General features: G+C 42.9%; 11 protein-coding genes and 3 long non-coding RNA genes across 28 annotated transcripts in view; 3 read left to right on the top strand and 11 right to left on the bottom strand.

The window, feature by feature from the left end:
- LOC118383188 (FERM and PDZ domain-containing protein 1-like) overlaps positions 1–22,909 on the bottom strand; it is a 39,248-nt gene extending 16,339 nt beyond the window's left edge. For 2 of the 4 annotated variants that reach the window (XM_052508836.1, XM_052508833.1), the window contains exons 1-4: positions 22,735–22,909; positions 10,686–10,797; positions 3,062–3,178; positions 1,331–1,500 (exon numbers count right to left, since the gene is read on the bottom strand). In XM_052508836.1, the coding sequence (XP_052364796.1) occupies positions 1,331–1,500; positions 3,062–3,174 (283 nt within the window). In that variant the 5' untranslated portion in view covers positions 3,175–3,178; positions 10,686–10,797; positions 22,735–22,909. Of the gene's footprint in view, positions 1–1,330; positions 1,501–3,061; positions 3,179–10,685; positions 10,840–12,286; positions 12,344–22,734 lie in introns of all 4 variants that reach the window. The other 2 variants (XM_052508835.1, XM_052508834.1) reach the window with 2 other exon arrangements.
- A 469-nt stretch (positions 22,910–23,378) lies between these two features.
- LOC118383708 (mitochondrial import receptor subunit TOM5 homolog) lies at positions 23,379–24,679 on the top strand. The gene is made up of 2 exons (XM_035770157.2): positions 23,379–23,652; positions 24,259–24,679. The coding sequence occupies exons 1-2, from the start codon at positions 23,532–23,534 to the stop codon at positions 24,291–24,293; spliced, it is 156 nt and encodes a 51-aa protein (XP_035626050.1). The 5' UTR covers positions 23,379–23,531; the 3' UTR covers positions 24,294–24,679.
- Positions 24,680–32,669: 7,990 nt separating this feature from the next.
- LOC118376510 (glyoxylate reductase/hydroxypyruvate reductase-like) lies at positions 32,670–38,005 on the bottom strand. Of its 2 annotated transcripts, none has more exons than XM_035763235.2 (9): positions 37,736–38,005; positions 36,511–36,641; positions 36,273–36,345; positions 36,074–36,232; positions 35,801–35,889; positions 35,540–35,641; positions 35,290–35,425; positions 35,046–35,176; positions 32,670–34,817 (listed from the first exon to the last, which is right to left on the bottom strand). In XM_035763235.2, exons 1-9 carry the CDS (start codon positions 37,819–37,821, stop codon positions 34,696–34,698), a joined length of 1,029 nt encoding a protein of 342 aa, XP_035619128.1. In that variant the 5' UTR covers positions 37,822–38,005; the 3' UTR covers positions 32,670–34,695. The 2 variants fall into 2 exon arrangements, with proteins under 2 accessions (XP_035619128.1, XP_035619121.1); XM_035763228.2 differs by having other exon boundaries at positions 36,074–36,190; positions 37,736–38,003.
- An 11,215-nt stretch (positions 38,006–49,220) lies between these two features.
- On the top strand, positions 49,221–73,869 carry LOC118376527 (protein phosphatase Slingshot homolog). 3 transcript variants are annotated; one of them, XM_035763245.2, is made up of 17 exons: positions 49,221–49,399; positions 49,894–50,054; positions 52,840–52,877; positions 54,318–54,507; positions 56,057–56,172; positions 57,551–57,619; positions 65,704–65,769; positions 65,984–66,166; positions 66,252–66,345; positions 66,712–66,840; positions 69,296–69,342; positions 69,511–69,657; positions 69,834–70,034; positions 70,103–70,292; positions 70,416–70,526; positions 70,647–70,745; positions 70,825–73,869. In XM_035763245.2, exons 2-17 carry the CDS (start codon positions 50,007–50,009, stop codon positions 71,017–71,019), a joined length of 1,923 nt encoding a protein of 640 aa, XP_035619138.2. In that variant the 5' UTR covers positions 49,221–49,399; positions 49,894–50,006; the 3' UTR covers positions 71,020–73,869. The 3 variants fall into 3 exon arrangements, with proteins under 3 accessions (XP_035619138.2, XP_035619143.2, XP_035619149.2); XM_035763250.2 differs by having other exon boundaries at positions 49,221–49,395; XM_035763256.2 differs by lacking the exons at positions 49,221–49,399; positions 52,840–52,877 and having other exon boundaries at positions 49,908–50,054.
- On the bottom strand, positions 73,870–77,233 carry mrpl18 (mitochondrial ribosomal protein L18). Of its 2 annotated transcripts, none has more exons than XM_035763272.2 (4): positions 76,958–77,233; positions 76,644–76,812; positions 76,038–76,324; positions 73,870–74,071 (listed from the first exon to the last, which is right to left on the bottom strand). In XM_035763272.2, exons 1-3 carry the CDS (start codon positions 77,058–77,060, stop codon positions 76,066–76,068), a joined length of 531 nt encoding a protein of 176 aa, XP_035619165.1. In that variant the 5' UTR covers positions 77,061–77,233; the 3' UTR covers positions 73,870–74,071; positions 76,038–76,065. The 2 variants fall into 2 exon arrangements, with proteins under 2 accessions (XP_035619165.1, XP_035619162.1); XM_035763269.2 differs by having other exon boundaries at positions 76,090–76,324; positions 76,958–77,231.
- A 3,426-nt stretch (positions 77,234–80,659) lies between these two features.
- LOC118376572 (V-type proton ATPase 116 kDa subunit a 3-like) lies at positions 80,660–94,758 on the bottom strand. 2 transcript variants are annotated; one of them, XM_052508911.1, is made up of 20 exons: positions 94,569–94,758; positions 93,500–93,634; positions 93,206–93,284; positions 92,770–93,008; positions 88,391–88,455; positions 88,103–88,229; positions 87,679–87,761; positions 87,469–87,562; positions 87,064–87,276; positions 86,688–86,838; positions 86,305–86,444; positions 86,027–86,184; positions 85,793–85,883; positions 85,550–85,668; positions 84,945–85,158; positions 84,562–84,672; positions 82,890–82,976; positions 82,604–82,724; positions 82,301–82,472; positions 80,660–82,103 (listed from the first exon to the last, which is right to left on the bottom strand). In XM_052508911.1, exons 2-20 carry the CDS (start codon positions 93,614–93,616, stop codon positions 81,998–82,000), a joined length of 2,487 nt encoding a protein of 828 aa, XP_052364871.1. In that variant the 5' UTR covers positions 93,617–93,634; positions 94,569–94,758; the 3' UTR covers positions 80,660–81,997. The 2 variants fall into 2 exon arrangements, with proteins under 2 accessions (XP_052364871.1, XP_035619178.1); XM_035763285.2 differs by having other exon boundaries at positions 94,478–94,758.
- Positions 94,759–98,031: 3,273 nt separating this feature from the next.
- LOC127924305 (uncharacterized) lies at positions 98,032–101,784 on the bottom strand. The gene is made up of 2 exons (XR_008117609.1): positions 98,564–101,784; positions 98,032–98,526 (listed from the first exon to the last, which is right to left on the bottom strand). It is a non-coding gene; the product is annotated as an uncharacterized LOC127924305 (long non-coding RNA).
- Positions 101,785–103,177: 1,393 nt separating this feature from the next.
- LOC118376575 (pre-mRNA-processing factor 19-like) lies at positions 103,178–107,964 on the bottom strand. Its single transcript, XM_035763297.2, has 16 exons — positions 107,741–107,964; positions 107,381–107,530; positions 107,127–107,203; positions 106,874–107,015; positions 106,709–106,782; positions 106,523–106,588; positions 106,337–106,378; positions 106,127–106,201; positions 105,921–105,996; positions 105,698–105,807; positions 105,283–105,438; positions 105,040–105,109; positions 104,771–104,944; positions 104,599–104,681; positions 104,359–104,464; positions 103,178–104,170 (listed from the first exon to the last, which is right to left on the bottom strand). The coding sequence occupies exons 1-16, from the start codon at positions 107,757–107,759 to the stop codon at positions 104,073–104,075; spliced, it is 1,518 nt and encodes a 505-aa protein (XP_035619190.1). The 5' UTR covers positions 107,760–107,964; the 3' UTR covers positions 103,178–104,072.
- Positions 107,965–108,036: 72 nt separating this feature from the next.
- LOC118383718 (uncharacterized) lies at positions 108,037–110,916 on the bottom strand. Of its 2 annotated transcripts, none has more exons than XR_004825690.1 (4): positions 110,521–110,916; positions 109,281–109,376; positions 109,080–109,203; positions 108,037–108,982 (listed from the first exon to the last, which is right to left on the bottom strand). It is a non-coding gene; the product is annotated as an uncharacterized LOC118383718 (long non-coding RNA). The 2 variants fall into 2 exon arrangements; XR_004825691.2 differs by lacking the exon at positions 110,521–110,916 and adding an exon at positions 109,952–110,189.
- A 7,486-nt stretch (positions 110,917–118,402) lies between these two features.
- On the top strand, positions 118,403–138,759 carry LOC118376581 (ubiquitin-conjugating enzyme E2 D2-like). Of its 2 annotated transcripts, XM_035763309.2 has the most exons (8): positions 118,403–118,749; positions 130,196–130,259; positions 130,348–130,379; positions 130,468–130,545; positions 130,685–130,790; positions 130,903–130,996; positions 131,175–131,224; positions 137,960–138,108. In XM_035763309.2, the coding sequence occupies exons 1-7, from the start codon at positions 118,726–118,728 to the stop codon at positions 131,221–131,223; spliced, it is 447 nt and encodes a 148-aa protein (XP_035619202.1). In that variant the 5' UTR covers positions 118,403–118,725; the 3' UTR covers position 131,224; positions 137,960–138,108. The 2 variants fall into 2 exon arrangements, with proteins under 2 accessions (XP_035619202.1, XP_035619206.1); XM_035763313.2 differs by lacking the exon at positions 131,175–131,224 and having other exon boundaries at positions 118,404–118,749; positions 137,960–138,759.
- A 2,739-nt stretch (positions 138,760–141,498) lies between these two features.
- LOC118376596 (diacylglycerol kinase theta-like) lies at positions 141,499–212,170 on the bottom strand. 5 transcript variants are annotated; one of them, XR_004824064.2, is made up of 28 exons: positions 211,019–212,164; positions 210,524–210,751; positions 208,923–209,002; positions 208,579–208,678; positions 208,187–208,272; positions 207,264–207,389; positions 206,997–207,150; positions 203,766–203,828; positions 203,371–203,477; positions 202,701–202,912; positions 200,698–200,782; positions 200,283–200,337; positions 200,077–200,138; positions 199,832–199,982; positions 199,588–199,626; positions 198,968–199,083; positions 198,683–198,834; positions 196,665–196,813; positions 196,372–196,550; positions 196,039–196,139; positions 195,804–195,950; positions 195,483–195,594; positions 193,319–193,471; positions 184,748–184,788; positions 177,506–177,578; positions 167,827–167,867; positions 167,588–167,686; positions 166,515–166,798 (listed from the first exon to the last, which is right to left on the bottom strand). XR_004824064.2 is itself a non-coding variant. In XM_035763332.2 (24 exons), exons 2-24 carry the CDS (start codon positions 184,781–184,783, stop codon positions 142,867–142,869), a joined length of 2,742 nt encoding a protein of 913 aa, XP_035619225.1. In that variant the 5' UTR covers positions 184,784–184,788; positions 193,319–193,433; the 3' UTR covers positions 141,499–142,866. The 5 variants fall into 5 exon arrangements, 4 of the variants coding, with proteins under 4 accessions (XP_035619225.1, XP_035619219.1, XP_035619231.1 ...); XM_035763332.2 differs by lacking the exons at positions 166,515–166,798; positions 195,483–195,594; positions 195,804–195,950; ... (18 more) ...; positions 210,524–210,751; positions 211,019–212,164 and adding exons at positions 141,499–142,946; positions 143,063–143,201; positions 143,519–143,685; ... (14 more) ...; positions 156,120–156,283; positions 158,611–158,759 and having other exon boundaries at positions 193,319–193,433; XM_035763326.2 differs by lacking the exons at positions 166,515–166,798; positions 193,319–193,471; positions 195,483–195,594; ... (19 more) ...; positions 210,524–210,751; positions 211,019–212,164 and adding exons at positions 141,499–142,946; positions 143,063–143,201; positions 143,519–143,685; ... (15 more) ...; positions 158,611–158,759; positions 185,307–185,624.
- A 1,205-nt stretch (positions 212,171–213,375) lies between these two features.
- Positions 213,376–219,408, bottom strand: LOC118383729 (uncharacterized). The gene is made up of 6 exons (XR_004825693.2): positions 219,166–219,408; positions 215,275–215,329; positions 214,791–214,831; positions 214,651–214,712; positions 214,477–214,533; positions 213,376–214,348 (listed from the first exon to the last, which is right to left on the bottom strand). It is a non-coding gene; the product is annotated as an uncharacterized LOC118383729 (long non-coding RNA).
- A 2,469-nt stretch (positions 219,409–221,877) lies between these two features.
- Positions 221,878–224,621, bottom strand: LOC118376625 (tubulin beta-4B chain-like). The gene is made up of 4 exons (XM_035763360.2): positions 224,443–224,621; positions 223,607–223,715; positions 223,332–223,442; positions 221,878–223,092 (listed from the first exon to the last, which is right to left on the bottom strand). The coding sequence occupies exons 1-4, from the start codon at positions 224,497–224,499 to the stop codon at positions 222,032–222,034; spliced, it is 1,338 nt and encodes a 445-aa protein (XP_035619253.1). The 5' UTR covers positions 224,500–224,621; the 3' UTR covers positions 221,878–222,031.
- A 1,630-nt stretch (positions 224,622–226,251) lies between these two features.
- LOC118376633 (lipid droplet-regulating VLDL assembly factor AUP1-like) lies at positions 226,252–234,753 on the bottom strand. The gene is made up of 12 exons (XM_035763372.2): positions 234,520–234,753; positions 234,038–234,175; positions 232,704–232,854; positions 231,939–232,126; positions 231,462–231,534; positions 231,091–231,164; positions 228,038–228,104; positions 227,697–227,802; positions 227,434–227,577; positions 227,086–227,234; positions 226,851–226,939; positions 226,252–226,734 (listed from the first exon to the last, which is right to left on the bottom strand). Exons 1-12 carry the CDS (start codon positions 234,558–234,560, stop codon positions 226,644–226,646), a joined length of 1,311 nt encoding a protein of 436 aa, XP_035619265.1. The 5' UTR covers positions 234,561–234,753; the 3' UTR covers positions 226,252–226,643.
- Between the last annotated feature and the right edge of the window lie 9,040 nt (positions 234,754–243,793).

Genomic DNA, 243,793 nt, shown 5'->3' on the forward strand with positions numbered 1-243,793 from the left:
CTCACTCACTCACTCTCTCTCAATTCAATTCAATTCAAGGGCTTTATTGGCATGGGAAAAATGTGTTAACATTGCCAAAGCAAGTGAGGTAGACAACATACAAAGTGAATATATAAAGTGAAAAACAACTAAAATTAACAGTAAACATTACACATACAGAAGTTTCAAAACAGTAAAGACATTACAAATGTCATATTATATATATATGTACAAATAGTTAAAGGACACAAGATAAAATGAATAAGCATAAATATGGGTTCTCTCTCTCTCTCTCTCTCTCTCTCTCTCTCTCTCTCTCTCTCTCTCTCTCTCTCTCTCTCTCTCTCTCTCTCTCTCTCTCTCTCTCTCTCTCTCTCTCTCTCTCTCTCTCTCTCTCTCTCTCTCTCTCTCTCTCTCTCTCTCTCTCTCTCATTTGATTTATTTCCTTTCTACTCAGCCTTTATTTATCCAGGTTAGTCTCATTGAGATCAAATCTATTTTTCAAATCAAATATTTTTTCCTTGGACCTGGTCCAACCAAGACAGGAGCAGCAGGGGGGTGGACACTGTTTCAGACAAACAGACATAACAACTTACAGACATAGACACGCCGTAAAAAAAACTCATTGGGACGTAGAGACACGTTTAATTTACAGAAACAACGTCATAGATAAAATAAATCACTGATATGTACCACCGCATCATGTCCTAGTACAAACAAACACACACTGTCATGGAATAGGTTTAGACAACACATTACAGTTCACGATAACTACCACACCCACACTCAGCCTCTCTGCCAGTCTCTCTACTAGCCTCTCTGCCAGCCTCTCTACTAGCCTCTCTGCCAGCCTCTCTACTAGTCTCTCTGCCAGCCTCTCTACTAGTCTCTCTGCCAGCCTCTCTCCTAGCCTATCTGCCTGTGTTGTGCTGCCAAGCCTTGATATGGGCAGGTGCTGCCAATTAAGGGGTTGGTCAGTCAGTGTCCCAGCTTGCAAAGCCGTGAAGCTGCTTGTTTGTTTGGTGGCCACGAGGCCTTTCGTTTGTTGTCGAGTCTTTAATTTGGGCATGCCTTTGGTATTTCTCCTTTTTGTACATATTGGTTTTCGTCACCATCTGAACAAATGATAATCCTCTTGCGCTGGCCAACCAAGAGGAGTCAAGGCCCTTGACCTAGGTAAGGCAGGTGTCTCCTGGGTACATGCACTCAACCCCTGGTCACATACGCTTCCTTCTCACATTAATGGACACGATCATTCCAGTTACAGAACCATTAGGCAAACCTAGAACCCCTAGACTTAGTGAGTACAGAGTAGGCTATCTAGTCAACAACAACAACACACACAGCGTACCTGTAGCCACGTCCCTGACCAGCAGGGGGTGCTGTTTGGAGAGGGTGAACCCATGACCTCTGGAGTCCAACACCGGGTCTCTGACGATCTGAACCGTTAGCCTCACCGGGAAGTTCTGACTGGACACGCTGGCTGACCGGTTGGACCTCCCATCGCCAAGGATCCGCTCTCTGAGAGGTCAAACAGGGTTTAAACAGGGGTTAGAGGTCAGGGGTTATTGAGAGTGGCAGAGCAGCTGGTGTGAGACTATGTGAGTTAAGTCTTTGTGTTAAACATGAAATTAGACTCGCTACAAAGTGGCTAGTCATCCCTCTCCTTCTCGCTTCTACATATTTCATGTAAATATATATAGATGCACTGAACAAAAAATATAAATGCAACCTGTAAAGTGTTGGTCCCATGTTTCATGAGCTGAAATTTAAACATCTCAGAAATGTTCCATATGCACAGAAAACATATTTCTCTCAAGTTTTCGTTCACAAATTTGTTTACATTCCTGTTAGCGAGCATTTCTCCTTTGCCGAGATAATCCATCCACCTGACAGGTATGGCATATCACAAAGCTGATTAAACAGCATGATCATTACACTGGTGCACTTTGTGCTGGGGGCAATAGAAGGTCACTCTAAAATGTGCAGTTTTGTCACTAAGCACAATGTCACAGATATCTCAAGTCTTGAGGGAGTGTACAATTGGCATGCTGACTGCAGGATTGTCCACCAGAGCTGTTTTAGAGAATTTGGCAGTACGTCCAACCGGCCTCACAACCATAGACCACGTGTAACCAAGCCAGCCCAGGACCTCCACATTCGGCTTCTTCACCTGCGGGATCATCTGAGACCAGCCAACCGGACAGCTGATGAAACTGTGGGTTTGCAAAACCGAAGAAATTCTGCACAAACTGTCAGAAACGGTCTCAGGGAAGCAAGTCGGCGAGCTTGTCGTCCTCACCAGGGTCTTAACCAGACTGCAGTTCGGCGTCGTAACCGGCTTCAGTGGGTAAATGCTCACCTTTGATGGCCACTGGCACGCTGGAGAAATGTGCTCTTCACGGATGAATCCCAGTTTCAATTGTACCAGGCTGATGGCAGACAAATGTGTACGGCATCGAGTGGGCGAGCGGTTAGCTGAAGTCAGCGTTATGAACAGAGTGACTCATGGTGACGGTGGGGTTATGGTATGGGCAGGCATAAGCTACGGACAACGAGCACAATTGCATTTTATCGATGGCAATTTGAATGCACAGAGATACCGTGACAAGATTCTGAGGCCCTTTGTCATCCCATTCCTCTGCTGCCATCACCTCATGTTTCAGCATGATAATGCACAACCCCATGTCGTAAGGATCTGAAAATGTCCCAGTTCTTCCGTGGCCTGCATGCTCACCAGAGATGTCACCCATTAAGCATGTTTGGGATGCTCTGGATCGACGTGTAGGACAGCGTGTTCCAGTTCCCGCCAATGTCCAGCAAGTTTGCACAGCCAGTGAAGAGGAGTGGGACAACATTCCACTGACCACAATCAACAGCCTGATCAACTCTGATCCACACCCCTACCCTTTTTTAAGGTATCTGTGACCAACAGATGCAAATCTGGTGAAATCCATAGATTAGGGCCTAATGAATGTATTTCAATTGACCGATTTCCTTATATGAACTGTAACTCAGTCAAATCTTTGACATTGTTTGGTCAGTGTATATGTGTGTGTGCATGTGTTTGTTGATACTGTACCTGCTGAGTGATTCTCGGGTGCGTCTGATCAACGTGCCCACCACCTGCTGCACCCGGCTGGCCCTACGGCTACGAGACGGAGACCGGCTCCTACTCCTCTCCTTCTCCTCCATTTAACTACACACAGAGATGAGAGATGAGAGAGAGAGAGAGAGAGAGAGACTGATAAGGGAAACAGAAGGCATCAAATGCAAGGAGAAAAAGAAAGAGAGAGCTTTTTAGTGTGATGCTGTGTTGGACATTCCACTTGGTACCACAATTATGTGCCAGATCTGCATATTGATTTCATCATGTTTATATTGCAGAGGTTGTCACTTGCCCTGGATACCACGAATAATCAGATATATGAACAAGGTAGAGGGAGGAGGGCGTCAGAAGGGTATTCAACTCTGCATGAACAAGACGAAACACGTCACACTCAACAAGATGTGACACACGGGACCACCAGGCTTATAGGATTATATAGGACATGCTAAAATGCTGGCAGTGCCACTTTAAGAAGGAACACACACACACACAGAAACGCTGCTTGCCTCTGTATGTATCACTATTGACAACTTTGCAGTAGTGCACTTTCTGTTCAGCCTGCCCTTTATGCGGGGACGTGAGAGGGCTGGGAACAAGGGATGAAGGTATAGAAAGGAGGAGGAGGAGGAGGAGGGAGAGAGGTCCTTGTGTTTTAATCAAATCCCAGATGAATGTGGTCAGCATTCGTTCAGTCCGACCACAACTCATTGCCAACAACACCGCTCGACACTGTTTCCTCCCCAACAGCCAATCAATAGCCCTCCTCACCTTGCGCGTATTCCTCCTCTGATAATTCACTGACATGTTTTATTTGATGTCTCTGATGTTAAAGGTCCAATGCAGCTGTTTTTATCTCAATATCAAATCATTTTCTTGGGTAACAATTAAATCACTGTGATCGTCTTCAATTAAAATGGTCAAAACGACACAAAAATAGCTTCTTAGCAAAGAGCAATTTCTCAAGCAAGAGCTTTGCTAGGACTGTCTGGGAGTGGTCTGAGTAAGCAGGGGGAAACTGAAAGCTAGCCGTTATTGGCAGAGCGGTTTGTAACTTTCTCTCTTGTTGGTCTATTAACCAATTTATTGCCTGGTGATGTCACCAAGTAGGCCAAAACTCCATCCCACCAAAATAACAGGCCGAAATGTCAGGCAGTATTTCACAGTGTAACTCCAACCTCATAGTGTGGAAATATATATACAATACAAGAAAATCACATCTTTGACTGCACTGGGTAATTACAACTTAATAGAGGATCCAAACTTGTGTTAGTCGTGTAGATACAGTCGGGACAGTCTGGGTTCGGTATGATGCTAAAACTGGACATAGACCGGCAAAGTCTGGGTAAAGTGAATTTCAATTGCATAATCTGTTCAATAAAATCAATCTATTGTTAATTTGTTGACATCCGTGTTGTATTGTCTGTCTCTAATGTTCGCATTCAATAAAGATCTAGCTTGACCATCACCACTGTAATTAATAGATCATACTGTGAGGTGAATGAACTATGAACCCTCATAGGCTGAGTTAGAGAGTGAATGAACTTCCTGTATGTAACCCTGCTGCTGCAGGCTGAGTTAGAGAGAGAGAGAGAGAGAGAGAGAGAGAGAGAGAGAGAGAGAGAGAGAGAGAGAGAGAGAGAGAGAGAGAGAGAGAGAGAGAGAGAGAGAGAGAGAGAGAGAGAGAGAGAGAGAGAGAGAGAGAGAGAGCTGAAGCTAATCACTTCCACAAAAACACGGTAGACTTTCCTCAAGCTCAGAGTGAAACCGTTGTTTAACGCGGTCTGACTGTCTGTTTCAAAAACCTCCGTCCGGTCTGCTCGTTCTGCTTCAGTAACTCAAGCACCTGAGTGCTATTAGTCCGGTTCAGTCTGAGTGTCTGTGCTTCAGCCAACCTCCTTGTCTTGTCACGCGTGCCCTGCCATGCAATGGCCATGGAGCTGACTGAAGAGGAAGAAAGTAACTGCCAACTTCAGGCTCATGTTCTGTCATGACGTTGCCCTCTTTGGGTACAGCGAGCACTATTCTCCCTCCCTCTGCACCATCACCCTCTCTCTCTGTCTCTCCTACAGGCTGGTGCACCTCAGGTCGTGAATTCCTGGAGGAGAATCCTGCCTCATGGCCAGACAGTATATAGAGAGTGAGTTTTCGTAGAGAGAAACAAAGGAATTTCTTCCACCTCACAGAACTGGAGGTCCGAACAATATTTATGTTCTGGAGAATGTATAAAAGATCGGTGAAGAATCCAGCTACAAACTGGTCCGTTTGGTACAATTTTGTGAAACTCATGAGAGACAATACGGCCACATTAACATAACTCTGTTTATACAATAGTCTCAGTTATGAGGCTTACATCTAATTGTTGTATAAAATTAATGAGTAAAGATGATACTATTTGTGAAATGACGCGATGCTATTAGATGATAATGTGAGAGAATTGTATTTCTGTTTAAAGCTTCACTAAGTCATTGGCACGCCCCCAGGGGCACAGACAGGACCTGGCGTCATGAGACAGCCCTTTTCAATGTTCCGAATAAAACCCCCACCTGGGTTTTCTATCACTAGACCAGCTTACCTCGATAACAAGAGGGCCAAGGTTTGAGACCAGACCAGTACCTCTATCAAAGAGGGAAATAAGGGTTTGAGTAGATTGCTGAATCTTTTAACCATCCCACGTGGTTAAACTTTTAGACTATCGATACCGACAGAATAAGAACAAGTCTTTGATATTAATTACTAGTCTGCAGCTAGGAATTCGGTATCATTGAATGAGAAGACCGACAACCACCGAAACTATTCTATAACGACATGAATGAATGTCACTCTGAACTATCCATTCTAACCACCTCAGAGAGAGAGGGTGGACAAACTCTCCAACAGAAACAAACTTTTCAACAGAGATCCCGACGACACACTGAGGGTAAATATATATATTGATTGCAATTATTCCCGAATGAGCAAATTAGCATTTCAATTGTTATAATTATCAACTTTGTAGTGTCTCATCTCAGTTGACCCCCACTTCCCTTCTTGTCCCCCAAGCCGCGATACCAGTTTATCCCACTAGGGAAACTCTGTTATCATTTCCTTGTAACTATCTACCATTTGTTTATGCATTTCTGTGAATGACTGAGTTAGTAAATAAATTATTTAAGACAATTGATGTAATGATGACTCATAGTGAAGACTGGGTTCGTGCAGATAACCAACAATTTACGACGTTTGGAATGAGACTAACGTGAGGTAAAGAATAATTAATTAATTCGAAGACTAATTGATCAGATATTAAAATATCTGAAAGTTATATTAGGAAAATTATAACTTTGTAATCTGAATATTTTCCTTGGTGCCCCGGCTTCCTAGTTAATTACAATTACATGATTAATCAGTTTAATCGCGTAACAATAATTACAGAGTTATTTGATAAATAAGTCTTCCATTTTAATGATGCCAAAGACAAGACAGTTCTATCAATCAGAGGGATTAGCTGGTGAAATCAGACTTAATGTTCACTGGCTCAGGTTCTGAATGATGCGCAGCAGACCGTTTGCATTTCTCTCGCTGATCAATCGGGGGAAGGAGGACTAATTCAACAAAGATATTTTCTACAGAAACTGTAGAGTGAGACGACTTGTTCAGTCCTTCGCTACAGTACACTGAAAGTGCTGACAGCTAGACTAGACCCGTGAAAAATGTAAGGTGAATGCTCTCACACGCTATGCCAGGCCGCTAACATCCTACCAATCGGAATGAATGGGCGTAGGCGCTAAGCGAAGGCTAGTCCTGTCTGCTAACGTCATCCCCATTGAAGTGAAGGCTCTTAGGTGCTACAGCTAAGGCTAGCCCTCTGGCTTTGCCCTCATTGAAGCCAATGCTGTGGGTCTATAAGAGGATCCTGTCCTCTTTCGGGAGAGGACCTGGACAGGGTGTAACTTTGGCACCCCGTTGACTCGGATTGATCCAGACTGATGTGGATGAGGGGTGACTCGCTTTTGACAGCTGGGCCTGAAAGACCGGCTACTTCTGAGACACACATTATCGAAACCTGTTCGATCAATCTGAGATGGACACTGTGCTGATCAGGTGTGTGTGCGGACGTGTTTAACTATTCTTGTGGGGACCAGAAGTCCCCACAATAATAGTAAACAAAAAATGTTTGACCAACTGGGGACATTTTGTTAGTCCCCACAAGGGCAAATGCTATATCTAGGGGGCTTAGGGTTAAGGTTAGAATTAGTGTTAGGATTAGAGTTAAAGTTAGGGAAAATTGTGTCTCATGAGAGACGTCCTTCTCTCTCATGTTTCTGAGCAGAGTGGGAGAGATGAAGCTGTCCAGACCAAACTCTTTCTTGTAGCAAATATACACAGGAGACAATATCAATGTGTGTGTGCACTTACAGATGGATCTGTTAGTATGTGTGTGTATCCATGCTGCAGTGTTGACTCAGGTGAAACCTGTCCCTCTCCCCTTTTTTCTCTCTCTCTCTCTCTCTCTCTCTCTCTCTCTCTCTCTCTCTCTCTCTCTCTCTCTCTCTCTCTCTCTCTCTCTCTCTCTCTCTCTCTCTCTCTCTCTCTCTCTCTCTCTCTCTCTCTCTCTCCCTCTCCCTCTCCCTCTCCCTCTCCCTCTCCTCCCTCCCTCCCCTCCCTCCCTCCCTCCCTCGTCAGGAAGTCATCCCGTCAGTTGAGGATGCCTGGTCATTCTTTAAAAGTAACTTCCTCACCATTTTAGATAAGCATGCTCCGTTCAAAAAATGCAGAACCAAGAACAGATACAGCCCTTGGTTCACTCCAGACCTGACTGCCCTCGACCAGCACAAAAACATCCTGTGGCGGACTGCAATAGCATCGAATAGCCCCCGTGATATGCAACTGTTCAGGGAAGTCAGGAACCAATACACGCAGTCAGTCAGGAAAGCTAAGGCCAGCTTCTTCAGGCAGAAGTTTGCATCCTGTAGCTCCAACTCCAAAAAGTTCTGGGACACTGTGAAGTCTATGGAGAACAAGAGCACCTCCTCCCAGCTGCCCACTGCACTGAGGCTAGGAAACACGGTCTCCACCGATAAATCCATGATTATCGAAAACTTCAATAAGCACTTCTCAACGGCTGGCCATGCCTTCCGCCTGGCTACTCCAACCTCGGCCAACAGCTCCGCCCCCCCGTAGTTCCTCACCCAAGCCTCTCCAGGTTCTCCTTTACCCAGATCCAGATAGCAGATGTTCTGAAAGAGCTGCAAAACCTGGACCCGTACAAATCAGCTGGGCTTGACAATCTGGACCCGCTATTTCTGAAACTATCTGCCGCCATTGTCGCAACCCCTATTACCAGCCTGTTCAACCTCTCTTTCATATCGTCTGAGATCCCCAAGGATTGGAAAGCTGCCGCAGTCATCCCCCTCTTCAAAGGGGGAGACACCCTGGACCCAAACTGCTATAGACCTATATCCATCCTGCCCTGCCTATCTAAGGTCTTCGAAAGCCAAGTCAACAAACAGGTCACTGACCATCTCGAATCCCACCGTACCTTCTCCGCTGTGCAATCTGGTTTCCGAGCCGGTCACGGGTGCACCTCAGCCACACTCAAGGTACTAAATGATATCATAACCGCCATCGATAAAAGACAGTACTGTGCAGCCGTCTTCATCGACCTCGCCAAGGCTTTCGACTCTGTCAATCACCAAATTCTTATCGGCAGACTCAACAGCCTCGGTTTTTCGGATGACTGCCTTGCCTGGTTCACCAATTACTTTGCAGACAGAGTTCAGTGTGTCAAATCAGAGGGCATGCTGTCCGGTCCTCTGGCAGTCTCTATGGGGGTGCCACAGGGTTCAATTCTCGGGCCGACTCTTTTCTCTGTATATATCAATGATGTTGCTCTTGCTGCGGGCGATTCCCTGATCCACCTCTATGCAGACGACACCATTCTATATACTTTCGGCCCGTCATTGGACACTGTGCTATCCAACCTCCAAACGAGCTTCAATGCCATACAGCACTCCTTCCGTGGCCTCCAACTGCTCTTAAACGCGAGTAAAACCAAATGCATGCTTTTCAACCGATCGCTGCCTGCACCCGCATGCCCGACTAGCATCACCACCCTGGATGGTTCCAACCTTGAATATGTGGACATCTATAAGTACCTAGGTGTCTGGCTAGACTGCAAACTCTCCTTCCAGACTCACATCAAACATCTCCAATCAAAAATCAAATCCAGAGTCGGCTTTCTATTCCGCAACAAAGCCTCCTTCACTCACGCTGCCAAGCTTACCCTAGTAAAACTGACTATCCTACCGATCCTCGACTTCGGCGATGTCATCTACAAAATGGCTTCCAACACTCTACTCAGCAAACTGGATGCAGTCTACCACAGTGCCATCCGTTTTGTCACTAAAGCACCTTATACCACCCACCACTGCGACTTGTATGCTCTAGTCGGCTGGCCCTCACTACATATTCGTCGCCAGACCCACTGGCTCCAGGTCATCTACAAGTCCATGCTAGGTAAAGCTCCGCCTTATCTCAGTTCACTGGTCACGATGGCAACACCCATCCGTAGCACGCGCTCCAGCAGGTGTATCTCACTGATCATCCCTAAAGCCAACACCTCATTTGGCCGCCTTTCGTTCCAGTACTCTGCTGCCTGTGACTGGAACGAATTGCAAAAATCGCTGAAGTTGGAGACTTTTATCTCCCTCTCCAACTTCAAACATCAGCTATCCGAGCAGCTAACCGATCGCTGCAGCTGTACATAGTCTATAGGTAAATAGCTCACCCTTTTTCACCTACCTCATTCCCATACTGTTTTTATACTGTTTTTATTTATTTACTTTTCTGCTCTTTTGCACACCAATATCTCTACCTGTACATGCCCATCTGATCATTTATCACTCCAGTGTTAATCTGCAAAATTGTATTATTCGCCTACCTCCTCATGCCTTTTGCACACATTGTATATAGACTGCCCATTTTTTTCTACTGTGTTATTGACTTGCTAATTGTTTACTCCATGTGTAACTCTGTGTTGTCTGTTCACACTGCTATGCTTTATCTTGGCCAGGTCGCAGTTGCAAATGAGAACTTGTTCTCAACTAGCCTACCTGGTTAAATAAAGGTGAAATAAAAATAAAAAAAAAAAAATCTTGGGTGATAGTTTCTCTTTGCTGCTGCAGACACCATCCATAAATACATGATCACCCGGATCACTGGAGGAGTGTGTTCACTGCTGACCCAACTCTCTTAGCAGACTGCCTTTTTTTAACCTATGTTGGCTATACAATACAGCATGAATTTTCAGACTTTTTGGCAAAATAACACAATGAACTTTTGTATCTCATTACTCACTCCTTAAACTCTCTCAAATAATCCAACAGCGATCGGCAAATAGGAGCATATAGATTGTTATGCTAATGTTAATATATTAAAATATACTGAAGTCGTTAAGGAGAGAGATGAAGAAGCCACCTCAAAGTATTGAAACATTTATTGAAGGTGCTATGAACAGATACCTACCTACCTACCTACCTACCTACCTACCTACCTACCTACCTACCGTCCGTCCGTCCGTCCGTCCGTCCGTCCGTCCGTCCGTCTGTCTGTCACTCACCGTGGTATGGATTGTCTCTTCTGGATTCCCAAACAGGAAAACCCTCTTGCCTTCTGTGACATCAGCTCCGGAGTCCCATCAGGATTAGCCGAGAAGAGGTGGAGGAGGGCCCCTGTGATCAGAACCAATCAGATTTTTTAATACCCGTAGTCACCTGTGCAGAATGGAACAACAAATCAATCAGTTACACTGTCATTGCCTTTCGATTCCTTTCGCAAAACAATGACCTTTTCTGGGTGAAGTGATATAATTCAAAAGTGCTATGTCATCATAACGTGTTTGTCATAATAAAATGACTGAACAAGCAGACATTTAGTCTTTATCCTCCTGTTAGAACCAGTACAAGCAGAATTGTGTTTTTTTATTAAAGAGGCCACTACTGTTTTCCCCACCCCCAGGCCTCCGTGCTGCAATCTAAGCAGTGTAGCCTGAAAAGCACATCATGGTGTGATGGAGAAGAGGCACTCTAACTGTGTCTGGTTGTCTGAATTAAAATTGCATATCAACCCAGTTCAGAGACGGACCAACTAGCCCCTTTTAGAAACTGCTAGAGGAAAGACTGTGAATTCCACTGCGGTTGAAAGAAGCTAATCCCCGAGGATCCCAGACAAACAAGGCTACAGCAATAATACAAGGAGGACAACTCTTTTATACAAACGTCAACTGTGAATAGCTGAAGTGAGCAAAATATGCTCAGACCATATGCTCTGTGCACTTCTACAAAGGCAAATCTAATATAGTGGCGCGCTGAGTCTGAATAAATCTTTGCCTTATCGAATAAAGACACATGATTAAACACTCCTTTAGTGCCTCTCTATTCTCTCATTTCAGGGGCTCCTGTTCCCTGAATGGCCCTGACACGCAGCTCCATCACCAGGCCCTGTGTCCCAAACACAGTGCTCTTTCACCAGGCCTGGTCCCCAGTGCGCAGCTCGGAAAAAGACCCAGACCCACATAAAATGCAGGGCAGATTAATAATGCATAGAGCTAATGCAGCTAAGCTAGGCCTCCTACCTACTCCAGCCTCCTCTGACAACACATGCACCAAAAGAGGAGCGACGGAAGGAGGAGAGGAAATGGAGAGAGAGGGGTGCAGGGGGTGAAGAGGTGAAGAAGGGGGGACTGTGGAGAGTGAAAGGAGAGCAGAGGGAGCAGGGGCCCAAGAGAAGGGGAAGGCGGCAGAGAAAGAGTGAACGCGAATTGGCCAAGGGGGAGAAAGAGAAAAGGACAGGATATTGGAGGGGGTTGTAGTGAGGGAGGAATTTTAAAGCGGGTTTTATTGGAGGGCGCAGCAGCACAGGAGACGAGATGTCGAAGAGGAAATAACAGCTGGCTGTTTTATTGAGGAGGAAAGGCTGATCATTATAGCATTTCTCCACAATACAGTACAAACATAGGCCAGCAGCGGACATTGATGTAGTCAATCGTTAAATCATTTTTTAAATAAAAAATGACATTCAGCATTGTTAACATTTTCCAGCAGTGTGATAGATAAAGGATGTTTGTTTTTAAAAAGTTGTTTATGAGGTTTTATAGTGTAAAAAAAAGTGTACATTCAAAACAGGATACTAAAAATGTATATGCAATGTTTTTCTTCTTACCTTTCTTTAACCAGCTAGGCAGTTGAGAACAAGTTCTCATTTACAACTGCCTGCGACCTGGCCAAGATAAAGCAAAGCAGTACGACAAAAACAACACCGAGTTACACATGGGATAAACAAACGTACGGTCAATAACAAAATAGAAACATCTATACACAGTGTGTGCAAATGTGGTAAGACTAGGGAGGTAAGGCAATAAATAGGCCATAGTGGCGAAATAATTTCATTTTAGTATTAACACTGGAGCGATAGATGTGCAGATGATGATGTGCAAGTAGAGATACTGGGGTGCAAAAGAGCAAAAATAAATAACAGTATGGGGATGAGGTCGTTGGGTGGACTATTTACAGATGGGCTGTGTACAGGTGATTGGTAAGCTGAAGCTTAAAGTTAGTGTCGGGAGATATAAGCCTCCAGCCTCAGTGATTCAAATGCACACTAACCTTTAAGAAATGAACAAAGACATCATGTGGATATCCAGAGGTTGCTTTTTAAGTGAAGCAAATGCATCGTAATAACGTGAGATCAGTACTTAAAATCATGGTTGGGATATCCCTGTCTGTCTTTCTGTCTATCTGTCTGTGGATCGTGATAAGACGGCTCCTAATCTGGCTCTGAATCGATAGTAATCATGACTGTCCACAGACTTCATCAGTACCGCTTGTATCCTGTCTTGGCTTTCTTTCTCTCTTTCTCTGTGACGTTCTCCATCTCAACCGTCATTAGTATAGCTTGCAGCCTGTCTTAGCTTTCTTTCCTTCTCTCTCCCTTCCACTTTCTCTCGTTCTCTCTCTCTGGCACTTTCACCATCTTGGACTCTCTCTCTCTTTCTCTCACTCAATATCACTCTCCTCTCACTCTCAACCAGGGAACAATCACTTTTGATAAGGTTTTCTGTTTGGAAACCCACAAAGCATCTCTTGTGACCGACTCCGGTTCCACCCGTTAAACTTTTAACGAACAAACACGCATACATAGAGACACTAAGTCTCTGTTCATCTTCCCTGAATTCCCTCTCTCTTTCTCTTTCTCTCTCCCTCTCCCTCTCTCTCTCTCTCTCTCTTTCTTTCTTTCTCTGAGAGGTATTATTGAATGGGAGGTGCTGCCAGCTGGACAGGAAACACCATCGAGTTGAAATCCAATTAGGCATGCTAAGACAAGACAGGCCAAGACCGGACCGGGGCGGGGCCACACTGGGTCAAACCCACAACAGACAGTACAGGAGAAATCTATCTACAGAAAGGGCTGACATGGAGCTCATCCACAGGCCCTGCCACCTTCCTCTGGGCGTGCCACTCGTGGAGCTCTCCTACCTGGCCCTGTCACCGTCCTCTGAGGGTCCCACACAAGCCCTGACCCATTGACTGATATGGTGGAAACGGACAGGAGGGCCTAAACACCTGCTTGATGTTTTTTATTTATTTTTATTTTACCTTTATTTAACTAGGCAAGTCAGTTGTTCTCAGCAGTAAAGGATTTAGCAATGAATTTGACACAGACCCCTGTCATTCATCTTCTACACATGAAGAGGTAAAGCCCAGAGACAACCCTTTTGTGTTTTGTGGACTGCAATTATTATGTATTTGTAATATTGCAACAATCCAGGCTTTGTTTACACAGGCAGCCCAATTCTGATATTTTTGGTCTTTTGACCAATCACATCAGATCTTTTCAATTTTTTTTAGAGCTGATCTGATTGGTCAAAAAAACTATTAGTGAATAATTATTTTAAATCAGAATTGGGCAGCCTACGTGTTCTCTTTTTTTACATTTATTTAACTAGGCAAGTCAGTTAAGATCAAATTCTTATTTTACAATGGCGGCCTACCACGGCCAAACCCTCCCCTAACCCGGACGACCTCTTTGAGGAGGTCACAAAACTTCAGTCAAAGGCGATACACACATGCACCCACACACCCACCCTAAATACAGTATTTAATCACTAAAAGTGGAGAAGTCCCAATCCTTAAAAACCTTGATTAGTATATCTATCCTTGTCTCTATCCTTAACCTTTAATGAGCTTTTATACGTGGGAGAGTAGTGGTATATGTTCCAATACAAACCCTTTCACTGTGTGGCTGCATGTGGCCTAGGCCTATGACTAAAAACACAGGTCTTTTTTGGGATCAACCAGTTGTCTGCTATTAACGTCTGAGGCCTAATTCTGCCTGAGTGGACGACCCCTCCCTCCGCCCATGAGGAGGAGCACAGTGGGAGACAGATCTGTTCAGGACCTCAGTCTGACACTGAGTCGCACCAGACCAAACCAGACCAAACTAGCCCAGAACAGGCGACAGAGACGGAACAGGATTGGAGAGGGGCTGTGCAGAGTACAAACTAATACATCAAAGAAAGCCATACACTGTATAGTTGTGTTATATAATATAATATAAACGGTGGTTTGAGCCCTGAATGCTGATTGGCTGACAGCCGTGGTATATCAGGCCGTATACCACGGGTATGACAAAACATTTGTTTTTACTACTCTAATTACATTGGTAACCAGTTTATAATAGCAGTAAGGCACCTCAGGGTTTGTGGTATATGACCAATATACCACGGCTAAAGACTGTGTCCAGGCACGACGCAAAACCAGACACGATATGGTTGTGTTACATAATATGCCTTTAAAAAGACAGAACGGTGCAAACAACCAAATGAATCAAATGAATGCATATAAAAATATAAATAAAGAGACTATTAATAATTAGGAAGCTTCATTAAGGACCAACCACTCCTGTTGTTTATTCACCAGGAGCTCTCCATTAGATTGTTACTGCTTGTTCGGTTGGCGATGTTCCGTTTTCTCTGTTCCCTTCCAGACCTAATCAAATCTACCGCCCCGTTCTGCGTTCCACCTGTCTGCTCATTCCATTTGCATCATTAAGATGGAAACTGCCGTGCACCACTCATTTCATCTCCACTTGCAATGGTGACCGGGGGGGAAGCTTGAGTTCCCCAATGCACTATTTAATACTAGGCCATTGGAAGATTAATAGTCTGCTGTGTTCCAGTTATTTGTCTGGGGGTTTTTCATTGGGTCAGAGAGAGGACTCCCTGGATAGGTCACTATCTGTCTGGGAAGAAGAGCTTGGGAAGTAAGCGGGTGAATAGAAATCATACTCCAAATCAACCCCTTCTCCCTAGCCCGGCCTATAGGCGTTTCATGTATACAGGTCTGATCTCAAAGAATGGTTGTACACCATATGATACCAGCTCCACCTTGCCCTCTGACTGGCAAGATGGAATTTGCTCTATATTGCTACCACCTATGGAGCGGTAGGTAGCCTAGCGGTTAGAGAGGTGGCAGGTAATTCAGCGGGTTAGAGAGGTGGCAGGTAATTCAGCGGGTTAGAGAGGTGGCAGGTATTCAGCGGGTTAGAGAGGTGGCAGGTATTCAGCGAGTTAGAGAGGTGGCAGGTATTCAGCGGGTTAGAGAGGTGGCAGGTAATTCAGCGGGTTAGAGAGGTGGCAGGTAATTCAGCGGGTTAGAGAGGTGGCAGGTATTCAGCGGGTTAGAGAGGTGGCAGGTATTCAGCGGGTTAGAGAGGTGGCAGGTAATTCAGCGGGTTAGAGAGGTGGCAGGTATTCAGCGGGTTAGAGAGGTGGCAGGTATTCAGCGGGTTAGAGAGGTGGCATGTATTCAGCGGGTTAGAGAGGTGGCAGGTATTCAGCGGGTTAGAGAGGTGGCAGGTAATTCAGCGGGTTAGAGAGGTGGCAGGTAATTCAGCGGGTTAGAGAGGTGGCAGGTAATTCAGCGGGTTAGAGAGGTGGCAGGTAATTCAGCGGGTTAGAGAGGTGGCAGGTATTCAGCGGGTTAGAGAGGTGGCAGGTATTTAGCGGGTTAGAGAGGTGGCAGGTAATTCAGCGGGTTAGAGAGGTGGCAGGTATTTAGCGGGTTAGAGAGGTGGCAGGTAATTCAGCGGGTTAGAGAGGTGGCAGGTAATTCAGCTGGTTAGAGAGGGGGCAGGGATTCAGCGGGTTAGAGAGGTGGCAGGGATTCAGCGGGTTAGAGAGGTGGCAGGTAATTCAACGGGTTAGAGAGGTGGCAGGTAATTCAGCTGGTTAGAGAGGTGGCAGGGATTCAGCGGGTTAGAGAGGTGGCAGGTAATTCAGCGGGTTAGAGAGGTGGCAGGTAATTCACCTGGTTAGAGAGTTGGCAGGGATTCAGCGGGTTAGAGAGGTGGCAGGGATTCAGCGGGTTAGAGAGGTGGCAGGTAATTCAGCGGGTTAGAGAGGTGGCAGGTAATTCAGCGGGTTAGAGAGGTGGCAGGTAATTCAGCGGGTTAGAGAGGTGGCAGGTATTCAGCGGGTTAGAGAGGTGGCAGGTAATTCAGCGGGTTAGAGAGGTGGCAGGTATTCAGCGGGTTAGAGAGGTGGCAGGTAATTCAGCGGGTTAGAGAGGTGGCAGGTATTCAGCGGGTTAGAGAGGTGGCAGGTATTCAGCGGGTTAGAGAGGTGGCAGGTATTCAGCGGGTTAGAGAGGTGGCAGGTATTCAGCGGGTTAGAGAGGTGGCAGGTAATTCAGCGGGTTAGAGAGGTGGCAGGTAATTCAGCGGGTTAGAGAGGTGGCAGGTAATTCAGCGGGTTAGAGAGGTGGCAGGTATTCAGCGGGTTAGAGAGGTGAGCCAGAAACTGGAAGGTTGCCAGTTCACATCATGTGTCTGATAGGAAAGATCCAGCAGTGAGCTGGCAACCGGAGGGTTGCTGGTATCAAATTCAAATCAAAATCAAATGTATTTGTCACATACACATGGTTAGCAAATGTTAATGCGAGTGTAGCGAAATGCTTGTGCTTCTAGTTCTGACAATGCAGTAATAACCAACGAGTAATCTAACCTAACAATTCCAAAACTATTACTTTATACACACAAGTGTAAAGGGATAAAGAATATGTACATAAAGATATATGAATGAGTGATGGTACAGAACGGCATAGGCAAGATGCAGTAGATGGTATCGAGTACAGTATACATATGAGATGAGTAATGTAGGGTATGTAAACATTATATTAAGTAGCATTGTTTAAAGTGGCTAGTGATATATTTTACATCAATTTCCATCAATTCCCATTATTAAAGTGGCTGGAGTTGAGTCAGTGTGTTGGCAGCAGCCCCTCAATGTTAGTGGTGGCTGTTTAACAGTCTGATGGCCTTGAGATAGAAGCTGTTTTTCAGTCTCTCTGTCCCTGCTCTGATGCACCTGTACTGACCTCGCCTTCTGGATGATAGCGGGGTGAACAGGCAGTGGCTCGTATGGTTGTTGTCCTTGATGATCTTTATGGCCTTCCTGTGACATCGGGTGGTGTAGGTGTCCTGGAAGGCAGGTAGTTTGCCCCCGATGATGCGTTGTGCAGACCTCACTACCCTCTGGAGAGCCTTGCGGTTGTGGACGGAGCAGTTGCCGTACCAGGCGGTGATACAGCCCGACAGGATGCTCTCGATTGTGCATCTGTAGAAGTTTGTGAGTGCTTTTGGTGACAAGCCAAATTTCATCAGCCTCCTGAGGTTGAAGAGGCGCTGCTGCGCCTTCTTCACGATGCTGTCTGTGTGGGTGGACCAATTCAGTTTGTCCGTGATGTGTACGCCGAGGAACTTAAAACTTACTACCCTCTCCACTACTGTCCCATCGATGTGGATAGGGGGGTGCTTCCTCTGCTGTTTCCTGAAGTCCTGAAATCACCTCCTTTGTTTTGTTGGCGTTGAGTGTGAGGTTATTTTCCTGACACCACACTCCGGGGGCCCTCACCTTCTCCGTGTAGGCCGTCTCGTCATTGTTGGTAATCAAGCCTACCACTGTAGTGTCGTCCACAAACTTGATGATTGAGTTGGAGGCGTGCATGGCCAAGTAGTCATGGGTGAACAGGGAGTACAGAAGAGGGCTCTTGTGGGGACCCAGTGTTGAGGATCAGCGGGGTGGAAATGTTGTTACCTACCCTCACCACCTGGGGGCGGCCCGTCAGGAAGTCCAGTACCCAGTTGCACAGGGCGGGGTTGAGACCCAGGGTCTCGAGCTTGATGACGAGTTTGGAGGGTACTATGGTGTTAAATGCTGAGCTGTAGTCGATGAACAGCATTCTCACATAGGTATTCCTTTTGTCCAGATGGGTTAGGGCAGTGTGCAGTATGGTTGAGATTGCATCGTCTGTGGACCTATTTGGGCGGTAAGCAAATTGGAGTGGGTCTGGGGTGTGAGGCAGGGTGGAGGTGATATGGTCCTTGACTAGTCTCTCAAAGCACTTAATGATGACGGAAGTGAGTGCTACGGGGCGGTAGTCGTTTAGCTCAGTTACCTTAGCTTTCTTGGGAACAGGGACAATGGTGGCCCTCTTGAAGCATGTGGGAACAGCAGACTGGGATAAGGATTGATTGAATATGTCTGTAAACACACCAGCCAGCTGGTCTGCGCATGCTCTGAGGACGCGGCTGGGGATGCCATCTGGGCCTGCAGCCTTGCGAGGGTTAACACGTTTAAATGTTTTCCTCACGACGGCTGCAGTGAAGGACAGTCCGCAGGTTTTGGTAGCAGGCCGTGTCAGTGGCAATGTATTGTCCTCAAAGCGGGCAAAAAAGTTATTTAGTCTGCCTGGGAGCAAGACATCCTGGTCCGTGACGGGGTTGGTTTTCTTTTTGTAATCCGTGATTGACTGTAGACCCTGCCACATAACTCTTGTGTCTGAGCCGTTGAATTGTGACTCTACTTTGTCTCTATACTGACGCTTAGCTTCTTTGATTGCCTTGCGGAGGGAATAGCTACACTGTTTGTATTCGGTCATGTTTCCCTGGTTAAAAGCAGTGGTTCGCGCTTTCAGTTTCACGCGAATGCTGCCATCAATCCACAGTTTCTGGTTTGGGAATGTTTTAATCATTGCTATGGGAACGACATCATCAATGCACTTTCTAATGAACTCGCTCACCGAATCAGCGTATTCGTCAATGTTGTTGTTGGACGCAATGCGGAACATATCCCAATCCACGTGATCGAAGCAGTCTTGAAGCGTGGAATCAGATTGGTCAGACCAGCGTTGAACAGACCTGAGTGCGGGAGCTTCTTGTTTTAGTTTCTGTCTGTAGGCAGGAAGCAACAAAATGGAGTCGTGGTCAGCTTTTCCAAAAGGAGGGCGGGGGAGAGCCTTATTTGCGTCGCGGAAGTTAGAATAGCAACGATCCAAGGTTTTACCAGCCCTGGTTGCGCAATCGATATGCTGATACAATTTAGGGAGTCTTGTTTTCAGATTAGCCTTGTTAAAATCCCCAGCTACAATGAATGCAGCCTCAGGATATGTGGTTTCCAGTTTGCAAAGAGTCAAATAAAGTTTGTTCAGGGCCATCTATGTGTCTGCTTGGGGGGAAATATATACGGCTGTGATTATAATCGAAGAGAATTCCCTTGGTAGATAATGCGGACGACATTTGATTGTGAGGAATTCTAAGTCAGGTGAACAGAAGGACTTGAGTTCCGGTATGTTGTTGTGGTCACACCACGTCTCGTTAATCTTAAGGCATACGCCCCCGCCCCTCTTCTTACCAGAAAGATGTTTGTTTCTGTCGGCGCGATGCGTGAAGAAACCAGCTGGCTGCACCGATTCCGTTAGCGTCTCTCAAGTGAGCCATGTTTCCGTGAAGCAAAGGACGTTACAGTCTCTGATGTCCCTCTGGAATGCTACCCTTGCTCGGATTTCATCAACCTTGTTGTCAAGAGACTGGACATTGGCGAGTAGTATGCTAGGGAGTGGTGTGTGATGTGCCCGTCTCCGGAGCCTGACCAGAAGACCACTACGTTTCCCTCTTTTACGATGTCTTTGTTTTGGGTCGCATCCATTCCGTTGTCCTGGGTGGAAGGCAGGACACAGGATCCGCTTCGAGAAAGTCATATTCCTGGTCGTACTGATGGTGAGTTGACGTTGCTCTTATATTCAGTAGTTCTTCCCGACTGTATGTAATGAAACCTAAGATTACCTAGAGTACCAATGTAAGAAATAACCCGTAAAAAAACTAAAAACTGCATAGTTTCCTAGGAACGCGAAGCGAGGCGGCCATCTCTGTCGGCGCCGGACATTCTTCATGTGATTGCCTGCCGTTGTGCCACTGAGCAAGGTAATTACCCCCCCACAACAAATGCTCCAGCGTAGAAGCTCCCTGCTCAACCTGTATATATGTTTAGGAGGGGTTGGAATAAAGTGGAAGTCAAATTTTGGTTGAACCTTGTGTACAATTGACAAATAAAGTAATCTTAATCTTAAACTATCCAATCATGTAAAAGGAGCTTGGGGATGATTTGGGATTGGACATAAGTCTGGGATGAGTGACCTCTGCTTCTCTTATGTCTAGGCCAAACCTTTTTACATGTTCATAGATCATGGTGCTGTTATGTCTGGAAGGGACCCTAGAGTATACAGTGGATTTATGGTGCACAGTATGTCTCAGTGCTGGTCCATTGGCCAATCCAACCCATTATAACACTTTGAGAAGACAAACAGAAAGACAGCCCAACCATTAAATGGATTTGTGTTCAGATAAAAAAAAATGATTGACAACCCGACAGTCTCTGGCTGCCAAAATGTGTCTGGGGCAATAACATGCATCGAATTACTTAATGACCGCCATTATTAGTTGGTCTGGTGATCGATTGGCTGACTGATCAGTAGGAACAGACACCAGCACACAACTCAAACTGCCCTAGAGACAAGAAGGGCTAAATATTAAATGACGCCACTGTGGCTTGAGTCAAAAGTAGTGCACTATGTAGGGAATAGGCTGCCATTTGAGATGTGGAGGCTCCAGGGTAAGAGGGAGCCAGCCGTAAGTAGGGCAGAAGAGCACTCAGTGGGGTAGATCCCAGCACAGGCAGGCAGACAGTTAGGTAGACAGACAAGCAGACAGACAGGCAGACAGACAGGGAGAGAGGCAGATAGGCAGGCAGTGAGCCTTTCCTGATGTGAGTGTCATCCCATTCGCATTTCTCCACTGGCTGAGTGACCTCAGAGCAACAGTTCCATCACATGTTATAACATGCATCACTGAGTCATCATGCATCCCGGAGTCAGCATGCATCCCTGAGTCATCATGCATCCCTGAGTCATCATGCACAATGCCTGCAGCACTGGCATAGCAGCACTGGCAACACACAGACACACACACACACACTTGCACATATACACACGTGTTCACACACTCACAATCACAGACACACACTCAAACACCCTCACTGAGCAGTCACGCCCATAGGGCAGCACAAGACCAGGACAACAACCACCCATGTGTGAGATGATGCAGGCTATGTGTGTCAGCATGTGTGAGTGTGTAGGAATGTCGGTACATATATGAACATTAGCTAGTCAGTGATATCCTAATATTCTGTGACATTAAATACATCATCTCCTGGGCCCCATGTACATTTTGTGTACAGTAGAGCACATGTCTGGACTATATATAATCAGAATCAGTGGTCATATTCAATCATGTCATGCATTAAATAAAGGACACAGAACGGCAAACGCATTGTTCCGGTCTAGTTGTGTTGCGCTCTTCTTGCTTCGCATGGAATGGAAACGTGCACTGAATGAACGTCGCATTTTCACAAACCTATGGATACGCGCATGAGGAAAAAGGCTAATTCTGTCTCTCTCCACACCTCGCCAACGGCCCGATGCCCATTGATAACAAGACATATTGGCCATTTAATATAAAGGCGTTTTACTACACCACCAGAGACGCCGGTCACCATCTCTGGATCTACTCTGATTCCATTTGTACTCTCTGACCATTTGCATTAAGTGACACCAATTTCATGCTGCACAGAATTCCACTGGTTGCGTATTGGCCTTGCAGAATGCATGTGTGAGTATCCTGGATGGATAAGAGGAGGATGGTTATGAATCAACGACAAAATAACCACGTCAATACGAAATGCATGGGAGTGCGCTGCTCAGCATGCAATAATAAAACAAAATAGAATAGAATATCAATCGTCCACCGCACAATAGTTTCACCCCCAATTCATTAGACATTTTGGATAGGTCGAAATCAAATATTGAAAGATTTTTTTAACACAAATATAAGCGTGTATTATGTTGTGTTCGTATTGTTCACCCGCAAGGACCAAACTGACCCGAGATATAATCGCTGACAGCAGTCATGCCAGATTAGCCCCGAAACAAAGAGAAAAAAAAGTCAAATTTTAATTGTTTCCTAAAATTATCTTAATCCGATTTAGATCTCTCTATTCCTGTTTTTAGAAACAGGGGCCCTGGAAACCGGGACCAGCACGAAATCCAAATAATTCAGATAGGATTTGATGTATTTTTTCTATGTGAAAAATATCGCAAGAGATTCTTCCAATCAATGCAAGGTGCACGCAGAAGCATTACACCCGGGTGTCTTCACCATTCGTCCACAGTCAGTTTGACAATAAAGATGATAATAAAATAACGAAAAAACGAACTCACCTCGTGTTCTACAGAAAGAGACAGACCAGGGTTGTGAACCGGGAGGGCCCAATGAAGTGACTAAAGAGAGAGAGCAGACAGAATAGCTTGTCGGAATCGGTAGAATACGTGTCCCGGACGGTGTGGTGCGTACTGTCATCGTATTGGAACTGTTCTCGACCGTTTAATCCCCGGCCCTGAGCTCAGAAATATCCCACTCCCTCCCTCCCTCCCTTCGTTTTCTCCTGCTCTCTCTCGCTCTATCAATTTTTCCTCCCTCTCCTCCACACTCATTATTGTTCGCTCCCTCCCCGTCGGCCTTGAGGACCTCCCTCACAAGGTCAGTTTGATTGAAGGCAAGAAAGATCATGCTTGACAGTAACATATTCAATAAAGATGATTATACTATGAGAAAAAACTGTTTCCGCAAACAAGTAAGAATGACAGTATATTGTAATAAACAATAATAAAAAACAATCACAAAATATGTTTTTTATTTAGTCACCTCCAAAAAATATATATTTTAGACAAACGTTTAATTTGATAAATAGGCAAGACTTGGGTTAGTACAAATTCATCATAAATACACATTTATTGCTTTGCCTTCCCCCCATTGTAGAGTTTGTACCTCTACGGACATTGTACTGAAAGTAATCCTTAAACGCAATTTCCGGTTTAAACAGTCACGCGTCCGTCAACAAGCACGAGTAGGGCTCCGTGAATCAAGGCAAAGGGCCAGCATAATACTAAGGAAACCTCAGCCATAAAATCACAATCAGGTGAGGATAGAGTATAAAACCTTTACAGACCACGCCGAGATGTTTAAACTCGAGGGGTTAGAGCCGAAAATGGAACCAGAGGAGATGAAGAAAAAGATGCGACAGGATGTAATCTCGTCCGTGCGCAATTTTCTAATCTATATTGCCCTTCTCAGAGCCAGTAAGTATTGGTTTTCACATTGCTCTCGGGTTGCACACGTTCTGCTTGTTCTGCATTGCAGCCGACCGTGTCAGCGACTGCCGACTTACAAAGAACCTTGCATCAAAAATAACTACTCATTGTTATTTATAGATCAGTCAGTCACAATTTACCCATGATACATTACGGTTATTAAGCTCTCGAACACTGCCATTATCTCACAATATATTGTGTAATATATGGATCAGTGCTATCCCTAAACCCAACTTCAATGGAGTAGGGAGGTCCCAAGGATCCAAGATAGCACAGACTGTAATGCATGTCGCACTCACCTGCTCAGTGTTCAGACAGGAGAATGTACAGTGAATCAATGACATAACTAAACGTGATCCTTTACAAATCATCCATCAGGTTGTGACCCCTAAACATGGTTCCCCTCTTTTGACCTGGGAGCCAGCTTTCTGGTTTTTGCATGAGAATGAATGGTCATTAATCTAGATAAATATCCCCAAGGGTTTTGGTAGATCTTTTGACCATAAACAGCACCTCAATCAAAAAGGAACATTTTCTGGATAATTTACTAAGTTAAGTTTGGTTTGACTATTTCTTTCCTTTGCCCCCACACAGCTCCGTATATCTTGAAGAAGTTGGACAGCATTTGAGACCATCTGCCTCCAGTATTCCCACTCGGGCAGTTTAATGCAACAAGGTCGATGGACATCACCATAACAGGGGAACAATTAACAAAGCGGCGAGTTAAACACCATCATACGGATCCTATATGGAAGACTTCTTTATAGGCTACAGTGGAGACATTACGTTGTGTCCCCCCATTGTACTTGAACATTAAGATGTCATTTGTAGTCATCGATGTGTCATCTGTTATTTTTCATGGTTACCTTTTATGTTAGTGCTCAATAAGAGAACATCTGATTTTGTTTTGAGTGTTTTGGCAATATTTTCCATGGTCCCTCAATGAGAGTGTTGTGTAATTGGACATGTGAATTTTGTTGGTCATCACATGCAATAAAGAGAAGACATGTTTAAATATTGATTGCATGGTTTTTGTTAATTATCATCAGGTATAAAATTATTGAAAAAGCAATGCCCAAAAGCAAGACCCCTTGAACTGTTCATTTGAAGATATTCTGTAGATTCTCAGGTATACAACAAATAGGGTGGTAGAGGGTATTATACCAAATTTGCTTCCCTCATAGATAACTGCTTGCCCCTTGGACTCCACAGCATCATGAAGGCAAGGGAGAAGAACTCTCAAGCAGTGCAGTACAGCAACCATCATTACCTGAATATGCCAAATGGGGGGCGCTCTTGTCTTATTTTTGAGGACATCAGAATTCTGACCATGAAGCTGGCGATTTCATAACTGAATCAGTGTAAACATTAGACAATGCAATTATTTCAAATGCAGAGTTTTTCTTCAGATAAGATCGCAAAATATTCTCATATATTATTACTTAAGAAGGGATGGGATGCATGCACGAATGAAGTGCGAGCCAGAAGGCAAGCAAGAAGACGCAGCCATGGGTGGGCCTGGGAGGTCATAGGTTCACCCACTTGGGAGCCAGACCCAGCCAATCAGAATGAGTTTTTCCCCACGAAAGTTATTACAGACATAAATACTCCTGAGTCTCAGACGATCCCACATGTGAAAAAGCTGGATGTGGAGGTCCTGGGCTGGTGTGGTTAAACATGGTATGCGGTTGTCAAGCTGGTTGGATGTACTGCCAAATTCTCTAAAATGACATTGGAGGTGGTTTATGATAGAGAAAGTAACATTCAATTATCTGGCAACAGCTCTGGTGGACATTCCTGCAGTCAGCATGCCAATTGCATGCTCCCTCAAGATTTGAGATATCTGTGACATTGTGTTGTGTGACAAAACCGCATTTTAGAGTGGCTTTTCATTGCCCTCAGCACAAAGCTTTTTTATCAGCTTTGTGATATGCCACAACTGTCCTGCGGATGGATTATCTTGGCAAATGATAAATGCTCACTAAGAGGGACGTAAACAAATGTGCATAAAATTCGAGAGAAATAAACTGGCATTTTTAAAAAATATTTTATTTTAGCTCATGAAAAATGGAACCAACACCTTATATGTTGCGTTTATATTTTTTGTTCAGTATACATTTCAGTAATTAGCAATCCTACATGTGGTGGACAGTGGATAAATTGAAGTTTAAAATATTTATCTGAAAACGAACTTATAGCCATTTATTGTTGCCCGTGTTGTAATCACCTCTAACCAGTTGGCTAAGGTAGCCTGTGTGCCCATGAGCTCCCAAATCTAGTCGAGATAGATGTTTATTTTGTGTATTCGATTAGCTAGCTAGTTGGCTAGTGAATGGCCAGTGTGAGCCAGCTTGCTAGCTACATTTTAGTCAGTAGCTGTACTTATAAATTAAGTGAAGTGGTTTCAGATATGAAACGATAGAAATTATACACCTCGTTTCGGTAAGGCTCAGTCACGCGCTCAAGAAGACTCAACCAATCACCCGACGGGATCTATGTAGATAGAGACTCATAAATATCCATAAAATCCCTCCCTTTAAATTCTGTCGATCAATATCACCCAACATACCAGTTACAGCCAATCAGCTGCTTACTGTCTCTTTCACCGCAGATGAAATCACTACACTGCCTGATACACCCGTGTGCTTTGCCTTTAACTCAGCGATGAGTAAAAAAAAACATGGACTTAGTTATGACTATCATAAACTTTATCCGATCAACATATAGCCTAACATTGCTTGTTTCGTAGTTTGCTGAGCTCCATGATCTTCTATTACATCATGACTTTCAGTGGCTAAGCAAGGGTAATGCTCTCAAGCAGTGGCGATTTTAGCATGTAAATATTGGTGGGGCAAAAAGAAAAGTGGGATGCATGCCAGAAAACATCTTACCACTGCTACACCTGGCTATCAGCGGAGCCTAGTCTGGCAGCCTAATTTACTGCCTTTGAAAAAAACATAGCTGATATGGCTGACTTGCTTAAACAAATGTGGTTTCTAATGAAAATTGAGATGTACAAACTATGGCATAAGTGGACAGCAATAGGACGAGGCAATCAGTAATTTCGATTAAGACATTTGAGCGAGCTAGCTTGGATGTAGTCAATATAACTATTTGTTTAGCACTTTTGAAATGTACAGCGACTGGTCGACACTACTCTCAAGAGAGCAGCCTATGTGAGTTTAGGGAGTGACATCTTAATTTGCGACTACATGTGAGGGATAAAACAGTTATTGACATGATTGAGAAACGTACACATTTTATGATTAAATGTGTTCTTTTCTCCTCTGATTTGAGCCCAAACAAAACACTCCATTTACCTACAACTATTTGTTTAGCACTTTTGAAATGTACAGCGACAGAATTCAGAACATGGGCTGTTCTTACAGTGTTCTCCCTGCACACCAAGTCAGAACCATAGGATAAATAAAGGGGGCATATAAACAGACAATGAAAGCTTTTACAATATTCAATGATTACATTTCTCTAAAACAGGTTATTGGCTACATTTGCACCACCAAGTCAAAACCGTAGGTGAAATTAAGAGGGGTAAATAGACCAAATTATTAGGCTGAGGTATATGGGCTACTAACACGACATACACATTGTATTACTTTCTTAGCTACAGTATACATATCTCCCTGGCATATTACATAATTTATGCAGTATCATACAACACCTTTTTTTCGACTCACCTTGTTGTGCTTTGCCCACTTGAACAGGAAGGTGGCTCGGAGGTCCTTCGTGGGCAAATTTTGTCATCAAAGTTTGGCATTCTCTGGATTTATGGTGCATTCAAAATAACTGGGAACTTGCAAAAAACAAGGTCGAATCATGATGATGTCATTGATCTTTAGGTCTTAGCTCTAGAAAGAGGCTGGATTTACAATTCCGAGTTGGATGACCGTTCAGGACGTACTTTCCCAGTCGGAGCTCGTTTATACCCGATTTCCCAGTTGTCTTAAGTCAAGTTTTCACAGTTCCGATTTATCAGCGCGGCACAAATAATGCTTCATTGTCAACATAGCCAATGTTGAATGCTTATCATTTTAAACATGAAAAAGAACCCCTTAATCCCAGATTTGGGACCACATAGCCACTCCACTGAATAGCAGGCTAGTAATAATAATAATAATAATATATGCCATTTAGCAGACGCTTTTATCCAAAGCGACTTACAGTCAGTCATGTGTGCATACATTCTACGTATGGGTGGTCCCGGGAATCGAACCCACTACCCTGGCGTTACAAGCGCCATGCTCTACCAACTGAGCTACAGAACCACTAGTGATTTCTTTGTCATGCTTGCAGTTAGCCACTGTCACTGATTCCTTCCAAACCACTCATTGTTGAATTTTCGATTTCCAACTTGTGTAATGTTTATGTCCAATGGCCGATGAGCGCCGATACGTTTTATCTATAATTTCTCTTCATTGTTCTCTTCATGTGACAAGGATTAAAAATGATTTGCCAGTAGATTGTCGACTTGATTCATGATGATGACTGCTAGCTAAGATTTTGAAAGTCCAATCAAATCTACTATACATATAACGTGATCTGATGTCATTTTATCTGTGGCCAATGACCTTGAGCCTTCTTGGAGGGGCACTTCTAATGTAACTCTATGGCAGCACCCAGGGGGCTAGAATTTTCTAGCTCTACCCTTAGACTTGGCAGTGACGTAGTGTCCCCATGAGTGACAGATCACTGAGCCAATCGTCGCACAATGGTCCGTATTTTCTGCTGGCAAGTCCTACCACCACAGAAAGCACTGAGCTAGGCTGAAACACCTGCATTTTGGAGCTGCCTTACTCAAGAAAACAAAAAAGAGACCATGTTTGTATGCTGCTTTATTGACTCAATTATATATCTTTTTTTTTTTTACATTGTTTGCAAACTGCTATGTGACACGTATTAATGCCAAAATAACATGCAAAACAAGCAAGACCCCCCAACAAAAATATAAATTTTATTTTTAGCAAAAAATGTGGCGCTCAAACCAGATGAGGGTCGCTATGTGAGTTTAGGGTGTGACATCTTCAATCAGTTGAATGGACTTAATTTGCGACTACATGGGAGGGATAAAACAGTTGACATGATTGAAAAACATATTTTAAAAATAAATCTGTTCTTTTCACCTCTGATTTGAGCCCAAACAAAACGCTCCATTTCTCTACACTGCTCAACTCTATTAAGTCATCAGTACAGATCACTCCCTTGATGTAGGAGTTTTTAGATGAACTGAAAGCTTTGCAACGAGATTTGAGGAGTTTAATTTCCCCACAGAGGTGGTGCAGTTTGTTATAGGGGCCCGTTCTTTGCTGGTGAGGGGGGAGAGACTTCTCAGAAAAAGCTAGTCAACTGAGATAAGCCATGCATAAAAGGTTTCCAATGTGTAAATAAAAACAAAAGTTCACACTACGTATGTAAAACGGACAGGAAAGTAGAAATTCATTAATGTAACGCAGGTCAACTGCGTTATAAATACAAATGTGTTCCATTATTTCAACTATTTGAATTTAGCAGCATTTAATTGAATACACATGCTTTATAAGATTATAATTGTCTTTGTGCATTGGTTTTTATACTGGTTTTAGGAAGAGTAATCCCATGTAGAAAATGTCTGGCCTCCCTGTTAATACCTTTTTGAAATCTGCCCCCCCCAAGAATATACAGTAGTTGAACAGCCCTTGTATACGCTATGAATGTCCCGCCCACTTCCTGGTGCAAGTCTAGTACTGATTTTGAATGTATGTCAAGCTCATGTCATCAAATTAATGAAAATGGGGTTATTTAAGATATATGTAAAATTATATTTGTTTTTGTGGATCCAATGCCTTTTATGAAGGTTTTCAAAACAAAACGCAGTTGAAAACCATCATGTAAAATTAATCCATGAAATACTATAATTTTACATAAATCTTAAATGACCACGTCTTCATGAATTTGATGATTTAACCTAGAAGCCTATTCAAAAACAGGATGGGACTGGCACCAGAGAGTAGGTGGTACTTTCATAGGTTATTCCAGGCATGAGCATAGGGACATTACACGATAAATGAGTTGTTGTATTGTTCTGTTTTTCATATCATTTGTAACTGATATTTGTAAGGACAGAAGTGGTCTACAGTGTCAGACCTTTAGACCAATCAAATGAGTCCATAGACATTTGCATCATAGTTTTTGTTATTACTAGCATTGCATCTATTGTGACAGAGCTGCCCATTGCTCGTTACCCGTAACCCAAACTTGTCTGGATTTAGTGTTTATGAGATCTATCTGGAGTTACATCAGGTCACTGACACTGAGTCTTGTCTCTGCCTGACCATTCAGTTGGACCATTCCTCATGTTCATCCTCAGGCTGAGATGGACATCCCTGGTCACTTCGAGCACATCTTACAGCAGGTAAAAACACCAGTGTGTCAGTGTGTGTGGGGGGCCAACACTTCAGGTCCCACCGCTCTTTCCTGGCAGCCTGCAGTACACACTTCAGGGCCCTTCTTAATGCAGTGGAGGGGGATGAAGGAGGCGGCGCTGAAGGAGCCCGTGTGATGGAGCTGGACCCAGAGGTGGTGACTCCTGAGGCTTTCTCTGTCCTGCTGGACATGATCTACACCTCCGCTCTCACTCTGGGGGCATCTAATATAGCGGACGTGCTCCTGGCTGCCTCCCACCTGCACCTCAACACTGTGGTCAAGGCCTACAATCGCCATCTCACCTCCACCTCACACAATTTCCTCACATCACCTCCGTGTGGTTGGAGGTTACAAGTACAGCAGCAGCAGCAGTTCAGCCATGCAGTGAACCAGCAGCACCTGAGGCAGTCTCCATCCCAGGCAGCAGCCATGGCTGGGGTCAATTCCAGGCAGCAAAGATTTGTCCTGCTCCGGCAGCTGAGACTCAGACTAGTCACATCAGCTCTGGAAGGGAGCCTCGACAACAGGGAAACCGGGGAAGAGGCTAGCCCGACTGGAGGCAGGGATGGAGGGGTTGGAGCAGGTGGAGGCATTGAGCAACAAGCTGCTTTCCCCAGACGCGGTCTTCACAAACGCAATAACTCTTCTCCCCAAGTGTTTCAGGAGGTGAGGCTGGACAGCAAGCAGAACGGGGGCAGGCTCTCTGAGGAGAATTACGAGGAGGGCTCGCCAAGGGTGACAAGGAATAATTAAGTATGAGACTGGGAGTAGTAATACAACAAGGTATACCAATCAGATAGTAGTGTGGGAGGGACGCGGGAGGATGGGGGAGAGGATCACATAGAGGGTTTTCTGGTGAATGGATGAGAGAGGTTTAAAGTGAAAGTCGGAGAGGAGGGATAAGGATCAGAAGATGGATGTAGTGGTGAAATGTGTGCAGGTGAACTCCTCCTATCCAGACACAGCAGGTGTGTTCAATGATCCTCCATTCCCATCTGAGGACAAAGGATGAGCCAGCAAATGAAGAGAAAGATATACTCAGCCCGAAGGGAGATGATGCAAGCTCATCCAACCACCAATCTAGCTCTGATCCTCAGACAGAGACTCCAAGACAACATTGATGGAGGAGATGGGTTGTCTGACAACGAGGGCCTAGATAGCAAACCAAGACCTGGGCCTTTCCTGCATTCTCAACCCCATAAGTCAGCTTGGCAGTGGGCCATTAGGAGAAGACAGCCTCCTAAACACCACCATCAGTGAGGCTCAGACAGAAGGCAATGAGGCTGTTAGGTCACTTCAAAGCTTAGAGGCAACAAACGCCTCCTCTTTCTGCTCTGCGTCCTCTTACTCCCTTATGTTCCCAGTAACCTCTGTCCCCTTCCAGCAGGGCCACAGTTTCAGCAACAGCTTCATCCCCATGTCCCCATATGTAGTTGCAAACCGTAGTCTGGCTTTTTATGGCGGTTTTGGAGCAGTGGCTTCTTCCTTGCTGAGCGGCCTTTCAGGTTACGTCGATATAGGACTAATTTTACTGTGGATATAGATACTTTTGTACCTGATTCCTCCAGCATCTTCAAAAGGTCCTTTGCTGTTGTTCTGGGATTGATTTGCACTTTTCGCACTGAACTACATTCATCTCTAGGAGTCAGAACGTTCCTGAGCGGTATGACGGCTGTGTGGTACCATGGTGTTTATACTTGTGTACTATTGTTTGTACAGATGAATGTGGTACCTTCAGGCATTTGGAAATTGCTCCCAAATGATGAACCAGACTTGTGGAGGTCTACAATTTATTTTCTTAGGTCTGATTTTTCCCATGATGTTAAGCAAAGAGGCACTGAGTTTGAAGGTTGGCCTTGAAATACATCCACAGGTACACCTCCAATTGACTCAAATTATGTCAATTAGCCTATCAGAAGCTTCTAAAGCCATGACATAATTTTCTGGAATTTTCCAAGCTGTTTAAAGGCACAGTCAACTTAGTCTATGTAAACCTCTGACCCACTGGAATTGAGATACAGTGAATTATAAGTGAAATAATCTGTCTGTAAACAATTTTTGGAAAAATTACTTGTGTCATGCACAAAGCAGATGTCCTAACCGACTTGCCAAAACTATAGTTTGTTAACAAGAAATGTGTGGAGTGGTTGAAAAACTAGTTTTTTTACACTAGATAAGTGTATGTAAACTTCCGACTTCAACTGTAGTCTCGCTATTGTTATTTTACTCTGCTCTTTAAATACTTGTTACTTTTATTTCTTATTCATATTTTTAAACTGCATTGTTGGTTATGGGCTTGTAAGTAAGCATTTCACTGTAAGCTGTTGTATTCGGCACATGTTTGATTTGATTTGACTATTGCACTGTTTTACATTGATGAAAAAAATAATAGTAATGTTGACCCTAACAGGTTCCCATACACAATTGATGATTTTGGAATGCCCATACAGTGGGGCAAAAAAGTATTTAGTCATCCACCAATTGTGCAATGTCTCCCACTTAAAAAGATGAGAGAGGCCTGTAGTTTTCATCATAGGTACACTTCAACTATGACAGACAAAATTAGAAAAAAAATCCAGAAAACCACATTGTAGGATTTTTAATGAATTTATTTGCAGATTATCGTGGAAAATAAGTATTTGGTCAATAACAAAAGTTTATCTTAATACTTTGTTATATACCCTTTGTTGGCAATGACAAAGGTCAAACGTTTTCTGTAAGTCTTCACAAGGTTTTCACACACTGTTGCTGGTATTTTTTCCCATTCCTCCTTGCAAAACAGCTCGAGCTCAGTGAGGTTGGATGGAGAGCATTTGTGAACAGCAGTTTTCAGTTCTTTCCACAGATTCTTGATTGGATTCAGGTCTGGACTTTGACTTGGCCATTCTAACACCTGGATATGTTTATTTTTTAACCATTCCATTGTAGATTTTGCTTTATGTTTTGGATGATTGTCTTGTTGGAAGACAAATCTCCGTCCCAGTCTCAGGTCTTTTGCAGACTCCATCAGGTTTTCTTCCAGAATGGTCCTGTATTTGGCTCCATCCATCTTCCCATCAATTTTAACCATCTTCCCTGTCCCTGCTGAAGAAAAGCAGGCCCAAACCATGATGCTGCCACCACCATGTTTGACAGTGGGGATGGTGTATTCAGGGTGATGAGCTGTGTTGCTTTTACGCCAAACATAAGGTTTTGCATCGTTGCCAAAAAGTTCAATTTTGGTTTCATCTGACCAGAGCACCTTCTTCCACATGTTTGGTGTGTCTCCCAGGTGGCTTGTGGCAAACTTTAAACAACACTTTTTATGGATATCTTTAAGAAATGGCTTTCTTCTTGCCACTCTTCCATAAAGGCCAGATTTGTGAAATATACGACTGATTGTTGTCCTATGGACAGAGTCTCCCACCTCAGCTGTAGATCTCTGCAGTTCATCCAGAGTGATCATGGGCCTCTTGGCTGCATCTCTGATCAGTCTTCTCCTTGTATGAGCTGAAAGTTTAGAGGGACGGCCAGGTCTTGGTAGATTTGCAGTGGTCTGATACTCCTTCCATTGCAATATTATCGCTTGCACAGTGCTCCTTGGGATGTTTAAAGCTTGGGAAATCTTTTTGTATCCAAATCCGGCTTTAAACTTCTTCACAACAGTATCTCGGACCTGCCTGGTGTGGTCCTTGTTCTTCATGATGCTCTCTGCGCTTTTAACGGACCTCTGAGACTATCACAGTGCAGGTGCATTTATACGGAGACTTGATTACACACACGTGGATTGTATTTATCATCATTAGTCATTTAGGTCAACATTGGATCATTCAGAGATCCTCACTGAACTTCTGGAGAGAGTTTGCTGCACTGAAAGTAAAGGGGCTGAATAATTTTGCACACCCAATTTTTCAGTTTTTGATTTGTTAAAAAAGTTTGAAATATCCAATAAATGTCGTTCCACTTCATGATTGTGTCCCACTTGTTGTTGATTCTTCACAAAAAAAAATACAGTTTTATATCTTTATGTTTGAAGCCTGAAACGTGGCAAAAGGTCGCAAAGTTCAAGGGGGCTGAATACTTTCGCAAGGCACTGTATCTTATCCACAACTAGACAACTGAGATCCATCTCAATATGTTAAACACACATCTCAACTGGAATGAGAACAACAGAACATTACCATCACAACTACTAATTTACTATTTTAGTTAAGTATGTTGTACATTAAAGTGTTTCATAAGAACAAGAATGCCACTGTAATTAATTAGTAGTGTGTGCACTCATTGTGGTGCTTATCTACGTCTTTCAAAGGAAGCCATAGCTGACCCTTAGGAGTGCTGTCAGAGAGTGCCAAGGCATGTTCTCAAAACGTCAATACTATACACTTCCTCCTTTAAAATTCAAGTCAAATACCACAAATGTGTTATTTCTTTAAACATTGTAAGATCTAAGAGCGAGAGGCAAAGGTTGACCTTCATGTTTGGAGAGCATGTTAATACAACTGCAATACTCCATCACAGATGTATTTCCTGGTCACTTACGGCTCTAACCTTCCTGGTAATGATTACTGATTGGGTGACCAAAATTATTCTAAGGAGGGGACAGAGGCAGAGTTGTATAGTCGTAGAGCAGCACTAGAATTTGAGTTCGCTGGGCATGTCTGTGCCCTGTAGGCCTGCCAGCAGGTTGTTGGCGGACAGCTCTGCCATGATGCCACGTGTGGAGTAGATGGCACTGCCAATGTGGGGTAAGACCACTGCAGGTGGAGAGAGGAGGGGAAATGTATTAGCAGGGACATGATCGCACTGCAGAGATTTGGTCGCAAAATAACTGGTTGATTTTAATGAGAAGATTTAAGAAAAAAAATTATTGATTAATCTGGAAACATCACAACAGCGATCAGAGAGAAACCAATAGACGACACAGAGATGCCTCAGTAAACTGCCTTCCTCCCTCCGTTTCTCTCATGACCCTATTAACTCACCACAGTTTTTGAGGGTGAGGAGGGGGTGGTCGGTGGGGAGTGGTTCTGGGGTTGTGACATCCAGCCCAGCGCAAGCTATCTGACCACTGGACAGAGCCTGATACAGATCCTCCTGATTCACTACTGCACCCCTATCACACACACAGTGGAAGTTAGCTCTATATTTATAGCTTTGAACTGTGTTCATTTCAAAACCCAGTCCGTGTGGTTGGTTTGGCACTGCGCTACGTGTTCCATGGAGTACCTGCTGGTGTTGATGAAGACAGCCGTGTTCTTCATCTTGCAGAAGAAATCCTTGTTACACAGCCCCTGGGTATCTGGTGTGAGGGCGCAGGACACCACAACAAAATCACTCTCAGACACCAGCGTGTCCAAGGGCACTGCAACAGAGAGGAGGGCAGAAGAGAGAGGAAGAAACAATCAAATAAACATCTCCTCTGATTCTCACCCTCTCGGACTTTGCTGTTTCCCCAAGCCCTTCCAACCCTGCTCACCGTATTCTCCTTCCACTTCAGCAGCATATGATTTGTCTGTTCTTCCAGAGTACAGGAGCTTCTTCACTCCAAACGGTTTCAGCCTCCTGGCTATGGCCATACCTGAGGGAAAACAGCATTGACTCCAGACAATCAATCAATCAATCAATGAATAAGCCCCTTTGTCCTGCCCTTTCAGCTACCATATGGATTGTATAGACCTCACTAAGGGCAGGAGTCACAGAATCCAGTAAGTCAATCCAGCAATCACCGTCACTCTACCTATGCGTCCCAGTCCAATAACCCCAACAGTGCTGCCTGACAGACCATAACCACACAACCACAGAGGTTTCCAGGTGCTCCAGCCTCCACTGAGAGAGAGAGAGATTTTTAAAAAGTGAATTGGGGACACATTCTGTTGTACTCATATTCATTTTAGATAGAAGTGTGGTTAGGCAACACATGGATAAAGTATCACTGTACAACATGTCCGAGTGATCCTCTGGAGCTGGAGTCTAATTGAGGGAAATGTATCTGTGTTTATTGGGTACTGACTTTATAACCTCCACCATTCCCTCTGGTAGCCGCCGAGCTGTAGCCAGGAGCAGGGCGACGGTCAGCTCCGCCGTGGCATCAGTCGGGACGCCTGGAGTATAGCCCACACGCACCCCTCTGCACAGAACATGGAGAGGACGGCACAATAAGAGTTGCTGACTTCGATGTGAGGCTAAAGGCATTTGATAGTTGGCCTTACCGTTTCTTGATCTCATCCATGGCCATGTGGTCAAATCCAACAGATAAGGTACTTATCACCTTCAGGTTTGGACCTGGACACAAATCCATGGTTACGTGTTAGGAAAAGACAGAATGGAAACTATCATACAACACATATACTGTTTAACACATGTCTAGCAGCCTCGTGAATTCCATATATTGAAAAATACTGAGAGGTGCTGTTTGAGTTAATCTGATCCAGAATATGTCCAGTGTACCTGCTGCGTCCAGAACTTCAGTGTCGATCTTGTCCGACAGGAGACACAGCAGCCCATGGGCCCCCGCCACGCCCTTCAGAAGCTCCGCCCTTGAAACAGGCTCATCCGAGTCCCACATTAAAACCTTACATCTGTTTCAATGGAAACGAGGGAGACGGGGAGGTGAAAGTGGAGAGACTAGATTAAGATGAGACAAAGACAATTCAGAACATTTCCTTCATAGTACAATATTCTCTGTGTATTCTGGATGGTCTGTCTGTTTTTTCCACGGTGTCCAGTCTCTTTCTCTTCCCCTTACAGACAACCTTACCCATCGCTTTAATCTTTATTATACCTCTTTACTTTTGTTAAATGTTGCATGGATGTTTGTAAGTGTTTATAACGCCATAGGAAACATATTACAATTTCAGAGTACCCCGCTATAACGTGTGACCTGGAATAAAGGTCATCAACAACTCCAGTAAACGTTCGTCTTTTGAACACATGATGTGACAATTACCCTTCACTTCATATGTGTGTGAAAATGTGTGCAATGCATTTATACAGCCGTAAGTAGACTAGCACTAGAATTAAGTAGCACTACTATGACACAAATCCTTAGATGTCACACAGTCACAGGCGTGCACAATAGATGAAAAGTGACAGCGCATGAAAAACTCGTTTGGCTAGTTAGCCAAGTATATCTCAACTCCGTGGAGTTGATATGTACTTGGCTATATTAGTTGTACTTGGCTATAGGTTACCACATTCTCGCCAGCAGATCTGACCTGCTTGCTTACAGCTGCACTTGGGTCGGACAACATTCCCGAATTGTCCCATTATCCCAACTGTTACAACAAGAATCGTTAATTAAGTAAACTGCCGTTTTCATCCTCTTGTCAACTAGCAGTTGCAACAGCAGCCATTGTGGAATGTCAGGTCGCGTTGAACAACAGATAAGCAGATTGGCTGACACTGCCATTCCAAAATGGCTTCTGCGGCTTCTGCTATGTAGCATGAGGATGAAAAGGACAGTTTCCCAAAAATGTGCAGTCATTCAATCTTCTTGGTGTAACAGTTGGGAGAATGGGGCAATTTGGAGTTCAACGCATTTCTCCTGCCTGGATTGAGATTTGTTTTCCGAGTCATATCTTGTGCCATCTCTGCAGTGTCATAATATACACCGGAATGCTGTCCGACCCTAAAGCAGCCAAAAACAAGCAAATCGGATCTGCTGGCTACATACACTCCAGCCTGTGACAAAATCTTCAATCCCTCCTGTGGGATGCGTCTTGTTATGAAAACCTTCATGATCTTCTGTTCAGTGTACATCCTCCGAAGGACGGGAAACGTCAGAATAACTGCTTGAAATAACGTCCCGAATCTCCCTACAGTTATAGCTAAGTTTGCTGATTGTTTAGTGTTCACAATGACATTTAAACGTGTGCACTAAAGGCACAGGTTCGCTATGTGGCACCACACCTACAGTGTAGGGAAATCAACATTGCACATGTGCAGTACTGCATTCGATTCCTGAGAGAGACTCATTGGGAGAATCTCCTTGCGTCTCGTCTCCTCTCCTCCTTCTCAAAATCCATTGGATGAGAAAGCCAGAGGTCCCGCCCCTCTGACCTTCTCCTCCAATAGTGGCTATTGTAACTATTGGAAACCTTTTCCCACTCCCGCGTCATTGGGCGGATTTTTTGTTTTTTTTTGTTTTGTTTTTTCACCTTTATTTAACCAGGTAGGATAGTTTAGAACAAGTTCTCATTTGCAACTGCGACCTGGCCAAGATAAAGCATAGCAGTGTGAGCAGACAACACAGAGTTACACATGGAGTAAACAATTAACAAGTCAATAACACAATAGGAAGGGAAAAAAAGGGGAGTCTATATACATTGTGTGCAAAAGGCATGAGGTAGGCGAATAATTACAATTTTGCAGATTAACACTGGAGTGATAAATGATCAGATGGTCATGTACAGGTAGAGATATTGGTGTGCAAAAGAGCAGAAAAGTAAATAAATAAAAACAGTATGGGGATGAGGTAGGTAAAAATGGGTGGGCTATTTGCCGATAACTATGTACATCTGCAGCGATCGGTTAGCTGCTCAGATAGCAGATGTTTGAAGTTGGTGAGGGAGATAAAAGTCTCCAACTTCAGCGATTTTTGCAATTCGTTCCAGTCACAGGCAGCAGAGAACTGGAACGAAAGGCGGCCAAATGAGGTGTTGGCTTTAGGGATGATCAGTGAGATACACCTGCTGGAGCGCGTGCTACGGATGGGTGTTGCCATCGTGACCAGTGAACTGAGATAAGGCGGAGCTTTACCTAGCATGGACTTGTAGATGACCTGGAGCTAGTGGGTCTGGCGACGAATATGTAGCGAGGGCCAGCCGACTAGAGCATACAGGTCGCAGTGGTGGGTGGTATAAGGTGCTTTAGTGACAAAACGGATGGCACTGTGATAAACTGCATCCAGTTTGCTGAGTAGAGTGTTGGAAGCAATTTCGTAGATGACATCGCCGAAGTCGAGGATCGGTAGGATAGTCAGTTTTACTAGGGTAAGTTTGGCGGCGTGAGTGAAGGAGGCTTTGTTGCGGAATAGAAAGCCGACTCTTGATTTGATTTTCGATTGGAGATGTTTGATATGAGTCTGGAAGGAGAGTTTACAGTCTAGCCAGACACCTAGGTACTTATAGATGTCCACATATTCAAGGTTGGAACCATCCAGGGTGGTGATGCTGGTTAGGCGTGCGGGTGCAGGCAGCGAACGGTTGAAAAGCATGCATTTGGTTTTACTAGCGTTTAAGAGCAGTTGGAGGCCACGGAAGGAGTGTTGTATTGCATTGAAGCTCGTTTGGAGGTTAGATAGCACAGTGTCCAAGGACGGGCCGGAAGTATATAGAATGGTGTCGTCTGCGTAGAGGTGGATCAGGGAATCGCCCACAGCAAGAGCAACATCATTGATATATACAGAAAAAAGAGTCGGCCCGAGGATTGAACCCTGTGGCACCCCCATAGAGACTTCCAGAGGACCGGACAGCATGCCCTCCGATTTGACACACTGAACTCTGTCTGCAAAGTAATTGGTGAACCAGGCAAGGCAGTCATCTGAAAAACCGAGGCTACTGAGTCTGCCGATAAGAATATGGTGATTGACCGAGTCGAAAGCCTTGGCAAGGTCGATGAAGACGGCTGCACAGTACTGTCTTTTATCGATGGTGGTTATGATATCGTTTAGTACCTTGAGCGTGGCTGAGGTGCACCCGTGACCGGCTCGGAAACCAGATTGCACCGCGGAGAAGGTACGGTGGGATTCGAGATGGTCAGTGACCTGTTTGTTGACTTGGCTTTCGAAGACCTTAGATAGGCAGGGCAGGATGGATATAGGTCTATAACAGTTTGGGTCCAGGGTGTCTCCCCCTTTGAAGAGGGGGATGACTGCGGGAGCTTTCCAGTCCTTGGGGTTTACAGAAATCCCTAAATAAATGTGAATGAATCATCATGTCAATAAATCATTCAGTTGGAGTAACAAAACAGGTTCCAGACAATCCAGAATAGATTTTTGGCTTATATCCAAATGTATTGATAGTGAGTGTGTTACTACAAATATTTGTACTACTCCCCTCACAGACCATAGGGCTATTTACATTGATATCAAAATATTTACCCCTGATTCGAACCTTGGTAGAGCATCCTACTGGAAGCTAAATAGCTCATTATTAAATAATGAAATAGTTACATTTGAGGTTAAAGATCTGCTCTCACACTTTTGGGAAAGGGCTTGTGAAGAAAAATCTTATTGCAAGAACTGGGAGCTCTTTAAATTTGAGGTGTCCAAATATCTTAGAAAATATGGTCGTAATCTTGCTAAGACCAGAAGAGCTGAGGAGGAAAAGGTGATCATTAAGATAACTTCCCTTTCTCAGAGGTCCCCAGCCGACCTCTTGGGGGAGGAGAAGATGGAACTAATTGAGTTACAAAATAAACTGGATAATATATATAAATTAAAATCAGAAGGAGCCTTTATTAGATCTAGGAAAAAATTGATTGAGGAGGGAGAACAGAATTCATCCTATTTCATTAGACTTGAGAAATTTCACTCTAAAAATAACACTATCCATAAGTTAAACATTGATGGTGTTATTACAGATGACCAAAAATTAATCGCTAAATACTGCAGCAATTTTTACAGAAAATTGTATAGCTCTACGTACTGTCAGGAATCCACAGATATGTTTTTTAACTCACTGAATAATGTTCACTCTATCAGTGATATAGAATCTAAACAGTGTGATGAACCCATCAAAGTTGAAGAGATTATAGAGTCTATCAAACATCTAAAGAACAATAAATCACCAGGTGTTGATGGAATTATATCAGAATTTTACAAATAATGTTCTGAACAAGTAGCTCCCTTCATATTTGAAGTCTTTTTAGAGAGTATTAAAAACAATGTTCTCCCTCCTACAATGAGTCAGGGGTTAATAACACTGATACCTAAACCTAAAAAAGAAGTGCTGCTCATCGATAACTGGTGTCCAATTTGTCTTCTTAATAATGACTATAAGATATTTGTCACGACTTCTACCGAAGTCGTTGCCTCTCCTTGTTCGGGAGGTGCTCGGTGTTCGACGTCACCGGTCTTCTAGCCATCATTGATCCATTTTTCATTTTCCATTGGTTTTGTCTTGTCTTCCCACACACCTGTTTTCAATCCCATTCATTACCTGTTGTGTATTTAACCCTCTGTTTCCCCTCATGTCTTTGTCAGAGATTGTTTATTGTCAGTGTAGTGTTTATTTGTATAGGTGCGCGACGGGTCTTCGTTCCCATATTTGTTTATATTCATTTTTCTGTTTAGTGTTATGGAGCATGTTACTTGGACATTTATTAAAATACTCCATTTTACACTCCGTTTGACTCTCCTGCACCTGACTTCCCTGCCACCTATACACATATATCTGACAATATTAGCGTCACTACTTGCAAAAAGAATTAAAGAAGTCCTGGACGCAATCATTGATGAAACACAGTCTGACTTCATGAGGAACAGACATATTTCTAACAATGTCAGACTAGTATTAGACGTACTTTACTACTCAGACCTAATAACTGAGGATAGCTTCATATTATTTTTATAAAGCATTTGACACAGTAGAGCATCAAGTTCTCTTCCACTCCCTTGAGAGACTTGGCTTTGGGGATTTTTTTCTGTAAGGCTATTAAGACTCTCTATGCAAATGGTAACAGCTCTATCAAATTGAAATATGGCACCTCACCTAGATTTGAGTTAAAGAGAGGAATTAGGCAAGGTTGTCCTATCTCTCCGCACCTGTTTTTATTAATCACCTAAATTCTTGCAAATTCTTTAAATAATAGTCCTGTACAAGGTATTTCCATAGCTGGTAAAGAAATTATTATAAGCCAGCTGGCTGACGATACTACACTTTTTCTGAAAGACGCTAACCAAATTCCCATATCGATCAATGTGATTACAATCCTTTTCCAAAGCGTCTGGTCTATATCTTAACATTAAGAAATGTGAACTCATGGCTGTCAAAGATTGTGTGACACCTTCATATTATGGTATTCCAGTAAAAGAAGAACTTACATATTTAGGCATAACCATTACAAAGGATCAGAAGTCTAGAGGCTTACTAAATTTTAATCCTCTTATTAAAAAAAACCCAGAAGAAACGAAATCAATGGCTACAGAGGGACTTATCTTTAAAAGGCAGAGTCCTAATAACCAAGGCTGAAGGTATCTCTAGACTAACATATGGTGCTCTGTCTTTATATCTTGAACCGTAAAATAAGCAAGGAGATAGACCAGATGCTTTTCAACTTTCTTTGGAGACACCGTACCCATTACATTAGGAAAACTGTTGTAATGAACACTAATGAGAATGGTTGACTGAATTTTCTGGACTTTACTACTTTAAATAATACTTTTAAGATCAATTGGATAAAACAATTCCTAAGACCCACTTCTATCTGGAATTTTATTCCTCATCATGTCTTCTCTACTTTTGGTGGCCTTAACTTCATGTTGTTTTGCAATTATAATATTGACAAAGTTCCAGTGAAACTTCCTGCTTTTAATCGGCAGGTTTTCTTGTCATGGTCCTTAATTTATAAACACAATTTTTCTCCACACAGATATTATATATGGAATAATCGGGATATATTGTATAAAAATACCTCTATGTTTTTAGAATATTGGTTCGGAAATAATATCCTATTGGTGAGCCAACTGGTAAATGCAGAGGGTCTTTTACTCAGTTATAAAGAATTCTTATCACTTTACAAGGTCCCTGTAACACCTAAATATTTTGCAATTGTTTTAGATGCCATTCCCTCAGGTGTTGCTATGTTATTCAGGAACATGTCAAGACCTGACCCTCAGAGCCTATCTTCTATTGACCCTGTTGACTCATCAGTAGGAAAGATTTGTTTCTCTTTTGGTCCATTCAACAACAGAGCGATACGATCCTTGTTTCAGCAGGATGTTGTATCTATACCTTATGTCATGCCTTATTGGAATGGATTTATTGATATTATCTGTTGGAAAAAAGTTTGGATGTTGCCACACACATACCTACTTGTTAACAAAATTAAGGAAGTTTCCTTTAAAAGTATTCATAAATATTATCCTGCCAACCTCTATATGAAGAAGTTTAAGGAAAACATCAACTCAAATTGCTCCTTTTGTAATGACCACCCAGAAACAGTTTTGCATCTTTTTTGGCATTGTATGCATGTAAGAAAACTGTGGCAAGACATCAGTAGGTTTATAATTGAACACATTCATGAAGATTTTACACTATTGTGGAGAGATGTACTGTTTGGATTCTTTACATACAATAGAAATAAGCGGAATCATTTTTATGTAATTAATTTCATTATTCTTTTGGCCAAATTTCATATACACAAATGTAAATTTACAAACAGAAAACCACATTTTCATACCCTACAAAAAGAAATTGAACTGTATTTTAAGACGGTTAAATGCTCTACTAACAAAAAAGCTGTTAGAATTGTAAGTATATGCATGTCCCTTAAGGTCCTTGTGTAATTGGAATGTGATATTGTACCCCCTAGCTCGATTGTCTATTGTTTGTAATCTATGTATGCTTGTGTTCCCTCATGTGCTTTATGTATTGATTTGTTATTATTAAAAAATATAAATAAATAAAAAATATATATAAAAAATAAAAAAAATCCCCAAATAAATGTGTAAAGTGATCAAAAAAATGAAGTGAGTTGTGCAAGACATTTTTATGAATAAAACAATAAGTAGAATATTGTTTTTAAACTTGTGCATGTTTTTCTCCTCTTGACGAAACAAAAGCAGATTTAAAAATGATTATGCGTTAAAAATAGGATTTACATGAGTATCCTCGATGAAAGGTGGCTATTAACGAGAGGACACTTCTGTTTGCCTACTAAAGGGTGTCCACTAGATAGCACAGCCACAAAGTCAAATGGTCTATCGTACAAATTCATGAAAAAATATGAACATTTTTGGTCTTAATTTAAGGTTAGGGTAAGTCTATCAGTGTGGTTAAGGTTAGGGTTAGGTTTAAAATAACATTTTAAGAAGATCAATTGTAGAAATAGGCGGGGTTTATGAGTTTGTGGCTGTAGTAACTAGTGACAACCCTACTAACGAAATATCATGCTCCTCGAACACGGGTCACGGAGGAGAGAGGATTAATGGAGGACGGTCTTTTTTTCCGAACGAGAATCTCTCTTGGATGCGTTTTGCTTGCGTTCATATGCCACATTTACTTGCAAATCGGAACTAGGAATCTCAGAAATGCCCGACATGCTAACTGGTTGTAGTTATACACGTGCCGCGTTCAATCAGTTAGCAAGAATGTCAGAGTTTCCAAGTTCCTGACTAGCACGTACATCATAACGTGTGTACACTAGCACATAAAACATAACGTGTGTACAATGAATTGGTTAGAGAGAGGTCTCAAATACCACTTTAATTTGTATCCCCTGTAGCTGCATGCTGCGTTCCACTTGAACAGCCCTCCAACTGGCAATTACTAGTGGGAAACTCATCTATCATTCTATTGGTGCTTTCAAGACAAATGGGAAATCTGGTTCAACAGATCAATTCATGACCTCAGTGATCATTAGGTCAGAAAGTTGGAGCTCTAGAGAGATGCTTGAGTTTCTGACTTGGAATTCCAAGTTGGTTCCTGAGTGGTGTAGCGGTCTAAGGCACTGCATCTCAGTGCTAGAGGTGTCACTACAGACCCTGATTTGATTCCAGGCTGTATTACAACCAGCTGTGGGAGTCTCATAGGGAAAAGGTATATTTTAAGCTTAGGCGTTAAGTTTAGGGTTATGGTTAGAATTAATGTAAGGGTTTGGGGGTTAGGTTCAGGGAAAATATCATTTTGAATGGAAATTAATTTTTAGATCCCCACGAGGATAGAAGAACATAACGTGTGTTTAAATGTGTGTGTGTTCTTCTATGCTAAACACTATTGTGTGTTTGCAGTTGAAGGACCTGCGGTTTGAGTGGACGAAAGATAGGACGTTGCTGCTGAATGACGTCACACACCGTGACCAGGGGCTCTACTCTATCAAACCGTCCTCTGGATTCACCTATGAGACCGTTCGCCTCACTGTCTCAGGTACAGGGGCTCAGGGGCTCCCAAGTGGCGCAGTGGTTGAAGGCACTGCATCTCAGTGATAGAGGCATCACTACATGCCCTGGTTCAATTCCAGGCTGTATCACAACCGGCCTTGATTGGGAGTCCCATAGGGCGGCTCACAATTGGCCCAGCGTGGTTAGGTTTTGGCCGGGGTAGGCCATCATTGTAAAAATAATTTGTTCTTAACTGACTTGCCTAGTTAAATAAATAAAAGATGACTGTTAAAAAAAAAATCCTAGTCGGAGCTAGTTTTTTTCAGAGTTCCCAGTTATCTTGAATGCACTGAAGTCGGATGTTGGAGATTTCTGAGCTCTGAGTTCCCAGTTCCCAGCAGTTTTGAACATGACATTAGCTCCCACTTCTCCCACATGTTGATCTCTGACGTCACCTAATAAGAAAATAACCTTGACGACAGCATTTCCGGCAGTTAAATGCAAACAACAAAACTTTATTTTTTTAAATAAATCTATTAATACATTTTTTTTAAACCATAAATCGTTAACAAGCATGATAGCTGTACTTATAGTTTATGGTTTATGTAGCTTGTTTGCCATTAGCCAGTCAGCGTTTCTCAACGCTCAGTTGAGTTCAAAGCATGTGAATGCTTCCAACTGGTATTTACGACTTCACAACTGGTCAATTCCCTCCTCCCACTTGGTTACGAAAGCAGCATTAGTCCCTACACACTGAGTATACAAAACATTATGAATACCTGCTCTTTCCATGATTTAGACTGACCAGGTGAATCCAGGTGAAAGCTATGATCCCTTATTGATGTCACTTGTTCAATCCACTTCAATTGGTGTAGATGAAGGGGAGGAGACAGATTAAAGAATGATTTTTATGTCTTGAGGCATTGTGTATATGTACCATTCAGAGGGTGAATGGGCAAGACAAAAGATTTAAAACCTCTACAGGATCGGTGTCCCTATACCGGGGCGGTTGATGCTAACGTGCACTAACGTTTGCTAATGTGACTAGAAGGACGTTGTAAGTAACAGAACACTTTCGGGAACATAGACACATGTCTTAGATTAACGAGAGTTTTAACTTCCTGCCCATATAACTGCACTGTCCAATTTACAGTAGCTATTACAGTGAAAAAAGACCATGCTATTGTTTGAGGAGAGTGCACAACAACAAAACATGTATCACGGAAACTGGCTTGATACATTCACCTCTGAAGGTGATTTGTCATCCTGAGGGTCCCAGAGATAAAATGTAGCATAGTATTTTTTTATAAAATACATTTGTATATTCAAATGCAGGTAGCCTAGTGGTTAGAGCATTGAACTAGTAACCGAAAGGTTGCTAAAATGAAGGTAAAAATCTGTCATTCTGCCCCTGAACAAAGCAATTAACCCACTGTTCCTAGGCCATCATTGTAAATAAGAATTTGTTCCTACCTACCTCATTTGCACACACTGTATATAGACTTTTTCTATTGTATTATTGACTGCATGTTTGTGACGCACTGCTTTGCTTTATCTTGGCCAGGTCGCAGTTGTAAATGAGAACTTGTTCTCAACTAGCTTACCTGGTTAAATAAAGGTGAAATAAAAAAAAATGTAAAAACTGACTTGCGCAGTTAAATAAAGGTTAAATAAAAAAAAATTAAATAACTGGGTTCTACAGTTTGAACCCCTGCTGCCTCTGGCTCCACACCCACCCCGCCCGGCCATCTAGATGTGTGAAAGTTAGTGTGCTGTATAAGCTAATGATCCATCATGTATGACATTCCTGGGAGTGTGTACACTTACATTTTGTATTACCATATCATGTTTGTATGTTCTCTATAGTTATGTACTTGAAAATGGATCAATTGACCAATTTGGCACATTTTGACAGACTTGATACAAAATACTGTGCAGTACTGCAATGCTTCACTGGGTCAATCTCCAACTTTGGACACCCTGCTGCTATCTAGTGGCCAGAATCTAAATTGCACCCAAACTGCAATATTAAATCATGGCCTTTTTCTTGCATTTCAAAGATGACGGAACAAGCAAAAGAAATTGAAAACGCATGTTTTTGGTTTGTATTATCTTTTACCAGATCTAATGTGTTATGTTCTCCTGCATTAATTTCACATTTCCACAAACTTCAAAGTGTTTCCTTTCAAATGGTATCAAGAATATGCATATCCTTGCTTCAGGTCCTGAGCTACAGGACTTGGGTAAGTCATTTTAGGCGAAAATTGAAAAAAAAAGGTTTGATCCTTATAACAAGTATATGGTTTGTGGAAAGTAGCCTGCACTATACATAACTAAAATAACCAGATTCGTGCAGTGCCTTTTTAAAATGTATTTTTATTTAACTGGTCAAGTCAGGTAAGAACAAATTCGTATTTACAAAGGCGGCCTACAAAAGGCAAAAGGCCTCCTGCCTTTTATAATATAGTACAATATACAGATCACGACAAGAGAGACAACACCACACTACATAAAGAGAGACCTAAGACAACAACATAGCAAGGCAGCAACACACAATAACACAGCATGGTAGCAACACAACATGGTAGTAGCACAAAACATGGTACAAACATTATTGGGCACAGGCAAAAGCACAAAGGGCAAGAAGGTAGAGACAATAATACATCACACAAAGCAGCCACAACTGTCAGTAAGAGTGTCCATGATTGAGTCTTTGAATGAAGAGTTTGAGATAAAACTGGGTATGGTAGAAGGTGCCAGGCGCAACAGTTTGTCTCAGGAGCTGCTGGGTCTTTCCCGCTCTACAGTTTCCCATGTGTATCAAGAATGGTCAAAGGAAATCTAGCCAACTTGGCAAAACTGTGGGAAGCATTGGAGTCAACATTGGCCAGAATTCTGAAGGCATTTACAGAGTCATATTTGACAACAAAATCTTTCTTTGGCTGTACATCCCATATGTGATCTCTCATTTCAGTTAAAGCTATTTCTGTCTGTTGATTTGTTTTTGTTTGTTTTTCTGCTTTCCATAATGCCAGGACAATTCCTTGTTGTTTATCTAAAAAAAAATATAATAATTGGGTGGGTACTTAAATTTGTTCTATTTCACATGTACAAGTGTGTATTACATGCATATGTGAACAGTGGTGTAAAGTACTTAAGTCGTCATTTTTGGTATCTGTATTTTACTATTTTTATTTTTGACAACTTTTACTATTACTTCACTATATTCCTAAAGAAAATAGGGTACTTTTACTCCATACATATTCCCTGACTCACAAAAGTACTTGTTACATTTTGAATTCTTAGCAGAACAGCAAAATGGTCCAATTCACGCACTTATCAAGAGAACATCCCTGGTCATCTCTCCTGTCTCTGATCTGGTGGACTCACTAAACACATGCTTCGTTTGTAAATTATGTCTGCGTGTTGGAGTGTGCCCCTGGCTATCCATACATTTAAAAAACAAGACTGGTTTGCTTAATATAAGGAATTTGAAATTATTTAGACTTTTACTTTTGATACTTAAGTACATTTTATAAATCACATTTACTTTTGATACTCTTCTATCTTTTACTTAAGTATGAGAATTGGGTACTTTTTCCACCACTGTGTGTGAATTAGAAATATGTTTTTTTTGCATATCTCAACTCCACTTGAGACACCCTCGAAGAGTGGAATCACGGCCGGGTCTGCCATTAGCAATTGGGGTTAAGTACCTTGTTCAAAGGCACATCACCAGATTTCATCCTTTCCCTGCCTTTACTGATTTCTGGGCATCCAACGTCCAATGAATGAATAAATAGATACTCATAATAAGATGATCCATATGAAATTAATAAAAGCATCATCGGTGTTCTTGTTTGTTTATGCAGTAGCACATGTAACAGTTAAAGAGTTGGAAATATGTCAATACCGTTTGTTATAGGCCTACAGCAGTTACGTAGTTAAATAACAAGTATATGGCTTGTGGAAAGTAGCCTGCACTATACATAACTAAAATAACCGGATTCGTGCAGATAACTCACAAAAGCAAAACAACCTAAATCAATAGCATATTCATCATTATAGAAATCTTGCCATTTCCCCTTTAAGAAAACCCATCCTACATGCCCCTCCTTGTAGATTGCTTTTCTTTGCCGATGTCTTCCTTGTTCTATGAAATAGTAAACTCTCCATTAATTTGGATATCAGAGTGCCGCATAACTTTTGCCAACGCGAAGGATTAAAAAATACATATATCCAAGATCACTGCATGTGAGGGAGAAGCATCGGAAGGAGGCATTTGGTCGGAGGCAGGTAAAAATAGGAACTTTTGCTCTTTCTTTAACGTTTTCTCTTTCACACTTGTTTTTAGTTAGCTAGCATGGATCAGTTGCCTATCCACTGTACGCGCTAACAGCTTGTTGATTTGCAGACGATCAACAGCAGATTATCCACTCAAACTGAGTTGATGCTTTACATGTTTTCCATATGACATCTAGCATATGAATGAACTTCATGCTCTAGATTCTCAAATGCTGCTATTTTTCAGAAACGTCTAGGCAGTTAGCCACATTGTTTCATTGTAGCAACATTCTATTTATGTTGTAGATGTACGCTCGGCCGCAGTGCAGCGCGCATTCATTTCATCACCATACGTGGTCGTTGTGAAGGAATGCTTTGCATATCTTCCATCAATCAATGCCTATAACGTTACATGTCATTTTGTGTCTCCTCCACTATCCATTGTGTCTGCGGATAATGTGACTTTATAAACTGGTATTTAATCATCAGCTCCAACTTCGTTCCAGATTTGTGTGAATACATCCATCCTATAGCCTCCACGCCCACACATTTGAGGGGAAACCGCTGCTTCTCACTCGCCTCTTGTTTTGATCCGTGAAAAACCGAGCGGTGCCTTGCCATGGCTCTTCTGACCCTGCATCGTTCGCCGTCCATCTCCACCGCTCCGGTGAGTTTCCCGCGAGCCCCACACATATCTCAACGCAGCTTTTACTGGCCTCTTATTTTCCATGGCAGCGCCTTCACCTCACGTCATATAACGCTCTGTTTTACAGTGTGCGATTCGATACACTGGCCAAGCCTGCTATTGCCTATGATCCAGAATCCATTTGCTTTGGTTAATGAACAACAGTCTTTGCCTGAGGCTGTCCAATAACCTGCTTGGTGTATTCATTTGCGATGTCATCATCACAGCATTGTAGATTGTTGGTAATGTAAAGGGTATTTGATGCTATCTGGTAGCCAAGGCAGTGATTTGTATTGACAAGCAGCGATGACATAACTAAGTAGAGGGCAAACATGTCATAAGCTGTGTGATATATCACAGAGTATCCCTCACCACCACACTGACAGGGTTTCAAATGATAACCCTCCATTCTTGTCGTGCTTTCACTTCTCTTTAAACAGTTAGAGCAACTTTAACAGGCTAATTTAAACTGTGTTGCTTCCAAGGCCTCGCTGGTATGTTACGAGTGTGTCGCCTGATGTTTTGGCAATCTCGCTTTTGTTTTCCCAGCTTCCCCGGACAGGCAGACATAACGTTGCCTTCCTCCGTCCCCCTGCATACTACTACTCTGTCATCTCTACTACTGTTAACTCATCTCTTCCTTTCAAACCCTTAACGCTCCTCTCCAGCCTACCCTCTGTGTCTGTCTTGACATGTCAGTTGAATAACAGGTATTGTGTGATGGATTTTCATGAAGTTTTATCCATAGAATGGTCTTTTGGAAGAAAGATGTTTGACATTTTGGCAATTCCACTATAACTGAATGATGCTGACAATGACTTTTCACTTTAAAAGTATGACAAACAAAAACCATTGATTCCAAAGTTAAACAAACCATACAACTATGCAGAATGACTAGTTTTCACAATCAACATATTTACTCAAAGAACCGGTGTAAAATTTGGTAACAGAATGACACTAAAATCTCCCTCAGTTTTATGTGACCACCTACCAGTTGAAGTTTGGACATCACAGCAGAGTACAGCACAGTAAAGTATAGCTCAATACATAACAGTATAGTAAATTATACTGTGCTCTAGTAATGTACTGAACTCTACTGTACTGGCATAACTTGTGAAACAGACATCTATGATTGGTTCAGATTTGGACTGACAAATTTCAACCACTTTTCAATATCCGGTGTGGGCATTTCCATGTAAAAAGCCCCATAAGCAATGTAATCCATAGAATGTTCCCTTTTCCATACTTGACACAAATTTGACATTTATATCTAAAAGCATAGTTGAGAAATAATTAATGGAAGTTAGAATATTTTATATTTTGGCCTTACCCACACCTCCTTTAAGACTCCTTAATTTTTCATCTGAATCTGTCACAAAGGAAAAAATTGGTGTTGTATGAAGCTTTACCGCTTGCTCTGTAATATGAGGAATATTTAAAGTTATGTAACAATTTTTATTCAATTAAATAAAAATGTATTTGTCACATACACATGGTTAGCAGATGTTAATGCGAGTGTAGCGAAATGCTTGTTCTTCTAGTTCTGACAGTGCAGTAATATCTAACAATTCCCCAACAACTCCTAATACACACAAGTCTAAAGGGGTGAATGAGAATATGTAAGTATATGGATGAGCGATGGCCGAGCAGTATAGGCAGGGTGCAATAGATGGTATAAAACACAGAATATACATGTGATATGAGTTAAGTAAGATATGTAAACATTATTAAAGTGGCATGTAGGCAGCAGCCTCTGAGTTGGTGATTGCTGATTAGCAGTCTGATGGCCTTGAGATTGAAAAACAGCTTCTGTCTCTCAGTTCTCTCCCTGTCTCCCTATCGTCTCCCTATCGTTGTAAATGCAAATTTTACTCTTGATCCTGCTCATGATTTCAGTACATGGACACTGAAATACCCACTTCTCAATGCCACATGACTGGTTTTAGAGATGAAATAAATCCCTTATTAAATCTGAAGAGGGTTGTCACTCTGTAATCAGCAGACTTCAATATGTGACACAAGATGGTCTATTTAATAGATTATAGATTAAAAAGTCAATTGTTTATAGCCTGGGCCCAGATCTGTTTGTGCTCTTGCGTTATACATTGCTGTCATTGTCAAGTGAAGTTTGGCAAGACAAACAGACAGGGAGTTGGCATGATGGCACAAAATAACTGGCGCTAAGGCAGTGGCGGATGTCAAGCTCTCAATATCAAGTTTTGCATGGACCCCCTAGTCATTTCATGTTGGGGCCCTATAATTTGTACACCGGACATCATTAGTCAATCGCGTTGTTTAACATGAAAAAAATGCAAAATAACTCATGCCATTAGACACCTACAAGTGATTTGCATACGAAACATCCCAGTTATGGTTCTTTGTATTTTTTATATATATATATTTAATACAAAATTTATCCCCAAACATTTGATGACATGTATTTGGTTCACATACCTCACTGAATTGTTACAATGTATTTTTTTGTGGGGGGGTGCAAAGATTGTAAGCAAATACTGTCCAATGGTTAGAGCAAGGATTTGGAGGCGTGGCTTATTGGGGTGCATGTCTTTCAGTCAGTTATTTTTGGTCACCTGTACGTGTGAATGTCTTTCCAGTTCATCTGGTCTGTTGACTTTGTTGCTCTTCTGATTTACGTTGGGGGTCCACTGATAAATCTAGTACGGGCGGGCCTGTGACGATGTAGTTACGCCACTGGGCTAAGGAGTTTGTTAGTAAATTAATCATCATTCATATCATTTTTTTAAAGGATGAAAGCATCCCAAGAAGAGGGAGACTTCAGAAAAGGTAGATTAGTGGGGGTTTTTGGGTTGTGAATTTAATTTGTATGTACAGTGCATTCAGAAAGTATTCAGACCTTCCCCTTTTCCACATTTTTTTTACATTACAGCCTTATTCTAAAATGGATTTAATTTTTTTAAAATCCTCATCGATCTATACACAATAACCCATAATGACAAAGCGAAAACAGGTTTTTAGACATTTTTGCACATTTATTAAAATAAAAAGCAGATAACTTATGTAAATAATGTTTCAGACCCTTTGCTATGAGACTTGAAATTGAGCTCAGGTGCATCCTGTTTCCATTGATCATCCTTGAAATGTTTCTATTAACAGTCGACAGTGCATGTCAGAGCAGGAACCAAGCCATGAGGTCGAAGGAATTGTCCGTAGAGCTCCGAGACATGATTGTGCCGAGGCACAGATCTGGGGAATGGTACCAAAACATTTCCGCAGCATTAGAGGTCCCCAAGAACACCTTGGCCTCCATCATTCTTAAATGGAAGACGTTTGGAACCAGCAAGACACTTCTTAAGAGCTGGCCACCCAGCCAAACTGAGCAATTGGGGGAGAAGGATCTTGGCCAGGGAGGTGACCAAGAACCCTATTGTCACTCTGACAGAGCTCCCAGAGTTCCTCTGTGGAGATGGGAGAACCTTCCAGAAGGACAACCTTCTTTGCAGCACTCCACCAATCGGGCCTTTGTTAGAGTGGCGAGACGGAAGCCACTCATCACTAAGAGGCATTGACAGCCCGCTTGGAGTCGCTAAAGGTCTCTCAGACTATGAGAAACAAGATTCTCTGGTCTGATAAAACCAAGATTGAACTCTTTGGGCTGAATGCCAAGCATCACGTCTGGAGGAAACCAGGCACCATCCCTATGGTGAAGCATGGAGGTGGCAGCATCATGCCGTGGCAACGTTTTCAGGGACTGGGAGACTAGTTAGTATCGGGGGAAAGATGAACGGCGCAAAGTAAAGACGGATCCTTGATGAAAACCTGCTCCAGAGCGCTCCGGACCTCCGACTGGGGCGAAGGTTCACCTTCCAACAGGATAATGACCCTAAGCACACAGCCAAGACAACGCAAGACTGGCTTCGGGACAAGTCTCAATGTCCTTGAGTGGCCCGGCCAGAGTAAAGTGTCTGAAAACATAGGTACATTTGATAATTCAGTTTTTTTAATATACATTTGTTTAAAAAAAAATAGTTTAAAAAGAGAATTCTAAAAACCTGTTTTTCTGTGTCATGGGGTATTGTGTGTAGATTTCTGAGGAAAAATAACCGTTTTGATCCATTTTAGAATAAGACTGTAACGTAACAAAGTGGAAAAAGTCAAGGGGTCTGAATACTTTCCGAATGCACTGTATTTTGGATGTGGTCATATGGAAGTTTGATTGCAAACATCTTTCAAAGTAATAATTCAGTCTTCCATCCTCCAAAACAGAGAGAGCTTTGCTCTGGTTAAAGGGGCCGTCCTTCTCCTGGAAGAGGGGGAGGGGGAGGGGCCACATGAAGAGACGTCGCCCAATCACTCCCCTTCACCCCTGAAGCTGGGGGGCGGAGCTTCAGACACACAGCACAGACAGCTGCACGCCATGGTGTCACTACTAAGACCAGAGGACACTATCAAACTGGTGAGACCTGTCAGCAGTCACATGCCCAGAGGTAGAATGTATAGAATAAGCATACAATGGAAAGGACAGGCAGTGTGTGAAGAACTGGGTTTAAACTTGGGTCATCTGTAGTCTGCACACCACAAAGCTGTGTTAGTGCTTAGATAATGCCTGGGCATCAGCAAGTCTTCAGGTCTCAGGCAAGGTTACTTATCACTGTTGTGTGGTTCACCAAACCACCTTTGTTACAATAGCATGACTAGACCCGGCGTGATGCCTGGAGCACTCCGCAATGTCATGTTAAAAGCTTCTACTAATGGGTCACATTCATGTAATGCGTTTCACTAGGTCTCAAAGTTCCTTTTACATTATATAAAGTATGGTAACTCACCCGTGTACACCTCCAACATGTAACATCCTAGCCTGGTGGTCCCAGATCTGTTTGTGCTCTTGCCAACTCCATTACTTATTATCAAACCAAACCTGTTTGGCATGACAAGGTGTTGGCGTAATAGCACACCAGACTGGCACTCGGGCTAGTAACATCCACCTACACGTATATAGTGAACAAAAAGGACTAACGCATGTTGCGTTTTATACATCTTTCTTTCAATGAGCTGAAATAAAAGATTCCAGAAATGTTCCATACGCACAAAAACCTTATTTTTCTAATTTTGTGCAAAAACTTGTTTTACATCCCTGTTAGTGAGCATTTCTACTTTGCTGAGATAATCCATCCACCTGACAGGTGTGGCATATCAAGAAGTGGATTAAACGGCATGAGCATTACACAGGTGCACCTTGTGCTGGGGACAACAAAAGGCCATTAAATGTGCAGTTGTCACACAACCCAATGCCATAGATGCCTCAAGTTTTGAGGGTGCGTGCAATTGGCATGTTGACTGCAGCAATGTCCATCAGAGCTGTTGCCACAGAATTGAATGTTCATTTCTCTACCGGAAGCTGCCTCCAGCATCGTGTCGTAACTGACTTCAATGGGCAATTGCTCACCTTTGATGCCACTAACACACTGGAGAAGTGTGCTCTTAACGGATGAATCCCAGTTTCAATTGTACCGGGCAGATGGCAGACATGTGGGCGAGCAGTTTGCTGATGTCAACGTTGTGAACAGAGTGCCCCATTGTGTGCCTCAGATGTGTCACACACTGAGCATGTTTGGGATGATCAATGTGTACGACAGCATATTCCAGTTCCCGCCAATATTCAGCAAGTTCGCACAGACAATCAACAGCCTGATCAACTGTATGTGAAGGAGATGTGTTGTGCTGCATGAGGCAAATGGTGGTCACACCAGATACTGACTGGTTTTCTGATCCAGGCCCCCTACTTTTTTTTAAGGTACCTGTGATGAACAGATGCATATCTGTATTCCCAGCTATGTGAAATCCATAGATTAGGGCCTGTAACTCAGTAACATCTTTGAAATAGTTGTTTATTTGTGTTCAGTGTATAAATGCCCTTTACCCCTCTCTCAACCCTACCTGTACATGTCATCCCTTATCCCTCCTTTCTCTCCTCCCCTCTCTCTCACCTCCCTATCTCCATGCAGGCGGTGAGGTTGGAGTCAGTGAGTCCAGTCAGGGTACGGTATCTGATCATAGTCTCCACCTTCAGTAACAAACAGGAGAGCATTCTACTGGGGATGGACTTCCCCGACACAGACAGGTGTGTGTGCTGTTATCGTTGTTTCAGTAGAGAGGTGTACTACGGTTGTTGTTTTTTACCTTAGACCTTTTGCTGGGCGGTATTCCGTATTTACGATATACCGGTACTGATGCACGTACCGGTTTAGGTTTTTGCTTTACCTTCTATAACGGTATTTGAATGTTTGGTTTGTTAAATGTGATACGCCGTGTGTAACGTCCATTTTTATAGTTCGCTACTTGAGTCAACGCTCTCCTCTCTCTCTCTCTCTCTCTCTCTCTCTCTCTCTCTCTCTCTCTCTCTCTCCATGCCGATTTCCACACAGACCTAGCCATGCCTCCTGTCACTAAAGGAGCGCATTTGTTGGTCCTCGACCACGAGACATTTGTATTCAGTCTGCATGGTCACAATGCAGCAATGTTGATGACAACGATACTGTTTTCACTTTCCTTCATATAAATCCATTAGCGTTCTATAATTACACTTAGTTTGCGCTTCTTACATCTACAAACAGCATGTTTGTCTTAGCAAGTTGGGCCTGAATCTTGTTTGCCGCTAATCGCTAGTTCGTTAGCTGGCTAGCTAACTAATAAATGTACTAAGTCAGAGCAAATGTAATTAGCTATATAGCCTGATAATACCAGTGATGGTGTAGACCTAAATCAGCATGTTGTTTGTACAACCGTTATCGTCTAAATCTAGGAGGAATATGCAAAGCATGAAAATGTTAGCTACATGAAGTAGCTAAGAGAAAACATTAAATGTAGACAAAGATTATAGGGTCCCCTAGTGAACACTTATCAACACTTTGGTTCATAACCTGTCACAATAACTCCCCCCTGGCATTTTCATTCGTTGTCATATCAAACAACACTGTATTCAAAGTACCCACTATACTACTCTAACTAGATAATTAGAATAATCATTCAATTTCCATAATTCAAAACTTAACCCAAGTGTTTTTGCTCTAAATCGTAAGTGCAATATTTGGTTAAAAATAATGGCTAGATTGTTTGCCCATATCTTGCAGCCCTACATGGCAGTGTGGAAATGATCTCAAATGGATGCAGAAATTGTTGAAAATAATTGTTGTTTAATTGAACAGTATAAAACAATCAGTATGGAGAAAGACCCATTGAAATAACTTAGAATGTATGTGTTGCTGCAACCCTAGGATTACGGCACTACTCAAAGCAAATGTAGAACTTTTATTATTCAAAAACATAAAATACCATCATACAGTCCAATTATAAAATACTGTGATATATTTTGGCATTATCGCCCCGCCCTACCTTAGACCAGTCTAGAGAATGACTTGCGTTGACAGAAAATACATCTAGTAAATGTTGCCAAATGTTAAGAAAAATGTATTAAAATGGTCTGTCTCTGTTTCTTTCAGATGTCAGTGTACTATCGGTCTGGTTGTGCCGGTATGGAGCGACACACAAGTGTATCTGGACGGAGATGGGTAAGAGTTTAAAAACGTGTTGTGAGTGAAAGAGAAAGATGGAGGGGTGAACTGAAAGAGTCAAATGAGGAAGCTAGGAAGTAGTTAGCTGAGCCTGTGCCACAGCACGGTTGGCCTGGCATCTTGCTGGCTGGCCAGTCATGGTAATACCAATGAGTAATCCCTTTCTGTTTATGTACTTTGATGATTCTCATTCTGTTTCTGTCACTATGTCACCCCTTAGGGCAACACTTAAAACGTCTGCATTCACTGCATAAGGACTTCCTAATCAAATCCAATAACATTTTTATTTGTCACATCGCTGAATACAACAATGCAGACTTTACCATGAAATGCTTACTTACAAGCCATTTCCCAAAAATGCAGTTAAAAAGTAAGACGATTAACAAATAGATAAATAAAATAACAATTACGATGCTATATACAAGGAGTACCGGTACAGAGTTAGTGTACTGGGGTATGAGGTAGTTAGGGTGATTAAGGTAATATGTACCTGTATGTTTGGTTAGGTGATAGATTGAAGTACATGTAGGTAGGAGGTGAGAAATAGAAAGTCCGGGTAGCCATTTAATGAACTGTTCAGTCTTATGACTTTGGGGCAGATGTTCAGGAACCTTTAGGTCCCAGACTTGGCGCTCCGGTACCGCTTGCCGTGCGTTAGCAGAGTGAACGGACTGTGACTTGGGTGGTGGGAGTCTTTGACCCTTTTTAGGGCCTAACTTTGACACTGCCTGGTATAGAGGTCTTGGATGGCAGGGTGCTCGGCCCCAGTGATGTACTGGGCCGTACGCAAGCAGTTGCCATACCAAGCGGTGATGCAGCCAGTCAAGATGCTCTCAGTGGCGCAGCTGTAGAACTTTTGAGGATCTGAGGGCCCATACCAAATCTTTTCAGCCTCCTGAGGGGATGAGGTGTTGTTGTGTACTCTTCATGACTGTATTGGTGTGTTTGGACCATGATAGGTCCTTAGTGATGTGGACACCGAGATCCCTGTCTCGAACTGCGAGGAGTAACTGCGTAACCTACTTTGCCAGCTACCATGACAAAGACCAAAGCCGGCGGGATTACCATTGAGGACAGTGATGTGTCTATCACAGGTGAAGGATCTTTTAAACTAATAAAAAAATAGTTATACAAGCAGTTGTTACATCAAGAAAATAGCTTCAAGTGTTTTTGTCCAAATACTAATAAAATAATGGACAACCTGACCAGAGAGGTCCAGGACCTGAAGAACAGTTTGCAGTTCTCCCAGGGTCAGCTCGGTGAGTTCAAACAGGAGAATGGCAAGAGCACAGCAATCTGTATCATTGAGAGAGGACATCTCTTCTGTGTGAGAATCCATGATAACAATGACAGATAAATCTCGAGGGACAATCGATGTGGAACAACATGGTTGTGGACGGAATTGCAGAAGATTGAGGTGGAGCGCTCCCACGGGACTGGAAAACCCACCGAGTTTGTGAGGTTCAAGGACAAGGTAGCTGTTCCGGAAAGAGCCAAGAACTTGAGAGGAACGTATATCTTCCTCAACGAGGACTATCCTGAAGCTGTGCGCCAGAAGAGGAAAGAACTGATCCCACCCCATGAAAGCTGCCAGGGTACATGGGGACATTTGCTTACTTTCGCCATGACAGGCTCATTGTCCACTCTCACCTCCAGAAGCCTGGAAGGGATGAAAGCCAAGCCTATGGGTTCGTAGCTTCAACCCCACCGCACACACACACCAATTGATAAATGGACTACTAAATTTGTAGTATTCTTGCTTTGTCTGCTCTTTTCAGTATTATGTCTATCTCTGATAAGCTACCCAGGAAAGGGCTGAAAATAGCCCCTATTAATATATGTTGCCTTGGAAATAAAGTTCATGAAATCAATAATTTGCTAACATCAGATAACATTAATATATGAGCCATTTCTAAGACTCCCTTAGATAATGAATGTGATGATAAGGCTGTAACATCTATAGAGACCGAAATGCTTATGGGGGACGTGTTGCTGTATATATTCAGAGCCATATCCCTGTAATGCTTAGAGAAGCTCTTATGTCAAGTGTTATTGAAGTGTTGTGGTTGCAGGTTCACTTGGCATCTAAATCCTTTTATTTTCGGGTGTTGCTATAGGCCACCAAGTGCGAACAGTCAGTATGTAAACAATATGTGTGAAATGCCTGATAGTTTATGTGATGTAAACAGAGAGGTCTACTTTCTTGGGGACCTGAAATATTGACTGGTTTTCATCAAGCTGTCTGCTCAAGAGGAAGCTTCTCACTGTAACCAGTGCCTGTAATCTGGTTCAGGTTATTAATCAACCTACCAGGGCGTTTAAAAACACTACAGGAACAAGATCATCCACATGTATCGATCACATTTCTACTATTACTGTAGAACTTTGTTCTAAAGCTGTACCTGTACCCATTGGATGCAGTGATCACAGTATAGTGGCTATATCCGGGAAAGCCACAGTTCCAACAGCTGGGCCTAAAATAGTGTATAAGAGATCATACAAAAGATTTTGCTGTGACTCTTATGTGGATGATGTAAAAAAATATTTGTTGGTGTGATTAATGAGGAGCATCCAGACGCTGCACTTGATGAATTTGTGAAATTGCTTCTTCCAATTATTGATAAACATGCACCGGTTAAGAAACTGGCTGTTAGAACTGTTAAGGCTCCATGGATTGAGGAATTGAAAAACGGTATGGTTGAAGAGATGGGGCAAAGGGAGTGACTAATAAGTCTGACTGCACATCTGACTGACTGATTTACTGAAAATTAAGAAATTGTGTGACTAAACCCAACAAAAATAATAAACTGTATTATGAAGCTAAGATCAATTATATCAAGAATGATGTAAAAAAAAAAAAAAAATTATAATTGGAGTACTTTAAATGAAATGATGGGTAGAGAGACATCCAACTCCATCTTTCATCGAATCAGGATGTCTTATTCATCACAAAACCATTTGATGTTGCCAATTATTTTAATGACTACTTTATTGTCAGTGGGCAAATTTAGGCAGGAAATGCCAAACAACGAACAGTGAACCATCCTATTCATGCATTAAAAAAACTAATGATGAAAGAAAAGCATTGCAAGTTTGAATTTTGCAAAGTTAGTGTGACAAACCTCCTGGCATTGACAACTTAGATGGAAAGCTACTGAGGATGGTAGGAGTGACTATAGAGTCAGCTATCTGTCATATCTTTAATCTGAGCCTAGAGGAGTCTTTGTCCTCAGGCCTGGAGGGAAGCCAAAGTAATTCCGCTACCCAAGAGTGGTAAAGCGGCCTTTACTGGTTCTAACAGCAGACCTATAAGCTTGCTGCCAGCTCTTAGTGAACTGTTGGGAAAAAATAGTGTTTGACCAAATACAATGCTATTTCTCTGTTAACAAATTAAGACTTTCAGCATGCTTTTATAGAAGGGCACTCACAAATGACTGATGATTGGTTGAAATAAATAGATAATAAGAAGATTGTGGGAGCTGTACTGTTAGATTTCAGTGCAGCCTTTGACATTATTGACCATAACCTGTTGGTTAAAAAACTTGTGTTATGGCTTTTCAACCTCTGCCATAATGTGGATTCAGAGCAATCTATCTAATATAACTCAAAGGATTTTCTTTAATGGAAGCTTCTCTAATGTCAAACATTTAAAGTATGGTGTACTGCAGGGCAGCTCTCTAGGCCCTCTACTCTTTTCTATTTTTACCAATGACCTGCCACTGGCATTAAACAAAGTATGTGTGTCCATGTATGCTGATGATTCAACCATATATGCATCGGCAACCACAGCTAATGAAGTCACTGAAACCTTTAACAAAGATTTGCAGTCTGTTTTGTAATAGGTGGCCAGTAATAAACTGGTCCTAAACATTTCTAAAGCTAGGAGCATTGCATTTGGTACAAATCAAGTTCTAGACCCCGGTTGAATCTGGTAATGAATGGTGTGGCTGTTGAACAAGTTTGGGAGACTAAATTACTTGGCGTTATCTTAGATTGTAAACTGTCATGGTCAAAATGTATAGATTCAATTGTTGTAAAGATGAGGAGAGGTCTGTCCGTAATAAAGAGATGCTCTGCTTTTTTGACACCACACTCCAAAAAGCACGTTCTGCTGGCTCTAGTTTTGTCAAATTTTTGTTATTGTCCAATGCTGCAAGGAAAGAACTAGTTAAGCTGCCGCTGGCCCATAACAGAGTGGCACATCTTGCTCTTCATTGTAATAAGAGGGCTGATATAAATACTATGCATGCCAGTCTCTCTTTGCTAATAGTTGAGGAGAGACTGACTGCATCACTTATTTTTATAAGAAACAAATGGTTTGCATAGTCAACTTACACACAACTCTGACACACACACTTACCACATCAACATGCCACCAGTGGTCTTTTAAGTCTCCAAATCCAGAACAAATTCAAGAAAGGGTACAGTATTATAGAGCCATTATTGCATGGAACTCCGTTCCAATCTCATATTGCTCAAATAAACAGCAAACCTGATTTCAAAAAGCAGATAAAGCAACACCTCACGGCACAACGCCTCTCCCCTATTTGACCTAGAAAGTTTGATATGTAGGCTGTGAGTGCCTTAAAAAACATGAATGTAGTTCTGTCCTTGAGCTGCTGTTGTCTAATGTTCTGTATTATTTCATGTTTTGTGTGGACCCCAGGAAGAGTAGCTGCTGCTTTTGCAACAGCTAATGGGGATCCTAATAAAATACCAAACTTAACGCTCTCGACCATCTTCACTACAGACCCGTCGATGTGAATGGGGGCGTGGCTCGGCCCTCCGTTTTCTGTAGTCCACGATCAGCTCCTTTGTCTTGCTGACGTTGAGGGGGGAGTTCTTGTCCTGGCACCACATTGCCAGGTCTCTGACATCCTCCCTGTAGGCTGTCTCATCGTAGTCGGTGATCTGGCCTACCACCGTCGTATCGTCGGCAAACTTAATGATGGTGTTTGAGTCATGTGGGGGTAGGCAACAACACATCCGCCACGCTGGCCCTCAACACGCACCCCTGAGGGGGCCCTGGGTTGAGGGTCAGCGTGGCGGATGTGTTTGTTACCTACCCCCACCATCTGGGGGCGGCTTGTCAAAGTACAGTATCCAATTGCAGAGGGAGGTGTTTAATCCCAGTGTCCTTATCTTAGTGATGAGCTTGGATGGCACTATGGTGTTGAATGCTGAGTTGTAGTCAATGAACAGCATTCTCACGTAGCTGTTCCTTTTGTCCAGGTGGGAAAGGGCAGGGTGGAGTGCAATAGAGATTGCATCATCTGTGGATCTGTTGGGGCGGTATGAGAATTGGAGTGGGTCTGGGATGATGGTGTTGATGTGAGCCATGACCAGCCTTTCAAAGCATTTTCATGGCTACAGATGTGAGTACTACGTGGCGATAGTCATTTAGACAACTTACCTTAGTGTTCTTGGCCACAGAGACTATGGTGTTCTGCTTGAAATGTGGGTATTACAGACGGGGTCAGGGAGAAGTTGAAAATGTCAGTGAAGACACTTCCTAGCTGGTCAGCGCATGCTCTGAGTAGGCGCCTGTTTTATGGTTTGTCAGAGGGCGTAGCAGGATTTTGTTTATATATATATAAACTTCTGGATATGTTCCGCTCCTTAAGTGGCAGCTCTAGCCTTTAAGCTCAGTGCGGATGTTGCCTGTAATCCATGGCTTCTGGTTGGGATATGTATGTACGGTCACTGTGGGGACTACGTCATCGACACATTTATTAATGAAGCTGGTGACTGATGTGTGTAACTCCTCAATGCCATCGGATGAAACCTGGAAAATATTCCAGTCTGTGCTAGCAAAACAGTCCTGCTTCATCTGACCATTTCCGTATTGAGCGCGTCACTGGTACTTCCTGTTCTGAGTTTTTGCTTGTAAACAGGAATTAAGAGGATGGAGTTATGGTCAGATTTGCCAAATGGAGGGCGAGGGAGAGCTTTGTATGAGTCTCTGTGTGTAGAGTAGAGGTGATCTAGAGCCTCTCGTTGCACACGAGACATGCTGGTAGAAATTACACTACCGTTCAAAAGTTTGGGGTCACTTAGGCATGTCCTTGTAGTTTGAAACGACAGATACATTTTTAAAAATTGAATGGAATATCTACATAGGTGTACAGAGACCCATTATCAGGAACTATCACTCCTGTGTTCCAATGGCACGTTGTGTTAGCTAATCCAAGTTTACCATTTTAAAAGGCTAATTGATCATTAGAAAACCATTTTGCATTTATGTTAGGACAGCTGAAAACTGTTGTGCTGATTTTAAATAAGCAATAAAACTGGCCTCCTTTAGACTAGTTGAGTATCTGGAGCATCAGCATTTGTGGGTTCAATTACAGGCTCAAAATGGCCAGAAACAAAGTACTTTCTTCTGAAACTCGTCAGTCTATTCTTGTTCTGAGAAATTAAGGCTATACCATGCGAGAGATTGCCGAGAAACTGAAGATCTGGTACAACACTGCACTACTCCCTTCACAGAACAGCACAAACTGTCTCTAACCAGAATAAAAAGAGGAGTTTGGAGGCCCCGGTGCACAACTGAGCAAGAGGACAAGTACATTAGTGTCTAGTTTGAGAAACAGACGCCTCACAAGTCCTCAACTGGCAGCTTCATTAAATAGTACCCGCAAAACACCGGTCTCAACGTCAATAGGGAAGAGGTGACTATGGGATGCTGGCCTTCTAGGCAGAGTTCCTCTGTCCAGTGTCTGTGTTCTTTTACCCATCTTAATCTTTTCTTTTTATTGGCCAGTCTTGGATATGGCTTTTTCTTTGCAACTCTGCCTAGAAGGCCAGCATCCCGGAGTCGGAACACAGGAGCGATGGTTGCTGACAATGGCCTCTTTACACCTATGTAGATATTCCAGAAAAAAATGTGCCGTTTCCAGCTACAATAGTCATTTACAACATTAACATCTACTCTGTATTTCTGATCAATTTGATGTTATTTTAATGGACAAAAAATATGCTTTTCTTTCAAAAACAAGGACATTTCTAAGTGACCCCAAACTTTTGAACGGTAGTGTAGGTAAAAATGTATTTGCAGTAAAATCCCTGGCCACTAGGAGCGCTGCATCTGGTTGAGCATTTTCTTCTTTGCATATGGCCAAATGTTGCTCGTTGAGTGAGGTCTTCGTGCCAGCATCAGTTTTTGATGGTAAATGGACAGCTACGAAAAATATTGATGACAACTCTTTTGGTAAATATTGTGGTCTACAGCGTATCATGAGGTAATCTAACTCCGGCAAGCAAAACCTTCCTTAATATTAGAAATCACCTACCCATCAACAGCTGTTGACCAAGAGACAAACTCCCACTCCCCTCAGATTACTAGACACAGCTGTTCTGTCCTACTGATGTATAGAAAACCAACTAGATTTATATTTTCCATGTCCTTGTTCAGTGGCGACTCAGTGAAACACCGGCTATTACAGTTCTAGAGATCACGTTGATGTTCGCCAATAGAACACAGGCTAATGGTGACTTATCCAGAGTCGCCGTCACAGTTTCGTTTAGATATCCTGCACAGCGACTTCTGTAGCTCCGCTTCCTCGCAGTGACCGGGGCTAGTCTGGGATGAGCATTATGTCCTTCGCCTCCGATTCGTTGAAATAGAACTCCTCATCCAAGTTGAGGTTAGTAATCGTTGTATTCATGTCCAGAAGCTCTTTTTGGTCATATGAAAATAACAGCTTTTGTCTCTTCTGGTGTGTGGTGGGAATGTGTTACTTTGTTGACCTGGGTGTGCAGCAGTGTCAGCTCAAGGGAGAAGATTCTGTTTACCACAGATCTAGGATCAGATTACTCCAATCTTACCCAGGAATAAGAAACCACGTTAAGTTGATGTTGTAGCCCTGTCTTGTTCTGCTGTAGAGGTAATAGGGCTCACATGCTGTCTCTGTGATGTCTCTGTCACACCATGACTCTCTCACACCCACTGACTGGGTGTCTGCCATTTGCAGGATCATACCTTCACACTGCGATGATCCTCTCTCACACACACACACCATCTGTCTTGCACTCCTTCTCTCTCAATCTCCCCCCCTTTTTTTCTTCTTTCACCTTCTCAGTGGTTTCAGTGTCACATCGGCAGAAAAGACGAGAATCTTCAAGCCTGTTTCCATACAGACTATGTGGTAGGTTTTATTCCATCCTGTTTCCATACAGACTGTGGTCGGTTGAATATTGTCTGACAAATACAGTAAACACACACACACAATACTCCCTTTCAGTACTGTAGTAGGATGACCTAAAACCTCTACGCTTTCATCCATAATGGCCTTTTCTGAATTTGCGTCTTTTGCCTCCTTCCACTGTGTAGACCCTGATGTGTGTCTCCGCTGTCCCCAGGTCAGTGCTGCAGGCGCTGCATGGCTGCTGCGAGCGGGCAGTGAAGGGGTCAGTGATCCCAGGCTGTGGGCTGGACTGGGCCCAGTACTACTACGGTCATGTGGAGTCTGACCGCCTCTGTCTCAACGAGTGGGGAGCCATGACGGGCCTGGAGTCAGTCAGGAGGGATAGCGCCGGGCAGAGGTGTGTGTGTGTGTGTGTGTCAGCTCAATGTGGAAGAGGATGCAGGTAGTCATACTCTGTCTCTCTCGGTCTTGTCTGTATGCAGCTCGACAGAGAGGGTGTCTGTGGAGCGGCAGATTAAAGAGGAGCTCCGAGACATCATGAGAACAGAAGACCTAGAGAATATCACCTCCAAACAGGTACCACGGAGGGAGACCGATGGAGATGGAATATAATACACTTCAAGAAATAAGCCCGATACTTGTCAAGGTCACAGGCGAATGGAATAGTTGCCACAAGTGGCTGAAATGCAACCCGAAGTAGATCACTTGATAGAATTGATCACAATCCATCTGGTAATATACAGGGAGTCTATGGCCTAAATGACTTGTAGAGTCTGTGTCCGTATCTATGACACCTTATCTCTAACACAAGCCATTTATACCGGTCAAGTCAGAACCAGAGCTCAATAGTTTAGTTTAACCTCATGGTTGGATTGAATGCTCATTGGGAGCAAACATGGCGTCGTGCTGTTGTTCGGTTGGCCATCCTCCTCCTTTCTCCAGGTCCGCAGTGCCCTGGAGACCAGGATAGGCATGGACATGAAGAACTACAAGGAATACATCGACAACGAGATGATGGTCACCATGGCGCAGATGGACAAGCCCTCCAAAATATTTGACTACTTGTTCCTGGTGAGTCCCATCTGACCCTTGCCCCTAACCACAGATCTGATCAGCTTACCCAATCCCAAATCCCTAACCTTGATCACGAGGAGCGGTAAAAAGTACTGTACCTCCATTCATTTCGATGGGTTGCTTTAGACGAGTCTCGTGACACTTGTGGGGGTCGTAGAGCGGTCATATTGTAGGCCAAACCATTCGAAATGCTGGAGACGTTTTTGTGAGAAGACCGATAAGATGGATAAACAGCGTTGTAGCTCTGCCACTTTCCACCACAGACACGGAAGGGCGACAAGGGGCGGATGCAGGGGATTGAGACGCGGAAGGGCGACAAGGGGCGGATGCAGGGGATTGAGACGCGGAAGGGCGACAAGGGGCGGATGCAGGGGATTGAGACGCGGAAGGGCGACAAGGGGCGGATGCAGGGGATTGAGACGCGGAAGGGCGACAAGGGGCGGATGCAGTGGATTGAGACGCGGAAGGGCGACAAGGGGCGGATGCAGGGGATTGAGACGCGGAAGGGCGACATGGGGCGGATGCAGGGGATTGAGACGCGGAAGGGCGACATGGGGCGGATGCAGGGGATTGAGACGCGGAAGGGCGACATGGGGCGGATGCAGGGGATTGAGACGCGGAAGGGCGACATGGGGCGGATGCAGGGGATTGAGACGCGGAAGGGCGACATGGGGCGGATGCAGGGGATTGAGACGCGGAAGGGCGACATGGGGCGGATGCAGGGGATTGAGACGCGGAAGGGCGACATGGGGGCGGATGCAGGGGATTGAGACGCGGAAGGGCGACATGGGGCGGATGCAGGGGATTGAGACGCGGAAGGGCGACATGGGGCGGATGCAGGGGATTGAGACGCGGAAGGGCGTCATGGGGCGGATGCAGGGGATTGAGACGCGGAAGGGCGACATGGGGCGGATGCAGGGGATTGAGACGGGGGAAGGGCGACATGGGGCGGATGCAGGGGATTGAGACGCGGAAGGGCGACATGGGGCGGATGCAGGGGATTGAGACGCGGAAGGGCGACATGGGGCGGATGCAGGGGATTGAGACGCGGAAGGGCGACATGGGGCGGATGCAGGGGATTGAGACGCGGAAGGGCGACATGGGGCGGATGCAGGGGATTGAGACGCGGAAGGGCGACATGGGGCGGATGCAGGGGATTGAGACGCGGAAGGGCGACATGGGGCGGATGCAGGGGATTGAGACGCGGAAGGGCGACATGGGGCGGATGCAGGGGATTGAGACGCGGAAGGGCGACATGGGGCGGATGCAGGGGATTGAGACGCGGAAGGGCGACATGGGGCGGATGCAGGGGATTGAGACGCGGAAGGGCGACATGGGGCGGATGCAGGGGATTGAGACGCGGAAGGGCGACATGGGGCGGATGCAGGGGATTGAGACGCGGAAGGGCGACATGGGGCGGATGCAGGGGATTGAGACGCGGAAGGGCGACATGGGGCGGATGCAGGGGATTGAGACGCGGAAGGGCGACATGGGGGCGGATGCAGGGGATTGAGACGCGGAAGGGCGACATGGGGGCGGATGCAGGGGATTGAGACGCGGAAGGGCGACATGGGGCGGATGCAGGGGATTGAGACGCGGAAGGGCGACATGGGGCGGATGCAGGGGATTGAGACGCGGAAGGGCGACATGGGGCGGATGCAGGGGGTTGAGACGCGGAAGGGCGACATGGGGCGGATGCAGGGGGTTGAGACGCGGAAGGGCGACATGGGGCGGATGCAGGGGGTTGAGACGCGGAAGGGCGACATGGGGCGGATGCAGGGGGTTGAGACGCGGAAGGGCGACAAGGGGCGGATGCAGGGGGTTGAGACGCGGAAGGGCGACAAGGGGCGGATGCAGGGGTTGAGACGCGGAAGGGCGACAAGGGGCGGATGCAGGGGATTGAGACGCGGAAGGGCGACAAGGGGCGGATGCAGGGGATTGAGACGCGGAAGGGCGACATGGGGCGGATGCAGGGGATTGAGACGCGGAAGGGCGACATGGGGCGGATGCAGGGGATTGAGACGCGGAAGGGCGACATGGGGCGGATGCAGGGGATTGAGACGCGGAAGGGCGACATGGGGCGGATGCAGGGGATTGAGACGCGGAAGGGCGACATGGGGCGGATGCAGGGGATTGAGACGCGTAGGGCGACATGGGGCGGATGCAGGGGATTGAGACGCAGCCCATGTAAAAATAAAACAACAGAGATCTTTAGTTTAAACTGACATTTTGTTTGGGATTTTTAAAATGATGTTACTTAGATTGACGCACCAGTGCGTCAATGGACTCTAGGGGATTTAAGTTGCGAAATCTCCTCAGGGATGATCATCACAGGAAGTGTGCTATAAGAGTTGGTCACATGACTCGAGCCTAGTGTTTACAGCTGGTAAATAGAAAGCTCTGACCTTCCTCTCCAGGCTGGTGAATTAGGCTCTGTGTGTCTGTCTTTTAGGGCTCTGAGTGGAATGCTGCCAACTTTGAGGAGCTACAGAAAAACAAGTAAACCTTTAATGTACTGTGTGTGTGTGTGTGTGTGTGTGTGTGTGTGTGTGTGTGTGTGTGTGTGTGTGTGTACTTGCTATTGACTTGTATAAGGTGCGTAAGCAAACGAGCAAGCCAATGTGTTGTTGTTGCTGGGTAACTAAGTGTCTGCCAATGACATTGCAGTGTGGGCTACATCCTGAACGTGACGCGGGAGATTGACAACTTCTTCCCAGAATCCTTCAGCTACATGAATATCAGAGTGTACGACGTGGAGGCTACAGACCTGCTGTCACACTGGAAAGACACATACTCCTTCATCAACACAGCCAGGTAGTCTCACCATGCTCTCACTCTTAGACCTTCTCCCTGCATTGCACTGTAATTATATGGACTTTAAGTCGTACAGTCTAATCTAGAACATTGTGCCTCCCTGAATAAGCAAGTGAAAGTCTCAACTATGGCACTGTTCATTTTAGTCATACAATGATGACCCATCCCCCCTATAGGCAGAGTGGCCAGGCGGTGCTAGTGCACTGTAAGATGGGCGTGTCTCGCTCTGGTTCCACGGTGGTCGCCTACGCCATGAAGCAGCAGCGCTGGCCCTTGGAGGTGGCTCTGTCCTATGTCAGGGAGCGCAGGCCCATCGTCCAGCCCAACGACGGCTTCATGAAGCAGCTCCACACCTACAGCGGCATCCTCAACGCCAGGTTAATTAACGTGTGTGTGTGGGTGTAACCTATCACAGCCTGTATGTTTACTGTACCCTCCATTCCAGTCAGCAGCGCCACAGCGCTCTCTGGAGGTGGAAGTCACGGGCAGAGAAGGAGCAGCGAAAGATTGAGAGAGCGCAGTCTGCTGCTTCACACAACAATGAGGAGGAAGAGGAGGAGGAGAGCGAGGAGGAGGAAGAAGAAGAAGAGTTAGAGAGTCCAGATGAAGTTGATGAGGCAGATATAGAGATGAAGGTTAGGAAATATTTATGGTTAGGATGATATTGTCAAGATCCAGATACATTTTATTTTGTGGCAATTTTATTATATTTTTAATTATTTGAAGCAATCATAAATCTCTGTCCCTCGCTTGACCAGGTACTTGAAGAGCCTGCCCACAAGTCTGAGACTAACCCAGAAGCTCCACCCACAGAACCGGCTGCTCCATCCACAGAACCGTCTGTACCCAATCCCTTCATCACTGTACAGGTGGGCGACCTCTCTCACAAGTGTAGTGACATGACAATACCTTCTCTAACATTTATATTACACTGAATCAATGTCAATGTCAATATCCATCTCTAATACCCTCCCTGCCATCCTCTCTAGGTGGCTTCTCACAGCCCCAGTCGCAGTGGCAGGATGAACCTCTTCTCTCTCATGCAGTCCATCAACGAACTGGAAGACGAGGACCTAAGGAATGAACAGGTAAAAGACGGGGCAGGAGTGAAAGGGTAGAGTTGAAAGAGCAACAGTTTTTCTTACCCTTTGTCATTCGCTGGTGTAGATTGCCAACAGTCACCGGAGGTCTCCAGGGCAACGGAGGCGGAGTTATAGACGGAAAGGCCTCATGCATCAGAGGGCCCATGTGGACGTTTCACCTGAGCCAAGCCGCCTATCGGGACTCAGAAAACTGGAAGGGGCGGGGCCAAGCAAACCTGAGACCGGGGAAGGAGATGCCAAGACAACGGAGGTGCGGTAAAGAGGAACAGAAGACGAGGCGGCGGGGGAAGGGATGGAGAATGAGAAGCCTAGAGGAGACACTAATAGGAAGAGATGAAATGTTCTGCCCACTTTCAAGCTATAAACATGAAAGAATTACCCTAATATAGTTCTATACATCAGACCTTAAGACTCCAACTATCATCGTTATATTATAGATTTTTTAACAGTCATGCCTTTTGCACAGTATTTCCTGTTTTGGTTCTTTCAATGTAGTGGTCACCAACCGATCGATCACGATTGACTGGCTGATCTCCAAGCCATTCTAGTCGATCACCAAACACTGTAAAAAAAAAACACACACAAAAAAAACAACGATAAGGCCTTGGATTCCCCTTTTCTTTTCATTGTTCTTTGTTTTCTCTCCCTCTAGCACTTTTGACAGTAGGTGCACTTGGAAGGTAAAGTGTTCATATTTTTAACCATTTCGGGAAGGTAAAGTGTTCACATTTTTAATCATTTCATGTGTCTGAAGGTAGAACTCCACTTACTCTGCCGGCCCAGAGAGCAAATCAAGTGCAGCTATAGGCCTACCGCTGGCCAATCGTATAGCTCAGATCACCGTGTCTGCAGTGTCCTCGCGCCACAGACTGTAAGAAGAAGCCTCGAACCCACAGCAAAGTTGATCATGTTGAGATTTAAAAACGTTTAAAACCATGACTAAAGGGACTCAACGAATACAGCAAAGAGCTGCTGTTAGAATGTGTATGGGCTCATTGTAATGGAATAAATGGAATGGTATCAAACACATGGAAAACAAATGTTTGACTCTGTTCCATTCCAGCCGTTACAATGAGCCCATACTCCCATAGCTCCTTCCACCAGCCTCCACTGCTGTCAACACTTTGTTCAACCGTTTTATAAGTCATAAAAATGCGTGTTTCGATAAGCTTGCGTTATTTTCTGCTCGTCCTTTTTAATATATAGGAATATTTCACTTTCTCTGGTCAACATGAATTGGTGCTTGAGGCTGAAATAATGCAGTGCGACTAAAATTTCCCATCAGATGGATTAAGACTGTCCCTCTTTCTCAGCGACGAGAGGGTACACTGCTCCCGTCCTCCCCTCAGACTAACCATCAGTCCAGTAAAAAAAAAAATATATATATATAATGCTCACTCAGCTGTGCCTCAAGTAATACAACAAATGATATATTACCAGTGTGATCATATACCTACAATGTTGAAATATAATTTTAAAAATGGTCTGAGAAGAATAACATTGGCTGGGCAATTCAAGGGTCGGCAATATGCAGTGATAATGTTTTGGGCCTATAGCCTACTGCACAAACTTCATTGCTATAGAACTGTGTTTAATTGGTTGTTGCATAGGCTTATTTTTGTTTTGTTTTCATCTGAGCGGTAGATCTTGGCTTGCATTTTGACTCCAAAGGTTGGTGACCTGTGTTTGTGTATCACTGTTCACCAAACCATTTCCACGCAATTGGTAGTGATGGCTCATTGTTTTAATGTCACTGCAGTATTACGACACCAATATGTGTCTGACAAAAATGTTGTATTTCTGGTTAAGACTTACCTACGGTCCATAGAAGTTGTAATGTGTGTACATTTTTCTTCTGCATTTCAGTACGTATCATACCACATGCATATGTGGTGTTTGCCCGCCCTCTCTCTCCTCACGGCACATCAGTGGTTTAATGATATCTATGCAATGATTCCTTAAATTCACAGAGAAGACAGATGGTAGAGGCTGTATGCTGCCAGTTGGGATTGTTATTGTATGCATTAAGTGCCATTCTCTATTCCTTTATTGGATTTTTAATTACGCACATACCTGATCTTTTTATCGTTTCTGGTAATGCATACGGGCCCAATGAAAAGTGTTCTCGGATGTTTCAAAATAGCGGGACATTCAAAAGTATTAACTAGGAGATATAATATTGAGTGACTGTTGTAAACTGTTATTCTGGACTAATCCAAGGGCACCAAACTGTATGCCAGTGTGTTCCTCTGTGCCAATCAACTTTGTCCTTGAGTTCATCTCAAGACGACATATTTACTTAGGATCTTTCGAAAACTTCTACCGTTTAAAAAAAAAAATCTCGGGTGTTCAATTTATTTGGTGTGTTTATTTCTTTGTCACACTGTCATTCCACAAATAGCCTTGCTGTATGAGTGCCTTGGACGTGGGACCAAAATAACAGTTCTTTCCCGAAAGACCCTAAATGAAAGTATTTATATCTACTGTATATTGCTATTTGAGGTGGTGGCATTATTTCATATTGATTAAATGTATTTAGTTTTGTTCTTTGACTGGGATGATGTTATTGTGCAGTATGTAGCTACTTGCATTGAATGTGTTCTTGTGTGTATGCTCTGGCTTTGCTGATTATGACCAGGTTCATGCCATCCATGTTTTGAACTTTGGGGGGTGTCTAGGGTAGTTTCTTTTTTTTGTATGAATATTTATCTATTTGGGACTTTTTGAGAGGATCAAGGTAGATTCAGCATTATGTTGTTTCTGAACTTTCCGCAGTTCACTGGATGGACCTTCTGTTCTTTATCCTGGCTTCTGTATAGATCCAATTTTTTTTTTGTATGTATTCAGCTGGCCTTGATTTGTATATTCACAGCTGGCCTTGATTTGTATATTCACCAATGATGTTTACACATTTTTAGGTTGAGCACACTTTCTATACTCACAATTAAACCATCATAACAGGTTTCCACCACCACATCATGCCATTGACACTGCCTGAGCCAATCTCTGCTGTTCTAAGATCAAATAGATAAATGACCTGTATCTCATCTATGGCTGCGTTTACAGCTATACTGTTTGAGTGAATTAATAAATGATTACTGAAACCATGTCACGTTAATTTGTCTGCCTTTTTTTTATTGAATAACACAATGTAAATCAAATTGAAAATGGGCCATTTGTGTCAAGACAAACAGGGAGAATATTTCTTTATAGGCTATTAGGAACCTTTGCAGTTAGTTCCCGATGAATTTCTGCCGCGGTTCACTGAGGGTGACTCCTCCCTCTTTCATTGCTGTCCGGAAGGACTGAACCTGAAAAAGAGAAACGCACACAAACACTATTTTACAAAGCAAGTCAGTTAACACGTTCTTATGATGGACAATGCTGGGCCAATTGCGTGCCAACCTATGGGATGCCCAATCACAGCCGGTTGTGATACAGCCTGGATTTGAACTGTAGTTACGCCTCTAGCACTGAGATGCAGTGCCTTAGGCCACTCGAGAGCCCTGAGGGGTATACTACACATCAAGCTAGATGGATTCAGGCTTTTCTGAAATTAGCTAGGTTCAGTTAGTGCCACATTCCAGCTCAGGCTTCATCCATGTTACAAATGTAGATATTTATAGTGCACCCGCCGGCTTACTCAAGCTGGACTTGTAATTGCGCGTTCATGTCGCACATGGCTACTTGAACGCTTCATTGTGACTGCTGAAACATCCATCCACGGTCCAGTTAGTGCCACATTTTCGTTTGCCGAAATCAAAATGAAAAAGGTTCACCTGCAAATTCAGCATGCTATGGTATGAAAGTGTCTTGTGTGCTTATCAATGCACAAGTCCCCTTTCCCCCACTCCAATCGATTAAAGAATTTTATTAAGTCAAAAGAAAAAGTTTAAGTCAGAGGTGTCACTACAGACCCTGGTTCAATTCCTGGCTGTATCACAACCGGCCGTTATTGGGTGTTCCATAGAGCGGCGCACAATTGGCCCAGTGTTGTCCGGGTTACGCTTCGATCACACCAAAGTTGCATTTTGGTACACCAGAATTACATTCTAAGCGTTAGGGTTTGGCCCGGGGTAGGCCGTCATTATAAATAAGAATTTGTTCTTAACTGACTTGCATAGTTAAATAAAAGTTCAAATAAAATGACAGTGTAATATGTATTTGAATATTACTCTTAAACATTTTATCAATAAAATATTTAAAGCTGCCATATGTAACCCCACCAAATTCACAGATCTGTCCTTCTCATTGAAAGCAAGTCTAAGAAGTGGTAGATCCACAGAACAGACATTTCACTGGAAGTATAGATGTGAAGCATCCGCTTGGTGTTTCCACTCACTACCAAATATGGTAGAATTGCAATATTGCACTTCACAGAGTAGACGTGATAGCAGCACAAAACATGATACAAACATTATTGGGCACAGACAACGGGAAAGAAGATAGAAACAACAATACATCACACAAAGCAGCCACAACTGTCAGTAAGAGTGTCCATGACTGAGACTTTGAATGAAGAGATTGAGATAAAACTCCAGTTTGAGTGTTTGTTGCAGCTCCCATGGCGCAGGACCTGTACACAATTCCTGTAAGCTAAAAATGTCCCAGTTCTTCCATGGCCTGCATATTCACCAGACATGTCACCCATTGAGCATGTTTGGGATGCTCTAGATCGATGTGTATGACGGCGTGTTCCAGTACCCGCCAATATCCAGAAACTTCACACAGCTATTGTTGAGTGGGACAATATTCCACAGGCCACAATCAACAGCCTGATCAACTCTATACGAAGGAGATGTGTCACAGTGCATGAGGCAAATGGTACTCACCGGATACTGACTGGTTTTCTGATCCACTCCCCAACGTTTTTTAGGGTATCTGTAACCAACCATCTTTATTCCCAGTCATGTGAAATCCATAGATTAGGGCCTAATGCATTTATTTCAATTGATTGATTTCCTTATATGAACTGTAACTCAATCTTTGAAATTGTTGCATTCATATTTTTGTTCAGTATTCTTTGATTGGTCCTCAACTCACGGCTCAAACGCTTCATTCAGGATAAGTTAAGTGGAGTTAGCAGGTTAGCTACGAATAATTAATTGCCGTAGAAATTGACCGGGCTAAAAGGTGGACCTAAGTTACCTCGGCTAACTCCTCAAACCAGATTTATAGTATAGGGCTCTGGATCTTCCTAAACTTGGCCGTATCCAACTACTCAACAACATGAAGCCCGTTTCTCACACACACACACACACACACCTCTGTACTCACAGCATTCTACTTGTACTGTCAAGGGATGTCACAACCCCCCACTCGTACTTACAGCATCAGAGCGATACTGCCAGGGGATGTGTCTGTACACCATCCTAGTGATGCCAGCTTGATGACACCTCTGTGCTAGTACCTCACCCACAGCCTGGCTGGCTGCCACACAACGGGTAGAACCAAGCTCACGCTTCAGGGCCCACTCTTTGGTGGAACACGACAGCACAGGGACTGCATCACCGTTGGCAAACACCTCAGCTGTTACATAGTGCTGGGAGCGAGAGAAAACCAACCTGAAGGAGGAGAGAAGAGTGGGGGAATCGGTGGAAAAGCAAGGGGTAAGGGCATGAAGACAGATGGCAGAGAAGAGTAGGGGAAAGACAAAAGGGGTTATAAAATGAGTGTCAATCTGTATGTCTGCCTATTTAGTGTCAATCTCTTCATCCAAAGTATGAACACACAGATCCTTACTTAGATGTGTGTATTGTTGTGAAATTGTTAGATATTACTGCACTGTTGGAACTAGAAACACAAGCATTTCGCTACACCCACAATAACATCTGCTAAACACATGTATGTGACCAATAAAATTAGATTAGATTTGAGACACACCTGTGGTAGAACTTTTGGGAGGGCCAGGTTGTTCTCCAGCCCCTGTCCTTCACCGCTAGAGCCATCTGCTCCAGGTTCCGCGGGTTTCTGTTCACAAATGTCGGGCTCACGGCTTCATTATCATCTACAGTCGGCTGAAGCTTGGGCGCCGCCAGGCTCATACAACGGACTGGAGAGAGAGAGAAGTGGGACCAAGAGAAGAGCATGGTAGTGTATAAAGCAGCATTAGGAACATGCTAACCCAATAGACATTTTCAGAAACATGATGACTTACACAACACATTTGGCATCAACGAGGAGCAGTGTTTTCTTACCCGATTTCTGATATTGGTTGATTGCAGACCCACTCTGCCCGCACCTTTGAATTTGACCTAGTAATAACCGCACGGTTCGATTTAAATCACCCAAAACTGGCATCCTCTCGTTCCTTATGTGGTCATATATGAGTAATAACGTGCAGTCTATACTTGATTATCCACTTTAATGACTCATATCATAGAGAAAACAGTATAATTGTGTATATTATTTAAGCAGCATTCGCCTTGACATGTGTGCCGCCATCTTTGACACTTTGCATGGACCACTTCCTTCTTCGTCATCTTTGACAACTTCCGGTTCTACCTCGTAAAAGAGAGACGTTGTTGCGCTCTACAAATAACACTATCCATAATTTAAACATTGATGGTGTTATTACAGATTACCAAAAATCGCTAACTACTGTAGCAAATTTTTTTAAATAGGAAATTGTATAGCTCTACGTGCTCTCAGGAATCCATATATATGTTTTTTGACTTACTGAATAATGTTCACTCTATCAGTGACATAGAATCTAAACAGTGTGATGACCACATCATAGTTGAAGATATTATCGACTCTATCAAACATCTAAAAAACACTAAATCCCCAGGCATTGATACGGCAGAATTTTATAACGGCAGAAGTTATTTTCTGAACAAGTACCTCCCTTCCTACTTAGTCTTGTTAGAGAGTATTAAAACAATGTTCTCCCTCCTACAATGACTCAGGGGTTAATAACACTGATATCTAAGCCTAAAAAGTGCTGCTCATCAATAACTGGCATCCAATTTGTCTTCATAATAATGACTACAAGATATTAGCCTTACTAATTGCAAAAATAATTAAAGAAGTCCTGGATGCAATAATTGATGAAACACAGACTGGCTTTATGAGGGACAGATATTTCTAACAATATCAGTCTAGTATTAGACATACTTGACTACTCAGACCTAATAATCGAGGATAGCTTAATATTATTTTGGATTTTTATAAAGCATTTGACACAGTGGAGCATCAGTTCTTCTTCCACTCACTTTGAGAAATGTGGCTTTGGGGATTTTTCTGTAACCGAGGAAAGACCGATTCAGGCTGGATATTCGACGGATATTCGCCTGTAGCTTTCCTTACGTCCACCAATATCAGTTAGGAACCGTCAACATAGTGACAAATCAAATTTTTCACATTTCAATAGCCCTTTAACCATTACTCCTAAAACTTTCAAAATTGGTTATAGCTAACCCGATGGGATAGACACACATTGAACACACTTTTTTGTTGTCGGTTTACATCTCACACTATTTCAAATTAAAATAGAAAATCAATAGCGTCTCGGTCATGTGACCCACACACCTGAAACAAGGTTCATAATGTACACTCAGTGAACTTATACATTGCACACCCTTTTGTTTGTCCATTTCAATCTCATGAGACTTTACAATAATGTTTAAACTGTTCAAATTTCAATAGCTCCTCTGTGACCTACAACCCTCAAACTACTTTCAGAATAACCACTGAGTAGCCGTATATATAGAGCACAACCTTTTGCTAATCCATTTTCATCTCACATGATTTTACATTCATTTGCAATGTTTTTTGAATTTCAATAGCTCTCTGGTCATGTGACCTACAACCCTCAAACTGCTGTCATAATATCCACTGACAAGCCTTATACTGTACATTGCACACCCTTCAGTTTGTCCATTTTCATCTCACACAATTTTACATACATTTTTCTAAATGTTAAATTTGCCCGAAGAGAGGGGCCCAAGCCCTGGAAAGTGTTCCGGTAGACACTAGTCAGATTCCCATATCGATCAATGTGATATAATCCTTTTCCGAAGCATCTGGCCTGTATCTTAATATTAATAAATGTGAACTCATGTCAAAGATTGTGTGGCACCCTCATATTACGGCATTCCAGTGAAAGAAGAACTTACATATTTAGGCATGAACATTACTAAGGATCAGAAGTCTAGATGCTTACTAAATTTTAATCCTCACATTAAAAAAAAACCCCAGAAGAAGCTAAATCAATGGCGACAGAGGGACTTCTCTTTAAAAGGTAGAGTCATAATTACCAAGGCTGAAGGTATCTCTAGACTAACATATGACACTCTATCTTTATATCTTGACGGTAAAATAAGTAAGGAGATAGACCAGATGCTTTTCAACTTTCTGTGGAGAAACCCTACCCATTACATTAGGAAAACTGTTGTAATGAACACATGATTTACGGTGGGCAGAATTTTCTGGATTTTACTACTTTAAATAATACTTTTAAGATCAATTGGATAAAACAATTCCTATATGGAATTTTATTCCTCATCATGTCTTCTCTACTTTTGGTGGCCTTAACTTCATGTTGATTTGCAATTATAATATTGACAAAGTTCCAGTGAAACTCTGCTTTTCATCGGCAGGTTCTTGTCATGGTCCTTAATTTATAAGCAGAATTGTATATTGTATAAAAATACTTCTTGGAGTGTCTAGTTTGAGAAACAGACGCCTCACTAGTCCTCAATTGCAGCTTCATTAAATAGTACCCGCAAAACACCAGTCTCAACGTCAACAGGGAAGAGGCGACTCCGGGATGTTGGCCTTCTAGGCAGAGTTCCTCTGTCCAGTGTCTGTTCTTTAGCCCATCTAAATTTTTTATTTTTATTGGCCAGTCTGAAATATGACTATTTATTTGCAACTCTGCCTAGAAGGCCAGCATCCCGGAGTCATCTCTTCACTGTTGACATTGAGACTGGTGTTTTGCTGGTACTATTTAATGAATCTGCCAGTTAAGGACTTGTGAGGCATCTGTTTTTCAAACTAGACACTAATGTACTTGTCCTCTTGTTCAGTTGTGGACCGGGGCCTCCAATTCCTCTTTCTATTCTGGTTAGAGACAGTTTGCGCTGTTCTGTGAAGGGAGTAGTACACAGGATTGTACGAGATCTTCAGTATCTTGACAATTTCTCGCATGGAATAGCCTTCATATCTCAGAACAAGAATAGACTGTCAGTTGGAAAAAAGTTTGGATGTTGCCACACACATACATACTTATTAACAAAATTAAGGACGTTTCTTAAATTATTCATAAATATTATCCTACCAACCATTGAATGAAGAAGTAAACAAAAACATACATTCAAATTGTACCTTTTGTAATGACCACCAAAAAACAGTGTTGCATATTTTTGGGAATTGTATTCATGTAAGGAGTCTGTGGCAAGACATCAGTAGATTTATAATTTAACACATTTATGAAGATTTTACACTATTATGGAGAGATGTACTGCTTGGATTCTTTACTTATGATATAAATAAGTTGAAACAATTTTAAGTATTTACATTTCATTATTCTTTTGGCCAAATGTCATATTCACCAATGTAAATTTACAAACAAAACACCACATTTTATTACCTTGCAAAAATAAATTAAAGTATATTTTAAGGCAATTAAATACTCAGCCAACAAAAAAGCTAATAGAATTATCAATGTGTGTATGCCCCTTAAGGTCCTTGTGTAATGTGATATTGTACCCCCTAGCCCAAATGTCCTTGTATATTCTTTATATATACTTGTGTTCCAATGTAATTTTTGTATCGATTTGTTAATAAAAAATAAATAAATACAATTCTATATTTAAAAATAAAAAAAATTAAAGATGTCTGACTTCCCTAATTTCTACAATAGGAACAAGTCAAATCGCACACCCACACAAGAACCGTCAGGAAAGAAAACTGTCTTTAATTTCATTACAGCCCTAGAGTTAAACACCGTGATAGTGCAAAGAGACAGACAGTACGATGTGAACCGTCATACAGAGAATGCGGAAGAACAATGGCAAAACATTGATCTTCATTCAGATGGTTCTCTGCTCAGATGAAACAGAATGTGAATGACACATGAGTTTACAAGTTTCCCTTTCCATAATTATTAACCGTGTTCAAATATGACACAAGAAAGAGGTGTTGAGTACCATGAAAGGTTGTTCGTGTTACCATCTGTAGTAGGATGTCCCTTGGGGATACCCGTAACGAGGTATGACATGCGAGGGCTAGGTTAGTAAACATGCTGGAGCTAGAACCTCGTTGTCGTGAGTCCTTATTTTAGATAATACTACACCATCATAGCAAAATCATGTCTATGTGGACTCTCTTCAAGACCACAACAGATGAGTTAAGACAATTGGTGTGTGACTTATCTTTACTGAACTTTGAAATCACGGTCATGTGTGAAAGTCAATAGCACCCATTTCCTGAGTTATTCAACCATTTTCAAATAATGCTTTGAACGATAAACAGGGAGGCTGTGAATGCATTACTGTTAATATATTATTTAAACAACATTATCTAAAGGTACATTACTGGAAGTTGAGACACATGGGGTGTGTTCGTAAATTCACTCTGGAGTGCTCTCTGGGCTTTCATAAATTCAGAGCGTTGTTAGATTGTCCTTTTGTGAATTCTGAGCGTTTTGCTCTCGGGGTGTTCAGAGCGCACACTGGGAGCTCTGGCTGAGGAGTAGGGTTGATCCGAGCGTTCTGACCTCACAACAGCAGTCAAGCACCCGAGCTAACTGGCTAAAGGTGGCTAGCTTGCTAGCTACATCCAAACACAAATGAGAGAACACCTAACTCTGACCATTTTATTCACCCTAGCAGAGCTGGTTAGACTATTTTCGTGTTATCTAGGGCATTGGTGACTAACTGTACTGCTGGCAACAATTGAATTCAAAATAATTGCAGACACCATTCATTCAACGGGTGTTGCGTGTTCGTAAATTCCTGAAATCAGAGTAGACAGCCAGAGTGAATTTACAGACCCACCACATGATCAGTGCAAAGAAGGAACAAGAAAGAAATTCTGATTTTGATGACACAGCATGCATGCTGAAATAGGCACATAAACACCCCATAGCATAGTGCAAAGGCCTAAATGTATTCTTGTACATTGAACACATTTTACAAAACACAGAGTGTACAAAAAAAGACAGCAATCATTCTGAAATGTGTGCAGTGTGATAGGTGCAGAGCAAGTTAATATAACCATTTGGCAATCATAATTCATTGATCGTTGAAATGATCAGACGAGGCGTGGATTATGGAAGAGAAGGAGAAAGGGTTCAGCTTGTAACCTGTTCCACTGTAGAATTTATTCTGGAACTCCACCCTAGGAGAGAGACAACATTTTCAAAAATCAACAGACAATATTGCATTACATTTTTTTTTAATGAATAATATATTTGATCTTATTCTCCATTCACACACTCTTCACACACTCTTCACACACTCCTCTCCCCTTCGACTAATTCCTTCCCACCATCTCTCTCTCATTCTCACCCCCCCCCCCGGTCCCCCTTCTCTCACCAGTGCAGACGCAGGGCATGCAGGAAGGCAGACAGGCCCTCCATGACCAGCAGGACGGAGACTGTCAGCACCGCGAAGACGATGAAGAACAGAAACAGGATCACAGATCCCATTTTGCCTTGCCAGGTCAGGGCGTTATGCAGCACCATCGTCCAGAGCACCTCCGACAGCTCTGGAGGGTGAAAGGGGACACACTGAGTAGGCGCTAGAATGAGTTAGCACTCTTAAAGAAATGAGTCAGTGTGCGATCAGTAAGTCACTGTAAATCAGTGGGGAAAGTGTGTGTGTGCGTGTGTGACTCACGTGCGTGTGCAAGGCTGAGGGCCCACAGTCGTAGGTAGGAGGCTGTGTTGGAGATGCAGCCTAGACAGTACTCTATGGTGTGGATGGCCTGGTGCATGAACGCATCAGCAGCGTCAAAATCCTACAGAGATGCACAGAGATTTAGATTCTTTTTTTTTAAGACAGGGAAAAAGGGTAGAGAAGTTGGACGGAGTAATATGTTATTCCTTGTGACACTAGCTCGGGCTATGAGTATATTGAAACGGAGCTAGCACGGGTAACACAATGATGACTCGCTCCCTCTCACCACCTCCTCCTCTCTGTGACTCCCCACCTCTCCCTGATGAGCATTGATGGAACTGCTCTCAGCCAACAGGGGTCGTCTGTCTCCTGCCTGGAAGACACAATCACATCAGACCCACTCACAGAGATTATAATACATACTGTATATAAACACACATAATAAACTCAGCAAAAAAAAAAGAAACGCCCTCTCACTGTCATCTGCGTTTATTTTCAGCAAACTTAACAAGATTCAACAACTTGAGACATAAACTGTGACTACAGATATGGAATAATGTGTCCCTGAACAAAGGGAGGGTCAAAATCAAAAGTAACAGTCAGTATCTTGTGTGGCCACCAGCTGTATTAAGTACTGCAGTGCATCTCCTCCTCATGGACTGCACCAGATTTGCCAGTTCTTTCTGTGAGATGTTACCCCACTCTTCCACCAAGGTTCCCGGACATTTCTGGGGGGAATGGCCCTAGCCCTCACCCTCCGATCCAACAGGTCCCAGACGTACTCAATGGGATTGCGATCCGGCTCTTCGCTGGCCATGGCAGAACACTGACATTCCTGTCTTGCAGGAAATCACGCACAGAACGAGCAGTATGGTTGGTGGCATTGTCATGCTGGAGGGTCATGTCAGGATGAGCCTGCAGGAAGGGTACCACATGAGGGAGGAGGATGTCTTCCCTGTAACACACAGCGTTGAGATTGCCTGCAATGACAACAAGCTCAGTCCGATGATGCTGTGACATACTGCCCCAGACCATGACGGACCCTCCACCTCCAAATCGATCCCGCTCCAGAGTACAGGCCTCAATGTAACGCTCATTCCTTTGATGATAAATGCTAATCCGACCATCACCCCTGGTGAGACAAAACCACGACCGGTCAGTGAAGAGCACTTTTTGCTAGTCCTGTCTGGTCCAGCGACGGTGGGTTTGAGCCCATAGGTGACGTTGTTGCCGGTCTGGTGAGGACCTGCCTTACAACAGGCTTACAAGCCCACAGTCCAGCCTCTCTCAGCCTTTTGCAGACAGTCTGAGCACTGATGGAGGGATTGTGCGTTCCTGGTGTAACTCAGGCAGTTGTTGTTGCCATCCTGTACCTGTCCCACAGGTGAGATGTTCAGATGTACCAATCCTGTGCAGGTGTTCTTACACGTGGTCTGCCACTGCGAGGACAATCAGCTGTCCGTCCGGTCTCCCTGTATTGCTGTCTTGGGCGTCTCACAGTACGGACATTGCAATTTATTTCCCTGGCCACCTCTGCAGTCTTCATGCCTCGTTGCAGCATGTCTAAAGCACCCTGGGCATCTTTCTTTTGGTGTTTTTCAAAGTCTGTAGAAAGGCCTCTTTCGTGTTCTAAGTTTTCATAACTGACCTTAATTGCTGTTAGTGTCTTCATGACCGTTCTACAGGTGCATGTTCATGAATTGTTTATGGTTCATTGAACACACATGGGAAACAGTGTTTAAACCCTTTACAATGAAGATCTGTGAAGTTATTTGGATTTTTACTAATTATCTTTGAAACACAGGGTCCTGAAAAAGGGACGTTTCTTTTCTTGCTGAGTTTACGTATATTACACATACAGATGTTATACACATAAGACTAAACAAAGTCATCCTAGATACTTACGCTCAAATCAATAGGCATAGCACACGCCCAGACAAGACAACACAGTTGCTCACCATGTGCCGGTGCTTCCTCTTGTGTGTGATGTATTGATGGATGGGTTTCCCCAGCAGCAGGACTGGAACAGAACACAGCGCCAGTACCACCAGGACCTTCTGCACCACCAACTACAGTACAGAGAGAGAGGGAGTTAGGACGTCACACACACACACACACACTAGAGTGCAGGTTGTATTTTGGAGAGAGCATGCTGCCATACCATTGTTTACCTATAGCTTATATTTTCAAGGACTCAGGTAACATTAAGCATACTTTAGACAAATAAGTACATTGGAGTGAGCACGTTGTGTGCCCTTCCACAAACATACCAGTCCTGTACAGTGGCATCATGTTTCCCCACAAAACACACACATTCAGACAGATACATTCAGACAGACACCTGTCCTCTGTAGAGGGGCGGGTTGTCCTTGTTCTCGGCGAATAGGAACATGTCTATGAAGTGGATGAGGATGCTGGGGGCGGAGTTAGAGTGGGTCGTGTCGAAGGCCAGCCACTTGAAGATGACCATGAAGACCAGGTAACCAAACAGACACAGCATGAAGAACAGCTCTGGGATCAGTACCAGGAACACACTGCTCAACTGGTTAAAGTGTCTGGAGGGATAGGGGAGAGAGGGATGGGTAGAGTGGGAGAAGGATGAATAGAGAGAGACAAAGAGAGAAGTGGGTGGGTAGAGGGAGAGGGATTAGTAGAGAGAGATGGGTAGAGAGAAGGAATGCATAGACAGAAGGATGGGTTTGAGTAGAGAGAGGGGTAGGGATAGCAAGAGGGATGGTGAGAAAATTATTAGATTACAGTGATACTCCCTTGCAGTTCCATTCACACCAGGATTGGGGTCAATACAGGAAGTACACTCAAATTCTAATTCTCTACAATGCTTTTCAATGAAAAAAATGTGAAATTGGAATACTTTCTGAATTTAAATGGAATTGACCCCAACCCGTACAGGCACACACACACACACACACACACACGTTCCCTCACATGTAGTTGAAGAAGGCCAGACAGACTCCGAAGGTCATGTGGATGACCCCGATAATGACAGACATCTTCATCTTGTAGGAGTTGAGGAACGTCAGGTGGTTGTTGGACATACCCCAGATCTGAGAGGGACAGACAGACAGTCATGGAAACAATCATTACAGAGAGATGAGGAAGAGATAGACTGAGAGCGAGAGACGGAGGAGTGAGAGAAAGATGGAGGCAGTGTGAGGTGCATTTCCATACCGGGTCGATACCAAAAGGATAGGGTCCTGTAAAAACCCCAGTGATGTTAGGGTCCAGGGACAGGAAGTTGTTCTCTTTAACAGTTGTTGGACTAAGAGAAGAAGAGAGAGAGAGAGACACAAAACTCATATTGTAAACATAACATACAGGACAATCAGAAAAGTGATTGTGTCGCTGTTATGCATGTGTGAGTGACCGACATGGGCACACGTGTATGTGTGTGTGTGTCCTTACTTCCACTCTCCGTTCTCAAACATGGGTCCTACATGCCAGCCCGAGCTGAAGGGGCTGAGTCCTCTGCTAAAACACTCATTGTAGATGGCCCCAGTGTAGACAGAGAACAGTCCCATCAACAGGATCAGATAACGTCCTCCAAACATCATCCGCCAGATCTAAACCACACACAGAGAGACAGTATATTAGGACTGTTCCTGTGAATCAGATTTGTCAGTCTCCCAATTTAAAGGGTGTGTATGAAAAGGTGCGACTGTGTGTGAGTGTGTCTGTGTGACCTCATTAGTGTTGTTCCTGAGTTTGGGGTCCTTCTCCTCCAGAACCATCCAGAGGGCAGCCAGGGACATCAGCAGACCGTGACCCACGTCCCCAAACATCACAGCAAACAGGAAGGGGAACGTGATGATGGTGTACACCGCTACAGAGACAGAGGGGAGGAGGGAATGAGAGAGAGGTGGAGGGAGATATGGGGATGGAGAGAGGTTAGCCAGAGAAAGTAGGAGAGGAGAAAACAGAGAGAGGGGCGAATGAGAGAACGGGGGGGGCATAATAGTTCTGATCGCTGACATATACCAGAGGAGCTGGTTCTTCCCTGGGTTGTTGGCTGGTTAGAGGTTGGAAGTGACCGCTAAACGAATTGATGTATTGATTGGACTGATACCTGGGTTGACCTCGCGGTAACTGGCCACTCCGTAGGCGTCTACAATGTTCTGGAAGCCTGCAGTGAAGGAGTTGGTGGGAAACAGTGTAGGAGGAGGCGTGGAGCAGGGGAGGCGGTTGTAGAACGAGTCCACCCCGCTGCCACTCTTCCTCTGATAGGGGGAGAGACAGAGAGCAGATGAAGGGGCTTAAGGTCATACACATTTAGGGTACTGTGTAAAATGACATCCATTCCTACATTTAAACAGAGTGACGACAACATACAACTAACTCGCTCTTGTTGCGTTACTCAACCGCACACAATCTCTGTCCCTCCTCTATTCTCCCTTCTTCTGTGTCTCCCATCTCCAGGTCCCTGTTTCCTTCCCCTCGCTCACCCCTCCTTCCCTCAGGGCGCTCTGCAGCTCGGGCAGCTTGCGGACGGGACACCAGGCTTCAGCGATCAGACACTTGTCGGTGACGGAGGGGCTGCAGAGGTTCAGTACGGCCTGGACTGCCTTAGACTTCTGGACCCGCACCTTCCACTGGGGCAACACCGCTACTGTACGCACCAACATCTGCTGGAGGAACTGCTCTGTCTGAAAGAGGACCTGAGGAGGGGAGGGCAGAGGGGTGAAGGACGAAAGGGGGAAGGTGTGGATTAGAGATGGAGTTCGGAGGAGCTTTACAGACAGTAAACGTTCGCTCTGTTTGCTGTACCCAATGATTTCTAGTGAAGTTTAGTGATAGAGCATCAAAGTTGAAGGTGAATGCATTTTATACAGCGCTCGTGTCTGACTTACTGATTTGATGTCTTCAATTCTGCCCTGCAGTCCCTGGAGAATCTCCTCTCTCTCCGTGGGACTGTCAGGATACTCAAACACCTGCGCGTGGAAGCTGGAAATGCAAGTTATCCAGGAGGTGCAAGAAAGACAAGGGTCATTAAACAAGCATGTACATGGACCACCGCAATGTGGTAAATGACACCACAAGAAGTGGACAGGTTTACTTACCAATCACAGATCTTCTTGACCTTTTGTCCAATCTGATCTCCCCAGTAGGATACGAGGAACACTGTCCACTGCACCATCTCCCCCTGCAATCCCATCACATATTAGAAATGTTGATGCATTGACCATCTTGTTTGCCACTCTTACTTATATGAAAATTCCACCCCAAAAACTTTTGTTTTCTGTTTTTGATTTGTTTCAAGATATATAACTTCCAACCCACAGAAATACAGCCAGTATTATGCATTTAGCATATGATGCAACTTGATTGCCGATATGCAAAACATTTTGGGACTATATCAATTATGGACTAATGAAACAAATACCGAAAGATAAATTAAACAAATACCAAAATATAGGGTGGAGTTTTACTGTAAGTATAACTTTTCTCTTCATTCCTTTCCTCCTCCTCTCCCTCTCTCCTCACCGTGACAGGATGCTCCAGCTGCTCCTCCATCTCTCTGAAGTCCACGACGACGTACCCGCGGCATGCTCGCCATAGCAACCGCTCAAATGATGGGACTTTCCAGGGGTGGACCACACCGGCCACAAAACTGCAGAAGAGAGAAGGATGAGAGACGAGCAAAGAAATAGGTAAGTTGGCAAAAGAGGATGTTGACCAACTTGAAAATCAATCATTGTCCAGAGCCAATGTAAAAAATAAAAATAATAAGGTGGAAGGACACTGGCAATCACTTTGACCAATGATGCTTACTGGAGGTGAACATCCTGTCGGTTAGGCTCCAATATGCCTACTGTTTCACGTAGAGAAGGTGGAGCCTGTAAGAGGAAACAATAAAAAGGGTTCGGGAGACTTTAACACATCCAAACAGTCGTTTAGGTTCTCTGAAGGAGTGTGTCTGGTTGTGTGAGAGAGAGCGAGAGAGACAGAGAAGAGAGAGAGAGAAATAAAACAATAAAATATACAGACAACAAATTCCAATTGGCTGTACTTAAACTCTTTAACATCATCCTTAGCTCTTGCCATCTTCCTGGGACGGCAGGTAGCCTAGTGGTTAGAGCATTGGACTAGTAACCGGAAGGATCTGTCGTTCCACCTCTGAACAAGGCAGTTAACTCACTGTTCCTAGGCCGTCATTGAAAATAAGAATTTGTTCTTAACTGACTTGCCTATTTAAATAAAGGTAAATAAATAAAATTCCCCCAATATTTGGATCGCCCCAATCCTCAAAAGTGGAGACAAATTTCACCCCAATAGCGTGGGATATGTGTCAACAGCAACCTTGGAAAAATCCTCCACATTATCATTAACAGCAGACACATACATTTCCTCAGTGAAAACAATGTACTGAGCAAATGTCAAATTGGCTTTCTACCAAATTCCTGTACGATAGACAACGTATTCACCGTGCACACTCTAATTGACAAACAAACAAAACAAAACAAAGCCAAAGTCTTCTCATGCTTTATTAATTTAAAAAAAGCCTTTGACTGAATTTGGCATGAGAGTCTGCTATGCAAATGAATGGATAGTGGTGTTGGGGGAGAAACATACTACAGTCGTGGCCAAAAGTTTTGAGAATGACACAAATATTAATTTTCACAAAGTCTGCTGTCTCAGTTTGTATGATGGCAATTTGCATATACTCCAGAATGTTATGAAGAGTGATCAGATGAATTGCAATTAATTGCAAAGTCCCTCTTTGCCATCCAAATAAACTGAATCCCCCAAAAACATTTCCACTGCATTTCAGCCCTGCCACAAAAGGACCAGCTGACATTTCAGTGATTCTCTCGTTAACACAGGTGTGAGTGTTGATAAGGACAAGGCTGGAGATCACTCTGTCATGCTGATTGAGTTCGAATAACAGACTGCAAGCTTCAAAAGGAGGGTGGTGCTTGGAATCATTGTTCTTCCTCTGTCAAACATGGTTACCTGCAAGGAAACACGTGCGGTCATCATTGCTTTGCACAAAAAGGGCTTCACAGGCAAGGATATTGCTGCCAGTAAGACTGCACCTAAATCAGCCATTTATCGGTTCATCAAGAACTTCAAGGACAGCGGTTCAATTGTTGTGAAGGCTTCAGTGCGCCTAAAAAAGTCCAGCAAGCGCCAGGACTGTCTCCTAAAGTTGATTCAGCTGCGGGATTGGGCACCACCAGTACAGAGCTTGCTCAGGAATGGCAGCAGGCAGGTGTGAGTGTATCTGCACGCACAGTGAGGCAAAGACTTTTGGAGGATGGCCTGGTGTCAAGAAGGGCAGCAAAGAAGCCACTTCTCTCCAGGAAAAACATCAGGGACAGACTGATATTCTGCAAAAGGTACAGGGATTGGACTGCTGAAGACTGGGGTAAAGTCATTTCTCTGAATCCCCTTTCCGATTGTTTGGGGCATCCGGAAAAAAAGCTTGTGCGGAGAAGACAACGTGAGCGCTACCATCAGTCCTATGTCATGCCAACAGTAAAGCATCCTGAGACCATTCATGTGTGGGGTTGCTTCTCAGCCAAGGGAGTTGGCTCACTCACAATTTTGCCTAAGAACACAGCCATGAATAAAGAATGGTACCAACACATCCTCCGAGAGCAACTTCTCCCAACCATCCAGGAACAGTTTGGTGACGAAAAATGCCTTTTCCAGCATGATGGAGCATCTTGCCATTAGGCAAAAGTGATAACTAAGTGGCTCGGGGAACAAAACATTGATATTTGGGGTCTATGGCCAGGAAACTCCCCAGACCTTAATCCCATTGAGAACTTGTGGTCAATCCTCAAGAGGTGGGTGGAAAATCAAAAATCCACAAATTCTGACAAAACACAAGCATTGATTATGCAAGAATGGGCTGCCATCAGTCAGGATGTGGCCCAGAAGTTAATTGACAGCATGCCAGGGAGGATTGCAGAGGTCTTGAAAAAGAAGGGTTGACACTGCAAATATTGACTCTTTGCATCAACTTCATGTAATTGTCAATAAAAGCCTTTGACACTTATGATATGCTTGATTATACTTCAGTATTTCATACTAACATCTGACAAAAATATCTAAAGACACTGAGGCAGCAGACTTTGTGAAAATGAATATTTGTGTCATTCTCAACTTTTGGCCACGACAGTACATTATAAAATCCACGTACACAAACAAGTACGCGGTTAAAATTGCCAAAAAAACACACATTTCTTTCCAAAGGGCCATGGGGTGAGACAGGGATGCAGCTTAAGCCCCACCCTCTTCAACATATATATCAACTAATTGGCGCGAGCACTAGAGCAGTCTGCAGCACCCGGCCTCGCCCTAATATAATCTGAAGTCAAATGTCTACTGTTTGCTGATGATCTGGTGCTTCTGTCCCCAACCAAGGAGGGCCTACAGCAGCACAGATTCTGTCAGACCTGGGCCCTGCCAGTAAATCTCAGCATAACAAAAGTAATGGTTCTAAAAATGGTCTAGTTGGACGGACCACAAATGCTAATTCCATCTTGACACCGTTGCACTCGGCCTAAACATCATCGCCACAGGTAACCTCCAAAAAGCTGTGAACAAGCTGAGGCAAGGCAAGAAGGGCCTTCTATGCCATCAAAAGGAACATAACATTCTACATAATTAGGATCTGGCTAAAATTACTTGAATCAGTTATAGAACTCATTGACATTTGTGGTTGTGAGGTCTGGGGTCCGCTCACCAACCAATAATTCACAAAATGGGCCAAAAACCAAATTGAGACTGCATGCAGAATTCCGCAAAAATATATTCTGTGTATAACGTAAAACACCAAATAAAGCATGCAGAGCAGAATTAGGCTGATACCCACTAATTATCAAAATCCAGAAAAGAGACGTTAAATTCTACAACCACCTAAAAGGAAGCGATTCCCAAACCTTCCATAACAAAGCCATCACCTACAGAGAGATGAACCTGGAGAAGAGTCCCCTAAGCAAGCTGGTCCTGGGGCTCTGTTCACCAACACAAACAGACCCTACAGAGCCCCAGGACAGCAACACAATTAGAGCCAACCAAATCATGAGAAAACAAAAATATATTTACTTGACACATTAGAAAGGATTAACAAAAAAACGAGCAAACTAGAATGCTATTTGGCCCTAAACAGAGAGTACACAGTGGCAGAATACCTGACCACTATGACTGACCCAAACTTAAGGAAAACTTTGACTATGTATAGACTCAGTGAGCATAGCCTTGCTATTGAGAAAGGCCGTCGTGGGCAGAACTGGCTCTCAAGAGAAGACAGGCTAAGTGCACACTTCCCACAAAATGAGGTGGAAACTGAGCTGCACTTCCTAATCTCCTGCCAAATGTATGACATTATATGTATGATATTAGAGACACATATTTCCCTCAGATTACACAGATCCACAAAGAATTCAAACACAAACCCAATTTTGATAAACTCCCATATCTACTGGGTGAAATATCAGTGAGCCATCACAGCAGTACATTTTGTGACCTGTTGCCACAAGAAAAGGACAAACAGTGAAGAACAAACACCATTGTAAATACAACCCATATACAGTGGGGCAAAAAAGTATTTAGTCAGCCACCAATTGTGCATGTTCTCCCACTTAAAAAGATGAGAGAGCCCTATAATTTTCATCATAGGTACACTTCAACTATGACAGACAAAATGAGAAATAAAATCCAGAAAATCACATTGTAGGATTTTTAATGAATTTATTTGCAAATTATGGTGGAAAATAAGTATTTGGTCACCTACAAACAAGCAAGATTTCTGGCTCTCACAGACCAGTAACTTATTCTTTAAGAGGCTCCTCTGTCCTCCTCTCTCATCTTTTTAAATGGGAGAACTTGCACAATTGGTGGCTGACTAAATACTTTTTTGCCCCACTGTATATGTTTATTTATTTTCCCTTTTGTACTTTAACTGTTTGCACATCGTTACAATACTGTATTTGTATATAATATGACATTTGAAATGTTTTTATTATTTTGGAACTTCTGTGAGTGTAATGTTTACTGTTCATTTGCATTGTTAATTTCACTTTTGTTTATTTATCTGCTTCACTTGCTTTGCCAATGTAAACATATGTTTCCCATGCCAATAAAGCCCTTAAATTGAAATTGAATTGAGAGAGGGTGGTGATGGGAGGTGTAGTTTTGACCTGTGAGGCGGTGAGGGAGTGGGTCTGGGTGAGAACTCCTTTGTACTGGCTGAGCTGGATCTGCTGGGCTCTGAGACTGTCTCTGTTCCTGGACACCTCTTTGAGCTCCCTGGCCAGCCTCTCACTCTCCTCCTCAATGGTGAGCAACTCTCTGGGCTGGGGGGCCGAGGGGTTCGGGCAGGGGGTCGGGCCATGGAGGGGGGGCAAAAGGGACCTATTGATCTCCTGCTCCAGGAACGCTGAGTGGAGAGAAGGATGAAAAGACAGAGAGATGGAGGGAGAGACAGGGAGAAAGATATGGAAGGATAGAAAGACCGGAGAGAGAGAGAAAGAGAAATGCATAGGAGAAAACTGTCAAACATAATTTTCCTGTATTAGTATAGGGGTTTTAATGAGCGGTTTAGGAGACGATAGTGTGAGAGATCTAGATACTCACTGAAGGTTTTCTCCAGTTCCTGACATCGTCTTACCTCCCCCACAAACTTCCTCTGGAAGGAGTTGACATTGGGGTTCAACTGATTCACCACGGAGGGAATTAGCAAAAGAGACAGTTAGTTACTCACAAGTTATTCACACGAGGCTTGATTTAGTTGACACGTCGTTAATGTCAAACTTAGTTATTCATAGCAAGACGGTTGAGATGTTAGTTGCAGCTATTAGTTCTAAGCCAGTGAATCTTTAGTCACGCGAAGATATGAGACAAACGAGATCGGGGGAGAACAGAACTCACGTCTCTGAACTCGACCAGGCCCAGTTCTCCCAGTTCACTGACACAGTTATAGGCTGAACCAGACTGGAGGAAGAGCTGCACCAGGCACACCTCCTCACTACGGAACATAGAACCCATCACCACCTAGAGACAGGCCTAGAGGGAGAGGGGCAGGTGGAGAGAAGAGAGCAAGAGAGAGAGGGAAGGTGGGTAAGGTCGAGAAAGAGACAGTTGGAAAGCAGATTGGATAGGAGGAGTAAATAGAAAAGAGTAAGGAGAGATAAGGAGAAGAGATAGATTGTGGTAATTGTATTAAGGTGCATAACACCACCAGAGCAATAGGCCTACACCCCTGGCTTCAAAAGCAGCTGACAGAGGACAGTTGCAGAAAAGGGAAGGATGTATTCAGGCCCCCTCTGCCTAACTGAAAAAGTCACATGAATTGCAAAACAGTGGAATTTCCACTCAAGCTGCGCTTCCCAACTAATGACATGCTGACAGCAAGTCAATACATCTAGCCGTAGGTCTCAATACACGACCACCTTTCTTGTGGGTAACGAAAATAGGTCCATAGTGAGGTATTTCAAGGACTTATCGGAGAAACTGGAGAGAGACTGAACGAATAGACTACACAATGAGTGATAGGTTCGGTTTCGCTTTACCAGAAAAAGGTGCACCACCCACAAATGCCGCGAATTCGTCCAGCATCAATCATTCCAAACTAAATTAATGTAACAATTTTGCGGGGAGAGTTGCTGTCATCATGAGACATTGTTGGCAACATTGTATGCAGAAGTTGGCAAATGTTCCCCCCTCTCTTGTCAGTCAAAACCCCAAAAAACGGATCCTGTTTGGCGACTATGTTTCCATATAGTGCCTTATTAGGCTATAAATAAGTTATTATTATTATTACATCAGTTATTATTAGGCAACATATATTTTTTTCCAATGTCAGCATCTCAAATAGCCTACAACAGAAGGTTCAGGTTATCCACATACCTGTAACTGAAATCAGACAACTTGTTGACCGACCACCATATACGAATCTATCCTTTGAGAACAAAGCACGTTGCAAATGTACAAACTTGACCTGTTTTCTTCAATCTGTTCCGCTCGATCGAATGTGACGGCTGCTTGTGAGAGTTAGCTCCAGATGACAGAAAAGAACACCAAACAGTGGCAAACAAATCTCTTTTGACCGTAAAGTCAGTTTCTTAACATTCTTACTGTACTGTCACCGGCACGCCACCAGTATTCTGCCAGCAGCAAAAATGATGACGTCACGTTCGTTGCCTTAAAAAAAAAACCTGCATTTCAAAACATGTAATAGACTCTACGCGGGATACATATTGGAGAGAGAAAGCCCCCATACAAAGAAAACCTTATTTGGTTAGTAGTGACCCTACTGAGTATTTCCCACCCCCTTTAGCTGAGACAGGTAGAAAGGTTCTCTCTACAAGCCAATAATTATCCCATGTACAGTCTATTACAGAATACGGCATTGGGCGCTATAAATGGGGTGGAGAACGAAGTGCTGCTGGGTATATATGACACAGTCCCCCTCCAAATCTACACAGTTTGGTTAGTAGAGACCCTACTGAGAATTTCCCCCTAGCTGAAACAAGAAGAAAGGTTCTCTTTACAAAACAATAAGTAGAACTGTGCATTGGGTTGCAGGAGTGGGTGGAGTATGGATTTTTTAAATTTATTTAACCAGGTAGGTCAGTGGAGAACAAGTTCTCATTTCCAACTTCGACCTGGCCAAGATAAAGCAAAGCAGTGCGACACAAACAACAACACAAGAGTTACACATGGGATAAACAAATATACAGTCAATAACACAATAGAAAAATCAATATACAGTGTGTGCAAATGTAGTAAGATTAAGGAGGTAGGGCAATAAATAGGCCATAGTGGTGAAATAATTACAATTTAGCAATTATACACTGGAGTGATAGGTGTGCAGAAGATGAATGAGGAAGTACAATCAGGGCCAAAAGTTGAGTGACACAAATATTAACTTCCACAAAGTTTGCTGCTTCAGTGTCTTAGATACTTTTGTCAGATGTTACTATAGAATACTGAAGTATAATTACAAGCATTTCATAAGTGTCAAAGGATTTTATTGACAATTACATGAAGTTGATGCAAAGAGTCAATATTTGCAGTGTTGACCCCTCTTTTCAAGACCTCTGCAATCCACCCTGGCATGCTGTCAATTAACTTCTGGGCCACATCCTGACTGATGGCAGCCCAGTCTTGCATAATCAATGCTTGGAGTTTGTCAGAATTTGTTGGTTTTTGTTTGTCCACCCGCCTCTTGAGGATTGACCACAAGTTCTTAATGGGATTAAGGTCTGAGGAGTTTCCTGGCCATGGACCCAAAATATCAATGTTTTGTTCCCCAGAGCCACTTAGTTATCACTTTTGCCTTATGGCAAGGTGCTCCATCATACTGGAAAAGGCATTTGTTCGTCACCAAACTGTTCCTGGATGATTGGGAGAAGTTGCTCTCGGAGGATGTGTTGGTACCATTCTTTATTCATGGCCGTGTTCTTAGGCAAAATTGTGAGCGCTCACGCTCACGTTGTCTTCTCCGGACAAGCTCTTTTCCGGATGCCCCAAACAATCGGAAAGGGGATTCATCAGAGAAAATGACTTTACTCCAGTCCTCAGCAGTCCAATCCCTGTACCTTTTGCAGAATATCAGTCTGTCCCTGATGTGTTTCCTGGAGAGAAGTGGCTTCTTTGCTGCTCTTCTTGACACCAGGCCACCCTCCAAAAGTCTTCCCCTCGCTGTGCGTGCAGATGCACTCACACCTGCCTGCTGCCATTCCTGAGAAAGCTCTGTACTCTAGTGATGCCCCGATCCCGCAGCTGAATCAATTTTAGGAGACGGTCCTGGCGCTTGCTGGACTTTCTTGGGCGCCCTGAAGCCTTCATAACAATTGAACCGCTCTCCTTGAAGTTCTTGATGATCCGATAATTGGCTGATTTAGGTGCAATCTTACTGGCAGCAACATTCTTGCCTGTGAAGCCCTTTTTGTGCAAAGCAATGATGACGGCACGTGTTTCCTTCCAGGTAACCATGGTTGACAGAGGAAGAACGATGATACCAAGCACCACCCTCCTTTTGAAGCTTCCAGTCTATTATTTGAACTCAATAAGGATGATAGAGTGATCTCCAGCCTTGTCCCCGTCAACCCTCACACCTGTGTTAACGAGAGAATCACTGACATGTCAGCTGGTCCTTTTGTGTCAGGGCTGAAATGCAGTGGAAATGTTTTTTGGGGATTCAGTTCATTTGCATGGCAAAGAGGGACTTTGCAATTAATTGCAATTCATTTGATCACTCTTCATAACATTCTGGAGTATATGCAAATTGCCATCATACAAACTGAGGTAGCAAACTTTTAAAATTAATATTTGTGTCATTCTCAAAACTTTTGGCCACGACTGTAGAGATACTGGGGTGCAAAGGAGCAAAATATAATAACAACAATATGGAGATGAGGTAGTTGGGTGGGCTATTTACCGATGGGCTGTGTACAGGTGCAATGATCAGTAAGCTGCCCTGACAGCTGATGCTTAGTCAGTGATCTTTGCAATTTGTTCCAGTCATTGGCAGCAGAGAACTGGAAGGAAAGGAGGCCAAATGGGGAGTTGGCTTTGGGGATGACCAGTGAAATATACCTGCTGGAGCATGCTAAAGGCAGGTGCTGCTATGGTGACCAGTGGGCTGAGATAAGGCGGGGCTTTACCTAGCAAAGACTTATAGATGACCTGGAGCCAGTAGGTTTGGCGACGAATATGAAGAGAGGGCCAGCCAACGAGAGCATACAGGTTGCAGTGGTGGGTAGTATGTGGGGCTTTGGTGACAAAACGGGTGGCACTGTGATAGACTACATCCAATTTGCTGAGTAGAGTGTTGGAGGCTATTTTGTAAATGACATCAAAGTCAAGGATCGGTAGGATAGTCAGTTTTACGAGGATATGTTTGGCAGCATGAGTGAAGGATCCTTTGTTGCGGAATAGGAAGCAGATCCTAGATTTAATTTTGGATTGGAGAATCTTAATGTCTGGAAGGAGAGTTTACACCTAGGTATAAGGAGTCACCAGTACTCTGTATTAAACCTAGTGCCAAGCACAAGAGACACATTTAAGTTTTGCAGATACTAATGAGTAATTCCAATAACATATTTATATTTTATTAAAAGTGTATTTCTTTAAATATAGCCTACATAAAAGCTTTGAATATGCCAGTATTTTTTCCCCCAAAATAAAATTCTGGTAGAAATAATACAAAGTTAAAATACGTCAAATTATACATGGATTTCTTCAGAGGTTGTTGCAATGCTGTGATTTTTTAAAATGTTTTATTGCTAGTCAAAGTTTAGCATGTCTTTGCCGGGGGACTTTTTTTTTATACATACATTTTGCAATGGTCCTGCCAGCATAATATCCTGCCGGTAGGAGAACAGTAATCACGAGTACTGTCTTTGGTGAAGTTCTTAGGGGAAGGAGCGAAATAAATGACTCGCCCTTCCTGTTCGCTGGTTTCATGTCACTTTATTTGTTAACATTCCCAAATTTGATTTACATAGCTCAGAGAGGCCTATGGACAGACTGGATAGATGGCAAGTGGACGTTTAAAAACATGTTGAGTTTCTACCCTACAGTATATCTATTATTCTTCCCTATCTTAAACCAAATTCCTCAATCAGCCTTATTAAAAAAAAACACAAAGTTGCAGCTGCAGACTGGGACATGCATTGGACCCTGGCATTTTATCCACACCAGCCCACGTCACTGTGCATGCCTCCATACACACACCCTGACCCTACACACCCTACTTAGACAGGCAGTAGTGCTGACACATAACATTGGCAGTGCAGTACAGTGTTTCTCAACCACTTCTGTTCCAGTGTCTGGCGAGATCCAACCCTCCTCCTTTTTAACCAGATCATGTTTAAAACAAATACATTATGTAAAAGCACCACTGGAGACACAACTCACCACTATAACTGTGTCTCTGTCTAGATATACACCTCACCACTTTAACTGTGTCTCTGTCTAGATATACACCTCATCACTATAACTGCGTCTCGGTCTGGAGATACAACTCACCACTATAACTGTGTCTCTGTCTAGATATACACCTCATCACTATAACTGCGTCTCGGTCTGGAGATACAACTCACCACTACAACTGTGTGTCTGTCTGGAGATACAACTCACCACTACAACTGTGTCTCTGTCTAGAGCTACAACTCACCACAATAACTGTGTCTCTGTCTGGAGTAACCACTATGACTGTGTCTCTTTAGGGAGTAACCACTATAACTGTGTCTCTGTCGGGAGATACAACTCACCACAATAACTGTGTCTCTGTCTGGAGTAACCACTATGACTGTGTCTCTTTAGGGAGTAACCACTATAACTGTGTCTCTGTCGGGAGATACAACTCACCACTATAACTGTGTCTCTGTCGGGAGATACAACTCACCATTATAACTGTGTCTCTTTAGGGAGTAACCACTATAACTGTGTCTCTGTCTGGAGATACAACTCACAACTACAACGGTGTCTCTGTCTAGAGATACAACTCACCACTACAACGGTGTCTCTGTCTAGAGATACAACTCACCACTACAACAGTGTCTCTGTCTGGAGATACAACTCACAACTACAACGGTGTCTCTGTCTAGAGATACAACTCACCACTACAACTGTGTCTCTGTCTAGAGATACAACTCACCACTACAACAGTGTCTCTGTCTAGAGATACAACTCACCACTATAACTGTGTCTCTGTCTAGAGATACAACTCACCACTACAACTGTGTCTCTGTCTAGAGATACAACTCACCACTATAACTGTGTCTCTGTCTAGAGATACAACTCACCACTACAACTGTGTCTCTGTCTAGAGATACAACTCACCACTATAACTGTGTCTCTGTCTAGAGATACAACTCACCACTACAACTGTGTCTCTGTCTAGAGATACAACTCACCACTACAACAGTGTCTCTGTCTAGAGATACAACTCACCACTATAACTGTGTCTCTGTCTAGAGATACAACTCACCACTACAACAGTGTCTCTGTCTAGAGATACAACTCACCACTACAACAGTGTCTCTGTCTAGAGATTACAACTCACCACTACAACAGTGTCTCTGTCTGGAGATACCACTATAACTGTGTCTCTGTCTGGAGTAACCACTATAACTGTGTCTCTGTCTGGAGTAACCACTATAACTGTGTCTCTGTCTGGAGATACAACTCACCACTATAACTGTGTCTCTGTCTGGAGATACAACTCACCACTATAACTGTGTCTCTGTCTGGAGATATACCTCACCACTATAACTGTGTCTCTGTCTGGAGATACCACTATAACTGCGTCTCTGTCTGGAGATATACCTCACCACTATAACTGAGTCTCTGTCTGGAGATACCACTATAACTGCGTCTCTGTCTGGAGATACAACTCACCACTATAACTGCGTCTCTGTCTGGAGATACAACTCACCACTATAACGGTGTCTCTGTCTGGAGATACAACTCACCACTATAACTGTGTCTCTGTCTGGAGATACAACTCACCACTATAACTGTCTCTGCTCTAGACATATGTGTTGCCTCCATGTTGTGCTGTCTGTCTCAGCATATTCTCTGCTGTCACTCTGTGCTTCTTCTTGTTCTCCATCTGTCTGTCTGCTTAAGCCATATAAGTTATACAAGCCAAGCTAATGACTTAGGCTATATTGCAAATTAGTGCCTGTCATTTGTGCTCCCTGAATCAACACCTACCCTAAGTGTTAATTACTATTACAGGGCTCCAGACTAACATTTCCCCCTGAATCAACACCTACCCTAAGTGTTAATTACTATTACAGGGCTCCAGACTAACATTTTCCACTGGTGTCAATAACTTTTACAGGTGGTGGCAGTGTCCCAGTCATCCATGCTTTATTAAGAAGTATAATAAATAGGCTACTGAGATATTCAATAACTAAGTTGTTTCATCTAACACATCCAAGCAGGAATGCATGATTCAAGATATTTTGATGCTCAACATAATTCAGTAATTTGTCATGAATTTTGGGTTGGCAATTAGAATATAGTTGCTATATTTTACTGTAAATTTATTTGTATTTTTTTTTTAACCTTTATTTAACCAGGCAAGTCAGTTAAGAACAAGTTCTTATTTTCAATGACGTAAGTATTCAGACCCTTTGCTACGAGACTCAAAATTGAGCTCAGGTGCATCCTGTTTCCATTGATCATCCTTGAGATGTTTCTACAACTCGGAGTCCACCTGTGGTAAATTCAATTGATTGGACATGATTTGGAAAGGCACACACCTGTCTATATGAGGTCCCATAGCTGACAGTGCATGTCAGAGCAAAAACCAAGCCATGAGGTTGAAGGAATTGCCTGTATAGCTACGAGACAGGATTGTGTCGAGGCACAGATCTGGGGAAGGGTACCAAAACATTTCTGCAGCATTGAAGGTCCCCAAGAACACAGCAACTTCCATCATTCTTAAATGGAAGAAGTTTGGAACCAAAGACTCTTCCTAGAGCTGGCCACCCATCCAAACTGCGCACACAAGGGAGGTAACCAAGAATCAACTGGTCACTCTGACAGAACTGCAGAGCTCTGTGGAGATGGAAGAACCTTCCAGAAAGACAACCATCTCTACAGCACTCCACCAATCAGGCCTTTATGGTAGATTGGCCAGACGGAAGCCACTCCTCAGTGAAAGCAACATGACAGCCCACTTGGGAGTATGCCAAAAAGGAGCCTAAAAAGGACACTGACCACGAGAAACAAGGTTCTCTGGTCTGATGAAAACAAGATCGAACTCTTTGGCCTGAATGCCAAGCGTTATGTCTGGAGAAAACCTAGCACCATCCCTACAGTGAAGCATGGTGATGGTAGCATGATGCTGTGGGGATGTTTTTCCTGGAACCGTAACCTCACTCTCCTAACCTGCTATGTTGCTATGATGGTTCCAACCTTGAATATGTGGACATCTATAAGTACCTAGGTGTCTGGCTAGACTGCAAACTCTCCTTCCAGACTCACATCAAACATCTCCAATCAAAAATCAAATCCAGAGTCGGCTTTCTATTCCGCAACAAAGCCTCCTTCACCCACGCTGCCAAGCTTACCCTAGTAAAACTGACTATCCTACCGATCCTCGACTTCGGCGATGTCATCTACAAAATGGCTTCCAACACTCTACTCAGCAAACTGGATGCAGTCTATCACAGTGCCATCCGTTTTGTCACTAAAGCACCTTATACCACCCACCATTGCGACTTGTATGCTCTAGTCGGCTGGCCCTCACTACATATTCGCCGCCAGACCCACTGGCTCCAGGTCATCTACAAGTCCATGCTAGGTAAAGCCCGCCTTATCTCAGTTCACTGGTCACGATGGCAACACCCATCCGTAGCACGCGCTCCAGCAGGTGTATCTCACTGATCATCCCTAAAGCCAACACCTCATTTGGCCGCCTTCGTTCCAGTACTCTGCTGCCTGTGACTGGAACGAATTGCAAAATCGCTGAAGTTGGAGACTTATCTCCTCACCAACTTCAAACATCAGCTATCCGAGCAGCTAACCGATCGCTGCAGCTGTACATAGTCTATTGGTAAATAGCTCACCCTTTTCACCTACCTCATTCCCATACTGTTTTTATACTGTTTTTATTTATTTACTTTTCTGCTCTTTTGCACACCAATATCTCTACCTGTACATGCCCATCTGATCATTTATCACTCCAGTGTTAATCTGCAAAATTGTATTATTCGCCTACCTCCTCATGCCTTTTGCACACATTGTATATAGACTGCCCATTTTTTTTCTACTGTGTTATTGACTTGCTAATTGTTTACTCCATGTGTAACTCTGTGTTGTCTGTTCACACTGCTATGCTTTATCTTGGCCAGGTCGCAGTTGCAAATGAGAACTTGCTCTCAACTAGCCTACCTGGTTAAATAAAGGTGAAATAAAAAATAAAAATGTTAATAATAATTTGGTGGGTGCTTATACTTGTCCTATTTCGCATGTATTATATGCATGTGTGAATTAGAAATGTGTTTTTTTGCATATCCCAACTCCCCGAGACACCTTCGGAGAGAGTGGGATCACGGCCAGTCAGCCATTATCAACAGTAACCCAGTAGCAATTAGGATTAAGGGCCCTGCTCAAGGGCACATCAACAGATTCACCTTGGGGATTTGACAGATATTTCACCTTGGGGATTTGAACTAACAACCTTTTGGTTACTGGCCTAAAGCTCTAAGCGCAAAGCTAATTCACCTAACCTCCTACATTAGATCTCCTAACCAGCTATGTTAATTATCTTAACCTGCTATACTAACAAACCATCATCATTATTACCACACCTGCCATTACCCACCGATCAACCAAAGGCTCATTATAGATTAGTATAACAGAGAAAGTATTCCTTTTTTTATCCAACCATGTCACCCTTTTCATTGTTTTATTTTTATATATAAAACATTGTCAATTTCAACCAGCTAGATGACCAACAGATACAACAAGTACAAAGCAGAGCACACAGTCTATTGGGATCAAAGTCATACTGGTGCCTCAGACAGGCTGAAACGTCAACCTGAGGCATATACAATACATTCCATTGATCAAACAAATAGCTGGCTGTTACTACAAAAATAACTTGATTTATTGGAGGTGTACAAAAGGGAGGAAGGGAAAGGAGACCTTTGAATAAACACAGCAATACAGAGAATTGGCTTACACAATGTGAAAACAGTTTCAACAGCTGAGAGCTGTTGGTCTAACCACTGAAAGGAGAAGAACAGACGTCTGGAGAGGGGATTTAAGAATACACGAATGGAAAAGTAAATACCGTAGCACAGGTTCCTCCACCCACTCCAGGATCCTAAATAACTAAAGGTCAATTTTCAAAACGCTAAGTTCATAATCTGCTCGTAACTCTGACTAAAAAGCTCCTGCCTAGGCCAGAGGCGAGGTAAACAAGGCTTGCTGTCAGAGTAACAATTTCAGTTGAACGATTTGAATGAACATTCCAAAATGTTACAGTGAAACAGCTATTTAAAAAAAAAAAATAAAGATCACTGTGGCTTTTTAGCAACAATATTCAAAACTGAAAACGACTTACCTACTCCTACAAAATATAGTAGAAAGTCTACATGGCCACTTGATTGTTTTTAGCAGCAGTTTAGACCAGAAACAGACACTTACGTTCACCGTACACTATATTCTCAGACGCTTAGCGAACGGTCGCGGCTAACACAAAACAAATGGAATATGTTTGCTAACGTTCGCAAACTATTTCCCTTAATGAACGCACCTCGGATAGGGATTCTGATCTCAGCAATACAAGAACATCAAATAAATCATAAGGATTCAACCGTCTAACCACTGGTCACCGGTCCATATTTCACAAAACGGATAGCTGTGTAGCAAGGTCAAAATGATCACACTGGTCGAGATTAGGCCTAACCAGAACCCTCCAATCTTATCCTCGCTCTCTTTCCTCTCAATTTATCCATCCGTCTCTACTAATCTACAGGCTGTAGAACTTGAGGCTTCTGTCCATTCCAGCGGAGGAAAGGAATTGAGCATTGTCTCCGAATGCCAGCCCTGTCACCAGGCCAGAATGGTCTGGGAAAAAGAGGAAGGAAAATGTTTTTAAATATATATATATATATGTTGAAGGTAACTCGGTGTAAGATGACGCATGCAATAGGACACTGAGTTTTTCCTAACTGTGTGTACGTATGATTTGTACAGTGAGCACACAAGGTCTGATGAAAGTTGAGTTAAATATTCTGTTCAGTTGTTTTTCTCACCGCTGAAGTTGAGGACCTCCGACCACTGCTTGCAGATGTACACCCTGATGTCGGATCCACCCACAGCCAAGTATGTACCACTCTGATCAAACACCAGAGACTTAACCTGAGAGAGAGTAAATAAGATTCAAGTGAAAAACTCTGCAAGAAATAACCATGTTATTTGCAGTACATGAGCTAAATTAGTGAGAAGTTGACCCATATCTGTAGCTAACAGACTCCGCACAGTCTCATTCTCACCTCATAGTTGTTGTCCAGGGCGATGGTCTTGAAGTTCTTCAGTTTCCTCAGATCCCACAGCTTCACAGAGCTGTCCTGGGCACCTGGAGCACAGAGCGAGAGACTGGGTCAGGGAATCCATGAGAAATCCAACATTATTTACACTGTTTTGTGAGGTTGGAGAGCGACTGACCTGTAGCCAGGTAGTATCCGTTCTCAGAGAAGGCGATGGAGGTGACAGGGCCAGAGTGGCCAGGGAAGTTGGCCACGTTTGTGCGCTCCTTCAGATCCCAAATCTTGATCTGGGAGTCGGCGGTTCCCGTCCCGAAGATCAGACCGTCGGGGTGGAACTGAGCACAAGTCAGAGCTGAGGAGGAGGAGGGCAGAGATATGAGACACAGACAAAAATAGTAACCCATCTTTCATGTCCATACGCATAGACCTGACCACAAACACACTTACCAACACCAGCAGCCTCATCTGTGACTTTGGTAAGGACTTGGCCAGTTTGGATATCCGAGAAGGCCCAGTACTGAGAAAGATAGAGAGGAATGCCGTGTCAACATGCATCCACCAACACAAAGGTGCTGTTACATTTACTATTGACAACAGTGCAGCTGGTGCCATTCTAGTCAACGGACCAGTGGACTCAGGACTTCTAACAACATGCTGGACTCAGGTGTTCTACCAGTACAATGGACTTACCTGGTCTTCGGAAGAGCTGAGAAGGTAGTCCCCAGTTGCGTGAAGTGACAGCCCAGTCACACTCGCCTCGTGAGCTCGCACCACCTGGATACAGTTGCCCCCAGTCACAGACCACACCCGGATGGTGCTGTCTGGAGAGGCAGAGAACACCACAGACTGGAGAGGAAAGAAAGATGGGAAAATACAAATAAAAGACAAAAACTAAAGTGAGGAAGGAAATTAGACAAGGGAGATTTACAAACTACAATACAGCACATTTTAAACCGGGGGATATAGATACCACAAATCAACTTATCTTTTAACTCTATTTCAATTTCACTGTATACATGATGTTGAAAAGTAGAATATAAAGCATAATTGAGTTAATTTCCATAAAACGTTAGGAGCTAGACAGGTGTATACACAGGTCTGTTACCTGGGAGGGGTGGTAGATGACAGAGGTGACCTTCTTGGTGTGACCCTTGAGGGTGGCAATGATCTGCTCCTCCTTCTTATCAAATACCACCACATTCTTATCAGCCCCACCTGGCAACACAAGATAGTCATCAATGACATTTAATTGATAGTTATATTTAGATATGCAAGAAAAAGAGACGGAGAGAAAATAAAAAGCTGTTAGAAAAAGCAGGGGTACTTACCAGTGAGTACTTTGTTGGTGTCTGAAGGACAGAGGTCCATACACAGGATTCCTGGGACACTGGCACTGTGAAGTCCCTGAGACATTCAAAAGAACATTGTCACTATATGGGCAGCCAGACAGCTAAGGGCAACCTCATATAGTAGTGCTAAGCAGCACAGGCAGCCCCCTACAGGTTATTACAGTCCTACAGATAGTAGTACTCACAGCGTGGGAAGCCACTTGGCGGTACTTGCTCAGATCCTCAGCCCTGACCAGCTCCTCTGGCACGGTCTTTCCTCTCTGGTTAGGGAGAGAAAGGGAGGCGTGAGCAAACATAAGGGACAAAATAAGTTTATTAAAAGATTGAGTGGTTTTATCATCAATCTCTGCAAGCCTACAACACACGACATACATTTTCTTGAATGAACATCTTACCTTCTTTCTCTCTGTGGTAAGGACAGTAGCCTTATCTTGAAGCTGAAAACAGAACAGTAGAGGAGCAGAAAAGAGACTAATGAGAATTCAATGAATCACAAATCCATTCCCATATTGAGAGGGTCTCCGAGTAATGAGAACACTAATCACAGGGGGTAAAAAGATGAAGAGGAAATTAGCTCTTACCTTCTGGATGATCTCTGGAGTCATTCCCACCTGCACACTAACCTCCATTGGTTCCCCACCAGCACCCTGAGAAAAGGAGACAAAACAACAGAGAGAAGAATACTTAGAAAAGAGAAAACATCTATCCTCAATCTCTGATGGACAGGAATCCTGTTTGATGGATGGGAATCAGCGCTAATCACTCACCCCAGCGGCTGGCTGAGAGGCAGGCATAGACTGAGGGGCCACCAATCCGGCTTGGGGCTTGAGTGTGGCCAAGGCTGTTGAATGGGAGAATGGGCAAAGAGTAAGCATTTTGCCTTCACAGGTCAGTGAATGAGAGAAGGTGAGGAAGCGACTTCAGACTCTTACCCTCTCTGGCTGCAGTGACCTCCTTGGTAAGACGAGCAATGACTCTGCAGGCTGCGTCATGCTGGTAGAGGGCGTGAGAGAGCTCCTGGCGAGTCGTCTGCAGCTGCTGCCTCAGAGTGAAACTGTGCAACATGACCGCATCCTTGAAAGAGACAGAAGACATTAAGAGAAATATGTAATAATACAGAGGAAGAGTATTCTGTTGTAACACTATCCACAGGTAGACTACAAACCAGTCTGCCTAGACACTCACCCACTCATCTTGCAGAGCCTTGAGTATGGCAGGGATACTGGTAGAAGAGGGAGCCTTTGGTCGGATAGGATGAGACACTGGGCAACAGAAGGCAGCACAACATAGATTCAAATCCATTACGAAAACATCTCTTCGAATACATGGAACCTATTTAGGATTTCCTTCTAAGCCAAAACTAAAATCAGTACATAAATACATACATGATGTAATCGATTCGACTGATTACGTTAACTGTCTATTCCCGCCCTGTTTACCTTTTATATCGATAAGTTGCTCTTCCGACAGTGGTTGGCTATTCATGGGATCCACTCCATTCTCTGCAATATACTTCTCGATCAGTCGGCGCTCGAACACCTGGTTAGACACCGGGGACACGCAAGGGTGCTCGGGGACCTCATTGGAAACTGAGTGGGGTAACATAAGTGGATACATACAATTGTTAGCTATTGTTTCATGGCTAGATAATATAACTAGTAAGCCACCATAAATACCATGTTGCAGAAAAGTGACAATGAATCAGTTACTAACTCGCCAGTTAGCCACACTAACGTTAGCTAGCAGGGTGCTAGGTAAACGATCTAGCTCATTCAACTTCAGAAGCATGTTCAACTTACTTGCGCAAACCAAAGACATATTTCAAGTGCACGTCCCTCTGTAGCTAAACACGATTTTTTTTTTGTGTTACGCTTGATGGCAAACTATCTTAAAAGTCTTGCCTGAAAGGCAACTATTCTGCCTACTTTATTTTTGTTTTGTTCCAAATTCGCACGCTGGCGTTTCATTGCCGCTTCGAAAACAGTGCACGCTGGGATAGCACCAGTCCTCCAACGCGAGCTCTTCTTCGTTCCCCCACTGTCATGACTACGACAACTTTCATAACTAGATTGAATTCGTTTTATTTTCTAGAGCTTTATTCATTACTTGACTAACAAACCAATGATACGTTAATACACAAATCATTGGGAACGGTATATGACTTCAAACATATTATAATCCATTCTATAAAACCTCAATGACAATGTGAATACCTGGTGAAATAATGTAACGTAATTGAATCATGTACACCATTTTATGGCAATCACAAACAACGTATATCTTATGTAAATATATGTAATCTAATAAAAGTATATTTTTATTATTTTGTGTTAATTTACTTGTTTAATAGTAGGTAACACATGCAGTTAGATATGCTTTTAAATTGAGAGGCAATTCCCATATTCTATTACAAAATCTGACAATTCCTCATCTCTTCTCCATCCTAACATAACTTCCATATATTTACACATATATATATACAGTCATCTATAGCTTACAGTACAGGTTTAAATGTGTGGTCCTGAGGGTTCCTTGGTAGGTATCAGAAAGTAATCGGCAGGTTGATTTTTGAAAACATTACCAATCCAGTTGTACAAAGGACTGATATGCCAAAATGTAGGATATTGCTCATCTCATTCTTTAAAGGAATGATAATGACATGATAATAAAGAAATTATAGGAAGTAATATGCAATACCCAAACAGATCCAAATAGGGTTCTGAAAGCGAAGGCACTATAATTATGAAATCACCCGTGAACAGTTTAACAATATCGCCCTCCACTATTTTCTCTCCGCCTGCTCTTTCTTTACCTCCACTCTTCTCTGTGCTCTATAAGAAGTTGAGTTTTTCAGAAGTGTAGATGCTGCAAGTCTCCAAGGTATCTGTGTCCAGTGGAAGTGTGGAGAAGTAGACTTTTGCTTTGCTCTCCTTGTCTCCCTCTTTCTTGATCTGGGACTGGAAGTAGTCTTCAGATGAGTGGAGGCAGTCTGAGGTGCCAGCGATGGAAAAGGAGATCTCCCTCTCTCCGTCAGCAGTCTCCTGCGAAGAGAGAGGGAGTCAATGATAAAAAGAAAGAGCAGAATATAACTTAATTGTCTATTGTGAGACAGAAAATAGAAACAGTGTGTGTATTTACCTCTTCACTAGGAGTGTGAGTAGTGGCAGTCTCAACTCTAAGTCTATCTGTCTCCTGTTGTCTCGTTGTCCTCACGGGCTTAAGGGAAGGGCTGTGGTACACTGACCACGACAGGAAAGTAACCCTGAGAAAGACACATGATATAGAAATCCATAATAATGGTGAAAAGAGCCTACATTTACAACTTCACCGCCTACCTACCGAATGTGTAGGTCTGGGGCTCCATATTTTTGGCGTTACAATCTGCTTTGAATGACTGTAAATGCCAGAGGGCTGGAGACTGGGTGGACTGTAGTCCTGCAGAGGAAAAACAAAACAAGTATGTAAATATAAATATTGCGTAGACAGACAGGGGAACGCACAGCGAAACAAACAAACGATCCACAGAGACGCATGAAGCTATGTGACCACTGACCCAATTTAAATGTGTAAGGAACTGATGCAGGAGGAGATTCAAACTGGCGCAAAGGACTGGTTCTACTTTTACTCTGACACTGACACAATTCTATAATATCACACAGTTGAAATGGATGGACAACATAGTACCATGACAACAGGCTCATTGCATTGCCCACACAAGCCCTCCAATAACCACTCATAACCCCACCATATTTCTTCTACCTACCAAGATCACAAACTAATTTTATTTAACTAGGCAAGTCAGTTAAGAACAAATAATTATTTACAATGACGGCCTACCTCGGCCAAACCCTAACCACGCTGGGCCAACTGTGCGTCGCCCTATGGGACTCTCAATCAACGCTGGTTGTGATACAGCCTGGAATCAAACCAGGGTCTGTAGTGACGCCTCTAGCACTGAGATGCAGTGCCTTCGACCACTGCGCCACTTGGGAGCCCCTGAGCCCCTGTACCTGAGACAGTGAGGCGAACGGTCTCATAGGTGAATCCAGAGGACAGTTTGATAGAGTAGAGCCCCTGGTCACGGTGTGTGACGTCATTCAGCAGCAACGTCCTATCTTTCGTCCACTAAAACCGTGGGTCCTTCAACTGCAAACGATGATGGTTATGGTTATGAACATGGTATTTTGCCTGCTAATGAAGAAAACGAAGACAACAATACTGTCTAATGTAACTGGCCCCTCTAACAGTACAACTGGCCCCAGCTTGCCCCCCCAGTTGAAATGGTCTATAATTGCCACTGAATTGTCATTCAGCCCTACTCCCCACAATTACCGAGCCAGTAAACACCGTTCACCATCAATCAACTTCACAAGAGGGTGCTAATGCTCTCGATTTAGAACGTTGCACTACTCCTAATTCTACACTACCTGTGATACTAAAATTGTTCAATTAATTGTGTATTAGGCTATTATCGACAGCACACAACAACATATTTTACAGTTAGCTATTTACTTAATCTACATTTATTGGAATCAAACATGGAGAAAAGTATGTATTATATGCCTACATTTGCACTCACCTATGCACGACAGCAAAACACAATAGCCTAATGTTATTTTATATTATTAACTGTATTGCAAGCCCATATAATGGATGATCACAGCAGCGTTAAGATCATTAACTGCTTCTTCGTCTGCTATGCGCATGAGCGAGGTTTGCGTCCTTTGCTGCTACTTGCTGTAGTGAAGCGTTCCATGTCGCATAAAAAAAACTGATTTCACACAACGCCCGGACTGTTGCAAATCGCAATCTTCTACAACGCGCAACGCCACTATACAAATATGACCCGAAACACTGCCAAAGTGATTGGCAGATGATTTGATCTATAAATCACCCCACTTGCAGATATTGGGTTAATGATATTATATACAGCACATGCAGGACTGGACCCAACTGGATGTCTCTTCTAGGCTACAGTCTACGGAGAGTTCTCAAGAAGATGCTGTTTCTCCTGGTATTGCTGAGCGCTTCATTTACCTGTATGGGTGAATATAGTGCCATCTATAGGACTACTTTGTACCCCTCTTTCTCTTACACACACACACACACACACACACACACACACACACACACACACACACACACACACACACACACACACACACACACAGAGAGAGAGACGCCTATCTCTGCTTGCCTCTTGTCTTTACATACAGTACCTTCTGTCTCTATGCGACATGTAAAGTGTTGGTCCCATTTTTCATGAGCTAAAATAAAAGATCCCAGAAATGTTTCCAAATGCACAAAAAGCTTATTTTTCTCAAATTGTGCACACACATTTGTTTACTGTTAGTGAGCATTTCTCATTTGCCAAGATAATCCATCCACCTGACAGGTGTTGCATATCAATAAGCTGTTTAAACAGCATGATCATTACACAGGTGCACCTTGTGCTGGGAAAAATAAAAGACCACTCTAAATTGTGCAGTTTTGTCATACAAAACAATGCCACAGATGTCTCAAGTTTTGAAGGAACGTGCAATTGGCATGCTGCCTGCAGGAATGTCCAACAGAGCTGTTGCCAGATAATTTAATGTTCATTTATCTACCATAAGCCGCCTCCAACGTCGTTTTAGAGAGTTTGGCAGGACATCCAACTGACCTCACAACCACATACCATATGTAATCACACAAGCCCAGGACCTCTACATTGAGACTGCCGCATATTTGTAGGGAGTGACATACCAGGAAGGGCTCCCCTACACTAAAAGCCATTCTACACAACTCTTTATTAATTGTGAAAAAAAAGGGTAAACAGACTTTGGAAGATGACTTGTGTGGCTAAACTAATCATGCTCACGAAGACTAGCGCCGTCCTCGCTCGACCTGAGCCTCAGCCTAGGGCATTGGTTCCCATCATATCCGGTCACAGGACAAACATTTAGTCAAACCACTCTCCTTCAGATTTTATACATTTATATTGACATTTTAACTAAATTTAATACTTTTCTCAGGGTATGAGCTGCCTTCACATTTTATCTTTGGAAATTGTATTTTTTATGTTTATGCTTTGGAACATCGTCTGTTTAATTGATCAACTTTTTGTTCATGTCTTCTTCTCTCTGCTAATGGACGTGGTTATCTCATGTTATTGCCAATCCACTCAGTCAAGGATTTGAGGAGAAGAAGTAAAAGGAGATATCAAGATCATTCAATCAAATGTATTTTATAAAGCCCTTATTACTTAATGAGAATAGAATAGAAAAGTCAAAGCATTGAACATTACCTAACTGACTGTTACTCTGTGTGCCTTGAAGGATATGCCGTCGGAGAAGATGGCTGACGTTTTAACCTAACCAAATGTGTTTTTTGTTAGTTTTTTTTACGTTGTTTGTAACTCATTTTTTAACTTATTCTGTACACAATGTTGCTGCTACCGTCTCTTATGGCAGAAAATAACTCCTGGACATCAGAACAACGATTACTCACCACGAACTGGCAGAAGTAGTTTTTTCCTTTAACGAGTCCGACGAGACCGACGTGAAGGGCATACTGCTTTCACGGGAACAGGCCCAAATCACAGTAATTTGCGTGAAGAGAAGACGGAGGAAAAGAGGACAGAGGTCGGACTGCCTTCTGAGAATTCATAGGCGATCGAATAAACCCCTACTGCCTTCCGTTCTACTAGCTAACATGCAATCATTGGAAAATAAAATCGACGACCTACGATGAAAATTAAACTACCAACTGGACATTTAAAAACTGTAATATCTTATGCTCCGTGGAGTCGTGGCTAAACGACGACATTATCAACATACAGCTGGCTGGTTATACACTATATCGGCAGGATAGAACAGTGGCGTCTGGTAAGACAAGGGGGTCAGACTATGTATAATTGTAAACAACAGCTGGTGCACGATATCTAAGGAAGTCTCAAGGTTTTGCTTGCCTGAGGAAGAGTATGTCATGATAAGCTGTAAACCACACTATCTACCTAGAGAGTTTTCATCTGTAGTTTTTGTAGCTGTCTACATACCACCACAGACCGATGCTGGCACTAAGACCACACTCAATGAGCTGTATTCTGCCATAAGCAAACAGGAAAACGCTCATCCAGAGGCGGTGCTCCTAGTGGCCGGGGAAATTTAATGCAGAGAAACTTAAATCCGTTTTACCAAATTTCTATCAGCATGTTAAATGAGCAACCAAAGGGAAAAAAAACTCTAGACCACCTTTCCTCCACACACAGAGATGCGTACAAAGCTCTCACTCGCCCTCATTTGGCAAATCTGACTATAATTCTATCCTCTTGATTCCTGCTAACTAGCAACAATTAAAGCAGGAAGCACCAGTGACTTGGTCAATAAAAAAAGTGGTCAGATAAAGCAGATGCTTAAATACAGGACTGTTTTGCTAGCACAGACTGGAATATGTTCCGGGATTCTTCTGATGGAATTGAGGAGTACACCACAACATTCATTGGCTTCATCAATAAGGACATCGATGACGTCATCCCCACAGTGACCATACTTACATCCCCCAACCAGAAGCCATGGATTACAGGCAACATCTGCACTGAGTTAAGGGCTAGAGCTGCCGCTTTAAAGGAGCGGGACTCTAACCTGGAAGCTTATAAGAAATCCCGCTATTTCCTCCAACGAACCATCAAACAGGCAAAGCATCAATACAGGACTAAGATCAAATCATACGACATCGGCTCCGCCGGTCGTCAGATGTGGCAGGGCTTGCAAATCATTACAGACCACAAAGGGAAGCACAGCCAAGGGCTGCCCAGTGACACAAACCTACCAGACGAGCTAAACTACTTAACATAACATAACATTGAAACATGCATGAGAGTACCAGAAGTTCCGGACGACTGTGTGACCACGCTCTCCGCAGCCAATGTGAGTAAGACCTTTAAACAGGTCAACATTCACAAGGCCACAGGGCCAGACAAATTACTAGGACGTGTACTGCGAGCTTGCGCTGACCAACTGGCAAGTGTCTTCACTGACATTTTATACCTCTGTAATACAAACATGTTTTAAGCAGACCACCATAGTCTGTGCCCAAGAACACTAAGGTAACCTGCCTAAATGACTACCGACCCGTAGCACTCACGTCTGTAGCCATGAAGTGCTTTTAAAGGCTGGTCATGTCTCACATCAACACCATTATCCCAGAAACCCTAGACCCAATCCAATTTGCATACTGCCAAATCCACAGATGATGCAATCTCAATTGCACTCCACACTGCCCTTTCCCATCTAGACAAAAGGAACACCTATGTGAGAATGATATTCATTGACTACAGCTCAGTGTTCAACACCATAGTGCCTTCAAAGCTCATCAATAAGCTAAGGACCCTGCGACTAAACACCCCCCTCTGCTTCTGGATCCTGGACTTCCTGACGGGCCTCCCCCAGGTGGTAAGGGTAGGTAACAACACATCCGCCACGCTGATCTTCAACACAAGGGCACCTCCTGGACTCCCTGTTCACTCATGACTTCACGGCCAAGCACGAGTCCAACACCATCATAAATTTGCAGACAACGACGAGACAGCCTATAGGGAGGAGGTCAGAGACCTGGCTGTGTGGTGCCAGGACAACAACCTCTCCCTCAACATGATCAAGACAAAGGAGATGATTGTGGACTTCAGGAAAAGGAGGACCGAGCACGTCCCCATTCTCATCGACGGGGCTGTGGTGGAGCAGGTGAGCGCTTCAAGTTCCTTTGTGTCCACATCACCAACAAACTAACATGGTCCAAGCACATCAAGACAGTCGTGAAGAGGACACGAAAAAACATATTCCCCCTCAGGAGACTGAAAAGATTTTGCATGCGTCCTCCGATCCTCAAAAGCTGCACCATCGAGAGCATCCTGACGGGTTGCATCACTGCCATGGCAACTGCTCGGCCACAACCACAAGGCACTACAGAGGGTAATGCATACAGACCAGTACTGGGGCCAAGCTTCCTGCCATCAAGGACCTCTATACCAGGCGGTGTCACAGGAAGGCCCTAAAAATCAAAGACTCCAGCCACCCCAGTCATAGACTGTTCTCTCTGCTACCGCACGGAAAGCGGTACCAGAGCGCCAAGTCAAAGTCTAAACAGCTTCCACCCCCAAGCCATAAGACTCCTGAACATCTAATCAAATGGCTACCCAGACTATTTGCATTGCCCCCCTCCCCCCCTTTTATGCCGCTGCTACTCTCCTACTCTCTGTTATTATCTATGAATAGTCACTTTAATAACTCTAACAAACATGTAAAAATATATCCTCAATTACCTAACCGGTGCCCCCTGTACTGTATATAGTCTCACTATTGTTATTTTACTGCTGCTCTTTAATTACTTGTTCCTTTTATTTCTTATTCTTATTCATATTTTTTAAACTGCATTGTTGGTTAGGGGCTTGTAAGTAAGCATTTCACAGTAAGGTTTACACCTGTTGTATTCAGAGCATGTGACTAATAAAATTTGAATTAGATTCTATAGCCTCTTTTGTCCAGTTGCCTTTCTGTGTAAATGTTCCATTTTCCAAACTCTGAACTACCAAGAGGATGTCGGAATACTATAGTGTATTTTGGGGAATTTGTGAACTTATTTGCATACAACTGTAGTGCAACATTGCCTCTACAGTATTATATCATTTCTTATCATGAATACTGCTTTTATTCAATATTTTATGTGATGACAACAGAAAGTATAAGAATTGTAGCAAGTATTCCAGCATTTGCCTTTTTTTAAGGTATCATTTATGTTAATAGAATAGAATGTTTTATCAATGTATTATATTATTTGTATGTAAAAAAATAAAAACACCAATGCATAGTTTATTAGTTGTGTCTAATAAACACTACTTTCTGTGATTTGTTTTGTTTGGGTGTGGTCAGATTAGGGTTGCAAAGAGAGGGTATATTACTGGAAACTTTAGTTTACCAGTAAACTACCAGTGTTTTGGTATCTTTCAAGGATTTTATGTAATCTATCATAAGCAATCTCGTGGTCCTTTTGGGTACTTCAGATTTTTTAAAGTGTGTGTAAAATATATCAAATTTCTAAATAAGATGATTTTCTAATAAAAAAATGTTAATGACAATGCTGTAAAACATTATCCTAAATATAACCCATCAGCTTAGTGATGCCATTGGTGAAAGCTGAGGTAACGGAACTATCACCCCATTGCACTCACTTCTGTCATCATGAAGTGCTTTGAGAGACTAGTCAAGGATCATATCACCTCCACCCTACCTGACACCCTAGTCCCACTCCAATTTGCTTACCGCCCAAATAGGTCCACAATGCAGATAGCCTGGTTAGCCAATGTGCGGGAGCACTGGTTGGTCGGCCCAATTGAGGTAGTATGTACATGAATGTAGAGTAAAAGTGACTATGCATATATGTTAAACAGAGAGTAGCAGCAGTGTAAAAAGAGGGGTTGGGGGTAGTCCGGGTAGCCATTTGATTACCTGTTCAGGAGTCTGCACAACGCATCACCGGGGGGAAACTACCTGCCTTCCAGGACACCTACACCCAATGTCACAGGAAAGCAAATGGCTTGGGGGTAAAAACTGTTGGGGTCATGACGTTGGAGCCACGACGTTGGAGCCACAGGAGGCCAAGGATGACTTTGTGTACGGGTGCTGTGATGAGGAGGGGAAAGCTTTCTTGGTGTATGGGTCCAATGGTGATGGTGAATAGTGCTGTGACGTGTGCGATTGTACCAGATCCCAATGGTCAATTATCCAGGGCTAGAACCGGAAAAGGAGAGGAGAGCGGATACAAGGGGGTGTTCAGGGAGGAGGCGAGGGCCTGGTAGATTAAATTCCCCATGGCACCGGAGTCCCCTAGAGCTGAAGTGACAACACATGAGGGATGTCTAGCCAGTGAAATGGGAACCAGGAACAGTTTGGCTGAAAGCAATGATGGAATACTCAAGCCTACCGCGGAAGACGGATGATCATGAGGCCGCCCCTCTGCCCCCGTGGACCCAGGGTTGGGATACACCAGACACCGCTGAAGCTGGTGCCCCTTCTGGCCGCAATAGAAACAGCCCTAGCTGTCTCAGGCGACGGAGAGGTGTGTGGCCCCTACCTCCATGGGTTCCGGCTCTGCCTCAGGACGGCCAAAGGAGGAAGGCGAGAGGCGAAGGGGACCGCCGGCGCTCCCGAAGAAGGTTGGCCAGACAGATGGCCACTGCGATGAGCCCGTCTCAAGGAAAGGTGGTAGTCCCGGCACATCAACTCCGTCTGGACCTCCTCGCACATTAGTCTTCGGAATAGGGTGTGTCGCGCCGGCTTAATCCATCCGTGGGAGGTTGCCAAGGGCCAGCACGGTGCAGTCTGGGCACCCTGCGGGAGTTGGAATATTCACTTACCTCCCTCTATGCCTTCCGGTGGATGCTTGAAGACCGCCCTGAACAGAGCCATGAACCTCTCGTAGGAACCCAGCTCTTCCTCTCCTCTCTTCCAGACAGCTGTAGTCCACTCCAACGCCCGGCCGATCAGCAGGGAAATGACTGTGGCAACTTTGGACCTCTCGTGGTGGGGGCCCCTGTCTGATGGGTGAAATAGAGGGTGCACTGGAGTAGGAATCCACAGCATTTGGATGGAGTCCCGTCATACTTGTCCGGGAGGGACAGTCGGAAATCATTTCACTGGGCGGACTGCTGTGTAGGCTTGGGGGCTGGCTCGCTGGAACTACTCGTGGTAGGAGGCCCTCCGCTAGTTGGAGGTGAATCCTCTCGGATGGTGTCGAGGCGTTGGAGGATGCGGAGGACATCATCCATAGCCGCACCCAGTTGCGCCAGCTGATCGTGGTGTTGGTGGAGTAGGTGTCCCTGTTCGCCAAACGTCTGGGAGATGTCTTTCTTTTCTGCTGCTTCCATATAGTGAGGAATCATTCTTTAATGTATACACTGGGAGTCAGGAAGCAGGTGCAGAAGGTGAGTTTAATTAATCAATAGAAAAAGGCAGATAAACAAAACAGGAGCAGTGTACTGAACGTGACAAAACCAATACTGGCTGATGACTGAATCTACTGAGGGCTAAATAAAGGGAGAATAATCAAGGTGATGATGAGGTCCAGGTGTGCGTAACTATGGGGAACAGGTGTGCGTAATGATGGTTGCCAGACCAGTGGTTAGTAGACCCCCCCTAAAAGTGTAATCTGTAACATCAAGCTTTATATACTGGCATATCATGATGTTTCTAATTAGCAGGGTTTCCCTCACGAGGGCGGTCATGGTAGCACTGTCAAACCTTTTGAGATTTCAACAGATTTTTACAGTTCATTGTAAAATGAATAAATGATTGTCTTTATGTAAGGACATTCCAACCTTGTTTAGCATTACCTCGTCCAATTGTGGCATGATTGAACTATTTGTATCCGTTTGCACCAGTTTCAATGCAGGACTTTTCTTTTGAAGGCGAACCGCTGATTGCACTCATCGCGAATATTGCTCACTTCACAGTCGTGACCAGAAGAACGAGCTGAGCTAACGTAATCATTCGGCTGGTCAAGTTTGTAACGGCAACGTTAAAATATCAGTGCAGTCAAAGGCTGTCGACAAAGGAAAGCCAGAATATCATTCTATATTGATACCATTGTCTCAACTGTAAAAGTAAAATTGTACATTTTTGTAAAGCTAGCTAGGTAACTAACACGTTAGGTAGTTCGCCTTACACTACAGCTAATTGATATATGCTAGTTAGCATCACGTAGTTAGCCTGTGCTCTCCTTCGACAACCGCTCCCTGCTACGCACTGGCAGAATGGCCTTAAAACGAATTCACAAGGTAAATGGATTGTTGTTTGACGCTTTGCCGTAAATACTGCTTAATAAGTTAGATCTTCTGTAGCAGGTAGCTAATGTGGTGAAATTGATATGTCGTTTTAGTTAGATAACTACGTTAGTTAATGTCGTACAGTGGGCAGCTGACTATAACGTTAGCTAGCTCGCTGTAACGTTAGCTAGCTCGCTATAACCTTAGCTCGCTATAACGTTAGCTAGCCAAGCGTGCTGCCTTGGCTTTTGGTTAGCCATTTTAGCTAGCAGTAGCAAAGTGGCAACAGGGCCTAGCTTAGCTAGCTAGTTTTAGCCACTTTAAAGTGAGTGTGACCAAAACATTAGTAAAGAATCTAAGTAGCTAAATGACTTGACCAACGTTAGGTTAGTTAGTGTAAAGTTTGTTAGCTAGTAACGTTATCCCTTAAACTTCTACTGGAGCTAAGAAGATATGGTGAAACCTGATGAGAGGGAGGATAAGGCTGTTGCATACCACTAACGTTACCAGCTCGTGGCATGTTTCGGGTTGGAGTTCCTTGCTGGAAATATAAACCTTGTCATGCAAGCTGGCCAAGTCAAGTGTTATCCTGGTGTGGGTATTTTATTCTGGCCTCTACTATTTTAAGAAACCACGGGCATAAAAAATAGACTTAGCTAGCTGCTGTGGTATTACTACTATGTTAGTCTGGAATTGCTGTACCCCCAAGCCAAGTTCAACATTAAACACCTCTCCTAATATTGGTTTTGCAAGTAAATGTAGTTAGTTGAACACATACCATATTACTGAGCTTTGAATGTTATAGGGCCATGGTGTTAAGTGATAGGTATGCCTATTCTATTGTCATTGGCAAATATTCTAACTAAAACACCATGGATGAGGTCACCAACATTACATTGCTGTAGTAGGTGTTAAACCAATGTCTACACCCTTAACTTTTTTTTAGGGGGGGGTGTTATGTAAGGAGTATCTTATAAATGTTCCTTTTGAATAGATGTAAACGAATGTTGGCCTATGCTGCTAGCTGTTCACCTTAAGTGGGACAGGGCCCATGCCTAAAAATAAATTGTTGGTATTCCAGGATGTTGCTTCAAAGCCCTTTGAGTCCTGCCTGAAAATAAAGGGGAACATTGGTTGTTACTGTACAAATAACTTATTGCATAAAGAACCTATTAGAATTGGAATTAGTTTCAAAGGTACTAGTAGATTAAAAACCATGAGCTGGCGCACACACGGAAAATTAGTTTGTGTGGAGGTGCTGACTAACGGTGAATAAACAATAAGGCACAGTGATGCCGACACGTTGGTAAATACCCATTAAAGTGCTGTGAGTTTATATATGGAGTATGCAACTTTATTTTGACAGGTTATAGTTTCAAAGATACTGACACAATTGAACTGAATTGAAACCAACAACAAAATGTAGACCTGAATATTAAGTACGATGCATATAACTCAGATTTATTAATTTGCTTATCAAAAACCTTTCTAATTTCACTAAGCCCACTCTTTAGGTTTGCTCAACCACAGAGAAGTGCTTGAGTGCAGATAGACACACACTGACAGCAATGCTGCTGTTGTCTTTCCCTCCCGTTTGGGCTCCCACAGTATAACACTGGTCTGGCCAATCGTCATTCTGACTCAGGTGTTTGAGTAAGACATTGCCACAATTTGTCAGGGTTAAGCTTTCATCTATCATGCAAAGTTCAGTATTCCCTATCATCCGATGCTAATTACTTGCCCCAACTCACATACGCATTACTCAAGTCTTTACAGGCCTATGTTTATTACTGAGTTATAGCAGGTCCGTATTTACATAATGGTTCAGTGTTGATCTTTCTAACCGGTTAGTAGACCATAGTGGTGGAATCCTAGGCCAGTGTCACACAGGCTGTTACTGGTTGAGTGACAGCTGTGTATCTTTATACGCTAGCTCAGATTTGCACAGACACCACCTGTGCCTGACGGAAATACAGCCCACAGCTTCCTACCTGTTCAAGGCTTGACTTACACGTCTTTTACTAATCTATTTGATGACAAACATTGTCTCATCCTCTCCCAATCAGACCCGTATGCAATATAGACGGTAATCAAAAGGACCCTGAACAGCTTCTGCCCCCAAGCCGTAAGACTGCTAAATAGTTAAATAGTTAATCCAGGTAGCTATTGGTTATCTGCATTAACCCTTTTTGCACTAACTATTGACTCACCACATATGCTGCTGCTACTGTTTATCTATCCTGTTGCCTAGTCATTTTATCCCTACCTACAGTGTGTTTGGAAACTATTCAGACCACTTCCCCTTTTACACATTTTGTTAAATCACAGCCTTATTCTAAAATAGATTTGAATATATTATTTAACCCATCTTCCCCCTACTACCCCATTGTGACAAAGTGAAAACAGGTTTGTAGATATTAGTGATATTTTCCTTGCCAAAAAAAAACGATACCGATTACCAATATAAAAAAAATAGCAGCCTTTTAAGCATTCTAGTACAGTTAAATAGTTAAAACACACATATGGACACAGCTGTCTAAGGCACTGCATCTCAGTGCAAAAGGCATCACTACAGTCCCTGGTTCGAATCCAGGCTGTATCACGTCCGGCTGTGATTGTGATTCCCAGAGGACGGCGCACAATTGGCCTAGCGTCGTACAGGGTTTGGCCGGGGTAAGCCGTCATTGTAAATAAGAATTTGTTCTTAACGGACTTGCCTAGTTAAATAAAGGTTACACACATCACACTGACCAAGTTATTGTGTTGGCATTTACGTATGTCCCCAGTACCAGTAAAACATAATCAAAACCAATTTTTTTTACTTGTTTCGTTGTTTGTTAAGTCGTTTCATTCTCAACCAGGATTTCTATGGGACATCGTTTGGGTATTTTCGTGTCAGACTTTTTCGTACAGCTTTGACAGTGCTATTTTATATTTGTTGACACGCAAAGACCCAAACAGCGTTCCATAGTATGTATGTCGTGAAGCTAATAGCAGTGACGCTATCACTGTAACTCCGGTAGGGCAACATCTGAAAAATAGCACACTTGGTAGTGTGTCCTGGTGCTCAACCAGTTGGCGAGAGCCAACATCACCCACAACAGAGAACAGTTGATTGTCCAGGGCAATGAATTCCATTATCTTGGCTTTAATGGATTTCACCTTTGAAATGTTATTCTTTCAAATGACTGCTCGACTTGTTGACTGCTCGATCCACACAGCAGACATTGTGGGCTAGTTTAGGAATGCTGTGTTGCACGAATAGCGCACAATTTTACGTGCCATCATTACGTCATGTACCTACGTTATATAGGTATGCACGACAGCTTTAACATCGGTTTTGCATGTATCTCCCGATTCCGATGTTGGCATTTTTAGTTAATATCGTCCGATTCCGTTATGTTCACCGATATATCGTGCATCCCTAGTAGAAATGTTGGCAAATGTATTAAAAATAAAAACGGATACCTTATTTGCATAAGTATTCAGACCCTTTGCTGTGAGACTCGAAATTGAGCTCAGGTGCATCCTGTTTCCATTGACCATCCTTGAGATGTTTCTACAACTTGTGGTAAATTCAATTGATTGGACATGATTTGGAAAGGCACACACCTGTCTATATAAGGTCCAATAGCTGACAGTGCATGTCAGATCAAAAACCAAGCCACAAGGTTGGAGTTGTCCGTAGAGCTCTGAGACAGGATTGTGCAGAGGCACAGATAAGGGCAAGGGTACCAAAAAATATCTGCAGCATTGAAGGTCCCCAAGAACACAGTGATGTCCATCATTCTTAAATGGAAGTTTGGAACCACCAAGACTCTTCCTAGAGCTAAACCTGTTTTTGCTTTGTCATTATGGGATATTGTGTTTAGATTGATTTGAAGGGGGAAAAAACTATTTAATCAATTTTAGAATAAGGCTGTAACGTAACAAAGTGGAAAAAGTCAAGGTGTCTGACTACTTACATACTGTATATGTACATATCTACCTCAATTACAACTGCACATCGACTTGGTACTGGTACCCCGTGTATATAGATAGCCAAGTTATCGTTATTCTTTGTGTATTTATTCCTTGTGTTATAATTTCTATTCTCTCTGCATTGTTGGGAAGTGCCCATAAGTAAATATTTCACTATTAGTTGCACGGTATACCGATAACACGGTAATATCACAGTACCAAAACATCATGATACTTATGATACCAACATTTTAGAATTCTGTAGTACCGTTTCATATGATACTACCACATTTTTCAGCTCTTCTAAAGAACCAGCTGGCACCTATTATAAAAGTTTTATAAAGGCAGTTTTGTTCCTAAATTCAGTTGAATTTAAGACCGGGATGCGCCAGTCTAATAATATCCACTTCACTTTAATGTGTAAATCACGTGGCAGCTGTAATCCGCCAGCCGCATCCCCTGCCAACCCTCACTCACCTGCTTCTCTCCATCCGCTTTTCCTGCGCATCTTTTGCACCACCCGTTTAAAAAATATATAGTTTAACCGTGATGGCGAGCAGGGATGCAGACCCTGATGAGTCTTCTGTTATATTTGTACATTTATGACATTGGAGCAGAGCGAGAGAAGTTGATACATTGTATAATGTAATAATCGCCTGTTATAACCATGAGCACAGGCCAGTCTGATTACACTGCAAATTCGCTGTCATGCAGACTCTGAGCGCCAGAGAGGGGAAATGGAGCACAGCTTTGCGGCTGGCATGCTTGTAGCTTTACAGCAGAGAACGTGTTGTCTCTAGCCTAAATGGTTTTTAAAAATGACCTGTATTACAGATGTTACCTTTTTTTCTTATTTTGATTTGCGCTAATTTATACTGGTCAAAAATCTAAATGCAAACATGCAACAATTTCAAAGATTTAACTGAGTTACAGTTCTTATAAGAAAATCAGTCAATTGAATTAATTAAATTTGACCCAAATCTATGGATTTCACATGACCAGGAATACAGATGTGCATCTGTTGGTGAACCTGTTGGTGTGCCTGATGAACCAAACCACTAATTTTTCTGATGATACCAACATATTTCATCACTTTGCTGCCATCAAGTTTAATATGGTTTTTCCAGGATAACTTTTCATAAATTAGAACTCCAAGGAATCTAGTGGATGTGACTTGTTCCATTTCATTCCCACCAATTGAGATCCTAGCTCAGTTTTACAATATTCCGTGTTCTTACTAGTGAATACAATAAAGTTGGATTTTGTCAACGTTTAAAGATGAACAAATTATCTGGAACCATTCAGAAAATGTGGCCATGCCTGAGTTGGCTTCATTAATTAGTAAATCAAAATTCTTGTGTGATAAATCTAATTGGTATCATCAGCAAAGAGAATGGGAAGTACGGTAGAAGACACGGCAGCAAGGTCATTGATTATAGATTACGAATAACAAAGGTCCAATTATTGAACCCTGTGGGACGCCACAGGATATCTTGGCCCTGGTAGATGCTAATGCCATTTGCCTAAAAAAAAATCTCTATCATAAACATAACTATATAATCATGAAAACCGTAATAATGCAATTTAGAAAGTAATAGTTTGTCAACCATGTCAAATGTTTTGGATAAATCCAAAAAGATGCCAAGAGCGTATTCATTTTTAAGGGCTGTAAATATTTTATCCACAAGTTGCAAAAGAGCCATATCTGTGAAATATTTTTAACGAAAATCATATTGGTGCTCACAGAGAATAGTTGATTTAAAAAAAAAAAACATTCTTTTGTACACCAATTTTTCTAGCATTTTAGAAAAACATGGTAGTACAGATATTGGGTGACTATTTGTAAAGCATATTTGATCCACAGATTTTAATAATGGGGATAACAATTTTCGAATCTTTAGGAACAATACCAGTTTGCATAGATTTGGTAAAGAGTTGAAGTCGGAAGTGTATATACACTTAGGTTGGAGTCATTTAAAACTCGTTTTTCAACCACTCCACAAATTTCTTGTTAACAATCTATAGTTTTGGCAAGTCGGTTAGGACATCTACTTTGTGCATGACACCAGTAATTTTTCCAACAATTGTTTACAGACAGATTATTTCACTTATAATTCACTGTATCACAATTCCAGTGGGTTAGAAGTTTACATACACTAAGTTGACTGTGCCTTTTAAACAGCTTGGAAGCTTGAGATAAATTTACTTTGGTGCGAAAACTGTAAATCAATCCCAGAACAACAATAAAGGACCTTGTGAAGATGTTGGAGGAAACGGGTACAAAAGTATCTATATCCACAGTAAAACAAGTCCTATATCGACAACCTGAAAGGCTGCTCAGCAAGGAAGAAGCCACTGCTCCAAAACCGCAATAAAAAAAGCCAGACTACGGTTTGTAACTACATGGGGACAAGGATTGTACTTTTTGGAGAAATGTCCTCTGGTCTGATGAAACTGTTTGCCATAATGACCATCATTATGTTTGGAGGGAAAAGGGGGAGGCTTGCAAGCCGAAGAACACCATCCCATCTGTGAAGCATGGGGGTGGCAGCATCATGTTGTGCTGCAGGAGGGACTGGTGTACTTCACAAAACAGATGGCATCATGAGGTAGGAAAATTATGTGGATATATTGAAGCAACATCTCAAGACATCAGTCAGGAAGTTAAAGCTTGGTCGCAAATGGGTCTTCCAAATGGACAATGACCCCAAACATGCTTCCAAAGTTGTGGCAAAATGTCTGAAGGACAACAAAGTCACGGTATTGGAGTGACCATCACAAAGCCCTAACCTCAATCCTATAGAAATTTTGTCGGTAGAATTGAAAAAGCATGTGCGAGCAAGGAGGCCTTACAAACCTGACTCAGTTACACCAGCTCTGTCAGGAGGAATGGGCCAAATTCACCCAACTTATTTTGGGAAGCTTGTGGAAGGCTACCTGAAACGTTTGACCCAAGTCAAACAATTTTACGGCAATGCTACCAAATACTAATTGAGTGTATGTAAACTTCTGACCCACTGGGAATGTGATGAAATAAATGAAAGCTGAAATAAATAATTCTCTCTACTATTATTTTGGCATTTCACATTCTTAATATGAAGTGGTGATCCTAACTGACCTAAGACAGGGAATCGTTACTTGGATTAAAGGTCAGGAATTGTGAAACTGAGTTTAAATGTATTTGGCTAAGGTGTATGTAAACTTCCGACTTCAACTGTATATATTGTTTTTTAAAACCATCTTGCTTATGCTGCTCTATCATTGCTCATCCATATATTTATATGTATATATTCTTATTCCATTCCAAGCTTCTAAAGCCATGACATCATTTTCTGGAATTTTCCAAGCTGTTTAAAGGCACAGTCAACTTAGTGCATGTAAACTTCTGACCCACTGGAATTGTGATACACTGAATTATAAGTGGAATAATCTGTAAACAATTGTTGGAGAAATTACTTGTGTCATGTACAAAGTAGATGTCCTAACCGACTTGCCAAAACTATAGTTTGTTGACAAGAAATTTGTGGAATGGTTGAAAACCAGTTTTAATGACTCCAACCTAAGTGTATGTAAACTTACGACTTCAACTGTACGCATGAGATGAGTAATGCAAGATATGTAAACATTATTAAAGTGACTAGTGATAAAATTATTAAAGTGGACATTGATTTCAAGTCTAACGAATGTGAAACGGCTAGCTAGTTAGCGGTGGTGCATGCTAAATAGCGTTTCAATCAGTGATGTCACTTGCTCTGAGACCTTGAAGTAGTGGTTCCCCTTGCTCTGCAAGGGCCGCGGCTTTTGTGGAACGATGGGTAACGATGCTTCGTGGGTGACTGTTGTTGATGTGTGCAGAGGGTCCCTGGTTCACACCCGGGTATGGGCGAGGGGACGGTCTAAAGTTATACTGTTACATAGGCAGCAGCGCCTCTAGTGACAAGCCACATTTCTTCAGCCTTCTGTGGATGAAGAGGTGCTGTTGTGCCTTCACCTCACTGCGTGGGTGGACCATTTCAGTTTGTCCGTGATGTGTACACCGAGGAACTTAACTTTCAACCTTCTCCACTGCTGTCCCGTCGATGTGGTTTGGGGGGGTGCTCCCTCTGCTGTTTCCTGAAGTCCACGATCAGCTCCTTTTTTGTTGACGTTGAGTGATAGGTTATTTTCCTTGCACCGCTCTCCCAGGGCCCTCACCTCCTCTTTGTAAGCTGTCTCGTCGTTGTTGGTAATCAAGCCTACTACTGTTGTGTCGTCTGAAAACTTCCTGATTGATTCGGAGACATGCATGGCTACGCAGTCATGGGTGAACATGGAGTACAGGAGGGTGCTGAGGACACACCCTTGTGGGGCCCCAGTGTTGAGGATCAGCGAAGTGGATATGTTGTTTCCTACCTCCACCACCTGGGGTGTCCCATCAGGGGTTGAGACCCAGGGCCTCCAGCTTATTGATGAGCTTGGAGGGTACTATGGTGTTCAATGAACAGCATTCTTACATAGGTATTCCTCTTGTCCAGATGGGATAGGGCAGTGTGATGGCGATTGCATCATCTGTGGACCTATTGGGGAGGTAAGTAAATTGAAGTGGTTCTAGGGCAGGCCTGGGCAACTCCAGTCCTCTGGGGCCTGATTGGTGTCACTTTTCCCCAATCCCTAGCAAACTCACCTGATTTCAAACTAATTGCATTTTTAACTGAAGATCATGATTAGTTGATTATTGGAGTTCTTTGATGGGGCAAAAGTGTGACACTAATCAGGCCCCCGAGGACTGGAGTTGCCCAGGCCTTGTCTAGGATGACCGGTAAGGTGGAGGTGATATGATCTTTGACTAGTCTCTCAAAACACATCATGATGACAGAGGTTAGTGCTACAGGGTGGTAGTCATTTAGTTCAGTTACCTTCTGCCTACTTTGGTTTCTTTGCATGTGGAGACAGCAGACTGGGATTGGGAGAGATTGAATATATCCGTAAACACTCCAACCAGCTGGTCTGTGCATGCTCAGAGGACGTGACTAGGGGTGCTGTCTGGGCCGGCAGCCTTGCGAGCGTTAACGCATTTCAATGTATTACCTCGGCCACGGAGAAGGAGAGCCCACAATCCTTGTATTATCCTCAAAGCAGGCAAGGGTGTTTTGTCTGAAGTGGCTAGTTTTCCTTTGGTAGTCCGTGATCTGAGGATACCTGGAACATATTCCAGTCTGCGTGATCAAAACAATCTTGAAGTGTGGATTCCGATTGGTCAGACCACCTTTGAATAGTCCTTAGCACGGGTACATCCTGTTTGAGTTTCTGCCTATAGGAAGGGAGGAGCAAAATGGAGTCGTGGTCAGATTTGACGAAGGGGGGGGGGTGGGTCTTGTATGCATTACGGAAGTTAGATTTGCAGTGATCCAGTATTTTTCTTGCACGAGCACTACAGTCAATTTGCTGATAGAATTTAGGTAGCCTTGTTCTCAAATTTGCCTTGTTAAAATCTCCAGCTACAATAAATGCAGCCTCAGGATATATGGTTTGCCTAAAGTCCAGTGAAGTTCCTTGAGGGCCGTCCTGGTATCGGCTTGAGGGGGGATATACACGGCTGTGACAATAGGAGGATTATCTTGGGAGATAATACGGTTGGCATTTGATTGAATGTTGATTGAAGGTCGGGTGAACAAAAGGACTTGAGTTCCTGTATGTTATTACAATTACACCATGAGTCGTTAATCATGAAACACACACCCTGCAATTTCTTCTTCCAGGAGATATGTTTATTCCTGTCGGCGTGACACACAAAGAATCCAGATGGCTATATCCCGAGAGAGCCATGTTTCCGTGAAACAGAGTATGTTACAATCCCTGATGTCTCTCTGGAAAGCAACCCGTGGCCTATTTTCGTCTACCTTGTTATCTAGACTGGACATTAGCAAGTAATATATTCTGCAGCGGTGGGTGTTGTGCAAGCCAACAAAGTCTGACCAGAAGACCACTCCGCCCGCCTCTTCTTGGGCGACGTTTTGGGTCAGCCTCTGGAATCAGTTCAAATGCCCTGGGTGGTTCAGACAAAGGATCCGCTTGAGGTTAGGTGAAACACATGAACAAAGTACAGAAAATATGTGTATCTGTTGGTGTGAATGCGTTTGTGTCAAATCAGTGTAATATAGCTGAGTGACTTACCATAGGCCTACGAGATGGGGGGTGAATGACCAGCTGATCATACTTCAGGTATGCGATGTTGCCTTTTTTTTGTTCTTCAATTAGTCGTGGCTGCAGTTCCTTTCTTTTGAGGTGTACCTTTTCGGAGAAGTCTTCATTGATGAAGATTTTGGTTCCCTTCAGGCACATGGCTCACCTGAGAATCTCCTCCTTGTCTTTGAACCTGAGCAGTTTCACCACTATAGATCTGGGCTGTCCATCGGGGATGAAAGTTCCATTCATATGCATCCTCCATCTCGATGCGTTTAGGATCCAGTTTAAGTTAATCTGCCAGGAGTTTCTTGGCCTTGACAGTAGGTCTAGGAAAATTTGATTGGCACAGGAAGAAAGGAAAAGGGTCTGCTACTCATGAGATGTGCTTCAATGTAAGCTTAAAATCTATTTAAATTATATTTCTGGTGATTCTTAAATGTTATATGGTGCCTGAAGTTATAAGTTGGGAGCTGTGTGTTTGTGTGTGTTAACTGAGTAAAAGTTTAATGCAGTGTTTTCCCTTACTGCCACAATGACTTGCAGATCATTATACATGTATATTCCTTCCTCCTATTCCTCCAGCCAAATCACAGGTAGGCTTTTGCAAATCAGAAATTCTATGCAGTACTCTATTATACACTGAACAGTGTGAAATGAAATTCAGTTAGTTGTATTGAGTAGAAGGTGAATTTCAGTGACAGGTTTTTGCGAAGCACATGCGCAGAACATTTAGAAAATGTGACTGGGCGAACAGAACTCTAGGCTACTCAGAATGTTTAACCCCGTGGTATTGTGACATCACTAGGTTACACCTGTTGTTTACGAAGCACATGACAAATATAATTTTATTTATTGGCCAAAGAAGTTCTTACCTAATCTGGTTTCCTGAAGTGTTTGCTCTGGCAGGGGGCTCTGCAAGAGACCATATTCTCTACCACTGCAATACAAGAAACCTGTTAAGTCACTGCCCACTTTCACTAGGGCCAAGACAAGTCATTGTGCATTGTCATTATGAAAATTGTTTCCTCTTTTCCTCCGTCCCTAATTAACCTTTAGAAATACTTACTGTGCAGTGCTCTTTGCAACGGCAGCAATGTAAATACAATGTAAATGCCCTTCGAAATACAACTGTGAGGTCTGTGCAGTAGCAGTATCATGGAGTTTGCTGTTTCCAGTTGTCCTATAAAATAATCACCAATGCACATGTGTTTGCAACCACAGCCATTATGCTGGATCAGCTAAATAGGTGGAGTTGAAGGGATGAGAAACTCAATAACCATGTTGGTAGGGGAATAGTGGGACTGATGGTGTCCTGGTTTGGTCCCTCTTTCAGGAGCTGAACGACCTGGCCAGGGACCCTCCTGCACAGTGTTCCGCTGGCCCTGTTGGAGATGACAGTAAGGCCAAACCTAAGCACTTTTATTTGAGCGAACATTCTTAACATTGAAACATGTTTCTAACTGTATATACTTTCTTGTTTTCCAGTGTTTCATTGGCAAGCTACAATTATGGGGCCTGTAAGTATAATTTATAAAGTGTTTGCTCATTGAAGTTGCATTAGTTTTGGCTGGTCAGTGTGTCGTTGACATTTTTGTTTCTTTTCAGAATGACAGTCCATACCAAGGTGGCGTTTTTTTCCTGACCATTCATTTCCCCACAGACTACCCCTTCAAACCACCTAAGGTAATTATTTTCTCTCCTCTTCCTCTGTTCTATTACAATTAATAGTTTTCTTGATGCATGTAGACGATTGAGGAAGTATGGTTTCCGTTGATCTTATGTAATCATGCGTTTGATTGCTGCTCCAACCTTTTCATTGCAGCTAGCATTCACCACAAGAATTTATCACCCAAATATTAACAGTAACGGCAGCATCTGCCTGGATATTTTGAGATCACAGTGGTCTCCAGCATTAACTATCTCTAAAGGTAGGATGTTTGTTGTTTTTCATGCTTTTGATACACATTTTTTACCTTGACTTCATTTCAATTCAAATGCCTAAGATCCACTTCTAATACTTGTTTCTAATCTCCTTTTCAGTACTTTTGTCCATTTGTTCTCTCTTATGTGACCCCAACCCTGACGACCCGTTAGTGCCAGAAATCGCCCGTATCTACAAAACAGATACTGAAAAGTAAGTATACTGTAGACCCAGCTTTGTCCTACATTTTGTTCATGAACTGCATACTCTAATAGTTATTATTATATTATGCCACTTTTTGATCCGAGACTTGAACGAGATAGGTGCTAAATGATAGTTAATTCCTATAATGTCATATCTTTATAATATAGGACCTTTCCTTCCATATCAGGTATAATAGACTAGCGAGAGAATGGACAGACAAGTACGCTATGCTTTAGGGTAAGACTGCCCTGCATTGTGAAGGGAGTGGACCGTGTGTGTGTCTGTGGTGGAGCTTTATGGGTTGTGACCAGGGGAGAAGGACTCCTCTCCCTTCTCATTGAAGCCACGAAGTTCAAGGCCGACCGTGGTACTGCAGGCATTGTTTGCAGAAAACAAGACCCCCCCCCTGTTTGTGGTTATAGTGAAGTGGAAAATGACAATCTTTGTGTAAATAAAAATATAATTTTTGATGACAATCATGGCACCAATAATTAATTTTACTACACCAGGTGTATTTCCTGATTATTTTAAAATCGTACACAGGTTATGAGGATAATTTTATAGCTCATGGCAGCCTGCAGTACCCCGGTCGGCCTTCAATTTGAGATACTCAATGAGAGGGGGCAGCACTGAGCTAGCCTGCAACGTCACTTCCCGGTGTTGCTCAAACTGCATGTTCTGTCTACATAAATCTCTGACATGAGACGCCATCGCAACTGATTTATTTGACTTCAAATGCGGGAATGCGTGGTGTCATGCGATCAATAGCTTTGGCCAGACATTTTTTTGTGGGTGGGCCTGCAGAAATGTGAGTGGGCCCCAAAAAACACAATGTCTAACTTCCTGCAATTCTACACATTTTGTCATTGGGTAGAGAGGAAACTGTGCCATTTTATAGCTAATCTCATGCTATTCTACACATTTTGCCATGAGGTTGAAAGAATTTAGCATTTGAAAGCTAATTAAAGTTAAAGTATAAGTGTGACTGTGATAAAGGCACTGGATTATGAGCTGTCTTGTTTGCTAATGAAGTAAGCAGTGGCATGGTGCATATAGCCATAGAAGCACAGTGGTTTCTGCCTCAATGCAGTCATATTCTTGGCTTATTAGTGGTGTGGCTTTCAGTTAAATGTCATTCCAGTTCATCTGAATGTCATTCCAGTGCATTGCTTGCTATGAATTCTATCTGATGGTGTTTGCATGTTTAGGTAAGAAGACAAATGTCCTGTTTGGAACACTAACAAGTAGAGAGCATTAAAAAAATATACACAGTACCAGTCAAAAGTTTGGACACCTACTCATTCAAGCGTTCTTCTTTATTCTTTACTATTTTCTATATTGTAGAATAATTGTTTAGACATCAAAATGAAAACAACACATATGGAATCATGTAATAACCAAAAAAGTGTTAAACATATATTTGAGATTCTTCAAAGTAGCCACCCTTGATGACAGCTTTGCACAATCGGCATTCTCAATCTGCATTCTCTCAACCAGCTTCATGAGGTAGTCACCTGGAATGCATTTCAATTAACACGTGTGCCTTGTTAAATGTTAATTTGTGGAATTTACATTTACATTTAAGTCATTTAGCAGACGCTCTTATCCAGAGCGACTTACAAATTGGTGCATTCACCTTATGACATCCAGTGGAACAGCCACTTTACAATAGTGCATCTAAATCTTTTAGGGGGGTGAGAAGGATTACTTATCCTTTCCTAGGTATTCCTTCCTTAATGCGTTTGAGCCAATCAGTTGTGTTGTGACAAGGTAGGGGTGGTATACAGAGGATTGCCCTATTTGGTAAAAGTCCAAGTCTGTATTATGGCAAGAACAGCTCAAACAAGCAAAGAGAAATGACTGTCTGTCCTTTGGTCTAATGAGACCAAATTTGAGATTTTTGGTCCCAACCGCTGTCTGTGTGTGGTTCCCACCATGAAGCATGGAGGAGGTGTGATGGTGCTTTGCTGGTGACACTCTCAGTGATTTATTTAGAATTCAAGACACTTTTAAAAATTTATTTTTTAAACTTTTACCCCTGTTTCTCCCCAATTTCGTGGTGTCCAATTGTCTCATCTATGCAACTCCCATATAGTCTTGGGAGAGGCGAAGGTCGAGAGCCATGCGTCCTCCAAAACACAACCGAACCAAACCGCACTGCTTCTTGACACAATGCCTGCTTAATCTGGAAGCCAGCCAGACCAACGTGTCGGAAGAAACGCCGTACAACTGGTGACCATGTCAGCGTGCATGCACCCGGCCCGCCACAGGAGTCGCTTGAGCGCGATGGGACAAGGACATCTCTGTTGGCCAACCCCTCCCCTAACCCGGACGACGCTGGGCCAATTGTGCGTCGCCCCATGGGTCTCCCGGTCGCAGCCGGCTGTGACAGAGCCTTGACTCGAACCAGGATCTCTAGTGGCACAGCTAGCAACTGCGATGCAGTGCCTTGGACCACTGCACCACTCGGGAGGGCCCAAGATACACTTAACCAGCATGGCTACCACAGCGTTCTGTGACCCAAAACACACCTCCAGGCTGTGTAAGGGCTATTTGACCAAGAAGAAGAGTGATTGAGTGCTGGATCAGATGACCTGGCCTCCACAGTCACCCGACCTCAACCCAATTGAGATGGTTTGGGATGAGTTGAACCGCAGAGTGAAGGAAAAGCAGCCAACAAGTGCTCAGCAAATGTGGGAACTACTTCAAGACTGTTAGAAAAGCATTCCTCATGAAGCTGGTTGAGATAATGCCAAGAGTGTGCAAAGCAGTCAAGGCAAAGGGTGGCTACTTTGAAGAATCTCAAGTGTAAAATGTATTTTGATTTGTTTTAACCCTTTTTTTTTTTTTGGTTACTCCATGATTCCATATGTTATTTCATAGTTTTGATGTCTTCACTATTATTCTCCAATGTAGAAATAGGAAAAATAAAGAAAAACCCTTGAATGAGTATGTGTCCAAACTTTTGATTGGTAGTGTCTGAGATGTATACCAAACATTAGGAACATCTACCTAATATTGAGTTGCACCCCCCCCCCTTGCCTTCGATATGTCAGGGCATGGACTCGACAAGGTGTCCAAAGCTTTCCACAGGGATGCTGACCCATGTTGACTCCAATGCAGTTGTCAAGTTGGCTGGATGTCCTTTGGGTGGTGGACCATTCTTGATACACACTGGAAACTGTTGTGTGGGAAAACCCAACAGCGTTGCAGTTATTGACACAAACTGTTGCACCTGGCACCTACTATCACCCTCTGAATTGCACACACACAATCCATGTCTCAAGGCTTAAAAATCATTTTACAAGTCTCCTCCCCTTCATCTATACTGTTTTGAAGTGGCTTTAACAAGTGACAGCAATAAGGGATAATGGCTTTCACCTGGTCAGTCTGTCATGTAAAGAGCAGGTGTTCTTAATGTTTTGTACACTGCGTGTATATACACTGAACAAAAATATAAACTCAACATGCAAAGATTCTACTGAGTTTTGCTAACCTCTCTGGATTAAAACCTAATTATATGTTCTATATTATGCATGGGATCACTAAAGAAATTACATTTTACATTACTGTGTAGTTTACCAATAAAATGGTCTAACGGGGATGTGGACATACTCAGTATACATATCCCAAAAGAAAAAATTCTCACTCCAATAAATGTTTGCGACCATGGAAAGGAAAATGCCTGTCTATTTGTGGAAAAATCACCCTGATTAACTCTTTAGTCATATCACACTACCTATTTGCTTATTTTATTTGATTTATTTTACCTTTATTTAACCAGGTAAGTCAGTTAAGAACATATTCTTATTTTCAATGACTGCCTGGGAACAGTGTTCAGGGGCAGAACGACAGATTTGTACCTTGTCAGCTCGGGGGTTTGAACTCGCAACCTTACGGTTACTAGTCCAACACTCTAACCACTAGGCTACGCTGCCGCCCCTTATGGTTTTGCCTACACCTAGTGACCTGCTTTTTAAATTATTATTATTAAATTATGAACAAAAAAGATTCAATTTTATTTGGAATGACAAGCCTATTTTATATAACTAATATGAATTAGGAGGGCAAAAATGATTAAATATTAAAGCATTAGACGTCACTAAAGGCATCAGTCATACAAAAGTTATACTTCAATCCAAACTGGTTATTTCGTAAATTGGTAGGAATGTCTCACCCCATCTTCAAGAATACATTATACAACTGCTCACTTTCGGTTATTTGAAATCAAAATTTCCCAAATATCGTCATATTTTAAAACAAGCTTTAGAAAGTTGGTTGCAATTTCAGTTAATCCACCTGAAAAGACAGAACAAATATTGTGGTTAAACTCAAATATACTAATTGCTAAAAAAACAAACATTTTTCGATGAAAGGTTTTAAAGGTATAATTTTAGTGAATGAAATCATAAATAGGACTGGTGGAGTTGTCACACATATGCAGCTAACACAGACATGGGAATGTCTGCTCTACCCAAAATTACAACCAATTTATTGCAGCATTACCACAAAAATGGAAGAGGCAAGTGGAAGGGGAAAAAAGTAAGGAACTTGTCTGGCGGCCCTGCATTAAAGAACATAAATGGTTAAAGAAAAGTGTGATAAATACAAACATATACCAATTTAAGGACCAAAAGATTAACAGCTGTGCCAAATACATTGCAAAGGGTTTATGAATTGATACGCAAAACACCGGATTCAAAACGTAGAATTTTTCAATTTAAATTACTGTACAAAATTCTTGCGGGATACATTCTTCCCAGCTCTGCAGATTTTGCTGTGAGGCAGTCATTTAGATAATTTATTTTGATACTGTCCATATGTAGCTTGATTTTAGTTACAGGTCCAGGAATGGCTGAAGAATTGCAACATTTACATTTACATTACATACATTTAAGTCATTTAGCAGACGCTCTTATCCAGAGCGACTTACAAATTGGTGCATTCACCTTATGACATCCAGTGGAACAGCCACTTTACAATAGTGCATCTAAATCTTTTAAGGGGGGGGGGATTACTTTATCCTATCCTAGGTATTCCTTAAAGAGGTGGGGTTTCAGGTGTCTCCGGAAGGTGGTGATTGACTCCGCTGTCCTGGCGTCGTGAGGGAGTGTGTTCCACCATTGGGGAGCCAGAGCAGCGAACAGTTTTGACTGAACTAATTTACCTAGAACTAATGCTGCAGATGGCAACACTGGGTGATTTGAAAAGCCATAGTCAAATCGATCAATAATATAATCATTAATTTAGCAAAAATGTTTATTTTAATTTACAATCTGTAGAAGTTATGAGAATAGAAAGGTTCAGTGCTGTTGTGAAACAGCACAGTTGAAAACTATATGGCAAAGAGAAATCCAAAATGGATGGTGATGGGAGGAGTTGAATGGAGCTGAAGGGTGGGACTAATAACAACAAGATAACAAATGTAAAACATACAGGGTCTGTAAAATGTATATAGGTTCAGAAATGTTGTGAAATAGCACAGTTACAAATAGAAATCAAACTGGATGGACATCAGAAATAGAGGAAGGACTAAAAACAAACAAAATAACTATTGTAAAATAGATATATAAATATATATATATATTTATATATATATATATTTATATATATATATATTTATATATATATATATATATTTATATATTTATATATATATATATATATAATATATATACACACACACCAAAAAAAAGATATGGGGGATAGGAAATGATACAGACAATTACATTGCTGGAAGCAACAATCGTTCCGCAATATTAAGCTAATCCACCCCTAAGAAGGAAAAAAAAAGAGATTTTACAGAGTTTGGGTTTGTAGAAAAAAAATCTAGCAATTGAAATAAATAAATTAGGCCCTAATCTATGGATTTCACATGACTGGGCAATAGCGCAGCCATTAGTGTGCCTGGGAGGGCATAGGCCCACCCACTTGGGAGCCAGGTCCCTCCACTGGGGAGCCAGCCAATCAGAATGAGTTTTTCCCCACATGGGCTTTAATACAGACAGAAATACTCCTGAGCACCCCCCACCTCAGACGCTTCCGCAGGTTAAGAAGCCAGATGTGGAGGTCTTGGGCTGGTGCGCTTACATGTGGTTGTGAGGCCGGTTGGATGTACTGCCAAATTCTCTAAAACAACGTTGGAGGTAGCTTATGGTTGAGAAATGAACATTCAATTATCTGGCAACAGCTCTGTTGGACATTCCTGCAGTCAACATGCCAATTGCACACTCCCTCCAACTTGAGACATCTGTGGCATTGTCTTGTGTGTGACAACTGCACATTTTAGTGGCCTTTTTATTGTCCCCAGCACAACGTGCACCTGTGTAATGGCCATGCTGTTTAATTAGCTTCTTGATATGCCACACCTGTCAGGTGGATGAATTATCTTGGCAAAGGAGGAAAATGCTCACTTAACAGGGATGTAAACAAATTTGTGCACAACATTTTAGAGAACCTTTTGTGCGTAAGGAAAATTTATGTGAATTTGTCAACTCATGAAAAAATGGGACCAACACTTTACATGTTGCATTTTATTTTTTGTTCAGTGTATATATATTTTTTTGTTGCTCAATATGATTGGGTGGTCCTGGCTCTTCAGTGGATGGGCCGGGACCACCGCTGCCTTTATACAGTTGATATATACAGTCATTGGTTGTGACAGTGATATTATTGACAGCACTTCAACTAACTCTAGGCAGACATATTTGGCCGCTCTAAATAAATCTGCCTTTGCTTCGGTAGATTTGGGCTTGGTTCTGACGGTATTTCCACTGTCTGGGACTGTTTATATGCCATTTTGGTGGGACTATGGGGGATTTTGTGTGTGAACATCGTAGATCTCAAGTTCAACTTGGGTAGTTGGCAACCTGTTGCTGTGTTGTAATGCATGGCGTTCTTGATCTTCACACCCCTTGTCTATTGTGTAATGACAGTCTATTTTCTTTTTGCTGATTTGTTCTATCTCCACAGGTACAACAGAATAGCCCGGGAATGGACTCAGAAGTATGCCATGTGATAATCTGTCACGGTCGTAACAACTTGCATTATAGATGGAATAAACTTTCAATTACTGTAATTATTTTGCCCATTCGGCCGCAATCCCTTACCATCAGCCAATAACAGTAATGATATTTTTCGCCCATGCTCTTAACAAGGAAAAATGTCTCCATGGCCCCCTTCTTTCCAAAACATGCTAATTGATCAGAACTCTCATTGGAGCATGTATCTGTATAAAGCCAACCACAGCCACTTTGTGAAGAGCTCTTGATTTCTCTAAGTTTGCGCAGAAAGTGCCAACTAAAAGGAATAAGGATTCTCCAAATGCCACAATTTCTGTATTGAGAGGATCAACATGGTGCAATCACATTTTTTGTAAGATTTGCCAATATCGTTAGAGAACTGAGGTCTGTGAATATTATACACTTACTCTTAACTGTTTGAATGGAGAATTGCTGAAGTTAGCTATATCTGCAGTAAATAAGGACAAACATTTTATGCATGTTGATAAGATAAATAATTGGTTTATGTGCTGCTGAGAATGAAAAGAGTTGAGAGCAAACGTGTCCACTTTTTAAAGTTTCACCTTTTTTGTTAATCCTTTTCCTTTTGTTTTTAGAACGGGAGCCATTAGTTAATCCATCATCCACAACACTGTTCTCGCTTTTGCACTGAATACGTTATTCAAAGCTCTATGGCTGATCGATCAACTAATAGCTCTGCTATTTAATGGTTACTTTTATTTTTTTTCTCAATAAAGTTGAACAAATAACCCTCTGGTATTCTGGTGTGTTTTGTAACATAACTACTTTTTACATGTATGAACATGGAGATGCATTGGGACTGTTGTTGTTAGTCTGTTCTGGTTGGACTACAAGTAGAAAATGATATGCTGCTGAGAACCCCTCAACAACTGTGGGGCTATTTATATGCCCCCCCATGACTAGAGCAGCTATGGCCTTTCAGATGTAATCGTAGCCATGTCTTTTCCTAGACTCCTTACCTCCATTTAAGCAAATCTTTGAAGACTTGGACTGGTCAGAGCAAGTCCACATCAGTATTGAGATGCACCTGGATGCTGTTCTCTGGATGCTGAATGCCTGCATTTTGAATCTGTAAATGTTTATTTACAGTTTGGTCATTTAGCAGACCTATCCAGAGCGACTTACATACCCTATTATACTGAATACACATAACCTTCATGTAAATTGTTGGTTCCATGTTTCCCAGGAATGTTCCATACGTACCAAAATCATATTTCTCAAATTTTGTACACAAATTTAACATCCCTGTTAGTGAGTGTTTCTCCTTTGCCAAGACAATCCATCCACCTGACAGGTGTGGCATATCAAGAAACTGATTAAACAGCATGGTCATTACACAGGTGCACCTTGTGCCGGGGACAAAATGCCACTGAAATGTGCAGCTTAGTCAAACAACGCAATGCCACAGACGTCTCACGTTTTGAAGGAGCATGAATGTCCACTTCTCTACCATAAGCTGCCTCCAATGTCATTTTAGAGAATTTGGCAGTACGTCCAACCGACCTCACAACCGCGTAAGTAACCACGCCAGGACCTTCATGTCCGGATGGAGGGGATGCCAAACAGTAATTCTAATTTTGTGGGGAATATCCTGATTGGGTGGGCCTCCCAGGCCAATCCATAGATTAGGGCCTAATGAATTTGTTTAAATTGATTTTCCTTGACGAACTCTGCAAAATCTTAATTGTTGCATGTTTATTTTTCTGTATAAAATATTGTCCTATTATACAGTGTACAGTTGTGGCCAAAAGTTGAATGACAAATATTAATTTCCACAAAGTTTGCTGCTTCAGTGTCTAGATATTTTTGTCAGATGTTAGTATGAAATACTGAAGTATAATTACAAGTGTCAAAGGATTTTATTGACAATTACATGAAGTTGATGCAAAGAGTCTATGTGCAGTGTTAACCCTTCTTATGCAAGACCTCTGCAATCTGCCCATTAACTTCTGGGCCACATCCTGACTGATGGCAGCCCAGTCTTGCATAACCAATGCTTGGAGTTTGTCAGAATTGGTTGGTTTTTCTTTGTCCACCCGCCTCTTGAGGATTGACCACAAATTCTCAATGGGATTAAGGTCTGGGGAGTTTCCTGGACCCAAAATATTGATGTTTTGTTTCCCCAAGCCACTTAGTTATCACTTTTGCCTTATGGCAAGGTGCTCCATCATGCTGGAAAAGGTATTGTTCATTACCAAACTGTTCCTGGATGGTTGTGAGAAGTTGCTCTCTTGTACAATCCCTGTACCTTTTTCAGAATATCAGTCTGTCCCTGATGTTTTTCCTGGAGATAAGTGGCTTCTTTGCTGCCCTTCTTGACACCAGGCCATCCTCAAAGTCTTTGCCTCACTGTGCAGATGCAGTCACACCTGCCTGCTTGCCATTCCTGAGCATGCTCTGTACTGGTGGTGCCCAGATCCCGCAGCTGAATCAACTTTAGGAGACGGTCCTGGCACTTGCTGGACTTTCTTGGGCGCCCTGAAGCTGCCTTCACAACAATTGAACCCGCTCTCCTTGAAGTATTTGAGGATCCGATAAATGGTTGATTTAGGTGCAATATCCTTGCCTGTGAAGCCCTTTTTGTGACAAACAACGATGACGGCACATGTTTCCTTGCATGTAACCATGGTTGACAGAGGAAGAACAACGATTCCAAGCACCACCCTCCTTTTGAAGCTTCCAGTCTGTTATTCGAACTCAATCAGCATGACAGAGTGATCTCCAGCCTTGTCCTCGTCAACACTCACACTTGTGTTAACGAGAGAATCACTGACATGTCAGCTGGTCCTTTTGTGGCAGGGCTGAAATGCAGTGGAAATGTTTTTTTTTTTTTTTTTTTTTGGTACAGTTCTTTTGCATGGCAGAGGGACTTTGGAATTCATTTGATCACTCTTCATAACATTCTGGAGTATATGCAAATTGCCATCATACAAACTGAGGCAGCAGACTGAATTAATATTTGTGTCATTCTCAAAACTTTTGCCCACGACTGTATACAGGTTTTTTCTTTCTCTATAAATAGCCTCAATGTAAACTGATCCTCAATGTCTTACGTTTGTTTTCTTGGAAAGCTTCAAATGCTACTATGATGCAATATTAGTACTTGTTGCATATTCAACTTGTCTAAAAAGCCCCATCAACTGATTTGAGCCAGGCTGTGGATTAACTGCATTGTTTGAATGGAATGTTGGAAGTGAATATGAAAAATGTATGGTATCATTCCTCAAACTGTGGCTAGCTATCAGAACATAGTGGAGATAAAATGCATATCTTAAGAGTTTATCACAGCACTGGCAAACAATGGCTGACCTTCAGACTGTCATAAGATTAATATCCATTCTAGTATTCTAATTCTATGGTCAGATACTTGCCATCTTCCCCCAACTTGTTGTGCAAGTGCGTGAATATGTATGGACGGGCCTTTGTCCACCACTAAGAAGCTGCTAGAATATGGGGAAAAGACATGCACACAATTAACAATTTTATTTAAAAAGTGTTACAATAGAACCCATTAATAGAACCCTTTGACTATACAAAAGGTTCACAGGGTACAGGTATAAATATTGAAGCTCCACACAAAGTGAAGCAGTGCTTGCCTATTAAACCTCTGGTTTAGGATTGATCTCAAAATGCCAGTGTTGTCAGGAAAATGTTGGAACAGCTTCAAACTTGGTTGAAACAAATATTTCAATGTCCATCTGATGTCGATAACATAAAGAGGGTTTATGAATACCAAATGACTCACTGAGTACTTAATTTCAAAATGGGAAAGAACAATGAAGAAAATAAAGCACCACTCATTCTCCAACATGTCTTCACCGTGGTCTTGAAGCAGAACTTGATAACAAAAGTAAATATTACTATAAACAAATGGCTTTCAAAAGTGAGTTTAGACCCTACTTCATACAGACGTCAAGGGGTACGATGGAAAGCTTGTCTACACAGGAATGAACTCAAGGCTATTCAAAAGTGGTTTCTGTACTGTAGTCAAGGCTGAGGATTGTGCTTCAACAGGCTTCATGATTATTACAATAAACCATTATCATACGTACAAATCACTGGTAGCACCACTTCCATAGGAAATTTAATTGGACTTTGTTGTACATGATACAAGAGCATGTATTAGTGGTTGCTTGGTTTCAATACAAACCACTCAACAGTAACCAATCTATCCATGTGATATTTCCACAGCTACGGGGTCACTTTATGAGTGGGGGATATATAACGGGCTATCTATCCTTTTGGCAACGACTGCTGTATATAGAGGCCATTTTCATTTAATATCATTTATCAGACACTTTTTTTCCAAAGTGGCTTACGCCTTGTAAATCAGGGGGTGTTGGAATTTATTTCTCTCGGGCTTTGCCACGGTCCAGAGTGCCACACTTGGTTATTTGAATCGGCTGCATTTTTGACCGCCATGCTCCAAATGAACTGTAGTGTGGGGAGAACATTTCTGATCATATCATTTTGAATCTAATAATCTCTTAAAATTACAAATGATTAAAAAAGTATTTTCCACATTTATACCAAAACACTGAGTTTTCCCCTGAATAAAACACATTCATGATGTTAATTCAAACAAGATTCAAATAGATTACATTCAGGTTTCCTGAAATGTCATTATGCAAACATAACATGCATACCATGTTTACATATACAAAGCCACTTTCAAAACATTAAAAGTAAGGATATTTAGCATGATGTGTGAGGAGACGAGCTTGCTAGAGTGTCCCTTTCAGAGAGAAATTGTCTGTAGCCTGCTTATAGGAAGTAGAAGGCTCATGAAATCCTGACAAGGTCAGGGCCCTGATGTGTGATTAACCAATCTGGCAGTCACGCTGTGGAGAGCTCCACCCCACTGTCACACACGCCACTGTCCTCCTGTCCGTCCAGCTTCAGATCCTGGACACGTCCTGAGAGACAAGTGGGGGAGGGGGTTAAGGGCAGGTGACATATGCCAGATGATTCTATTTAAATCTTATAAGGTATGCTAGTATATATATATATATATATAGTACATTGAGCTTACCTAAGAGCTCTGTGGTGCTTCGGGGAGCTAGAGGAGCCTGCTCCGTTTCACACAGTGCCCCCTGCAGTACTGTCAACGCGGTGGAGTTCTCCACCATCCTGAGTCCCTCCAAAAGGTCCATGACCATTCCCCCGGACACCTACAGACAGGGGCATAGAAGTGTTACTTATCGACCAACTATTGAGTCCAAATTAAACAGAAGTGTTGAAAAAATCCCCAAGTTTCAACGAGAACATATGAATTCATTTTCTGTGCTGACTTGAATTCAAGGTGGGAGAAATCTGAGCAAAAAAAAAAAAGCTATCAATGTTAAATGTATAATCTTACAATGCCTATGTTTCCCCCTCATGTCTGTCTGAATGTAGATGAATGTGTCCTGGCACAACACCAGAGAAAAGGAGGAGTAAGTTTCCAGAGAAACATCGGCTTTCTTAGGTTGGGATAGTGTGTGTGTACCTCGTAGCTGTCCAGCAGTGTGCTGGCGGGGGAGGGGCTGAGTCTGAAGGCGCTGTTGAGGATGCCCAGCCCCAGCGTGTTTGCCAGGCTCTCCCAGCTCCCCCCCTGGCACTCAAGGGCCTGGCATAATGCCCGCTTTGTGTCTGAGCCGAGGCTCCGCATGTCACCTACAGAAACATGACACCGTTAGCTGTACTCCACAATGGACAAGAACCAAGATGAGACAGCAGTATATCCCTATGGCTTAGAGATTACAATGAAGGGGGTTGTTTAAACTGAAGTGCAGGAGCCAACCTTGAGGGGGGATGAAGACTGGGATGGTGGTCTCTGGCTTGTACTCTTTGCCATTCAGAATTTCCAACACCTAGAAGTACAAGGAAGAGAGAGAATATTTAGCGAACATTCAAATAGATAAAAATGAAATGTTCTTTCAGCTCGTGAATTCACGTCAGTAGTTTCGTCGTCATAAAATGACATGCATGTTATCTTTGGAGTAAACATGTAAAGGTGTGAGAAAGGACTGTAGCAATATTAGTCAGTTGAGTGAGATTACGTGCAAGACGATAGCAGAACATGGAGGAAAATGACTTCCAGAAACCCACCTCAGGAGTGGCAGCCATGTTAAGAGGAGTCATCCCTGGGATGTAGCCTTCATCCTGATCCTCTTCCTCACCCACACAGCAGTCATCCTCTCTGAAGAACAGGGGCTCAAAGTTCTCTTTGTGAGGATTGGCACCTAGACATGAAAAGATTGATCAAGTCATGTCTGCCTTTGAGCTAGGACTATATTACCAAAGAGCAGTTACAGAGAAAACAAAGACATCAAACTAAGCCATTTTCACAAAAGGGGACAGTTGAAGAAACTCAGTCATACCTGCAGCCATTAGGAGAGCGGTCAGTTTGACAGAGCCCCGGCCTGCTGCTATGTGGAGAGGGCTGGAGCCGTTGTAGGTGCAGCAGTCTACATCAGCATTCCCCTGCGGAGGGAGAGAATACTGTCAACACACATCTTACACCCAGTGGCGACCCGTCATTCTGACATGAGAAGTGCCCATCCATGAAGGCTCAAGGTCATTGGCCACAGATAAAATGACGTCAAATCATGTTATATGTACAGTGGCTCTGATTGGACCTGATCATGTCAACATCATACTTTCAAGAGCTTACCTAGCAGTCATCATCATGAATCAAGTCGACAATCTACTGGCAAATCCTTTTCAATCCTTGTCACTTGATGATAAATAATGAAGAGAAATTCTAGATAGAACATATCGGTGCTCATCGGACATTGCACAAACATTACACAACAAGTTGGAAATCGCAAATTCAACAGTGAGTGGTTTGGAAGGTGAGTCCAAATATGTATTGTATGCTGCTGCATAAATGATGTAATATGCCAGGGAGATATGTATACTGTAGCTAAGAAAGTAATCATCTATACCTCCATGTGGCTCACGCTAATAATTTGGTCCCTTTTCCCCCTCTTAATTAGCCTATAGCCTGTTTTAGAGAAATGTAATCATCGAATATTGTAAGAGCTTTCGTTGCTTTTATGCTCCCGTTATCTATCCTACGGTTCTGACTTGGTGTACAGGGAGAATACTGTAAGAACGGCTCATGTCCTGAATTCTATTGCTGTACATTTCTAAAGTGCTGAACAAATAGTTATATCGACTACTTGCTCATTAATGTCTTAAATCGAAATTACGGCTGGCCTCTTATCCGCTCGTCGTTCCCTTATGCCATAGTTTGTACATCTCAATTGTCAGTAGAAACTACATTCGTTTAAACAAGTCAGCCATATCAGCTATGTTTTTTAAAAAGCCAGTAAATGAGGCTGAATGAACTGTTTCGCTGCCAGACAAGGCTCCGCTGATAACCAGGTGTAAGGTGTCAGGACAGCTTTATGTAGGCCCTAACAGTTTGTGGGAACCGTTTGACACCATTATAGCGCAATTAATGTATTGTTTAGTGTAGCGGCTTTGCTGGCACGCGTAATTATTATTTTTACATTTAGTTTGCCCCACCAAGATGTGCATGCTAAAATCACCACTGCATCCATCGTCACAAGGAAAGGGCTACTTGAGATGTGCTAGTTTGTTACGTTCTAGTTTCACCTTACTAAATACACTCTGGCTCTCCCTTCCAGGTATTGACCAGGCCCAACTCTGCTTAGCCTCAAGATGCCAGCCAGTAGAAAGATGCAGGGTGGAAGGCAAGGCTTCTACGGTACATACCTCCAGTAGCAGGCAGCCTGCCAAGGAGACGTTGTCCAGCTCAGTGGCCAAGTGGAGTGCCGTGCGGCCGCAGCTCCTCTCCTGGCCCTCCACATTGCCCCCGCTCACCAAGAGGTCCCTGAGGGAACATAGGCTATTGGCCAGCACAGCCAGGTGGAGGGAGCAAAATCCTGGAGGACAAAAGCACTGTCATGCTCTAGTTTACTCTTCACATTCTACTATGCATGTGTCTGTGTGTATAGGAGTGTGTTGTACCTGCTGTGTTGGGGAGGTCCACTAGTTCCACCACCTCTCTGTGTCTTAGTAGAAATCCCACCATCCCTCCCTCCTTCTGCTGAGTGGCCAGGTGTAGAGCTGTGTTTCCGTGGCGATCAGACAGAGTGACATCAGCCCCAGCCAATACGAGGGCCTCGGCCGCCTCCTTTTGCTGGGTTATCACCGCGAGGTGCAAAGGAGTCTGGGATAGAGGGACACAAATATAGGATATTACTGCCTGCTCTGTCACAGACAGACTAAGATCACCACAGAAACACAAGGCTTGTTAGTGTACGTGTTTGTTACCTGGTAGAGGTCATTCCTCATGTTGAGAACCTCCTCTCCAGGCAGGGCAGAGAGCACCTGGGCTAGACTCCTGACTGCGTCTGTCTGGCTGTGGATCACCCCTAGATGGAGACCACTGGAGAAACAGAGGACAAGTCCAGATTGGCATGTGCTACTGGAGAAACTATGCCATATCACGGTTATTTTATATTTCCCATTGGCATCAATGCAAAGCTGAATGCTGATGGACACAAGATGGAAGCAAATCAATGCAGTTCAAAAAGTTAGCCAAATGCAGTGAAAGTCGGAGTTATGTTTATGTTATGATTAGGTCTGAAGTGATAGGTTGGGGGGACGTACGTGTCGCCGTTCTCGTCCTGAGCCGTCATGAGGTGGCGCTGTGGAGCCAGCAGGTAGTGGACGTCACCAGTGACGGCGTAATGGAAGAGGGCTTCAGCCTGCCTCTCAGCCACATCCACCAGCCTAGCCTCCAGCATGCATTCTGGACACAAAACCACTGTCATTAACTACCCTGGCCTCCAACACAAACACACAGTTCTACACTGACAGGTACAGTAGTCTGTTTCCTTGTCCAGTGGCCCACTCTGGCTAAACACTATACTAATTTCCCTGTTGGGCACACCGCCAGTCCTGTCCCCTGGTCCTAGTTCCACACCAGCCCCTCTCTCCTCACTTGTCTCCCCAGCAGAGGCATCCTCCTCCGACTGGGCTCGGTCCGCCACCACTGCCCCAGAGGACGGGTCATCGCCCATGTCGCAGTCATCACCACTGTCCTCCGCTCTGCCCTGTGTAGCTGTGTCGAGGGAACATGGTTGAGCTTCATTCCTATCCTGAACTTAAATGGAATTGCAGACAGACAAACACGCTCACCATGTTTAATGCCCGCCCCGCCACCACTCATGCCAGGGGAAAAGCCAGCGCTATAGCCGGTGCCGTAGTTATTGTAGGTGGAATAGGCCTGGAAGTAACCTAAAAGATAAAACAAAGTTGTTCTTTTTAAGTGGTTTCCTTTTAGCCTAAATAGACAGTAAAGCGTTTGAACTTGTACTTCGTCTCGTGTGAAGAACTTTGAGAAATTTCCCATTTGAAGTTTACATGGCTTGTCTCGTTCACCTTAAAATCACATTCCTTCTGTGTAAAAATAACGACTCATCAGAAACATTTTTGGGTGTACCTCCTCCCCCTGAGCCGGGTCCTCCCCCTGTAGTGGAGCCTCCTCCCCCTGGTCCCCGGTACATGCCCCCTGCTCCACCTTGGCCGCTGTAGTCCTGGAAATTAGGCAGGGTCTTCTGTCTTTTCCTCTGCACCTCTTCCTTATCTGAGGATGAAGACCAGGGGCAAGATGAGCAGATTGACATGACAGTTGACAGAATAGTGGGTTATGTCCAATTTGAACCCCGTGCCATAAGAATGGCACAAACTATAGTGGGTTGGGATAGAGACCAGCATGCACAGGGGGTCTTCAGGACCAGGTCTGGGGGTGTTTCAGACCGGCTCACCTATGATCTGTGGGTGGTAGGTGAAAGGCTTGGGCTCGCTCGTCTCGTTGTCCGATTTACGCTTCAGCTGCACAAACACTGAGGTGGGCTTCTGGAGGTTCAGGTCTCTGTATTTGGGGGTCTTGAAAACAATGGCAAACTGTGGAAGGGAGTGGAGATTTTACCAGTGGTTAGGTTATAGTACTGTTACAGGGGAGGACATGTAAACAGACTATTGTGTGTCACTGACCTGTCGATGGACATCAGTGGGGGAGAAGTCCCCAAAGGCCTCCCATGTCAGCCCTGTCTCGTCATCCTCATAGAAGCGCACCTGGATGTCATCTGTAATGACAGGGGAAAAGGTACACGGTCACAACCCCACTTTCAAACTAGGAGTAAAATAACAAACTGGTGACGTGAAAGATATTGGAGGATAACAGAAGATGACTAGAAAAAAAACAACTTATTTTCAAAAAGAACATAAACAGCATAAAGCCTTCAAGGGTTGATGAGAATCTTTCACTTGTCATCGGTCACGGAACCACAAGGAAACGTCAAAATCTTTCCAAGATGACAAGGAAAGTGGTGCCACCCACTACTGACAGTCCCATAACTACAGAAGTATTTGAATATCCTATTGGAATGTTTTAGCTGCACCGTACATGTCCTTGACAAGAAAACTCAAGTCCTGGGAGGGCTGCTGGCTCCAACCCAACACCATTTCAAAGAATCGACTAAAATCGTGATCTTCAGTATGTTTTGTCTGACTGAAGTGTCTTAGAACTGGGCTGAAACAAAAGCCTGAAGGGCTGGAGTAGTATACCACTGATTGACTCTGCAAAGCATGATACAGCGAGTAGACACTCTTACTGACAGTTGTGGCTGCTTTGCGTGGTGTATTGTTGTCTCTACTTACTCGCCCTTTGTGCTGTTGTCTGTGCCCAACAACGTTTGTACCCTGTTTTGTGCTGCTACCATGTGCTGCTGCCATGTTGTGTTGCTACCATGCTGTGTTATCATGTGTTGCTGCTATGCTATGTTGTCGTCTTAGGACTCTCTTTATGTCGTGTTGTCTCTCTTGTCATGATGTGTGTTTTGTCCTATATTTTGAATCCCATCCCTGTCCCCACAGGAGGCCTTTTGCCTTTTGGTAGGCTGTCATTGTAAATGATTTGTTCTTAACTGATTTGCCATGTTAAATAAAAAGGTAGAAATAGACTCGAGATGAGGCACTTTGTTTGGAGGTCAATCAGCAGAGCACAAAAAAAAGACGAACTGAGGTCCCAAAAGAGGATCTTGCATTGCAGGGTTGTTGTGCAGATATCTTGGGGTGGTAAATCAGAGATTACCAGTTGATCTCTGTGATTCCTGCCCAATGAGAATACAATCAAGGGAGGGTCTGAAAACACAATACCGTCATCGGATCTTAGAATGTGCCAATGTTTGTGATACCCTTCATTTGTTCAGCGCACTTTGAATAGCGGGTAGTTAGAACGCAAGAATGCTTATTTTTGCGAGACTGACCTTGAAAAAGGTCATGTCTCATTTTGCTTTGAATTTTCTCAATGGCAGCATTAATCTGACCATTTTTGTAGCCCCTCTCCTTGAATTTTCTTTCTGTCGAAATCAAAGTGTTTTTGCTAATTCTTTTGATTCGACAGAATTGGCTGTAGGGCAAACTGTTTTTCAAGGCAAGTGGGTGACAACTATCGGCCCACAACAAACTGTTACGATCAGTAGGTTTCCTGTAAAGAGCAGTGTATAGAACATTATCTTCGTATGATGTATTGACTCCTCTACCTGCAGTTGAAGTTGGAAGTTTATATACACCGTAGCCAAATACATTTAAACTCATTGTTCACAATTCCTGACATTTAATCCAAGTAACGATTCCCTGTCTTAGGTCAGTTAGGATCACCACCTTATTTGTGAAATGTCAGAATAATAGTAGAGAGAATGATTTAATTAATCTTTTATTTCTTTCTTCTTTCCCAGTGGGTCAGAAGTTTACATACACTCAATTAGTATTTGGTAGCATTGCCTTAAAATTGTTTAACTTGGGTCAAATGTTTTTGGTAGCCTTCCACAAGCTTCCCACAATAAGTTGGGTGAATTTTGGCCCATTCTTCCTGACAGAGCTGGTGTAACTGAGTCAGGTTTGTAGGCCTCCTTGCTCACACACGCTTTTTCAGTTCTGCCCACAAATACCTTGTTGTCCTTAAGTCATTTTGCCACAACTTTGGAAGTATGCTTGGGGTCAAGCATCCATTTGGAAGACCCATTTGCGACCAAGCTTTAACTTCCTGACTGATGTCTTGCGTCAATATATCCACATACTTTTCCATCCTCATGATGCCATCTATTTTGTGAAGTGCACCAGTCCCTCCTGCAGCAAAGCACCCCCACAACATGATGCTGCCACCCCCATGCTTCACGGTTGGGATGGTGTTCTTCAGCTTGCAAGCATCCCCCCTTTTCCTCCAAACATAACGATGGTCATTATGACCAAACAGTTATATTTTTGTTTCATCAAACCAGAGGACATTTCTCCAAAAAGTACGATCTTTGTCCCCATGTGCAGTTGCAAACCGTAACCTGGTTTTTTTTAATGGCGGTTTTGGAGCAGTGGCTTCTTCCTTGCTGAGTGGCCTTTCAGGTTATGTCGATATAGGTTTTTTTTTACTGTGGATATAGATACTTTTGTACTTGTTTCCTCCAGCATCTTCACAAGGTATTTTGCTGTTGTTCTGGGATTGATTTACACTTTTCGCACCAAAGTACGTTAATCTCTAGGAGACAGAATGCCTCTCCTTCCAGAGCGGTATGACGGCTGCGTGGTCCGATGGTGTTTGTACAGATGAATGTGGGACCTTCAGGCCTTTCAGGTTATGTCGATAGAGGACTTGTTTTACTGTGGATATAGATACCAGACTTGTGGAGGTCTACATCTTTTTTTCTGAGGTCTTGGCTGATTTCATTTGATTTTCCCATGGTGTCAAGCAAAAAGGCACAGAGTTTGAAGGTAGGCCTTGAAATACATCCACAGGTACACCTCCAATTGACTCAAATTATGTCAATAGCCTATCAGAAGCTTCTAAAGCCATGACATCATTTTCTGGAATTTTCCAAGCTGTTTAAAGGCAGTCAATTTAGTGTATGTAAACTTCTGACCCACTGGAATTGTGATACCATGAATTATAAGTGAAATAATCTGTCCGTAAACAATTGTTGAACAAAAATACTTGTGTCATGCACAAAGTAGATGTCCTAACCGACTTGCCAAAACTATAGTTTGTTAACAAGAAATTTGTGGATTGGTTGAAAAACTGAGTTTTAATGACTCCAACCTAAGTGTATGTAAACTTCCGACTTCAACTGTACTTGCCCTTTGTGCTGTTGTCTGTGCCCAATAATGTTTGTACCATGTTTTGTGCTGCTGCCATGCTGTGTCTTCATGTGTTGCTGCCATGCTATGTTGTTGTCTTAGGCATCTCTTTATATAGTGTTGTGGTGTCTCTCTTGTCGTGATGTGTATTTTATCCCAGCCCCCGTCCTCACAGGAGGCCTTTTTGTAGGCTGTCATTTTAAATAAGAATTTGTTCCGACTTGCCTTGTTAAATAAAGGTTAAATAAAATAAATAAATAAAAAGGTAGAAATAGACTTGAGATTAGGCCTTTTGTTTGGTGGTCAAACAGCAGAGCCCAAAAAAGGACTTGAACTTCTGTCCCAAGAGAGGATCTTGCATTGCAGGTTTGTTGACGTTTTGCCAACAGGCCAATATGGCTAAAACAAAAAAGGTAGAGAGAGGACAATACACCGCTATAAACCTCTTCCTGGAAAAGCAGGCCGGAGGACCTCCTTCTTGAACAGTCTGACGATGTCACACAGAACTAAGAGCCGGAGAGATAATGCTTCAGACTACATGTTGCTTCAGACGACGTGTTGCTTCAGACTATGTGTGGACTACATGTTGCTTCAGACTGCATGTTGACTACGTATTGCTTCAGACTACGTATTGCTTCAGACTACGTGTTGACTACATGTTGCTTCAGACTACGTGTTGCTTCAGACTACGTGTTGACTATGTGTTGCTCCAGACTGCGTGTTGCTTCAGACTACGTGTTGCTTCAGACTATGTGTGGACTACGTATTGCTTCAGACTACGTGTTGCTTCAGACTACGTGTTGACTACGTGTTGCTTCAGACTACGTGTTGACTACATGTTGCTTCAGACTACGTATTGCTTCAGACTACGTGTTGACTACGTGTTGCTCCAGACTACGTGTTGCTTCAGACTACTTGTTGACTACGTGTTGCTTTAGACTACGTGTTGACTACGTGTTGCTTCAGACTACGTGTTGACTACGTGTTGCTCCAGACTACGTGTTGACTACGTGTTGCTCCAGACTACGTGTTGACTACGTGTTGCTCCAGACTACGTGTTGACTACGTGTTGCTTTAGACTACGTGTTGACTACGTGTTGCTCCAGACTACGTGTTGACTACGTGTTGCTCCAGACTACGTGTTGACTACGTGTTGCTTTAGACTACGTGTTGCTCCAGACTACGTGTTGACTACGTGTTGCTCCAGACTACGTGTTGACTACGTGTTGCTCCAGACTACGTGTTGACTACGTGTTGCTCCAGACTACGTGTTGACTACGTGTTGCTCCAGACTACGTGTTGACTACGTGTTGCTCCAGACTACGTGTTGACTACGTGTTGCTCCAGACTACGTGTTGACTACGTGTTGCTTTAGACTACGTGTTGACTACGTGTTGCTTTAGACTACGTGTTGACTACGTGTTGCTCCAGACTACGTGTTGACTACGTGTTGCTCCAGACTACGTGTTGACTACGTGTTGCTCCAGACTACGTGTTGACTACGTGTTGCTCCAGACTACGTGTTGACTACGTGTTGCTCCAGACTACGTGTTGCTTCAGACTACGTGTTGACTACGTGTTGCTCCAGACTACGTGTTGCTTCAGACTACGTTATCTTCATGATAACGGTGATAAATCACACTCGGGATCATAGATGACAAATCCATTCCAGTCACATACTGTACCTTTCTGGACCTTGTCACAGAGCAGGTAGACCTCTTCTCCTCCTGTCACACAGCCAGCTGTGCGGTCCATCCGCACAATCTTCAGGTTGGATGCATTAGGAGCTTCTACAAACAGAATAAGGGAACTCAGATCTTCTGTTTAGTGCAGGCAGAATACCGTTACTTCTCATTTATTGACAGCTAATAGGTACAGTTCCTTCAGAAAGTATTCAAACACCCTAACATTTTGTTTTATGACAGGCTGAATTCAAAATGATTTAAAAAATAATAATCTCACCCATCTACAGTTTTTTTAGGATAAAAAAATAAACGGAGTGACGCTAAGCACAGGCAAAATCCTAGAGGAAAACCTGGTTCAGTCTGCTTTCCACCATACACTGACAGATTAATTCACCCTTCAGCAGGACAATAGCCTTAAACACAAGGCCAAATGTACACTGGAGTTGCTTACCAAGAAGACATGTTCCTGAGTGTCCGAGTTACAGTTTTGACTAAAATCTGCTTGAAAATCTATGGCAAGACCTGAAAATGGTTTTCTATCAATGATCAACAACCAATTTATTGTTTATTATTTTATCCGAAAAAAACCTCCCAGTCCTTAATGTTTAAAAGCATACCCATAACATGATGCAGCCACCACTATGCTTGAAAATATGGAGAGTGGTACTCAGTAATCTGTTGTATTGGATTTGCCCCAAACATAACACTTTGTATTCAGAACAAAAAGTTAATTGCTTTTCCACATTTTTGCAGTATTACTTTAGAGCCTTGTTGCAAACAGAATGAATATATTTATTCTGTACAGGCTTCCTTCTTTTAACTCTGTCAATTAGGTTAGTATTGTGGAGTAACTACAATGTTGTTGCTCCAGCCTCCATTTTCTCCTATCACAGCCATTAAACTAACTGTTTTAAAGTCACCATTGGCCTCATGATGTAATCCCGGAGCAGTTTTCTTCCTCTCCAGCAACTGAGTTAGGAAGGATGCCTATAGCTTTGTAGTGATTGGGTGTATTGATATAAGTGTAGTTAATAACTTCACCATGCTCAAAGGGATATTATTTTTCATTTTTTTTGTGTGTGAATTTTACCCCCCTTTTCTCCACAATTTCGTGGCTTCAAATTGTTAGTAGCTACTATCTTGTCTCATCGCTACAACTCCCGTACGGGCTCGGGAGAGACGAAGGTCGAAAGTCATGCGTCCTCCGATACACAACCCAACCAAGCCGCACTGCTTCTTAACACAGCGCGCATCCAACCCGGAAGCCAGCCGCACCAATGTGTCGGAGGAAACACAGTGCACCTGGCAACCTTGGTTAGCGTGCACTGCGCCCAGCCCGCCACAGGAGTCGCTGGAGCGCGATGAGACAGGGATATCCCTACCGGCCAAACCCTCCCTAACCCGGACGACGCTAGGCCAATTGTGCGTCGCCCCACGGACCTCCCGGTCGCGGCCGGTTGTGACAGAGCCTGGGCGCGAACCCAGAGTCTCTGCCCTTAACCACTGCGCCACCCGGGAGGCCCTCAAAGGGATATTTAATGTCAGCTTTAAAAATAAAAATAAAGTACCCATCTACCAATTCTCTGCGAGGAATTGGAAAACCTCCCTGGTCTTTTTGGTTGAATCTGTGTTTGAAATTCACTGCTCGACTGAGGGACCTTAAATATAAATTCTATGTGTGGGGTACATAGAGGAGTCAGTCATTCAAAAATCATGTTAAACACTATTATTGCACACAGAGTGGATCCATGCAAATGTTTACTCCTGAACTTATTTAGGTTTGCCATATCAAAGGGGTATAATACTTATTGACTCAAGACATTTCAGCTTTTCAATACATTTGTAAACGTTTCTAAAAACATTTTTCTCTTTGACATTATGGGGTATTGTGTGTATGCCAGTGACAAAAATCAAAATGTAATTCATTTTAAATTCAGGCTGTAACATAAACAAAATGTGGAAAAAGTTAAGAGGTGTGAATACTTTGAAGGCACTGAAACGAAAACACTTTTGTCTTTACTGTGCATGATTCATATTGGATTCCTTGTAAATCCTTGAAATTGCCATTGTTATCAAACTGGAACCACTATTTTATTTGTTTCTCTTCAAAAATATTTTCTAATTTCAAAAAACCACAGAGACACCAAATGTGAAAAAAAAAAGACTTGACACAAACTGTGTGGATGCTTTCACACAGTAAAGGGCAGGCATCAAAATGAAATTGAAGGCCTAGTTTCAGCCTGCGAGAGGAAGCCGAGTAAGAAATGTGACGTAGCGGAAGAACAGAGCTAGGAAAATGAAACCAGTGCACACTGATGTGGTTTTTACTTCAATACATCTTAAACTCAGTGACTAATTACATGAATTCAGTATTGAGAGGCACAAGAATGGTTCTATTCATTTGTTCAAACAGTAGTTCCTTCCTGAGCTTCATTAAGCTGAGGCACTACTGGGTACTATGTAGCCTAATATGGTGTGTGTCTATGGTGAGGTGGGGGACCTTTGTCATAGATGGACTTCGTGAAGGGTAATGGAACATCCTTCACTGATAATGTAAAGAAGAAACAAAATGGTGGAGCACAGACAGTTCTTATTGGGTCATGGCTAAAGACTGTTTCCGCTAGCTAGCTAGAACCGTTGTCTTGTTGGGGTCACAGCACACTGGGAAACACAGCACTAATGGCCTAATCTTTTTTTTCATAAATCATGCATTGATGTCAACGGGCACATTTTCACAAGAACTGTAGTTGATTTGGCGCTTAGTGACGAGGTGGCTGTTAGTGACTTACTGCTGTCGAAAATGGGGTCTGATATGACGGGGTCCAGTCTACGGGAGAAGCCCCCGTCACTATCTGGGAGGAAGGCTGTGAACATGAGGCGCACCACGCTTAGGTCCATCTCTTTAGCCTGCTTGGTTGCTGCACTGCAGATCATGCTTCTCTGCTGATCTGAAGACACACACACACACACACACACACACACACACACACACACACACACACACACACACACACACACACACACACACACACACACACACACACACACACACACACACACACACACACACACACACACACGAAGGTTGAGTGTGAAGTTGGCGATGCGTATATATTCATATATATGCAAAACAACAAATATTCTTAGTGCTCTGCAGAAATGCATTAATTCAATCAAATTGTCTTACATTTGTAAGTAGCTCTGGATAAGAGCGTCTGCTAAATGACTTAAATGTTAAATGTAAAGGTGACTGACCAGTGAGCTCCCGGGGGATGCGAACCTCTCCCTGGATGGCGTCTATCTCGGGGTGGATGACAATGCCACAGTTGTAGCCCACCCTGTAGGCCTCAGTCATGCGGTCCTCCAGTGTCTTAATCACATTCTTCTTGGTCACATGGAGGATGCCCAGGTTGGGGAAACTGTCACAAGGAATGTCTGATTTACATGTGGTACGTTTTTAAGAATTACTGCAAGATACAACACCATAAGGTCAATTCAAGTTAGATGGGGAAACTCTAAGTCGGAAATCACATCATAACATATGATCTCAAAGGAAGGATCCATAAGGGTCCTATAGGATGTCCAGACATTTCTGCAATGTTGTCAATAAGCAAACAGTTAAAGGTGTTAAACATACTCATTTACCGGTAAGCTAACTGGTTCTGTCGGTGGTGTGTGTTAGGGCTGTGAAGATCATGGCATTTTGGTTAATGGTTTGCAAAATTAAGGCAGGTAAATCTTCTGTTCTCAAGTGGGTCAATCTATCACGTGCAGTGGTCATGCCTCTGGGTTATGTACATAGACCTGACGTTTGCTAGCCTATTTGATCTCAAATGTGTTTTTTATAACATTGATAATTCACTTTTGCTTATACAGTGCATTCGGAAATATTCAGACCCCTTGACTTTTTCCACATTTTATTACGTTACAGTCTTATTCTCAAATTGATTGTTCCCTCATCAATCTACACACAATATCCCCTAATGACAAAACAAAAACAAGTTTTTAGAAATGTTCATACTTTTTTTAAACAAAAAAACAAATATGACATTTACAAGTATTCAGACCCATTACTCAGTACATTGTTGAAGCACCTTTGGCAGGGATTGCAGCCTCGAGTCTTCTTGGGTATGACACTACAAGCTTGGCACACCTGTATTTGGGGAGTTTCTCCCATTCTTCTCTGCAGATCCTCTCAAGCTCTGTCAGGTTGGATGGGGAGCGTCGCTACACAACTATTTTCAGGTCTCTCCAGAGATTTTTGATTGGGTTCAAGTCTGGACTCTAGCTGGGCCACTCAAGGACATTCAGAGACTTGTCCCGAAGCCACTCCTGCGTTGTCTTGGCTGTGTGCTTAGGGTCGTTGTCCTGTTGGAAGGCGAACCTTTGCCCCAGTCTGAGGTCCTGAGCGCTCTGGAGCAGGTTTTCATCAAGGATCTCTCTGTACCTTTCTCCCTTCATCTTTCCCCCGATCCTGACTAGTCTTCCAGTCCCTGCCTCTGAAAAACATTTTCACAGCATGATGCCGTCACCACCATGCTTCACAGTAGGGATGGTGCCAGGTTTCCTCCAGATATGATGTTTGGCATTCAGGCCAAACAAATCAATCTTGGTTTCATCAGACCAGAGGATCTTGTTTCTCATGGTCAGAGTCCTTTAGGTGCCTTTTGGCAAACTCCAATTGGGCTGTCATGTAACTTTTTCCTGGGGAATGGCTTCTGTCTGGCCATTCTACCATAAAGGCCTGATAGGTAGAGTGCTGCAGAGATGGTTGTCCTTCTGGAAGGTTTTCCCCATCTCTGTAGAGGAACTCTTGAACTCCGTCAGAGTGACCATTGGGTTCTTGGTCACCTCCCTGACCAAGGCCCTTCTCCCCTGATTGCTCAGTTTGGCCGGGCGGCCAGCTCGAGGGAGAGCCTTGGTGGTTCCAACTTTCTTCCATTTAAGAATGATGGAGGCCACTGTGTTCTTGGGGACCTTCAATGCTGCAGACATTTTTTGATACCCTTCCCCAGATCTGTGCCTCGACACAATCCTGTCTCGGAGCTCTATGGACAATTCCTTTGACCTCGTTGCTTGGTTTTTGCTCTGACATGCACTGTCAACTGTGGGACCTTATATAGCCAAAAATGTCAAATAACCTGTTTTAACTTTGTCATGATGGGTTATTGTGCATAAATTGACGATTAAATGTATTTAAAATGTTATCAATTTTAGAATAAGGCTGTAACGTAACGAAATGTGGAAAAAGTCAAGGGGTCTGAATACTTTGCTGAATGCACTGAAAATGTCCACACTCACCAATAATGACATTGGATAGCTAAATTCAGCAGACAGAGTGGCGATTCAGATCGGTTTTTGGCATATTTTTACATCTTTACAAACCAGAGAATTATGTGCGCTGCAGCTGGCGACAGCAGCATCTAAGGGAGTGTGCATTTTGAAGAACAGGGTGTGCCAATACAGCATGTGTCAGGAGGAGGTGGAGACAGTTTGATATATCTAGATGGATTAAGGTAGCAACACAATTGTTCATAATCATTCATTTACACTACTGCTATTGTGTCAAATATATCTACTATCGAAAATAAAGTTCATTAAAACTTTTGTTTTAGTGATCTATTAAACTGTATTTTATTTATGGTCTTCATCCATAAATTGTTGGTTACATGTTTATACAATTACCTTACCAGCCCTAGTGTGTGTTCATGCGCAACGCTAACTAGAGAGAGCGGTGGAGACACACCTGATGCTCGAGTCTTTGGGCTGTTGGTCTGTGATGCAGATGCCTTTGTCACACTGCTTGCCCACCAAACTGTGGGCATGGAGGTGGGCATCTTTAGAGTTGGTCACCAGCTGTACCACCACACGTGCCAACCCCTGGTAGTTACAGATCTGCAAAGACAACACCAATGTCCTTTTTAGAGGGAGACACTTTTTAGACAAGCTATTATAATGATAGCCTAGTGTGCCAGACTGCTTACATAGTATGGTGGTGTTTTAAAAAATAAAATAATAATCTTGTCAAATCTCAAAAATGTGCTCTCGGGTTTATTGGCTCTTGGCCTGTGTGGCTAGTTCAGTCATACCTTGACTGAGTGACAGTTAGGAGCTAGAGTGTTACTGTCACTTTGTGCTTGGTTTCTCATGTGGTTATTCAGACACTTTCTCTAGGGGGAAAATTAGTCACTTTTGCAACAACAACACACACATAATTCGAAACAGTTAAAAATCCCAGTCCAAATGGTAAACAATTTCTGAGTGATGAATTAACCAAATGAGGTTAGTCACACACTTTCTCTAGGGGGGACGTGTGTCACTCATACGTCAAAAAACACACACATACAAATCACACATAAACACACAGCATTCAAAACAGTGGAATATGCCAGTAAAAATGGTAAACAATTTCTGAGTGATGCATCAACCAAATGAATATATGAAAGAAATGCTGAATGAAAACAGTTTTACACATGGCTCAGATTTTGACAAAGGGTTATATGCTGACCACACCGCCTGTGTTGTATGGGAGAGCGTTGCAAAATAAATGTACACATACATCTTATTCAATAATTTCATCCAAACGTTACCAGGCGGTAACATAGAACATGGTTCTATTTTAGACACTTGAGGCGCTGTCAAGTCCCACCTCTCCCCACACACATACACACATACACGTGGGTGATTGACAGATGAACAAGGTCCACACTTCAGTAGGTTGCAGTAATGCACCTAAAAAAGTTTGTTGCCAACTGCCATAAAAAAAATCCACAGAAGAAGACTGAACTAGGAGATATTACTAGAAACTAACTAGGTTTCTCCTATGGATTCATTGTCGGAGTAGAGAACACACGATTTTGTGTGACTCAAAAATGGGTCAAAATTCTACAAAGATCCAGCAAAAAAAAAAAAAAAAAAAAAAAGGGGGGGGGGGACATGTCTATATCTCAGGACAAATTAGCTAGCAACATCAAGCTAGCTAAATGTCCATGAATGTTTCATGTGTGTTTCAACCTTCTCCCAAATATAGTTGATTCAGTTTGTTTTGAGAACATTCCTGGTCATCCCTACTGCCTCTGATCTGGCGGACTCACAAACATAAATGCTTCGTTTGTAAAGTGTTGGAGTGTGCCCCTGGCTATCCGTCAATAAAAAATAAAATTATACTTTCACTTTTCATACGTAAAAATATTTAAAACCAAATACTTTTAGACTTTTACTCAAGTAATATTTCACTGGGTGACTTTCACTTTTACTTGGGTCATTTTCTATTACTTTTACTCAAGTATGACAATTGAGTACTTTTCCCACCACTGCTAAAACAGTTAAGATAAGGCAATTAAAAAGGTAACTATGCCTACCTATGCCTATCAATCCAGTGGCCATTTGATTTGAACACTCCATCACAAGTGTGCTACAGAAACACAGCTAGCCAAACAAAACCATCTGGCTGGTGCACATCTGAATTAAAAGGGTAACTTCACAAAAACAAATCAACATTTCTAATATTTTACCCAGACCTAAAAGAATTGTCCCTTATGTTGCTTAAGAATAGTTGTGCAGTTAAGAACTCCAATCTTGTTTTTCTATATAAAAAGTGTGAAGAAAAAAATCAGACCTCCTCTAAAATAAATTATTTTTCTAAATTGGTGCGACCAAAACATGTTTTGGTGCCACCAACTAAAAATGTCAGTAGCACCAGTGCCACCAGTGGAAAACATTAGTGTAGAACCCTGAGTTAGGGTAGGTTTCACAATCTCAGTCCTTCATGTAACCAGGGCTATTTTCAAACAATGGTAAAATGTCAAGTTCTACCACAACTTCAGCTAATGATCCCATCCTTCTAAAACCCTTCACAGGAAACCCCTCAGCTTATCAGTCACCCATTCTTCACAGAGAAGAGAATGCACATTTCTCTTCAGTGAACAGATATGAATTGCATGCAGATGAATGACTTTCTATGACACACACACCAACGTCTCACAAAGTTCTGTTCGAACTAACAGGAAGCAAACATAGATCTAACAATAGTGTAAACATGCTTGATCTGTCAAAGGCTGATACCACTCATTTAATGCCGTCACAATGATGCATCACATACAGTACCAGTCAAAAGTTTGGACACACCTACTCATTACATTGTTTTTCTTTATTTTTGCTATTTTCTACATTGTAGAATAATAGTGAAGAAATCAAAACTATGAAATAACACATATGGAATCATATAGTAAACCATAAAATATTTAGATTTGTTTAACACTTTTCTGAGATTCTTCAAAGTAGCCACCCTTTGCCTTTGACAGCTTTGCACACTCTTGGCATTCTCTTAACCAGCTTCACCTGGAATGCTTTTCCAACAGTCTTGAAGGAGTTTCCACATATGCTGAGCACTTGTCTGCTTTTCATTCATGCTGTGGTACAACTCATCCCAAACCATCTCAATTTGGTTGAGGTCAGGTGATTGTGGAGGCCAGGTCATCGAAGGTAGCACTCCATCACTCTCCTTGGTCAAATACCTCCAGGCTGTGTAAGGGCTATGTTTTGGGTCATTTTCCTGTTGAAAAACAAATGATAGTCCCACTAAGAGCAAACCAGATGGCACGGCGTATCGCTGCAGAAGGCTGTGGTAGCCATGCTGGTTAAGTGTGCCTTGAATTGTATATAAATCACTGACAGTGTCACCAGCAAAGCACTCCCACACCATCACACCTCCTCTTCCATGCTTCACGGTAGGAACCACACATGCAGAGATAATCCGTTCACCTACTCTGTGTCTCACAAAGGCAAACCAAAAATCGCAACTCATCAGACCAAATGACAGATTTTCACCGGTCTAATGTCCATTGCTTGTGTTTCTTGGCACAAGCAAGTCTCTTCTTATTATTGGTGTCCTTTAGTAGTGGTTTCTTTGCAGCAATTCGACCACGAAGGCCTGATTCACGCAGTCTCCTCTGAACAGTTGATGTTGAGATGTGTCTGTTACTTGAACTCTGAAGCATTTATTTGGGCTGCAATTTCTGAGTCTGGTAACTCTAATGAACTTATCCCTCTGCAGCAGAGAAAACTCTGGGTCTTCCTTTCCTGTGGCGGTCCTCATGAGAGCCAGTTTCATCATAGCACTTGATGGTTTTTGCGACTGCACTTGAAACTTTCAAAGTTATTTACATTTTCCAGATTGACTGACCTTCATGTTTTAAAGTAATGATGGACTGTCATTTCTCCGCTTATTTTAGCTGTTCTTGCCATAATATGGACTTGGTATTTTACCAAATAGGGCTATCTTCTGTATACCACCCCTACCTTGTCACAACATAACTGATTGGCTCAAACGCATTAAGGAAAGAAATTCCACAAATTAACTTTTAACAAGGCAAACCTGTTAATTGAAATGCATTCCAGGTGACTACCTCACGAAGCTGGTTGAGAGAATGCCAAGAGTGTGCAAAGCTGTCACTTTTTTGGTTACTACATGATTCCATGTGTTATTTCATAGTTTTGAGGTCTTCAGTGTTATTCGACAACAGAAAATAGTACACATTTAAAAAAAAAACTTGAATGATAGGTGTCCAAACTTTTGACTGGTACTGTAAATGAATAACTCTGGGAGTGATGGATGCTTATGGATATCAACACATGTAATAGACACAAAACGTAAAAGTATGCCATCTAACCACTTTGAAATCTTACACAAAAGAATTACTACACTGTAGACAAATGTCTTCACTTCACCTCTTTCTGGTTCTCCCAGCCAAAATTGGCCTACATACAAAACCAACCACGTTCCAAAAAATGGTACATAGCAGTCAGAGGGTGAGACTGAAGAACACATTTTGAATTTGCCTACCTAGAAAAGTCTTTAGCCTGCCCTGGAGTTCAAATGTCTCTCGCCTCAACCACCGTCTTTATCCACTGCATTTAAAAGAGAACTCATATCAATGTACTATGTAACTTTATGTACAGAAGCACAGCATAAACAGTGGGCTATATCTGCCTCTACAACCTATAGAACAGGTTTGAGAGACACCTCTATGTTTTACACTGAGGCAGTCAAGATTCTGAGACTGTGGAGGCGATCTGAAAACACAGTTTCCTGTTGGTGATGCCACTTGACAGTCCCTAGTAATTACCTCTATGACACAGGAGGAAATTCCCAACAGGCTTGAAACAAAGTAAATGGCAGGGGGAGGAGGGGGGGATGATTTGTATACACTCCCCTCCATATGTATTTGGACAGTGAAGCTAAAATTGTCAATGTGGCCTTATACTCTAGCATTTGGGATTTGAGATTTCATATGAGGTAGGGATACAGAACGTCACATTTTATTTGAGGGTATTGTTATAAATAAGTTTTGTAATTTAGAAATTAAAGCACTTTATATACAGTGGCTTGTGAAAGTATTCACCCCCTTGGCATTTTTCCCCCTTGTTTTGTATAATTTAATTTACACAACATGCCTACCACTTTGAAGATGCAAAATATTTTTTTTTATTGTGAAACAAACAAGAAATAAGAGAAAAAAACTAAACTTGAGCGTGCATAACTATTCCCCCCCAAAAGTCAATACTTTTGAAGCAATTACAGCTGCAAGTCTCTTGGGGTATGTCTCTATAAGCTTGGCACATCTAGCCACTGGGATTTTTGCCCATTCTTCAAGGCAAAACTACTCCAGCTCCTTCAAGTTGGATGGGTTCTGCTTGTTCTGATTAAAGAAGCTATAAAACTGGCCTTCTTTAGACTAGTTTAGTATCTGGAGCATCAGCATTTGTGGGTTCGATTACAAATTTGCTAGAAACAAAGAACTTTCTTCTGAAACTCGTCAGTCTATTCTTGTTCTGAGAAATTACGGCTTTTCCATGCAAGAAATTGTCAAGAAACTGAAGACCTCGTACAATGCCGTGTACTACTCCCTTCACAGAACAGAGCAAAATGGTTCGAACCAGAATAGAAAGAGGAGTGAGCGGCCCCGGTGCACAACTGAGCAAGAGGACAAGTACATTAGAATGTCTAGTTTGAGAAACAGACACCTCACAAGTCCTCAACTGGCAGCTTCATTAAATAGCACCTGCAAAACACCAGTCTCAATGTCAACAGTGAAGAGGCGATTCCGGGATGCTGGCCTTCTAGGCAGAGTTGCAAAGAAAAAGCCATATCTCAGACTGGCCAATAAAAATAAAAGATTAAGATTGTCTGTGTTCATTTGCCTGTCTGTGTTCATTTGCCTCTCTGCCTAGAAGGCCAGCATCCCGGAATCGCCTCTTCACTCTTGATGTTGAGACTGGTGTTTTGCGGGTATGATTTCATTTCAGTTTAATCCACCTGAAAAGACAGAACAAATAATACAACAAATAGTGGTTAAACTCAAATACACCAATTGATTTAATTTTTTTTTTTTTTCTATATAATTTATCATTTAAAAATAATGTATCATAAATAGGACTGGTGGAGTTGTCACACATATGCAGCTAACACAGACATGGAAATGTCTGCTCTACCCAAAATTACAACCAACTAATTGCTGCATTACCAGAAAAATGGAAGAGGCAAGTGGAAGGGGGAAAAAGTAAGGAACTTATCTGTCGGCCCTGCATTAAAGAACGTAAATGGTTAAAGAAAATGGTTTCAGTTTCATTTAAGGACCAAAATTGACAGCTGTGCCATATAAGTTGCAAAATAGTTGGGAAGAGATTTTCGATGTATTGATTCCATGGCACGTCGTTTATGAATTGACATGCAAAAAACTACCCTGGATTCAAAACTTTTATACGAAATTCTTGCAACCAATGGAATTTTATATATATGTGGGATACATTCTTCCCAACTCTGCAGATTCAGCTTTGAGGAGGCAGAGTCATTAGATCATTTATTTTGATATGGTCCATATGTAGCTAGTTTTTTGGTCACAAGTCCAGGAATGGCTGAAGAATTGCAACATTTACCTAGAACTAACGCTGCAGATAGCAACACTGGGTGATTTGAAAAGCCATAGTCAATCGATCAATGATATAATCATTATTTGAGCAAAAACAAAAATGTATCTTTAATTTACAATCTGTAGAAGCTATGAAAGAATAGAAAGGTTCAGTACTGTTGTGAAGCATCACAGCACAGTTGAAAAATATATGGCAAATAGAAATCCAAAATGGATGGTGATGGGAGGAGTTGAATGGAGCTGAAGGGTGGGACTAATAACAACAAGATAACAAATGTAAAACATACAGGGTCTGTAAAATGTATATAGGTTCAGAAATGTTGTGAAATAGCACAGTTACAAATAGAAATCAAACTGGATGGACATCAGAAATAGAGGAAGGACTAAAAACAAACAAAATAACTATTGTAAAATAGATTGTGTCTGTAAAATGTGTATAATAAGTATAAACTGAAGGTAGAAGCCTAAATGTCTTTGTTTATTAGGTTTCTCCAAAAATCCTGTGAACAGAACTTAGAGCTTACTGAAGAAATTAAGAGGACATTCCTCTTTCCCCTGACCATTGAATGACTATCCATTCTCATGTCTTGCTCCAATAAAATATCACTTAAACCTTTTAGCAAAAAACCCTCAGGTGTAAAGGTTAAAATGTATTGAAACAAAAGCACGCTCAGAAGATGAGAGGTTGGAGTAAGTGACTCATCACCAACAGACAATACCTACTCTTACTGCTTGAGGGAAATATTTGGAGGCATAACAAGAGGGGATTTCCCAGAGTACAGTCTGAACATAGTTCAAATTGCCTAAAGATACAAATAATGTATCTGTGTGTGTTTGTGTGGGGGAAAATTGTGTTATTTGTATGAACAGATTTCTGTCAGGATGGACATTTAAATGTTAGCTTGAAATGCAGGCGGAGCTTATTAAAAAGTTTTCATTCACACATGAAAAAAATGATTACACCTCAAACAGGTGAGACACAAAATTCCTAGGAGTCTCATGGGGAATTCCTACTTCCGCTTGTTTCGTTGAAAAATCAAAAGAAGAAAAGGCGAGAAGGACGGACAGCAGGCCTCAACGAGGGAAAGGAAAAAAGAAAGTAAAGGAGGGAAGGGAAAGAACAAAGGAAGGATGGAAAGACAGAATGAAGGACAGACGGTGTGAATGAAGAATGGAAGGAAAAAAATAACATGAAGAAGGACATGTTGGTGGGACCATAGAGATACATAAAGGACTCGTCTTTGTATCTAGGCCATTATAGCATCTGTGACAGCATGGGTCATTGAGGCAATCTCCGTTTTGAGGTAGCCAATTTTCTTCTTCACAATTGGCTGATCCCTCCTTATGACCCAGTTGGACATGACTCCCACACAGGTCCCACCCAGTTAACTACATTAAAATGTTGGAAGCCCTCAATTAGAGGTCTTCCCTTCCACCTGTACCCGAATACCCGATCAAGAACTGTAAATAATGTCACAGGTCTGGGTCGGATCTGATATGTCTTGGGTATGTATAATTTTAAAATGACTTGTCCGGAAGGACCCGTACAGATCCAAACACGACTGCTGCATTTACATTTACATTTAAGTAATTTAGCAGACGCTCTTATCCAGAGTGACTTACAAATTGGTGCATTCACCTTATGACATCCAGTGGAACAGCCACTTTACAATAGTGCATCTAAATCTTTTAAGGGGGGTGAGAAGGATTACTTTATCCTATCCTAGGTATTCCTTAAAGAGGTGGGGTTTCAGGTGTCTCCGGAAGGTGGTGATTGACTCCGCTGTCCTGGCGTCGTGAGGGAGTTTGTTCCACCATTGGGGAGCCAGAGCAGCGAACAGTTTTGACTGGGCTGAGCGGGAACTGTACTTCCTCAGTGGTAGGGAGGCGAGCAGGCCAGAGGTGGATGAACGCAGTGCCCTTGTTTGGGTGTAGGGCCTGATCAGAGCCTGGAGGTACTGAGGTGCCGTTCCCCTCACAGCTCCGTAGGCAAGCACCATGGTGCTGCAGTAGAGAGAGAGACATTTGATCCTTTATGCTGCTGCTCTTGCTTTTCACGAGAGTGGAGAGTGTGGCTTGTTGTTTGACAATCTTAAGTCAACAAAGCGGCAATAGGCTACAGTCATAGAGCCTCGCACCTTCTCTGGCAAAAGTTAGGAGATATCTAATCAATGGAAGATGGAATTAAAATGACAATTAAAAGTTAAAGAAGGAAGATAGGCCACAACGACCAAGAGCCAATGTGTAGGCTGCTACTTAATTTTCTGAATGGAGTTATTATTAACTGTAGGATGAGAAAGCGCATGCAGCCTCAATTAGCCTAGCTAGCTAGCTAACATTAGCTACCTTAACTAGCTTCTCCCGGTTTGATGCAGTCAAGACTGGTACTACGTAATCATATTGGATGATAAATAACCTAGCTATGCAGCTATTAGTCTACTATAGCGCGCGCCAGCTTGGTTGGTTGCTGTCTCTTCCTACTCAACTTGTCACTCGCGCTTTATCAGCGCCGGTTAATAAGGTAGCTTAAATTACTTTTCTCCTTCTTCCCTAACTCGGATCGGACCGGGTCTGCATCCGACCAGGTCTATACAGATGGGATCTAGCTGTCTTCGGGATCACTCGAAACAGGTCTCTATATTTAAAAAAAATATTTATGCATATTGGGTCTGAGTGGGAAAGACCCTGGCCCATTTCGAAACGGGTCCACCTCTACCCTCAATGGCGCTGCCCATGCTAATACAGCCTTTTGGTCACTAGAGGCCTCTATCTTTCTCTATGGGTGGGACTTACCTTGACCTGGGGATATGACTTCCTGTTCTTCTCGCTGGAGGCCCCTGGAAGCCCACCGTGAGAGGGTCCCTCACACCCATAACGGAACCTGAAGCCCCGCTGAACAGACATGAATGATAGTCAAATAAACCATTTTTAATATCACTTTGAAATATGTTAACATTTTAATTTTGAGTGTACTTTGATTACATAGCCTATGCTGTAACTGAGAAAAGGAGCACACTGAAGACAAGGGTTACCTGTTTAGGCTGTTCAATGATTTCGAGGTAGGGTCCATCTGCTGTAATTAAGAACAAATAAACAATGGTTTACATTAGTTTTACAGCAGGACTGGCTGACCCTCCTCCTACTGTATTGGGTGTGAATGCTTTTGCTCCAGCTCTGCTCTAACACACCTGATTCTACTAACTAATAAGCGGCCAATGAGGACATTGATTAGCAAAAGCAGGTGTTAGAGCAAGGCTGGAACAAAACCATGAACAATCAGTAGTTCTCTAGGGCCATCCCTCTTCTTAACAAATATCTTTAATTGAGCTCAGGTGCTGTAGTAGAGGTTGTATTTTGAATCAGATAACCAAAACTAACAAAGTTATGACCTTTTAGGGATGGGGGCCTGGGCTCTGTAGTTCCATGTCAACAAAACAATGGTTGAGGCTTTTACCAAATATGACAAAACCTCTTGTGATAGTCGTCTCATCTTGCTCCTCAAACAATTGTTAGCTGAGCCAGCCTCTTCCTCTTCCTGCCTAAAGCAGAGCCCGCTGCCTAAGCCACATCCTCCCTCCGATGTAACTTCAATCAAACACCTTATCAGCCAAATTATACTCGGCTTCGGCGCTCTATAGAACAGACGACCTTCTTCAGGACATTGAAATTCAACATTTTCCTTCAGCTCTAAGAATGGAGCAGAGCCCTCACAGGATGGCTGTATCCATACCTGTAAGATTAATGAAGTAATGAGCATCAATATAAAAGATTGAGGGGTATGTCCATTCATTTAGACTGCTCTTGAATATGGGTAAATGTGGGTAAAGAGATGGGTATCCCCCTGAGAAAGTAGTAGTTTCCATTATTCCCATTCCCACAACCTAACCACTAGTCTCGCTTAAACATTGGTTTTAAAACAGGCCACTTGAGGACAATGGAGAAGTGAAAGTTAGAGAAGGAGAAGTAGGCTTATGTCTAAATTATAACTCTGCAACAATATCATGACATAAAACTGAGTTTAAAAAAATGACCTTTACATAAAAGAGGTGGCGAGCATGAGCTTACTCTTGACAATAAAAGCGCTCTACAATTTTAGGCTACCACTGGCATTCACGAAATTACATCTTTGGATGGACCCATTTAATCTGTATTTTGGAAACATACATACAGCGCATTCGGAAAGTATTCAGACCAGTCACTTTTTCCACATTTTGTTACGTTGCAGCCTTATTCTAAAATGGATTGAATAGTCCCCCTACACACAATGCACCATGAAGAAAAAGAAAAAACAGGTTTTTAGAAATGTTTGCAAATGTATAAAAAAATTAAAATAAAACTGAAATATCATATTTACATAATATTATGACCCTTTGTTATGAGACTCGAAATTGAGCTTAGGTGCATCCTGTTTCATTGATCATCCTTGAGATGTTTCTAGAACTTTAATGGAGTCCACCTGTGGTAAATTAAATTGATTGGTCATGATTTGGAAAGGCACACACCTGTCTATATAAAGGTCCCACAGTTGACAGAACATGTCAGAACAAAAACCAAGCCATGAGGTCAAAGGAATTGTCCTTAGAGCTCCGAGACAGGATTGTGGGTACAAAAACATTTCTGCAGCATTGAAGGTCCCCAAGAACACAGTGGCCTCCATCATTCTTAAATGGCACAAGTTTGGAACCACCAAGACTCTTTCTAGAGCTGGCCGCCTGGACTAACTGAGCAATCGGAGGAGAAGGGCCTTGGTAAGGGAGGTGACCAAGAACCCGATGAGCACTCTGACAGAGCTCTAAAGTTCCTCTGTGGAGATGGGTGAACCTTCTAGAAGGACAACCATCTCTGCAGCACTCCACCAATCAGGCCTTTATGGCAGAGTGGTCAGATAGAAGCCTGCTGTGGGGATGTTTTTCAGCGGCAGGGACTAGAAGACTAGTCTGGATCGTGGGAAAGATGAATGGAGCAAAGTACAGAGAGAGCCTTGATGAAAACCTGCTCCAGAGAGCGAAAGTTCACCTTCCAACAGGACAACGACACTAAACACACAGCCAAGACAAAGCAGAAGTGCCTTCAGGACAAGTCTCTGAAGTTCCTTGAGTGGCCCAGCCAGAGCCCGGACTTGAACAAGATCAAACCTGTTTTCGGAAGTTTACATCCATTTAGGTTGGAGTCATTAAACCTCGTTTTTCAACCACTCCACAAATTTCTTCTTTTTTATTTTATTTCACCTTTATTTAACCAGGTAGGCTAGTTGAGAACAAGTTCTCATTTGCAACTGCGACCTGGCCAAGATAAAGCATAGCAGTGTGAACAGACAACACAGAGTTACACACGGAGTAAACAATTAACAAGTCAATAACACAGTAGAAAAAAATGGGAGTCTATATACAATGTGTGCAAAAGGCATTAGGAGGTATTCGAATAATTACAATATTGCAGATTAACACTGGAGTGATAAATGATCAGATGATCATGTACAGGTAGAGATATTGGTGTGCAAAAGAGCAGAAAAGTAAATAAATAAAAACTGTGGGGATGAGGAAGGTGAAAATGGGTGGACTATTTACCAATAGATTATGTACAGCTGCAGCGATCGGTTAGCTGCTCAGATAGCTGATGTTTGAAGTTGGTGAGGGAGATAAACGTCTCCAACTTCAGCGATTTTAGCAATTCGTTCCAGTCACAGGCAGCAGAGTACTGGAACGAAAGGCGGCCGAATGAGGTGTTGGCTTTAGGGATGATCAGTGAGATACACCTGCTGGAGCGCGTGCTACGGATGGGTGTTGCCATCGTGACCAGTGAACTGAGATAAGGCGGAGCTTTACCTAGCATGGCCTTGTAGATGACCTGGAGCCAGTGGGTCTGGCGACGAATATGTAGCGAGGGCCTGCCGACTAGAGCATACAAGTCGCAGTGGTGGGTAGTATAAGGTGCTTTAGTGACAAAACGGATGGCCCTGTGATAAACTGCATCCAGTTTGCTGAGTAGAGTGTTGGAAGCGATTTTGTAGATGACATCGCCGAAGTCGAGGATCGGTAGGATAGTCAGTTTTACTAGGGTAAGCTTGGCAGCGTGAGTGAAGGAGGCTTTGTTGCGGAATAGAAAGCCGACTCTTGATTTGATTTTCGATTGGACATGTTTGATATGGGTCTGGAAGGAGAGTTTGCAGTCTAGCCAGACACCTAGGTACTTATAGGTGTTCACATATTCAAGGTCGGAACCATCCAGTGTGGTGATGTTAGTCGGGCATGCGGGTGCAGGCAGCGATCGGTTGAAAAGCATGCATTTGGTTTTACTAGCGTTTAAGAGCAGTTGGAGGCCACGGAAGGAGTGTTGTATGGCATTGAAGCTCGTTTGGAGGTTAGATAGCACAGTGTCCAATGACGGGCCGAAAGTATATAGAATGGTGTCGTCTGCGTAGAGGTGGATCAGGGAATCGCCCGCAGCAAACCAACATCATTGATATATACAGAGAAAAGAGTCGGCCCGAGAATTGAACCCTGTGGCACCCCATAGAGACTGCCAGAGGACCGGACAGCATGCCCTCCGATTTGACACACTGAACTCTGTCTGCAAAGTAATTGGTGAACCAGGCAAGGCAGTCATCCGAAAAACCGAGGCTACTGAGTCTGCCGATAAGAATCTGGTGATTGACAGAGTCGAAAGCCTTGGCAAGGTCAATGAAGACGGCTGCACAGTACTGTCTTTTATCGATGGCGGTTATGATGTCGTTTAGTACCTTGAGTGTGGCTGAGGTGCACCCGTGACCGGCTCGGAAACTAGATAGCAAAGCGGAGAAGGTACGGTGGGATTCGAGATGGTCAGTGACCTGTTTGTTGACTTGGCTTTCGAAGACCTTAGATAGGCAGGGCAGAATGGATATATGTCTGTAACAGTTTGGGTCCAGGGTGTCTCCCCCTTTGAAGAGGGGGATGACTGCAGCAGCTTTCCAATCCTTGGGGATCTCAGACAATATGAAAGAGAGGTTAAACAGGCTGGTAATAGGGGTTGCAACAATGGCGGCGGATAGTTTCAGAAATAGAGGGTCCAGATTGTCAAGCCCAGCTGATTTATACTGGTCCAGGTTTTGCAGCTCTTTCAGAACATCTGTTATCTGGATTTGGGTAAAGGAGAACCTGGAGAGGCTTGGGCGAGGAGCTGCGGGGGGGCCGGAGCTGTTGGCCGAGGTAGGAGTGGCCAGGCGGAAGGCATGGCCAGCCGTTGAGAAATGCTTGTTGAAGTTTTCGATAATCATGGATTTGTCGGTGGTGACCGTGTTCCCTAGCCTCAGTGCAGTGGGCAGCTGGGAGGAGGTGCTCTTGTTCTCCATGGACTTCACAGTGTCCCAGAACTTTTTGGAGTTGGAGCTACAGGATGCAAACTTCTGCCTGAAGAAGCTGGCCTTAGCTTCTTAACAAACTATAGTTTTGGCAAGTCCTTTAAGACATCTTCTTTGTGCATGACACAAGTAATTTTTTTCAACAATTGTTTACAGACAGATTATTTCACTTATAATTCACTGTATCAGAATTCCAGTGGGTCAGAAATTTACATCCACTAAGTTGACTGTGCCTTTAAACAGCTTGGAAAATTCCAGAAAATGTCATGTCAATTAGCCTATCAGAAGCTTCTAAAGCCATCATTTGAGTCAATTGGAGGTGTACCCGTGGATGTATTTCAAGGCCTACCTTCAGAATCAGGGTTTCGTTGCCTAACACCATGGGAAAATCTAAAGAAATCCGCCAAGACCTCGGAAAAGAATTCAAGACCTCCACAAGTCTGGTTCATCCTTGATGAAAACGCCTGAAGGTACCACGTTCATCTGTCAAACAATTGTACACAAGTATAAACACCATGGGACCACGCAGCCGTCATACCGCTCAGGAAGGAGACGCATTCTGTCTCCTAGAGATAAACGTACCAGCCGCGCCCTCAGAGCATGCGCAGACCAGCTGGCTGGTGTGTTTACGGACATATCCAATCAATCCCTATCCCAGTCTGCTGTTCCCACATGCTTCAAGAGGGCCACCATTGTTCCTGTTCCCAACAAAGCTAAGGTAACTGAGCTAAACGACTACCGCCCTGTAGCACTCACTTCCGTCATCATGAAGTACTTTGAGAGACTAGTCAAGGACCATATCACCTCCACCCTACCTGACACCCTAGACCCACTCCAATTTGCTTACCGCCCAAATAGGTCCACAGACGATGCAATCTCAACCACACTGCACACTGCCCTAACCCATCTGGACAAGAGGAATACCTATGTGAGAATGCTGTTCATCGACTACAGCTCGGCATTTAACACCATAGTACCCTCCAAGCTCGTCATCAAGCTCGAGACCCTGGGTCTCGACCCAGCCCTGTGCAACTGGGTACTGGACTTCCTGACGGGCCGCCCCCAGGTGGTGAGGGTAGGCAACAACATCTCCAGCCCGCTGATCCTCAACACTGGGGCCCCACAAGGGTGCGTTCTGAGCCCTCTCCTGTACTCCCTGTTCACCCACGCACGCCTCCAACTCAATCATCAAGTTTGCAGACGACACAACAGTGGTAGGCTTGATTACCAACAACGACGAGACGGCCTACAGGGAGGAGGTGAGGGCCCTCGGAGTATGGTGTCAGGAAAATAACCTCACACTCAACGTCAACAAAACTAAGGAGATGATTGTGGACTTCAGGAAACAGCAGAGGGAACACCCCCCTATCCACATCGATGGAACAGTAGTGGAGAGGGTAGTAAGTTTTAAGTTCCTCGGCATACACATCACAGACAAACTGAATTGGTCCACCCACACAGACAGCATCGTGAAGAAGGCGCAGCAGCGCCTCTTCAACCTCAGGAGGCTGAAGAAATTCGGCTTGTCATCAAAAGCACTCACAAACTTCTACAGATGCACAATCGAGAGCATCCTGGCGGGCTGTATCACCGCCTGGTACGGCAACTGCTCCGCCCACAACCGTAAGGCTCTCCAGAGGGTAGTGAGGTCTGCACAACGCATCACCGGGGGGCAAACTACCTGCCCTCCAGGACACCTACACCACCCGATGTTACAGGAAGGCTATAAAGATCATCAAGGACAACAATCACCCGAGCCACTGCCCGTTCACCCCGCTATCATCCAGAAGCCGAGGTCAGTACAGGTGCATCAAAGCTGGGACCGAGAGACTGAAAAACAGCTTCTATCTCAAGGCCATCAGACTGTTAAACAGCCACCACTAACATTGAGTGGCTGCTGCCAACACACTGACTCAACTCCAGCCACTTTAATAATGGGAATTGATGGGAAATTATGTAAAATATATCACTAGCCACTTTAAACAATGCTACCTAATATAATGTTTACATACCCTACATTATTCATCTCATATGTATACGTATATACTGTACTCTATATCATCTACTGCATTTTTATGTATATATGCCATTTAGCTGACGCTTTTATCCAAAGCGACTTACAGTCATGTGTGCATACATTCTACGTATGGGTGGTCCCGGGAATCAAACCCACTACCCTGGCGTTACAAGCGCCATGCTCTACCAACTGAGCCACAGAAGGACCACTACATGTAATACATGTATCACTAGCCACTTTAACTATGCCACTTTGTTTACATACTCATCTCATATGTATATACTGTACTCGATACCATCTACTGTATCTTGCCTATGCCGCTCTGTACCATCACTCATTCATATATCTTTATGTACATATTCTTTACCCCCCTACACTTGTGTGTATAAGACAGTAGTTTTGGAATTGTTAGTTAGATTACTTGTTGGTTATTACTGCATTGTCGGAACTAGAAGCACAAGCATTTCGCTACACTCGCATTAACATCTGCTAACCATGTGTATGTGACAAATAACATTTGATTTGATTTTGGTGTGGAAAGTGCAAATCAATACCAGAACAGCAGCAAAGGACCATGTGAAGATGCTGGGGGAAACGGGTACAAAAGTATCTATATCCACAGTAAAACGAGTCCTATAATCGACATAACCTGAAAACCACCATAAAAAAGACAGACACAAGGTTTGCAACTGCACATGGGGACAAAAATCTTACTTTTTGGAGAAATGTCCTCTGGTCTGATCAAACAAAAATATAACTGTTTGGCCATAATGACCATCGTTATGTTTGGAGGAAAAAGGTGGAGGCTTGCAAGTCGAAGAACACCATCCCAACCGTGAAGCATGGGGGTGGCAGCATCATATTGTGGGGGTGCTTTGCTGAAGGAGGGACTGGTGCACTTCACAAAATAGATGGCTTCAAGAGGAAGGAAAAGTATGTGGATATATTGAAGCAACATCTCAAGACATCAGTCAGGAAGTTAAAGCTTGGTCGCAAATGGGTCTTCCAAATGGACAATGACCCCACGCATACTTCCAAAGTTAAGGACAACAAAGTCAAAATATTGGAGTGGACATCACAAAGCCCTGACCTCAATCCTATAGAAAATTTGTGGGCAAAACTGAAAAAGTGTGCGAGCAAGGAGGCCTACAAACCTGACTCAGTTACACCAGCTCTGTCAGGAAGAATGGGCCAAAATTCACCCAACTTATTGTGGGAAGCTTGTGGTAGGCTACCCAAAACATTTGACCCAAGTTAAACAATTTAAAGGCAATGCTACCAAATACTAATTGAATGTATGTAAACTTCTGACCCCCTGGGAACGTGATGAAAGAAACAAAAGCTTAAATAAATAATTCCCTCTACTATTATTCTGACATTTCACATTCTTCAAATAAAGTGGTGATCCTAACTGACCTAAGACAGTGAATTTTTACTAGGGTTAAATGTCAGTAATTGTGAAAAACTGAGTTTAAATGTATTTAGCTAAGGTGTATGTAAACTTCAACTGTATATATATTTGTAATAATGACAATTACAATTACAACAATACTGAATGAACACTTATTTTAACTTTATATAAATCATAAATAAAATACATTTAGTCTCAAATAAATAATGAAACATGTTCAATTTGGTTTAAATAATGCAAAAACACAGTGTTGGAGAAGAAAGTAAAAGTGCAATATGTGCCACGTAAAAAAGCCATGTAAGTTCCTTGCTCAGAACATGACAACATAAGAAAGCTGGTGGTTCCTTTTAACATATGTCTTCAATATTCCCAGTTAAGAAGTTTTAGGTTGTAGTTATTATAGGAATTATAGGACTATTTCCCTCTATACCAATTGTATTTCATATACCTTTGACTATTGGATGTTCTTATAGGCACTTATAGTATTGCCAGCTTAATCTCGGGAGTTGATAGGCTTGAATTCATAAACAGCGCAATGCTTGAAGCACAGCGAAGGGCTCCTGGCAAACTCAGGAAAATGCTGTTTGAATGAATGCTTACGAGCCTGCTGCTGCCTACCATCGCTCAGTCAGACTGCTCTATCAAATATCAAATCATAGACTTAATTGTAATAAACACACAGAAATACGAGCCGTAGGTCATTAATATGGTCAAATCCGAAAACAATTTTTTTTCTTTCAGTAAAATACAGAACCGTTCCGTATTTTATCTAATGGGTGCCATCCCTAAGTCTAAACATTGCTATTACATTGCACAACCTTCAATGTAATGTCATAATTATGTACAATTCTGGCAAATTAATTACGGTCTTTGTTAGAAAGAAATGGTCTTAATTTCCCTAGTTAACCTCTCTGAACCACCCATCCCGGATCCGGTATAATTGTCATCAGCAACACTGAATAGCATAGCGCAACAGTCAAATAATATTACTAGAAAATATTAATATTCATGAAATCACAAGTGCAATATTGCAAAACACAGCCTTTTGTTAATCCCCCTGTCGTCTCAGATTTTGAAATTATGCTTTACAGCGAAACCAATACAAGCGTTTGTGTAAGTTTATCGATCGCTCGACAAAACAATAAGTACACTTAGCATCAGGTAACTTGGGCACGAAAATCAGAAAAGCAATCAAATTAATCGTTTACCTTTGATGATCTTCGGATGTTTTCACTCACGAGACTCCCAGATAGACAACAAACGTTCCTTTTGTTCCATAAAGATATTTTTTATATCCAAATACCTCCGTTAGTTTGGTGCGTTATGCCCAGGAATCCATCGGAAAGAGCGGTCACGACAACGCAGACATAAATTCCAAATTATATCCATAATGTCCACAGAAAAATGTCAAACGTTTTTTATAATCAATCCTCAGGGTGTTTTTCAAATATCTATTTGATAATATATCAACCGGGACAGTTGGCTTTACACGAGGACCGGGAGTAACAATGGCCGCCTTTCTCTTTTGCGCACAACTCACTCTGAGAGCCCCCACCTATCCACTTACGCAATGTGGTCGTTCACGCTCATTCTTCAAAATAAAAGCCTTAAACTATGTCTAAAGGCTGTTGACACCTTAGGGAAGCCATAGAAAAAGGAATCTGGTTGTAATCCTTTTAAATGGTGCAATAGAAATGCATAACAACAGAGAGGTTTCAAAAACTGTGGCACTTCCTGATTGGATTTTCCTCAGGTTTTAGCCTGGAATATCAGTTCTGTTTAACTCACAGACAAAATGTTGACAGTTTTGGAAACTTTAGATTGTTTTCTATCCTAATCTGTCAATTATATGCATATTCTAGCATCTGGTCCTGAGAAATAGGCCGTTTACTTTGGTCAGATAAAAAGATTATGCTCTGCCATGAAGTCATGACTTCTTCTTACCTGTCCGGAGTGAGTTGGTGAGTGACATGGGAGTAAAATTCAGAGGATCCCATATTGGCTCTATGTCATAGTACTACAAGAAAAGAAAAGAGGACAAGGTTATTGAAAACTCAATTCACTGACAAATGTAGGGGTACGACTATGAAAGAGACACAGGCAAACCTGTCAGCTCAAGATACAGTGCCTTCAGAAATAATTCAGAAATAATTCACACTCCTCAACTTTTTGAAAATGTTGCTGTGTTACAGCCTGAATTTAAAATGTATTACATTTAGATTGTGTCACTGATCTACACACAATACCCCATAATGTCAAAGTGAAATTATGTTTTTAGAAATGTTTACAGATGAATTCAAAATGAAATGCTGAAATGTCTTGAGTCAATAAGTATTTAACCCTTTTGTTGTGGCAATCCTAAATAAGTTCAGGAGTAAAATTTTGCTTAACCTGTTACTCCTACCCCCTACTTTTTCGAACATTCTGTTAAAAATCGCGCAACATTTCAGCGCCCTGCGACTCATGCCAGGAATATAATATATGCATATGATTAGTATGTGTGGATAGAAAACACTCAGACGTTTATAAAACTGGCTAAATCACGGCTGTGACTATAACAGAACGTGCGTTTCATCGAAAAGTGCAGGAAAATCTGATCACTGAAAATGGGAAAATATATCCATGCGCCACTTCAACCAATTGTTAAACGTGAACCACATTAAATGGGGCCGAGGTTGCAATACCTACAGCTTCCACACGATGTCAACAGTCTTGTCATTTGCCTACTATTTGTTTCTTGGTCAAACAGACAAGGCAGCGCAGTTCTTCCGGTCTCTGACCGGATATTTTGGTTGAGATTTACCCGGACATTATTTCCAGACGTACAGCTATAGAATATACATCGCCTCGTGATCAATTTGATCGCTTATTAACATTTACTAATACCTAAAGTTGCATTACAAAAGTATTTCAAAGAGTTTTGTGAAAGTTTATAGTCAACTTTTTTAATTTAAAAAAATGATGTTACGTTATAAAACAGTGTTTTTTTCCTTGATCACACAGTCTTCATAGATCGATATCTAGGCTATATATGTACCGATTTAATAGAAAAAAAGACGCAATAGTGATGTTTATGGGACATCTAGGAGTGCCAACAAAGAAGATGGTCAAAGGTAATGAATGTTTTATATTTTATTTGTGCGTTTTGTGTGGCGCCGACTATGCTAATTATTTTGTTACGTCCCCTGCGGGTCTTTTGGGGTGTTACATGCTATCAGATAATAGCATCTCATGCTTTCGCCGAAAAGCATTTAAAAAATCTGACTTGTTGCCTGGATTCACAACGAGTGTAGCTTTAATTCAATACCCTGCATGTGTATTTTAATGAACGTTTGAGTTTTAACGAGTGCTATTAGCATTTAGCGTAGCGCATTTGCATTTCCAGATGTCTAGATGGGACGCCTGCGTGTCAGGTAGGAGCAAGAGGTTAACAAGTCGCATGGGCTCACTGTGTGCAATAATTATGTTTACCATGATTTCTAAAATGACTACCCCATCTCTGTACCCCACACATACAATTCTCTGTAAGGTCCCCAAGTTAGGTCTCTCTTGTCGTGATGTGTTTTTTCCTATATATAATTACTATTCTTTTTATAGCCCGTGTCCCCGCAGGAGGCCTTTTGATAGGCCGAATTTGTTCTTAACTGACTTGCTTAGTTAAATAAAGGTTCAATAAAACATGTATAAATTTCAAGTACAGATTCAACCACAGAGTAATTGAACACTGGTCACTTTAATACTGTTTAACCCACTTCATCTGTATATACTGCATACACACCTTTTCTAATCATATACTGTGCATAATGTCTATACACAACATCATATAAACTCAGCAAAAAAGAGAAACATCCTCTCACTGTCAACTGCATTTATTTTAAGCAAACTTAACATGTGTAAATATTTGTATGAACATAACACGATTCAACAACTGAGACAAACTGAACAAGTTCCACAGACATGTGACTAACAGAAATGGAATAATGTGCCACTGAACAAAGGGGGGGGGGGGTCTAAATCAAAAGTAACAGTCAGTATCCTCCTCATGGACTGCACCAGATTTGCCGGTTCTTGCTGTGAGATGTTACCCCACTCTTTCACCAAGGCACCTGCAAGTTCCCAGACATTTCTGGTTGGGATGTCCCTAGCCCTCACCCTCCGATACAACAGGTCCCAGACGTGCTCAATGGGATTGAGATCTGGGCTCTTCGCTGGCCATGGCAGAACACTGACATTCCTGTCTTGCAGGAAATCACGCACAGAAGGAGCAGTATGGCTGGTGGCATTGTCATGGTGGAGGGTCATGTCAGGATGAGCCTGCAGGAAGGGTACCACATGAGGGAGGATGTCTTCCCTGTAACACACAGTGTTGAGATTGCCTGCAATGACAACAAGCTCAGTCAGATGATGCTGTGACACACCGCTCCAGACCATGACGGACCCTCCACCTCCAAATCGATCCTGCTCCAGAGTACAGACCACGGTGTAACGCTCATTCCTTCAACGATAAACGCGAATCCGACCATCACCCCTGGTGAGACAAAACCGTGACTTGTCAGTGAAGAGCACTTTTTGCCAGTCCTGTGTGGTCCAGCGACGGTGGGTTTGTGCCCATAGGCGACATTGTTGCCGGTGATGTCTGGTGAGGATCTGCCTTACAACAGGCGTACAGGTCCTCAGTTCAGCCTCTCTTAGACTATTGTGGACAGTCTGAGCACTGATGGAGGGATTGTGCGTTCCTGTGCTGTTGCCATCCTGTACCTGTCCCGCAGGTGTGATGTTCGGATGTACCGATCCTGTGCACGTGTTATTACACGTGGTCTGCCACTGCGAGGACGATCAGCTGTCCATCCTGTCTCCCTGTAGCGCTGTCTTAGGCGTCTCACAGTACAGACATTGCAATTTATTGCCCTGGCCACATCTGCAGTCATGCCTCCTTGCAGCATGCCTAAGGTACGTTCATGCAGATGAGCAGGAACTGCGGGCATCTTTCTTTTGGTGTTTTTCTGTAGAAAGGACTCTTTAGTGTCATGAATTGTTTATGGTTCACTGAACAAGCATGGGAAACCGTGTTTAAACCCTTTACAATGAATATCTGTGAAGTTATTTGGATTTTTACATTTGAAAGACAGGGTCCTGAAAAGGGGACGTTTCTTTTTTTGCTGAGTTCACATATTGTTACAGGTTTTGGTTTTTCCATTTATGTTTTGAGTTTGGACTTTAGCGAGTATAGCTCATAAGGCACACCGATTGGAGTCACCTCATTAGTAAGTATGTGTTACACCGGTGTTGATTGCCATCTCGTTAGTGGGGAGGTGTTTCACCTGTGCTGGCCCAGGTGCTATTTAAGAGTGGCTGGCCCAGTGCTCTTGAGAGATGTGGAGGGTTAAACACCTTTATTTTGATTGCTAGACAAACAATCCTTTATCTGATTTCCCTGATTTTGTTTAGCGCCACCTCTTCCGTTTGCTTACTGTCTAAGTGTAGTGTGGGTTTCAACTTTTGTTTACCTCTTGTTGGGAAAATGTAGTGGGTGTCTTTTAGGTTCCAGTTGTTGTTGCTAGTCAAATTTCAGTGGGACACCCCCATGAGTATCTCAGAACCCCTCTTAAAACCCCAGCGGTTTCGTTTTGGTTGTCGGTCTGTTAGTTCCCCCTTCTGTTTGAGCGACATTATTGGTTTTCATGCTGGGGAACGTAACACTACATATTTATATGTAATGGCTGCACTATCAGAGCTAGAAACATAAGCATTTCACAGCAACTGCGGTAACATCTGCAAATTATGTGTACACGATCAAAAACGTTTGATTGAGCTTTTCCTATTGTTTGCAAAGAAGGTCACCACCTATTGGTAGATGGGTACACCGAGTCACTACAAAGATAAAGGTGCCCTTCCTAAATCAGTTGCCGGAGAGGAAGGAAACTGCTCTGAGATTTTAGCAGGCCAATGGTGACTTTAAAACCGTTACAGAGTTTAATGGCTGTGATAGCAGACAACTGAAGATGGAACAACATTGTAATTTATGTTAGTGGCTAAATACAGAGTGAAAAGAAGGAAGCATCTACAAAATACAAATATTCCAAAACATGCATCCTGTTTGCAACAAGGCTCTAAACTTTAGTAATACTACAAAAAAGTGGCAAAGCAATTAACTTTTTGTCCTGAATACAAAGCGTTATGTTTGGGGCAAATCCAACAACACATCACTGAGTAACTCTTCATATTTTCAAGAATGGTGGTGGCTGCATCATGTTATGGGTACGCTTGTCATCAGCAAGGACTAGAACGTTTAGGATAAAAATAAACAGAATAGAGCTAAGCACAGGCAAAATCCGAGAGGAAAACCTGGTTAAGTCTGGTTTCCAACAGACAGAGACAAATTCACCTTTCAGCGGGACAATAACCTAAAACAAGGCCAAATATACAATGGAGTTGTTTAACAAGACAACATTGAATGTTCCTGAGTGACCTAGTTACAGTTGTGACTTAAAATCGGTTTGGAAATCTAGGGTAGCCTAGTGGTTAGAGCGTTGGACTAGTAACCGAAAGGTTGCAAGTTCAAACCCCCGAGCTGACATGGTACAAATCGGTCGTTCTGCCCCTGAACAGGCAGTTAACCCACTGTTACCTAGACCGTCATTGAAAATAAGAATTTGTTCTTAACTGACTTGCCTGGTTAAATAAAGGTAAAATAAAATAAAAAATATTGCCATACTTGAAAAAGGTTGTCTAACAATGACCAACAATTTGACAGAGCTTGAGATTTCTTTTAAAAGAGCAATGAGCAAATACTGTACAATCCAGGTTTGCAAAGATTTTAGAGACCCAGAAAGATTCACTGCTGTATTTGCTGACAAAGGTGATTCTAACATGTATTGACTCAGTGGGTTGAATACAGTGCATTTGGAAAGTATTCAGACCCCTACCCTTTTTCCATGTTGTTACGTTATAGCCTTATTCTAAAATGTATTAAATAAAAGTCTACACGCAACACCCTAACATGACAAACCGAAAAAAGGTTTGTAGAAAATGTGCAAATGTATCATTTAAAAAAAACAAATTATTTGCATAAGTATTCAGACCCTTTACTATGTCTCGAAGTTGAGCTTAGGTGCATCCTGTTTCCATTGATCATCCTTGAGATGTTTCTATAACTGGTGGTAAATTCAATTGATTGGACATGATTTGGAAAGGCACACACATGTCTATGTAAGGTCCCACAGTTGATAGTACATGTCAGAGCAAAAACCAAGCCATGAGGTCAAAGGAATTGTCCGTAGAGCTCAGAGACAGGATTGTGTCGAGGCACAGATCTGGGGAAGGGTACCAAAACATTTCTGCAGCATTGAAGGTCCCCAAGAAGTGGCCTCCATCATTCTTAAATGGAAGAAGTTTAGAACCGCCAAATCTCTTGCTAGACCTGGCCGCCCGGCCAAACCGAGTAATCGGGAGAGGTGACTAAGGACCCGATAGTCACTCTGACAGAGCTCCAGAGATGGTTGTTCTTCTGGAAGTTTCTCCCATCTCTGCAGCACTCCACCAAATCAGGCCTTTATGGTAGACTGGCCAGTTGGAAGCAACTCCTCAGTGAAAGGCACATGATAGCCCGCTTGCAATTTGCCAAAAGGCACCTATAGTACTCTCAGACCATGAGAAACAAGATTCTCTGGTCTGATGAAACCAAGACTGAACTCTTTGGCCTTTCCTCTCATGTCTGGAGGAAACCTGGCATCATCCCTACGGTGAAGCATGGTGGTAAGAGCATCATGCTGTGTGGATGTTTTTCAACAGCAGGGACTGGGAAACATTTTCGAAGCAAAGTACAGAGAGATCTTTGCTTAAAAACCTGATCCAGAGCGCCCAGGACCTCTGACTGGGGCGAAGGATCACCTTCCAACAGGACAACAACCCTAAGCACACAGCCAAAACAACACAGGTGTGGCTTCGGGACAAGTCTCTGAATGTCCTTTAGTGGCCCAGCCAGAGCCCAGACTTGAACCCGATCGACCATCTCTGGAGACCTGAAAATAGCTGTGCAGCGACGCTCCCCATCCAACCTGACAGAGCTTGAGAGGATCTGCAGAGAAGAATGGGAGAAACTCCAAATACAGGTGTGTCAAGCCTGTAGCGTCATACCCAAGCCTTGAGGTTATAATCGCTGCCAAAGTTTCTTCAAAGTACTGGGTAAAGGGTCTGAATACTTATGTAAATGTGATAGTTTATTTGTATACATTTGCACACATTTCTAAAAAGCTGTTTTTGCTTTGTCATTATGGGGTATTGTGTCAATTGATGAGGGGGGGGGGAAACAATTTAATCAATTTAAGAATAGGGCTGTATATAATCAAGATACACTCAGTTTCCCGTTTATTATGTACACCACCCCGTTCAAGAAAAAGCGGCCCCATTTGGCATGCAACCACCAACACTGGAGAATTGAGGAGTGGAAAATGGCCTGATCCGACAAATCCCGGTTCCTGTTGCGTCATGCTGATATCAGGATTTGGCGTAAGTAGCCGCTTCTTCTTGTTTTTAGCTGACAGGAGTGCAACCCGGTGTGGTTGTCTGCTGCAATAGCCCATCCGTGACAAGGACTGACGAGTTGTGCCTTCTGAGATGCTGTTCTGCACACCACTGTTGTACTGCACCGTTGTTTGCCTGTTTGTGGTGGCCCCATCCTGCATGGTGTCAAAGATATGTGCTGGTGGTGGTGGTGTAATGGTTTGGGGAATGTTTTCCTGGCACACGTTTGGTCTCTTGATACCAATTGAGCAAAGTTTGAATGCCACACGTTGTAGAATCCATGCCCCAGGGAATTAAGACTGTTCTGGAGGGAAAGGCGGACCAACCCAAGGCTAGATGGGTGTATTTTATTATTTTCCATTAATAAAAATAAAAATGTATTCCACTTTGACAGAGTATTTTGTGAGGATGGTTGACAATTGTTTAAAAATGAAATCAATTTTAATCCCACTTTGTAACAACAAAATGTTGAAAGTCTGAAGGCACTGTACATCTTTCACCAATGTTAACCTCTACTTTTATAATTATATTGTTCTGAAGAGTTTTTTTATTAAATCTATAGATTTCTGCTTCAAACTTTGTGACAAACGATATAGCCTACAATATATAACAAATACAGAGAGCCAGTGTAGACATAGTATGGACATGAAACACCTAGCCTACCTGTGGGTGAGGGAGGTAAGCCTCCTCTTCTGCCATGGCGTCTGAGAGAAGACAAATACCTTGAGAAAAGTCATGACTTATGAAATATAATTGTAGTTTAGTGTACATATGCTTTATTACATAGCGAAACGTTTTACCGGAATTAAAGATGTTTGTGATTTTCTGCATCTCAAATGTGCCCTGATTAGACACCTCTCGTGACATTTGGACTTGCTACTGGCATGCTGTGTATAAATCCACTTATCTAACAAGCTAACCAGCTAGCTAACTAAAACACAAGTGTCAATATAAATGAGCTAAAACAGCACCCTCTCTTAAGTCAATTTTTCAAGACACCAAAACAAAGACAAAGCCAACCGTCCGTTTGCTCTGGTCTAACTAAGTTAGTTAGCTAACTACTCAACTTCATTTTTTAGTGGCTAGCATGCAAATAGCTAGCTAATTTGACAATGAGGAAGTGGACTTGGCTAGCTAGAAAAGTTATAAACAATAAACTTAAATTGGTTACTTTTTATAATTACTAATATCATTACATTTAAATATTGTAGCCAAAGCTTACCTAGGTCACATGCGATTCCTACATCCACATCAGATGAGTCGAGTTTTGCACATTATTGCGCCATGCTTAGGTAAACTGATTTGACCGAATCTAACTATCCTATCGTCAAAAGTTCATATTATACAACACTTCTATGTTAATAATTTTGCTTCAGTTAACGAGGATGAAATATGACAGTGCTAGCTAGCAACATCGACTTGTACAGTTGTTCAGAAACTTCACTTCCCCACTGGAAATTCCCAGTGACGTAGGCTTGTGAAGGTCTTTGCAGCACCTGCCCCCAGGTGGCCAAAGCTGGGATATGTTTCCTCACAACTAGGCCTCCTAAGGCAACAAAAACCCAGGCAAAGATGATCAATTATATTGACAAGATAACCAAGTGGCCGCTCTAAAAATGAAAATACATCTACTCAATGACTGAGGCGAGATCAGGTGCGACCATTCTAGCCAATGAGAGGGTAAAAGAACGACCCTCTCCCATGGCCGAGCCACATATCGACCAATGAGATGGATATTTCACCGGATACGAAGCACCCGCTTAGTGTTTCCACTAACTATATGGTAGTGAGAAGAAGCCCATTGGCCGGCAGTGGGAAAAGATGTAAAGAGATGGATTTTAGCCAACATTCTGCAAATGTTCTCATCAATTTAACATTTTATCTTAATGCAGTTCTGTTCGCAAAATTAACATCGCTTATGAACAGAGTGGACCAAAAGTAAAACAATTAATATAAAAAATACATATCGTTGTTTAGGACTGCAAAGGCGAATTGAGTTATTGCACACGCGCACTTCACATAGGAGGCGTTCCCTAAAGGAAAATGTGCAGATGTCTGCTAGAACGCGCCAATAGGATCTCGCGCTTGGCTTTGCCCACCTCCTAGCTTGTTCTGCCCACTATGACTCATTTGTTCACATTGGAAACGAGAGGCATTGGTCTATCTTGGTTTAGTTATAAAGGTCTTTGTTAAAGCCCCCCCCCCCAACAACCTGACGCAATTTAAGCTTTTCACAAGGTGACACGCCATTTTAACTCCTCCACATTTATTGGTTTGGTTTAACAGTACAGAATATAACCTGCCTCAAAAGTTTGTTTTACTTCTCGTCAAGACCAGTGTGTAGTAGTGGGTCGTTCGCGAACGATCGGCTCTTTTTGGTGAACCGAATTGCATCGGTGGATGAGCCGTTTATTTGGCTCCCGGATTTGTATACCTCTATTACTGCAAGAACGTTTGTCTGCAGATAAGTTACACAATAAATTATCTAAAAAGGGTGAATCCTCACCGCAGAAACAATAAATGGTGGGGAGACCACGTCAAACTTGACCCCCAAAAAACATCTGGGTCAGATGGTTTAGACCCTTTCTTCTTAAGGTTGCTGCCCATCTCTCTCCAGATGAAATCTCGCGTCTTGTGACGGCCGGCCGCCCAACAACCTGCCCGCTTGACCCTATCCCCTCCTCTCTTCTCCAGACCATTTCCGGAGACCTTCTCCCTTACCTCACCTCACTCATCAACTCATCCCTGACCGCTGGCTACGTCCCTTCCGTCTTCAAGAGAGTGAGTTGCACCCCTTCTGAAAAAACCTACACTCGATCCCTCCGATGTCAACAACTACAGACAAGTATCCCTTCTTTCTTTTCTCTCCAAAACTCTTGAACGTGCCGTCCTTGGCCAGCTCTCCCGCTATCTCTCTCAGAATGACCTTCTTGATCCAAATCAGTCAGGTTTCAAGACTAGTCATTCAACTGAGACTGCTCTTCTCTGTATCACAGAGGCGCTCCGCACCGCTAAAGCTAACTCTCCTCTCTGCTCTCATCCTTCTAGACCTATCGGCTGCCTTCGATACTGTGAACCATCAGATCCTCCTCTCCACCCTCTCCGAGTTGGGCATCTTCGGCGCGGCCCACGCTTGGATTGCGTCCTACCTGACAGGTCGCTCCTACCAGGTGGCGTGGCGAGAATCTGTCTCCTCACCACTGGTGTCCCCAGGGCTCTGTTCTAGGCCCTCTCCTATTCTCGCAATACACCAAGTCACTTGGCTCTGTCATAACCTCACATGGTCTCTCCTATCATTGCTATGCAGACGACACACAATTAATCTTCTCCTTTCCCCCTTCTGATGACCAGGTGGCGAATCGCATCTCTGCATGTCTGGCAGACATATCAGTGTGGATGACGGATCACCACCTCAAGCTGAACCTCGGCAAGACGGAGCTGCTCTTCCTCCCGGGGAAGGACTGCCCGTTCCATGATCTCACCATCACGGTTGACAACTCCATTGTGTCCTCCTCCCAGAGCGCTAAGAACCTTGGCGTGATCCTGGACAACACCCTGTCGTTCTCAACTAACATCAAGGCGGTGGCCCGTTCATGCTCTACAACATCCGCAGAGTACGACCCTGCCTCACACAGGAAGCGGCGCAGGTCCTAATCCAGGCACTTGTCATCTCCCGTCTGGATTACTGCAACTTGCTGTTGGCTGGGCTCCCTGCCTGTGCCATTAAACCCCTACAACTCATCCAGAACGCCGCAGCCCGTCTGGTGTTCAACCTTCCCAAGTTCTCTCACGTCACCCCGCTCCTCCGCTCTCTCCACTGGCTTCCAGTTGAAGCTCGCATCCGCTACAAGACCATGGTGCTTGCCTACGGAGCTGTGAGGGGAACGGCACCTCAGTACCTCCAGGCTCTGATCAGGCCCTACACCCAAACAAGGGCACTGCGTTCATCCACCTCTGGCCTGCTCGCCTCCCTACCACTGAGGAAGTACAGTTCCCGCTCAGCCCAGTCAAAACTGTTCGCTGCTCTGGCCCCCCAATGGTGGAACAAACTCCCTCACGACGCCAGGACAGCGGAGTCAATCACCACTTTCCGGGAGACACCTGAAACCCCACCTCGTTAAGGAATACCTAGGATAGGATAAAGTAATCCTTCTCACCCCCCTTAAAAGATTTAGATGCACTATTGTAAAGTGGCTGTTCCACTGGATGTCATAAGGTGAATGCACCAATTTGTAAGTCGCTCTGGATAAGAGCGTCTGCTAAATGACTTAAATGTATATCATCGCCAAGCCTGTCTCTACCCTCTGAGGAGGTTCCCATTGCTTGGAAGGCTGCCATGGTTAGTCCTTTATTGAAAGGGGGAGATCAAGCTGATCCTAACTGTTATAGGCCTATTTCTATTTTGCCCTGTTTATCAAAAGTGTTGGAAAAACTTAATAATAATCAACTTACTGGCTTTCTTGATGTCTACAGTATACTCTCTAGAGGTTGTTGGCAGAGAGATTTGGAACTCTTATTGGTCTATTAACTTATACCGCTTGGGGATGTCACCAGACAAGCCAAAACTGAACCCATGCAAAACCTCCTGATTAAAAGGTCCTGTGTAAATTGTATTTTCAAATCATCAACTATCAGGAAATAACACACAAAAAACAGAATTTTGACAGCACTGGGCCATTAAATGTTTCGTACCAAATTATACTTTACTTAATGAAATGTAAAATACCTTGTGAGTTCAGTACCGTAAAAATGTGCTACCAGTTTTTGCCTTGTATTATCAGCCCCAGACATGACACCCAACTACAATAACTCGGGTAGATATTACATAAGAGGTCCCATTTTAATTTTAAATGGACACAGTTGTTACACGGTATCGTTTCATATATCTTTAGTTTTTGAATTTTTTTTATTTAGTTATTTCAACATTAACAGTAAACAATCTTATCACCTAAAAGAGTCTGGAAAACAATACATTTAGTGCAATTTAGTTAAAACTATACAGTTAAAACTAAAAACAGCTTTTGTCTGCAAAAATATTTATTCATTTTAACATTTAACTTCCATTAAGACTTGGTAAAAAACAAAATACCTTCTATTAGGAAAACAAAATAAAAATACAGAATTGACAACATAGATCACATTAACTCAAAATGGTCTAGAAATGCAGAGATTAAGATATTCAAATCACTGCACCAGCAAGTGGACCACGTATCATGTTAAACATTTTGACACACAGGTAATACCACCAAGGTTCTAGAAGCACTTCAATGAGGCACAACATGAAGTTTAGGCCTAATGACACCACAGAACGACACTTTGGCCTGAAGGTTCATCGCACAGGCACAATTTACGCAGAAGCTGTAAACTTACTACGAGACGCACATAAGCGACATTCAACACAAAAAATAGTATCTTGGGCATTGACATCTACGCTGTTACGCAGTTTTCAGCGCAGCAACATTGAGGAGAAATGGAAAAAATAAAAACTATAATGACACTTTTGTAGGTAAACACATTGAAAACCCTGATCAAACTGTGTTCCGATGCATTTACCAGCAATCAGTCATCACTTCTCCCATGTCTTTTAATTTTATCCCTTGGTGTGGACATTCATCAGTCTTATGAAACAGGTTAAAGGGGCAAACATATTGGACTTTCGCCATCATCGGTGTGGATTGCTTTTGGGGATGGAGTTATGTTGTGACTTCAGCCTCACAGCAATTATTCTAAAATACTGTATTTTCCAATGGGCACTGCAGAACAGAGCTGACCATTGACACCGACAGATACCAAAGATACATATTGATCTGAAACACAATACTTACCTCTACATACTGTACATGCATAAACACTTTCTGCCTCTAAATGGAATAAACATGGACGATATAAAAACCTCAATGTTTACCCATGTGACTTCTGTACACATGGTGTTGACAGTACATGCGTCCCCTCAGTCTTATGACAAGTTAATGAACCCATATAAGTCTCTTGACTTGAATGGTGAAAGTATGGTACTGTATATAGTGAATACCTATCCAATCCTTTCATTTACTAGTGGTCAGGAAGGAGAGGAGACAAGGAAAGGAAGCCATTGAGAGAATTGGAACACGGCCGATGAGGAACCACAGTGAGTGCGTCTAAATGGACATGATGACCCAACAGTCTAGGACCCTATTCATTAAAGCCTAGCTGTCAATGCACATTTGATTTCCTGTAGTCAAAATCAAGAACATCAACTGCATGTCAATTCAAAAGCTTTCACACTGCATAAAAGGACTGCAGACTCAGACTCAACCCTGACACCTGCTTATCAGCTTTGAATGAAAAGGGCCCGGAAGCTGCTAGTGGGGTGAAAGATTCAAACGTTTTGCTACACACTAGCACCAAGCCACAAAAGTGAGTCAACTGGCATACAACTTCAATTTTTAAAAAATAACACAATCGATCAAATACTGTTCCAGCTACATCACATGTGCTGGGATGTTAAACAATTTATTTTTTAAAGAGATCTTCTTTCATATTATGGAGTCTTTTCATGGTTGCATTTTCTTGTAAATTCTACATCATCAGGAATGTGGACGAAGTGCTGACAAGAGAACAGGTACTCAGGCGTACTTTCTACTATGGATGAAACATGATCTCTAGGCCAACTAAATGACTGGAGAAATCTAATACAATCCTCTAGTTTATAATGCATGTTTAGGATTGGCTAGTGGTCTCCTCCCTGCATTCATTCCATCAACTATAAAAAATTAGCAGCAACAGAGACAACGTATGGAGTGCAACGTTTAAGTCATGATTCCATTCAAATGTCCTACCTACAGCTTCGACAGCTTTGACAGCTTTCCCGTCTCCCAATGATACTTATGTTTGGAATACATTTGTGAGGCATTAAGTGTTGGTAAACACATTCTGCAGTGAGGTCGACTGCTACAAAGAAAGGCTGAGGTACTGAAATATGAGGTACTTAGCTACAGACTGAATATTAAGATGCGAGTGTGTTTGTGTGTGCGGCTGTGCATATTTCCGAGACTGTCGTAAGCCTCCACTTGAAATAATGTCTCACATTATCTTTATAAAATTGTTATTAAATGGCCACTGTGTGGTTTTAGACATATTAGATTAGAGGAAAAGTAAACTGACTTTCGTATGAATTTTGCGCTAAATTATTTTTTTCCCTTATTTTTTTTTTTACATTAGTACTTTGTGAAACCAAGCACAAGTGTCTGGAATATTTTACAATTTAATCCAGTATTTGACTCAGAGGACTCTCTGAAGCAGCTCGATGTCTGAACTTCGAAAAAGCAACATTTACACTTTATTTTACAGTCTGGTATTTACATGGTAGCAGTGTAATTACATCTTATAAATACACTATATGACCAAGAGTATGTGGACACCTGCTCGTCAAACATCTCATTCCAAAAGTTGGTCCCCGCTTTGCTGCTATAAACAGCCTCCACTCTTCTGTTAGGCTTTCCATTAGATGTTGGAACATTGCTGCGGGGACATGCTTAAATTCAGCAACAAGAGCATTAGTGAGGTCAGGCAATGATGTTAGGCAATTAGGCCTGGCTCGCAGTCAGCATTCCAATTCATCCCAAAGGTCAGGGCTCTGCGCAGGCCAGTCAAGTTCTTCCACACGTCTCGACAAACCATTTCTGTATGGACCTCACTTTGTGCATGGGGGGGCTAGCCTGAACCATGAAAAACAGCCCCAGACCATTATTAGGGCAGGTAACGTTCTCCTGGCATCCGCCATAACCAGATTAGTCCGTCGGACAGTGAAGTGTGATTCATCACTCCAGAGAACATGTTTCAAGTGCTCCAGAGTCCAATGGGTTTCCACTCCAGCCGACGCTTGGCGTTGCGCATGGTAATCTTAGGCTGGTGTGAGGCTGCTCAGCGATGGAAACCCATTTCATGATGCTCCAAACGAACAGTTCTTGTACTGACGTTGCTTCCAGAGGCAGTTCGGAAGCTCGGTAGGGAGTGTTTCTACAGAGGACAGACAATTTTTACGAGCTACACACCTCAGCACCCGGCGGTCCCGTTCTGTGGCCTACCAGTTCGCGGCTGAGCCGTTGCTCCTAGATGTTTCCACTTCACTATAACAGCACTTACAGTTGACCGGGGAAGCTCTAGCAGGGCAAAAATTTGGCAAACTGACTTGATGGAAAGGTGGCATCCTATGAGGGCATCCTATGCCACGTTGAAAGTCACTGAGATCTTCAGGAAGGCCCTTCTACTGCCAATGTTTGTCTATAGAGATTGCATGGCTGTGTGCTCGAGAAACGGGTGTGGCTGAAATAGCCGAATCCACTTATTTGAAGGGGTGTCCACAAAATTGTGTGTGTGTATGTATGTATGTATGTATGTTTGTCTATAGAGATTGCATGGCTGTGTGCTCGAGAAACGGGTGTGGCTGAAATAGCCGAATCCACTTATTTGAAGGGGTGTCCACAAAATTGTATGTATGTGTATGTGTATGTGTATGTGTGTGTGTGTGTGTGTGTATGTATGTATGTATGTATATATATATAGTACGTCTTGGTATCTTATTGATTCATTGTAACTACTTGGTACCAAATTCTACTTAGTACTATTTGTTTCAAAATGTATTATTGAATCATTTTTAATAAGTACCAGATAGTACCACTATAAAATTGTTACCATGTATGTCGCTCATAAAATACCAGGACATTACAACTCTGATGGACTGAAAACCAAAAAATAAACCAACAAATTAGACAAGAAGCTAATCTGAAGGATCCTAACAGGGGCAAACCGAACCCAACAACTGTGAAATTGATAAACATTAAGATGATAATGGGAGTGACTGCTAAATGTTTTGTCAATGTACCACTCCAGGAACTATAAGTGCTAACTACACAAACCATCTGAGAACCTACTGGGCACACAGGTCACAGCTGTTTAGAGCAACCAACAGACCATCATGCTCTCACGGAGACACCGAGGAGCAGATGTTGGGGGGGGGGGCTCATTGTCCCCCATCGCTGGACGAAGGGCATTCAGATTGCCAGCCTAAAAGAGGGGCTGACTGCTTCTTCTACTTGTGTTTGTACTTCCTCAACATCCGCACCTGAACAAGAACATGATTACTTAATAGCTGTTGACTTTATAGAAAGGTATGGGAGGTTTGCAACCATAGTGAAGGATACAACAGTGAAATTGTAACTATTTGTCCCATTTTAGTAACAAAAAAACTGTTACCTTTGGGCCTGCTGCAGATATGATGATATGTCCGGGGGCCTGGATCCAGGGCTCTCCATCCACCTGCACAGGGATGGGCTTGGTCGCTGTGATACGCACGTAGTTGCCCTGGGCGAGACGGATCCCAGAGCGCATGCCGCTCTGCACCTGGCCCTGGACAACACAACACACTTGCACGATTCTTTCCATTCTCCTTTGACCTCGTTTCGCACACAGGACTGCCGCTGACTGGATGTTTTTTGTTTGTCGCACCCTTCTCTGTAAACACGAGACAATGTGTATGAAAAGGCCAGGAGGGCGGACGTTTCTGAGATACTTGATCCGGCGTGCCTGGCACCTCATTTAGCCCTTTCTAATGTTCAAATCAAACTTAATGCCTCGATGCCTGTCTGCCTGCTTTATATAACAAGCCACTGCCACGTGACTCACTGTCTGTAGGAGCGATCCATTTTTGTGAACCTAATAAACATACAGTGCATTCGGAAACTATTCAGACCCCTTGACTTTTTCCATATTTTGTTACGTTATGTCCTTATTCTAAAATTGATTAAATAATTTGTTCCCCCTCATCTTTCTACACACAATACTCAGTAATATCACAAGTTTTTTTAAAGGTTTGCAAATTTATAAAAAATTCCACACTTAAATATCGCATTGGCATAACTATTCAGACCCATTACTCAGTACTTTGTTGAAGCACCTTTGGCAGCGATTACAGACAAGAGTCTTCTTGGGTATGACACTACAAGCTTGGCACATGTATTTGGGGAGTTGCTCCCATTAGTCTCTGCAGATCCTTTCAAGCTCTGTCAGGTTGGATGGGGAGTGTCGCGGCACAGCTATTTTCAGGTCTTTCGAGAGATGTTAGATTGGGTTCAAGTCAGGACTCTAGCTGGGCCACTCAAGGACATTCAGAGATTTGTCCCAAAACCACTCCTGTGTCGTCTTGGCTGTGTGCTTGGGGTTGTTGTCCTGTTGGAAGGTGAACCTTCGCTCCAGTCAGAGGTCCTGAGCAGGTTTTCATCAAGGATCTCTCTGTACTTTGCCCCAGTCATCTTTCCCCTTGATCCTGACTGGTCTTCCAGTCCCTGCCGCAGAAAAACAGCCCCACAGCATTTTGCTGCCACCACCATGCTTCACTGTAGGGATGGTGGCAGATTTCCTCCAGACGTGATGCTTGGCATTCAGGCCAAAGAGTTCAATCTTGGTGTCATTAGACCAGAGAATCTTGTTTCTCATGGTCCGAGAGTCCTTTAGGTGCCTTTTGGCAAACTCCAAGCGGACTGTCATGTGCTGTTAATGAGGAGTCGCTTCTGTCTGGCCAGTCTACCATAAAGGTCTAATTGAGAGTGCTGCAGAGATGGTTGTCCTTCTGAAAGGTTCTCCCATCTCTGGAGCTCTGTCAGTGACTAACGGGTTCTTGGTCACCTCCCTGAATAAGGCCCTTCTCCCCCGATTGCTCAGTTTGGCTGGGCGGCCAGCTCTAGGAAGAGTCTTGGTGGTTCCAAACTTCTCCATTTAAGAATGATGGAGGCCACAGTGTTCTTGGGGACCTTCAATGCTGCAGAAATGTGTTGGTACCCTTTCCCAGATCTTTGCCACAACACAATCCTGTCTCGGAGTCGCTAAGGACAATTCCTTCAACCTCATGGCTTGGTTTTTGTTCTGACATGCACTGTCAACTGTGGGACCTTCTATAGAGAGGTGTGTGCCTTTCCAAATCATGTCCAACCAATTGAATTTACCACAGGTGGACTCCAATCAATTTGTTGAAACCGGATTGGATGATCAACAGAAACAGGATACACCTGAGCTCAATTTCGAGTCAATTAGCAAAGGGTCTGAATACTTAATACATTTGCAACAAAAATGTTTTAACCTGTTTTCGCTTTGTCATTATGGGGTATTTGGTGTAGATTGATGATAAAAAAAATAATATTTAATTCATTTTAGAATAAGGCTGGCTGTAAAGTAACAAAAAGTGAAAAAGTCAAGAGGTCTGAATACTTTCCAAATGCACTGTATCAATGAGAGTTATTTACATTTTGATCTGGATAAAACATTTTGGATCACTGGGATCATTTTTTAGCTCTGATCTCTTCTTTGTGGCAACAGGACATACTCAACAGAGTAAGGAAAGACTTGTAGTGAGTGATTAACTCACCATGTGTACCACCCCAGTCACCCCCACCACCTCCAGCATGCCATCGTCAATGCGAGGTTTCCCGTAGCGCGAGTCACCCTCTGATCCCCACAGGTCTGCCCCGGAGCCCCAGCTACACACACACACACACACATAGTTGTAAGTGCTGTGTTTCAGATCAATATGTACTGAAGGTGTGAGTAAGTCAGGGGCCAGTGTGTATAAGCCAGTGTGCAAGGCCATTCTTGTTCAGGAGCATGCATCTTAAAGTGAATGTCATACGTCATGAGTGTCTGATTGTTAGCCGTGTGTAGAGTTTAGCCGTTTGTGTGTATTTCCTACCTGGGGATGTTTAGGAAGATGAGGCCTTCTATGCTGGGCAGTTCTATGTCTTGCTTGTCCACCTGTAGTTTGAGGTCCTTGTGAAGGTTCCGTGTGTGACTCAGCTTCTGCAGACCCGCCTTCAGGTACACACCTTTGTTGTGAAACCTACACAGACACCAAAGATAAGTCATTTTGGAGAAATTCCTTTTTGGGGTTATTTTAAAGCAACTTCTCACCGGAGGTGGTCTCTTACCTGCTGTTGAACTTCCCTGGTTCCTCTTGACGGGCATGGTGGAAGTCCAGACTGACTTCAGCATCGATGCCCAGCCCAAAATAGTTGTTCATCTGCACTATCTGTAACAAGGGAGACCACCAGTTGAATGGCGACGCCAAAAAGTACATCCATGCATCGATTAAAATGGCAATGTAGTTATAACAATGGCAATAGTTATAACATAAATAATATATTTCTATACCTATTCATGTTTGTCAAGTTATTGTTTTGTGTGCATTGTTATATGGTGAAAGTAAACAAAAAACTACATTTGCAAAAACATTCATCATATCTGCATTATTCTGATTGGACCTTTGGTGGTTCCAGGAAGCCGTTCTCCTTGCCGTCATCTGTGATCTCCTGTGCATCCAGCAGAATAGTCCAACGGTCTATCTGCACCTCCTCCGCCTCGTCCACAGACACCAGGATGTGGTGGGGGTCCTCTCCGCTGTAGCCCACCCCCCAGCGCAGGATCCGCGCCAGGTCGTTACCTGATGGGAGGCATTAGGGGGTGGGAATATTGTGAAAAAACTACTGATGGAAGCTAACCTATGCACACTACAGCAATTAGAAGAGAAGGGTATGTTATCAGGGGTCCCACTCACCTGTGCCGAGTGGGACGATGCCGACGGGGGGCTCGGGACAGACCAGCTTGTGTCTGATGGCCTCCAAGACTCCCAGGACCCAGCCCACTGTCCCATCTCCCCCACACACCAGCACCCGGAAGCGGGGCACCGCCCTAAACGTGTGGAGTCTGTGGAGGATATAACAAAACAAAAACTTAAGAGATTAGGTGGGGAGGGCCAACTGAATATTAGGATGATGTTCCTAATGTTTGGCACACACAGTTGAAGTCGGAAGTTTACATACACTTAGGTTGGAGTCATTAAAACTCGTTTTTCAACCGCTCCACAAATTTGTTGTTAACAAACTATGGTTTTGGCAAGTCGGTTAGGACATCTATTTATTGCATGACAAGTAATTTTTCCAACAATTGTTTACAGACATATTATTTCACTGTATCACAATTCCAGCGGGTCAGAAGTTTACATACACTAAGTTGACTGTGCCTTTAAACAGCTTGGAAAATTCCAGAAAATTATGTCATGGCTTTAGAAGCTTCTGATAGGATAATTGACATAATTTGAGTCAACTGGAGGTGTACCTGTGGATGCATTTCAAGGCCTACCTTTTAACTCAGTGCCTCTGCTTGACATCATGGGAAAATCAAAAGAAATCAGCCAAGACCTCAGAAAAATTATTATAGACCTCCACAAATCTGGTTCATCCTTGGGAGCAACTTCCAAATGCCTGAAGGTCCCACATTCATCTGTACAAACAATAGTAAGCAAGTATAAACACCATCGGACCACGCAGCAGTCCTACCACTCTGGAAGGAGAGGCGTTCTGTCTCCAAGAGACGAACGTACTTTGGTGCGAAAAGTGTAAATCAATCCCAGAACAACAGCAAAAGACCTTGTGAAGATGCTGGAGGAAACAAGTACAAAAGTATCTATATCCACAGTATAAAAAAAATCCTATATCGACATAACCTGAAAGGCCACTCAGCAAGGAAGAAGCCACTGCTCCAAAACTGCCATAAAAAAAGCCAGGCTACGGTTTGCAATTGCACATGGGGACAAAGATCATACTTTTTGGAGAAATGTCCTCTGGTTTGATGAAACAAAAATATAACTGTTTGGTCATAATGACCATCGTTATGTTTGGAGGAAAAAGGGGGAGGCTTGCAAGCCGAAGAACACCATCCCAACCGTGAAGCACAGGGGTGGCAGCATCAAGTTGTGGGGGTGCTTTGCTGCAGGAGGGACTGGTGCACTTCACAAAATAGATGGCTTCATGAGGATGGAAAATTATGTGGATATATTGAAGCAACATCTCAAGACATCAGTTTGGTCGCAAATGGGTCTTCCAAATGGACAATGACCCCAAGCATACTTCCAAAGTTGTGGAAAAATGGCTTAAGGAAAACAAAGTCAAGGTATTGGAGTGGCCATCACAAAGCCCTGACCTCAATCTTAGACAATTTGTGGGCAGAACTGAAAAGGCGTGTGTGAGCAAGGAGGCCTAGAAACCTGACTCAGTTACACCAGCTCTGTCAGGAGGAATGGGCCAAAATTCACCCAACTCATTGTGGGAAGCTTGTGGAAGGATACCTGAAACATTTGACCCAAGTTAAACAATTTAAAGACAATGCTACCAAATACTAATTGAGTGCATGTAAACTTCTGACCCACTGGGAATGTGATGAAAGAAATAAAAGCTGAAATCACGCTACTATTATTCTGACATTTCACATTCTTAAAATAAAGTGGTGATCCTAACTGACCTAAGACAGGGAATTTCTACTAGGATTAAAATGTCAGGAATTGTGAAAAACTGAGTTTAAATGTATTTGGCTAAGGTGTATGTAAACTTCTGACTTCAGCTGTATATATATTAGTCAATCATATATTCACTGGTTGACATTACTCTGCGTTTGTGCCATGGCTCACAAACATACATGATAGACAAAACTATTTCAAAGATCTTGTGCAATGTTTATTATCCGCAACACAGACCCCCCTTCTACAAACACAACAGCTGTGACATCACACTGTCTCACCCAGACAATGGTCCCCCATTGGTCATGTCAAACACTTGGTGGGGGTTCAGAAGCTTCCGGAAACCATAGAGGAGCTCTCTGCCCTTCAGCTCACCGCTCTTAGGGTTGACAAACACCAGTAGGGGCGAGTCACCTTTGGGTAACTTGTTGTGCTGCAAAAAAGTTACAACAACAGCAATGTCAATGGAGTAAAGAAAGCCGGCTTCTTTAAAAATGTTCAGTTCACGTAAATTACACATTCAACTGGGATCTGGGTTTGTTTACGTCACATTGACGTAGCATTACCATGATCTCTGGTAGGACAAGAGAGGTGAGCTGCTGGTTGCTGACAGATGTGTCTTTGGCTAACATGTAGATCCTCTCAGCCTCAGAGAAACACGATATCTGCAACACCACTGCACCTTCAACGCAGACAGATAGACAGGCAAACCTCAGAATCGATTAACTCCCACATTCAATGTTATGATGACATGTACGACTTTGTATGTAATGGACTAAAACTGCTACGCATAGAAATCGCTTATTATAATAAAGACGTCACGAGATAAATGGCTGTGGGCCATACAGCAGGCTTGATATAAATGGACCACTTAGCTCTTGGGCAGTGGCAGCAGCAGTGGGGCACTAACAGTCTCTAAGAAAGGGACTTATGGAACACTGAATGTGGCAGTGGCCTGCGGCAAAAGAGCAGCGACTTGAGCAGTGTCAAGCAGAGACACAGCCCAGAACAGGCCGTTTGGGGATGGATGTGGAATGAGGGCATAGGGAGGGGGACAGGATTGTGGGGAGAAGAGTGTGATACTTAGGAACGGGACAGCAGGATTAGAGAGGGGGACGAGATGGAGGGAGGGGGTGGAGAAGAGAGGGTGGTGCTCCACTGGCTGTTTCCATGGTGATGTACACACCTTGGTTCCCGTAAACATGTGTGATGGTAACCAAGTGACCTATGGAGGAGAGCAGATTTGCATCTAGTCAGTTAACAATTTTAAATAACATTTAAAATCAACTATAGTCCATTCCAAGGAAAATGTTCAGGAGGATCTCTGTGGTAAAGGGAAACGAAAGGGGGACAGCACTGAACCCTATGGGATTCTGTCCATTTTATTTCTTGCAAAGAGCGGAATCGTGATCCGATATGTGTAGACTCACTCTTGATAGCTAAGTGCTCCTGTAGCAGGTCTGCATATTCCTCCTTGCTCAGCTGTACAGGCAGTCCCTCTAGAAGCAGGTTGACCTGCACAATCCTGTTCCTGCTCTCCACGATGTAGAAACGGGTCTGGTTCATCTGCCTCAGGGAGATCTGTCAGAAACAAAAAGACACAGCTATAAACACACAAACACCCCCCGAATTACCCATAAACTTGAATGTCAGCTTGAAGTTCCTCATACTGTACCTTCCTTATCTCCTGCAGTTTGTCCAGCAGCAGCTCATGGCCTGTCAGCACTCGTCTCTGAACTGCGATGTGGAGAAAGAAAAAACACACACCGTCAATGAACTTTGATAAGATACAATAAATTAAGGCATATAAACAAAGAGACTTCTTATTTTATGGAAAAGGACAGCATTGATGTATAGGTCAGACATATTCCTGTTTCTTACCTTGCTTACTGCCCATGTAAACCTCCACAAGATTGAAGCTTGATGGGTCTTCATTCTGGAGAAAAGAGCATCGCCAAACAAGACTATTGAACTAGTATTGTCATTAACAGATACATATTATAGTCAGAGCAATAGTTCAACCATTAATTGAAACTTCCGGGTACAATACATTTACATATTAGGCATATAGCAGACGCTTTAATCCAGAGCATTTTACAGGAGCAATTAGGGTTAAGTGATTTGCTCAAGGGCACATCAAGATTTTTCACCTAGTCGGCTCAGGGATTCGAACCAGCGAGTTACTGGCCCAACGCTCTTAACCGCTAGGCTACCGGCCACCCATACAATACTTATGCCAAGTTGTATTTAAGACAGAGTGGCTGTGTTATGTTGGTGACCTGCTGGTAACCTGTACCTGTTTTCCCAGTTGAGTGAGGACCTCCTTAATGACAGAATCCACAGTGCTGTTCTTGGAGATGGATATGTACGCCACAATAACCCTGTAAACAGACCCAGGCAGTAGCAATGGAAGATATCAAAAGGTATAGTATGAGGGCAACTGTCACCTAGTCGGCTCGGGGATTCGAACCAGCGACCTTTGCATTACTAGCCCAATGCTCTTTTGACCAAAGCATTTTCTGATGCCTAATGAGTCCTTTGAGATGAACTCATTAGCGCATTTGAGATTTGTGCTAGTGATGTGGTTATATCAGCTGGGCGAACAGGTTTAGGTTAATTAAATATTGTGTGGATGAAGGGCGGGTGGTTGGCAGGCGGGTTGAATAAAGAGAACACAATACATTAAAAAATACATACATTAGGCTATCTATAGGCTACATTGAGGTTTTTCTTTAATTATTTTAGGCTATCTGGTATAAGTGCTTACGCCTTAGCTTTAAGATCTAAATGCACATGTACCAAATAGCCTACACACCAATCACCAAATGCTTTTGGGAATGGGCAGAAAAAGTTAATCCACGGAAGCAAAAAGGACAATGTCACAGTTTAATACAAGAGAAAAGCTGCAACATGGAGAGTTGAAACTAAAAAGGGAGGGCCAGAAAAGTAATGTTTGGGAAAGATTTTGTGAAGTGGTAAAATAGAATTATAGCAGTACGGGCCGGCTATGTTATGTGATGATTGTGAGGCGCTACACAAATTCGACAGCCACAAGACGGGGACTTCAAATAGGCCTATGGCAGGTCAAGGGAACTGGAGCCTACTGTTCAGATGGGTTACATTGAAACTGTAGGTCTATAACCCCTCACATAGCCTTAATTTGAACTCCCGCAGAATTAAGCATTTCTTGCAGTAAAATGATACACTAAATGTAGGCAAAATTTTGACTCGGGAACAGGAGTGGAGAAATATGATTTATTTCAGCATCTTGAGAGAATGCGCAGTTAGATATAGTATGGAACTGGTGCTATCTTTACCAGAATCATAAAAGCTGACAGTATTTCAACCACGTAAAGTATGCATCCAAGCCGAACTGAAATCTTAGAAACATGTTGGGTCGTTTTCACAGCTTTCCATTTCCTTACAACCGGTCAAACTTATGTTATTTGGACATTTTTCAGTTTTGTTTTTGTTATTGCATTTCCTCTCCGGCCCCTAAATGTCTTTGCTCCCCGTGAAAGAAGATGAAAAAAAATATTTGTTTGCATCCCTGTTAGTGAGCATTTCTCATTTTTCCTTTTTTTTTTGTTGAATTTGACCCCCTTTGGATACCAATTTTGTGGTGTCTAATTGTTAGTAGTTATACTATCTTGTCTCATCGCTACAACTCCCGTACGGGCTCGGGAGAGACGAAGGTCGAAAGCCATGCGTCCTCCGAAACAAAACCCAACCAAGCCGCACTGCTTCTTTAACACAGCGCGCATCCAACCCGGAAGCCAGCCGCACCAATGTGTCGGAGGAAACACTGTGCACCTGGTGACCTGGTTAGCGTGCACTGTGCCCGGCACAGGAGTTGCTGGTGCGATGAGACAAGGATATCCCTACCAGCCAAACCCCTTATATTTTTGTTCAGTAAAGATTGAAGCATTCATTCTATTGATTTATGACATTCTGGTGAGCAAGAGTTTATTTAGTCTTCTAGGGCAACATATAATGACAGAAGAAAAGCTGATGTATATAATTATAGACAAGTTGACTAACAAATAGCATACCAAAACTTGGAAATTATAAGCAGAAACATATCAGGCAAATCGTTCCGCCGTCGTTGACTGTAACCTACAGCGCATGTTCTATATTAGCGGGTTAGGGTCAGGTGCAGGCCTTAGACTTTCCATTTAATCACATATGGTTGGGCGGTTGTGGATGGGTTAATAGCAACTACAGGCGGGTGAACAAACAGCTGACCCATGCGTCACTAGTTTGCACCATAACTGAGCAGTTTCCCTATACATTACTTACTTGAGCCAGCCGGCATAGATCCTGAGGACCTCGGTTTCCTGAGGTTTGGCCCTTAGGAGCCACGCCTCGGGCACATTCTCCTTAAAGATTGCCTTATCGGTGGTGCCGTTATGGTTGAGGACGTCGTCATCGACTAGAGCCTGCTGGCCGTTGTCTTGGAGCTCATATTCCAGGGGGTCATCTGGGATGTAAAAGGCCCTCAACGCTGACTCCTGCAGACATGGATTAGATCAGGGACTGGTGACCCTCCTCCTGGAGAGATCTATTGGATGTGCAGGCTTTTACTCTATCCCTGCTCTAAGAAACACACCTGGCCTGATTCTACTGATCTGATTCTACTGAGCTGCATGTCAGACCCTTGATTAGACGAATCAGGTGTGTTAGAGCAGGGCTGGAGCCAAAGCCTGCTCTCCAGGAGGGTTGGCCTTGGATTAGGTTGTTCAAAACTATTGTTATTATCATCATTATTGATGTTACTTAGTGATAGTAGTATTGGTGATGATAGTATAAATATTATTAGTACCTGTTGTTGCTGTAGTAGTTCAACAATATTAGATAATAATAATAATTCAGTATTACAGTAGTAGTTGTGGTAACACAAATGAATGCACTCTTAAAACAACGAAGCACTTAGTGTAAATCTGTTTTTAGTGAATGGGGAGAATCTCACCACTACTTCCACATTCTTGGTTATCCGAGGAATGGAGACCAAACGAAAGTGGCTACGCTTGACTGCATCATCCCCATCAAACACCTTGAGAACCTGCTTCCCTGCAGCTTTGCACACCAAAAAAAATATTTAGACCAATGTGGTCAATTCTATGGACCTGTATGATTAGGATTAGGGTAGACTTGGATTTGATAACTAAGCATTAGCAAATGCTGCAGAACATCAGGAGCGGTAGGACTACTGTTAGCTTAGTGTCATGCTCTAAATAGCAGAGCTAAAGCATTTTAAAATAACTTTAAACCAGAAATGTTAGGGAATCTTTTTTCTAGCTGAAACATGGGAAAATCATATGTTTACATGTGGCTTCAATGTGTGACAACTCATCCTGTACCTACCGGAATCTGGTGTGGTTGCCAGCTGGCTCTCCTTTGTAGGTCTGTCAGCATCTTCCAAGTTATCTGATGAAGCAAAGTTCAACTTACAGGTACGTGAAGGCAAACAACGATGAAATAGAATGAACGTTACATTTGCTACAGGTTTTTCCCCACATACTTTACATTGTTTCACTTCTGTGTGCAAACAGTCTACTGAAGAATGGATGCCTCTTTCATTTCAGGTTAAAGCACAATTTCACCATTGCTCATCTTGTTTGACAAATGGCTTGTGACTCATCTTGTCTGACGTAGAACAAGTGACCAACAACATGTTGACACTTGCTCCAAGCACCTCTCATTCCAGGCAGCCTAGGTGCCCAAGTACGAATGCTTACAAAGGGAGTGCAAATTTGACTGTGTGGAGTTAGCAGTGAATGAATTAGGCCTGTCTTACATTACCATAATGGAAACTCATTATCTTGATTTACACTGAACTAAATTATAAATACAGAATTCAACAATTTCAAAGATATTACTGACTTATAGTTCAAAAAGGAAATCAGTCAATTTAAATAAGTTCATTATGCCCTAATCTATGGATTTCACATGACTGGGAATACAGACAATGATTTAATTCAGCTTTTATTTCTTTCATCACATTCCCAGTGGGTCAGAAATGTACATACACTCAATTAGTATTTGGTAGCATTGCCTTAAAATTGTTTAACTTGGGTCAAACGTTTAAGGTAGCCTTCCGCAAGCTTCCGACAATAAGTTGGGTGAATTTTGGCCCATTCCTCCGGACAGAGCTGGTGTAACTGAGTCAGGTTTGTAGGCCTCCTTGCTCGCACACACTTTTTCAGTTCTGCCCACAAATTTTCTATGGGATTGAAGTCAGGGCTTTGTGATTGCCACTCCAATACCTTGACTTTGTTGTCTTTAAGCCATTTTGCCACAACTTTGCTTTGGGTCATTGTCCATTTGGAAGACCCATTTGCGACCAAGCTTTAACTTCCTGACTGATGTCTTGAGATGGTGTTCTTTAGCTTGCAAGCCTCCCCCTTTTTCCTCCAAACATAACAATGGTCATTATGACCAAACAGTTCTATATTTGTTTCATCAGACCAAAGGACATTTCTCCAAAAAGTACGATCTTTGTCCCCATGTGCAGTTGCAAATCGCAGTCTGGCTTTTTTTATGGCAGTTTTGGAGCAGTGGCTTCTTCCTTGCAGAGTGGCCTTTCAGGTTGTCGATATAGGACTTGTTTTACTGTGGATATGGATACTTTTGTACCGGTTTTCTCCAGCTTCTTCACAAGGTCCTTTGCTGTTGTTCTGGAATTGATTTACACATTTCGCACCAAAGTATGTTCATCTCTAGGAGACAGAATGAGTCTCCTTCCTGAGCGGTATGACGGCTGCATGGTCCCATGGTGTTTATACTTGCGTACTATTGTTTGTACAGATGAATGTGGTACCTTCAGGCGTTTGAAAATTACTCACAAGGATGAACCAGAGTTGTGGAGGTCTACAATAATTGGAGGTCTTGGCTGATTTCTTTTGATTTTCCCATGATGTCAAGCAAAGAGGCACTGAGTTTGAAGGCAGGCCTTGATATACATCCACAGGTACACACCTTCAATTGACTCAAATGATGTCAATTAGCCTACCAGAAGCTTCTAAAGCCATGACATCATTTTCTGGAATTTTCCAAGCTGTTTAAAGGCACAGTCAACTTAGTGTATGTAAACTTCTGACCCGCTGGAATTGTGATACAGTGAATAAGTGAAATAATCTGTCTGTAAACAACTGTTGGAAATATGACTTGTGTCATGCACAAAGTAGATGTCCTAACTGACTTGCCAAAACTATAGTTTGTCAACAAGAAACTTGTGGAGTGGTTGAAGAATGAGTTTTAATGACTCCATCCTAAGTGTATGTAAACTTCTGACTTCAACTGTACCTTAAAAAAAAAAGTGTTGGTGAGTGGATCAAAAAACAAGTCAGTATCTGGTGTGAACATCATTTGCCTCATGCAGCATGACACATCTCCTTAGTGGATCAGAAAACAAGTCAGTATCTGGTGTGAACATGATTTGCCTCATGCAGCGTGACACATCTCCTTTGTATAGAGTTGATCAGGCTGTTGATTGTGGCCTTTGGAATGTTGTCCCACTCCTCTTCGGTGGCTGTGCGAAGTTGCAGGATATTGGCGGGAACTGGAAAATGCTGTCGCACAAGTCGACCCAGAGCATCCCAAACATGCTCAATGGGTGACATGTCTGGTGAGCATGCAGGCCATGGAAGAACTGAGAAAGTTTCAGCTTCCAGGACTTGTGTACAGATTCTTGCGACATGGGGCCGTGCATTATCATGCTGAAACATGAGGTGATTGCGGCGGATGAATGGCACGACAATGGGCCTCAGGATCTCGTCACGGTGTCTCTGTGCATTCAAATTGTAATCGATAAAACTGCATTGTGTTCGTTGTCCATAGCTTATGCCTGCCCAAACCACAACTGCATGGGACATTCTGTTCACAACGTCGACATCAGAAAACGACTTGTCCACACAACGCCATACCGGGGATTCATCCGTGAAGAGCACACTTCTCCAGCGTTTCTGGCAAGAGCTCTGGTGGACATTCCTGCAGTCAGCATGCCGTTGCACTCTTTCAAAACATCTGTGACATTGTGTTGTTTGACAAAACTATACATTTTTGAATGGCCTTTTATGTGTAATGATCATGCTTTTTAATCAGCTTCTTGATATGCCACACCTGTGGATTGATTATCTTGTTAAAGGAGAAATGCTCACCAACAATGATGTAAATTGTACAAATTGTTGTGCGTATGGAACATTTGTTGGATCTTTTATTTCAGCTCATGAAACATGGGACCAACTGTTTAAATGTTGCGGTTATATTTTTGTTCAGTCTTTCCATTATGTATATTTTTTGTCCAATTTAATATTCCTTTGCATGTACAATTTTGTGAGTGAAACAGTTGCTGAGAGGATGTGACTTTGGGTAGGGGGAAGGGAGGGGTAATGGATTTATTTGACCTTTATTTAACTAGGCATGTCAGTTAAGAACAAATTCTTATTTTCAATGACGGCCTGTTCAGGGGCAGAACGACAGATTTGTACCTTGTCAGCTCAGGGATTTGAACTTGCAACCTTCCAGTTACTAGTCCAACACTCTAACCATTAGGCTACCCTGCCGCCCCATGGATGTTGGGGACCACAAGCTTACCCAGCTCATTCTGGTAGCTCTCAGAGATGCGGTAGCAGTGCATCTTGCTAAAGTTCCTCGAGCATATTCTCACACAAGCAGGGTGAAGAAGCATGTTGCGTAGCCGTCCCAGACCGCACTCTGGCGGCACAATGAGATAACAGGCAGCGTGTGTCTGCAAAGTATGACACAAACACTGTTAAAACAAGCACATGCAACATGCTGTCTGGCATTATTAGCTACAGTAGTTTTTTGTGGCGGTACTTTTATTTTCGTTTTGAGTCTTACCGTAATACCACACCACTGACACCGCATCCCCGCCAGGACGTCTGAGGAGCTACAGGTGCACCGGCAGACCTCACAGCGTGCACCTGAAGGAATGTTCCCCTCCCGCCAGTGGTGGGGGAACGTATCCTTGGCCAAGAGGATTAAAAAATATAAATATATATTTTTTTTTAAAGACAACCGACAGATATGTTACAATAAGCAAAAAGTAGACCAGTCAAAACATAGGAAGAAACTCATTATCCTGTTGGATGTGCTTTTATGTCAACCTAAAAGGACCAAAAATATTTGGTATTGCTCAGCTCAGCACAGCTGTAATTTCTCTCAGGTCGTTCCAGTGTGATTTCTCAGAATCAGGCCCTCGAGGCCTCTCTATGGAACTCTCCTATGGAGGATTCCTCTCTTGACAGTGGCAGGTGATAAATGTGATGTTCCTGTGATTTATATATATTTTTCACACTACGGAGGTTGGAATGATACTGCGAAATACTGCCTGAAATTTCAGCCTGTTTAGGGGGGATGGAATTTTGGCCTACCTGGTGACATCAATAGGCAGTAAATTAGTTATTAGACCAATAAGAAAGAGAGTTCCAAACCTCTCTTTCAGCTAGTTTTCAGCTTTCCCCTCCCCACTCAGCCCACTCCTAGACAGTCCTAGCAAAAATATTGTTTCAGAAATGTCTCTTTGCTTCTTTTCGACCATTGTAATTGAAAACAATCACAGTAGGGCATTTAATTGTTACCCAGAAATTATTTGATATTGAGATAAGAATGGCTGCATTGGACTTTCATTTTAACTCAAAGGTGCACCTGTCTTTTGCTTTGCTTCTTTGCCTAATGAGTTTATAGTATCTTAACATGCCACTGGGGGAATTACATTAACATTGTGAACAGAATGCACCTTTTAGAAGGCTTGTGATACTTACAAAGTCCTGACTCCCATCCTGGTGACAGAGACGGCAGTCGCCACAACTGAACGTAGCACAGTCATAGTGGGCATGTAGCTCACAAACTGAAAGCAGAACCAATGGTTACGTTACTTCTGTAAAAGTCACTACTACCACTGATGGACTGGCTCCCAATCAGACTTCCCACAAGGAAGTTGAAATACAATTTGAATATACATAGAATGTACTTTATGTGTGTAAACTTGTGCATTTACTTTGTCATGTAGCCTATCTACACATATGCTGAGGTTTAGCTTGCTACATTTCACTCATTTGTTACATCATGATCTGTACACTACTACAAAACTGAACCTGCAAAACCTTGGCCATAAGTTGTACATTGTATGTTGTGAAAGCTCTTAAAAACCAACCTTCACAACGAACGGCAGTGTTTCCCTCCAGATGCTTTCGACACACACAGCAGAATCTCTTTTTCTGCCCTGCTGGACCAAAGCAATGGGCGACAGGGACCTGGAGTTCAAATGGACAGAAAAAGGAATATGACCAAAAAGACCATGACACAGGAGCATGCACTCAACAGGAGCATGCACTCAACAGGAGCATGCACTCAACAGGAGCATGCACTCAACAGGAGCATGCACTCAACAGGAGCATGCACTCAACAGGAGCATGCACTCAACAGGAGCATGCAGTCATCCATCAGATCACAGGCAGTAACAGAGCAGTGTAACCTTATGGTGTAAGTGTCACTCACCCGCACCTGTGTTGGGGCCATGCATGAACACACAGTCCTCACCATCTTCAGGCACTTTTCATGGCACATAAAGTTACACACTAGCGGTGGGAGGAGACACCAAATAACAGAGTCAGTCAGTCGAGGCGCATCATTAACTAGGCTATCCCATTCATATTCTTTATAATTAGATTTTGTTGTAACATAGTCTATGAACCACCTTTCAGTGTTCCCCTATATTATTTTAGCAGCCGTGCACCGCTAGCTAAGATACAGTAACTTTATGCTAGCTAAAAAATTGTTGTTTTGTTAATATATGATTGGCAGGTGATGTCATTGAGATCAAGATATCAAATTGTCCTCAATTTTCAGATGAGTTTCAAAGGAAGAGAACATAATTAAATGTTTATATATTTTGGAATAGAATGTCCTTTACCACCCCTGCTGAAATAAATCCTAAAGGGAAACATTGCCTTTCTATAGGCTAATGCATTATAAATGCATTAGTAATGCCTTCACCCAATAATGCATTATGGTATTTGCTAAGCATTCACAGTAGCCTAATAAATCCACGTATCTTCAAACTCAGTCATAGTGCATTATATAGAGCAGAGGTTTGTGACAAAGGAGCAGTCGACCTCAAGCTGGCTAGGGAGGCTTTAGTCCTTGTGCATCCATTGCCCTCGAATAAGGCAACCTGTCTAACAACAAGAGTTCATGAGAAGCATCCAATTTCATGGAGGCGACATCCAGTATACGCTTCAGGTACTAACTAGTCCAGCATAGTTTTGCTAGAATTTGACACATTAACAAATAGACCGTTACTGCATTTAAGTAGGCACATTAGTCTAAAATATAGCACCATTATACATGTTTTATGCTGTGTCTAGGATGGTATGCTTTTACAGATGCTCTGCCTCTACTCTCCAGCATCCAGGTCCCTTTTGCCATGCCGACCAGTTAAAGTATATCTGCAGCTGATTGCGCAACAGAGGCTTTGCATCTCCCCTCTCCACTCTCCACTCTGCATGGTTAACACTGTGTTATCTATCATCTTCTGTTGTGTTGTGCAGTGCTGCTCCTATATGCTTTAGTGCTAGGCGAGGGGTAGCTTTGCATACTACATGTTCTATTCACGTTTTCAATCTTTTTCAAGGGAGCAATATTTTCTGATGTCAACCATGATGGATAAATCATGTAGGAAGAGGGAATTTACTCAATTCACATTAATTAGTAGAATCACAATGTCAGTCTGTGCTTGATATTGGCATAGCCCTAAAAGCCAGTGATTTTCCACATACAAACAAACTCATTGGACACAGAACCAAGGCACATTTTCTCCCACACACACAGCTTCTCCTATCGCACACACACACAAGCATGCCATCACCCTGAGTACTGCTCTATGAACATACTGTACACGATGACAATATCTAGAAAAGTTGAGAACATATAAGCTCTTATTTAAGCTCATAATGATTAAGTTTGTGCATCCATTCAACAATTCAAAGTGAATTCCCCAATGTCAAATACATTTCACATTTCAGTTGAGTGATTTCAACTCAGTCTGGCCAAGTTAAGATACAAAAACAACCGTCACGTTCTCATGTAAACCAGCCTACCTTCACAAACGAATCCGTTAAGACCCCATATGAAATCACTGCAGTTGTGGCAGAACGTTGGCTTGGTGAGAGTCACTTTCCTAAAACTGTGTCCGGGTGCGCTGACCTGGTACCTTGAGCGAGAGCCAGGGGACTCTGGAGGCTTTTCCCTCCCGGACAAGGGGCTAACAGGTGGACTTTCCATTTTGGAATTATCATTCTTAGCTCCAGCGCTGTCTGCCATCGTATCTGTGCATCACACAATGAAAACATAGTTAGTTCAAATATGTTTCCGCTGGTAAACGAGCGAGCTCCAAGCAACGCGTTATCCCCCGCGGCTGTGTCATTCATTACACCTTGGAACCAGATGCGCCAGCTGCTGAAGCCATAGCGGGCATGACGTTAGCGAGCAAGCTAACAACAATAACGTGGCAGTTAGCTGCATTGCAAAATATTTTATAAAAATAAGTCTTGAATGATCCAGAACGACGGTTAATTCAAAACAATACACTTCACCTGAGTCGTGTCGCTCGTCACCTGGAAACATTAAAAATAAGCTTACTAACTAACGTTAGCTAGCAGGCTACATTTGCTCGCAAGGAAGAAAGCAAGTTCAACGAAAATCCATCAAAACGTACGTGTCAAGCTGACTAATTAGCCATTTTGTACGCCCGCTAAACTAATTAGCTCATTTTTACGCCCGCAGTTTTCATAGCTCTGTGTAGTCGTTTACATCCGCCCTCCGCGTCCAGGCAAAAAAAGTGAGTGACTATCGTCAGATAATATGAACAAAGACAGCACAGTATGAAGATAAGCAGAAACTGCTTCTCTAATAGAAATCCCCGATAACGTTTGTAGGCGACGTTGGCTAGCTAAACTCAGACGCAGAAAAACGTCATCGGGTTAACTGTCGTCTCCAAGTACCCCTGACTGCAATGAATTTAAACTATGTCAACTGGGTGATAATACCGCCATATTCTTGAAAGACAGGAATGAGGTTTCTATAGCAGTTTCCTGTATTGAAGACTTTTCCTTCGTTTCAGGTTTGAAAATGTATATCAATAAGTCAGTCTTATTTCCACTCAAGGATTGTGTTTTACGGGAAGTATATGGTATCCAAATGAAAGATTAAGTTTACTTCTGTTGGAATTGTTATATGCAAGGATGAAAAACAAAGGAGTGAATTAAACTTTGACCCCATTATTGAGAAAACAAAGAAGAAATTTAACCTCTGGTTGCTGAGAGATATTTCGTTACATGGTCTGGTTTTAATGTCCAAAGCTGAAGGGTTATCCAGATCGGTTTATGTCTCGTTATCACTTGAATTATCCCCTAAAATTGTAAAGGACTTGGATAAGATTCTTTATAATTTGATTTGGAGGAACAAGCCTCACTATCTACGGAAATATATTCTCACTAATACCCAAGAACATGGAGGTCTTGAGGTTTTAGATTTCAATACTCTAAATAATACTTTTTAAATAAATTGGATATGAAGAACCAGAACAGTATTTGGAATGTCTTCCCTAAGTATTTATTTGACTCTGTTGGTGGTTTAGAATTTTTTGCTTCGATGTAATTTTGATGTTGATAAAATCCCAGTAAAATTGGCTAGATTCCACAAGCAGGCAATTTTAGCTTGGATGTTAGCGTATAAACACAATTTCCCCTCACAGATTCTTTATTTGGAACAACAAAGATACAATTTAAATATATATATATATATTTTCATAACTGGTTTGAGAATAAAATTATTTTGGTTGGTCAGTTACTGAATGAGGATGGATATCTACTCTCATATGGGGAATTTCTTGATGATTTTAAAATTCCATTCACCCCGAAAGAATATGTAATTGTTTTTGCGATTCCAGGGGGCGGGGGGTTGTATCTCTTTTAAATTCCTCAGTGGTTGATGTAAGTAACATAGATTTACATGAAAATATATTAATTGACAATATTAACATCAAAGATAAATGTAGTAATAAACAAATTAGGAATATTGTTTGTGATACTACAATTCCCTCAGCAAGATTATTTTGGTCAAATATCTATGGTGATATACAATGGGGGGAGCATGGAAAATTGCTAACAAATATTGTATCAATAACAAGGCAAAGGAAGTTTCATTTAAAATGTTACATAGAATTTATACTGTGAAACATGTTTTGGAAAGATTTAAGCTGAATATTGACGATACATGTGATTCTGTGGAATGGAGGAGACCACAATGCATTTGTTTTTTGCCTGTATTTATAGTAGATTTTTTTGGATTGACATACAGAATTTTTTTACAAAAAAATAGGACTGGTTGTACTATTTAATGGTTTTGATCTAATTATTTATGTCAGAAATTCTTACATAAATAAAGATGTAGTATATTTAATTAAACTGCTAATAATACTAGGTAAATTTCATATTCACAAATACAAATGGTCGAATTCAAAACCTAACTTTTTTCACTTTATAAATTAATTTAAACAATATGGTACTACTTTAACTAAAATGAAAAATGAAAAGTCAATTAAAACTTGTTTGTTTAGGATTCCTGGCAATGTAAATAGTTTGTATGTATGCTTGTTTGCATGTGACTATTCCTCTTGTTTGTTGATATATACATATATTTTATAATAATAATAATATATATTTTTTGTAAAAATGTAAATAAATAAAAATGTTTAAAAAAAATATATATATGCAAAAAAAGGATTAAAATACAAAAAATATATTTAAAAAGTACCCCTGGCTGCAGTGTGCAATTTGGGGCCGGGCTCAATTTGACTCCGCCCACATTTGACCCCACCCACCTTTTTTTTTGTCCATCTGAGGTGATAGTCACACACTGATTACAAACACACGTTTGCACAAGACACATGTTGAATACAAACATATTTCATTTTTGAAGATCGTAAGAAATATTATATAAAGTACCAGCAGATGTGTTGTAACAATTTTTGCTTCATGCTATATTTGAGACAAGCTACTGATATTGTTGCAGTGAACAGACTTGTTATGTATGTCGTGTACTGTTAAAATTGTGCTGATAAATGTTACGTTGTAATTATATTGTTTCATTGAGCGCATATATATACAGTCGTGGCCAAAAGTTGAGAATGACACAAATATTAATTTTCACAAAGTCTGTTGCCTCAGTTTGAATGATGGCAATTTGCATATACTCCAGAATGTTATGAAGAGTGATCAGATGAATTGCAAAGTCCCTCTTTGCCATTCAAATGAACTGAATCCCCAAAAACAATTTCCACTGCATTTCAGCCCTGCCATAAAAAGGACCAGCTGACATTATATCAGTGTTTCTCTCGTTAACACAGGTGTGAGTGTTGATGAGGACAAGGCTGGAGATCACTCTGTTATGCTAATTGAGTTCAAATAACAGACTGGAAGCTTTAAAAGGAGGGTGGTGCTTGGAATCATTGTTCTTCCTCTGTCAACCATGGTTACCTGGAAGGAAACACGTGCCGTTATCATTGCTTTGCACAAAAAGGGCTTCACAGGCAAGGATATTTTTGCCAGTAAGATTGCACCTAAATCAGCCATTTATCGGATCATCAAGAACTTCAAGGAGAGCGGTTCAATTGTTGTGAAGGCTTCAGGGCGCCCAAGAAAGTCCAGCAAGCGCCAGGACCGTCTCCTAAAGTTGATTCAGCTACGGAATCGGGGCACCACCAGTACAGAGCTTGCTCTGGAATGGCAGCAGGCAGGTGTGAGTGCATCTGCATGCACAGTGAGGCGAAGACTTTTGGAGGATGGCCTGGTGTCAAGAAGGGCAGCAAAGAGGCTACTTCTCTCCAGGAAAAAAAAAGGGACAGCAACGTCTTCTACATCATCCTGAAATATATTGGAGGGGGGGTTAAGTCTTTAAACATTGGTGTAAGACTGTACCACTCATCATATGAGGGGGGGTTAAGTCTTTAAACATTGGTTTAAGACTATACCACTCATCTTATGACACCTACCTGTCGTGTGTTTGTTTTCACCGCCTTTTAAGATCTTTCGACCTCTCTTATTCAGACCTTAGTGAATGAATGACATACATTCAATATGATAATATATTCAGGTCGTTCTGGCTACAGTTAAATAAGTGATTTTAAGGATGCAAAGGAAATGTCTTCATAATGTTTAAGACTTACAGCATGAGAAAGTTCTGCAGGAGAACTAGGCACCACCATCGCCTAATTTGCTGCATGTTTTCCTTTGAAAAAGAAATCACACAATTGGATGGGGATCCCAAAAAACATTTTATCCACTAGTGATGAGAATTTATACATACCTCAGTGAAATCACTGCTTCCATTGCAATGTACAGAACGTACTGTAAGTTAAGAAAGAGTAGGTTGTTAAGTTTGATAGTTATGACAACAACAATAACAACAATAATGATGATAATAGTAAATAATACCCCCCCCCACCAAGAAGTCACAGCATGTCACATCAGCATCCAGCTCTGCAGGAGTTTGATGTATGCATTGTGTATGTAGTGTAAAAACTGTAGCAAATAGGTACCAAAAAGTGTCAAGAATAATAAACAAGAAAAAGTATGAGCAATAACAACAGTGTGCTATGCATGCTGCAAGCATAGAAATAATAACTTTTCAATGTTATAACAGAAAATAGGACTAATATAATATACTGAATAGCATCTTTGGTAGATCCTTTGGTAGATAGATCCTGTGGTGTGAACACGGTACACTTTTCAATAAAGGAATGACAATCAAATGGTACAGTGCAGTGGAATCATTTCAAGGAATATCTAACCTGAACATCATCCACACCAAAAGTCCTCCAAGGTCCAGGGGACAAGATCCGAGCACTGTGAACACAGTGTGTGTCAAAGTAAAGAAAAAGTGCAATTCAACAGCTTTTTATACTCCAGCATGCATAACAGTTTTGAACACAGTTGGAACTGAATTAGCCCAAATATTTTTCACAACATGTATGGGTTTTGCTGGACCAGAAAATGTATTTTCGACTGCAAACACACCATTTCCTCACATCAATGCACTCACATGACAAAAATATTTCCTTGGACACTGTTTCAAAGCAATGTGTATGCTTTCTTCATAAATGTGTTTTGAAGTTTTTCTTATTTATCTTCAGTTTGCAGTGTGGACAAGTTACAATTGCTTTTCTTGACTTGCCATGTATGTTGTGACCAGGTGATTTCATAATTGTATATACTATGTGTAGGCTGTGTAGACTCGCTATGTGTAACTAAGGGAATGGCATCAATGATACACATTTAGAGGCAGCCAAACACAACAAGGCATACATTGAAAAAACACAGAAAATCAACGATCTAATCGATTACATAACTGTACATGTAAACCTAGGTTTACTGCTCAAGTAGGCAAATTTGTCCAAATAAGATTCCCTCAATGTAAGCAATTCGCTAGCTCACACGCAAATGGATGATAATTAACGATATGCTAACATTGGTGCGGTAGTTGGTCATATAAAAATATACCACTGCACTGGTATAACATGAATATTACAAAGTAGATTATGCATAATGACATTCTCACTTATTTCCATGGTTTATACTTTTGTCCATGTCGGTTAGGTTCGATTAAGATTTGCTTTCGTTGATGTTGATACCTTCGACGCCCACATTGAGCCCGGGCCCGACGTTTGACTCCGCCCACATTGAGCCGCCCCGAACTGCACACTGCAGTCGGGGGCTTCTCATCGTCTCGCGCAGAACTGTGGATGTGTAGGCGGTCAAAGGCACTACTTCAATATAAAAAGTTGTTCAAGTTGTTCAATAACTTGGGTTAAGAAAATCTGTGATATTAACCCATTTAATCCCATCAGTCACAATACTGAAGAAAAAACACTTTTGTACTTTACAGGCACTATAGAAGCTAAAGTTGTATTTATCAACAAATGTGTTATATATTATGCCTTATTACGGTGTCAAGTATGATTCAGAGAAGTTTCATATGATTTCTCAAAATGGTCACAAGACCACAAGCATAAATCTCCAAAGTGTACTTTCACAGATGAATTTGGCACCAGAAGTCTATATTCAACAGCTTAAAAATAAAATACATTGTTGAAATTTAAAAATATTTGATTTGTAAATACACTGAACAAAAATATAAAGCAACGTGTAAAGTTCTGGTCCCATGTTTCATGAGCTGAACAAAAATAATCCCAGAAATGTTCCATATGCACAAAAAGCTTTTTTGTCCACAAATGTGTTTATATCCCTGTTAGTGAGCATTTCTCCTTTGCCAAAATAATCCATCCACCTGACAGGCTTGGCATATCAAGAAGATAATTAAACAGCATAATCATTACAGGTACACCTTGTGCTGGGGACAATGAAAGGCCACTGTAAAATGTGCAGTTTACACAATGCCACAGATGTCTCAAGTTTTGAGGGAGTGTGCAATTGGCATGCTGACTGCAGGAATGTCCACCAGAGCTATTGCCAGAGAATTTAATGTTAATTTCTCTAGCATAAACTGCCTCCAATGTAGTTTTAGAGAATTTGGCAGTACGTCCAGCTTGCCTCACAACACACAGACCACGTGTAAGCACTCCAGCCCAGGACCTCCGCATCTGGATTCTTCACCTATGGGATTGTCTGAGGGGGGTGCTGAGGAGTATTTCTGTCTGTAATAAAGCCCATTTGTGGGGAAAAAACTATTTCCGATTGGCTGGGCCTGGCTGCCAAGTGGGTGGGCCTATGCCCTCCCAGGCCCACCCATGGCTGCACCCCTGCCTAGTCATGTGAAATCCATAGATTAGGGCCCAATTTATTTATTTCACTGATTTCCTTAATTCAGTCAAATCTTTGAAATTGTTGCATGTTGTGTTTATAATTTTGTTCAGTGTATAATTTTTATTAAAGGGTATAGTTTACGTATGTGCCCTCATTTTCAATACATTGAATCCATGGATTCTTGTGGTACAGTATATTATAATATCTTAGTGTTACATTTGCTATTATATACAGTATATTTAATCATAGCATATTATTTATTTTTTCAGTAGATTGAAGTTGATTTGGGTTATGGATAAATGTATATATATACTTATTTTACAGATGATTTTACTATCATCCATTAGCCTTTACATGTGTTTAAATCAGTGATTTTGACTGAAAAACATAACATGTTGTTATTACAAGGGGAATTGGTCATAATGGACCCATAAACTGAATTAGAGTAATAACTTATTTAATGTCAAAAGGTTTGTTTAGTGTCTCTTGCACAATGGTAGACCTGGTTTATGTGAGTTTTGCTGAATAGTCACAAGGGTAGACCTGAGCTGTGTTCGAAAACCCATACTAATATACTGCATACTATATACTATTAGTTTATTTTAGTATACTGTAAACTAATGGTATCGTTTCAGTTGAACGCACTAGATCTTCACCTGTCTTACCGGAAGTTGATGCTGTTACTATGCAACCTCTTGCTAGGGTTAGCATAGTAGCTAGCTAAACTTTTTACGATTTCGGGTGTGTTCGTAAATTCAATCTGGAGTGCCAGAGTGCGCTCTGGACATTCCTAAATCCAGAGCGTTGTCAGATTGTCCATTAGTAAATTCAGAGAATTTTGCTCTCAGAGCGTTCAGAAGAACACTGGACTAGTAGTGTATTAGTAGCCGACTAATCTTAGGTAACTAGCTAACATACCAGTACATACTTCTGTAATGCTATGCGGTTCATAAGGATAGCGTAGCGAACAAATTGTCATCCAAAATAACATGTAACGCAACTTATTTGAAAAGGCATTACTTTATTATATTTTTCAACATTTTCTAAACAATTGTCATAATTAGTTCAAACAATTCATTTATATCCGCTCTCGTCGGACTTCGGCTGCATATTTTCTGCCATTTTCTTAAAATCTGAAAAGTTATGAAGCCACGCCCATTTTCTGAAGAATTGCATTATTTGTATTTATTTATTTATTTTAACCTTTATTTTACTAGGCAAGTCAGTTAAGAACAAATTCTTATTTACAATGACGACCTACCAAAAGGTAAAATGCCTCCTGCGGGGATGGGGCTGGGATTAGAAATGTAAAAAATACAAATATAGGACAAAACACACATCACGACAAGAGAGACAACACAACACTACATAAAGAGAGACATAAGACAACAACATAGCAAGGCAGCAACACATGACAACACAGCATGGTAGCAACACAACATGCCAACAACATGGTAGCAAACACAACATATGGTACAAACATTATTGGGTACAGACAACAAACAGCACAAAGGGTAAGGAAGTAGAGACAACAATACATCACGCAAAGCATCCACAATTGTCAGTAAGAGTGTCCATGATTGAGTCTTTGAATGAAGAGATTGAGATAAAACTGTCCAGTTTGAGTGTTTGTTGCAGCTCGTTCCAGTCGCTAGCTGCAGCGAACTGAAAAGACGAGCAACCCAGGGATGTGTGTGCTTTGGGGACCTTCAACAGAATGTGACTGGTAGAACGGGTGTTGTATGTGGAGGATGAGGGCTGGAGTAGATATTTCAATCAGTGGGTCTTGCGACGGGTATACAGAGATGACCAGTTTACAGAGGAGTATAGAGCGCAGTGATGTGTCATATAAGGAGAACTGGTAGCAAATCTGATGGCCGAATGGTAAAAAACATCTAGCCATTTGAGAGCACCCTTACCTGCCGATCTATAAAGTATGTCTCCGTAATCTAGCATGGGTAGCATGGTCATCCGAGTTAGGGTTAGTTTGGCAGCTGGGGTGAAAGAGGAGTGATTACGATAGAGGAAACCACGTCTAGATTTAACCTTAGCCTGCAGCTTTGATATGTATAGACCCACAGAGAGAGAACTTCTCCTTAAAGTAACTAACTTTGTCCTTCCGGATAGCCTGAGTGCACTTATTTCGCATTTGCCTGAACGAGAGCCAGTCAGCCCAAGTACGCGTGTGCAAAGCCTTTCGCCAAATGCAATTATTGAAGTGGAGTAACTCTGCAAGATCACGGTCGAACCAGGGGCTGAACCTGTTTTTAATTCTCTTTTTTATGGGGGCGTGTTTGTTAACAATACCACTGAAAATATTTAAAAAATATGGTCCAAGCATCTTCGACAGAGGGGATCAAGCTCACTCTATACCATTTTACAGAGGCCAGTTCATGAAGGAAGGCTTGCTCATTAACGTTTTTTAGCAAGCGTCTAATGACAAATCAGGACAGGTCGTTTCACTGAGGCTGTAAAACAGCGATCACTAAGGTTATTATAGGCCCTGACTTCTGTCCTGTATATGCTAATAATTTTCATGATAAACTCATAGTACAGTGGTATAGCACACGTGGTCCAGGGTTGCGGTGTGCAGCCAATAGCTGCATATACAGTGAGCTCCAAAAGTATTGGGGCAGTGACACATTTTTTGTTGTTTCACTTATATATGTATTAAAGTAGTAAAAAGTGAAGTCTTTGGTACCATATTCATAGCACACAATGACTACATCAAGGTTGTGACTCTATACATTTGTTGGATGTGTTTGCTGTTTGTTTTGGTTGTGTCTCAGTCCTTTCCAAATGTATCTGGAATTTAGCCATTAAAGGTGATTGGTTGATGATAGGCCTATGACATTGGCTAAGTCTTGTCTTGCGCTGTGCAGAATATCATATCCAATTAATGATTGGAGAAGTGTTTAAAATCACCAGTACCACATCCTTACGATATATATATATATCTTTACATAAGCACAACTTGACTGCAAGAGAAAGTTCGGTATGTCTGACTGAAATACGGCCAAAATCAACCTTTTCCTCTAAATTACTGGTGTTGATCAAATGCGGGACATGCTGTAATTGTTTGGTTGCAGGATGTCAATAAAACAAAGTGCCAAAATGCGGTACTGTCCCGCACAATCTGGGACACTTGGTCACCCTAGTTACAAATTCTTCCCACTGGGCACACACTGGTTGAATCAACGTTTTTTCCAGTCATTTCAATGAAATTGTTGAACCAACGTGAAATAGACGTTGAATTGACATCGGTGCCCACTCAATGGGTTTGTGTTGTTCTGTACCCTACTTTTTTTTTTTATCATTAAGTAGGTGCACCTTCTGCTGGAAAAAAGGGCCACAAAAAAATTGGCCATTTTGTCACAGATCAAGTTGAAAGGGGAATTCCTTGTCAATTGTTCAACTGAATGCATCTTCCGCATTTTACCCAACCCCTCTGAATCAGAAGTGCAGGGGGCTGCCATAATCAACATAATCTTCAGCGCCCAGGGAACAGTGGGTTATCTGCCTTGCTCAGAGAGAATTTTACCTTGTCAGCGCAGGGATTCGATCCAGCAACCTTTCAGTTACTGGCCCAACACTCTAACCACTTCGCTACCTGCTTCCCCGGGGAGCATACATTTGGCATGCTGACTGCAGCAATGTCCAGATCTGTTGCCTTCAATATATCTTTTGAGCATTTGGCAGTACGTCCAACCAGCCTCACAACTGCAGACGTGTATGGCGTTGTGTGGAAGTGCAGTGGTGAACAGAGTGCCCAATGATATGGGTAGGCATAAGCTAGACAACACAATCGCATTTTAGCGATAGCAATTTGAATGCAGATACTGAGGCCTATTGTTGTGCCATATAGCAGCCACCGTATGTTTCAGCGCAATAACACACAGCTCCATGTCAAAGATCTGTTCACTATTCCTTGGATGCTACAAATGCCCCAGTTTTTCCATGGCCTGCATACTTAGACATGTCACCCATTAAGCATGTTCAGGATAGACATGTTCAACCATGTTCCAGTTCCCATCAATATCCTTCAACTTCGCAAAGCCATTGAAGTTGAGTGGGACAACATTCCACAAGGAACAGCCTGATCAACTCAATGCGTCGCGTTGCATGCAGCAAATGGTGGTCACACCAGACACTGGCCAACACCCCTTTTTTGGGTATGTGTGACAGATGCATATCTGCATTTCCAGCTATGTGAAATCCATAGATCAGGGCCTAATTAATTTATTTCAAGTGACTTCCTTATATGAACTGTAACTCAAAATAGTTGCATGTATATTTGTTCAGTATAGCTTAACTGCATAGGAAACAAATTTAACCATTACCTCCCTCAAATTACTGTAACATTATAGTACACATTTATTTTTATTTTACCTTTATTTAACCAGGAAAGTCAGTTAAGAACATATTCTTATTTTCAATGACGGCCTGGGAACAGTGGGTTAACTGCCTGTTCAGGGGCAGAACAGATTTGTACCTTGTCAGCTCGGGGGTTTGAACTCGCAACCTTCCGGTTACTAGTCCAACACTCTAACCACTAGGCTTCGCTGTAAGAAAGTACTATTAGCTTCACTTACTGTACATTACCCATGATCGTATTAAATGACAAACAAGTGTTTAACCAGGTTTCTTTTATTTGAAGTAAACAAAACAAAATTTACACACAAAAAAAAAAAAAAAAAAGTACAGCTGAAGGTTGTCAGATAAGGAAACATGAAGTGGAAAAACAAACACAAGGCAGATGTTTCACAAGGAAAGAAAACAGACCATTTAAGCCAACTCCTCTTCACCCTCCTCTTCAAACTCGCCCTCCTCCTCTGCAGTGGCGTCTTGGTACTGCTGATACTCAGACACCAGGTCGTTCATGTTGCTCTCTGCCTCAGTGAACTCCATCTCATCCATGCCTTCTCCTGTGTACCAATGGAGGAAAGCCTTGCGGCGGAACATAGCTGTGAACTGCTCAGAGATGCGCTTGAACAGCTCCTGGATGGCAGTACTGTTTCCAATGAAGGTGGCAGCCATCTTGAGGCCACGGGGAGGAATGTCACAGACTGCAGTCTTGACGTTGTTGGGGATCCATTCAACGAAGTAGCTGCTGTTCTTGTTCTGTACGTTCAGCATTTGCTCGTCCACCTCTTTCATGGACATGCGCCCGCGGAAGACTGCAGCCACGGTGAGGTAACGGCCGTGACGAGGGTCGCAGGCAGCCATCATGTTCTTCGAGTCAAACATCTGCTGAGTAAGCTCTGGAACAGTCAGGGCTCTGTACTGCTGGCTTCCCCTGCTGGTGAGGGGGGCAAAGCCAGGCATGAAGAAGTGGAGACGGGGGAAGGGCACCATGTTGACAGCCAGTTTGCGCAGGTCAGCGTTGAGCTGGCCGGGGAAGCGGAGACAGGTGGTGACCCCACTCATGGTCGCAGACACCAGGTGGTTGAGGTCTCCGTAGGTGGGTGTGGTGAGTTTGAGGGTACGGAAGCAGATGTCGTAGAGCGCCTCGTTGTCGATACAGTAGGTCTCGTCTGTGTTCTCTACCAGCTGGTGGACTGAGAGGGTGGCATTGTAGGGCTCGACCACAGTGTCTGACACTTTAGGGGAGGGCACCACGCTGAAAGTGTTCATGATGCGGTCGGGGTACTCTTCACGGATCTTGCTGATGAGCAGGGTGCCCATGCCAGAGCCGGTTCCACCTCCCAGGGAGTGGGTGAGCTGGAAGCCCTGCAGGCAGTCACAGCTCTCAGCCTCTTTCCTCACCACATCCAAGACAGAGTCAACCAGCTCTGCACCCTCGGTGTAGTGGCCCTTGGCCCAGTTGTTACCTGCGCCACTCTGACCTGTAATGGACAGAAGTATAATGCCAAAGTAAAGAAACCTTGAGATGAAACTGGGCCCTAGTGATGGATTACACAAACACTAAAGCAGGAGATCACAAAGCTAATTACGTGACATGGCAACCCTTTCTTTTGAGTAACTAATGCCAAACGTTTACCTGTGGTGCCTGTAGTCAAGTAATGAAGGTTTATTGTAGTTACATGCAACTAATCCGGGTCCATAGACCACTCAAGTTTCTTACCAAAGACAAAGTTGTCAGGCCTGAAGATTTGACCGAATGGTCCGGACCTCACAGAGTCCATGGTCCCAGGCTCCAAGTCCACAAGTACTGCGCGTGGCACATACTTTCCACCTGAAAAGTCAAAAATGACACTTAAAGAAATTCAAAACAATCGCGCCTGGCTAACAATGGTAACTAGGAGATCCATTTTTGATTTTGTTTCATTTAATCCGAATTGGACAATTGCCAGCTTTACCAGACCATTGTGGGTCAAGACATCACACCACTTAACTCACCTGAAGCTTCATTGTAGTACACATTAATTCTTTCCAGCTGAAGATCACTGTCCCCATTGTAACTTCCAGTGGGGTCAATGCCATGCTCATCACTAATCACCTCCCAGAACTAGCATAGGGAGACGTCAATTAATGCCAATCCAGAGTTAATTCACTGTTAACATTTTGCAGTTGAATTAAATACAAAATGGATGCAAACAAGCCATTTTGAACAATTTCACCCCCCCCAAAAAAAAAAGAGTTCTGCTTTCTGGCTTCCATGCGTCAAGTGTCAAAAACAAAATGGAGTTTCAAAAGTTGGCACCCATTTTATATATTTTTTTTTCTGCGTTGTCCTTTGATAAATGTACAAATAAAACATGGAAATTATGCTCTATGTATTAGTACATCGATAAGTAAAAATAAACCAAACTAAAAACAGCAAGGCTATAATGTAATCGCAAAGAGCGCGCGCTGACCGGTTTGGCGCACTCCATGACCTGAACCAGACATAACTGCGAGCTCGTCCAACGCGGGGCAGTCAACACCCTTGAATTATATTACCTCGATCATTTGAATGGTTCCCCAAATAAAACAAGTACATACAATTTAAAATCATTGAAAACATTAAACTTGTTGGAACAGGAAGGCAAACAACTTATAATCGAGAGGATGATACTTTCCGCCAAACAATTATTGATCATCTGAGAACAAAGGGGTTACGTGTTTTCACGCACACTTTGAAAGATCAATATCGAGGCCTCTTAGCCGTAGATTTGTTATTTTTACCAATAATAATTCTACACAATTAAAAAATATATATATATATGGCTTTAAAAGCCTAAACGTGTACAAACCTTTGCGCCAATTTGATTACCGCACTGCCCTGCTTGTAAATGAACAATCTCTCTCATTTTGTTAATGGAGTAAAATTAATCTAACTTCCTTCTTCGAATGGCTACAATCTTCAAACTTTTGCGCTCATATGTGTATTTTTATATACCTCGGTGGTGCGTACAGGGTATTTTTGTTTGGTCATTCTCTAAAACCGTTTCAATTTACAGCAATTATATTGGTCCGTTTGGTCGCAGTGCCCGCGTTGTAAGCGACGTGATTGGTGGATTTCTGATTGGAAGTGCGACATCACGTGTTGTAATAGGCCGAATATTATAGGACCGTATGAAATGAAGCAAGAATTAAATTCTGGCTTCATTAGCCTCGTCCTACATTCAGATTGTGCATCATACTCGCGTTATCAGTACATGCCGTGAATTTGTTCAATTTTGCAGCATTCAATGCCTTCAATCATAATGTTTGCATCATGAAACAGCGCTCCATCACTTGCACTAATTAGGGAGAAATGAATAATCATATTTATATTATTTTTACCTTTGACTTGGTCTATTTTCTTGGAGGCAACAAACCAGCGACAGACTAGATATTTGAAATGTTGAGGCTCTTGCTGAAGTGATTAAATGCCATCTTCAAGACAGTAATCCACTATCTGAATTATATGAGTTACAGACAAAATATATAGTTTACCTTTAAGTTTCCACATATTTAAAAAAAAAAAAAAAACTGCAACATTCAACTAACCATTGTCAGGATGAAATCTCAGATTTCAGATAGGCCTACTCGAATAACATTTTTTGTATCACCCAATCTTCCCTTCGCTCTCCTGACTATGAGATATACATATTGGTGGTAATAACATTTGTTTAAAAAATCTAGTTACATAGAGATATTATTTTTGAAGAAATATATTGTTTTGACAATATTGCAAGATTATTTTTGTGCTAGTTGGCTATACCTGCACCAAAACAGTATTTTTCCTTCATAGCTAGTTCCCCATCTTCTTAAATAGGAGCCAAATTGTTTTCAGCATTTTTATTTCATGACTGATCAAAACTTGTTTTCTCATGGCTCTCTTGTCTCTGTAGCAGACATATGGTGAGCAATAAGTTTGGAACATCAAATTGAAATCAAATCACAGTATTGAATCGCAACACATATCTTATGGGCCCAAGTATTGTGATAATATATTGAGGTCACTGGTAATTTCACCCTGTGTACACGATACTGCCACCAGTGCCCATAGTGGGGCAGATAACTATAGGTGATGTACCGGGTCTGTGGTCACCTACTTCTCAAACAAGTGTAGGAAAGAGGGAGAACAGCTGAAGGGGGGGGGCTCGGCCCTATGATCCTGGGGTGCAGAGGAGCGTGATATACCCGCTGTGCCACAAAGAGCCCGGGCCTCAGGCAGAGACAGAAGAAAACTCATATGCCACGCCTACACAAGCGTAACACCCCATTCACAATGGTGTGCTATTCTTGTTTCGTCTAACTATTAAACATTTGTTTAATGTTAAGAGGTTCTATAGCTAATCACAGGGATGACCAGCCTGTCTTATCTACAGCCAACAACAGGAATCACGTTGAATGACCTCCCTCAAAAGCTATATGCTCTAGTTTACGCTTTTATAGTTGGGTTACTTTACTTGATAATTGCAAATGTTTATACACAAATGTATTTACTCTGAAGTAGAGTTCAAAAGTATAACACACACTGATTTTATGACCTCATGGTGCTTTGCACTCATTGATTCCAGCCAGGGTCAATCAAAGATAAACACTGGAATTGTGATGCTATTCAAGACAATCTCTTGCATTTATAAATGACTGATTTTATTGACGTTAAAAATGTGTACTGCAGAAACACGTACTCACAAATCATAATGAACCTAAGACCTGAGGAGTATTCTCTGAAAGCAGAGCAAGAAAGATTTTGTTTTTACCACCACCTCTGCCATTATAAAAATAATGAGATGTTTCACATCACTGGGTCTTAATAGAAATTGTTATCAAAATAATATTTTTACCAGGACAAACAATTAAAAAGACATGCATGATTGCCATGCAAAAAATAATAATGAAAAAATACAAATAAATCCATTGAAATCTTCAGGTCTTCTTCCTGTACGTGTGGGTCAACAAAAACTCCACTCTGCTCTGCATACACTCCAGTACACTTATTGTCTGTACAATTTTTTGGATTTTAACAACTGTCATTCCTAACACGTTTCCCAGCAATCAGATCTTGTTCGGAGGTTTCGTCCTGCTCCAGCTCATGCTTTTCGATGTAGCGTCTAGAGAAAGGAGGATGGAAACAACTAACAGAGTTGAAAGGTGGACAACAATGACTGAGTGTAAAATGTAGGTGAAATGATAAATTAATCAGATTGAATTGCAGCTTTGATCTCACCTTCTTGCAAACTCATACAAGGCCTCTTTCCTCTCTTGTAGGGACATGTGTCTGTCTACCGGTGATTTCCCAAAAGATTTGGCAGCAGGCTATGGGTCAAAATGATAAAAATCAGACTATATAGCAAACTCCTGAGAAATAGAATAGCGTAGTAAGATGGTACATTAATTACTTTGCGAGCAAGGTAATATAGACTACCAGTGTACGTAAGACATCATTTAGATCATTGGCAAACCTTAATGGTGGGAGCAGGTGCAGCTGAAGAAGAGAGGGGCCGCCATGCTGGGCCTGGTGCAGACGTGGCACCGCCTGTGGCCTCCACTGGGAACACCTCAGTGCTCTCAAGCAGATTAGTGATAGTGGTGTCCACACAGTTGGTTTGCACTGTAAAAAGGGTAAAGGGAAAGATTTGGGGAAAGCTGCAAACTTCTGTGCCTTTTTCTCCCATTGATCCTAATACAAACTCCATTTGAATCAAATTCACATGCAAATACAGGACTCGAGTCAGTGCATTGCTCATCACCATTCCAAATTCCCAGTCACTGAACTGGAAATGCAAAGTGGAAATAAAAAGGTGGCATACCCAGGTCTCTGGTGATGATGCCAAGGGGGATGTCAGGCAGAACCTCCTTCACCTGCTGAGCCATCCTGCTGATCCTGAGCTCCTCCACCCCAGAGCTGCGGATCATGAAGCCCAGGGGAACTGGACGTGGTCTGGCACTCACATCTGGACAGACAGCAGCAAATACACACCATCACCCTCCAAGTAAGCATAACAAGCACCAAGGCCATGCTGTAGGAAGGGAATTGTCAGGGAAGTTTTCTCCAGGGCTCTCGTTTACTTACTTGAGGTTGTGGTGCGCGGTGCAATGTGCCTTTTCCTCTTGATGTGCTCCGCTTTGTCTGCTTTGGTAATCTGTGTAGAGACCACGCTGAGCTCAGTGGCTAGAAGCTGAAAATGGACAACACAAAGACCAATCAGAGGACAATATAATAATTATTCTCTTTAGTGTTCCATATCATTGTGAATTTTCGGCTCCCAATGTGATAATAACTTGCAATATACAACAAACCCTTTGATAAGATACATACTTGCTTTGTTTGTTTGATATAAAATGTGGGCGGTACTGAATATAATGCAGTGCAGAATAAGGGTGCAAAAATGAGAATGACAAAAGGTTTTATACCTCTTGGACTTTGTTGGCAAACTCTTGAAGGGACTCTTCATCTTGTCTAGATACAGGGGGGAGCCATCTGTGAAAACAAACAAAACAGGGTCTCTACAAGCCTTGTGAGCATTAATAGTGAACTTATTCTGCTTTCACAACTGTTTTACGGCATGTAATTTTTTTTTTTTAAGTCAATGTTTACATAACCCATTTTTACGACATTCTTTCCTGCATACGCCTTTTATACCTCCCGTGCGCATGCCAGTGACGAGTGGTTGTAGTTGTATGAATATACACCATAAAAAAAATACATGTTTAGGCAGGTCATAAGATAGATAAGATAAATAAAATGTATTTTCAAAATAATGGCATACTGAGTTTAATTACACTACATGAACAAAAGTATGTGGACGTCGAACATCTCGTTCCAAAATCACGGGCAATAATATGAAATTGGTCCCCCCTTTGCTGCTACAAGAACCTCCACTCTTCTGGGAAGGCTTTCCACAAGATGTTGGAACATTGCTGCGGGGACTAGCATTAGTGAGGTTTGGGCACTGATGTAGGGCGATTAGGCCTGGCTTGCAGTCGGCGTTCCAATTCATCCCAAAGGTGTTTGATAGGGTTGAAGTCAGGGCTCTGTGCAGGCCAGTCAAGTTCTTTCACACAGATCCCGACAAGCCATTTCTGTATGGACCTCACTTTGTGAACAGGGGCATTGTCATGCTGGACCTCGCTTTGTGAATGGGGGCATTGTCATGCTGAAACAGGAAAGGTCCTTCCCCAAACTGTTGCCACAAAGTTGGATGCGCAGAATCGTCTAGAATGTCATTGTATGCTAAGATTTTCCTTCACTGGAACTAAGGGACCTGGCCTGAACCATGGAAACCCATTTCATGAAGCTCCCAATGAACAGTTCTTGTGCTGACGTTACATCCAGAGGCAGTTTGGAACACGGTAGTGAATGTTATTGTATTTTTGTACATGCTACGTGCTTCAACACTCCGCAGTCCTGTTCTGTGAACTTGTGTGGCCTACCACTTCGCTGCTGAGCCGATGTTGCTCCTAGACATTTCCACTTCACAATAACAGCACTTATAGTTGAAAAGGTGGCATCCTATGACGGTGCCACGTTGAAAGTCACTGAGCTCTTTGGTAAGGCCATTCTACTTACAATGTTTGTCTATGGAGATTGCATGACTGTGTGCTTGATTTTATAAATAGCCGAATACACTCATTTGAAGGGGTGTCCACATACACTAAAAGTATATTACGTCAAAATGAATGAAATCAATAGTTCATTATTTTGTTCAATAAACAGACAAGACACACCTACTCCAATCATACAAACACTGAGTGTACAAAACATTATAAACACCTGTTCTTTCTATGACATCGACCATCTAGGTGAAAGCTATGATCCCTTATTGTTGTCACTGGTTAAATCCATTTCAAATCGATGTAGATGAAGAGGAGACAGGTTAAAGTATTTTTCCCCCACCTTGAGACATTGATTGTGTCTTCGCAATTCAGAGGGTGAATGGGCATGGCAAAAGATATAAGTGACTTTGAATGGGGTATGTGGTGCCAGGCGCACTGGTTTGTGTCAAGAACTGGAACACTGCTGGGTTTTTCCACACTCAAGAATTTCCAGTGTGCATCAAGAATGGTCCACCACCCAAAGGACATACAGCCAACTGTAGGAAGCATTGGAGTCAACATGGGCCAGCATCCCTGTGGAACACTTTCAACACCCATTAGAATCCATGCCCCGACAAATTTAGGTGTTCTGAATGTTTTGTACACTCAGTGTATATTTGTAGTGAGAATATAAGGAATATAACAGAATAAAATTCAAATAATATTTTTTCCCACACAACTTGTGTCAAGGGAATGTGTAGAATCGCTGTCATAAAATAATGTATATTATTTTATCCATGCTTCATCTCTTTCCTATCCTCACTCAACTTTGTTAGCAAGCAGGTGTAAAGGTCTTACATTGAGAATAGCTTCATCATGATACCCATAGAAAATAATAGCAATCCTATTTTCAAAAGAGTCTCGTGTTTATATTTCACAACCTCCGCAGGCTTTTGGAGTGGTCTATCCGCGATCAAGCAAAATAATAGGCCTACACTTCATTTAGGCTACATTATTGCATGCAACATGTTTCTGATCAGTGATAGAAGAACAAATGAAATAGACGAGCTGTACCACCTCAGAAAACCAGCCAGAAACCAATGAACCTATACAGACAGAGATTCAGTGAAACAAAATCACATTGATTGAGACAAGTCAGTGAAGTAACAGGCTTTTGGTTCGGGAGTAGGCCTAGGATACGAAGCGACTAAACAGCAAAATAATGCACTTGTTAAAACTACACAACATAAAATTAGATACATGCCGTCAATTGCATTAGCCTACTTGATTCTAATATCTTCATAAAATCAATTATATTTATTCCCCCAGCTGTGGTTAAGAAAACAGTGCATGCTTCGTGGTGGGCTATGAACATTTTAGAACTAGCAGGAGGATGGTTAACTGGCGCTGCCTAACATTAATGAAGAGTTTAAGAACGAAGCGCATGCCAATGCCCCCTCAGGTTTACGGCTACGATTCATACTAAGCTGTAGGCAGAACTTTACCGAAATGATTACTAGGCCGCTAGGCGAAAATAAAAAAGGTTCGGCTTTGATACCAGCAATACCTTTCAGATATAAGGAAACGGCAAAAAAAAAGTTGGCAGTGTGGTAAATTTGGCAGAAAAATATTTAGTATAAAAGGGATATTAAACTTTCCCTGTGATAAAAGCTTGCTTTGGCCTCTAATCAAGCTGAATGAAAAGTTATACTACAACACAAAATATACTGCTGATCCTGACAAAATGTTAACTCTGAAACGGCAAGACCATTACAAAAACCATTGTTAATTCTAGCAGAATTTTCCAGTGAGTAATGGACTGGATTTTAAGGACATGCATAAAATGTGTCAATTATCAAAGTGATACCTTTACAAGGTCCAACCAGAGCCCCGACAAAGACAAGTAGTGAGAGACAGTAATTATTTAGTACCTTACATGGTACACTGTACATGGGACGAAAAAGGTCCACAACAGTTCTGTCAGCCAAAAGGAGTCTGGCGTGCTCTTGAGAAAGAGGAACAAACTGCATTAGTACTTTCATTTCAGGAAATCCTCTGCATTTGTCTGACAGAATTATGTAAAGGCAGAGTGAAAAATCAACACAAAATCTTTAGGTCTATCACTGGTGTGAAAACCAATTTTACAAGAAAGTACTGGCCTTCTATGGACTGTTGGAGGAAACCTTCAACTTTTGAAAGCCCAACTTTTTACACAAACACTCATCAAATGTAGATGGTTAAATATGTCACGAGTACTGCTTTTAAACTAATGACAGAGGCAGTTTAGTGTTGATGGTATTACCAGAGCTACAAATGGCCTCTTCACTTGTAAGGCCACAGGCTGAATGGAATCAGTCAGGGAGAAAGGCCAGGAGCTGAGGGAGATAAAACACAGGTTAGCTCAGTAATTTTTAGAATCGGTAATACAGGGGCAGTACAGAGCCACCTTACAGCAGTGTTGGCATTCTGCTCAGGGCAGATTCTCCTCTAAAAGACCCGTTAATAAATCACTATTTCCAGTTAAATTAAGTGTTCTACTGGTGATTAGGGAAAAATAGAAAAACGTTTTGTATATACAAAGACGGCAGATATAATCAATTACAAAAAAAATGTTGTTTTATACACAAGATAAATCCCATGGATAGTACTGATCTGCACATTATGCTTAAACCAGTACTGTGGGGCAGGGACACTAAGTTTGATGAAAGAACACTTCAAAACCAAAGAGAGAGATAGTGAGAACTCAATCGGCTTGATGACAGGGACAATTGTGGCTCACCTGAACTTCAGCAGGCCAGCACGCCCATTGGTGGTGTCCTCCTCGGGGAATAGGAGTAGGGGCAGAGTTTTTGGAGAGGAGCAGTATCTCCTGAGGGACTCCTCCATCTCATCCTGGCCCGATATGGCACCCAGTTCCATGAAGCCTCGGGCCCAACACACAAAGCCTGCAGAGTCCTCCAGCATAGGCTGAGCAGAGGAACAGGTCACGGTAAAAATGAATAACAAACACTGGCTGATGGTGTATGGTTGAGTTAACGCAGGTGCATTTAAAAAAATATATCTTTTTGTTCAGCTGGGCAAGAACAACCAATGATGTTTACAAACCCTGGATTGCTGATACCATGTATTGGCCATTGAGTGGCTGTGACGCCACCAGTCTGCCATATTGGCACTCCCCAGTAGGACCTCTATAGGAATTAATGGAACTCTACAGTATTTCAATTAAATGTTTCAAGGACAAAATCACATTAGTCATATGTAAAAAAAAGTATGTATTTATATATTTCTTTATGTTTAGCTCATATAATATAATGTCAAAGTATGCATGAAGGTGTCTGTAATATAACAAATGTGGCAAAAACTAATGTAGACATTAAATGTATTTCTATAGCTTCCAGAATATTTTTTACAACGGTGGGGGAGTGCCAAGATGGAGGCACGGTGGCTTCAAAACAGTGCCCCCTATCAGTCATCTATTGTATATACAAAATCATTGAGAAGAACTCAAGGAGCTCAAAGTGCAACACTTCAACAAAACACTCACAGTATTGCAGGAAGTCAGAAGATTAACAATGTTGTGGTCAAACTGGGTCACGTGATTGCAGATGTACAGTTTTGTGCTTTTGTCTCTTGAACGTGGGCTGTTCTGTCTGACGTGCATACCAAGGACTGAGAACATTATTCTCACAATGAATCTGGAACAGGAAAAATTATTTGAGTTTGATCCAGTGAACACAAAACAGGATATGTTTTAAAATGGAGAGATACTAAACAAACAGCAAATTTACCAAGACTTCCCACAATTGGTTCCTTCAAATGTGCACCCTTCTTTGGTTGAGGCATACCCATATTGGGAGAAGCCAATAGCAGAGGTGCATAAAGATGGTGGCCCCCATGTACTTTAAACCATCAAAATAAAGAAAGTCCATGTATAATCTCCCAGCAATTTAATGGGTATTGGGACTTTATTTTGATAGTTTATTCGCCGTTAGTAAGCACATCCACACAAACTATTATTCTTGGTGTGCGCCCGCTCATGTTTTTTTAGACCCCATTTACTTACCATAAATGACGCGTTGTCTAAGTTTGTTATACTGTTCATTTCTTTCCTTTACTCTTTTTTTGTGTCGTCATTACCAAAGTATACATGAACCCAATTCTAGCTCCAGGTTAACAGCAATTTGAATATATTATTGTGTATATTGTGCTGATTTATTGGTGCATAGAACCATGTTTAAAAAAACATTTAAAAAGCCATTGTTTAAATCCTCAGTGGACAGTGTGCCCCATTTATAGACGCTAACTGCTTTAGCACCTATTGATGTTAGTATCTCCTGACTGGGGGAGTTTTTTAAAAAGCCCTGACGCTTGTTTTAAACATTAACACGCATCGCTGATGGCAGTGTTTTGAAAGATAAGGAACACATATTTCATATCAGCGAGAAATACTTTTCTAAAAACAAAAGGTTCAATTACTACACACGTTTTATTCGGTTAATGTTCCCACACGGCCATATATACATGCTACATCACTTCTTTACAAAAAAACAAGACAGGAGACAAGGGCCATATGTTTTGAAAGCCTTGATTATTGACGTGTCTAAACACAGCGTCGGGATTGTAGTTCAGATGACCGAAACTAATCGCTCAGAACTGTAGGGAGAAGACAGAATACCGCCGATAGTTTAAGTACTATGGATAGCGGTTTAACAATGACATATCTGAATTCCGACATCTTTATGCCCCTTCACCACTGTGGCAGTGCTGACAGATTTGTTTTTATTTTAAGCAGGAAGTCACCCCACTGTGTATGATGATGTCATTATGCTGAGTGAACCTAACATTTAGTAAGATAACCAGTTGCAAAACTACCCTTACCTTCTAGCAAGACTGTCTGGGAGTGCACAGCTCACCAAAAACACATGTGCACCTACGAAGAGTCGTAGTAACATCAAACAAAGGCCAACTGGAGAGTAAAGTAATACCAGCAAAAGGACCAGTCCATCGTTGGGCAACCTGTTTGAGACAGACACAGCTCAGTGTTATCCTTGACAGGAAGAATATTCTGAGTCCAAGGGGACAGATTATATGCTTCTAACTAGGAAACTAATGTAACTGTTACCGACCAAACTACTTGCTAGCTAGCCGTTAATGGATAATAGTATTAATATCTTGTAGGCTAATTTGCTTACAGTAACTAACAAGTTAAATGAACGCCAAGAAGACGGTGACTTAGCTAGCTAATAGCCAGAGCCGATTATGAGCAAGACTATTGGAAATCTCTGCCATGGGTATCGGTGGACTGATACTCATTTAGCTGCTAGCTAGCTTGTCTTGACAACAACACTTCTTGTTCTTACCGCTGGAAGTCAAACATCTGTTCTATTCCTCGAGTTTCCATTATTTCACCTAATCTGTAGGTTGAGAAAGTTAATTACACGCGTCACTTTCCTGCATACTAACTAATCAACCATTTAATTCGAAACGATAAAAGGTCAAACTGGTAACCATTTATTTGCTCATGTTGATGCTGGCTAACGTTTCCAGCTAGTCTACCTCAGGCGCCATGTTCAACGCTAGAAAGAGATCAGCGTCTCGTCAGCAGCAAAAAAATGTACTTCCGGGTTACGGAATTTCGGAACATTTCCAAATAAAAGTCCCCATGTAATAGTAGAAAAGTGTCAAAAACCTGGATTTATTCATCATGTAAAAATACTTGTCTAAACATGAACAATTATTCATATTTGTTCATATTTAAATTATATTTGCATTACATTTGTGTTTTAAAACATAAATGCCCCCAATGTGAATCATTGTAGATGGTATACACATTGATTTATAGAGCAAAAACTATTATTGGTTCCGCAGTAAAAGTTGGGTAGGGAATACTCAATAGGGGCTCTATAATCTATATGGTGTCATTTCATGGGGCTCTGAAATGGGGCTCTGAATAAACCACCCATTACATTGCCCACAATTAGGACTGGGCAGTATACTTTATTTTACGATATACCAATATACAGTATTTTACGATATATATTTACGATATAGTATTGATGCATTGACTGTTTTTTGTATTTTTTTTTAACTTTACGTTCTATAACGGTATTTGAATGATCGGTTTGTTAAATGTAATACGCCGTGTGTAACGTGCATTTTTTTTTGTTTACTTGGGTAATTTCTCTCCGCTCTCTTTCTCCATGACGCGTTCCACACAGACCTTGCCCCGCCCCCTGTCAATCAGTGAGCGTATTTGTTGTTCCTGGAGCACGAGACGCTTGCGTTCAATCTCTGCATGGTCAATGCAGCACACGCAACAACGTTGATGACCAAGAGGTTGTTTTCACTTTGCTTCCACACATACATCCACTAGCTTTCTATAATAACACTATTTCTATAATTACACTATAGCTTTCTATAATTACACTATTCTTAACTGACTTGCCTAGTTAAATAAAGGTTAGAAAAAAAATAATAATTTGGTGTCTACTCTGTCACCATAACTCCTCCCTGGCATTTTCATTTGTTTTCACTTCAAACACTGTATTCGAATAATCATTCTATTTCTATGATTCCAACAGTTCAACCAAGTGTTTTGTTCTAAATCAAATCGCAAGATTTGGTTTAAAATAAGGCCTATATTGTTTGCCCATATCGTGCAGCCCTTATGTGGCAGTGTGGAAATGATTTCAAATGAGTGCAGGAAAACCGTAAATTATTTTGGATTGAATTGAACAGTATAAAACAATCAGAATGGAGAGCGACCCATTGAAATCACTTAGAATGCATGTATTGCCACCCTATGGTCAGGCACTACTCATATAGCAAATTCTGAACTTTTATTATTCAAAAACATAAAATACAGTCTAAGCGTCAAAAACAAAAATCAATAACGTTCACTTTTATACATTAAATATTGGTTTATAGAGAAGAAAATATATTATTTGTGCTAATGTAAAAGTGGGGTTGGGATTACTCACTAGGGTCTGTAGAATCTATATTGTGCATTCGGGAAAGTATTCAGACCCCTTGACTTTTTCCACATTTTGTTACGTTACAGCCTTATTCTAAAAAAAAAAAAATATCTGTTTTTTCCCCCTCAATCTACACACAATACCCCATAATGCCAAAGCAAAAACAGATTTTTATTTACATTTTAGCAAATGTATTAAAAATTGAAAATAGAAATACCTTATTACATAAGTATTCAGACCCTTTGCTATGAGACTGGAAATTGAGCTCAGACACATCCTGTTTCCATTGATCATGCTTGAGATGTTTCTACAACTTGATTGGAGGATATGATCACGTGTCAAATGTTTGCAGACAAGATAATTATGATATTGGAAGAATCTGTGAATGAAAAATGTTGCAACTGTGGTGAGGATCATACTCCGGACTTCCTTGAGTGCCCCGTTAAGGGGAATGACGTCGAGGTGTCAAGGATCAAGGCTGCACACCCAGATCTAATTTGTGAAGGCGCTGAAGAGAGTCGAAGGGGCAAGAGGCATCAGTGTTGAAGATATGGCGGCGGATGCATTGCAACTAGTTGCTAGTGTTTGAAGTCAATTGGGTGATCTGGATACACTCGTTGTGAAGATTTGTTATTGTGGGGTATTGTTTGTAGCTTGATGAGCGCCATCCATCATTCCTTCAATTTTCACCAGTTTTCCAGTCCCTGCCAATGGAAAATGGTGTTCTTGGGTGATGAGAGATGTTGGGTTTGTACCAGACATAGCATTTTGCTTGATGGCCAAAAAGCTCAATTTTAGTCTCATCTGACCAGAGTACCTTCTTCCATATGTTTGGGGACTCACCCACATGCCTTTTGGCCGACACCAAATGTGCTTACTTATTTTTTTCTTCAAGCAATTGCTTTTTTTTTTCTTCAAGCAATTGCTTTTTTTTTTCTTCAAGCAATTGCTTTTTTTTTTTCTTCAAGCAATGGCTTTTTTCTGGCCACTCTTCCTGTAAAGTCCAGCTCTGTGGAGTGTACGTCTTAAAGTGGTCCTATGGACATATACTCCAATCTCAGCTGTGGAGCTTTGCAGTTCCTTCAGGGTTATCTTTGGTCTCTTTGTTGCCTCTGACTAATGCCCTCCTTGCCTGGTCCGTGAGTTTAGGTGGGTGGCCCTATAATGGCAGGTTTGTTGTGGTGCCATATTCTTTCAATTTTTTTTATAATGAATTCAATGGTGCTCCGTGGGATGTTTAAAGTTTCAGATATTTTTTTATAACTCAACCCTGATCTGTATTTCTCCACAACTTTATCCCTGACCTGTTTGGAGAACTCCTTGGTCTTCATGGTGCCGCTTGCTTGGTGGTGGTGGTGGTGCCGCTTGCATGGTGGTTCTGGTGGTGCTGCCGCTTGCTTGGTGGTAGTGGTGGTGGTGGTGGTGCCGCTTGCTTGGTGGCAGTCGTGGTGGTGGTGGTGCCGCTTGCTTGGTGGTGGTGGTGGTGGTGCCGCTTGTTTGGTGGTAGTGGTGGGGGTGGTGCCGCTAGCTTGGTGGTAGTCGTGGTGGTGGTGGTGCCGCTTGCTTGGTGGTGGTGGTGGGGGTGGTGGTGCCGCTTGCTTGGTGGTAGTGGTGGGGGTGGTGCCGCTAGCTTGGTGGTAGTCGTGGTGGTGGTGGTGCCGCTTGCTTGGTGGTGGTGGTGGGGGTGGTGGTGCCGCTTGCTTGGTGGTGGTGCCGCTTGCTTGCTGGTAGTGGTGGTGGTGCCGCTAGCTTGGTGGTAGTCGTGGTGGTGGTGGTGGTGGTGCCGCTTGTTTGGTGGTGGTGGTGGTGGTGGTGGTGCCGCTTGTTTGGTGGTGGTGGTGGTGGTGGTGCCGCTTGCTTGCTGGTAGTGGTGGTGGTGCCGCTAGCTTGGTGGTAGTGGTGGTGGTGCCGCTTGCTTGGTGGTAGTGGTGGTGGTGGTGCCGCTTGTTTGGTGGTGGTGGTGCCGCTTGCATGGTGGTTGTGGTGGTGGTGGTGCCGCTTGCTTGCTGGTAGTGGTGGTGGTGCCGCTAGCTTGGTGGTAGTCGTGGTGGTGGTGGTGGTGGTGCCGCTTGCTTGGTGGTAGTGGTGGTGGTGGTGCCGCTTGCTTGGTGGTGGTGCCGCTTGCATGGTGGTAGTGGTGGGGGTGGTGGTGCCGCTTGTTTGGTGGTGGTGGTGCCGCTTGCATGGTGGTGGTGGTGGTGCCGCTTGCTTGGTGGTAGTGGTGGTGGTGGTGCCGCTTGCTTGGTGGTGGTGCCGCTTGCATGGTGGTAGTGGTGGGGGTGGTGGTGCCGCTTGTTTGGTGGTGGTGGTGCCGCTTGCATGGTGGTTGTGGTGGTGGTGGTAGTGGTAGTGGTGGTGGTGCCGCTTGCTTGGTGGTGGTGCCGCTTGCATGGTGGTAGTGGTGGGGGTGGTGGTGCCGCTTGTTTGGTGGTGGTGGTGCCGCTTGCTTGCTGGTAGTGGTGGTGGTGCCGCTTGCTTGGTGGTAGTGGTGGGGGTGGTGGTGCCGCTAGCTTGGTGGTAGTCGTGGTGGTGGTGGTGGTGCCGCTTGCTTGGTGGTGGTGGTGGTGCCGCTTGCTTGGTGGTGGTGCCGCTTGCTTGGTGGTGGTGGTGGTGCCGCTTGCTTGGTGGTAGTGGTGGTGGTGCCGCTTGCTTGGCGGTAGTGGTGGGGATGGTGGTGCCGCTTGCTGGTAGTGGTGGTGGTGGTGGTGGTGCCGCTTGCTTGGTGGTAGTGGTGGGGGTTGTGGTGCCGCTTGCCTGGTGGTAGTGGAGGTGGTGGTGGTGCCGCCGCTTGCATGGTGGTAGTGGTGGTGGTGCCGCTTGCTTGGTGGTAGTAGTGGTGGTGGTGCTGCTTGCTTGGTGGTGGTGGTGGTACCGCTTGCTTGGTGGTGGTGGTGGTGGTGCCGCTTGCTTGGTGGTGGTGGTGGTGCCACTTGCTTGGTGGTGGTGGTGGGGATGGTGGTGCCGCTTGCTTGGTGGTAGTGGTGGTGGTGGTGGGGTTGTGGTGCCGCTTGCTTGGTGGTAGTGGTGGGGGTGGTGCCGCTTGCTTGGTGGTGGTGGTGGTGCCGCTTGGGTGGTAGTGGTGGTGGTGCCGCTTGCTTGTAGTGGTGGGGATGGTGGTGCCGCTTGCTGGTAGTGGTGGTGGTGGTGGTGGTGCCGCTTGCTTGGTGGTAGTGGTGGGGGTTGTGGTGCCGCTTGCCTGGTGGTAGTGGTGGTGGTGGTGGTGCCGCCGCTTGCATGGTGGTAGTGGTGGTGGTGCCGCTTGCTTGGTGGTAGTAGTGGTGGTGGTGCTGCTTGCTTGGTGGTGGTGGTGGTACCGCTTGCTTGGTGGTGGTGGTGGTGGTGCCGCTTGCTTGGTGGTGGTGGTGGTGCCACTTGCTTGGTGGTGGTGGTGGGGATGGTGGTGCCGCTTTCTTGGTGGTAGTGGTGGTGGTGGTGGTGGTGGGGGTTGTGGTGCCGCTTGCTTGGTGGTAGTGGTGGGGGTGGTGCCGCTTGCTTGGTGGTGGTGGTGGTGCCACTTGCTTGGTGGTGGTGGTGCCCGCTTGCTTGGTGGTGGTGCCACTGCTTGTGGTGGTGGTGGTGCCGCTTGCTTGGTGGTGGTGGTGGTGCCGCTTGCTTGGTGGTGGTGGTGGTGCCGCTTGCTTGGTGGTGGTGGTGGTGCCGCTTGCTTGGTGGTGGTGGTGGTGCCGCTTGCTTGGTGGTAGTGGTGGTGCCGCTTGCTTGGTGGTGTGGTGGTGCCGCTTGCTTGGTGGTGGTGGTGGTGGTGGTGGCGCTTGCTTGGTGGTAGTGGTGGTGGTACCGCTTGCTTGGTGGTAGTGGTGGGGATGGTGGTGCCGCTTGCTTGGTGGTAGTGGTGGGGGTTGTGGTGCCGCTTGCGTGGTGGTGCCGCTTGCCTGGTGGTAGTGGTGGTGCCACTTGCCTGGTGGTAGTGGTGGTGGTGGTGGTGCCCGCTTGCATGGTGGTAGTGGTGGTGGTGCCGCTTGCTTGGTGGTAGTAGTGGTGGTGGTGGTGCCGCTTGCTTGGTGGTAGTCGTGGTGGTGGTGGTGGTGGTGCCGCTTGCTTGGTGGTAGTGGTGGGGGTAGTGGTGCCGCTTGTTTGGTGGTGGTGGTGGTGCCGCTTGCTTGGTGGTGGTGGTGGTGGTGGTGCCGCTTGCATGGTGGTTGTGGTGGTGGTGGTGCCGCTTGCTTGGTGGTAGTGGTAGTGGTGGGGGTGGTGGTGCCGCTAGCTTGGTGGTAGTTGTGGTGGTGCCGCTTGCTTGGTGGTAGTGGTGGGGGTGGTGCCGCTTGCTTGGTGGTGGTGCTGGTGCCACTTGCTTGGTGGTAGTGGTGGGGGTGGTGCCGCTTGCTTGGTGGTGGTGGTGGTGCCGCTTGCTTGGTGGTAGTGGTGGTGGTGGTGGTGCCGCTTGCCTGGTGGTAGTGGTGGGGATGGTGGTGCCGCTTGCTTGGTGGTAGTGGTGGTGGTGGTGGTGCCACTGGTAGTGGTGGGGATGGTGGTGCCGCTTGCTTGGTGGTAGTGGTGGTGGTGGTGGTGCCGCTGCCTGGTGGTAGTGGTGGTGGTGGTAGTGCCACCGCTGGTGGTAGTGGTGGTGGTGCCGCTTGGCTGGTAGTAGTGGTGGTGGTGGTGCCGCTTGCTTGCTGGTAGTAGTGGTGGTGGTGGTGGTAGTCGTGGTGGTGGTGGTGCCGCTAGCTTGGTGGTAGTCGTGGTGGTGGTGGTGGTGCCGCTTGCTTGGTGGTAGTCGTGGTGGTGGTGGTGCCGCTTGCTGGTGGTGGTGGTGCCGCTTGTTTGGTGGTGGTGGTGCCGCTTGTGGTGGTGGTGGTGCCGCTTGCTTGGTGGTAGTGGTGGTGGTGCCGCTTGCTTGGTGGTAGTGGTGGTGCCACTTGCCTGGTGGTAGTGGTGGTGGTGGTGGTGCCGCCGCTTGCATGGTGGTGTGGTGGTGGTGCCGCTTGCTTGGTGGTAGTAGTGGTGGTGGTGGTGCCGCTTGCTTGGTGGTAGTGGTGGTGGTGGTGGTGCCGCTTGTTGGTGGTAGTGGTGGGGGTAGTGGTGCCGCTTGTTTGGTGGTGGTGGTGGTGCCGCTTGCTTGGTGGTGGTGGTGGTGGTGCCGCTTGCATGGTGGTTGTGGTGGTGGTGGTGGTGCCGCTTGCTTGGTGGTAGTGGTAGTGGTGGGGGTGGTGGTGCCGCTAGCCGGTAGTTGTGGTGGTGCCGCCTGCTTGGTGGTAGTGGTGGGGGTGGTGCCGCTTGCTTGGTGGTGGTGCTGGTGCCACTTGCTTGGTGGTAGTGGTGGGGGTGGTGCCGCTTGCTTGGTGGTGGTGGTGGTGCCGCTTGCTTGGTGGTAGTGGTGGTGCCACTTGCCTGGTGGTAGTGGTGGTGGTGGTGGTGCCGCCGCTTGCATGGTGGTAGTGGTGGTGGTGCCGCTTGCTTGGTGGTAGTAGTGGTGGTGGTGGTGCCGCTTGCTTGGTGGTAGTCGTGGTGGTGGTGGTGGTGCCGCTTGCTTGGTGGTAGTGGTGGGGGTGGTGGTGCCGCTTGTTTGGTGGTGGTGGTGGTGCCGCTTGCTTGGTGGTGGTGGTGGTGGTGGTGCCGCTTGCATGGTGGTTGTGGTGGTGGTGGTGCCGCTTGCTTGGTGGTAGTGGTAGTGGTGGGGGTGGTGGTGCCGCTGCTTGGTGGTAGTTGTGGTGGTGCCGCTTGCTTGGTGGTAGTGGTGGGGGTGGTGCCGCTTGCTTGGTGGTGGTGCTGGTGCCACTTGCTTGGTGGTAGTGGTGGGGGTGGTGCCGCTTGCTTGGTGGTGGTGGTGGTGCCGCTTGCTTGGTGGTAGTGGTGGTGGTGGTGGTGCCGCTTGCCTGGTGGTAGTGGTGGGGATGGTGGTGCCGCTTGCTTGGTGGTAGTGGTGGTGGTGGTGGTGCCACTTGCTTGGCGGTAGTGGTGGGGATGGTGGTGCCGCTTGCTTGGTGGTAGTGGTGGTGGTGGTGGTGCCGCTTGCCTGGTGGTAGTGGTGGTGGTGGTAGTGCCACCGCTTGCATGGTGGTAGTGGTGGTGGTGCCGCTTGCTTGCTGGTAGTAGTGGTGGTGGTGGTGCCGCTTGCTTGCTGGTAGTAGTGGTGGTGGTGGTGGTAGTCGTGGTGGTGGTGGTGCCGCTAGCTTGGTGGTAGTCGTGGTGGTGGTGGTGGTGCCGCTTGCTTGGTGGTAGTCGTGGTGGTGGTGGTGGTGCCGCTTGCTTGGTGGTGGTGGTGCCGCTTGCTTGGTGGTGGTGGTGGTGGTGCCGCTTGCTTGGTGGTGGTGGTGGTGCCGCTTGCTTGGTGGTAGTGGTGGTGGTGCCGCTTGCTTGGTGGTGGTGGTGGTGCCGCTTGCTTGGTGGTGGTGGTGGTGCCGCTTGCTTGGTGGTGGTGGTGGTGCCGCTTGCTTGGTGGTGGTGGTGGTGCCGCTGCTTGGTGGTGGTGGTGGTGCCGCTTGCTTGGTGGTGGTGGTGGTGCCGCTTGCTTGGTGGTGGTGGTGGTGCCGCTTGCTTGGTGGTAGTGGTGGTGGTGCCGCTTGCTTGGCGGTAGTGGTGGGGATGGTGGTGCCGCTTGCTTGGTGGTGGTGGTGGTGCCGCTTGCTTGGTGGTGGTGGTGGTGCCGCTTGCTTGGTGGTGGTGGTGGTGGTGCCGCTTGCTTGGTGGTGGTAGTGGTGCCGCTTGCTTGGTGGTGGTGGTGCCGCTTGCTTGGTGGTGGTGGTGGTGCCGCTTGCTTGGTGGTAGTGGTGGTGGTGCCGCTTGCTTGGTGGTAGTGGTGGGGGTTGTGGTGCCGCTTGCTTGGTGGTAGTGGTGGTGCCGCTTGCCTGGTGGTGGTGGTGGTGGTGGTGGTGGTGGTGGTGGTGGTGGTGGTGGTGCCGCTTGCTTGCTTGGTGGTGTTGCAGACTCTGGGGCCTTTCAGAACAGTTGTGTATATATACTGAGTTCATGTGACACTTAGATTGCACACAGGTGGACTTTATTTAACTAATTATGTGACTTCTTAAGGTAATTGGTTGCACCAGATCTTATTTAGGGGCTTCATAGCAAAGGGAGTGAATACATATGCATGCACCACTTTTCAGTTTCAGTTTGAGATTTTTTTATTTTTTGGAAACAAGTTATTTTTTTCATTTCACTTCACTAATTTGGAATATTTTGTGTATGTCCATTACATGAAATCCAAATAAATATCCATTTAAATTACAGGTTGCAATGCAACAAAATAGGAAAACACCAAGGGGGATGAATACTTTTGCAAGGCACTGTATAGACTCCAGTGCTAGATCAATAGATTCTGTAGAAAATTATGTTCTTTACATTCATTTACTTATACTCCAACCATTTTCCATGTGCTCCACCTTGCTTGTAATATTATTATTTTATATCAATTAGTAATTTTCTTAAATTTAGACCCCAATGTAATTTTGTAACTTTATTTGAACATTATGCACTATACAAAGCTGCAAAAATTATGATTTTGTATCATACACATAGTGTTTTTCTGAATACTTTTATTTTGAAGGCAAAATCGGAAAACCGGAAGTTTTAATGTTGCTGCCATGAGCAGAAAGTGCAAGAGTGACATTTTCCACCATTTCCAGTTCCTTCTTTTTTTGTTTACAGAACTATGCTTTATTATGGTACAGAAAAAAGTTATTAAGACATCAAATTACATAGTGCT

This window comes from Oncorhynchus keta, chromosome 4 (assembly GCF_023373465.1).
Source record: "Oncorhynchus keta strain PuntledgeMale-10-30-2019 chromosome 4, Oket_V2, whole genome shotgun sequence".
Lineage (NCBI taxonomy): Eukaryota > Metazoa > Chordata > Actinopteri > Salmoniformes > Salmonidae > Oncorhynchus > Oncorhynchus keta.

Excerpts from the sequence above, each read along its gene's own strand:
- LOC118383708 (XM_035770157.2), top strand. The coding sequence starts at position 23,532 with ATGTTTAAACTCGAGGGGTTAGAGCCGAAAATGGAACCAGAGGAGATG. Across the intron at positions 23,653-24,258 it reads TATTGCCCTTCTCAGAGCCA|CTCCGTATATCTTGAAGAAG; the intron begins GTAAGTATTGGT and ends GCCCCCACACAG.
- LOC118376510 (XM_035763235.2), bottom strand. The coding sequence starts at position 37,821 with ATGTACACTGAACAGAAGATCATGAAGGTTTTCATAACAAGACGCATC. Across the intron at positions 36,233-36,272 it reads ATGGATGAGATCAAGAAACG|TCAGCAACTCTTATTGTGCC; the intron begins GTAAGGCCAACT and ends CTCACATCGAAG. Across the intron at positions 35,177-35,289 it reads GTCTTCATCAACACCAGCAG|GGGTGCAGTAGTGAATCAGG; the intron begins GTACTCCATGGA and ends TGTGTGTGATAG.
- LOC118376527 (XM_035763245.2), top strand. The coding sequence starts at position 50,007 with ATGGCTCTTCTGACCCTGCATCGTTCGCCGTCCATCTCCACCGCTCCG. Across the intron at positions 57,620-65,703 it reads GTGTATCTGGACGGAGATGG|TGGTTTCAGTGTCACATCGG; the intron begins GTAAGAGTTTAA and ends TCACCTTCTCAG. Across the intron at positions 70,035-70,102 it reads AGCGGCATCCTCAACGCCAG|TCAGCAGCGCCACAGCGCTC; the intron begins GTTAATTAACGT and ends CCTCCATTCCAG.
- mrpl18 (XM_035763269.2), bottom strand. The coding sequence starts at position 77,060 with ATGCCAGTTTTGGGTGATTTAAATCGAACCGTGCGGTTATTACTAGGT. Across the intron at positions 76,325-76,643 it reads TCCCAAAAGTTCTACCACAG|GTTGGTTTTCTCTCGCTCCC; the intron begins GTGTGTCTCAAA and ends CTCCTCCTTCAG. Across the intron at positions 74,072-76,089 it reads GGCAGTATCGCTCTGATGCT|GTTCAGTCCTTCCGGACAGC; the intron begins GTAAGTACGAGT and ends TCTCTTTTTCAG.
- LOC118376572 (XM_052508911.1), bottom strand. The coding sequence starts at position 93,616 with ATGGGTTCTATGTTCCGTAGTGAGGAGGTGTGCCTGGTGCAGCTCTTC. Across the intron at positions 86,445-86,687 it reads TTACCGCGAGGTCAACCCAG|CGGTGTACACCATCATCACG; the intron begins GTATCAGTCCAA and ends CTGTCTCTGTAG. Across the intron at positions 82,473-82,603 it reads CCTCAGCCTTGCACACGCAC|AGCTGTCGGAGGTGCTCTGG; the intron begins GTGAGTCACACA and ends TTCACCCTCCAG.
- LOC118376575 (XM_035763297.2), bottom strand. Across the intron at positions 107,016-107,126 it reads AGGCTCTGCAAGATGAGTGG|GATGCGGTCATGTTGCACAG; the intron begins GTGAGTGTCTAG and ends GTCTCTTTCAAG. Across the intron at positions 105,439-105,697 it reads TCATCTACCACCCCTCCCAG|TCTGTGGTGTTCTCTGCCTC; the intron begins GTAACAGACCTG and ends TTTCCTCTCCAG.
- LOC118376581 (XM_035763309.2), top strand. The coding sequence starts at position 118,726 with ATGGCCTTAAAACGAATTCACAAG. Across the intron at positions 130,380-130,467 it reads AAGCTACAATTATGGGGCCT|AATGACAGTCCATACCAAGG; the intron begins GTAAGTATAATT and ends GTTTCTTTTCAG. Across the intron at positions 130,546-130,684 it reads ACCCCTTCAAACCACCTAAG|CTAGCATTCACCACAAGAAT; the intron begins GTAATTATTTTC and ends TTTTCATTGCAG.
- LOC118376596 (XM_052508925.1), bottom strand. The coding sequence starts at position 211,049 with ATGTTTCCAGGTGACGAGCGACACGACTCAG. Across the intron at positions 202,913-203,370 it reads CCAAGAATGTGGAAGTAGTG|GAGTCAGCGTTGAGGGCCTT; the intron begins GTGAGATTCTCC and ends CCATGTCTGCAG. Across the intron at positions 199,084-199,587 it reads ACATGTTTACGGGAACCAAG|GTGCAGTGGTGTTGCAGATA; the intron begins GTGTGTACATCA and ends TCTGCGTTGAAG.
- LOC118376625 (XM_035763360.2), bottom strand. The coding sequence starts at position 224,499 with ATGAGAGAGATTGTTCATTTACAAGCAGGGCAGTGCGGTAATCAAATT. Across the intron at positions 223,443-223,606 it reads GTACTACAATGAAGCTTCAG|GTGGAAAGTATGTGCCACGC; the intron begins GTGAGTTAAGTG and ends TTGACTTTTCAG. Across the intron at positions 223,093-223,331 it reads GCCTGACAACTTTGTCTTTG|GTCAGAGTGGCGCAGGTAAC; the intron begins GTAAGAAACTTG and ends TGTCCATTACAG.
- LOC118376633 (XM_035763372.2), bottom strand. The coding sequence starts at position 234,560 with ATGGAAACTCGAGGAATAGAACAGATGTTTGACTTCCAGCG. Across the intron at positions 231,535-231,938 it reads GCTGGCCTGCTGAAGTTCAG|CTCCTGGCCTTTCTCCCTGA; the intron begins GTGAGCCACAAT and ends TATCTCCCTCAG. Across the intron at positions 227,578-227,696 it reads ACCGCGCACCACAACCTCAA|ATGTGAGTGCCAGACCACGT; the intron begins GTAAGTAAACGA and ends CTGTCTGTCCAG.